The 220000-nt window shown below is 44.5% G+C and overlaps 4 protein-coding genes across 15 annotated transcripts in view; 3 read left to right on the top strand and 1 right to left on the bottom strand.

Moving 5' to 3' along the window:
- ATP5MC2 (ATP synthase membrane subunit c locus 2) overlaps positions 1 to 291 on the top strand; it is a 9829-nt gene extending 9538 nt beyond the window's left edge. For all 4 annotated transcript variants that reach the window (XM_088469187.1, XM_088469186.1, XM_088469188.1 and 1 more), the window contains exon 5: positions 68 to 291. In XM_088469187.1, the coding sequence (XP_088325313.1) occupies positions 68 to 182 (115 nt within the window). In that variant the 3' untranslated portion in view covers positions 183 to 291. The remainder of the gene's footprint in view (positions 1 to 67) is intronic.
- A 10996-nt stretch (positions 292 to 11287) lies between these two features.
- On the top strand, positions 11288 to 135057 carry LOC148527370 (cyclic AMP-dependent transcription factor ATF-7-like). Of its 3 annotated transcripts, none has more exons than XM_088469183.1 (12): positions 11288 to 11400; positions 74176 to 74231; positions 111479 to 111575; positions 112085 to 112206; positions 113717 to 113836; positions 114342 to 114496; positions 114704 to 114803; positions 114895 to 115011; positions 115127 to 115258; positions 116577 to 116774; positions 116861 to 116969; positions 132199 to 135057. In XM_088469183.1, the coding sequence occupies exons 1-12, from the start codon at positions 11298 to 11300 to the stop codon at positions 132414 to 132416; spliced, it is 1527 nt and encodes a 508-aa protein (XP_088325309.1). In that variant the 5' UTR covers positions 11288 to 11297; the 3' UTR covers positions 132417 to 135057. The 3 variants fall into 3 exon arrangements, with proteins under 3 accessions (XP_088325309.1, XP_088325308.1, XP_088325310.1); XM_088469182.1 differs by having other exon boundaries at positions 116861 to 116990; XM_088469184.1 differs by lacking the exon at positions 113717 to 113836 and having other exon boundaries at positions 116861 to 116990.
- Positions 135058 to 166525: 31468 nt separating this feature from the next.
- On the top strand, positions 166526 to 180816 carry NPFF (neuropeptide FF-amide peptide precursor). Of its 5 annotated transcripts, XM_088469178.1 has the most exons (5): positions 166526 to 166647; positions 172486 to 172661; positions 173402 to 173620; positions 176277 to 176398; positions 180265 to 180816. In XM_088469178.1, the coding sequence occupies exons 3-5, from the start codon at positions 173483 to 173485 to the stop codon at positions 180383 to 180385; spliced, it is 381 nt and encodes a 126-aa protein (XP_088325304.1). In that variant the 5' UTR covers positions 166526 to 166647; positions 172486 to 172661; positions 173402 to 173482; the 3' UTR covers positions 180386 to 180816. The 5 variants fall into 5 exon arrangements, with proteins under 5 accessions (XP_088325304.1, XP_088325306.1, XP_088325307.1 ...); XM_088469180.1 differs by lacking the exon at positions 172486 to 172661 and having other exon boundaries at positions 166526 to 166638; XM_088469181.1 differs by lacking the exon at positions 172486 to 172661 and having other exon boundaries at positions 173402 to 173608.
- An 8245-nt stretch (positions 180817 to 189061) lies between these two features.
- Positions 189062 to 220000, bottom strand: part of TARBP2 (TARBP2 subunit of RISC loading complex) — a 58619-nt gene continuing 27680 nt past the window's right edge. The window contains exons 7-10 of one of the 3 annotated variants that reach the window (XM_088469176.1): positions 207047 to 207174; positions 193398 to 193593; positions 189971 to 190156; positions 189062 to 189422 (exon numbers count right to left, since the gene is read on the bottom strand). In XM_088469176.1, the coding sequence (XP_088325302.1) occupies positions 189999 to 190156; positions 193398 to 193593; positions 207047 to 207174 (482 nt within the window). In that variant the 3' untranslated portion in view covers positions 189062 to 189422; positions 189971 to 189998. Of the gene's footprint in view, positions 190157 to 193397; positions 193594 to 194404; positions 195062 to 207046; positions 207175 to 220000 lie in introns of those variants that run through there. The other 2 variants (XM_088469175.1, XM_088469174.1) reach the window with 2 other exon arrangements.

The raw sequence follows: 220000 nt of genomic DNA, 5'->3' as shown, positions 1-220000 counted from the left end.
TTGAGTTAGTTTGTGTATTCCTTCATTTTATATTTATTTTTTTTTTCCCCCACTTTTTTTTCTGCAGGAACCCATCCCTTAAGCAGCAGCTGTTCTCCTATGCCATCCTGGGCTTTGCCCTGTCTGAGGCAATGGGACTGTTCTGCCTCATGGTTGCATTCCTTATCCTGTTTGCCATGTGATGAATCTCGTCTGTCCTGCAAACGCGTCCTGTGTGTCTGTCCGGAGGTAGATCCCTTTGCACCAGATCTGCCAGTGGATTCTGGGAATAAAATATAATTTGAAAAATAAGCGCATGCTCTGGTTTCATGGTGTATATTGAATGTCCTTGCGGAACACAATACTGTATGAGGATAACCTTGCACATTTTTTTTTCTTTCTCAACTTTTTAAAATCAGACACAAATGACAGGAACAAATCAATCAAGTTCTTTAGTGAGTAGGTACATATGGTATTTTTTATGAGAAACTGCAAATATGTAAATAAAGAAGTGATCGAGGGGAAAAAAGGGTGGTGAGGGTTGAGATAACGGGGGGGGGGAGGTCACTCACTGGCCAAAATCTGTATAGCAACATTTAGAAGGGAGGATAGATGGGGTGCCATGGGGTATGTTTGTTAAATGGAAGATCTGTGGTTCTGATCCTCATGGAAGAGCCAGGATGCCCAGACTTCAGGGAGGTGGATCTAGTCTGTCATAGAGATAGTAAGTAATCTGCTCCATGCATGTAACATTCCATATATGGTTTTCAACCACTTAATAGAGAGAGGGATCCCGTTTAGCCACAGTTCCTCTAGCACAATGGGTCAGCAGTAGGGAACATTTTCCTCAATTTGTTGGGTGTGTGATACAAATAGGCTAATCCTATTAAATTACCCAAAACTTTAATTAGCTAGAATTTTGAAAAATATAGGTCACAACATGAGGTGCACAGGGTTTCTCTCAGTGTAAAGCTGGGTACACACTTACCAATGTGTGTACCCAGCGATGCAGACGTATCGGGCGGCTGGTACACATTACACGATCCGGTGCCTGCCCGCCTGATATGTTGGGCACTGGCTCCATTCATCTACCTGGCGTTGGCAGGTGGGTCGTTCTGTCGACCATACAGGCAGGCCGACGGAATGACCCTAATGGACGACCTGTGGGAGCTCGCATGGTGATCCATAGTGGGTACACATTTGCCGATGTGGACGATATATCTGCTGGATCGGGGGATACATCGTCTAATTTGTACCCTTGTCAAGTTTTGAATGCTTTTTTTTTTTTTCTAGTTTGTGGGGCTTAGATTGAAACTTCCTGGCACCAACAGTGTGCTAGGAAGTCTTGGATAATGGAGGTCTAGCAATGGGTCTGGGTCTGACAGAGCACAGGTGCCATCCTTAAAGGTTACTTGGAGATATGGGGAGGTGAGACCGGTTAAAACATAACTGCGTAGGAAATTGCATAACATTCAGCATGTGCGATTGTTCAGCTGGACTTCATACCACAGAGTTTAATTACCAGTGCATGGGTGTAAGCCTAAAGTAGGCGGAGTCATAACTTTCAAATACTTCAGCGCTATTTAATGTTTTACTCTAGATGAATTGGTACTCTGAGCAGAAATGACCAAATAATGGTTAACAGTTAAAGTGTTTTGAAAGACTTTTTTTTTTTTTCTAGCATTACGCTATATGGTCTCTTCCAGGTGCTAAGGTTTACCCTACTTTGTAAAAGGAAAATGGATGTAAAGTAGCTTTATAATACAACGCTTTTTTTTAGAAATGTTTAGTATGTAATGGATCTGTAGCATGTCTAATCTATTGTAGGAATGTCCATGATTTTTCCCATATTTGTGGGTAGTAATGTTATTAACCTGGCCACGCATGAGATACTGCCAGGCCCGAGGAACAGGATTGCTGTACGCTTCGGCCACATACATGGGTACTTCCAAGAGCAACCATCATTCTCACCAATATACTGTATGTTGAATATTGGACACATTACGTGATCTAGTCAGTGATACCACAAAGCTTTTAATGGCTTTCAAATTGCCAAAAAACTGGGGAGTGGGAGGTGGTTTATCAAAGCTTGGATAGAGATGAAGTACTGACCAGTCAGCTCCTAACTGCCATTTTTTTCCAAACGCAGCTTGTAAAATAGAAGCTGATTGGTCTGTACTTTATCTCTCTCCAAGCTTTGATAAATACCCCAGGTTTTTTCTTTTACAAATGGGGTGTTTTGTTAACTACTTAACTGACAATTTTTTTTCACCAAAACCAGAAATATGTTACTTTTTAAACAATATAAAAAAAAACCCAGTAAATTTCTGAGTGGTTTTGGCGGAAAAAGTGGTTAACAAAACACCCCATTTGAAAAAAAAAAAAAAAAAGATTTATCAAAGTTTCAATTTTACAAGCTGTGTTTGAAAAAAAGTGTCAGTTAGGAGCTGACTGGTCAGTACTTTATCTCTTCCTAGCTTTTTTTTTTTTTTTTAACAAATGGGGTGTTTTGATAACCACTTAACTGGAATTTTTTTTTTGCCAAAACCCCTGTGTTTATGGTCTCCCAGCTTAGTGCTCCCCCCCCCCCCCCCCATGATGTCACTAGGTATGGACACGTAGAGATCAGCATATTTGTGTTTGGAGGGGAACTATGGCCCTCATTTAGAGCCGTACGCTCTGAGCAGAGCGCACGCTCTGAATGAGGGCCGGGCTCCATTTTCATGGAGCGTCCTCCTGGACGCTCGTATAGCTGTGGGTCACCACCCACAGGCTATACGAGCGTGCATTGTGATGGTCGCGATGGTCAAGACCATCGCGACCATCGAATTTGCGAGCCGGAGCCTGCGGTTGAGGTTTTCAACCGCAAGCTCCGGAGTGATTTTGGCTCTATCAGAGCCAAAATCACTCCCACTGACATCACTAGTGATGTCAGTGGGCCGGCTTCTGACGGGAGGCGTTCCCGTGGGAACGCCCCCGTCAGGGAGGCACGCCCACCAAAGGGGGTGTGCTGTCAATCAACATTGACAGCACGCCCCCTTTGATCGGACACAACGAGCGAAGGACTTTCCTTCGCTCGTAGCGTCTGGCGCATGCGCACGACGGAGCTCCCTCCGTCGTGCGCATGCTCAGTCCATAACATCGACCCACTTGCGAGCGGACAGCCGCTCGCGAGTGGGTCTGAATCAGGCCCTATGTTTTCACTTTAGGCGCATAGAGTGCCAATCACACAGTATTCTGAAGCGTGATTCTGGCTGTGATGACGATGGTCACAGACCACCACTTCACTGCAGGGGTATTCGGGGGAGATCTATTCTGCCCAAGCTTAGGGGGCTAAACTCTCCATGTGTTCGCATGTGATGCGACCTTGCCAGCTGAAGCATTTTTTGCTCCGGTTGCATCACATGCGACCATGCCAGTTAAGTGGTCAATATACCTCTATATACTTTCAAGGGGCTGGGTATGAAATCCTGTCTAGCCACTGGGTGAAATGCCGACACCGGAAGCCCAAAATACCAGAATGCAGAAGAGACTGGTAAGTATACTAACCCTACCCTTCTCTCCCCCCCCCCCCCCCCTTCTAACCATAACCATCCCTTGGTGGTGTCTTAACTCCCTGGGGGTGCCTAAACCTAATACTCCTGGGGGGATGGTCCCTAACCCCCCCTTCCCCTATCCTAATCCTAACCCTCCCCAGGGGATGCCTAACCCTCACCCCTGCGGCTAACTGCAAACCCTCCCCGCTTACCTACATTCGTAAAGCTGACTGTCGGGATTCCGTCGTCAGACTAAAGATAGTCGTCGTTATTTAGACACCTATCTTTAGTACTAAGTCGGGATTTCGACGCTGGGATTCCATCAGACGGCTTCCTGTGTGTCTGTATTCTAACTGCATCCCCTTTAAAGAACTGGTACTTCACAAATGAACATGCATATTTAATATTCTTAAAAGAAAAAGTGAAAAAGAACAGTGCTTAATAGTGTAGTAGCTAGAGTTCACTCTCGATGTTCTATAAAATGACAATGTGTGTATCGAAGTGCAGAATTCAGAAAGCTTAGCTGTTTGAGCTGTTTCTGAAGTCTTGTTGGTTCATCCTCCAAGATGGATATATAGAGATTGAAAAGTATAATCTAGTGTAGTATATGTATTTAAAAAATATATATCTGAAATGTTAAGTTGCGTGACAGACATAAATTCACATGAGGCTTAGCAGGTAATCTGATAACTCTGTGTCCTTTATCAGAAAAGGTGGCATCATGGTGTATTATTTGTAGAACAACAAATGTAATGAAAATGCAAGATTAAAACATATATACCTACCTACCAACATTAGCCCGGAGGCGGAGAGAGAGATTGTGCAGGTGCAAGAAAATGGGGATTGGCTATAATGCACTTGTTTTGTTTGCTTTTTTGGTCACGCTGAGGACAAGCCCACTGCTTTCTGAACGGTTGGGCTGCTCCCAGTCCCTCTCCCTAGTAGATGGAAGCAGGTGAAAGGGAAACTTGACGACTTAGTTCCACATCCATTCCAGAACCCTACACGTTTTGTCTTTAATCAGATGTCCTCAGGTTGATTCATTTCTGGCCTGGGGTCAGATCCAATATTTATATTATTGCTAATTTGTAAGGTTAAGTATTACTCTGCAGCACTGACAGGAAACCACAACATAAAAAGATTGTAAGCTAGACTGGGGCAGGGACTGTAAGTCGCTGTGTGCGCTATATAAATAACTGGTAATAAATAATACAAGGTAGAAAAAAATAAATGCAAACCTGAAAATGGTTGAAGGATTCCTGTGCGTGAGTCTTTATATTAAACCCCCCGTGCTGATGCTCAGCTACACGCGGCAACTCTAGCCCTACACAGACGGGCAGATCAGCTGATGAACTAGCTAATCGAGCAAACACGCTGACTAACTCATTCCAGCAGGCTGATTTATGTCCCCGCGCTGATGCTCAGCTACACGCGCAACTCTAGCCCTATGCAGACGGGCTGATCAGCTGACGAATTGACGGATCCCCAGTGCAGGCTGACTCCCATTCCACTGCTGGTGATCAGATATATGTGGCCACTTAATCCCATACAGTCGTGGTAAACAGGAGCAGTGCTCCAACCTAATTTGTTTTATTTTGCATTAAGGGGACATGAATGTTTCAATATTAGCAGCTAATATGAGATTTTAATATCTTTCACTTTAATTATACTATTCACAGGTCACATGAACGACTACTCTGTCATTTTCTGGTGGTAATATTGACTGGTCTGGGTGAATTTAACCCCTGCAATACCAGATTGGCACCAGGGACTATCTAACTCCCACTAAAAGACCCTTAACAAATACCACTGTACTATACTTTCTATAGACACTAGATTCCTTACTCTCTCATTACCGGTTCAATACGTAGGAATCGAATAACCGGTAAAAGCAGAAGTAAGGAACACTTAAAGTGTCTTACTATTATCTTTTACTTTATTTTTTTGTATGATGTGACTTGTGTTCAAACTAATCCTTACTTCAATGGGGATAACGGAATGTTAATACCATATATTAACTTTACTAGGATAGATTAGTCTGTGCGGACTGTCTTTTCTACATTTATCCTAATCCCCTCTAATTATAAGTGATCATTAGATGTTGCTACCAATAATTGTTGGGCTATATATTTCAATTGATGTGTTCTAAATGTAACTATTAGATCATGTTGTATTAACTTAGATTGATGTCACTATATTGATTGACAGATGTTTACTGTTGCCGATCATGACAATTTTCTAATTTATAGGGCATGTGCAATTTATTGATTTCATATTAACCACTCATTATATCTGTTTAAAGGTACAACGACTATAACATCTTATAATCCGTAAATTATTATGGTATAATGGATGACTGCTTCCTTTTGGGGCATTGTGCAAGTTGATGTTACCTCTTGACGGATTAAGTGCATAACTGTAGAGGTGTTCTATTATTACTATCCTTTTGGTAATCTATATGGTAGTATGCTGTGTTTGACACCATAAGGACAGTATACTCAGCAATTGATATCATTTGGGATATATGGCAACATTCAGGGCATGTGCAATAACTTTTTAGCTATTTATCTATGGATCATGTGCAATAGAGATATGTTTAAAATGCCTCTATAACCTACTGTACAAGGAATTGTGATACCTTTTGGAAGCAGCTTTCATTTTTAGGGCATTTATTGCAACACCCATAATATGTGCTATTATTGTTATTTTTTCATATAGATCTTGTTTAGCACATTTAAGGTGACAACATCACAGTAACCCTTTGGGGATTGTATTTTAAATTAGATTATATGATGATACCTGACATCTATTGGTACATTTAACAATATTTAGGGCATTTTTTTGCTGTCAGCCTATGGATCATGTGCAATAGTGTTATGATAATAAACCAACTGTATTAAGTATTTTAATTTTTTGTGAAACTAGTGTATTATTTAGGGCATATTGCAATATCTATAACTTGTGTAGTACTGTCATTTACTATAGACCATATTCTATATGGTCACGGTGATGACATCACGGCAACCCTTAGGGAATTGTGCTTTAATATAAACTACATGATCTGTATGCCTAAATAGGGAATTGTGTAAACTGGTTTATGATCTCAATTGTGACAGCACAGGACGTATACATTTACTAATAGAACTTATCAATTGGTAATGGTATAGTATATTCATTGAACATTCATGTTTGAAGATTGATTCTTGAATATATAGATTACTGTATTATTCAGGACTATTAATAATATTTTTTCGCCACTATTTATTCACCAGAATGTTTTATATTGTAATAAGTAGGTAATAAAAGTTAAGTTTTAAATTAAATCTATCATTACATTACCACATAAGAGTGCCCCAAAAAAGGAATTTTCTCTTTTTGCCCTTGCAACATATATTTATAGATACTTATACCATAATTCCTGGGAGCACCACCAACACACTGTTATTCATATGGTTCAGTACCAAGAACAATAACATGTTACAGTTGGTTCTTGATTAATACATATCCATTTATCCTATTTTTTCCTGTGCAGGGTCCTACCTCCCATTTCCCCATCCCTTTTTGTATAAGAAAGGGAAACTTACCAACTTAGTAGTTCCACATCCATTCCGGAACCCTACACGTTTTGTCTTTAATCAGATGTCCTCAGGTTGATTCATTTCTGGCCTGGGGTCAGATCCAATATTTATATTATTGCTAATTTGTAAGGTTAAGTATTACTCTGCAACACTGACAGGAAACCACAACATAAAAAGATTGTAAGCTAGACTGGGGCAGGGACTGTAAGTCGCTGCGGAATACGTGTGCGCTATATAAATAACTGGTAATAAATAATACAAGGTACAAAAAAATAAATGCAAACCTGAAAACGGTTGAAAGATTCCTGTTCGTGAATCTTTACATTAAACCTGGAAGAGAGCTGGAGCAAATCTGGCTCAGATTGGAGATTGGGAAAGTTATGTGGGTGCATTATGGAGTTTATTTTTTTTTTTATCTTAATTGGAATTTAAATGGAAACAAAAATAAATGTAGGAGTTAAACACACACCCACCCTCTGGGGGCAGGAAAGGCGTCTCACAAATTTGCACCAAAACATGGAGCACCAGGCATCATTGGTTCCGATAGGAATAGACGTGCAGCAATGTTCCAGCACAGAATATTCTACATTTAAATAGCAATGGTAAACATAGAAACAGTGTTTGAGGAGGCTGGTAGAAGCTCTTGAACAGCTGCTTGCTCTCTCTGCCAAGCCTTCTGTGTTGTTGCCATGATATTGTCCGCTTCACTGTTTGTTACAGTTGTTTCTGTGTGTTGGTAACACTGCATTTTCTACGAGGCAAAGCAGACGCGTGGGAAATCAGTTCGGTGCATGAGGGATATTTTTAGGCACTATCCCTTTTCAAATATCATAACAGCAATAGGAGCTCTAAGCAGACTGGTCGTCACAATGGTTGAAATAAGGGCATGCAGTGTGCGACTGAAGATGTGTGTTGTAACCCATGAAGTCTTCTCTGAACTTCCAGGTAAAAAAAATCATTGTGCTAACCCTATCTCCTACATGTGGGAGCAGCCATTTTCTGGACTGAACCAAAATATGGAGACTATCAATTGGTACAGCCCACAAAATGGCTGCCATCTATTGAAGGCAAAAAGGGCACATTTAAGGCGGTTATCTACTAGACGATATGCTCCATGAGCGATATTGTCTAGTGTTTGCCCTGCAGGGCCGAGCTCATTGTCGTTAACGACATTGAGCTCCCACACTAAACGATATTGTTCAGTGACGTCACCCTCCCTCATCACCATACTTGCAGGACCTGATGATATCGTCTGGTTGCCCTGCAAGTACGGGCACTGAAAGATGTAGTCAACTAACTAAGCGAGCACGCATCGCTGGTCGTTGACTGCATACCCACTTGAATATATTGTGGACGATGAACGATAACTATCAAATCGTCAATTTTATAGCCTAGTGGATATGCGGCATAACATTAACACACAGGGCCTCTTAGAGTTTGGAGAAAATACAGCTAAAGGGTGGACATTTGCACAACCTATGTAACCATGCAAGTGGTGCAAATGCAATTTTATTTTTTGACCTTTGCATACAGAGAAAATACGGTCTGCTGTTGCATGTAGCCCACAAATAGTAGGCAGCTTTATTTTAACACATACTTGCCTACTCACCCAGAATGTCCCAAATTTTGTCAAGTGCAGGCAGAGCAGACCAGTTTCCAGGTCGAGGCCTTGAGAACGAGGTTCGTAGTGAATCACGTAATTAATTGACATTATCACATTGCGTGATGCCATTATTTGCACATCCTCTGAACTTTCCACTTGGATATCCTCTCCAAAACTCTAAGCATACAATGTCTGTCAGCAAGTATGTTTTGATAATGGAAATTAGAGATGACTTGGCATATGACACCTCCCAATTTTAAATCTACAACACATTTAAATTTTCTGTCTCCTGCCTGCAGTTGAACATGGTTTTGATGATGTGCTAAACTGGACCTTCTGTACTTAACTCTACAGGTCCTAAATGTACAGTTTTACAAATTGCCATAACATTAATAATATTATAGTATAAGTATTAGATTAAGAACCAAAGAAATATTGATCTCTAATGAGAATTTGTAGATTATTCTAAAGAATAGATGTAAAGTATGGATGCAGCATACATGCGTTTGGACCGGGTTGGGTATGAAATCTTGGCGATTTAATAGATCCGCTCCATGAGTGACATCGTTTAGTGTGTCCCCGGCAGGGGTGTGCTCAACGTCGTTAATGACATTTGAGCACACACTGAACAATATCATTCACGATAACGTTCAGCGCCGGGCACCCTCCCTCATCCCTGAGCATGCAACAACCTGACAATATCGTCAGGTTGGCCTGCATGTTCGGACGATGAATGACAAAGACTACCGAACTGCGAGAGCGCGCATCATTGGTCATTATCGTTCGTCATTTTTTGCGTACAAACTGGCTGATATAGTGAATGACTGAACGATATTGTTATCGTTCAGTTGTCCAAAATATCGGCAAGTGTGTACGCACCTTTTTGGTAGTGAATGACTTGATCACTGCTTAATCTAAAGGCCATTAGTCACGTCTTATCCTTCTGGATCTCTCTGCTGCATTTGATATTGTTGTTCCACAAGGTTAAGTCCTAGGTCCTCTTCTCAATCTATACCACTACTCTAGGCAAACAAATCATTTTTTTGGGATTTCAGTATAATCTGTATGTGGATGATACTCACATCTACCTATCCTCTCCAGATGTGTCACCATTTGTGTTGGTCTGCATTACTGAGTGCCTTTCTGCCATTTCAGCCTGGATGCAATTTCTCCACCTCGAACTTAGGGCCTGATTCAGACCCGGTCGCAAGCGCTGAGCGCTCGCAACTGGGTCGATGGTGGCCCAGAGCGCATGCGCGCGACGGAGCAGGCTCCGTTGTGCGCATGCGCGAGACCCGGATTGCGACGGGCAATCCGTCGCTCCGGGTCTCGTACCAAAGGTGGTGTGCTGTCGATGTTGAGTGACAGCACGCCCCCTTGGAGGGCGGGCCGGGGGGGGGTGGCTGCCCAGACGGAGGTGTTCCCATGTGACTCGTGATGTCAGTGGGAGAGATTTCGGCTCTGCTAGAGCCGAAATCTCTCTGGGGCTTGCGGCAACGAGACCCTACCACAAGGGTCTCGTCGCAAGCCCGATGGTCTTGACCATCGCGACCATTCTCCTGGCCGCTCGCTATAGCTGTGGGTGGTCACCCACAGCTATGCGAGCGGTCAGGAGGCCGTTCTAAAAAAAAAAAAATAGCCCGGCCCTGATTCAGAGCGATCTTTCCAAAACAGAATTAATAATATTTCAACCGGCCAATAGAAGTTATCAACCTGATATCTCAATCACTGTTGATAACGCGACAATTAACCATGAACTCTCAAACTGGCTGCCTAGATGTCATCCTCGACTCTGAACTGTCCTTTGTTCCCCACATTCAATCTGTTTCCAAATCATGTTACATACATCTAAAAAGCATATCCAGAATACAACCATATCTAATACAAGACACTGCAAAAATTATAATGAATTCACTCATTATCTCCCACATTCATTATTGCTTTAGGGGCCTATTCGTCAACACTAAAATAAAGTTTTTAAGGACATTTTCCTTAAATACCGTTATTTTAGAATTCATGAAGTATCTTAACACAGGAGCTATCACTGATATATGCTCCTGCCTAGCATTTCATTAAAAAGGCATTTCAATCATAATTAATTAGTTCTAAACGGATGGTACCGGATATGCATCCCTACTCATCAGGGAGCAGGGGAGAAAAGGCAGCGGCAGTTGCTGGATCATTGCTGGATACTACAGCTGCTGACAGAAGTGGTCTGAGTACTTTTATATTTACTAAATTTTGTTCATTTTCAGTTTGCGGAAAGCATGTGAAATTTTTTTTTATTTGACATGTGGATTTACTAGCAACAGCTGACATTGCAAAATATAACTGACTGTATTTAGAATACACCTCTGTGCAGTAACGTGTAATGAACAGCAGGGTCCACTCTGCGCCCATTCACGCTTAAGCTCCCTGCAAAGGGCTGGTCATCACAAGCCACGCCCTCATCTGACAATCACGTCTATTAGCCCCGCCCCGTCACACTGTTATGGCCTGTCATAACTCCACCTATTGAGTTGTCACCGCATGGCCCCGCCCAATTCCGCTGACAGTCAGCTGGCAGCTCCGTACGTCACGAGGCAAGCGTGTGCCCCGCCCATGGTGTTCTCGCGAGAGCTGGGGATCGGGGCGCCCTCGCGCTGCTGTCGGTTGCTGGCGGAGGAGAGGCTCCGGGACTCGGGAAAAGTGGAGGCACGAAGCGGTGAGAGACGCGGGGACTGGGAGTTCACCCTCCAATAGCAAACACACTGTCTGTCACTAATTGCCTTAGCGACATGCCGCCCCAAATACCCAAGAGAGTCACAGAGGGCCCAAACTGGGAGCCGCCCCCTTCCACAGAAACGAGGCGGAGAGCCAATAGGAAGCGATACGTGATAAAATGACAGGAAATTCAACCAATGGGGAATTGCAAGGAGGTGGGATTAGGAAAAGGCCTGGGACAGAGTGTACTATTTTTTTCAGACTTGTGTCTCTGCTCTCAGACAAATCTGCCTGCTCTCCCCTCACTCAGTGCTGCCTGTGCCGACTCCCAGTGTCTACTCCCTCCCTCATTCAGTGCTGCCTGTGCCGACTCCCAGGGTCTACTCCCCCTCACTCAGTATTGCCTGTGCCAATACCCAGTATCTGCCCCCCCTCACTCAGTATTGCCTGTGCCAATACCCAGTATCTGCCCCCCCTCACTCAGTATTGCCTGTGCCGACTCCCAGTGTCTGCTCCCCCCTCACTCAGTGCTGCCTGTGCCTTCTCCCTCACTCAGTGTTTGCCTGTGTCTGCTCCCCCCCCCCTCAACCAGGGTTGCCTGTGTCTGCTCCCCCCTTCACTCAGTGCTGCCTGTCTGCTCCTCCCCCTCACCCAGTGCTGCCTGTGTCTGCTCCTCCCCCTCACTCAGTGCTGTCTGTGTCTGCTCCCAGTGTCTACTCCCCCCTCACTCAGTGCTGCCTGTACCTTCTCCCTCACTCAGTTCTGTCTGTGTCTGCTCCCCCCCTCACTCAGTGCTGCCTGTGTCTGCTCCCAGTGTCTACTCCCCCCTCACTCAGTGCTGCCTGTACCTTCTCCTTCACTCAGTGCTGCCTGTATCTTATCCTTCACTCACTCAGTGCTGCCTGTGTCTGCTCCCCCCCTCACTCAGTGCTGCCTGTGTCTGCTCCCCCCCCTCACTCAGTGCTGCCTGTGTCTGCTCCCCCCCTCACTCAGTGCTGCCTGTGTCTTCTCCCCCCCCTCACTCAGTGCTGCCTGTGTCTTCTCCCCCCCCTCACTCAGTGCTGCCTGTGTCTTCTCCCCCCCCCCCCTCACTCAGTGCTGCCTGTGTCTTCTCCCCCCCCCCTCACTCAGTGCTGCCTGTGTCTTCTCCCCCCCCTCACTCAGTGCTGTCTGTGTCTTCTCCCCCCCCTCACTCAGTGCTGTGTTTGTCTGCTCCCCCCTCACTCAGTGCTGTCTGTCTGCTCCCAGTGTCTACTCCCCCCTCACTCAGTGCTGCCTGTACTTTCTCCCTCACTCAGTGCTGTCTGTGTCTGCTCCCCCCCTCACTCAGTGCTGTCTGTGTCTGCTCCCAGTGTCTACTCCCCCCTCACTCAGTGCTGCCTGTACCTTCTCCCTCACTCAGTTCTGTCTGTGTCTGCTCCCCCCCTCACTCAGTGCTGCTTGTGTCTGCTCCCAGTGTCTGCTCCCCCCTTCACTCAGTGCTGCCTGTCTGCTCCTCCCCCTCACTCAGTGCTGCCTGTGTCTGCTCCCCCCCTCACTCAGTGCTGTGTTTGTCTGCTCCCCCCTCACTCAGTGCTGTCTGTCTGCTCCCAGTGTCTACTCCCCCCTCACTCAGTGCTGCCTGTACTTTCTCCCTCACTCAGTGCTGTCTGTGTCTGCTCCCCCCCTCACTCAGTGCTGCCTGTGTCTGCTCTGTGTCTACTCCTCCCTCACTCAGTGCTGCCTGTGTCTGCTCTCAGTGTCTACTCCCCCCTCACTCAGTGCTGCCTGTGTCTGCTCCCCCCCCCTCACTCAGTGCTGCCTGTGTCTGCTCCCCCCCCCTCACTCAGTGCTGCCTGTGTCTGCTCCCCCCCCCTCACTCAGTGCTGCCTGTGTCTGCTCCCCCCCCCTCACTCAGTGCTGCCTGTGTCTGCTCCCCCCCCTCACTCAGTGCTGCCTGTGTCTGCTCCCCCCCCCCTCACTCAGTGCTGCCTGTGTCTGCTCCCCCCCCCTCACTCAGTGCTGCCTGTGTCTGCTCCCCCCCCCTCACTCAGTGCTGCCTGTGTCTGCTCCCCCCTCCTCACTCAGTGCTGCCTGTGTCTGCTCCCCCCCCCTCACTCAGTGCTGCCTGTGTCTGCCCCCCCCCCCCTCACTCAGTGCTGCCTGTGTCTGCTCCCCCCCTCACTCAGTGCTGCCTGTGTCTGCCCCCCCCCTCACTCAGTGCTGCCTGTGTCTTCTCCTTCACCCCCCTCACTCAGTGCTGCCTGTGTCTTCTCCTTCACCCCCCTCACTCAGTGCTGTCTGTGTCTGCTCCCAGTGTCTACTCCCCCCTCACTCAGTGCTGCCTGTACCTTCTCCCTCACTCAGTGCTGCCTGTACCTTCTCCCTCACTCAGTGCTGCCTGTGTCTGCTCCCCCCCCCTCACTCAGTGCTGCCTGTGTCTGCTCCCCCCCCCTCACTCAGTGCTGCCTGTGTCTACTCCCCCCTCAGTACTGCCTGTGCCTACTCCCAGTGTCTGCTCCACTCCCCTCCCTCAGTGTTGCCTGTGCCTACTCCCAGTGTCTGCTCTCACCCAGTGTTGCCTGCCCCCCTCACTCAGTGCTGCCTGTGCCTGCTTCCATCCCATTTAGAACTGCCTGCACTGAGTATGTTTGCTCTGCCAGTCCTGCATGCTGCCTCCATCTCCTCCCACTTAGCACTGAGTTTGTCTGCTCTCATTCTGTGCTGCCTGTACCTGCACTTCCCCAGCGCTGTGTGATCTGAGGGTCTGTCTTTCCCACCCACAGCTAGCTGCTGTTAATGTCTCTGCTTTAGATCCATTACTGCCTGCCCCTCCAAGTGCTACCTGACCTGCCTTTTTCTAGCCAGCTATGATTGGTCTAAATGTCTGCCTGCTTGCTTCCATCTCCGTCTAGTCTGGGTGTCTATCTGCTCCCACCTGGAGATGCCTGCCTGATCTAAGTGTCTGCTCCCACCCACCTTAATTTGAGTGCCTGTGTCTTGACTCATTCTGCAGTCATCACGCACTGCCTGCCTGGAGTGTCTGCTCTAATCTAGTGCTGCCCTCGCCAAGTATTTGTTTCTGTACAGCGCTGCCTGGGCTGTGGGCATCCAGGGCTGCCTGCTGTGAGTGTTTGCAACCTCCCAGCGCTTCCCGCTTTTAGTGTCTCTGCTCCAATCCATTACTGTCTGCTCTGTCTGTCCTTCATCCTCTCAGCACTGTCTGATCAAAGAGTGTCTTTTCCCACCCATAACTGCCTGATCTGAGTGTCTGCACCCTCCCAGTTGTGCCTGCTCATAGTGTGTCTGCACTTAGCCATTACTGCCTGCTCTCATTGTCTTCCTGCTCCATCCAAGTGCTGCCTGAATTGCCTGCTTCCAGCCAGCAAACTTTGGTTTCAGGCCTGCTTCTGTTAATGTCTGTCTGCTCCCACCCAATGCTGTCTGTGTTTGCTCCCAGTACTGCTTGCTCTGATTTTTTGATGTCTGCTCCCACCAAATGCTGCTTGCACAGTGCCTCTGTCTGCTCCCATCCATCCCTGTTTGCTTTTAGTGTCTGTTCTCGCACAGCACTGCTTTCTATGAGTGTCTGCCTGTCCTGGGTGTCTGTGTCTGCTTTCACCCAGTGATGCCTGGCCCAAGTGTCTGCTCTCAATCATGTGTTGCCTGGCCTGAAAGTCTACTCATACCCAGCATTTCTTGTCCTGGGTGTCTGCTCCCACACGGTGTTGCTGGCCCGCGTGTCTGCTCCCACACGGTGTTGCTGGCCCGCGTGTCTGCTCCCACACGGTGTTGCTGGCCTGCGTGTCTGCTCCCGCACGGTGTTGCTGGCCCGCGTGTCTGCTCCAGCACGGTGTTGCTGGCCTCAGTGTTTGTGCCTGCTCTCACCAAGCACTACCTGACCTGAGTGGCCATGCCTGCTCAAGTCCAGCACTGCCTGACCTGAGTGTGTGTGCCTGAACTTCTGAGAGAATATTCACTTTGATTGTTCTGAAATAAAATGAATCCTATTGAAAAAACTATTCCCATAGGATTAATTGAGTGGCAGTTTCTTGGTACTTTTTGTGTATGTACATGCTAATACTGGGACAAAGGGAAGAGGGTTTACAATATGCTTCTACCAGTTTTTATATAATTGAAGCTAATTGAACAGGTGGGTTGTAGCCTGTAAACCCCCCCCCCCCATAACAGCACCATCAACCATTGGTTGTTAACCATCAATGGTCATCCCTACTTGGACTCTACAGAACTACCGACCTAACCCACTTTTGACAGCATAACCTTATTTTGAGGTGTCTTGAAATTCTATATAGCCTACTATTGTAAACATTTAAGCATTTAAACAGTGATATTATTTTCGTCAGAATTCATAATTGAATTTGGAAGATTGCAAATTATTTGATTTTTCTTAATTTGCGTAATGATTACATTTGGTTTCTGTACCTCATCTGTAACTACTTTGCATGTGTTGTGGTGAGTGGTATGTTGATGGTGTTCGATTATATAAGGAGGCATTCGATTTCTTCAGTGTTATATCACCTGTTGCCTGGGGATATCCTTAAATACTGTAGTGTTAGAGTGCCTTGAGGACCATGGGCCTGATTCAGAGCTGAACGCTCTGACCAGAGCGCTCGCTCTGAATCAGGGCCCTCCTACCTGTTTTAGGAGCGTCCTCATGGACGCTCGCATAAGCTGTGGTAGGGTCTCGCTGCCGCAAGCCCTGGAGTGATTTTGGCTCTATCAGAGCCAAAATCACTCCCACTGACATCACTAGTGATATCAGTGGTGCCAGCTTGAGACGTCACGCAACCGACGTCAATCAACATAGAAAGCACGCCCCCTTTGGTGCGAGACCCAGAGCGACAGAGAGCCGGTCGCTATCCGGGTCTTGCGCATGCGCAGTGGGGCAACATCGACCCGTTTGCGAGCGTCCTTTGCTCGCGAACGGGTCTGAATGACCCCCTAAGTTTGGGAACCTCTGGTCTAGATGTACATTTTTTCCATATTTTTAGTTTATATAGCAATGTCCCCACATAAACATTTAACCTTTTTGTATAGGGCAATGTTTGGTACCTGTGCCGATCTCATTTGCTGTGCAGTGATCACATGGTGATCAATGTAATTGGCGGCACTAGTATTTCAGAAAGCATTATTCACAGCATGTTGCCACCATGGGGATGTATTGTAACCTCATTGATTTAAATGATTTGAAGTCCACTTATCTCTATAACCTGCAGTGTGCTTGCTGTCTGGAGATAAGCAAAGTGTGTTGCAAATAAATCTCATGCTGATCAACGTAATCACTGACAACGAAACCTGTTGGGATAAACCTATTTCGTTTTGATTCAATTCTTTTATTAGTACATGTTTTATGGTGCTGATCATGAATCAAATAATCAAAAATTGTCAAGTGGCTATATACATTATTAAGCTGCGTATCCACTTGCCGATTAAAATGAGTGATTGAACGATAACGACATCGTTATCGTTCGCTCATTAAATTGTGCATGAATCGGGGAAGAAAATGTCAAACGACCAGCGATGTGCTCTCCTGCTGGTCGTTTCCAACATCAATCATCGCCCGAACATTGCGGTGAATCTGCCGATAACGACAGATTGGGCATGTTCAGTGTGGGCACCTACAGGATGAGGAACGACTGAACGATTACGAAATGTTCCTCAGTCGACAAGTGGATACGCACCTTTAAACTTTTTTGGTTATTGTAATCATTTTAATTAGGGATGTCTGGAGAACATTGCATTGTTTCAAGTTCATGTATGGGAAAAAGTTTTATATGTGATTTAGTAAGCTAGTTACAGATATCTGCATTTGGTTGGCTTGTGTGGTAACTTTTCAACCAGTATGGCTGACTGCTGCACTGTGAAGTCAAAACTCTTCACTGTTGACCTGAATGTGGTTAAGAGCATTGCTGACATGTTCATATTGTGGTTTAGATACCTTAGCCTTTGGATCAGTGTGGCTGGATCCCTGTCCTGAAGCTGGCTCCCCCACATGGCCAAGATGGAGGCTGTGGCCCTGAAGGTGTTAACCCTCGTGATGTGGCACCATTTTTAAATGAACTTTTGGAGCTAGGTGCCATCCTAATATAATTTTGTTTCATAAATGTGCGCCCCCAGAGTTAAGGTAGCCATACACCAGACCAACATTTCTCCAACTAGCTGACTCGGAATGAAAATCTGGTAATGTATGGGAGCAATTGACAATCGGCCATTTGCTCTCAGAAAAGGACAAAAACTGTAATTGAGACAAGTTGTTTAAATCAAACAGATTTACCCAATGACCGTTTTTGGCCATTTTCCCTGAATTTGGAAGAAAAATGTCTGATTGTCATTTGCTCCCATAAATTACCAGATTTTTATTCCCACCAGCTGCAGCAATACAGTGAACCCCTGGTGCACTGCACTGATGGAGTGTGCGCACAGTCGCTACAGCCGGGACCATTGTCCTTGGCTGCAGGGCATTGAGTTACCGAATGCTGGAGGACCGGGATAGCTGGCTCCCAGTACCCCAGTGCAGAGAGGAGGATCGTATGGAGCACCCGCAGCCCGGCCTTAGCCCAGCGCACTCAGGCAGAGGCTCAGTGGGTTAACCTCCGGAGCATTCTGATTGACCCCACTTAATCTGTGGTTCCAGACTTTGTAGTACTAAAATACAGATGTGTGCACATACATCTTACTTCCTTGTACGTTAAACAGCCCTTCTAGGCTCACCACCCCCTGGCCCAACATGAGCAACAATTTAATATTGGGCATGAGGGGGAGGGGTTGGGAAAAAGATGCTGGCAAAACAATTGATTTGCGCCCTTTGTGTGAATTGACCATATACCTCAAATGCTACATTAAATTGAAATATGCACACGTTGATATTTTCCAGTTGTTGGTTGTACATTTAATTTATAACATCACAAGTGTTTTCATTAATATAATTTTTTATTTTTACAGGGGCTGATTTTCATTCAAACGGATCTGTGTATTATTATTATTATTACATTTTATTTATAGGGCGCCACAAGTGGTCCGCAGCGCCGTACATACAGTAAAGGGTACACAGAACATTACATTACAATACAGTAACCAAAATATAAACAGAACACAAGTAACAATTAGCAACACAATTCTCCATACATAGTACAGCTCTGAAGGTGAAGGCTGTCATAGAAGTGCTAGAGAAGAAGACAGTGGGGAGGAGGACCCTGCTCCTAGGAGCTTACAATCTAGGGGAGAGGGGAGACAGACAGATGGCATGAGTGTAGAGGGGGACCTGAGTGCAGGAAGTAAGTAAGGTAGAGATGGCTGAGGCGGGAGGGACAGAGACCTGGTAACATGGTTATGTGGTGGAAGGGTATGCTTTGATGAACAGGTGGGTTTTCAGTGCACGTTTGAAGCTCTGCAAGGTCGGGGAGAGCCTGTGTATGGACGAAACTTGCCTGGCGTGGTCGTATTGTTTGTGACCACACCAGGCAGTGCCCCTCTACATCCCTGCACTCTCCCCCAGTGTCAGCCATGCTGCCGATCAGCTGATCGGTCAGCATGGCAGGACTCCCCACCCAGAGAGGAGCAGCTGCCGGAGAAATGTAAATGACCCCTTCCCCCCCCCCCCCCCCCCCCTCCCCCAGTGTATACCTGGTGGCTGGGGAAATCGTAGTTACTTTGGTCGTGATGGTATGAACATTGATGGTTTGATATATCGATAACCAATATTTATAGAATCAATGTTAATTTTATGTATTCAAAAAATATATATAATTTTTTAAACCTTTTTTTTTTTATAAAATTGGATACATTTTATAAAGTTGGATGAATTTATTTTGAAATAGATGTTCTTGACCCAATCCAATCATAAAAAAACCTGACAATTTCTGAGTGGTCTTTGGAAAAACAAATTGGCAGCCAAGTGGTTAATGTGGCAATAATTTAAAAGGCAAGACCAAAATCTATGAGAATAAACCTCAAAATCACGACAATCCACGGAAATTGCACCCTATTATATATACTAGGTCTTGACAAATTTTTGTATTATCTAGCAGCCATCTTAAAAGTTTAGGAGCCAGACCATCATCCATTACCAAAATATATGAAAGCTTGTATAGACCACCACACATGCCCTTTCAGTGCCCCTAAACCTCCCCACATACAATCAAATCACCACACTAGCCTCTTTAATGGTCATCAGATTCTGCAACATGCCCATACCAGCCTCTGTAATAGTGCCCCCAGTAGTAAGCCCCTTGTAATAGTGCCCCCAGCAATAAGCCCCTTGTAATAGTGCCCAACAGTAGTAAGCCCCCAGTGACAGTGCCCCCAGAAGTAAGCCCCCAGTGACAGTGCCCCCAGTAGTAAGCCCCCTGTGATAGTGCCGCACGAACACACAAAAAAACCCAAAAAACAGAATACTTACCTAAGCCCCGATCCTGCGTCCGCCGCTCCTCGGAACTATGGGAGAGACTTCATGACGTCTCTCCCATAGTGCCCGTGGGGGGGAGCAGGAGCGCAGGCGTGAGCTCTGGCTGCCACTGCGGGGAGTCGAGCACCCGCGGGTGCCCGGCAAATGGAGCCTCTCTGCGGCGAGGGGGGGACCCTTGGAAAACCCGGTCGCCAGGACTAAAATCTTAGTCGCCATGACGACCGGGATTTGTCGAGCCCTGATATATACCCCTTAATATTTCCATCAGACAGATACAATGGGTGGATTGTTACAGGTTATTATGTAAAACATTCAAATGTATTATATATAGTAAGTTTTCTCAGTCATTCAGCAGGAAGAATCACCTTTTAATGGTGGAAACTGTTTAAAAAAAAAAAGATCTATTTAGTATATGAACCACAATTCCAGTAGAAATGGCAGCAGAGTAATTTATTACAAACATCCATTCTGTAAAAGAATCACACGAGGACTGATCTCATTACCACGCACAAGTATATTCAAACTAATTTCAAGTTCATTATCATGGTTTCACAATAGAACTATTAATCTCATTGGTTATGCAAATCACAAAACTATGGGCCTTATTCAGCAAGGATCGCAAGTGCTAAGTCACACGTAGTCGGTTGATTTTCGCGATCTGTGTATGCATCGCAGTGCGCAATCTAGCCACTGCGATCGGGAATGAGAGTGCAGTGTGTACGCAGACCCATTGCAGAGTGATTGACCGGGGGGTGGTCGGGCGAACGCAGGCGTGCCAGTGCATTGGGACAGCTATGCAGGGGCGTGCATAAATTAGTTACTGCATTACCTTACGCAGCCTGAGGCCTCATAGCGTACACTGAAGTTAGCAGTTCCTGAGTGAGGTCGGACCAGCCTTAATTGTGCGTGTGGGTCCGATGTTACCGATTGTTTTGCTATGTTGCCCAAGTGTTTGGCTGTAAGCGGAAGCGGGCGTCTTTATGTTAGGCTGCGATCGCATTGCGAATGCAAACATTTCCCCGCTGATATTAGCAACTGCATTGCATGCATATAAGCAGAATAGTAGTGTTCCCTCTAGCTCCGACGGGAGGCAGGGCGCCGGAGCTAGAGAGGGCATGCCCGTGCGCGCGCGCGACCGAGAAGGGGGCGTGGTCATCAGAAAAGGGGGCGTGTCTATAAGACGCGTCCCCTTTTCGTCACTCTTGGGGGCGTGCCCGGCACTTACGGACACGCCGGGCAGCCCCCAAGCCCTGCAGACAGGGAGACTAGATGCCGGGCGCATGCGCCCGGCGTCTATTCTCCGGCGGTGACAGGGTCACCGCATGTTTCTCCACCCGCGGGACACTGCGTCCCGCGGGTGAGAACGGCTCCCGCAGGCTGTGAGGGCAGGGCGCTTTTTGCCCTCCTCCTGGAGGGCAGGGTGCTTTTTGCCCTCCAGAAGGAGGGCAGGGCGCCGCGCCCCGCCAAAACAGCCTAGCGGGAACGCTAGAATAGCGATCCTTGCTGAATCAGGCCCTATAATCACAATTCGCATTGTATTTGCAAGAGATTGTGTGTTAGTACTGATAGTCTGTATATGGACTCTTCCTGCTTCACAGGGCAGTTATGAGATTGTACATTGTGTAGCTCTGCCAAAGGCTCTTATGCTGGCCATACACCAGTACGATTTTGTGCCGATAGGACGATTTTCGACGAGTCGTAGGATGGATCTTGTGAAAATCGTGCTTTTTTTAGTAGGATATGATCCGATGTGCGCTCCTGCAGCTCCTAAATCGGATCGTATGATCAGATGTGCAGCCCATATTGTCCATCGTATCGTGTGCAGATTGTACCTTAAATTTAGTGAATGCGATGCATCGTGCGTCCATTCATGTCATTTCAATGGCGTTTTCCAGATGAGTGCGTGAGGCACACGATCGATCGCAGGACAGATCGTGTATAAAGAAAAACGCCAAATCGTACCGCAGGGAGCTTCGGGGAATCGTGAGGTGAATCGTATTGTATGCTGGGCGTGCAGGTGTATGGCCAGCATTACATATGGGTGTTGAGAAGCAATGTTAGTTAAATTGTGGTCAAATTTTTCTAATTTCTGCTTTCTACATCTGAGGCATGTTCATAAACGTGTCACATTTCTGTGTGCTTCATTAGCATTCCCATGCAACTAAATTGTATTTTTATCTACCTTGAACGCTTCTGTGCACGGCACACAGCACCATAATGAAAACATGTTTTATAGTGTGTACTGGTCCATTCTCTTACATCATGAAGAGAACTTCAAGTCCAATATGAATAGTAGTAAATGAATATTGAGGTGGTTTACGACGTGTTATTTTTTTTGTTTGTTTTTTTATTCCATACAATTGAGTGTCAGATAATAGCTAGCTCGTTTTCCAGTCGTACGTTATATCCAAGCAAGATAAACTTTTAGCTTGATAGTATAAGCTTAGGTGGGGCGTTATATTGGACGATATGTCCTTTTGAGGCAAATCGGAACATCCTATCTTTCATATTGCATAGTGTGTACGCTCAGTTGCCTGTTCATGTGCGTCGTTCAGCGCCTCCTTCACATATGATGTGCTGCAAATCGGATGTCATGAATGATGTGGTGCACATCGTGCTGTGTATGCTCAACCGGAAGACAACGCGATATATTGGTCCATTCTTTCCTCTGAAGACGTCACCTCATTGCCACTCCCATTTCCTCTCACAGTCCTCGGCTTCTTTCCTCCACGTTGTAGCTTGGGCACTTGTAAACACAGTTGTGGGCAGAGCAGTTTTGGCAGGAGTTTGAGTTTTGGGCACATGTGCACAATGATTCTGGCAGAACATCTTCCATATTTGTCAGCAGACATAAAGCAAGCAGTACTGCAAAGAAAGCAAATGGTGTTTTCACTACTTCTACATGTTCCCTCAGTACAGGCCATTATTTAAATGTGCCAGTGATCTAAAAAATTGATGTATAGTGTTTACTGGAGCAACAATTAACCATATGCTATCCAACGACACGATATATTGTGGCGTCGTTTGGAAGATTGTGTAGGCTCTGTATCGTTTGTTTTGCGATGAAGGGAAATTGTAATGGCCATTGCATCTTTTGTACGTCGTTCTGATGTGTACCCAGCCTAACTTTCTAAAAATGACACTTGCTGCCAGCTAAACTCAGAAAGTGATGTATAAAGCAGTGAGTTATATATGTTTAACCCTAGCCTCCTTTGACCTGCGGCTCTCTTTTAAAAGTAAAAATTGGAGTATTACTTGTGCACTAAATCAGGGCTTGATAAATTTTTCTAAAATCTAGGGGCCAGGATGAAATTGTAGGAGCCAGACCACCGCCCCCCAAAAAAATTACAGGAGTGAGTAATGAGCACAGCTCTGTGTGTTATGCAACTGTTATACACACTATACTAGTCCACAAAATGGTCACAGTTGAGTGGATACAGTAAGATGGAGACCCCCTCACTGCTCTGCACAGCTTCCCTGCTCCACCCTCCAGTAATAACAAACCACATTTCAAATAAAACAATGGTGCTAGAAAGTACAGCAAAACCCCCTCCCCTCGTGGTCCCACCACTATCCCTCTGAAGCCACTCCGCAATCCCTGGCCACGCTTAGACCTTACTACCGGAGAGCTCTATGCAGCCGGAGATAGGAGACAGTAGACAGCCGGGACGCTTACAGGAGGATCAGCGTAGACTGGGACAGACAGCAGGGATCAGAGCAGGCCAGGATGGAGGAGGAGTCGTCGGCGAAGGCCGGGAAGGACACAGGCACAGCAGTCACCGCAGGCAACACTCAGCAAATGAACTCCTGTGCATGATATGAACACGGCAATATTATAGGCACTAATCTCCACTAGAGCTGATGAGGATCTGCTTCCTTGCCTCGCTGCAAAATCTGGTAGCCATGGCTACCTGGCCCCCGGGATTTGTCGAGCCCTGCACTAAATCAAGAATAGCAAAGCATAATCCATAACCTAGGTACTTGGATGTTACTTACTTTTATTTGTGGGCAAGTTCCTATATGAATCCATTAATTTGTATAGTACTGTGATATCTTGGGGGTAATTAGCTCCGTAGGTTGGTGTCAGTGGTGCAGTGATTAGGTGCAGAATTAGAGTCCACACATGGCATTTCAGTAAAATAAATTAAAATGGTGCTTTTACTTCCAGCATGCAAATCAGGGAACAGAAATAGAAAATAATAAACAACTTAGCCCCTATTTAGGGTGTCTAACTTATTTCTTGAACCCTCTCTATCGTGGTGCAGCTAGTTTGCCAACACAGTCTCTGCCTGCTTCTCTGCAGGTCTGTCGCCAGCTCCAGCCTGGCTTGGCTTGGCTGCCATAGCTACACAAATAGTCAGTCTTGGTGGCCTGCCCTTTATCCTACAGATATAGGCCCTGGAGCTTCACTGCTTTATTGTCACACAGTCTGAGAGTTTTGTGGTCCCTCCTGCAGGTACAGACCCAGGCGTCCTGGCCTCCCAATGGCTTGCTCAGCTTCACTGGGTTCTCTGGCTGCCACAGTCCCCCATAGACTGTCTCCAGCAGCAGCCTGACTGGTCTGCCTCCTCATCAGCCCACATCAGAGCTCTCTCCACAAGGCAGCACTTATACATCTGCCCAGAATCCTTTTCTTCTCTGTGTGGGCAGATCTCTCCTGCCCCACACAGAATCTGCTGCTCACCAGTGCCATCTCTGGTGATACTGCCACAGTACCTTTTATGGAGAGAAGTGCAAGCTAGTCAGATTTATGAATCTTTGGGGTTAATTCAATCCACTGCAATGTTGAATAGCATCATTCCTGATGCAACTAGAGGATTTCAGTAGGCACCCGATGTACGAGCAGAAATACAACTAAACACTAAATTAGTGCAGTAATGCTGGCTTAGGGCCTGATTCAGACCCGGTCGCAAGCGCTGTGCGCTCGCAACCTTATCGATGGTGGGCCAGTTCGCATGCCCACGACGGAGCCGGCTCCGTCATGCACATACGCGAGACCTGGATAGCGACTGGCACTCTGTCGCTCCGGGTCTCGCAACAAAGGGGACAAGCTGTCGATGTTGAGTGACAGCTCGCCCCCTTTGGTGGGCGGGCCGGGGAAGTGGCTGCCCAAACGGAGGCGTTCCCATGTGGGGGCGGCCCCACTGACATCACGAGTGATGTCAATGGGAGAGATTTCGGCTCTGTTAAAGCCGAAAGCTCTCTGGGGCTTGCGGCCACAAGACCCTACCACAAGGGTCTCGTCGCAAGCCCGAAGGTCGCGATGGTCTTGACCATCGCGACCATCTTTCTGGCCGCTCGCTATAGCTGTGGGTGGTCACCAACAGCTATGCGAGCGGCCAGGATTCAGAGATCGGCCCTGATTCAGAGCGTCCGGCTCTGAATCAGGGCCTTAGTGCTTGCGCTAACAGCATCGCGTCCAGCACTAAAGACTGAGGATGCAAGTTACCGCACTGACTAAACATTAGGCGCCGTAACCTGCATTTCCCGACTTAAGTACAAGTTGTGGTGGAGCCAATTTAATATCACCAGGAACTCATTCCCTGCACTAAACACCATTGCATTTAATTGAATTTCTCTCTTCGTGTGTTTTTTTTTTTTGTTTGCATTAATATTCCCTTTCTTCTCTAGTCACCCGGCAGTGGATGGCTATATGAGTGAGCAGTGGGGCTGTATCTAGAAGGCAATGATACTGGATAGTGAATCTATGCACAAAAACATTTTGACAAAGCTCAGTGTTATGAATTTATTTGCTCAGATGCAGCAGGTGCTAGGACTGGGTTGTGTATGAAATCCCAGCGGCTCAATAGCTGTCTGGATGAAATGCTGACGCCCGAAGCCCGACAGAGCATGCAATTACCCTAACCCTACCCTTCCTCCCCCCCCTAACCCTAACCCTCCCTTAGTGGTACCTAACCCTAAGTCTCCCCTGGGGGTGCCTAAACCCAACCCCCCAACAACCTAACACTCCCAGGGGGTGCCTAACCCTAACAACCCCCCCCCTCTTACCCTAACCCTTCCCGGGGTTGCCTATACCTAACCCCCCCCTCCCCACGGCTAAGTGCTAAGGACGGCCGGACTTGCCTTGACCGACGTCCTTTGGCATTCCGGCTGCGGGATTAAGATAGGTACTTTGACTCCTATCTTAAGTCCCTTATTGGGCTTCTGCTCTCGTGTTATAGACCGGCGGCTTTTAGTTTGCCGGCCTATAAACTACATCCGTTAGGACCATCTACCTGCTACCTATTATGGAGAGCCGGTGAAGAAGCTGTAGCAGGGAATTTGTAGGAAAAGGGTGTGCACAAATATGCTTTAAATTAGGGCATAGTGAATGCAGTAACAAAAAGAAATTAGCTAGTGTTTTAAACACTTTTGTGGAATTTTCTATGTCCATAATAGTAAAGTTCTGATGTATCTAAATGCACAATAGTGAGAATAAACATTCAGTATTAAAATCTAAGCTCTCGCTTGTGACCACTAGAAAGGTGATCTGTGGCCATAGACACATCTTCAGGTTTTGTGTGGCCACAGAAAAACCTAATGTCTGCACGGAGTGTAGCCAGCACTGTGACTTCTAGGAATGCTGGCCATTACTACTTCTCTGTTTTATCCCCAACAAAAAAAATCCTTTCTTGCTGGGTACACACTGGCCGATATATCGGCTGTTCATTTGAACACCCGATATATTGTGGGTGCGTCGGCCGGTGTGTACAGACGATATGCCTGTGAACGACGTCGGTCATAGACCTATCGCGTCTGCTGTGCAGGACATCCGATGGCAGATATATCTGCACATCGTGCTCTGTGTACTAGTGGTCAGATGACATCCCATACACTTGCTGCAGAGGCCGCGGGGAAGGGTGAAACGAGACCCCCGTGGGCAGATGATGATGGTTCAGTATGTATGCAGATATATAATTTAGGTGTGTACCTACCTTTAACTTAGTCTGGCTATTGAAGATCACAGCAAAGCAGCATGTCAGCATTCCTACCAGTGACAAAGCTGGTTTGTTGAGGCTGGCCGGAAGCACAAGTCCCCTGTCTCCGTGGTTGGGGAATGCAACAGAAACCACAAGGCATTAGTCAAATGGTTGGTGAGACTGTAGTCTTGCTTTCCCCTCTTTATCCACCTGTAAGGCAGCAGAAAAATGAATACAAATATGTGCGTTATAAAGTACTTTAAACATGTTATCAGATCACGCTCTATGTAAACTTATGGTGCATACACACGGTCAGATTTGTCAGATGAACGACTGAACGATTTTTACAACGATTTCAACAACGATGAACGATTTCTGACAGTATTAAAATGAATGAAATCATTCAAATCTGACTGCAAACACATCAGATTTCAGAGTTCGGTATCTAACATGCGGAAACGCCCATCGTTCGTCGATGCATGCCCTACATGTCACAGATATGAACAATTTTTACAATCGTTATCGTTCAGATCTGACACAAAATCTGACCATGTGTATGTACCATTAGACTTGCCATTGTATAGGCCCTGATTGTTTTGTTTGTAGCACAACTTCTTATACCCATGAAATAAAGTTTTTTTAAGACATTACATTTTGGGGGGTGGCCTAATCACAAGATTATCTAACTTGGCATTGAGCTAGCTGTACGGCCTGTCATCTAGATTGATCGGGTTGATAAAGTACAGCATGAATTGCATGTAATCCTGGTAGACTGCACTAAATGTGTGCAACGTATGTTTAAGGCCATCTCGCACATTTTACATTATTAGTTTGTACATGTCTTGTTGAACAAAACTGTTAATAAGCCTCTCCACACTTCCATCTGCAAGATACTTTGTTTAATAATGGTTATGGTAATGACCAGTTCCTTTGGGTATTCATTGTAACTGGCCACAGGATGACACTGGTGCATTCCTTTCTTCCCTCTCCTCTTTATGCATGTAGTAGTACATCATTATTCCTTGGCTGGGTGCTCACATGAGTGTTAAGGCCCCCATACACGGTGGGATATAGCAGCCGATCCGACTGATTGGAACGATATCGCTGCTATATCGTTCGCGTGTGGTTATGATATCGGCCAGTGCGCGCTCCCATGGGATTGTACATTGCTCCTCCAGATCTTTCTGCATGCTCAGTTGATCTGGGGGAGCGATGTACGACCATGCAGCATTACGCAGGTGGGGGTCGGCCACCCAATCGCTCTGTGTGAGGACCGCCCGATATGACGGCCATCGGATCGGCCGTCTCATCGAAAGGTGCATATCGCACAGTGTATGGGAGCCTTTAGATGATTGCAAGTATGGAGAGAAAAACCTCTGCCCCTGGATTTTACTGAAAAGTGACATATGTTTTCCCAGTAGATAGTTTTATGTTATTTTACTATAACAAGTCTTATTACCTCAATGAAGATGATAGATATGCAATGTTGCAATATCCATTATTAGACAGTAGGACCTCCTTTTGGAGCAAGTGTGGGCTGACAACGAGCCTGATTATATGAGCAAAATCCATTGGCTCGTTATCATACATATTGGTAAATGCATGAGGAAGATAACTGCTACTAACTCGGTGTGTGCAGTCTCTTCTGACCTCATTGGTGGGACTGACAGCCAGATGTCCTAGCACAGGAGTTCCCAACCACAGTCCTCAAGGCACACTAATAGTCCAGGTTTTAAGGTTTGCCATACTTGAGCACAGATGACTTAATTAGTACCTCAGTTATTCTGATTTAACCATGTGTGCTTTAGGATGGATATTACTAAAACCAGGACTGTTAGTGTGCCTTGAGGACCGAGGTTGGGAATCACTGTCCTAGCACGTACTGAGGAGAAGCCATTGGCACATGTGTGGCTAACTTAGGTTTGGCACTAACGCTTTAATTTTATGTTACTATCTCCTCGTATCCCAAAGCACTATGATGGATGTATGTGTCTTTTCATACACGTCTTCATGTAACTGTGAAAACCGCTTTATTGTAAATTTTCTTACTGTAGTGACTTTAGATGTGTACTCCTACAGTTAAGTGGGTACTACAGGTAACTTTAGTTAGATAGAACAAGGAGCCTGTGGTTTTTCCTCAATTAAAGGCTATGTTTTTTTTTATTGGGAAGTTTGCAACAACTGGTCCATCTGAAACTTGTGTATCTTTGTTTTACATGTAAATGTTACTAGAGCCTATTTCATAAACATTCCAGAACTTGTCAGCACTAAAGAAATTGAAGGCAGGGGGTCACCTCTGTCAAAGGATATGGCCCTCTACTACTGTAGTTAGTGTCTGGTGATCACCGGACAATGTTACCCAGATAATAGATGTGACCACCAGACAATAACAGCACACAAAAAATCAAATGTTCCAGATAGGGGAGATAATGGCTTTATATCCTCCCCATCTTGTGTCAAAAAAGTTGTCCCTCATTTAATGTGGTAGGATGTCTAGTGTTTAAAATGATCGGCCTCCATTGCCTATCATGTTTTTCCTACACAAAGAAAGCTTTTAAATCTCAAAAAAAAAAAGTATTTTCATTTCAAGTGCAGATTTTATTTTGTTTTGTGAAAACCTATAGAATCCTGTTTTTACTATTTTGGAAATGTGGATTATTGGTGAAACAAGAACTACAAAGTATTTATTTGTGGTGTTTATAAGATGGAAGAAAAATTTTTGCTTTTGGATCCATCTCTTAAAATTTCAATTAAAATAAATTACCGTATATACTCGAGTATAAGCCGAGTTTTTCAGCACAAAAAATGTGCTGAAAAAGTACCCCCTCGGCTTATACTCGAGTCAAGTGTAGCGCTGACCGGACGGAGTTCGGTCAGCGCTACACACTGCCAAACACACAGCCGCCGGAGCCGGCAGCTGCGTGTTTGGTGTAATCAGCAGCCGCTGAGAGTCTGTCAGACTCTCAGCGGCTGCTGCTGCTCCCACTGCGGGAGCCATCTTCCGGCTCCCGCAGTGGGTGATGGGAGACACGTCGTCATGACGACGTCTCTCCCATGCAAAGCGGCCGGAGGAGCGGACAGCGGCGGGACCAGGAGCGGGAGTTTAAGGTAAGTGTTTATTTTTTTTTTATTCTTTCCACGTCTCTCTCTACTAGGGGGGGGGGGGGACTACAGGGGGCACTACCAGGGGGCATTATCAGGGGGCGATTACTACAGGGGGCACTAAAAGGGGGGATTACCACTGGGGGAACTACATGGGGGGCATTACTACACGGGGCACTAAAAGGGGGGATTACTACAGGGGGCACTAAAAGGGGGGATTACCACTGGGGGAACTACAAGGGGGGCATTACTACACGGGGCACTAAAAGGGGGGATTACTACAGGGGGCACTAAAAGGGGGGATTACCACTGGGGGAACTACCAGGGGAGGATTACTACAGGGGGCACTACCAGTGGGGGATTACTACAGGGGGCACTAAAAGGGGGGATTACTACTGGGGGTACTACCAGGGGGGGATTACTACTGGAGGCACTGAAAGGGGGGATTACTACTGGGGGCACTACCAGGAGGGATTACTACTGGGGGCACAACCAGGGGGAATTACTACTGGGGGCACTACCAGCTGCTGCCATTTCCCACACTAGGCTTATAGTCGAGTCAGTAAGTTTTCTCAGTTTTTTGGGGGTAAAAGTAGGTACCTCGGCTTATATTCGGGTCGACTTATACTCGAGTATATACGGTATGTTTGGCCATTTTGGGTAAATTTTTTTTTTTTTGGCGTGTTAGAAAGACTAATGATATTTTCTGAAAATACAAAGGGCTCGATTCTATTCAGCGCGATGTAAATAGCTCCGGGAGTGAGCTCCCAGAGCTATTCAATACACCGCGCTGACAAGTCCGACTAATGACTTCTTCTCTCATCCCTCCGGGGATGAGAGAAGAAATCTGACAAAAGTCCCGGCGCAAGGCTGTTTTCTGCCCTTAGCGCCGGGAAAACAGCCTCGCGCCGGGAAGTTAGGTCGGGGAATGCCCGTTATCGCGCCTTAACACCCTGTTTAAGGCGCGATAACGAGCCTTCCCCGACCTAACAGCGCGATGAATTGAATAGCTCCGGGAGTTATCTCCCGGCGCTATTTACATCGCGCTGAATTGAATCGTGCCCAAAGTCTTCTGAAAAAAAACCCAGATACTTTTATACGGTAACCACACAAATTGTATCAGTGATATTGATGTTGACACGTGATGAGCTCAAATGTAAAAAAGTGATCACAGCAACGAAGGGGTTAAACCATTTCAAATAAATAAACAAATGATAGTGTATACAGTATGCAGCTGACCGGTTCCAAGAGTCGCATCACAATGCTTAGAATAACAGTCTCATACCCACCAAGAATAGTCCTGTTTCTATAGTAAGTCTTATGTGAGCCATACATGGCTCTATGCCCAGTATAAAAGTCTAATGCCCACTTTATAACCACTGTACCCACGGGCTCCCATACACAAACTTGTTCCACTATATGGGGGCAATTCAATAGATTGCGAGTTTGTTTGGCTCCGAGAATGAGTGCCCAGAGCTATTCAGTTGGCCACATTGTAAACCATTTCTGCTCACACCCTCCGTAGGTGCAAGCAGAAATCCGACTTAACTAGTACCGAGAAGCTAGCTGCGGGCTTACCACGTGCGCTAACACCATCACACACAGCACTTAAGTCAGAAAATGCAGTTTACCGTGACTAATAGGGGTATTCAATATGGGAGCGAAAACATCGTTTCTACTTCAGGGTCCATAGGGTATCCACAGGATACCTTGGGGTATAGGTGTGATGTCAGTCGCAGGGCACCAAAGAGTTAAGCTTTCAGCCTCCCAGGATGCACTAGGTCCCCCTCCTATACCCCGCCCCCGGGCCAAGGCACCTCAGTTTAGTTTGGTGCCCGGCCGGCGTCGGGTGCACCTGTCGGAGTGGGGGCTAGAAGAGCCCCTGAAGCTTTCTTCAGTGCGCACATCTGGATGTACAGCATGGACAGTCAGTCTTGACGTCCATGCTGTCTTCCCTACACCCCCGCCGGTACCAGAACGCCGGTACCGATCCGGGGATGCTGGTGAGCATCTGGGGTCACAGCTAGCGGTGACCCCAGATGTTCCGGACCATGGCCGGATCCAAGGGGGACAAAGGTAAGCAGCGGGGTCCCGCGGTGGGTCCCCGCTGGTCACATGGTCCTAAGTCCCCAGGCAGGGGGCTCCCTGGGGACTGGCTGCAGCGTGGAGCCAGGCGACCAACCTGCGCTTTCCACTACCCCCTGGGACAGCGGACCGCAGCAGAGCGGTAGCGCTGCGGCGTCCCAGGGGTTAAATGCATGCCAGGGGAGCGCGCCTTCCCTGTCTCACAGCCGGCACCTCCCCCGCTGCACACAGCCCTCTCTGCACTGTGCTGACTGGTCCTGTGTCAGCGCTCCTCCCCCAGGCCAGCTTCTCTCTGCTCCTCGGCGGCCATCTTCTCTGCAACGCATGGTGAACGCTGCTGGAAGCCTGGAAGGAAGCATCGTGGTCTGGGTCCCCCCGCATACCTCTCCTCCGCTGTGGCTCAGGTCTGTGTATGCAGCGCTGTGTCCTACCAGGCCCTGTGTCTGTGTAGTTGAGTGATCAGCGCTGTTAGTGCAGGAATTGTTATTTCTCTGCATTGTATGTGACTGTGCTAGCGCTGCTGCCTGTAACTTTATCTTCTCAAAACTGTCAGCTTTATTACTGTCCCTGTTCTTTCTGCTAAAGCCCTTGCAGTGCGGTGCTGCAGGGTGGTCTCTCGCCTATTTAATACTTAATTGGTGAGAGAGGTCACATACGTGGTGCCATCATGTCTGAAAGTGATTTTCCCCTCCGGCTACAGTGTACCACGTGCAAAGTACCGTTAGCGGAGGGGGAGGGTAGCGCGGAGGGCCTTTGCCGGCAGTGTTTGTCCATGGCGCGGCCTATTACGGTTACAGCACCGGTACAGGAGCCGCCCTGGGCTTGTTTCGCTCAGGCGCTTACAGCTTTAGTGGGCCAGTTAGCTCCGCAGCCCGCGTTTACTCCTATGGGTTTGTCCCAGCAGTCTGTGGTGTCGTCACCCATGCAGGGGTTCCCACGACAATTGGTGGTACCCCACAGTCTCCCTATTTCCCCGCTCCCGGGTTCTCAGGAGCCAGCGTGGGTTAACTCCCTGACGAGTTCTGTACAGCACTTGTCGGATGTGTTGCAAGGGGAGTCTGTGATGCGGCCTCATAAAAGGCCGGTGGCGTCTCTGTCCGCTCCTTATGAGGATGACGAAGGGACGTCTGATGATGGGGAGATTCTGGATCCTTACGATCAGGAACCTCTCCATACTAAGGACGCTGATGCTAAGTCCAAAGTATATATTCCTGGACTTATTCGGGCGGTCCGCACAGCCTTGGTGATTGAGGACGAAGTTCCCCCAGCGGCTAAATCTAAGTATGCCTTTTTCAAAGATGTGAAGGGCGATGCCACAGTCTTTCCTCTTTCGGGTCAGTTGGTGGACCATTTAGAGGAGGCGTGGAAACAACCTGGCAAAAGATACCAGCCGCAGAGACGCCTGGCGGTGGCTTATCCGTTCGCGGATAATTATTTTGCTAAGTGGGAATCCCCTCCACAGGTGGATTCTCACGTGACCCGTCTTGTCCGTAGTGCCACATTGCCGATGCCATCCATGTCCTCCCTTAAGGATGCTACGGACCGCAAGGTAGAAATCTGCCTGAAGTCCGCTTATTCCCTTGCAGGGGGGCAGCACGGCCGGCTATGGCCATTTGCTGGGTTGCCAGAGCGATGGAGCGCTGGGCGGATTCATTAGAGGCTTCTTTTGAATCCGACTGTCCGGCCGAACAGGCGGAGTTGATTGGCAATCTCCGTGATTCGGCCACCTACATCAACGAGGCGGCTCTAGACATTAGTACTCTGGTGTCTAGAATTTCTTCAGCAGCGGTAGCTGCTCGTCGCACCTTGTGGCTGCGATCCTGGAAGGCGGACGCAGATTCCAAGAAAGGTCTGGAAGCGTTGCCGTTTACCGGAGAAGTTCTCTTCGGTCCGTATCTGGATAAGATTGTGGCCACGCTGGCGGCAGCCAAATCCGCTTGTCTCCCGTCGGCCGCTGCTCCTTCTGGTTCTGGACCATCGTCCTTTCGGTCATCTAGGGCCCAGGGTAGGCCCAAACCACAGTCGTTTCCTCGACAGGCTGGTCCTAAGAAATCGGCCAAGCCCCGGAAGCAGGCATGGAGTACCAGACGTCCGGCCCCCAAGCCAGATGACAAGCCTGCGGCCTGACGGTCCGGGCCTCCCTTTGGGGGATCCCAGGGTGGGAGGCCGCCTGCTACAGTTCGCCCAGTGTTGGTCGACCACTACGATAGACACTTGGGTTCTGGAGGTGGTTTCCCACGGATACGCCCTCTCCTTCCGGCACAGACCCCCGGCTCGATTCTTCACCACGGGTCTACCATCAGACCGGAAGAGGGCTATGGAACTGCGGAAGGTATTGCACACTATGGCCCTCATTCAGAGCCGTACGCTCTGAGCAGAGCGCACGCTCTGCATGAGGGCCGGGCTCCATTTTCATGGAGCGTCCTCCTGGACGCTCGTATAGCTGTGGGTCACCACCCACAGGCTATACGAGCGTGCATTTTGATGGCCGCATGCTCAGTGCAGACCATCGACCCACTTGCGAGCGGACAGCCGCTCGCGAGTGGGTCTGAATCAGGCCCTATGTTCCAGGCTGGAGTTATAGTGCCTGTTCCATTCTCCCAGAGGGGCCAGGGTTTCTATTCAAATCTATTTTTGGTACAGAAACCCAATGGGTCATATCGTCCGATTCTCAACCTCAAAGCACTCAACAAGTCTTTGCGGGTCCCGAAGTTTCGGATGGAGACCCTACGGTCCATCATTCTGGCGCTGGAACCTGGGGACTACATGGTGTCATTGGACATACAGGACGCTTACCTGCATGTCCCTATTCTTTTGCGCCATCAACAGTTCCTCAGGTTTGCAATCCGCAGCGACCACTTCCAGTTTCGGGCGTTACCTTTTGGCCTGGCGACAGCACCACGTGTTTTCACCAAGGTGATGGCGGTCATGGCGGCTTCTCTACGGCTGCAGGGAGTCCGCATGTTGCCGTATTTGGACGACCTGTTATTGGTGGCAGGATCTCCAGAGCTGCTGTTACGCCACTTGGACCTGACCATTGCACTGCTGCAACGGCACGGCTGGCTAATCAACTGGCAGAAGTCCACTCTAATCCCGTCTCGGAGGATTCTGCATCTTGGAGCCTTATTGGACTCGGGACAGCAAAGGATCTTCGTGACGGAGGACAAGATCTCTGCTTTACAGTCAAGGGTGCGCAGTTGTCTGCACAGCCGCCGGGTGTCCTTACACTCGGCGATGAGGTTACTGGGCTCCATGGTGTCGGTGTTCGACATGGTGGAATACGCCCAGTTTCACTCCAGACCTCTGCAGCACCTGATCCTGTCCAAGTGGAACGGGCTGCCTCAGTCTCTTAAGTCCCAGACGATTGTGCTCACCCCGGAGGTTGCGTGGTGGTTACAGACGACCCACCTCAACAAGGGACGTCCGTTCTGGGTTCCAAATTGGGTCCTGTTGACAACGGACGCCAGTCTTCGGGGCTGGGGAGCAGTTTCGGGTCCACACTTGTTCCAGGGCAGGTGGACGCCGACAGAAGCGGAGCTTCCAATAAATATCTTGGAACTCCGTGCGGTCTTCAATGCTCTCCAGCAGGCACAGCGGTTTCTCCAGGGTCACCCGGTGCAGGTCCAGTCGGACAACGCTACCACCGTGGCCTACATAAACAGGCAAGGAGGAACTCGCAGTCGGGCGGCTCTCGTAGAGGTCTCTCGGATCCTGGTTTGGGCGGAGCGCAATCTTCCGGCCATATCAGCGGTCTTCATCCCGGGAGTGCTAAATTGGGAGGCGGACTTTCTAAGTCGCCAGGACGTTCATCCGGGGGAATGGTCCCTGCACCCGGACGTTTTTCCACTACTGGTGGACAGGTGGGGTCTTCCAGAAATCGACCTCATGGCGTCCCGGCACAACAACAAGTTGCCGGTGTACGGGTCTCGCACAAGAGACGAAGGGGCGTCTCTGGTGGATGCTCTGTCCGTCCGGTGGACGTTCCGGTTCGCATACCTGTTCCCTCCGGTCTCCCTTCTTCCACGGGTAATCCGGAAATTCAAACAGGAAGGAGGGACGCTCCTGTTGATAGCTCCCGCGTGGCCCAGACGGCACTGGTTCTCAGACCTTCAGGGTCTGTCCGTGGACAGTCCTCTGCGGTTGCCGCTATGACCGGACCTTCTGTCTCAGGGTCCTTGCCTTCACCCGGACCTGACTCGGCTGTCTTTGACGGCGTGGCTGTTGAGACGGCCATGCTGAGGTCCCGGGGGTTTTCCAGCTCTGTGGTGCGTACCATGTTACGAGCTCGGAAACCGTCTTCCGCGAGGATATACCATCACGTGTGGCATACGTTCTTCCAGTGGTGTCAACCGAGAGGTTATGCACCGCGGGAGTTTCGTCTGTCTCGGATTCTCGCCTTCCTGCAAGCGGGACTAGATCATGGGCTTCGCCTTGCTTCTTTGAAGGTACAGGTTTCGGCCCTATCTGTCTGGTTTCACCGTAGGATTGCTACAATCCCGGATGTGCGCACCTTTATGCAGGGTGTTCTCCGCATTCAGCCGCCCTTTGTTCCACCTGTGGCGCCTTGGGATTTGGCTGTGGTCCTGAGGGCTCTCCAAGGACCGCCGTTTGAACCACTGGGCTCAGTGGATCTTAAATGGCTAACAGCTAAGACTGTTTTCCTTCTGGCCATAGCTTCGGCCAGACGTGTTTCTGAGTTAGGGGCTCTTTCTTGTAGACCCCCTTTCTTGGTTTTTCATGGGAACAGGGCAGTGCTCCGCACTCGGCCCGAGTTTCTTCCCAAAGTTGTTTCCCAGTTTCATGTTAACGAGGAAATAGTTGTTCCGGCCTTTAACTCACCGGGTCTTTCCGTGGGTGAGGCCTCTTTGGATGTTGTGCGGGCCTTAAGGACTTATGTTGACCGCACTTCTTCGTTTAGGAAGTCGGACGCTTTGTTTGTCCTCTATGGCTTCCGTAAAAAGGGTTGGCCTGCTTCAAAGCAAACTTTGGCAGCCTGGATCCGTATGGCTATTTCTGAAGCTTATCTTCATGAAGGCCTACCGGTCCCTCCTTCTCTGAAGGCTCATTCCACTAGGTCTGTGGGTCCTTCGTGGGCAGCTCGACGTGGTGCCTCGGCAGTTCAGATCTGCAAGGCTGCTACGTGGTCCTCTGTCCATACCTTCGTGAGGTATTACAGGTTTGACACCTTCGCCTCTCAGGATGCTTCCTTCGGGCGGCGGATTCTCCTTTCTGCACAGGAGCGTCCCCACCCTTAAAGGATACTGCTTTGGGACATCCCCAAGGTATCTGTGGATACCCTATGGACCCTGAAGTAGAAAATATGAGATATGGTAAGAACTTACCCTTGTTATCTCTATTTCTACGAAGTCCATAGGGTTCCACAGGACTCCCGCCCTGTCGCACCTGTGCTGCAGATGGGCTTTGCTCTGGTCACCGGTTTTCCGTCTCCCTCTGGTGAGAATGTGATTCTTGTATGTGTCCAGAACTTTGTTCTCTCTCTTCCTTCTCCTCCTCCGGCCTATGGCTTGGTAACTAACTGAGGTGCCTTGGCCCGGGGGCGGGGTATAGGAGGGGGACCTAGTGCATCCTGGGAGGCTGAAAGCTTAACTCTTTGGTGCCCTGCGACTGACGTCACACCTATACCCCAAGGTATCCTGTGGAACCCTATGGACTTCGTAGAAATAGAGATAACAAGGGTAAGTTCTTACCATATCTCATATTTTTTGCGTTAATATCGCACCTATGATGTCATTATCGCAGGTTTTACTTTTACACCGTATTCAATTTCAAAGACTTATCGCAGGTTCGAAAAGTCTTTGATAAAAAACGGGGATAACTTTTCACCATTGAATAGGTGTCGAAAAAAAGTGCAGAATTGGGGTTTAGGGGTGCAGGCTTAAAAAAAATAGCCTGCACCCCTATGAATGACATTTAAAAAAGAACTGTGTCAAAAAAAGTTTAAAAAAAAAATAGGGACACCCCAAAAAATTAATTAAAAAATTGGGGTGAAAATAAAAAAATGGGAAAAAATTGTTTAACAATAGGAAAATAGGTTCAGGGCTATTCTGCCAGTATGCGGCAGGTGTTTTCTAGAATAGATTTATAGCGGCCGGTGCACAAATGCAGAATTTTTAAAAACTTACTTTAGGGGGGGTCCTACAATTTTTTTAAGGAAAAATTCGTAACTTTACGCAAATCCAACTTCGCAGACTCCCGTTTTCATTAATTTCATATTGAATACGGGGATAAGCGGGCACGCGCCCGATACTTTAACGCAGGTAAAAACTCCGATATGAAACGTAAACTTCGACAGCGAAGTTTACGTTTCGTATTGAATACCCCTCTAAGCCTCTGTGAACTGCATCTCCCGACTTAAATAGCTCCAGGCACTCATCCCTGGAGCTAAACTAAATTGTGTTTAAATTTAAATGCCCCCTATGCTCTCTACCTTATTTCTACCTCCCTTGACTGTTAGTATGGAAAGCCTGTGGAGAAGATGCATAGGGCTTGGTCAGTGGTTCTCAAACTCTGTTCTCTGGACCCCACACAGTTCACATTTTCCATGTCACCCAGCAGGAGCACAGGTGTTTTCATTACTCACTGACACATTTTAAAAGATACTTGTGATTCTGTGAGGAGACTTGGAAACATGCAATGTTTTTGGTCCTGAGGACCCAGTTTAAGAACCTGTCGGCTAGGTGATTCTAGGAAATAGGTCCACAATGAATCATGTAACTCTTGTCTCCAAATAGTAACAACAACTGAGGTGAGTGAGGGAGCTTGGCTCCGCCACAAAATTTTAAAAACCTGCTCCATTGTATTATCAGTTGGTGGTAAGTTCCGTCCCAGCAACATTTTTTTTTTTTTAACTGGTCATTGGTGAATGTACAGCCGTAGCCAAAAGTTTTGAGAATGACACAAGTATTGGTTTTCACAAAGTTTGCTGCTTCAGTGTTTTTAGACCTTTTTGTCAGATGTTATGCAATTCTCCCCAGACCTTAATCCCATTGAGAACTTGTGGTCAATCCGCAAGAGGCGGGTGGACAAACAAAAACCCACAAATTCTGACAAACTCCAAGCATTGATTAGGCAAGAATGTCTGCCATCAGTCAGTATGTGGCCCAGAATTTGATTGACAGCATGCCAGGGCGAATTGCAGATGTCTTGAAAAAGAAGGGTCAACACTGCAAATATTGACTCTTTGCATAAACATAATGTAATTGTCAATTAAAGCCTTTGACACTTATGAAATGCTTGTAATTTTAAGTGAGTATACCATAGTAACATCTGACAAAAAGGTCTAAAAACACTGAAGCAGCAAACTTTGTGAAAGCCAATACTTGTGTCATTCTCAAAAATTTTGGCCACGACTGCCATTAGTCAAGCTCCGTTCTGGTTTGGGAAAATGTGCAAATGTGAAATTATGCCAATGGCAAGTTGTGTATTTAGAATCACATTATATCAGGGGTAGGCAACATATGGCACTACAGCTGCTGTGGTACTACACATCTCAGTGTTCCTTGCCAGCATTTTAGCATGCCCTAACAACAAAACTGTGACCGGGTATGCTGGGATATGTAGTTTACAGCAGCTGGAGTGCCGAACATTCTCTACCCCTGGCATGTATAATGGAAAATAGTAACGATATTACTATCTGAAATTATTCCAATATGTGTGGTTCTACTTTGTTTTTAAGTGTAACTGAGGTGTTTATTTTGAAAGCAATCACTATTGTAAGGAATTTGTTGAAAGATCATACTTTTGTGTATGGACTGAAATATTTTATTGTTTTGCTAGTCCCAAAGCAGCTTACATTAGGACAGGGATCGATAACATTCCTAACGCTTTTGGTGTTTGAGAATTTTCCCCTTTTCATTTTGGGATTAAACAATTTATTTATTTAAACCGTTTATTTTTATGACAGAATTGGACAGTTGTTTTTATGTCGACACTTGATGGTAAATTACATGCCGTTGTGCTGGGTTTTTTTTTTTTATATGTTCTGCATCTTGATATAATTTATAATAAAATTCTTAACCTTGTGAAAACTGTCCCGTAATTTAGTATATCTACTCCATAATAGTGTCAAGGTATTCTGCAGACTATTACACATCGAAAGTATGCATCTATTAAACAAAGTATGACTCTGTAGAGGCTGAACTTAATTTGTTCTGCCATCCATCATTGTCAGAACTGCTCAGTTTTATTTGGAAAGCATTGTTAATTGCCCTATGATTGGTACCATATTTCTGACAAATTCTATCCCATATTCCAAGTCACTGTGTTCCTTATATAAATTGCCTTGTTTGCAGCAATTTATCTAGTCACATCTTTTGCTGTTGAAAAATACGGTACACATCTCCTCTTAGTGCGGCTCAGTCACAACGGGTGTCTCGTGCCATATACACGCTAGGTGTATGACGACACATCTGCAAATGTACATCCTGTAGTAATGTATTTTCTGCCCCAGGATACTGCCTAAAGTTACGTATATCATTCTGTTGTTGCAGTATGTGACGATCATTTTTATAGGAACCGAAGTCTCCACCTCTCATCTCCACTCTGGATAAAGAACATAATACAATGTCCTAGACAAGTTTAATTTGTCTTCTTTCTTAAACAAATAAGCCTGACCATACATTCATCAATGGAACAATAGCTGCTTTTTAAAATGACAGATCTTTGCAGGAATAGAACACAACCATGCCCAAAGACAGCAATATTCACAGCTGGTGCACAGACTAAAGTAGACACTCTATAAAACATCCATTATTTATTTTAAATACATTAACACGCGCTGATAAAAAATATTTCAGGTTTAGCATAAGCCATGGTTGTTCATCCATTGCCTTGCAAGGCTTTATTTGTGACTTCAAGCCTCACTGAGGACTGCTAGCTGTTTGTGTAAGACATAATGCAGATTCTAACATGTATGTAAAGCAGAGGTTCCCAAACGTGGTCCTCAAGGCACCCCAACAGTTCAGGTTTTCGAGATATATATGGTTGAGCACAGGTGGTTAAATCAAATTGTCTGAGATACTAATTAAGTCACCTGTGGTCAAGCATGGATATCCTTAAAACCTGGACTGTTAGGGTGCCTTGAAGACCGAGTTTGGGAACCTCTGATGTAAAGAGATATTGTTAATACTGAGCTCTGCAGGCTCCTGGGACCTCAAATTATAAAATTATAGCTGCCCTATGATTTGATAACTGCAGTGCCTTTCCAGTCGCCCTCTTCTAGGAAAGTGTTGGATCCTTCCCATATTGTAAGAGGGTGTTAAACTAAAGTTAGAAAGATATGGAGTTTGGACTTTAAATAACCCTCAATATTTTTTATAACATCCAATATACAAAATTTTACTTGTGTACAGTTTTAATGAAGTGTGAAGGAAACTCCTCATTACCCCTTCTATATAAGGGGCAGACATCACGCAAGTGATATAAATAAGCAGTGCTCTCCCCAGGCAGTTTTCTTGCGGGCACTTCCCCTGCCCCAGTACGCCGTGTCCACTGTCGTCCGGTCACCCTTAACATGTCCTTGTTGACACGGATGCCGGATGTGACGCCGAGCTGTTGTCTCTGTAGATTAGGGGTGGGCAATAAGTGACCCCCCCCAGTAGAACTACATATCCCAGCATGCCCTGCCACAGTTTTTCTATTTGGCCATACTAAAACTGTTGCAAGGCATGCTGGTATTTGTAGTTCAACAACAGCTGGAGGGCCACTTATTGCCCACCCCTGCTCTAGATGGTGGTTTTGGCTTTAGTTGGTCTCATGAGTGAGTAAGGCTAGGTTCTGTAAGTGCAAGTAAGGCTTGAATGGGTTGTCTTGCCAGTTTCAGCCTGTACACTGCTCTCACTGTATTGGGTTCTGTCCAGTGGGGCCTCATTTACAGTTCGGGATGGAACTGCTTGCTTGGAGTAAAACAGACCACATCTTGATTATGCTTATGCAGTTGACTGATTTTTTTTTTTTTTTTTTTTTAATGGTAAACAAACACCTGTAATTGAAGTTTGCAACTGTAACTTGACCATGAGCCCTTTAGACAGTCCTATATGATAACCGCATATTGCTTATAGAATTTTATCACGAGTTATAACTAAAATGTATAAAACATGGCTAATGACAACAAATGTTGCTAATCTTTTTATGAAGAAAATCTGTATTTTACATCTGCTAGATGCATTCTAACAATCTCCCTACGCTAGTTGTTATTATTATCATTTATATGGCAACACAGTGCCTAACAAAGTACATAAACAGTTGAACAGAACAAGAGAATAGTGATATATTGCAGGACAAGTACATGGTATATAAACATTGCTGTAACAGCGGTCATATCACTCAGATAAGTAGCAGGGTGGCAGAAATCAAGGGTTAGGTGCTGTTGTAGGCAGTATGGAGTAGATAATAGTATAAGTAAGGGAAGGAAAAGCACATGGGGATGAGGGCCCTTCTCATGAGAGCTTACATTCTAAAAGAGAGGGGCAAACTGACAGAGGGGTGACACAGATGGGGTAGATAGTGTGCATTGGACAGAGGGTTAGGATGAGAGATGGATGGCTTTGATGAAGAAGTGGGTCTTGAGAGCCCGATTTAAGTTTTGTAAAGAGGTGGAGCGACTGATAGGGCGAGGTAGAAAATTCCAGAGTTAAGGAGCAGCACGGGCAAAATCTTGGAGGCGGTTGTGGGAAGAAGTAATCAGTTGGCAGGAGAGGTGGCATTCATTTGCAGAGCAAAGAGGGTGGGCAGGAGTGTGAAGGGAGATAAGGTCAGAGATGTAAGTCGGAGAGGATTGGGTAATTATTTTGTAATTGAGTGTGAGAAACTTGAATTGGGTTCTGAAGGGGAGGCAGATGTAGTATGTTTTCGGAGATGAAGATGATCCGGACAGCAGCATTGAGGACAGATTGGGGTGGAGAGAGGCTGGAGTCATGGAGGCCAGATAGGAGGAGGTTACTATAGTACAATCTGGGGATGAGGGTCTTGGTAGCATCCAGGGTAAGAAAGGGTCTGATCTTGGAAATATTTTTGAGATGGACACAGCAGGACTATGAAAGGTACTGAATGTGCGATTTGAAGAAGAGGGAGTAATCAAGGATAACTCGAAGACAAAGCACTTGGGGGGCAAGAGGAGATAGTTGTGCTGTCAATAGATAATAAAATTGTGGTAAGTGCGGTTATGCGGGAGGGTGGGAAGTTGATCAGGTCAGGCTAAAGCTGGGTACACACTTGCCGATGTGTGTACCCAGCGATGTGATGCCTGATTACATGATATATAGGGCGGTTGGTACACACTGCATGATGTGGTGACTGGCTGCCCAATATGTGGGGCAACTGCTCCATCCACTATGTTGGCATCTGGGTCATTCCATCGCCCCTATTTGCAGGCCAACGGAACGACCCAAATGGGCGACCCGCGGGAGCACGCATGGTTGCACATAGTGGGTACACCATGGCCGATGTAGATGATATGTAGGCCGGATCAAGCGACATATCGTCTAATGTGTACCCAGCTATAGACCTGTTCATTTTAAGAAAGTGCTGGGACATCCAGGAAGAGACTATTGGAGATACGAGTGAGTAGACAGGGAGAGGTCAGAGAAGAAGAGGTAGATCTGAGTATCATCAGCATGGGGGCCAAAAGAGCTGATGAGCTCATTTAAAGAGGACGTATAGAGGGAAAATAGGAGAGGTCAAAGAACAAAGCCTTTGGCGAGACCTACTGTTAGTGGGGAGAGTGGAGCCAGGAGAGGGCAGTGTCACTTAGACTAGGGGAGTGAAGGATTTGCAGGAAGAGAGGGTGGTCCACTGTGTCAGAACTAGCGGAGAGGTTGAGAACAATAAGCGGAGACTAATGGCCCTTGTATTTGGCAGCAAGGAAGTCATTGGTGACTTTTGTCAGGGCAGTTTTAGTGGAGTGGAGAGGACGAAAGCCAGACTGAAGTGGGACAAGGAGGGAGTGGGAGGAAAGAAAGGTGGTAAGGCGGTTGTAAACAATAAGCTGAAGGAGTTTGGAGGCAAAAGGGAGAAGAGAGATGGGTCGGTAGTTGGATAGAGTGTTTAGGATCAAGGGTGGGTTTTCTTTTAAGAATGGGGAGACAAGGGCATGCTTGACTGCAGAGGGGACAGTTCCTGATGAGAGGTAGAGATTGAGGTGGGCCAGATGGGAACAGGCAGATGGAGAGAGGTAGCGGAGGAGGTGAAAGAGGAATACGGTCAAGGGGGTAGGTGGAGGGAGACGGACTGGATGAGGGCCATGACGTCATCTCCAAATACAGGGGAAAAAGAAGTCAGAGAGGGAAAGACTGGCAAAGGAGGGGACGGGGTATAGTGTCTTGGCGTATGGAGTCAATTTTAGAAGTGAAGTAGGTGGCAAAGTCAGGGCAGGAGAGATAGAGAATAGGGGAGAGAAGTGAGTCAAGTAGGGAGGATAAGGAAACTGTCGATAGCGTTAATGTTATTTTTAGTGATGGCCTTAGGAGGCAGAGGTCGAGAAGGTGAGAAGGGAATTGATGATGGTCAGAGAGGCAGAAAGGGGATTTGGTGAAATCAGAGATGTCACGATGGCGAGTGAAAACCAGATCAAGTGAGAGTGAGATGGTCAATTGGGAGACCCCAAACGATAATGTGAGGATAAGGAGTTTGGAGGTGGAGGTTTCTGTGGGAATATCGATAGGGATATTGAAGTCACCTAAGGTAATGGGGGGGAAGATCTGAAGAGAGGAAGTGAGGGAGCCAGGAAGCAAAGTTGTTAAAGAATGGAAGATGAAGGTTGGAAGAGGCATACAGCATGAACTTCAAAAGTAGAGAATGTACGGGACTGTTAAAAATTAATGAATTTGTAGGAGTCACTGGACGCTAGGAGATTCAGGGAGTTGGAGATGAAAAGGTCATGGGTGGGGGCAAGTTTATTACAGACAGATCTGGCATTCCAGAGGGCACAGGAGAGAGGGACAGAGTTTGTAGAAGAGATATGAATGAGATTATCAGGGTTGCTGTAGCGTGAAGGTGAGATTAAGATGAAGAGAGTGTAGTGATGGTGCTGGTTCTTGAGTTAGATAGGGAAACTGCAGGAGGCAGGCAGGGAGGGTGTTTAGTGTGACGTGAGGTGACAGGAAGAGTAGCCTTCATTCTAGCACCCTGCACCTGTTAAAGCCTGTGCAGTTCCTCCATCCTGGCTTTGGTGCTTCTAGCACACTCAGCAGATGCAATGAACTACTGGAATACAGCAGTGTATGTGCTAGAAGCACCAGAGAGCGACACCCCAGGTAGGATGGAGGAACTGCACAGGTTTTAACCGGTGCAGGGTGCTAGAATGAACACTAGGACCATGGCTGGGGAGAAATGAATTAAAGTAGAGTAGCGGGAGAGTGGAGAGCGAAGCAAAGGGGAGAGAGGTGGAGGAGGATTTGGTGAGACTAGGGAAGGATAGAGGTGGAAACAGAGGCCCTGATTCAGAGCCGGACACTCTGACAGAGCGCTCGCTCTGAATCAGGGCCGTCCTTACCTTTTTTAAGAGCGGCCTCCTGGCCGCTCGCATAGCTGTGGGTGACCACCCACCGCTATAGCGAGCCGCCAAAATGATGGTCGCGATGGTCAAGACCATCGCGACCATCGGGCTAGCGACGAGACCCTTGTGGTAGGGTCTCGTTGCCAAAAGCACTCCCACTGACATCACTTGTGATGTCAGTGGGGCCGGCCCCAGACGGTAGGCATTCCCATGGGAACGCCTCCGTCTGGGCAGCCACGCCCACCAAAGGGGGCGTGCTGTAAATCACCATCGACAACACGCCCCCTTTGGTGCGAGACCCATAGCGACGGCTTGGCCGACGTTATTCGGGTCTCACGCATGCGCACGACGGAGCCGCCTCCGTCGTGCGCATGCGCATTTGGCCAACATCGACCCGCTTGCGAGCGGGTCTGAATTAGGCCCAGAGTGCAAAATAAAGGATTAGAGAGACCCTAAGTGATGGGGGATGTTAAAGAACACCTGGTCATGGTGTGGATGAGGTAAATTGGGGGAGGAAAACTGGAAGAAGGAATGGAGGCTGTATGAGAGAGACAGTACAGTAGTTTTGCAGATATGCAGTTCAGAGTACTGTGTTGGAAATACCCCCTTCAGATATACAACCCGGGAAGTTTCCTGCTCAGACCCGGTAATTTCTCCTGTGCAAATTCCCAGGTATTTGGTCGAGACCACCCTTTCACAATACAGCGTCTACCCGGGAAATTCCCAGGTAGAACCCTTTCAGACAAGAGCAGGGTTTTTCTGCTTACCTGCCTCTTCTCTGCCATCTGCTCCTCCTAGCCTGTCCACTCTCTGGCTGATGATGATGATGTCATCATTCAGCTGCCGGAAGCCGGTCAATCACAATGCAGATTTTTTTTTTCTTTTTAATTTCTTTTAATTCCCTGGTGGTCCAGCGGGAGTGCGGGCGGCCCGCTGTGGCACAGCTGGCCGGCGCTGGGGGTGGTGACCAGCAGCGCTGAGTGTCCTATAGGACACTCTGCGCTGTCAACTACATATAAAAGCTGCTTGGTGCTGCCCGGGAGTAGTAAATTCCCGGGTAGCGCCATTCAGACAGAAGCAGGGTAATTTCCCGGGACTTAAGTCCCGGGAAAAACCCTGGTCGATTGCAGGGGCAGCTACCCATGAACGTGTTCCCGGGTAGGTACCTTTCAGACAGACACGGCTACCTGGGAATTTGGCTGAGGCAGGCCAAATTCCCGGGAATCTCGATATGTCTGAAAGGGGTACTCATGAGTATGCACAATGACAATTTGTTTTTATTAAGTGAAATACTTTTGGGGGATATTTTAGGCTCGATTCAATTCAGCGCAATGCTGAATATCCCCAGGAGAGAGCTCTCTGAGCTATTCAATTCAGCGCGCTGTTTGGTCCGACGGTTGCCAGTTACAGGATGCCGGTTCTCGCGACTTAACCTGGGTGTTTATTCGCCAGTGCTGGCCATGAGGGTGTTAGTGCCGTGCTAAGCTGGAAAACAGCCTCACGGCTGGCACTTTGTCAGTTTTCTCCTCGGACCCTAAGAGGGGTGCGAGAAGAAATCCTTTAGTCCAGTGGTCTTCAACCTTTGGCCCTCCAGCTGCTGTGGAACTACAGATCCCACGATGCCTTGCCACAGTTTTAGCATGCTGTTATATCAAAACGATGGCAGGGCATGCTGGGATGTGTAGTTCCACAGCAGCTGGAGGGCCAAAGGTTGAAGACCACTGCTTTAGTCGGACCAAACAGCGTGCTGAATTGAATTGCTTTGGGAGCTTCCTCCTGGGGCTATTCAGCATTGCGCTGAATTGAATAGAGCCTATTGTGCAGCCATTTTGCCCTAGCTTCCCCAATTAAGATTGGTCTTATTGTTTACACACCCCATTTCACTTTAATTTGCTAGTTCTACACTACAAAAAGTAAATGGACATTGGTGATTTAGTAAAAGAGGAGTTAATAGATGGACCTTTTAGTATTTTGTAGCAAGCTTGTATAAGCAGACTTGCTGCCATTCACAAAGGAATGCAAATACTTTATTATACCAGGTTCCATTGAATTGCTTTCTCCTGTGTTTTTTTGTTTTTCTTTTCATATTTATACATTGATCATTTTTATATGAATTTCGCCATACCCTTTAAGTAGCCCCATGCCGCCCAGTCATGCCTCCAATAAATAACTGCAATTGGTACATTTGCAGGGAAACAGTGGAAAGATCTACTCCTAGAAGGAGGGTCGTAGTTTCTTATGAACTGTGGGGAGTAACTTTAAAAGTTAAAGGGTCTGGAGGTCTTCTTTAAGGGTGGTTTCCATCTTAAAATGACTTTCATTGGTTTTTAATATTTCTTATGCAACTTTTACTACCCATTGTATATTGCTATATTATTTATCTATCTCTTTTTCTGTTTCTTCAAGTATAATTGTCTCTGTCATGTTGTAATAGGATCAGATTATTTTCATTATCAACTCAGTGGCCACTTTATTAGGTACAATCCTAAAGGTAAATATCTAACGAGCCATTCGTGGAAGCAACTCAATGCATATAAGCATGTAGACATTGTCAAGAGGTTCAGTGTTGTTCAAACCAAACAGCAGAATGTAGGAGAGATGTGATGTAAGTGAGTTTTACCCATGGTGATTTGTTCAAGGTGGAGTGGTTTTCAGACAGACGACCCAGGAAATACACGGGCTTATCAACCTGTGAGTTTCCTGGGTCTCTGTACCTGACCTGGTACAGAGCAGGGTCGTGGACCTGGGAATTCGACCCAGGTCGTTTGCATTCGCACATAGCGAAAACTCTGGTGGATTCGCTTTCATGTGCAAAAACCCGTGTTGGGGTATCAAACTGCAGATCTGATATTTCCACACACAGCAGCGTCTATAGTTTTCAGCAAATAGTGCACAAAGGGAAAAGCATCCAGTGGGTGCAAATTCTGTTGGTAGAAATGCCTTACTAATGAGACTGGTCAGAACAGAATTTCAAGACTGGTTCAAGCTGAAAGGAAGTGACAGAAGCTCCAATAGCCATGTGTTACAACTGTGATATGCAGAAGAGCATCTCTGAACAGGACATTAGGCCTGCTTCACTACAGATCGCAACTGCGATTGCAATAGTGATTACGCGATAGTATGCTAATCCATTGCGATCACTAAGCCATCGCAGCATAACAAGGACGCCCACTTTACTACACACATTCATAATCTTTAGCAAGATTACGAAAACATTGGTAACATCGAGTACCATCGCAGCCTCACACACACTCGGACAAGCTCTGATGTTACTCAGGCACTGCTAACTTCATCGCACGCAGTGAGTGCACAAGATGCGTACGGCATCGCAGTGGATAATTTATGCACGCCCATGCAACGGCGTTGAAAAGCACTGCACCTTCGGGTTCTGCTGCCCCCCCACCCTCCCCCAAGTCACCACCCACAAACGTCACTATCTGTTAATTACTCTGCGATGGGTCTGCGTAGTCACAGTGGCCGGTTTGCAAACACGCACTGCGATGCATGCGCAGAACGAAATAGGCCAATTGCGTGTGTAATCGCAGTTGCAATCGGTAATGAATCGGGCCCATTGAACCTTGAAATGTTTTGACTACAGAAGACCACACCATATTCAACTCTTGTTAGCTAAAAACAGGAAGCTGAGGCTACAGTGAGGCACTGGGTTACAGAAACTGGACCTCAGTCTACTGTTCATATTATGGATACTTAAAGCAGGATAAAGGTGCCCATCCACTAGACGATTAAGTTGAGCTATTGAACGATAACGATCATTCAATCGTTCATAAATCTTTTGCAAATCGTTTGCAAAAATGTCTAAAATGACCAGCAATGCGCGTGCCCACTGGTCGTTTAGACATCTATCATCGTGCAAACATGCTGGACAACCTGACGATAACGTCAGGTTGACCATTTTGCAGATGATGTATGTGCCTGCACTGAAGGACTGCTTGTTCAGTGCAGGCTCATCACAGACTGACAAACGACTGCACAATTATAATGTTGTAATCGTGCAGTCGCTTTCATGTTTGCTAGTGGATGGGCACCTTAACACGCCTTGTAGCAAAGCATGTCAACTGCGTGATACCATCCTGTCATCATTGACCAAAATCCTTAAGTGAATATTTCCAGCACCTTGCTGAATTCATGGACAAACAATTGAAGCTGTAGCAAGGGAGTACCTACACAATGCTAGGAAGGTGTATCTAATAATGGGGCTGATTCAATTCAGCGCGCTGTTGATAGCGCCGGGAGGGAGCTCCCAGATCTATTCAATTCAGCGCGCTGTTTCAGGTGACTAAAGGATTCCTTTTCGCACCCTCCTGAGGGCGCAAAGAGAAATCTGACTAAATTGCCAACCGCTAGGCTGTTTGCTGGCCTGGCACGGCGCTGGCAGCCTCACGGCCGGCACTTTAGTCGGAGAGTGCCGGTTCTCGCAACTAAACACCCTGCTTTAGTCGCTGAGAACCGGCATTCTCTAACTTAATTCAGACTAGTGTGACTAAACTGCATGGTGAATTGATTAGCTCATGAGCCAACTTCACAGTGCTATTCAACTCGCTTTTAGTTGCATTGTCCACAGAGTGTATATGTTGATCAGGAAAGGGTGAGTTCTAATAGGTAAAAAACATGTAGTCCTATGACTATCTTGTCCAATAATTGCACAAATGCTGTAAACCTGAGCTTGTGGTATGGAGAGTGTTGAGTCCCTCCAGCAAATACTGTATATGACATCGGCAGCATGTGTGCCACACTCCCTGGCAAAGACATCGGTGGATGGCGTCTATGAAACTTCTGTCAAGGCACATTTTACAAAAGTTTAAATTGTGTTCTGTATCACAGAACACAGCACCAGTACAAAATCAGTTAGAAATATAGGATCTTGCTAGATTTTAGTATATCAGTTTTTTGTTTTTAGTCCTGGCCAGGCTATAGGAAATTAAATGGAGTGCTGGAGAAGTATTCCATTAGACTTGGGACCTCGGTCAGAGTTGGATGCAATTTACGTCTAATCGCAAATGTAAAATGCATCCAAGCAAAAAAAAAACCTTAAAGAAGAGTCTGCCACAAACGTGGAGTGCGACCAACTCTGAACAGGTAGAAAATGCACACATACAACTAATAGGATCATCAGCTTGCAACTTGCACCAGCTTTTAAATATCCACAAACCTGTGCGTCTTTTAGTTGGCACCGTTGGTGCATTTCATGTCGACACATATTAGAAATAGATGAGCATGCGCAATGGAAAAAATTAAGTTGCAGGGGTGTTTACAGCCAAGTTTGAATGAGGTCCTTAATGTCAATACTATAGATATTTTTCTTATACTATTTTAATAAATCTAATGTTGGCAGAAACACGGGAATCTATATCATATTGTGCTCTAACTAAGAAAAGAGGTTTTCCTGAGGATGTGTTTAAAGCAGACAGAAAATAGCTGAGCTGTAAGAACAGTTGTGGGAATTCTATTTTGAGAGCACCGGTCTGGATATAAAAGTGTGGAGGAGGGAACAAAGCTGATAGGATTTAGCATGTGTCCTTATCCATCAGTGTGTACTCTAAAGTTCCAGCAGGCTGCGAATGTATAAGAACACTTGTAAATTTGTGACATAGGGCACATTAGTGGACCCTAATGAGATTTATTAACATTTCTCCAGGACATGAGCATAGATCATATTTTGATTGACATTGTCTAATTGATATTCTTCCACCAAATTTCTAATATCACCTTGGCCTTCAGTGTGATGTGATTAAATGTATTGTATTGACTTTTCCATGCTTAGTGCAAGCATGTGGTCTAACATTAGAAACAACCTAGCTAGTTCATTTTGTATTCGGGTGGCACAGGCATATTTTATTTTTTAGATGGCATTCTGCTGCAATCTGTTTTAGTGCAAGTGGATCCCAAACGTTTTTCTCCTGGTCTCGCACACACATTACAGACCCAAGCTTCCTCTATATAAATCATAGCATTTACTAGGAACGCTTCTATGTTAGCTTTTTGTAAAGCTTATGCAGAATTACAGCAATAATAAAAATTAAAATGGTTGTGTAATACATGATGTCACATTGTAAAGGAGATTCACGCATACTGTAATAAAAAGATTGTGTATATATAGTTAATGTTTTCCTTTCATGTATTTTTCTTATATTTTAAATTTAATTGGGTCAATTTAATAGGGTGGCGGTACAGAATCACTTGTTCTGGAGCAATGTGCAATTCACACAAATCCCATACAAAACTGTAAACTTAATTCATGCAGTTTAATACGCACCCCTGAGGGTCTGCAAGCTAAAATGCATGATGTAGGAGCACTTTAAGGGAAATGTAGGGTGCCGTTGATGTCGTTCAAACGCAGTTGCAATGGCATATAACCTGGGGTGGGGAAGGGAAATGCAAAATACAGATTCTGCTCACAGGTTAATAGCCACATGCTGAATAACATTGACCTCATACGGACCTACGTGGATTGTGGAAGCTGGGTTAGTTAATAAGCTTGGGAGACTAGGTTAGCAGCTTTGTCCTTTTATATTATTCGTGTGTATGACGGTGTGATGTATGGTTACATGCTGCATGTAGAAGGACAGCAGATGGGACGATGCAATGAATGACCGTCGGGAATGATGGATCGGGAGTACACACTATGCGATGTGTACAATATATTGCTCCAATCCACATTGGAACCATATATTCTACAATACATCGTATAGCTTAAGTGGTTCCTGATGCATTTGTTTTTCTTCCCCAGACCTTCCTATATATTATTAATAGCATTTACTTATGTAACGGCAGCATATTCTGTTGTGCTATTTAATTCCCACGCCAGTCTTGTATTAATCAGCCTGGGACTGTTGTATTACTGTAATATTGGGGTAATGACCAGCTATATTCGTGTCCTGGAGCTGCCGTCTTACCTTTCTTAGATGACTATATAAGCATAGTGTCTCAGTTCACAGGTTTGTGAAGAACAATATGTCTGAAAGAAAATTTTATGTTGTGTTTTTTTGGTTTATCTTCGACATATGTCTCTTAAAGTAAATCAAAATTAGACTTTTGAATGCCGGTGGGAAGGATACGTTCCTCAGTGCTAAGTGATGTTATCAATCATTGGTGCATGGTCATAATCCTAACCAACTCTCTGAGGCTTTCATTTCTGATTCCAAACATTTTTTGTTGATGAATTCCATTAGGTGATCATGGCTGTGCTTATAGAAAGGGCATAAAGTAGGCTGCGCTAGAAAAAAATTTTGCTCATCCACGACAGTACTAGACTTGGTAGTACGGGATGATGTGATATATTTTCCACTATATTTAAAAAATGCAGCACTTAAAGTATGTGTACTAGTGTTACATTAAATAGGACCTAGAGATGGGCAGAATTTCTCTAGTGCTGTAGATAGTATTGACACTGTAAAAATGAAAAAATTTAGATAAATCACTGCAGTAGTTCTCCAATGTAAATAAACAACTATATAGTTGGCTAAATAGCCACAGTAGGACATGATCATTAACTCAAAGCTGGATTCAAAATGCAGACACTTGCCATTTTTCTGTGTTAAAGGGACAGTAAATATAACTTCGTATTTAACATTTGTGATAAAAGCAGGAAAAGTTGTAAATGGGCGCTGTGTGTGCTCAGGATTCCCGACTTATGTCTGGTGGACAGAAGCTAATTGGCTACACTGATTGCCAGGGCACTGCGAGTGACTGATATAAGGTGTGTAAGTTGCTAGTCTGTCTCTCACTACCTGGGGAACATGCAGCAGGACTGTTGAGAGACACTATGATTACTGGCTGTAAGTACTGTGCTAATACTGTTGTTTTGTGAGAGGGATGTTCGGTTCCTCCACACTGAGAGAGGGAATATTTTGTTTAGTTGGTTTAGGTACAAAATGTCGACAGTCATGTCGGCATGAGAATGTAGACATGGTCGTAATGTTGGCGTTGACTATGTAGTCACGTGACAGTCAGTGCCAGGTCCTATTTCTGATCTTACAGCAATCCGGTAAGTATTTCTCCGCTATCCCTTATCAGTAACCCTCCCTCTAGTGTCTAACCTCCCACTCACCCCCACAGCCTAACCCTAAACCCCCCCCCCCAATATAGCCTACCCAACCCCCCAGTGATCGCGCTGAGCCAATAAAAATGTGGGTCCCAGGGACCCCTCACTTAGACAAATCCCGTCCTATCTGACATTTTCTGGGTCCCATCTAAATTAATAATTTCTATACAATTTAGCAGCTACAGGCCATGAAGCATGTAGCATATGACATTGGCCCCGGTAGGAAAAAACAAACACATTTGCCCCCACATGAAGAAAAACACACACATTGGCCCCAATAGGATAAAAAAATACAAACACGTTGGCCCCCACAGGAAAAAATATAAACACATTGATTCAAATTCATTGCACTGCAGCCTGCCCTGCTTTGTCACTACATCACTAACAGGAGGCGGCACCGCTGTCTCTGGGTTACGCAAGGATCGGGCTGCATCTGAATCACATGGAAAAGTCCAGCGCTGCCAGGCTACAAGGATGCAGCTCGGTGGGTGCAGGCAGGCTTACATCAGAATATGTGTGGCCAATATAAATTAAACAAGTAGGGGTCCCCAATCGGAGGCACACAGGGGGAAGCTGGCAGATGTTCACAAAGGCTAGGTGGGCAGAGGCATATATGGGGAGGGTGGGCAGAGGGACAGATGGGTGTAGGCAGACGCACATGGTGGGTGGGCAGAGGCACACATGAGGGTTGGGATTTTATATATAAAACTTGACTGTGTTGGGGGCAGCTCTTCATTCTCCCCAGTGCGCGGCAGCAGTGACATAAGATTGGCTGCCTGTCATTACAGTGCGCTGGCTGTGGGAGCTCAATTGGCTCTGCAGTACTTTGTACATTGGTGTGGGGAGCAGTCTCTGGACCTTCCCTGCTCACCACCCTGAGCTCCGCATGTCCGCAGCATTGTAGTGATAGGCAGCCAATCTGATTCTCTGCTAGGCTAACTGTCACAAATGTCACTTCATGCTGCCGGGCCGGCGAGTATGGGCATACGTTGGGCAACACCCCCTCCCCTGGTGCAGACATGATAAGCAGGCCCCAAAACACTCCTGGCGGCCCTGGGTGCGGGTCCCGGTGACCGCTGCGAAGCACCCACTATAGCACTTTTGTGCAGCCACTCTGCCTTAAGCCGGCCCAGAACAACAGTCACCACTAAGCCCCCACCCGCTTACACTTACCCTGAGGATGTCTTCACTCCGGGTGCAAGGGCTGTTGTCGTCACGCTAGGTCATGGAGCCGTATGTCCCTGTAGTGCCGCAGCATCACAGTAAAGGTGCCAAAGAGTTCTTTCTGCCTTTTACTGCCTGCAGCTGGGCTTGGGTCCATTAATCAATCAATGAGGAGCCAGGGATTTGCCACCAGCGGCGTTCCCCCCCAGGGACCCACCTTTTCTGAAAAAGTGAGTTCCCGATACCGGGTAAAATACGCACTACAGTGCGTGTTTGCGATCACTGCAACCCACCTCGGAGCAGCCTAACCTTAACCTTCCCGTCCGCAGCATAACTCTTAATGTCGACATTCTGACAATGTCGACATTTCATCTGTCGACAATCTGACAGTGTCGACCAGTTGCTTGTCAACATCATATCTGTCGACATAATGACTGCTGACATCATTACTATTGATCTTTTAACTACATCCCATTTAGTTAGGGCCGCATAGGCTAGGCCAGAGGTTCCCAAACGCGGCCCTCAAGGCACCCCAACAGTTCAGGTTTTAGAGATATCTATGGTTGATCACAGGAAGTTAAATCAAATTGACTGAGATACTAATTAAATCACCCATGGTCAAGCATGGATATTCTTAAAACCTGGACTGTTAGGGTACCTTGAGGACTACGTTTGGGAACCTCTGGGCTAGGCCCTTATTTATCTGTGTTGCAAAATAAAACTAGCTGCAGATTCTTGTACCAAGGCCCTGGACTGGAGTGCTACTGGAAGTGCACCAGTCTACTCCAGGACACAACATCCCCTAATCTTACTACACATTACAGTAACTATTGCTTTCTTATTTTTACATATCTATTTGAATCAAAAACCATTATTTTGGCTAGTTATGACCGCTTATCTTTGTTTGTTGTGAGCTCTCACTTCTGGGCTGCTGTAAAACAATTAAAATAAGATACCCTGTTTACTTTTGATTACAGCTGTGTTCAGTGGGAAATAAAAATGCATCTGATAAGAATTAAGTAAAAATATGTAGTTACAAAGTGAGTCAAACTAATCTTCTATGCTTAATAATGGCCACACACACAGCCAGTGTCAGGCAGACTCCAGTGACTCATAGTGATCTGCATGTTAGTACGGTGATCTTCCTACCTCACCAACATTCTACAGTCATTCTTGAACTCATCCAGTATGTTTTCAAACGGTTTACAAATTGCATATTGGTCCTGTCACACCTGGCACTTGTGGCAAGTTATGCCAGTTTAGGCATTATTGTGTACATCAAAACTTAAAACTGTGTCTGACCAGATGCTCTTGAACAACACATAGTAACCACAACAGCTGTACAGTTACCGCTTGTATTGTTTACACTGTTCTTGTCTCACTTGTTACTCTTATTGAAACAGGGCCAGTGTTGCTAATAAAATGATTCAATATTATTGTGCATTCTACATCCTTTTTATTTTTCCATACTGATGTATTTCCTGTTGATTGCAGATATGGCTCCAGTACAAAAAAAAAAAAATCACAAAAACCCCACAACAAATTACAATATCCAGACAGTGTGTATTACTGCTGGGAGATCATTGAGACAAATGTAATGGACTTTTTTTGAGCTGCATGCATCAGTTTAGTGCATTTTATTGTATTTTTTTTTATTTATTTTTTTAACACTAGTGTAGTGCATAAAACGTAGCTCCTTAATGGAAGGCATTGTTCTCTATTACCCTAGCTGCAACGCTAGCGACAGTCGGGAATATTGCATCATCACTGTGATTTTCCCTGAATTCTGGCTGCTCTTTTCACTTGTGTGACACATTTGCTAGGCCTATGTAACTCCAGCTACTACCCAAATGCAAGTAAAACCACATTTGTCAACTGCATACGAAATACCCTTGCATTTGATATGCGGTTTTACAGATTTTTGCTCTTGTTACTTCAAGCTAAATACTAGTGTGTATAGGTCAGAGTGGGTATAGCCTACATAGATTTAAGCAGGGCAATTTATAATGTATTCCATAATATACTACTTCAAAAGCTGATGTTTGAATTAAAGATAAAAGTACAGAATAAATGGTGATGTAATATTGTAAATGACAACAGAGGTATGATGATATGAAGGTAAGTAAGCATATAGTAATCTAGCGGGAGGTCGGTAGTACACTTAGGGCCTGATTCTAAGCCGCATGCAATGCTGATGTTGATGAACTTGAGCGATTTATTTCTACGGCGTTTGCCTCCTGGTTGTGTTATTACAGAATCGCAGTTGTGAATTCAGGCTCACACACAGAAGTGTTTGGAAAATGTATGCATTCCTGGGAGGTGACTGCCATAAGACGGACAATCTCTATGCATCTGGTTAGTGTTGCGGGCATGCCTCTGAAGCCGTTGCGATCACAGACGCTTAAACGCTTACATTGGATGTCATACTGAGATGGAAAATCTGCACCTACCATAGGGTTGGTGCAAGTTTTGATGGTGCACCTGACGGTGGCTTATAGAGATGTACTAAGCGGTATTACAGAGTCTATAGATGCTCAAAGTCGTCGTCTCAGTCCTTTTACATTCAGACGCATGCTTGTACACCCGGGGAAGGACTTTGTAGAGGCATTTGGAAAACGTGAGGATGGGCGGCTGCTTATAGGCCCTTTATAGGATAAGGTGGTGTTAGGTTGTTAAATGGTCACTTGTTAGACCGCCCCTTCAGTACTACACAGTCGAATCACATTATTATGACCACCGGACAGCACAGACAGCAGCTAGACGGGCTGGGAATGACTCAATAAGGTGCTGGTAGTTTGGCACAGCTATCAGGAGCTGCAGTGCATCCCACAGCTGCTGGAGGGTGCGTGGTGGAGTACCCATAGAGCAAACACAACGATCAAAGTGGTCCCACAGATGCTCAATTGGGTTCAAGTCAGGGGAATTAGGGGGCCAGGGAAGTACTTGGAAGTCTTGGTCTTGCTCTTTCAACCACTGTTGGACATTTCTAGCCATGTGACGTCGCATTGTCTTGCTGGAAGATCCCATCTACCTCAGGGAAGACAATCAGCATGTATGGGTGTACATGCTCTGCAAGGATGGATTCATAACCAAATTGGTTGAGGGTGCATTCCACATGGATAAATGGGCCCAGAGAATGCCATGACAACATTCCCCAGACCATAACACTGCCACCACCAGCTTGTGTTCTTACAGCAATGGTTGCAGGGTGTTTGTTCTCCGATGTTTCTTGCCTGACATGGCAACGTCCATCCATTTGATGAAGCAGAAAACATGACTCATCAGAGAAGGCAACCCTTCGCCAATCAGCGGAGGTCCAATTCTGATACAGGCATGAAATTGAAGCCTCTTCGTCTGATGCACTTTTGTTAGCATAGGTGCAGTGACCATCCATTTGCTTTGGTGCCCCATACGCAGAAGGGTTCGCTGAACTGTCGTTTTAGACACAGGTCTGATGGCTCTTGGTTCATTTTGACGATGAGCTGCTCCACTATAGCGTGTTTGTCATCCCTCACGCACCTTCGTAGCCGACGTTCACCTCACACATCAATGGTGGTGCTCCGCAGTTTTCACGTTTGTTATTCGCAATGGTGCCATTTGTCCAGTTACGATACACCTTCACCACAGCAGCACGAGAACAGTTCACAAACTGCGCTGTTTCAGAAATACTGACACCCTTGGCCCATAAGCCAACAATCATCCCTTTTTGCAACTCTGATATATCGCCCCTTTTACCGATGACCGCAACGAGTGATATGTGTGCAGATGGCCTAACGCACACCTTATATACCCAGACGCCGTTGACTTGTTGGGAAAACGTTGCCACTGGCGATTGGCTGCTGCGGCTCAGCCCACAGCGGGTCCTGTGGGACCCAATCATTTTTAAAAACCGGGTCCTCAACTTCCTGCACCGCGTAAAAACGTGCTGTAGCGCATAGTTTGTGATCACTGCTTATACCGTAAAAGATTTTAAGCATTAATCCAGTGTATGTTAGCACAAGCTCCAAAAACACAACTAATACACACCAAGATAAGATAAACTTGTAGGGTCTCTTCCACCGTCCACTACTGTATTTCTATACACATATAAACAGCAATCTTATTAAAGCCTTTCTCCATTCGAGAATGTACTGGGGCTCATGTTGAATTGGGCTAATTTTACACACTCAAATGAAAGCCTTTAAAAGAATTTTTGATGCACACGCGCAGTAGAAAAACATGCAATTTGTGCCCAACATTATATGCAATTTCAACTGTGTGGACAGGCAACACATTTCTCTGAGTGTGATCTGCAGTAGTAAGTCTCTCCCCTCCCTCCCACACACACACACAGTCTAGCCAAAGCCGTGCATAACTGAGTGGGCAGCAGCCGTACAAGTTTCTCCTCCGCAGATGTGGGTGGAAGTGCAGAAAATATCAAGAATATTATGAGCCGTACAAACATTCACATTGATAGCAGGTAAGAACTGCTTAAAATAAAAAAGACATTTAATTTACCATTTATTGGTTTATACTCTGGGTAACCATGTATCTCTTAGAGGTCAGAGGGTGCAACATGTGTTTCGTTGCAGCAAAACTTTGTTTTTTTTTATGTTAATATGCTAACTTGGGCAGTGCTCTGATGATGTGTGTAGCTTGGTGTTTCCTGTGTAGCCATCAGAATTACTGTAGGAAAACTGTGTACAGGAGCCAGGGCCTCTAGCAAAACATTTAATGGTTGATGGTCTTTTACTGAATGAACATGTATGAACAATTTGTATTGTCTTTAAACATCTGCACAGGAAAAGGGACGCTTTACAGCATAACCTAAATGAAGAATTGGGGAATAAGTATGTTTGTATACATAGCACATTATGGATGTCCAGAATATACTTTAGACAACTTTTTGTACTGTTTGAGGATTCTTTGTGATTTTACACATAAATACACCTATCCCACTCAAACCCCACACCCAAACAGTTTCCTCTTTTCAGCAATGTTATATGTTGGTATTCTTAAATTGGCCACACACATAGCAAAGTGTTCTCAATCCCACGATGTGTACGATTTCCCCTGAACTCTCCCCAGGCAGCTCCCCAGCAGTCGTGGTCACGATTTGGAGTAAAAAATGTCCAATCTGACTTAAGATATATAATGCATCCAGTGCATTGTGTCCCAGATTGGCAAATCTGCCCTACAGCACGGCAGATCTGAAGATGCTAGGTACGACGAGCGGGGACGCGCATCGTGATTGTGAGTAGAAGCTCACAATTTGGGCATATTTTACACGATTTGTCACGCATATCGTGTAAAAAATCGCTGTGTATGTGCAGCTTTAGAAAATTGTTCACGTGAGAGGAGCTTTCAATCAATGAGATATCAATTTTTTCCCCTCCCATAATTCAAGAGAAATGTAAGAATTGCAGTCATGTAGCCCACAAGTTAGACAACCAATCAAATGTTTGTTGTGGTTTGTACTTAGAAAAAAAAAACACCTTTTATTGGGTACATTTTTTTTTATTATTATTATTTTGTTTTTAGGATTGGAATGTTCTGCACTTACATTTTTACCATGTTTAGTATACCACACCATTAGTATTTTTTATGTTTCCAAGCAATCTTATAGTATGCTCCAGTTATCCCAACTTTGTCATTGTTTCATTAACATTATAGAATCAAAGCAAAATGGTCTGTGTGCGGAGTTCTGTACTTTCTAGCAAGTGCTAGAATCTAGAATTTTAAATCAAGGAAAGCCAAGCTCACCCCCAGAAATCTGTGGGATTTTTTTTTCCTCCCCCCTGCATTCCACGGTTTACTTTGCCTCTCCCAGGCAGGCAGCAAGCCAGGCCGGTGGGACTCTGTTGTTTTAACAGCAGCCTCAGAATAGGAAATGTGAAAAAGAATGAGCCATTCGTGCCAGCACTTCAGCTCTGTAGGAATCTGCAAGCGTCACCTTTGTGCCTTTTTAGCGAGGTCTGTGCAGTCACCTCTGGGGTGGAATTATGGCCGCCGTACAAGCTGGAACAGGCTTAGCTATTTATTTTATATGATTATGTCCAAATGGTTGCGTTCAACATCACCTTAGGTGGCCAAAGAGCTTTATTTTGCTGTCATGTGACCCTAGCACCCAGGTTCCAGGTTTTCAAATATTGAAACTGAGGTGGCACTAAATGAAGTCTGGTGGGTGCCCTCTTTTTACAATATATACACCATTGGGACTGCTGCAGTTCATATGTGGAAGATGCACCCCAGCATATAATACATATGAATGATGTGAGTACCAGCTAAAGTACTCCAGTGAATGAAAGGTTAAAGCAATAGTCTTTTCTTTAGAGAATGTTGTATGTAGAAGATACAATATAAAAACACTTTAGAGACCTGCACCATCATCATTACTATTACTACTTTTAAAATAAATTGTTAGTTTGAAGATTGAAGTAATAGTTAGAAATTCACAACACAAAAACAGTAGAGGTGCAGAATTGACCAGTGATTGAACGTACAAAGCCAGCAAATGAATGCAGAAGACCACTGAATGAGCAATGTGTCTTACTTTAATAAAACAAAATCAGACACTTGTTATGAGTGACATACACCAGGGTTTCCCAACCACGGTCCTCAAGGCACACTAACAGTCCAGGTTTTAAGTATAGCCATACTTGAACACATGTGACTTAGGCCCTCATTCAGAGCCACTCGCTATTTGCGTTCGTTCGTTCTAAAACAAGGGGTGGCTATTCAAATGAACCGTTCGCTAATTGCGGTCTGTTCACGCCTCTAAGTCTGAGCGAGCAAGCAAAACTTGCGGTTGTAATTTTGAAAAATACGCCCCCTTGCCGCTCGCACCATACGTCATGTCCGCTATTTATTAGATTAATCGAGTACATCGAACAGCGCATGAACTGCTCGCTATTCTTGTGGCTGGGTTTTTCAACCGCTATTTTGCGAGCAGATCTGAGTAAAAAAAAACAAGTGACGTGGTCAATGACGCTGCTGTATTAATTATGCACTCCCTTAAAACGCCCGTTTTGACCTTTAAGCACGCCTGCGTTCGGATCTCCACTCCCCCGTTTTCAAGCACCTTCCCCTGTTACCACCCACATACGCCTCTTTCTGTCACTCAAAATAGCAGGCATTCGCTATATAGCGAACAAACTATTTTCAGCCGCACTGACTGGTTCGCTCATGCGTATTAAAATCCGTACGCATACACAGATGTGCGAACATCGGTCAGAACGAACGAGCGGCCGCTTACGAGCGTCTCTGAATCAGGGCCTTAATTAGTACCTCAGTTGTTTTGATTTAACCATCTGTGCTTAAGCATGGATATCACTAAAACCAGGACTGTTAGTGTGCCTTGAGGACCGAGGTTGGGAATCGCTGATATACACCCATCCATGGCAGTGAGGAGCATTTTTTATCCTAAGTAATGTAACTGATGTCTGGTTGATGGTGATCAAGTGTTGTCGCAGGTATTGTTCCAGAATATCCCATAAATGCCTGATTGGGTTCCGATCTGGTGACTGAGAAGACCATAACCTATTAATAACATTTGTGTCATGATCATCAAACCATTGGGCAACCACATGTGCTCTGTGAATGGGGGCATTGTTATCCTGGCTACACCCATTTTATCAGGAACGGGATGGTGTTGCTTAGAATACTGGTGCTGGAATCCTGAACGCCAGCATCCCGATGGTAAGTATAACGGTTAGGGGAAGGGGTCTGGATTAGGCTCTAGGTCAGGGATGGGGAACCTCCTGCCCAGGGGCCGTATAAGACTCTCGGTATCATTTGGTCTGGCCCTCACAGCTTTTTACTGCTAGCCTCATCTGCCTAGCAGGGTGCCTAGAACGGCATCCTGCAGCCAGAATTTATGCAGCAGTGCTACCTGGAGCATCCTTCGGATGCTACAGACAGTCACACCGCTGCCCTTACAGCTCCCCGGAACATCCTCAGGATGCTCCGGGCATTGCTGTAATCACCGGAGGTTGTGGCCCCTCCCCCATGTGACATCACATGGAGGTGGGCATGTTAGTTCTATATATATATATATATATATATATATATATATATGGATATATTATTAAAATGGCCCTTGGCAGAAAAAGGTTCCCCACCCCTGCTCTAGGTGGGGGGTTAGGCTACGGTGGGGGGGGGATTAGGGTTAGGACACTTACCTGCTTGAGTCGGCTTTCTAACTGTCGGGATTCCGCTGTCCGTATTCTAACCGCCGGCATCCTGTACAAAACCCGTCAGGAAATACTGTATACGGTCACTGTGTTGTAGTGTAATGTAGTGAGCAGCATTGGCATTGCTCTGTAAAGGAATGACTGTATCCAAAAATGTCAGAACCACCAGGAACAAGCACTAAGATTGTAGTTTTCTTTACATCGAGACTACTAATAAACTCGTCTGTTTATCAAAAACACAATGAAGGATGATTCATCTGACTGTCACCTTCTTCCATTGCTTATTAGTCCATTGCCTGTGCCCTTTGCACCACTGAACTCAGTAATGTGCATTGCCTAGTGTGAAAACCCGGTAATGCACTGAGGTAATGCCATGATACTGTGTATCCTTATCAGATATATTTTAATGATACTAGCTGCTTGCTCTACTGGTTTAAGTTTGCAGGTAATTAATCTAGATTTAATTTTTTTCGCTCTGCACTTACTGTATAACTAGTGCACAGATCCTTGATTATGTGCTTCTGACCATGGTTGCCCTTTTCTGGTGATGTTTTTCCCCTCGGAGTTCCATGCGGACATCGCCTTAGACACTGTTGCTTATGAAACATCAATAAATTGGGCTAACTTGGTCAGTGCAGTTCCTGACAGAAGCCCTTCAGCAATCACACCTCTCAGAGTCACTGAGGTCACCTCCTGCAGGCATGTTCTCCATACTTACTGGCAATAGGGGCAGTAGTGTATTTCTGCCTGGCTGGGATGTTATTTGCTTAATTATCTCATTATATTCTTGCTTACACTCATTTTTCCAGGAATTTCCTTTTTTTTGTCCTCTACCTGGTCAATAGAATGTAAATAATTTACAGTATGTGTCAGCGAGTTACAAATTAATGTATTGCATGCAATTATTCAAAAACTATTAATTGATACGGAAAGAGAGGTTAGCACTATTTAATATGATACCAGAACATCTTATAATTCCTTATGCAATTCATGAATATATAAGTAAAAATATTAAAATACTTGTAAATTATTATTAGCAGCCAATTAACAATTCAAGACTCTTATTGAAGCATTATATTTATTAATTATTCGACAGTGCGTAATAGTTACATCATATATTTTATTAATGAGAGATCACAGTATATAGTAGAACCTGGTCCCAACACGTATTTTACGTTCTGCTTCAGTGCAGAAACACGCACAGCAAACATACTAAGATCTGTATGAAGATGCCATACGACATACACACAGTCTAGTGACGCTATGCGAGTCTCTCCCTATCTTTCACATTGATCCATGGTGCATTGACCCTCGTATACTTAGCACATACCAATATGGACATAGATAAAAACAAGATCTTATGGTCCGTTCACACGGTATGATAACATGTCAGATTTCAAAGATAACGATCCTATCGTTATAGTTAAAATCTGACAGTTTCTGGGCCCTGCTAACGACCATACGATGGACGACGCGCGTCCATGTATGGTCGTTGACGACAAACTACCGTCGTCTGTGTAAGCAGACAGACCTGGTCGATATCGACCAGGTTAGCCTGTTTACTATAGGAACCCACGATCGTTGATCGCTGGTTGTTATAGTAGTGGGAGGGGGGGTCTGCTGCATGTGCTGGTTGCTCGATCCAGCACATGCAGAACAATCAGACAACGATCATCTGATCATTATTATTATTATAGTTTATTTATATGGAGCCACAAGTGTTCCGCAGCGCCTTACAAGGTACATACCCAAAAAGTAACTTATAGTAAAATACAATACAATGAAGGACAAGGACATGGATAATATACATTGATACATAGGTGGCCATAACACCCAATTAAGCAACAAAGCATAGGCACCAAGTGTTAGGTGTCCTAGTGGTGAGTAAGAAGCAGATGAACATAAAGTAAGGAGAAGCACAAGAGGGTAGAGGGCCCTGCTCGCAAGAGCTTACATTCTCAAGGGGAGGGGCAGACAGACGGGCATGATACAGATAGGGAAGATAGGGAGGAGAGAGCATGGAGTAGCAAGTTAGGATGAGAGCTGGAAAGCATTGATGAAGTAGTGGGTCTTGAGAGCCCGTTTGAAGGATTGTAGAGAGGTGGAGAGTCTGATGGGGAGAGGGAGAGAGTTCCAAAGGTGGGGAGCAGCACGCGCAATCTTATCGTTGCTGTCGTACCGTGTGTATGCAGCATTACCTTCTTATTTCATCTGTATTATAAAGTGATTGCAACTTTAACAAAACAGTAATTAAGTTATCAGATTCTGTTAAATAAAAAAAGCTATTTAAAGCTGTATTTTAGTACTTACATTGTGTGCAGTATAAACAATAATATATATTAAATAAACAATCTAAAGCAGCAGTATTCAACTTGCTGCCCTCCAGCTGCTGTGGAACTACACATCCCAGCATGCCATACCACAAATTTGCTATTTAGTCAGGCTAGAGATGTGGCAGGGTATGCTGGGATGCATGGTTCCACAGCAGCTGGAAAGCCACATTTGGAATACCCCTGATATAAAAGGCTGTCCTCTTTAGAACACCACCCTTACTGTAATTCCAGTTGTAGCCTGCGTTGTGGGCAGGCAGTATTTAAAGTGAGCATCCTTCTTCTTGGGGATGACCCAGTAGCAAGATAGTGACATAAGTGACTTTCCCTGCTTTAGCATTTGTGCTTTTTGTCTCTGATATAAACAGTGTACAAAGGGTGAGTTGCATGTTAACTAGCATTTGGTACAGTAGAGAATATACATCACTTTTAAGTAATGTTGTGTTGGAAATCAGTATATGACTTAAAGTGTGTTTACACTTCTTTTATAAACTGCCAATATTGGAATTCTCCTCTAAAATCTTAACTGTTGTCTTATGCGGGTCATACTGTACATCTACGGGCTGATTCACCAGCATGCCGCTCCAATCTGCCGATCACTATGATGATAGGTGATTTGTCGAGGAGCTCGGAAAAATACTGTATGTTAACAATCCCCACCTCGCTGATTTGTGATAATTTTGGGGTCGGAGTTAGCAATTTTGAGATTGTTCAACATGTTGGATTTCCCAGATTCCCCGACCCAGGCATGACAGAACGGGGAAATTCCCCCGAAAGCTGCCTGATGTATGGGCCCCATAAGTCATGCTCTGCAGGCTACACCATCAAATATTTAATTATTTATTTAAGCAATTAAAATAAATAAAAGCTGGAAAACCTTGGGCCTGATTCAGAGCCGTTCGCTATTTGTGGTCGTTCGTTCAAAAACAAGGGGTGGCTATTCAAATGATCCGTTCGCAAATTGCAGTCTGTTTCCACCTCTAAGTCTGAACGAGCGAGCAAAACATACGCTCGTTTTTTTGATAAAAACGCCCCCTGGCCGCACGCACCATACGTCATGTCCGCTATTTATTAGATTAATCTAGTACATCGTACAGCGTATGAACTGCTCGCTATTCTTGTGGTTGGTGTTTTCAACCGCTATTTTGCGAGCAGTTCTGAGTTAAAAAAAAACAAGTGACGTGGTCAATGACGCTGCTGTATTAATTATGCACTCCCTTAAAACGCCCGTTTTGACCTTTAAGCACGCCTGCGTTCGGATCTCCACTCCCCGTTTTCAAGCACCTTCCCCTGTTACCACCCACATATGCCTCATTCTGTCACTCAAAATAGCAGGCCCTCGCTATATTGCGTACCAACGATTTTCGGCCGCACTGACTGGTTCGCGCATGCGTACTAAAAACCGTACGCATGCGCAGATGTGCGAACATCGCTCGGAACGAGCGTACTGCCGCTAGCGAGTGGCTCTGAATGAGGGCCCTTATGCCTTGGGCCCTTTGTTGACGATGCTGGTTTTCATAGACTCCGATCACCGCAGCTCTCCGAGGGAACCACTATGCCTAGTGCTGCTGACTTGGAAGAGGGCCCAGGCTGGGCTGCTGGAGGGAGGAATAGTTTTTTCCCTTCATGCTTCATTTACAAATAATAATAATAAAAAAATACACATGCAAAGCTTATGAGTTTGGAATACATACACTGTCCAAAGGCCTTTCCCAGGAAATGGTTGAGGAGTGAAGCTTGTTATACAAGCGGTATTTAACCCTGCTATTAAAAGCAGCAGATCTAATGTTAGCTGTTTTTTGTCTATAAAGTCAGCTATATACTGTATATTCAAACATTAATAATACAAATGCATGGTGCATTGTGAATATGATGTATTATGGGACCAGTTCAGTTATGCACGATGTAGAGTCGCAATGTACAAAGGCGCACATTACTGCATATATAGCTAGCTCGACATCATCAATTTTCTTGCCCACATCTGTGGGGTGTAAGACAAAATTGGCGATGTTCCTGGTCAACTTTTGGCTGTCCACACACCTTTTGAATTAATAGAAATAATTAATTTTTACAAAAATATGAAACAATGTAGCAGCTTGGCAACAAAGTACTCTTAAGGAGATATTATGTAGTGGTACTCTGACACTTGTAGTACACTGTTCAAAATCATGACCACCCTCCCTTCCAACGATTCAGTTTATTGAAAAGCTTTCATCAGAGATGATACAATACAGCACAATCCTACCTTACATACCAAACACATCACCCAGGTAAACACCCATCACCATTTCCCATGTGTAGTGACATCATTTACCCACAAAGACACAAATTGAGTTACACAACTCTGGGCCTGATTCAGAGACGGACGCTATACCGATATTTAAGCAGAACAAGCGATTCCTTGCTAAAGCTGCAAATGCAGCACTGCCCATGTGCAGCGATTGTTTTGCGACTACGTTCGCACAGATGAGCCACTCGCAAAGTGAGTGACGTGGCGAGCGTTTGGGGTTGGTAACGGAGGGCCGTTAGAAGAACGCAGCCGTGACCATTTAAACGCCGTTACATGGATGTGCATAAATTAGCCATTGCAAACTCATGTGCGTAATGAGAGCTCTCTGCGTGTCAGGAGAGCTGCAGTATTTGCAGCTGGTCAGACCTGCTGCATATGCAACATGGCTGCCCGATGCGTGTCGATGGTACCGATGTTTATGCTGTAGCACGACGTTGTACAGATACGAGTCGACAGTGGGTGACTTTATGCTCGGCTGTGCTTTGGAAGGCATTTGTAATTGTATTTACTGTGAACCATGAGAGAATGCAGTTGTCCTTGCATCACTGTCCATCTCTGAATCAGGCCCTCTGTGTGTACACACAGACACACACACACACACACAATGTAAAGTAGCAGTCAGCCACCATCCAATGACAGACCAATTATTTTAATACTGGGCCAAATTTCTTTACTGCTGTTCACCCAGCCCAAGACCCCCCCCCCCCCCCATTCCCACACACACTTTGCATCGTCATAATCCACCCCCTCTCCCAAATGTAAGTTATACTTCATATACAAGCATCTGCAACACAGCATGCTGGGCGCGGTGTTGCTTGTGGCTGTGATGTCCTCACTGAACATTGGGCATAGTCACAGCCTAGCAATGGCCTAGAGCAGTAATACCAGCCACGGAGAGTAGTCTCCTAAAGTGTATATAACTTGCGCATTTCACATGGTAACCAAAAAGGAAAGAAATACGCTTCTGTTATTCTATTATAATGTTGTACACACAGAATGGATCACTGAGCATCTCCTCCTACAGTCACTGAGGTCTGCTGCTGCACAGGGTAATGAGAAATGCCACTCACAGAGACATGTTCACTACGCACCTCCTTCTACTGTCACTATGAGGTGTACCACTAACCCGGGGAATGTCATACACACACAGACACAATCACTGAGCACCTCCTCCTATAGTCAGTCACTATGAGGTGTACCACTAATCCGGGTAATGATGAGGAATGTCATACACACACAGACACGACCACTGAGCATCTCCTCCTACAGTCACTATGAGGTGTACCACTAATCCGGGTAATGATGAGGAATGTCATACACACACAGACACGACCACTGAGCATCTCCTCCTACAGTCACTATGAGGTGTACCACTAACCCGGGTAATGAGGAGGAATGTCATACACACACACAGACACGACCACTGAGCATCTCCTCCTACAGTCACTATGAGGTGTACACCCGGGGAATGTCATACAGACACAATCACTGAGCACCTCCTCCTATAGTCGTTATGAGGTGTACCACTAACCCGGGTAATGATGAGGAATGTCATACACACACAGACACGATCACTGAGCACCTCCTCCTATAGTCGTTATGAGGTGTACCACTAACCCGGGTAATGAGGAGGATGTCATACACACACAGACACGACCACTGAGCACCTCCTCCTATAGTCATTATGAGGTGTACCACTAACCCGGGTCATGTCCGACAGACAGACACAGACACGATCACTGAGCACCTCCTCCTATAGTCAGTCACTATGAGGTGTACCACTAATCCGGGTAATGATGAGGAATGTCATACACACACAGACACGATCACTGAGCACCTCCTCCTATAGTCACTATGAGGTGTACCACTAACCCGGGGAATGTCATACACACACAGACACAATCACTGAGCACCTCCTCCTATAGTCAGTCACTATGAGGTGTACCACTAACCCGGGTAATGAGGAGGAATGTCATACGCACACAGACACGATCACTGAGCACCTCCTCCTATAGTCAGTCACTATGAGGTGTACCACTAACCCGGGTAATGAGGAGGATGTCATACACACACAGACACGATCACTGAGCACCTCCTCCTATAGTCATTATGAGGTGTACCACTAATGGTGGGTACACACTAAGCGATATTACTGAGCGACTGCACGATTACGACATCGTAATCGTGCAATCGCTCAGTAATCGTGCACAAATCGTGCACTTTTATGTTGGAAACGACCAGCGATGCACACTCCCGCTGGTCGTTTCCGACATTGTCCATCGCCTGAACATGCAGCACAATTTGACGACCTCGTCAGGTTGCTGCATGTTGGGGAATGGGGGAGAGAGCCCGGTGCTGAACGATATCGTTAATGATATCGTTCAGCGGCTGTGCTCAATGTCATGAACGACATTGAGCACAGTCTGCCGGGGACACACTACACGATATCGCTCAGGGAGCATATCGTGTAGTGTGTACACACCTTAACCCGGGTAATGAGGAGGAATGTCATACACACACAGACATGATCACTGAGCACCTCCTCCTATAGTCATTATGAGGTGTACCACTAACCCGGGGAATCTCTCACACACACACACACACACACACACACACACACAAACACACTATCACTGAGCACCTCCTCCTACAGTCACTATGAGGTGTACCACTAACCCGGGGAATCACACACACACACAATATCACTGAGCACCTCCTCCTACAGTCACTATGAGGTGTACCACTAACCAGGGGAATCACACACACACACACACACACACACACACACAGTATCACTGAGTACCTCCTCCTACAGTCACTGAGGTGTACCACTAACCCGGATAATGAGGAGGAATGTCATACACACACAGACATGATCACTGAGCATCTCCTTCTATAGTCACAGTCACTATGAGGTGCACCACTAACCAGGGGAATGCCATACACACAGATATGACTATGGAGCATATGTTCCTACAGTCACTATGAGGAGTACTGCTACCCTTTGTAATGAGGAGGAATGTCATACACAGACATGATCACTGAGCACCTCCTCCTACAGTCACTATGAAGAGTATTGTTACCCTTTGTAATGAGGAGGGATGTCACACACACAGACATGATCGTGGAGCACCTGCAGTGCAGATTAAGGTCCACATGGGCCTGGAGCTGAAATTTCTGAAGGGCCTATTGTGTGTCAACGCAGGGGGTGTGACAAGTGATGTGTGTATGGGGAAAGGGGGGGCCGATATGAACATTGCTGTGGGTATGTGGTCTGCAATATGTATAGCACCTTTATTCAGTTATTTCAATCTCCCTCCCCACTTCACTTATATCAACATTGTAAAGTGTAATGCTGGGTGTGTACCGAGCACGATCTCGTAAGTGACGGATATAGCGGGGGTCCCAGTATCGGCAATATTGGCTGCTGCACTCAGGGCCAGAGCCGGGCTGGAGCTCACCCATAAGCTCCGTCTTACGGTTCCCACACTGGGGGAAGGAAGAGATGTCATGACGTCTCTCCCACAGTGCCGAGCGGGAAGGGAGCAGGAGTGGGGATTCTGGTAAGTAAACATAATTATGTGTTGTGTGTGTCTTATGTGTAAAAGGCACTACTGCTTGGGGCACTGTATATTGGGCACTACTGGGGGCACTGCATAAAGGGTACTACTGGGCACCGTATATTGGGCACTACTGGGGGCACTGCATAAGGGGTACTACTAGGGGCACTGTATATTGGGCACTACTGGGGGGCACTGTATATTGGGCACTACTGGGGGCACTGTAGAAGGGGCACTATATATTGGCCACTACTGTGGGCACTGTATATTGGGTACTACTGGGGGCACTATATATTGGGTACTGCTTAAGGGGCATTAATGGGGGCACTGCATAATGGGCACTACAACAGGGGCCATTGCGTAAGGGGCACTGCCTAAGGGGCACTACTACAAGGGGCATTGCCTAAGGGGCACTGCTACTGGGGACATTGCATAAGGGGCACTACTATAGTGGTCATTTCATGAGGGGCACTACTATAGTGGTCATTGCAGAAGGGGCACTACTACTGGGGGCATTAAGGTGCATATGGAATGGAAAGGAATGTTCCCTGAGTTTCGAGAAGCGGTGGTGTGTCATGTTGACCGGCCCCATTTTTGTGACCAAGCCCACTTTTTCAGTGCACTCACATTGGGGGGGCTCTGTTTTTCATCTTGCCCTGGGCACTAAATACTCTAGTTACACCACTGCAAATATTTGAATATAAAAATTGTATGACAACATAGTAAATGCTATGTGAATAAAATGTATGGAAGCAGATATTTTTTTACCTATTTGGATTGCAAACAAAAGCGCTAATAAGGCGTACTTTATGAATTTGTATATCCCGTGGCATTTACATTGCAGTTTATTACTGTAGTACAAATCACTGCCTATTAAACTTTCAGAATATTAGTTATACCACTGAAGTTGTAATATTTTGAAAAATATCTGCTTAAATATTGTTCTTTTATCCAGATTGTGTTTATTATGACTTTTTTGTATAAATATTTTTGTACTTGTTTATTTGCTATATTTTAGAAATAAATACAAATAGATTTACACGGAAGTAGTGAGTCTTATAGAGCATACACACGGTCAGATGTGTCAGATGAACGATTTGAACTACGAACGACTGAAATCGTTGAAAACTGACTGCAAACACATCAGATGTCAGATATCGATATCTGACCATCAGGAACGCGCATTGTTCATCATACAAACATGTCAGATATGTCAGATCTGAAGAAAAGTCTGACCGTTTGTATGCACCATTAAGTTGAGCATACACTGCCAGATAAAATGTCTGTCAGACATTTTACCTGGCAGCCTGACACCCTGCAGATATCACTGGCATACACTGTGAGGTGTCTCACAGTGTATTGGCACCGATATCTGTGCTCCGCCCCGGGGGAGGAGACATTTCTCTGTTCCGGCCGCTGCTGGGCATACAGTGCCCGATGCGGCCGACATTTACTTTCAGAATATCGCATCGGGCAGGCATGCTGGACGATCCGGCATGACCGATCGATATTTAACCCTCGGTCGCCCGCAAACACACTACAATTATCGGGGCGATCCACGGATATCGGGCGGATCGCCCCTATGTATGGTGTATGCCCAACATAAGCCATTGCACTGTAGAAACTTGGAATTTTCCTTTTCCTTTCACTCTGCTCATTTCTTCTACTCTCCTAATCTATTTATATACTCTATCTCATCCTCCTTGTTCACCGCCTATTCCAGTATTGCGCTAAAGACGATACGATCACACATATATATATTATTTAAATGTGTTTAAATCATATATGCTTCCTTTCCCAGAATGTCAGTGAGACTCCCAGGAGAGAAGACCAACCTTCCTTATGCCGTCCACCAGGGAAGTGGGCTGTCAGAAATCTTAGTGGCGCCTGTTGGCACAAATCGTGTCATTAGATGTGGTACTCAAAAGTCCGGCTACAGACTTGTACGACCGACAGTTGTGCTCCAAAGGTTATTGCCGGTACACACTTAAAAGGTTTAGGTGTCTATTTACTAAGCTTTGTTAGAAGATAAAGTGAACGGACATAAGGTACCAACCAAACAGCTCCTAACTGTCATTTTTCAAACACTGCCTGTGACATGGCAGTTAGGAGCTGATTGGCTAGTACCTTATCTCCGTTCACTTTATCTCCTAACAAAGCTTAGTAAATAGACCCCTTAATGAAGGATAGAATTATCACTGTTCCATCCTTCATTAATATGTACAGCCTTGCATGCTATATCGTGTGATTGACCGCGCAGCATAGCCAATCACACGATATCGCATTTGACCTGCGGGAGCACGCAGTCGGGCATACACACTGCACAACATTGTCGTTACGATTTGCCCAAATCGTGCCGATATCGTGCAAGTGTGTACCCACCCTAAGAGGAAAAAGATTGTATGCATGGCCTTTGCTCTATATATCCGAATTTGTTTTGCATTGCACATAGCTGAATGTGCCTTCCACTTAATTACTGCAGATGTATAATTCCTGACTTATGTCTGTGCAAATAGCTGTATTAAAGGGTATGTCAAGGACACCAGTCGTTTTAAGTAATTATATGAGTTTCCTAGAGTACCAACAGGAAAATTACTGTTACAGCAGTATATGAGTTACTGTAGTGACAATTAAAGTAGATTGAGATGAGTGAATGAAGTGCATATGAAATGGGATCTGGTAATAAGGAAGGGTAAGTAAATGGACTTGTGCTGCTTACATGCAGTTTTTAAGCAACTGTGAGGGTGATGAAAAGCTCTGTGATTTCCTTGAGACCGGTGAATGGTTTCAACTTTTGCACCTGTCTAACACAGCACAAGGTTGACTGGGCAGAGATTTGCACTACTGCTTTGCTTATCACTGGTAGAACTTGGAACTCAGCCTGGGAGACGGTCAAAACCACCCACTTGTGAAATCAGATAGTCGGAGAGCCGGAGTCTGAATAAGCACCGTACACACTGGGTTTCCATATTTTCTTTCCAGCAACAAACATTTGTGTTTATATTGATTTGTTCTGTGGGGATCTGTGTAATGCTTCCATCTGTGAATTATTGTTCAACACAGAAAAAGGTATTTTATGGGTATAAATATATATATTATTGGTGGTAATAATATAAACCTGATGGTAACTAATATGGTAGTTTATAACTCATTTCTTTTCTGTTTATTTCTACAGAGGAAGCAATGGGAGACGATCGTCCTTTTGTGTGCGGCGCCCTAGGCTGCGGACAGGTGAGAGATTATTGGAACCTTTCTCTTATAAGATGCAACAGCACCCCGTAAACTGACATTCATTTTGTCATAATGTATTATGCAATTGACTTTTACTGGAAATTGGGAACAGTGATGTCCATGACATGGTTTGTTACCTCAGCTATAGTATACGGTGTTGCAGGACATACATCCATGCTACAGTACCAGCATTTCAGAAGATGTGCGCCTTATGATGTTCTCAGCGGTGCAAGCAGAAGATCCTAGCCTTGTGTTAGCCTTGTGATCTTAGTTGTATTTCAAATCCCTTCAGGCACTTTTTTCTGTATATGTAGGTTTGTTCTAAATTCAATGCAATAGGAATGTCAGAAAACTTTCTTTGTTTTACTGAAACCTTTTTCCCCCTCCCCCACAAGTATTAAAGTACAGGGGCTGCAATACTGTGAGATTCTCCCACCCACCAGTATCACAGGTCTCATGGTTAAGCTGGGCATACACTATACAGTTATCTGGCCGATTGTCTGGCTATCAATGGATTGTCCAGAAAATTGTACAGTGTATTGCAGCGTCCGACCACTAATTAATCGGTCTGTCGGACATACTAAAGTAGTATTTTGTACTGAATTGTATAGTTCTACTTGTTGACCTGTGCCTGTCACGTTCTTCTTCTGTCCACGCATTGTAATTTAGTGAATTGCCCACCAACCCATAACAGCTACATTCCCTATTACTACTACAAGTTAGTATTCTCAAACCTACCCACATCCCAGGCCTACCCATACCAGATGCATTCACGTCGTCTTTCATTCTTGCTTACAACATAGGTAATAAAGTTGAGTATTGTAACTTGAAATATTGTAACTAAAAACTAAATGTAATCTGAAAATCGATGTAGGAAAATGTTGGTAATAGTGTGTGACTTCTATCACAAAAGTGGAGCCTTTTATTATAGAAACGCGTGTTGTAATGTAAAATGTAATCACACATGGTTGCTGGTTCTGAGTCTCATGCTGCTATTGCTACTATCAGCCCTTCCCTCAGTGTCCAAGCCTGCGTCTGACTGTGTAAGGACTGGAATGCCCACATGGAGTGTCTATTGGCTGTGTAATACCGCTTGGGGCGCACCAACCCTATGTCAGGTGCAGATTTTCTATCTGAGTATGGTCTCGTATGTGAGCGATTAAGCATCTGTGTATGCAGCCAGTTCAGAGACATGCCCACAACACTCCCATAACACGCCCATAAGACTGACCATTGTGGTGCTTCTGAATAGTCACCGCCCGGCTCATTGCTAATACCTTGTATCACATTCGCAACTGTTAAGGATTTTCACGCAATTGCAGTAGCAAAGGTTAATCTGCTCCATGTACATCAGCATTGTGTGCAAGTCAAAATCAGCCCCATGATGCATAGCATCAAGGCTGTTATCTTTCCCTTTAAAACGTGCCTACCTCGTGCCTACAATGGACCAATTTGGTTAATTAATTTTATGCAACAATAGATCTCAATATTTTTGTCACTTGCACTTCATCTTAAGTTAATGAGTGAGAAGTTGGAATGGTTTGAACTAACTCCGCAATAAATAGTCACTTTTATAGAATACAGGAGGAGAAGCAAAGTTTTCAAAACTTTCCCGCAAATTGTTGCGCATTTGGCTGATAGAATTTGGTGTAGAATTTGGGCTTCCAGTTGTATAGAAAGCACACAGCAGAATGACATGTATGCCATAGTGCAGTGCACCGAGCGGGAGCAAATCAGAGCTCACATTGTATCTCCTGTATGGCTGAGAAATTCACCTCATGGAAGCTTTTGCTGCAGATTTGCTCATCATTACAATAGGCTTCCTTCACTAAGGAATAAAAAGTACATTTTTACATACTGAAATAAGCTTCTGGAATAGAATATGATGTAAAATTGAATAGTAATTGCAACAATCACCCTTTTAAAGAACATTTTTAGATTATTGCACTTTTTTGTGCCCCACACTTCTATGATGCCACTTGTTCCTTATATTAGTAAGCTGCGTTCTTCTGATTATTGGTCAGTCCACCAAATGGCTAAGTGAGGCTGACTGGCACATTTTCACACTTGTGATTGTAGATTTTTTAGTTTTAGCTTACTGTAAAGGAGCCTTAATTACACACATTACAAGCAGATGTCATTTCTTTTTGTTGCATCAGTAATCTCCTTGTGCATAGTCTCACAGGAGTAACAGTGGAATTTGTCTTGATTTACAAAAATAATCCGTGTTGCCAGCTGAAGTCTGTAGGGTTGTGAGAGTCACTCTGGGAACTGTGATGTGCAGAATGAAAGGCAGCACTGGCTATCTACATAGGGAGTGTGCTAATTCCAGGGGAACTCTATAGATGGATAGATAATAGTAAATATCCTCTTCCCTGGACTTTTATTATATACAAATTAACACCCCCCGTAAAATATACTCAACTAATCAAGTGGATAGTGAGTCACGAAAACTGCATATAATATGGACACAGATACTAGACCTTGCAAGCATATTTCATTTCATGAAAGGAATAGTTTTGTTGCCCTACTCCAGGTTGTTTTCAGAAACATTCCATATAATAGAATCTTGATAATAGTGTTTGGCTCATATATGTTTACTTCTAATTATACTGTATCATTCTGCTGCATCTGACACTGTGCACCTCTCTCATACAAATGCTACATTCCCTAGGTATTCAGGAGGCTTTTCTTTCCTGGTTCTCATCCCGCTTATCAGATTGCTCTTAAGGCCCTTATACACTAGACGATATTGTGAGCGATTTGGCCGATTCCGACGCATCGAAACGACAAATCGCTCATATCGTCCAGTGTGTACACTATCATGACTGTCGTTGGTGGTATCTTCAGATCTTTTGTACATGCATGAAGATCTGTTAATCTCGTTAACGATTCGCAGCATATTGTTCAGTGTGTACACACTAGCAAACGACAAATGATATGTCATTCCGTCCCGAACGATGGTAGGCATTTCCCTTCACACAGATGCATACACAGATCAGTGAGATCCATGCATGCATCTGTGTTAAATTAAAAAAAAAAAAAATGCTTGTCAAGTTAAAGAAAAAAAAATGACACGCCCCCCCTAAAAAACACAACCAGCCCCAGACTTTTCAGAGCCAGTCCTGGTTGTGTAAATACATGGGAAAAAAGATGTAGGTGTCCCCTGTATTTTGCACAACCAGCACTGGGCTCAGCAAGCCGGTCCTGGTTATGGAAATAAAGGGGACAAAATGAGTAGGGTTCCCTTGTATTTTCCATAACCAGCACCGGACTTTTTCTAGCGGGGGTGTAATGTCACAGCCAGGGGAACCCTTTCAGTCTCCTCTAGCCAAAGCATTACACCTGACCGCTAGTCAGCTCAGGCTGGGGTTCCCTGTGGAGGTGGGTACCACTCCAGTAAAGTGGTCCCCCTCTCCAGGGCACCCCAGGCCTGGGCTGATAGCCCGGGCTATCCCCAGCACCCCTGGTCAGTGGGTGCCGGGTTGATTGTGCACAGTGATGTGTAAAAAATAGATGTCAAAATATTGTCTTTTGCTGGAGAACTACAGGTACCCCAAGCCTCCCCCAAATGCTGGTACTTGGAGAACCACAAGTACCAGCATGCGGGGCATTAAGGGCTCGTTGGTACATGCAGTTCACCTGTAAAATACATATTAAAAATAACCACGTCCTCAATATTTTTACAATTATTTTTTACACATCACTATACATAATCACCCCGGCACCCACCGGCCAGGGGTGCCGGGGATAGCCCCGGGTTACCAGCCCACCCCTACGTCTTTTGTCCCCTGTATTTTCACAACCTGGACTGTCTCTGAAAAGTCCGGGGCTGGTTGTGCTTTTAGGGGGGGACCCTACGTACTTTTTTTTTTTTTTTTTTTTTTAATTTTCCAAACATACTTTTTACACATCTCACTGATCTGTGCATGCATCTGTGTCAGTAGTACAGCCCCTTATTTACATTTTGAGGATATTTTTAAGATGGTAGTCAGGTGTTTGGGGCAGCAAACGATATATCGTTAACAATTTGTAAATAGTTAACGACACACAATATATTGTTTGGTCATTGGTTAGATTGCACAGTGTGTATGAACTATATCGTTAGTCCTGGTGTTCCGGGGAGTTCAAGGGAACTCGTTGACGATATCGCATCGTTTGCAAGTCGTTTAATGTGTACCCAGCTTTAGTGTGTTTGTTTCTGTTGATCTACCGCTTCCGTTACCAGTTAGGGAACTAGAAGGCTCAGTTTTTGGTTCTTTGCTTTTCACTATCTATAGCACTTCTCTTACACTAACAAGCGCCTTTGAATTTTAGTATCATATGTAGGCAGATGATACCAAAATATACCTATACTCTCCGGATCTCACACCGTCCTTGTTGGTCATTTCATCTTGGATGTTGTCTCGTTACCTCAAACTCAATCTTTCGAAAACAGAACTAATAATAATCCCTACGGCCATAACTACCTGACATTTCTATTTCTGTTGAAAAACAACAACAAACTGTACCCCTCAGTGTCACTGTCTGGGTGTTGTCCATTGCTACGCACATTCTTTCTGTATCCAAATCCTGTAACATTTATCGAAGAAATGCAGGACTGCAAAAACTTATTCATGAGTTAATTATCTTCTGTATTGACTATTGCAATAGTCCCCTAACCAGACTATCACCCTCATTTGAATTTAGCGGCTAGATTGATTTTCCATTAAAAATAATTATTACATCTGCTGCACTGCTCTGTCGGTCCCTACAAACACTTCTACTAACATACATGGCCATCAACAAGACTACACCAACAAACATCTCCTTGTCTCCAAATATATCCAACTTGTCCCATCCACTGCATGGGATCTGGTCTGTCATCCACACTCATTATTGATCCCTGATTACAGGAACTTTTTCAGCTTCCACCCACACAGTGGAATCTCCTTCACACATCAAGACTTTCTTCTATCTTCCAAACCTTCAAGTGTTCTCTGAAAAGTTATCCCCTCAGGTATGCTTATAACATTTCTGAACCTCCCACTTAACCTCCTTATGCTATTCTACCCAATTACATAGCTTATTTGCACTTAAGGTGGGTACACGCTTCACCGATATAGCTGCAGATTGACTGATCTGTAGATATATCTGCAGACTGTGCAGATCATATGTTCTGCATACAGTCTGCTGGATTCGCTGTGACTGACGTCACAACTGAGTGGGCATTTATCTGCGCCCGCCCAGTTGAGCTGTCAATCACCGCCGGCCTTTGCAGCAAGTGTATGGGCGGTCAGCTGAGCATCCGTACACACAACACAGCCGACACACTGGTACACACTAGCCGACGCACACACGATATATCTGCCGTTCATTTGAAAGGCCGATAAGTCGGCCAGTGTGTACCCAGCATTATCCATGTATTAAATTCTGTTATCTTCTAGATTGTGAGCCTGCAAACATGGTTAAGTTACCTCTTTCTCTGCCAATCTAGTTGTATCTGTGTCTTTGTTCCCAAATGTAAAATGCAACTGAACATAGGTGTTAATATAAAATGTATGTACTTGGTACTGCTGTACACACCTCAAACTTTTGGTTGCTTCTAGTGCCAGGGCCTTTGCTTTACCAGTAGTAATGAAGTATCCAAACAACCCACATAAGCTTTTTAACTTCTGGTGTACAGAAGACAGATGCCTTGATAGGGCCATTAATCCCTGTCCATTAAAGTGCAACCCGTACATCCTGATTTGATGTGTACATGAAATGAAAGAATAGTCCTGTGTTCTGTATAAAGGCTATACACGGGCAGCACTTTTCTCATAGGGATCTACAGTATGGAATCAGTATGATTTACCGCCGTCCGCATGTGAGCCATACTGCGCAGATATCGAACAGGGGGTTTAAAACTGCCTGTATGTCAAACAAACTTAAATTTTTTTTTCAGCTGAATCTTTTTTTTTTTTTTTTGTAATTGATATTTGTGTACAGAGATGCATAAACAACTGGTAAGTAAAGCTTTGATTTACTTAGGAAAGGTTTGGTATTGACACACCCCTGATTTAATTAGTTCTGTGAGTGTAAGTAAGGCTCATTTCTAAGAGGGAAGTTAGAGGAGGTGAGGCCACATATTTATGAAAGAATGTTTAGGTTTGACATGGGTTATCATGTGTCAGAGATTTGTCTTTCAGCTGCTCATAATGCAGACGTGATGTGTTTGTGCACTCCTCTCTGCAATGTAAATAAGATCATATGCTGACATTGCACCATCCGGTGCACTTTTGGGTTTATATCAGATATCAGATGTGGTGGGTTATATATTTTAAAGAAAGCTGCTGTGAAAAATACCATAATGTTCAGATATTTGCCCCAGATTTTGGTATTTGCCAGTGCTATATCCACAACCGGTTTATCCCAGAACCTTCAGATCGCTTGTCCCTAGAGGAGAGTATTGAATGGAGATATAAACATCTTATGGTTGCTATGTCTCTTCTTGCTGTTATTTTTGGACTTGGCTCTCTGATCACCAGCTAACTCACAGCTGAGATCTTATAAGCAATCCTACCTTAGCCAACCCCTCAGATATTAAAGGGGCCTGTTCTGCAAAGGACAATTCCTGGCCTCCGCTGCTATTCTTCACACGTGTGAATTTATAGGCATTGGCTGTTATATTAGGTAATAGGTCTCTGCTTCTTGTATTTGTTCTGACAGAGGTGAAGTAAATGGGGTACAATTTAAGAACAAGTAATAAAATGTGGATCCATTGATAATAACTACTCAGTTAGTAGCCACCATAATCTATTTAATGTAGTGAGTTTCTGGGTTCACCTGTGCTAAGCTTTGTCTTAATAGATTTCCCTGCTTTTCAGAATATTCCAAAAGGAAACTTAAGCTGGCCACACATCTAAAGATTATCTGTCCAACCAGCCAACTAGTTGATTGGTTGGGATGAAAGTAAATAACAATCAGCAATTTGCTCCCAAACGCCGGAAAATGGACAAAAACTGTTGTTTGAACAAATTGTTTAGATCAAACATTTAACAAACTTGTCTTATGACCATTTTCATCTGTTTTCTGGCATTTAGGAGCAAATTACTGATCATCAGTTACTCCCATACGTTACCAGATTTTCATTCCAACCAATCAACTAGTTGGATGGTTGGACAGATAATCTTTAGATGTGCGGCCAGCTTGAGTCATATAGGGCCTGATGTGCATGTTAGATGTAATTTACACTCAAAGAAGCCACCTGTAAAAATAACGTATCAACGCACATATGCACCTGTAGCCTATGTATCTGGTTTACATCTGGCATACCTACACCCATATACACATGTACCCAACCAGGTCATAAGCACAAGAAAAGCTTATTAATCTTTCTTTAGACAGTGATAATCACATACGCTATTAGATTTGATATAATTCATAGTCCACCTTGCATATGAATGAAATATAAATCATATAATCTATGCACAATCAATGTAAATCCTCAATGATCCAAGTAGAAGCGTTTAGCTAGTGCCAGCTCTATCATCATCATCATCATAATCGCAGTGTATTTGCAGTAGCCCTCAGGCTTCTGACAGGCATATGTGCATTTCTGCAGGTCGGCATCTATTCGCGTTTGTAGTTTCTCAAACACTCCCTTACTGTACTCAGCCTGTGTTAGATTGCCCCTTTCCATGGCGCCTCTCCAGTAGAAAAGAGGTGCAAGTGAAGATGCATGCAACTCTGCATATGTGTGCGGCTTGTCTTATAGGCACGTGCAGTACAACATTGTGGCATTTACACTACACAAATAGATGTACATCCAACTTAGACAACATTTTTCTCTTTGGGTACCAGACATTCAACATTGCAAGCCAGACACATTTTTACCACCACCATTACAACATATACAAACATAACAGATGGGTACCAAATATGTTAGTGTACTAGTGTGTTAGATTGATGATCTGTAGTCTGGAGACGAAGGCATGCTTCCTAATTTTATACTGTTGTTCCAACGTGGATAGGACTAATTGTAGCAGAGCTCACTCACCTGAGGCCCAGACATCGCTGGGTATGCCGACCACACTTGTGTTCTCCAGTTTGGAGAGGTTCTAGCATGTTTAAAGGTCTCCTATGGGGGAAGTATATGGAGAAGTAGCGTGTATAGTAAGAGAGACATTGACCATATGGGTGCCCCTCAAAACATCCTTCAGTGACACTGGTGCCAAGGGTTACCTAGGCTGCAATATAAAGTATATTGGTCACCTACACATAGAGAAGTAGTTATATAACTAATTTCTAAAAAATTTATATTCTGTCTTTGTTCCACCCACAAAATAACTGACCTGTGTACAATATAATACATGTGTTTATATCACAAATAATCCATTTGTGCATTTGGTTCTTCATAACAATTTGAGGCAAACTAAAGCAGGGTAATATAAGGAATTAATTTTAAAACAGAGAATAAATTTGCTAAGATAATTAGTATTCTATCTTGCCAAAAAAAAAAATTGTATTTCCATTGACTAGCCATACACCTGCCATTGACAATCGCCTACATCAGCTGTTGCATCAGTCACCTGCATTGCATATCGCCTCCTTCGTCATTTCCATCAATGAGATTATGTCCTCCTCCTTACATACTAGTCACATTGGAGGTCATTCCAATTAGGTGTGAAGGGGGCGAATTGCCATTGGAACAACATAGAAACGCAGGCAAAGACACAGCAGTAGACCCCTCTCGCAGCCCGATCTCTATGCAAATCGATATATACGAGTCCGGAGGTAAGTGCGGCATACAGACACACTTACGCACGGGTGCAAGTCATTCACACCTAATTGGATGGACTCAATTGTATCAAATAAACAAATGTGTCTCCCTCACGTCTGTCCGACAAAGTATCACAATTGCTCATTCCTTGTCAAATACACCTCTATTTATAATGGTTAAATCTCCCAAAGTGCAAAACCAACAAATGTTGTGTTTGTCTCGTGCTAGCGGGTGAATTAACTCCTATTTGCCAAGAGTAAAGGTAACACACCTGTTTGTGTTCATATTTATCCTGTAACAAGTGCCATATTGCTCTGCAGGACATATGAGTGTTCCTGCTAGTGATAACCCTGATAAGACATGTACAAATAAACTGAAGGAGCAATGTTCGTTCAGTATAAATAATGTTTTCTACAAACCCCCTGACCTGCTTTAAGTTACCTTGAGAAGATTCAATTTATACGCATTTAAACTCTGTGGAGACACATAAATACACCTCGGAGCCAACACATTAAATGAGACAGCTGAAGGTTTGGCATCCTAGAAATTGTCAAAAGCTGTAAAAATCTACCCATTTCCATTTGTGCCCTGAAGAATAACCCCAAAGTAAGTGAGACCTTGTCCTGATGCCTCTGCTCTTGGCGGAAACTAATCACTGAGACATAACTCACTGGTGTCCTGAACTTTCTTACTTCCTCCATTGCTTAAAGTAATCATTGATCTGTACAGCTTACTAGTAATGAAAGTCTAATTGTGTCATAGGACTTTCGGAAGTTGATCCAGGTGAATTATTTGTTTTGTGTCAAGCCTTTACTTTAGGTATAGTCCTAAATGCTAACTAGGTAATTAGTAAAACATCCAACACTGTTACAATATGTGAGCATTCCACTTCCAGTAACTTCCAGTTATAGTGTAACTGATCTGATCTCTACGGGACAGCAGTTGTGTGGTGGTTTCAGTGTTCTGATGGTGTTACTATTTCTAGTACTATGTACTAGTCCCATCTGACCCTTCAGTCAGGATTTTTTTTTTTAATCTCTTTATTATTAATAATAGTTGATAAAAAATACACCATAATAATTATCCATCACATATTGTGTATAAATAATTACAAACAAAATATTATTTCCAAAAATATAGTGTGTACATCACTGTTAATATACAAATTTAAATACACAAATTTAAGTTAAAATACAAAAATTTAAAACTATTAGTTTTTAATTTTTAACAAGAAAAAAAAAGGTACAGAGAGGAATGAAAAAAGGGGGTAGGGGAAGCAACCTGCTACACCACCCAGAGAAACACCGCTTCATTCCATTCTGGGTAGTTGTCTATGGAAAGCAGAACACCAAGGGTCCCAGGTAGCATGGAACTTTATCACAGTATCATGGAGGAGCGCAGTGATATATTCCATGGAAGCTAAATACTATATTTTGTTCAATAGCACTATCATTGCCGGAGCCTCGATTTGCTTCCAGTTTGTAGTAATCACCAGTTTGGCCGCATTATAAATGTGGCCACATAGTTTGTTTTGGTGTTTAGAGAGGGATCTAGTGGGTTTACATATAAGCATATGTAGAGGGTCTTAAAGCGAGAAACACCAAGCACCCTAGACACCAAAGATGTGATTTTATCCCAATATTTTGATAGGGGGCAGCCCCACCACTCATGCAAATAGGAACCAATTTGGCCGCACTGCCTCCAACAAAGGTCCAAAAACCCCGGGAAAATCTGATGCAGTTTTGCAGGAACCATGTACCAACGAGAATATACTTTGAAGGAATTTTCTTTGATATTGGTATTAATGGAAGACTTAGCCACCCATTGCCTGGTGTCTGCCCAATCATCATCCTCCAAACTAATCTCCAGGTCTTGTTCCCAGGTCAGCTCAAATGGTTCCTTGAATTCAGGGGGTGAGGGGTATAACAATAAGTATAAGATTGATATAGATCCCTTGCAACCAGGGTAAATACATATACACTCAAATGCAGTAGGCTGTCACATTTTGTGGTGTTTACTGAGTGAGCGAATAAAACTACAAATATGCAAACTGATAATTAGAAGACAACATATTTTTTGCACAAATCTGCAAAATTTTGCGGGACAAAATCACTCTGAATATGCATGATTCTAGTTATCGCAGCTGATATCAAATGACGCATATAGGGGTGCATGCACCCCAGTGGGAATTGAGGATGGCGTCATAAAGGAGTCAGGGGGGATGGGTAGGGTGCTACTTTAAAGCATTTATTTAGTTTGTCCTGTACTTGTAGGACGGCCCTTACGCAGGGAACTTCCCGAACCGAGGCTGGTCTCATATTAGAGGGCAGCCATGGAAGAAAACTAGGTAAGTGGGTGCCCACCAAGTCATTTTCAAGTAATACCTATTTCCTACCCCCCTCCTCTAAGTGCCATGATGTGATGTGACTCAACTGTGTAGCAGAAAAATATCTAAAATGGGAAACCCCAGACCACCATTGATCACTGATTTGGCCAAGCAGGCTCTATGTTTTTTACCAGTCCACACAAAGGAGCCACACAATGATTGCACCTCGCGGAGATAAGAGGCCGGGACCACAATTGGGATTGTTTGAAAAAGGTATAATAACCTGGGAAGAATATTCATCTTAATTGTGTTTACACGACCTGTTTACGAAATGCATAGATGGGCCATATAGATAAGTCCCTATTGGTTGAGTGAAGCAGAGGGGTATAAATAGCATGAAATAGTTGTTGTCTTTGTAATGGTAATCCCTAAATATTTGAAATATTTAGGTCGCCAAAAGTATTCAAAATGAATCTCTAGAAGCTTCTTTGTGGGAGGAGGGAAGTTGAACGCCACAGCCTCCAATTTAGTGCCATTTACTTTATGCCCCGAGCAGACACCATAAGTGCGTAATTCAGCCTGTAAATTAGGCAGCGAAGTCATGGCAGTCAGGATTTTTTTATGGGAATAGATACGTTATGTAATTTGATCTCTACACGCTTTATTATTAATAATGAGTACATATGCAAAAAAAAATAAAATCATGTGGGGGGTCCTCCTCAAAATAATAACTAGCCATAAACCTTTAGTGAAAAAAAATCATACGGACAATTGGTGTGGAGTCCCCTTGATTTTCCATTAACTATCACTGGGCTTTGCCAACCAAGGCTGGTATCTCGCCCGATCGGATCAACAATTGAATTGATTTGTTGTGCGCCCATTACTTATATGCACACAGGAAAACCATTGAATTCCCCCCATAGTGCCAGGAGAGAGAGGACAGTTTGTCAGGAGACAAAATTGTAGGGGCAAAGTGGGCAAAATAAATGTGGCACCAATTACTCTTTATATCTACTATTGTAACTTTTACATCTGCCCACTCTCTCCACCTCCTTGTCTTTACGCTCTCTTTCCTCCTCCTCCTCTCTTCCACATCTTCACTTTCTCTAATTGAGGGGAAGAAATTCAAAGCTTGGAGAGAGATAACATATTAACCAGTTGGCCTCTAAGGCTGGGTACACACTAAGCGACCTTCCAATGTGACGCCTGATGGTGCTGATGAACGATGTACTATGTATTGGGCAGTCGGTACACACTGCACGATCCAGTTAACGACCGCCCGATATGTCGTTCACTGGCACCATTGACCTTGCCGGTGTCGGCAGCTGAGTCACCCATCAGCCGTGCATGCGTGCCGATGGAACTCCCCCGATAAATGGCCCACGGGAGCGCACATAGGCCCTCATTCAGAACCGCTCGCAATTAGCGCTCGCTCGTTCATAAAAAGGGGGTGGCTATTCAAATGAACCGTTCGCTCTTTGCGGTCTGTTGCCGCCTCCATGTCTGAACGAGTGAGCAAAACATACGCTCGTTTATTTGATAAAAACGCCCCCTGGCCGCTCGCATCATACGTCATGTCCGCTATTTATTAGATTAATCGAGTACATCGAACAGCGTATGAACTGCTCGCTATTCTTGTGGTTGGTTTTTTCAACCACAATATTGCGAGCAGTTCTGACTATAAAATAACCCAGTGACGTGGTGAATGACGCTGCTGTATTAATTATGCACACCCATAAAACGCCCGTTTTGACCTTTAAGCACGCCTGCGATCGGATCTCCACTCCCCGTTTTCAAGCACCTTCCCCTGTTACCACCCACATACGCCTCTTTCTGTCACTCAAATTATCAGGCATTCGCTATTTTGCGAGCACATGAATTTCGCCCGCACTGAGTGGTTCGCGCATGCGTATTACGATCCGTACGCATGCGCAGTTGGGCAAACATCACTCGGAGCGAACGAGCAGCCACTTGCGTCCGGCTCTGAATCAGGGCCATAGTTGGTACACACTACACAATGTTCCCGATGTGTCGGCCGATCCGCGCAATTGGACGACATATTGTCTAGTGTGTGCCTGGCATAACTGTCTTTTAAAGGCTCTGCTTGAAAAATTACAGTTAGCAGCTGATTGATTATTACTTTATCACCCTCCACTTTCACTTTCCAAACTTTGATAAATCTCCCTCTGTATCTCTCTCTCTCTCTCTCTCCTGCTCCATCTCCTTCCATCCTTGTATTGCTCTCTCTTTTCCTCCCTGTATCCCGTCACTCAGCACAGAAACTCCACCTTGCTGCTTCCTGTGGCGAAAAACACTGTACTCTGTCGTGGGAAGCAGCATGCTGAAGTTTCTGTGCTGTTCTGATGCTCACACTGACTCCCTTCCCCACCCACCACACCTCTATGCTGTCCCTGTCTCCTCACCCTACGAAGTGTACCCTAAGGACATGTCAGTGCTGACATGGGAAGCAGCATAGTACAGTTCCTGTGCTGACCTGCCACACTTTTAGTTCTTAAGTATACAACTGGGATCCCTCATTTGAATATTACTTTAATAAGGAACATGTAACCTGGTTATATATGTTTACCTTCCATGCCTTGTGCATACGTGTCTGACATATTGGCCTGGATTTATTAAGCAAGCCACCGATTGTCCGCAGTTTTGACTGACAAAATGCAAAACCAGATATGTTTTACAGTTTCGGGGTCAAAACCACATAGGAACCGAAGCTTGACAAAGCCACCACTTAGTAAGTCTAGTCCATTGTGAGTCGGAAAGAGGCCATAGCCCTTTGTATAAAATTCCAAAAAAGGTCTATTACTTATAGATCATTTGTAAAACAAAAATAAGTTGAGCCACACTGGAATGAATTTTGTCAATGTATCAGAAATAATATTCCCCTGCAAAATACAGGAGTATACAGCACTAGCAAAGCAAGAGGTAGTGTTTTTCTTTGTAATTGGCGGCCCATTTCCTAGTAAAAAAATGTGTAACCACAAGAGCTGTATGATAAACATTTTTCACATGTCCCGCATTCCATATCCGAGAAATGAATTAGGTTTGTACGATCATATTGCTTTTGTCAGATTATTGCTTTCACACACCTATGTAATGTGACTTACATACAGCCCGGAGACACAAGGAAGCTCACTGCTGTGATTGCAGTTATGAGTCAGAGCGGTTTAGCAATCTGTCAGCTTCTGACAATCCCTTCACTAGACATTTTTCCAACTATTAGCAGTCGGTCTTGTTTTTAAAAAAGAAAAAAAAAAAAACAATGGCATAGTGAGGTTTATGTAAAGGATAAACGCAACAATATACTCCACATGAACTTTCCTATAGAGCTGTGCTTTGCACATATAGGACCTCTTTTAGAGTTTGACACATTTTGCACTCAATGCATGTTTAAAAATTGCAGACGGGGTTGATGCAGAGATGGTAGAAAAATGGGAGTAAATTTGTTGCCTTTCCCTTGTGCTCCTTTTAGAATTTGAACCCTCTGTCATACTATGAGTGTAGTGTATTCCTATAAGAGGCCATACACTATCAGATAAGTCACACTCAGATTAATTGCTCTGTCTGTATGATGGCGAGTATATCCAAGTACAACTTATTGCATCTGTCGAGCATGCCAGAAAATGTGTAATTCTCCACAGACCGATAATTGGCGCTCTATAGCAGCCATATACTATGCCATTATCAGCCTGGTTAGCCGATAAATTGCTGTTCGGGCCGATGATTGCACAATGTATGGCTGCCATATCAATAGGTGTTTTCATTTGCCCTCTATACAATGGTACAGAAAATGTTGATGCTTTATAATGGGATAAATGTAACATCTACTGTAAAGATGTTAGAAATCAAAGACATTTTGGAACTATATGATTTTTTTTTTTTCATACTGGTCAAGGACTTCTAATGTTTTACATCATTCCCATATCTGGCTGTATTAACACTTCACTGACTGTTATTTGCTCCATCATGTTAAGCTTTCATAATGAGTCCTATGATACAGCTCTCAGGATATAACTTGCATGTTACACATTCATGTCACCGTTTTATATTCACTTTCATCTTGCTTCAATTTATCTTCGTATTGTTTATTAATAGTTGTTTAAGCATATTTAGTCAGTTACAGCAGTCCCTGTCCTATTGGGGCTTACAATCTATATTCCCTATCGCATGGACACACATCCAAACTGGCTTTCATTTTGTCACAAGTCAGTTAAGTTACAAGTATGTTTTTGAAGTGTGGAAGGAAACCCATTCATACATGGGGAGGACATACAAACTCCACACACATAATACACTGGTCAGGTTTCCACCACCAAAAGTGGGCGGAGATGACGCAAATCGCATCATCAAGTCCCCAAACCGTCTACTTCACAGGGGATCCGGGAGGTTGTCGTGGGAGTCCAGGCAGTCTCTTGGGCATTCTGGGAGAGAACACAAGTGTCATGAATATTTTTAGGGTGAGGTATTTTCACGTTGGTGTGTCACTTTTCTGTAATGTCAGTTTTTACACATGATTCCTTGTTTTCAGCGCTCAGGAATCACTGCTTGTTCTAACAGGTGCTGCCTGAGATGCTTTTATGAAAGTCTGGTTAGTTCCCTGGGGCTTCTCATTAACACCTTTCATTTGTTAAAATACCAGGTACATTAAATGCTGTTACCTCCCCTCAAACCTCATTAAGGCAAGCACATTGCAAACCATTTTTTCCCTAATCCCTTCAAGCTGAACATGAGAAAGTGCTGTAATGTTCCTGTAGAGGTGACATACACCTGTATAGCTGCTGCTGTCATGGTCCGGTCAGGACGCTTCCTGTTATGTGAAATAATAAAGCACAATGGAGATTATTGTGAGCATTTGTACTACATGATTAGGAGCAGTAAGTGTTGCCTCATAACAGCGCTTACATTGTGTATATTCTTCAAAAATCACTAGTATGTGTATTGATTGGATAAAATAATCTACCCTTACCTATGTTTTCTGTGTTCCTAATGTGTTCATATATAGAACAAATATATTCGAGGCAGCCACATGACAGTCGTTGTGTATGTTTGTAAAGCACAAATAATAATTTATATACAGTCAGTACTAAAAAAGATGTATTTGTATATATTCTAAAGGGCCTCCTTGTAGTGTGCCATATTTTTAAAGCGGTAATCATTTTAAAGGTAAAACCAGCTTCGCTGTTTTCACATTTCATCAAATAACAAGTGCATAGAAAAGGCTCCAGGCTTTGCCATCATTGAACCATATGCTGATACGGGATGTAGTTAAAATACCGACGGCCAGGACGCCGTCTGTTGAAATCTCGGTGTCTGAATCCCAACAGGGGATTTAACATAAGCGTCTAGATCCTATGCCCGCTCACAGAATCCCGCTGGAATCCAGATCGAAGGTAAGCCGGGGTGCCAGCTGTTTGCCTCCGGGGGGGGGGGGTTAGCTTTAGGCACCACAGGGGGATAGACAGGCTTTTGGAGGGGGGGTGTTAGGTACCACTGGGGGGGCTAGGGATAGGCACTAAAGGGGGAGGGTTAGGTTAAGACACTTACTGGGAGGGTAAGGGTTATGGGGAGAAGGGGGAGGGTCAGTATACTTACACAACGGGATTTTGACAGCAGGCATCCCGACTGCCGGGATTTCATTCCCAACCCGCTGATATGCATGGATTTATCCATGAAGCAGTGTTAAACACAGTGCCAATGAAAACATGATCTGAATGTGCATTGCGTTGTTGCTGTGAACAATACCTGTGTATTAACACAGTAGAGACCAAATATGCAGCATTTGTGTTTGCCTGCCTCCTATTTGTTAGGAAAGCTAAGTGTAGACAGCTCATAAATGGCTGACTTTTTTTTTTTTTTTTTTTCATGAGGCTTTATTCAGAACCTTCAATTTACTATAATATAGTTTTGGAGCAACTATGTGACCTACAATAAAACACAAAGTTTTACATAAAAGTGTTCTGACGATCTGGAGCTTGACTGGGTTCCCCCAAGGTATGTAACCATCCAAGAAAGAGACTCTCTGGGGCAAGAGGAATGATTTACTGCTTGGACCAATAAACACATTTGGCATCCTAGCAGATCCACCGCATGCCTGTAAGCAAAAAAAAAATATAAGTAAATATTTCTTCCTAAAAGTAAATATATAGGTTTTTTGTGGAATTGGCCATTAAGAAGTAGTGAGATGGTGGGGCAGAATGGAAAAAGGCAATGACTTAGTGTATTTTAGACATGGTGCTATAGTTAAAAATCTCTTATGCGAAAAATACTTTCCTCTGCATTCTGAATGATATGTACAGTGCAGAGCATTTTAAAACTGACAAAAACACTGGAAAGGCTGTCAAAGGGAGATATATATGTCCCAGGTTTTTAGCTTATGTCTTGTAGACAAAAGCTGATTAGCAGCCTTGATTGCCAGACCACCTGTGTGAGGCTGATAAAGAGCGTGTCAGTCTCTGTAGCTCATTTCTCTCTCTGCCCGAGAAATACTGTCATTACTGAATGTAAAGACTTCTGTTTTGTGAGAGGAACGGTAGGTCCCTCCACTCTGAGAATAGGAACCATTTTGTTTAGTTAGAGCTGGACAGGCCAGGATTGACTTTTTATGGGGTTTTTTTTGTGCTGTTAATTTTGCTGTGAATATTTGTACCAAGGCCCTGGACTGGTGTACTATTACTTAGCTGCTGCATGACAAGTGCAACTGTTTACCCCAGGAGATGACTCCCTTACCCTGATCTTGCCTCAAATCTATTTTGTTACTTCCCCTTTAAGCTTATCATGCATATATTCCAAAAGCTCCACACATGTGTGATGACTCATCACACACTGCAAGACCCATCATGTCCGTCCAAACCTAGACACGCTGTTCTTTATACAAAAAATTTTTACCATTTGGTTCAAATTAACCTATATACATGTTTTCAAACTACTTATTAAACCCATACAAAGAAATGCATCAGTTTTGCATTTAAATGTGACATGGCAAAACTATCACGCAAACCTATTACTGGTTACTGTTTGTTTGCCAGTGTTCAGAGGATAAGTAATGTCTGTTGAGAAAGTTTTCCAAATTCCAACATTACATAGTGTTCGAGCACAGTAAAAGGGTCGCAGTTTTCCTGCAAGGGATATTTATACTCTCCAGTGACTGTTCTGTGCATGGCATGACCTTGGATATGTATAATCCATGGAGAGAGATTGTATATCTTACATAGTGGGCTTCCTGTACATAATGTGTCTCCAAATACTATATCAGTAACCGCATGTGAAAACATGAGCTGCATATACAGAATGTAAAATACACAAATGTATGTCTTGGGAAAGGATAGAAAATGGTATTTGTTGTACGAAAACCCATAAAAAGTATATTACGGCGGGCAACGGAACCAGATGCGGACAGTCTTTACACTTTGTTTTCTGATGGCAATTAATGGATTATTTCTAACAGAAAAAAACAGCTTTGCTGACTCACAGCCATCCTGTCGGTAGTCTTGCATTGCAAGTCCTCGCCACCCTGGTAATTGGCTGATTCATAACCAGTGATGCCGGCAGTGCCTTGTTGTAGTCACACTACTGCTTCACTTGCTTCCAGTTAAATGTGACTCATAGACTGGGACCTCGCATTTCTGGAACTAGGGCTCAGGTAAAGTGACTACAGACTAACAACGTCATTGTCTGACAGGGAGCACATGTAGCCTACAAAGCTTGACAGGAAGATCTTTACATTGTGGCTTCAATTTTGCCCTCTCTCAACCTGTTGCCTACAGTATAACGATTATGTAAGAACTGAATAAGCAGAGGCAGAGCAAGACTTTTTAGTGCCCTAATGTGTGGCTAAAAGAAATAAGTACTACTCACCTATTGGAAAACCAGATAATAAGTGACTACTCGGGGAATCCCTTCTCCAACTAGCTCTGGCAGTAAATTCATAACAGTAATGTGTTACTAACGTAACAGGTTGCTGTATGTAATTAACTGATCCTGACTTTTTTTTTCTCTTCAATCGAGTACTTTCCCGCTAATAGCCAAGCCTATAATACTAGAGAGCAGTGCACCAACAATAAAGAGAGATCATGCAATAAGGAGGCTGCCAAACATATAACAGGGAGCTGAGCCTATCAGGATGCTGAGGGATGAGTCTACTTCTGGCAGCCACTAACAAGGCTCCATAGCAAGTGCTTGTCCCCATTAACTAGTCCCAAGGCCTCTCTAACAGTAATCCCAGGGCAGAGGTCTGATGACCATCATCTCCCACACCAATCACAGGCAACACCATGCACTACAGGGTTAAATATATCCTTAGAGCAGTATTGGTTGAGGATTGATTGAAATACATAATAGGGATGGTTCCGAAACCTTTTGATGTATTTGCAAACAATTCTCAACAGCCAATCAGATTTTATTTTTCTATCACAGTGCAGAAAGTGAAAGCAAATGTCTTCTTAAATGTCTCCATAATGTCAAAGATAGACACCGACTCTCATAGGGTATATTTTTGTTAAACAGTAAGGTTTATGTCAGTTTTTGGGAGAAGTTACTAGCTGTCACTCCCATGACTACACTAATCTACACAGTGTAAATAAATACCTTTTTACTTTCAGTTCTGCTTTTAAAACGGAAATTACCCAAAAATTAATTGTATAATAAATAGGAAGTAATTTTCCTGCGTAGATGCCTCGTGGATCTGTACACAATTGTGAATTTTTTGCTTTCCTGTTTCTCTGTTGCTCTTGTCTCCTACATATATTATACATATACCCATTTTATTTCTCCCTTTTCACATATATTTTTTTATCTTTTTTTATATCATATATATTTATAGTTGGTTTTTTTTAAAAGACCATAAGTATAGAGATGCAAATATAAGAGAACAACAGAATCAGTTGACATAAAATCGATAAACAGACAAATATTGAACAAGGAGAATAATACATATAGAGTAAGATGTTAACACTAAAGAAACAGACTAAAATAATAATAATAAAAAAAAAAAGAGTATAAGATACATATACTTATATTAAGGTGACTGAAACAATAGTTAAGAACAAGAACTGTCTGGATCTACGGCGTAATTAGTGGACTGCCACAGGGACCATACTCAAGGAACAGTTCTGTTTCGTATACATAAATCTTTTGTGAGAGACAATGGTATTAACCAGACCTATCCAGGAAGTGAGAGATGAAGCCTGGAAAACCATCCATTTTCTGGCTATACATACTTTGGCTAGTGCAAATAAATAACTGTTACTTGCAAATGTATGATATTAAGGACATCAGAAAATCCAAGACCAAACAAACAACTTTTGGATCAGCTAGGTGTATTCGAAGTAGTCACACAGTCTAAGACCTGAGACCAGAAATCGGCAAAGAGAGGACAGGACAGGAGGTTAGGGTTAGGCTAGGGGCAGGGAGGGTTAGGGTTAGGCACCCCCCGGGGGACTTAGGTCTAGGCAGCGGGGAAAGGGGGGGTTAGGGGGTAGGTTAGGTTAGTTAATACTTACCTAGGGACGATCGGGATTTCCAGCGCTGTCGGCCTGCCGCTGCCGGGATCTGTTCCAGTGTCGGGCTGCCAGGAATCGAACCGCCAGCCATGGTATTTTATACCGATTCCGATTTGAGAGACGTGAAGGAACTTAGGTGGCTTGAGTCAGGACTTCCTCTTGTGTTGATATGAGGAGGTAGAGATACGGCAGTGGATTATGGGCCCGAAGGCAAGGACAGGAATAGAGTGTCATTATTGAACAGCAGGTTGGAATGAGACTGAATATATAAAGCTTAAGAAATTAGCAGATTCGGATTGGGACCGATGGTGCTGGATTGAAAGCTGGATTGATTTCAGACCAATGTTTATGAATTGAAGCACTTGATGGATTTAAATCCAATGTTGATGAATTGATGAACTTGATCGGTTGGGACCGATGGTGATGAATTGTGTGCAAGATGGTATAGGAGACTTGTTTTTTTTACCAGATTTAGGAACTGGATATAACTGACTTGGACCATTCAGATACAGAGTACCTGGGAGCTCAGCACAGAGCTGTAACTTCAACAAGAAGCAATATTGTACTGGCAACAAAGGCCAGTCAGGAAATGGAATTTATAGGGGAGGATCCCCAGGGATTGGATGCTGCGATCAGCTGGTCTGGGAGAAGCCTTCTGAGTGGAGGAAGAGTCCAGCATGGCTGCGCCCATACTGTGGTTTAGGAGGGAACTCTGGCTTGCAGCTTGTGCGCCATAATGCTGGGAAGACACGCTGGTAGCAAGGAGCTGCGGAGAGCCATCTCCATTCTCAGTGACAGCACACTGAGTGGACGGGGCATGAACAGCACAGACAAGCCTCAGTACCAGCTGGGAGCGATGTGCAGCATGAGCAGACCTCTATGTTAGCCCTGACAGGCATCGGAGAGGTAAGAAAGTGGTTTTTAAGGGCCGGAGTGTGACGGGAGTATTCCTTCTATGTCCACTAATTTTTGCTGACAAGCCATCATCTGAGAATTCAAAGTTGTCAAACGACCCAGAACATTAGAAACTGTATTTCTACATTAGAGGATACTGTTTCCCCAATACGATTCCGCATTGTCTCCATATCTTGTTCTAGCTTTGAAATATCAATGTGGGCCTCAGCTATGCAGTCCGTCACCCGCTTTTCAGACTTGGCAATAGCCCGCAGCAATTGATTCAGACACAGATGCAACAGGGTGAGCTTCATATGGTTGTTGGTCAGCAGAAGAGGAAGCAAGCTTCAGTACAGCGGTGGAGCGTGCAAATTTCTACTTCAGGGTCCATAGGGTATCCACAGGATACCTTGGGGTATAGGTGATGATGTCAGGCATCGGGCACCATAGAGTTAAGTTTTCAGCCTCCCAGGATGCACTAGGGTCCTTCTCCTATACCCCGCCCCCGAGCCAAGGCATCTCAGTTTAGTTTGGTGCACGGCAGGAGTCGGATGCACCTGTTAGATGGGGGCCATGAAGAGCCCCTGAAGTTTTCCACAATGCAGCTGTAGCTGCACATCTGGAAGTACAGCATGGACAGTCAGTCCTGACGTCCATGCTGTCTTCCCTACACCCCTGCCGGCACCAGAACGTCGGTACCGATCCGGGGATGCTGGTAGGCATCTGGGGTCACAGATAGCGGTGACCCCAGATGTTCCGGACCATGGCCGGAATGAAGGGGGACAGCAGGTAAGCAGCGGGGTCCCGCGGTGGGTCCCCACTGATACATGGTCCAGAGTCCCCAGGCAGGGGGCTCCCTGGGGACTGGCTGCAGCGTGGAGCCAGGTACTAACCTGCGCTTCCACTACCCCCCTGGGACAGCAGGACCGCGGCAGAGCGGTAGCGCTGCGGCGTCCCAGGGGTTAAATGCATGCCAGGGGAGTGCCCCTTCCCTGTCTCACAGCCGGCGCCTCCCCCGCTGCACACAGCCCTCTCTGCACACGCCAACTGGCCATGTGGCAGCGCTCCTCCCCCATACCAGCCTCTATGCTCCTCGGTGGCCATCTTCTAGAACGCATGGTGAACGCTGCTGGATGTCTGGACGGAGGCATCGTTGTCTGGGTCCCCCCGCATACCTCTCCTCCGCTGTGGTCAGGTCTGGGTATGCTTCGCTGTGTCCTACCAGACTCTGTGTCTGTGTAGTTGATTTATCAGCGCTGTTAGTGCAGGAATTGATTTTCTTTGTATTGTATGTGACTGTGCTAGCGCTGCTGCCTGTACTTTTTACTTTCTAACTGTCAGCCTTGTTACTGTCCCTGTTCTTTCTGCTAAAGCCCTTGCGGTGCGGTGCTGCAGGGTGGTCTCTCACTATACAAAAAAGTATTGGTGAAGAGGGATCACATACTTTCCACCATCATGTCTGAAAGTGACTTTCCTCTCCGGCTTCAGTGAACTACGTGTAAAGTACCTATAGCGGAGGGGGAGGGTAGCGCGGAGGGTTTATGCCGGCAGTGTTTTTTATTGGTGCGGCCAATTACGGTCACAGCACCGGTACAGGAGCCGCCCTGGGCTTGTTTCGCTCAGGCGCTTACAACCTTGGTGGGCCAGTTAGCTCCGCAGCCCGCGTTCTCACAGATGGGATTGTCCCAGCAATCAGTGGTGTCGTCACCCATGCAGGGTTTCCCGAGGCAATTGATGGTACCCCGCAGTCTCCCTATTTCCCCTCTCCCGGTCTCTCAGGAGCCGGCATGGGTTAATTCCCTGACTAGTTCTGTACAGCACTTGTCGGATGTGTTACAAGGGGAGTCTGTGTTGCGGCCACATAAGAGGCCGGTGGCGTCTCTGTCTGCTCCTTATGAGGATGACGAAGTGACGTCTGATGATGGGGAGATTCTGGATCTTTCCGACCAGGAACCTCTCCGTACTAAGGAGGTGGACGCTAGGTCCGGGTATATATTCCTGGACTTAATTCGGGCAGTCCACACCGCTTTGTTAATTGAGGACGAAGTTCCTCCGGCGTCTAAATCCAAATATGACTTTTTTAAGGATGTTAAGGGTGACGCCACAGTCTTTCCTCTTTCGGGTCAGTTGGTGGACCATTTAGAGGAGGCGTGGAAACAGCCTGGCAAACGATACCAGCCGCAGAGGCGTTTGGCGGTGGCTTATCCGTTCGCGGATAATTATTTTTCTAAGTGGGAATCCCCTCCACAGGTGGATTCTCATGTGTCTGTTCGGCTGAACAGACGGAGTTGATCAGCAATCTCCGGGATTTGGCCACTTATATCAACGAAGCGGCCTTGGATATTAGTACCCTGGCGTCTCGAATTTCTTCGGCAGCTGTAGCTGCTCGTCGCACATTGTGGTTGCGATCCTGGAAGGCGGACGCTGATTCCAAAAAGGGTTTGGAAGCGTTGCCTTTTAACGGAGAAGTTCTCTTTGGTCCGGACCTGGACAAAATTGTAGCCATGTTGGTGGCAGCCAAATCGGCATGTCTCCCGTCTGCTGCAGTTCCTTCCGGTTCAGGTACGTCGTCCTTTCGGCCTTATAGGGTCCAGGATAGGCATAAAGCACAGTCCTTTCCCCGACAGGTTGGCCCCAAAAAATCGGCCAAGCCCTGGAAGCAGGCCTGGAGTACCAGACGTCCGGCCCCTAAGCCAGATGACAAGCCTGCGGCCTGACGGTCTGGGCCTCCCTTTGGGGGATCCCAAGGTGGGAGGCCGCCTGCTGCAGTTCGCCCGGTGTTGGTAGGTCACCACGACAGACACTTGGGTTCTCGAGGTGGTCTCACACGGGTATGCCATCTCCTTCCGGCACAGACCCCCGTCTCGATTCTTCACCACGGGTCTGCCATCGGACCGGAAGAAAGCCGCGGAGCTGCGGAAGGTCTTGCATACTATGCTCCAGGCTGGAGTTATAGTGCCTGTTCCATTCTCCCAGCAGGGCCAGGGTTTCTATTCCAATCTCTTTTTGGTGCAGAAGCCCAATGGGTCGTTTCGTCCGATACTCAACTCAAAGCTCTCAACAAGTCTTTGCGGGTGCCGAAGTTTCGGATGGAGACCCTGCGGTCCATCATTCTGGCGCTGGAACCTGGGGACTACATGGTGTCATTGGACATACAGGACGCTTACCTGCATGTCCCTATTCTTTCGCGCCATCAGCAGTTCCTCAGGTTTGCAATCCGCAGCGACCACTTTCAGTTCCGGGTGCGTTACCTTTTGGCCTGGCGACAGCACCACAGAGTTTTCACCAAGGTGATGGCGGTCATGGCGGCTTGAGTCTGCATGTTCCCGTACTTGGACAACCTTCTCTTAGTGGCAGGATTTCCGGAGCTCCTTCTACGCCACTTGGACCTAACCATTGCGGTACTGCAACGGCACGGCTGGTTAATAAACTGGCAGAAGTCCACCCTGATCCCGTCTCAGCGGATTCTGCACCTCGGAGCCTTATTGGACAGCAAAGGATCTTTGTGACGGGGGAAAAGATCTCTGCCTTGCAGTTGCAGGTGCGCAGTTGTCTGCAGAGCCGCTGGGTGTCTCTACACTCGGCGATGAGGTTACTGGGTTCCATGGTGTCGGTTTTTGACATGGTGGAATATGCCCAGTTTCACTCCAGACCTCTGCAGCACCTGATCCTGTCCAAATGGAATGGACTGCCTCAGAGTCTAAAGTCTCAGACGATGGTGCTCACTCCAGAGGTTCGCCTGTCTCTTGCCTGGTGGTTGCAGACCGTCCGTTCTGGGTGGCGAATTGGGTCCTGATAACAACGGACGCCAGTCTTCGGGGCTGGGGAGCAGTCTCGGGTCCACACTTGTTCCAGGGCAAGTGGACTCCGGCAGAAACAGAGCTTCCAATAAACATCTTGGAACTCCGAGCGGTTTTCAATGCTCTCCAGCAGGCGCACCGGGTTCTCCAAGGTCACCCAGTGCAGGTCCAGTCGGACAACGCTACCACCGTGGCCTACATAAATCGGCAAGGAGGAACCCGAAGTCGGGCGGCTCTCGTAGAGGTGTCCCGAATCCTGGTATGAGCGGAGCGCAGTCTTCCGGCCATATCAGCAGTCTTCATCCCGGGAGTGCTAAACTGGGAGGCGGACTTTCTCAGTCACCAGGACGTTCATCCGGGGGAATGGTCTCTGCACCCAGACGTGTTTCAACTACTGGTGGACAGGTGGGGTCTTCCAGAGATCGACCTCATGGCGTCACGGCACAACAACAAGTTGCCGGTGTACGGGTCTCGCACAAGAGACGAAAAGGCGTCTCTGGTGGATTCTCTGTCCGTCCGGTGGACGTTCCGGTTCGCTTATCTGTTTCCTCCGGTTTCCCTTCTTCCGCGAGTGATCTGGAAATTCAAACAGGAAGGAGGGACGCTCCTGTTGATAGCTCCCGCATGGCCCAGACGGCACTGGTTCTCAGACCTGCAGGGTCTGTCCGTGGACATTCCTCTGCGGTTACCGCTACGACCGGACCTTCTGTCACAGGGTCCTTGTCTTCACCCGGACCTGACTTGGCTGTCTTTGACGGCGTGGCTGTTGAGACGACCATGTTGAGGTCCAGGGGGTTTTCCAGCTCTGTAGTGCTCTCTAAGAGCTCGGAAGCCGTCTACCGCGAGAATATACCATCGCGTGTGGCATTCGTTCTTCCAGTGGTGTCGACCGAGAGGTTATGCACCGCGGGAGTTTCATCTGTCTAGAGTGCTAGCCTTCCTACAAGCGGGATTAGACCATGGGCTTCGCCTTGCTTCTCTGAGGGCGCAGGTTTCTGCCCTGTCGGTCTGGTTTCATCGTAGGATTGCTACAGTCTCTGATGTGCGCACCTTTATGCAAGGTGTTCTGCAAATTCAGCCGCCTTTTGTTCCACCTGTGGCGCCTTGGGACTTGGCTGTGGTCCTGAGGGCTCTCCAGGGACCGCCGTTTGAACCACTGGGCTCAGTGGATCTTAAATGGCTAACAGCTAAGACTGTTTTCCTTCTGGCCATAGCTTCAGCCAGACGTGTTTCTGATTTAGGGGCTCTCTCTTGTAGATTTATTCATGGGAACAGGGCAGTGCTACGCACTCGTCCTGAATTTCTTCCCAAAGTTGTTTCCCAGTTTCATGTTAACGAGGAAATAGTTGTACCGGCTTTTAACTCACCTGGACTTTCAGTGGGTGAGGCCAATTTAGATGTTGTGCGGGCCTTAAGGACTTATGTTGACCGCACTTCTTCGTTTAGGAAGTTGGACGCCTTGTTTGTCCTCTATGGCTTCCGTAAAAAGGGTTGGCCTGCTTCAAAGCAAACTTTGGCAGCATGGATCCGTATGGCGATTTCAGAAGCTTATCTTCATGAAGGCCTGCCGGTTCCTCCTTCTGTGAAGGCTCATTCCACTAGGTCTGTGGGTCCTTCGTGGGCAGCTCGACGTGGTGCCTCTGCAGTCCAGATCTGAAAGGCGGCCACGTGGTCCTCTGTCCATACCTTTGTGAGGTATTACGCGTTTGACACCTTTGCCTCTCAGGATGCTTCCTTCGGGCGGTGGATTCTCCTTTCAGCACAGGAGCGTTCCCACCCTTAAAGGATACTGCTTTGGGACATCCCCAAGGTATCCTGTGGATACCCTATGGACCCTGAAGTAGAAAATATGAGATATGGTAAGAACTTACCCTTGTTATCTCTATTTCTACGAAGTCCATAGGGTTCCACAGGACTCCCGCCCTGTCGCACCTGTGCTGCAGATGGGCTTTGCTCTGGTCATCGTTTTTTCCGTCTCCCTCTGGTCAGAATGTGATTCTTGTGTGTGTCCAGATCTTTTTTCTCTCTCTTCCTTCTCCTCCTCCGGCCTATGGCTTGGTACAAAAGTGAGATGCCTTGGCTCGGGGGCGGGGTATAGGAGGGGGATCCTAGTGCATCCTGGGAGGCTGAAAACTTAACTCTATGGTGCCCGATGCCTGATGTCATCACCTATACCCCAAGGTATCCTGTGGAACCCTATGGACTTCGTAGAAATAGAGATAACAAGGGTAAGTTCTTACCATATCTCATATTATTTCCAACTTCGCAGCTGCCGCAGATTGGGATTTCCTGCTAATGATTAATGGCAGAAGACACAATTAAAACCGCAGTCTCTATGTCTGAAAACTACCCCTCAGTAATGCAGGGAGGGTCAAGAGTACTTAACGTCCCAGCAAGATGGTGGTAGAGAAGAATAAACCCAAATATCAGACAGTAGCAGGGGGCTATGATGCAAGTACAGAAGTTGAGCAGAATACCCGGTTATAAAAGGAGAAGTGTAGCACAAGTAATCAGGAGAGCCAGTCTCAGTACAGAAGAGGAGGTCTTACTGCTTGCAGTGCACAGGCACCTGGAGTTCCATATAACATGGATAAGTGATCCAAGATGGTGGCTGCCCCTCCCTTAATGCCGGATCCCCACCAAAGGAAACATTCCAGAAGCAGGCAGAGGGGAGAGGGGTCAGCCTCAGGAAGAGTGGGATGCCCAATTCTCCAAGAAGCTCTTCCAGAGGACTGCTGGCAAAGCCCCCCGCAGGTCAGAGGCAGCTCGGCTCCCGGCACAATAGGCCTATGCCAAGGGAGACTGCGCAGGCCAGTACGCCCACAGCAAAGCAGCAGTAGGACCATGGAACGCAGAAATGCAGCAGAGGATTCCCCAGGCGGAGGACATCTCAGTCAGCAGTGACAGGAGCACCGGAGACCAAAGGTGTAGGTGAGAAGGTTGATATGCCAGTACTAAGATCATGTGTGTCTTGTTTGGCAGGCCTGTCTGAGCAGGATGTTAACCAGGACGGATTATGTAGCCTCTGTTGTAAACAGCTACCTATTCAAGCCGGTACATCTAGAGATCCGGTGCTTGAACCACCAGGGTGATATCAGGTTTTGTCGCACTCGGTGGACAAAATCGCTGAAGTGCGGGCTCCGGCTGCGGTATTTCCCCATGCTATGGGATATTCACAGCAGTTTCCTTCTATGTATATGCCTCCTATGAATCCCTGTTGGGTTGATTCTACTGCTTACTCTAGTCAGAGTATGCCGCTGTCTATCGATCCTCAGCAGCCAGATAGACAAGTGGTGGCAAAGCAGGGGCATAAGAGGTTGCCTCATGACGACCCGGACTACTCTGCAGACTCTTGATACTCAGAGTTCTGGGTCTTAATCAGTGGAAGAAGACCATCAGTCTCTTGTGAAAGTCCCCTCTCTGGTGAGAGCGGTTACATCTGTCCTCAGTATAGAGGAAGAGGAGGCCCCACCGACAGCCAAGGTGATCTTTAGGCGTCAGAAGGTGGCTACGGATTATTTTCCTCAGTCTGAGCAAATGACGAATCTAATGTCTGAGGTATGGAGTACTCCTGGGAAGCATTTCCATGCTACAAGGAATATAACCTCTCGATACCCATTTGCACTTGGTGAGTGTAACAGATGGGAAGTTCCTCCAACGATAGACGCTCATGTCACAAGGTTGTTTAGGAGTGCTACGTTACCCATTCCTGCAGCATCCTCTTTAAAAGTGGTTACAGATAAAAAGCTTGACAGTCATGTGAACTCAATGTTTTCATTATCGGGAGCTATTACAAGACCAGCTATGGCTGTAGCCTGGGTACTAGGTCTGATGCTACCAGAGAACAGCAGTCTTTTCTCTATCAGATGTGAAAAGCAGCTGTGTATATGGGGGAAGCGGTCATTGACGCAGGTATGTTGGCTTCTAGGGTCTTGGCAACTTCGGTTGCAGCCCGAAGATCCCTTTGGCTAAAAACCTGGAAGGCTGATGCAGGATTCAAGAAGACTCTTGAATGGTTGCCTTTTGCGGGGAAGGTACTGTTTGGACCAGAGCTGGATGACATAATGACTTCTCTGGCAACACCGAAGTCGGCTGAATTGCCATCCACGACTACCCCTAAATTCAGGCAGTCGGCAGCTCGTTCCTTTCGCCCACAGAGTAGGGCGAAAGGTCAGTCCGCCTCTAGACAGAGTCATGCCCGCAGGACACATCAGCCCAAGAAATCTTGGTCAAGCAAATGTCCTTCCTCCAAGCTAGATATTTACTTTACTGTCTGATGGGGTGGGCCTCCCCCTGGGGGGTTCCAGGGTTGGAGGCCGACTTTTACAGTTCTCCCAGGCCTGGTATCAGACAACTAAGGGTGCCTGGGTTCGAAAGCTGGTTTCTCAGGGTTATGCCATCCCATTCCTGAGGCATCCCCCTAAGAGGTTTGTGGATACAAACCTTCCTTTAGACCCGGTCAGGGCTTCGGCCTACCAGGAGTCTGTTGGGGAACTCCTGAAAACAGGGGTCATAATCCCTGTTTCTGTGACGCAACATGGAAATGGTTATTACTCAAATTTATTTGTGATTCAAAAATCAATTGCTACACACAGCCCTATCTTGAATCTGAAGTATCTAAACAGGTTCATCCATGTGCCAAAATTCTGTATGGAAAACCCTATGGTCAATTATGCTGGCGTTTGAGCTTTGGTATTTCATGGTCTCCCTGGACATACAGTATGCATATCAGCATGTTCCGATTGCACGATCCCACCAAAGACTTTTGAGATTGGTGGTAGATCAGCAACATTACCAATTTCAGGCTCTACCCTTCGAGCTGGCCACAGCTCCTCGGGTATTTACCAAGATAATGGCAGTCATGATGACTCATCACAGGCGACAAGGAGTCAGGATACTGCCATATTTGGACAAACTTCTGATATTAGACAATCTCAGGAGATGTTACAACGTTATCTCCAGATGACCATTGTATGCCTACAAGAGCATGGCTGGGTAATAAATTGGAAAAAGTCCTCTCTTTCTCCAACCCAGTAGATGGTGCACTTAGGGACGCTGCTGGATTCCCTGGGACAGAGGATTCTTCTACCAGAAGAAAAGATTGTGGCACTACAGTCTCATGTACACAGTCTTCTCTGCAAGCAAAGAGTGTCAGTACACTAGGCAATGCAGGTGCTGGGCTCCATGGTATCCACATTTGACATGGTGACTTATGCCCAGTTCCACTCCAGGTCCCTGCAGAACTGGATTCTGGCTCATTAGGATGGTCAGTTTCATCAGATAAAATCTCAGACCTGCATCTCACCAGAGGTTCAGCTCTCCCTCGCTTGGTGGTTGGAGACAACTCCTTTAAACATGTGTCGTCCGTTATGGGTCCCGGATTGGGTACTCCTCACCACAGATGCACGTCTGCGAAGATGGGGAGCAGTGACAGTCAATCACACCTTTCAGGGAAGGTGGACGGTTCACGAAGTCCCCTACCAATAAATATCTTGGAGCTTCGTGCAGTACCCAGAGCGCTCATACTGGAACAGGACCTCCTACAAGGCAGGCCTGTCCAGATTCAGTCCGACAACGCGACAGCAGTGGCCTACTTCAACCATCAGTGAGGCACACGAAGTCTGGCAGCCATGAAGGAAATGGTGGAAATTCTGCTGTGGGCTCTTCAACCGGATGTCTTTCAACTCCTGGTGTACAAGTGGGGAGTACCGGACGTAGACCTCATAATGTCACGTCACAATCACAAAGTCCCCAGGTACAGTACTTAGTGGGCTATATTATCCAGTCACAGCGATATTGGGCTGATGTGAGAGTGTTTAGTATAGAAAGAGAACACATGTACACTAGTGGCCAAAATTGTGGCAACCTTTTTGAAAAATGTGCATTTTTGAAGTTTGACAGCTTATAGCACTAATATATTTTAGTATTATACCAAAAAGCATTGCTATGGTAATTTCATTTAGAACATAATACAATGACCTTTATAACAAAATGTTTAATTTTGAACATAGTTCTACGTACTGAACTGTGGGAAGGTACATTTATTAGTCTTGCACAATATCCATTAGTACTTTGTTTGCAAGCCTAATAGCTGTAATTATCATTCCTCCCAACATTGGTGGCTAGTGGGTCAGGGCCCTTGGCGTGCCTAAGGTGTGCCCACATCAGAAAAGGGGGTGGAGCCTAGGGAAACGGGTCGGAGCCTCACAGCACCCCCAATTTCGTCACTGTGGGGGTGTACCCAGCACTCTCTGAGATGCTGGGCTTCCCCCAGGCTCTCAGTCTCTGCAGTGGGAATAAATGCTGTGCACATCGTCTATTCACCCGCTGTGTGTGCTCACCCCAACTGCGGGACACTGATGTATTTGCTGCTATTCAATATGTCATTGATCACACAAATTCATCCCACACCTTTTGCTGTCATACATCCCCACAGCATAACACTAACTGGATGCTTCACAGTAGGTGTTGTTCACTCAGGTAGCAAATCTTCTCCATTTCTTTTGTGGACATATTTTATTCCCTCACTACCAAATATGGACATTCTGGTTTTGTCACTACAGATGACACTGTTCCATTGTTCTTCTGACCAATTAATATACTTTTTAGCCCATTCCAACTTTTCTGTCTTTGTTTGAGAGAGAAAGCGTCTTTTTCCTTGGAATTCTAGCGCTTAATCTAAAATATTGAAGTCTGCGTCGAATAGTCCTGGCACTGATGTTTACACCACATTCACGTAACTCATTTTGAATTGCCTCTGACGATATTCTTCTGTCACTCAAGCACAGTTTTTTCATTCTTCTATCACAGCATGGTGGTGTGGATCTTTTCCTACCTTTACCAGTTTGGTTTGGAATCGGCTGAGTCTGTTGAAACTTATTCCACAGTTTCAAAATGCCTGCTTTGGTTACCTTCTTCACATACAATAATTATTTTGTATCTCTTTCTAGGTGATCAGTCAGCTCTTCTTACTTTGCTTGTTATCCTAAATAAATTACACGGCTTACTGTGAAAGTAAAGAAATGACCAACTTAGTGATAATCACACATTTTCCAAAAGGTTTCCACAATTTTGAGCACTAGTGTAAGTTATGTGTTGGGTGGTAATCGAGTAGAATGTTATAGGAAGGTTATGACATATTTGCCAACCGATGAGGGCATGGGGACAAATGACGCGATTCTCAAAAAATCGTTGCTCCTATCTATTTCAATAGGAAGAGGTCGGGATGCTATAGGGTGACCTACTCTGTGGGACTCTCTGAAAATGTGAGAGTCTCCCAGATGTTCCGTGAGAGTAGGTAAGTATGGGTTACGAGGGTGGTTCAGGAATTTAATATATTTGTCTGAAGAGGTGAGTTTTCAAGGAACGCTTTAAGATTTTCATGGCTACAGGAAAGTCTTACTGTGTTACAGGTTTGTGTTAAAAGGTTGGTTCAGGAGGTGCATGGAGGAGAAAAAAGAAGCATCTTTGTCATTTAAAACCATTGTTTAGGGTTTGTTCTTTTTGTTGGGGAGTTGGAGGTTTTATAAAGGTTGTAGTTGAAATGGTCAGGTTGTATCAGGGAGTGTGTAGACCGAAACACTTCTACATGTAGATATAGGGCCATATCCAGTTTTTTTCAGGGATAAAGTATCAGGTGCGTGTCCGCTTATCCACGTATTCAATTAGGACGAAAACGGGACCCGGCGGAAAGGGAATTATAGAAAAGCCCTGTCAGTTTTTGGGGAAATCATGCGATCACCCCCCAAAAGATGTTCTGACATGGGGGATCACTATGGGTACCCCCGATTTGGCCTGCTGAAGGTAGTCGTGATTTTTAATAGCCGCGGCAGGTGCAAAAATGCGGCTTTAGAAGAAGTGGTGAAATATAGCACTTAGGTTTTATTTGGGGGAAAAATAACTAGTCCCATCAAATTTGGGGTACATGAAAATGGGTGCAAGCATATTTTTAAATCCCTAAAGTCATTTTTTTTTAATTCTTCAAAAATCCAACCGCATTCTAGAAAACACTTGCCGCATACTTGGGAATCCTGCAGGAGTTAATTTCGCTAGTTTAGAACTTTGTTCCCCAATATATTTTTTTTCGCCTCCAAAATAAAGTACCTTTTTTGTGGGGTGATCAGAGGTTTCGTTTTTTGTTTTTTTAAATTTTGACACACAATATCTTAGGGGGACATTACAAGGGATGCAGGCTACTTTTTATTACTTTATACCCCAAAACCCCAATTCTGCACTATTTTTTGCCATGTATTACATGGTGAAAACTTATCCCTGTTTTTTAACAAAGACTTTTTGCACCAGCGAAAAGTCTTTGAAATTGAATATGGGGATAATTGAAACAGGCGAAAATTATGTAATCGCCGATAACTGACTTCTCGCCCCATATTGAATATGGCCATAAGGTTCCCTCTTAGAAGCAGCTTTAACAGTCAACTATGCAGAATGTTATATATGGGGGTATTAAATTTCTTTTCCTGTAAGAAATCCCGAGCATAGGCCTTTGTGTTCATCCATGCAAGGTGAGAGTCACAGAATGTTACATAATGAAGGTTTGGATTTATGATTGTTTTTACATTGCATAATACCTATATTGTACACCACAGCTAGTGGCAGATTATGATGAGGAAGTTAAGGGCCTTCAACTCTCCGGGGGCCCAGAACTCCTAGTAGAGTAATTGGCAGTGTTAATGATGGCAACACCTGATGCATTATAGATCTTACCAACGCTCTATTTTCCATGTATTACCTCCCTTCCAGTTGCTGCCATGTAAGTGTCAGTGCTGTGACTGCTGACATCTAGCTTCTAAGCTGCAGTATGTAAATAACGTGTACTTTGTCCTTTTATTTTTCCATTTCCTCCTTTACTTTTTCTGCGACTTGTACATGCATCAATCTGCCTCTCCTGTCTGTCTCCACCCCCACCCCACACACACACACATGCTATCCTTCAGCCCGGAGGAAATGGAGCAGCATGGCTGTGTGATTGTATGTGTGCAGTAATCCCAGCGCTCTCATGTTTCTGCAGGCTGTGCGTGCCAGGCCCGGACACGGCTTCCAGGGGCCTATTTTTCCTGAGGTTGTTTTGGCACAGAAAGCACGGGACATGAAGGGGTGCGGTGCCCTTTATTCACTTTCCTGGCTGCTGGAATGCAGCTCAGCTGTTTAAAGAGCTCCCCTTACTCTTTTCAGACCCCCCCCCCTTCTCCTCATTCACCATTATGTCTCCCCAGACTATCTGTTCTTTATATAACTGTGCTTTCATTGTCTCCTCATCTATCTGCAACTATGTACAACAATGTGAACACAATTTAAATGAAAACCTAGAATAGTGCTCCATAGCCCCAAAGCATGCTTTATTAGGGCAGTATTTGCAGCATAAGATACTAAACCAGCTAATTGAAGATAGCTCGGAGCCTATTGGTGTGTATAAGGAGATTGCATACTCTAGCCAATGGCATAGTTAGATTTATGAATCTCTGTTTAAAATGTATGATAGGGAAAGGGTATCCTTTTAATGCAGACAAGTATATGCTGACTTGTGTATAGCATGGATGAACATTCTGTATTGTGATAAAGTGTAATACCCATTGGACTAGTATACCTACTGCACTCATACCTCTGAACATTTGAGTTTTGTCATTTAGCACAGTGTGTGGAGCAGCACCTGAAAAGAGGATATGGTTTTGCCATGTTGCCGGCGTCATCTGTTCACATTGGGGCATCAGGGCAATGCCTAACACTTAAGAAGATATCCCCCCCCCAGCCAACCTCCCCTCTACTTAAGAATTTTTGGGACATATCTCGCAGCAGCCCTGGCAATCGAGACAAAAGCCCTGACTATCATGATGCCGGGACTACCCAATGTAACTCAGTACAGTTAGGAAGTATGTAATTATAATCTAATCTTTAGCATTATAAAATATGTCTCTAAACAAACTGACAAACCTTGAACATTTTGGAAACTGAAGTTTATAGGATTTGTATAAATTATTATTATCCTTTATTTTTTATGGCGCCACAATGGTTCCGCAGCGCCTTACAAATGAGCCATACAAGATAACCGTAACTAACAATACAAAACAATGCATGACAAGGACATAGTTTATAAACACTGCTGCATCCATGATGGTAACACTGTAAATCATTAGCAGGGTATATGTTCTGTGCTCTTTATCCGGTCACCCGGTCGACAATTACATTCATAATGTAATCACTAGAATGTCAACATGGTTTAAACATGTCATTGGGCACCATGTCGACATCCTCAAAATGTCGCCGTGTGAAATGTCGATTTTCTCAGAATGCTGACGATTAGGTGCCGCTGGGTGGGTTAGGGTTAAACTGCCTGGGGTGAGAGTTTAGGGTTAGGCACTAGCGAGAGGGTTAGGAGCATTGATTAGGGATAGGGCGAGAAGACTTATGGAAGGCCATTCAGTCACACGACTACACCAGAACTGCTGGTCACATGACCGCCAGGACCTGGAAGACCACGCTGGAGATGCTGCTACCGCCTGGGCCAGGTAAGTGATCGCTGAACTACCAGGAATGTTAGGCCGACAGTCTATCATGTCAACATGATGAATGTCGACATGGTCACATTTCAACCATGTTGACATTCTCAAGTCAACCTTTTGCATGTCGACATGACAGCTGTCAACCTGACTTACCACAAACACTTTGCTTATATCAGTATTTCCCAATCTCTGTTCTCAGCACAAAAGGTCAAATCAAAATGCCTGAAGTATTAAGTCACCTGTTAATCAATGGTAGGCACCAGCCAATACTGTGCTTTACAGTAAGTAACTCAAAGGCTACCAGCAGGAGGAGCCCATGTCTACAGCATGGCCATCTGCAGATAAAGAACAGGCATTCTGGGTCCAGTTACAGGGAACCTTACTATAGAGTAGCTATATTAGAAATCTGACATGTCACCTGTCACATTCTATACAATATTACATTAACACCTATCCAAATACAAGACTTGTTTTTTGTTGTAGGAATGCGTCAAGAAATGACTTTTTGTTTGTTTTTCAAATCTCTCCTCCCTTCTGCATAGTCGGTCATAGCTGTATGCAGTTATAATAGGGAAGTGGTACTGTAGATTTAGCAGCATGTCATTTGATTAAACATACTCTTGCAAAGCACTGCATAATGTTTTGGCACTACATAAATAAAGTGTGTGTGTGTGTGTGTGTGTGTGTGTGTGTGTGTGTGTGTGTGTGTGTGTGTGTGTGTGTGTGTGTGTGTGTGTGTGTGTGTGTGTGTGTGTGTCATAGCACATGTTATCAGAGTCTAGCACAATCTAAATAAAACCTTATTTGATGTTTTAAAATGCACCCACATATTTTTATATGGGTATAACAGGTTTGCTTTCATGCAGCCAGCCTGTAGCTTGGTGTGTGGCAGAGTAGAATATATATAGAAGTACACACTCTGCTGCATCTGCTGGAATAACATCTGACACTTGGACCAAGTTAGAATGGAAGTGTAACAGCAGGTGATTAGTCGTGCAGCTGGAATCGCTCCTTGAATACTGCCCAAGGTGATGCAGTACTGGCAGACACTTCCGGCAGCAGTCCTATGTGGCAGCAGTAGATTCTATATTGAACTCTGTTAAAATATTGTATTTGGGTGGTCGTCTCTTCTTTTCCTTGTAGTACTACTCCAAAGTGCAGATGCGGGTAATTGTGGATTTGAAAGATGTAATAATAATCTCAGTTGGCGCTACCTCTTATATACTCTGCAATACTTAGCAACACGATCACCTGCTTGAATCCAAAAGTGTGTGTATCCATTAACAGTATTACTAGGATAGAGAGGAAATCCGATCAGTAATAGAAACACATTAATACAGTTGTTCATTCTAAAAGTAAAAAATCTAACATGAATATTTGCTCATAACTGTGTTTAATGTTAATTCATTTTGGATGCAAGTAAGTGGCTGACCTTTAATCCTCTTCTGTTCAATGCAGCGTTTTACAAATGAAGACCATTTGGCCGTACACAAACACAAGCATGAGATGACTCTAAAGTTTGGGCCTGCAAGGACGGACTCTGTGATCATTCAAGGTAAACACACCTAGCAAGTGCCTTCTGCAGATAGGTAAAAATTAATAAATAAGTAACCTGCTATTAACACTGTAAAGTTCATAAGTACGTACATCAGAATATGTTTATTTTTTTACTGTTCCTTGTTTTACCACAACTTTGCCCGGCCTCAGTCAGCTCCAGGTACCTGAAGCACTTTGTGATGACTGAACAGATAACGACTCTTGTTTCTTGTCACAATATGACTGCATACAGTCTGAATGCAGCCATTACATACAGGAGTTACCTCCAGTTTATTTAAAATGTTTGTTTTTTTAGGGTAAGGGGGGGTGTCATTTAAAAAATATACAATATATATTTTTAACAATCCCATTGTCCAGCAATATTGGCATGTGTGCGGATTAATGACCAGTACTAAGTGTACTTATTCAGTAATGTTCTCATAAATGTCTCCATATGTGTATGCTCTTAGATAAGTGTATGTGTCATTCCTGTGCTATTATTGCTACCTCTTTCTCCTGTGTGTGCAGATCAAACCCCCACTCCAACACGCTTTCTGAAGAACTGTGAGGAAGTGGGTCTATTTAATGAGCTAGCCAGCTCTTTTGAACATGAATTCAAGAAAGGCGCTGAAGATGATGAAGACAAAAAGGTGATTAATGATAGACACTAAATATATTTGTATAGGAGAGAATGCATACTATATAAATAAGATGTGCAAGAAGGTACTATATAACAAGAAGGTACATTTTTATCCGTGATCGTGCTGAGCAAAAAAAATATGTGGGTACCAGGGAACCCTCACTTTAAAGAATTGGGGTCCTACTTCACTGTTTCTGTGTCCCATCACAATGTATGCTTCTGAGCTGTCCATGTTCCTCCACACTTGGTATCAGATCACTCCACATGCCCTAGACATACACCATGGCAATGCACACTCATGTTTTCAGTACTGATAATGCTTAAAAATTTAATTACCTTGATCGCACATAGCCCGCAGGTTCAGTGCTGGGGCAAAGAGGGGAGTAAGGACAGGCAGCAGTTGGGACAGTGCTGGGGATGGGGTTTCAGGTGGCAGCTTGGCCAGTGCTGGGTGCAGCTAGCAGTTTGGGTAGAGAGTGTATATATCTGGGGGCTGTTAGTTTGGTCAGTGCTTGGGTCAGGCAGCAGTTGGGGTAGAGGAGGGCAAGAGCTTGCAGCAGTTGGAGCAGGGAAGGGGTAAGGGTAGCTAGCAATTGGGTGCAAGGAGGGGGATAGGGGAAGGCAGTCCTGGGGGCAGCGCTGCTGGCAGAAAAGGGGGATAAGGGTAGATAGCAGTTGGGGCAGTACTGGGGGAAAGGAGGGGGTTAGGGGGAGGCAGTAGTTACCTCCTTCCTTCTTTTGGGAGCCCCTGCCGGGTCCCCAGAGCCGCTCACATCCAACAACACTCCTATGTCCTCCACAAAGGTGGCATCTGGGATACTGTTGTCTGCCTCTAGCTCAATGAACTGCAGCCACAGCTTGTCCCTGAGCACCTGGGTGCAGAGCTCTAGCTCCCTCCTGGCCTGGGCAGTGTACACCTACCCGGTCTCCTTCACGCGGAGAGCTTGCTGGCTGAAGGAGACCAGGATGCGCACAATAGCATGTGTACACATGATGGGGGCAACAATGCTGCTGCTGCTGCAGCCGGGAGAGTTACAGGGTGGCCGTAAAGGACCCACTACAGAGCGTAAGTGTAAACACTGCTTTATGACTTTTGACATGTCAAAATGAAAGTTATTTAGTAATATTACATCAAATAGAAAACAGGTGGGTAGTGAGGCATATTCTGTACCATGTAGAGAGAATCCGATGCTGGTTGATTTGCTTTCTTTAGGTAGAGAAGCACTGCTTATATTATACCTAAAGATACTAAGCCACAACAATGCAGGTAATACTCCACTTATAGAAATTCAAAATTAATATTGTTTTAATTACCTCGAAAATCTGTGAAATAGATTAATATAGCAAATAAAAGGTAATATCACTGTGTATAGATCTGGGTAAATGCCCGTAACACACAAATGTCAGAAATTTGTTTAGGCGGATTTATTATTTTGAGGTTTTTTGTAGCTTGTGACCTTAGTGCGTTACACATGGGATTGTAATGTACTATTTATTATTTAATATTCTTGGCTGTGCAGAGTGCGGGACCACTGGATATGTCTTTACCTTCAACTCCTGACATTAAAATCAAAGAGGAAGAACCAGTGGAAGTGGACTCTTCCCCGCCAGACAGCCCTGAGTCTTATACGGAGGAAAAGGTAGCACACTCAGTTTGGGTGAAACATTTTGTGGTGCTAAGTGAAAAAAAATTGACTAGTGATTTTCAGTCTCTTGATAGAAAACACAAAGGTCAAAAGCTCAGCAGTTTATAGTGTAGCCTTTCTAAATCTCTCTTCTATACTGTATTTTACAAAAGGTACCTTCAGGCTATATATCCCAAAATAACAGATTTCTGTGTTTGGAAAGGATAAGCTAGACAGAACTTAGGCAAGGTGCACCTAAAGCATATCCAGAAAAAGTAATGTACATTTGCAGACATTAGGGTAACTTGGTAAGATGCAGATCTGAAATGCGATTAAGACTATCCCGACACTCAGGAAAGCTCTATTAGAAAGTTACCTGCAGCACGGAGGAAGCCATAGCTGACGCGTTTAATCACAGATTACTGGTTGTATAAAAGTTATTTTGTATTAATAGTATTATGGACTTTGCACAGTTCTCAGCAATCTGGGTGATGATGTTTATTGTGTCACTCTGATTAAGGTGCCACCGAAGCCGCAGGTCAGCTCTACACCCACTCCAACAATAGTACGTCCGGTTTCACTACCCGTCCATCTGGGATACGATCCTTTGCACCCAACACTGCCTTCACCCACATCTGTCATCACACAGGCCCCTCCGTCCAACAGACAGCTAGGGTAAGGAAGCTGTAGTTACATTTTGTTTTGTTGTGTTGGCTGTCACATGCTTATTAACCCCCTAAATTCCCAAAGTGCACCGCTGTCTTTTTATATCTTCATTTTGTTCCCTATTTTCTTGCTACCCTGTATTTCTTACACTAATCTACACCTTTATTCCATGTACATATGACTTCCGTCAGATGAATGATGCCCTCTCTATTTCAGTTCCCCGGGTAGCACTGTGCCGCTCATGATGCATCTGGGCAATGGCCATTCTGTACCCTTCCTTCCTGGCCCCCATGTACAGATGCCATCTGTTATATCGGTAAGGAGACCTTTGTCTTCTCTTTTGTGGTGTTAACTGATGTGGACATTGGTTTCACTGACCTCTCTTGTTTCTGTATTGACTGGCTCAGTTGGCAAGACCCATGTCAATAGTGCCCAATATCCCAGGCATTCCTGGGCCCCCGATTATTGGTGGTGGAGGACATCTCTCTCCCTCATGCCTTATAGCTCATTCAGAAGCCAAAATGGTGAGTATGTGTGTTCAACACAACAATGGCATAAAAGATGAACTTGTTGTGAATGCCAATCACAATTCCTTGGCAGACTTTCTTCACTTGTTATTTATTTGTTTATTTTCTACAGAGACTTAAAGCTTCCCTTACTCAGCAAGCTCCGTCTTCTCTAAATGGAGGGATGGCTATGGTAGCATCACGGCCAGAGCAGAGCCAGATATTGGTCCAACACCCTGACGCACCCTCCCCAGCACAGCCTCAGGTCAGCAGTCAAAGAGTAAAAGAACATTACATCAGACCAACAAGTTAAAGATACTGTCAGTTTGTAGATTAACCCAGATCAGCATTAACCCTATTAGTGCTGAAGACACTAATAGGGTGACCAAAAACGGCAGTGTTGTAGCAGGTTCAATTAAATGAGGTAAATAGTAAAATATGACACTAACCATAATCCTGCATTATGATGGAGAGAGAAATAATGAGTGATAAACAATATACGAGGAGCGTGCAATAAGTTTCTGGATGCACAAACAGTACTGTATTATATTTACAAACAAAGTGAACACTACATTTTTTCAAAGTATTCACTAGAGGCGTCTATGCAAAATTGCATGCGCTTAAACCATTTGGTGAAACATCTGGACCAGTCCGAAGCAGGTCCACCACTGTCCTGGACTCGTGGGTAGGTGCATTGTCGTGATAGAGAAGGGCACCACGAGTCCCCAGTGACTGCGCTGCTGCACGAGTGGTCCGGTAGCTGCATGACCAATCTTGGCCACAAAAACAGCCACCATCTGCTTGGCAACACTGCGTTCATGTCGGAATTTCTGTGGTGGGGCACCTCCAACTGGAGTCCACTGGGCCAACTGTTGTTTGGTCTCTGGGTCGAAACTGTAGATCCAGGATTCATCGCCACTGATGGTCTCCAAGAAAGAGTTTGAGCGACCGCCATCAAAGCTGGCCAACATGTTGCGGCACCAAGTCATTGCTCGCAAGTCAGCTCATGGGGCATCCAGCATGCAGAAACCTTGCTCAGTATTGAACTGATGGATCCTGATGAGATGCTTATCTCCTTCTCTAATTAGGTCAGTCACCCTGGCGTCCACCTCAACTAAGGCCCACACGGCAGCAATGTGATGGTGGACACAGGTTGGCCGCACTGCCCCTCGTCTTCCAGTGAGCATCTCCTGCACCGAAATACTGCAAACCACTCAAACACAGTGGTTCGGGACGGTGCTTCCTCCGTAAAAGCAGCTTGCAGTCTGTTAAAACTCTCCTGCTTTCCAGAAGATCATGGCTTTCCAGTGCCCTCTGTTGAGCTTCATAACGAGTTCATGAAGAATGTGAACAAGCTGACTTCTTCAGTGTGCAGTGCTGCTTATATACGGTTCTGTGCCCTGAACTTTAGTCAGAGTTTACAGTTAACAACAAGATAGTCAGATTGTGTCTACTCTACCCATGCATTGCACATGAAGATTTAAAAACTTAATGCACACTCCTCGTACATATATAAGAGCCTCATTTGGAGAGAGAGCAGTCATTTAAATAGTTGGTTTATCATGTTTCTGTTTCTTCCACAGGTATCTCCTGCTCAGCCCACCCCAAGTACTGGGGGCAGACGACGGAGAGCTACAGATGAGGACCCAGATGAGCGTCGCCAGCGTTTCCTAGAGAGAAACCGGGCCGCTGCCTCCCGCTGCCGTCAAAAGCGTAAAGTTTGGGTGTCCTCTCTGGAGAAAAAGGCTGAGGAGCTGACTTCTCAGAATGTGCATCTTAGCGTAAGTCAGTAAATAATGAAGCAGGATGTGCTGGAATCAGTTACAGATTCAGCTCCAGTATGCTGACATTGTGTTTCCACCTGTAGAATGAAGTGACGCTTCTGAGGAATGAAGTAGCCCAGTTAAAGCAGTTGCTGCTGGCACATAAGGACTGTCCTGTAACTGCTCTGCAAAAGAAAAACCAGGTTTATCTTGGTGAGTGCTACAAAATGAAAGGTAATGCCAGGGCGTTTCATGTATTCAGTTTATCGCTTTTTTCTTTGAGGGAGGAAAGTGGGAGGGGTGGGATCTCTGAAAGTGAAAATAAAAATAAAGGTAATGCCAAGTCTATACAAGTGTTTGCATTAATCATTTCCAATTGCCATGTTATGTTTGCATTACCATGTTACCAGGACGTTTTATTGAATATTAGTTTAAATCATTATCTCCTGCTATTTATCATGATAGTTTTGCCACCAGGTGTCATTGCTTTATTAAAGCTACGGCTTAGGCATCATTAATACCTAAGTAAACCAATTAGTATTACTGTTTCCATGACATTTAAAGTAACATCGCCAGATGAATCCATTTTTTAATGTTGTGCTGGATTATGTATAATAGAAATGGATTTCTTTTACAAGTTGAGTCTTCCATATGCAAATATTCCGAAATACAGAATATTCCAAAAGACAGCATTTTTTTTAGCATGACTGAAATAGTTAAACCTTTGCTTTTTAATGGTTCAATGTACACAAACTTTAAGGCACAGAATTATTAAAAAATATTGTATGACAGTACCTTCAGGCTCTGTGTATAAGGTGTATCTGAAACATAAATGCATTTAATGTATGTACACAAGCTGTTTGAGCCACAAAATTATTGAAAATATTGTATACAGTTACCTGCAGGCTGTGTGTATAAGGTGTGATCATAAATTGTTTAGATTTAGTTCCCATTCCCAAGATATCTTATTATGGTATGCAAATATTCTAAAATAGGGAATATTCCGATATCCAAAATACCCCTGGTCCCAAGCATTTTGGATATGGGAGACTCAGCCTGTACTAGCAAACAATTTATAGTTTATCTGTTTAATAATTTGCTAGTACTATTCTATTTCTACTTCAGGGTCCATAGGGGGTCCACAGGGTTGACCTTGGGGTATAGCTGGATCTGGATCCATGGGCACCACGCAGTTAAAGCTTTAGCTGCTCCCAGGATGCACTTGGGTCCGTCCTCCTCTATACCCCGCCCCCGGCCACAGCACCTCAGTTTGAGTTGGTGCCCGGCCGGAGTCGGGTCACCTGCGCAGGGGGGCTGCAGGAGCAGCCCCCAAAAGCTTTCTATTTTTATTTAAAAAAAAAAAAAAAAAGAGCCTGTTAGATTTTTATTTTAAAACAGAGGCTCTAGTGTGGCAGCGACGGGCTGTCTATGCAGACGCCCACGCTGCCGCTCTCCTTCCCCGCTGGCGCCGCGACGCCAGTACTGCACTGGGGATCGCGGCGGGAGGCCAGAGTCCGTACTAGCCGGACTCTGGGTCCCTCCCTGGACTGCTGCCGGAGTCGCCGGGGACAAGGTAAGCCGCGAGTCGCCGATTAGCGGCGGCTCGCGGGTTTTGCCTGCAGATGCAGTCCTTTGCCCCCGGTCCTAGGGGACAGACCGGGGGCCGCTAGCGGTGGCGGCGGGCTCCCCCTCTGAGGAGGAATAACCCGTGGGACCACTAGACCACCAGGGATATATGGCAAGCGGGATGCCGGCAAGCCCTGGGGTTAATATGCTAGCCAGGGGAGGAAGCCTTCCCTGTCAGCGGCTCCTCCCCTCAGCTCAGCGCGCCTTTCAGCACGGAGTCTGGCGTCGCTGAGCTGCAGCTACTCGGCCACTCCTCCTCTGAGGTCTCCAGCGGCCATTTTCTCACAGTGGCAGCGCAGATCTTCAGGGAGCACGCGGACCGGTCCCCCTGTGTACCTCTCCCCTGATTAAGGACAGCGTACACAGCACTATAGCCCTCCCAGACACTGAATCTGGGCAGGTTGATTGTAGTGGAAAGGTGCAGTGAGTATATCTTCCTGCATGGTATGTGACTTTTGCTAGTGCTGCCTGTCTGTGCTTATTTTCTACTTACTGTCAGCTTATACCTATCCCTTTACTTCTCCTACAGGTGTGTGGGGGAGGGGCGTTTCTACTGACCTCACTTATATAGATCACGTATTTGTGAGGTCCGTCACATACAGTTGTGTGCTACTCAGTGCCATATTGTGGGCTGTTGTTCAGCACACCGGTGAGTGCGTTTTACTTCTACCCTGGTGCCAGATATATAATATATTCTGTCATGTCAGACGAGGAGGTTGAGCGCTCAGTGGCTCCGGTGTTGGCCTCCTGCGGACGCTGTTCTGCAGGAGTAGATAGGGAGGATTTGTCACAGGATGGCCTGTGTAGTCGATGCCAGGTGGCTCCTGGCCCATCCAGACCTTCTCTGGCGCAGGAACCACCGTGGGCGATGTTTTCTCAAGTGCTGGTGTCTATTGCGGACCGTCTGTCGGTCCCGACTGCTCTCCCTACTAGGTCGTTGTCCCAGCCGACCATCCCCCATTCCCCGGGTGTCCCGCAGTTATTGCGGAGTCCTCCTGGGTCTCAGTCGGTGGGTCCCTATGCGGGGTTGCCTATGTATATACAGGCTTCCCCTGTGCCGCAGCAGCCTGTGGTACCTTTTCAGGCCCCTATGGTGACTCCTCCACCCTGGGTGGATGTGCTCTCCAACTCCGTGCAAAATTTGGCGGCCGCTTCCTCGGCTTTTCAGTCAATGTTGCAGACTGACATGCCTTCTAGGATTTCAAAACGCCCACTCATGACACGGGCTGCTCAGGTATCGGACTCAGAGGGTTCCTCAGATGATGGGGAGGTCCCTGATGACACTGACTCGGACGCCTCGGTCCAGGAAATGGATACCAAGTCGTCCATTAATGTGCGAGCACTAGTTAGGGCGGTGCGAGCTATTCTTCTTATAGAGGATGAGGCACCGGTTCCTAAGTCGAAGTTTCCTAGTTTCAAAAAAACTAAGGTGGCTTCTGCGGTGTTTCCCCTGTCGGATCAGTTGACGGATCATATGGCGGTAGCTTGGCAGGCGCCCAGTAAGAGATTCCTTCCTCAGAAGCGGTTGGCTTCTAATTACCCCTTCCCTGAGGCACATTGTAAAAAATGGGAAACTCCACCGGCGGTGGATTCCCATGTCACCCGTTTAACTCGGGGCGCCACCTTACCATTACCGTCGATATCCTCGCTGAAGGATCCCACGGACAGGAAAGTTGAGACTTGCTTAAAGTCTATTTACTCCCTCTCCGGGGCGGTGGCCCGACCGTCCATGGCCATCTCCTGGGTGGCCAAGGCCATTGAGGGGTGGGCCAATGCATTGGAAGATACCTTCCCGGACGACGCTCCGGATGTCCAGCGGGCGTTGTTGGGACAAATGAGGGACGCTGCTTCTTACATTGGAGAAGCTTCTTTAGATGCTAGTCTGCTGACCTCGCGGGTATCGGCTGCAGCGGTGTCTGCCCGCCGATCCTTATGGTTGCGGTCCTGGAGAGCGGACTCTGATTCAAAGAAAGGTCTGGAGGCCTTACCTTTCAATGGGGAATTACTATATGGTCCGGACTTGGACAAAATAGTGGACACCCTGGCTAAATCCAAGTCGGCCTTCCTTCGGCGGCACTGCCTGCTAAGGTTCGGAGTTCGGCTTTTCGTTCCTTTCGGGTTCAGGGTAAGGCGAAAGGTCAGTCCTTCCCGAGACAGTCTGCGAGTAAGACGGCCTCTAAACCCAAGAAGCAAGCCTGGAGTGCTCGGCGCCCTTCTTCCAAGCAGGAAGATAAACCTGCGGCCTGATGGGACGGGCCTCCCTCTGGGGGACCTCAGAGTGGGAGGCCGACTTCTTCTATTTGCCCAGTGCTGGCATAATACCACCACGGATGCCTGGGTTCGAGAAGTGGTCTCCCAGGGGTACGCCCTGTCTTTTCGGCAGAGACCACCCCACCAGTTTTTCTGCACAAGTCCTTCTCAGGACAAGACCAAGGCGTTACAGGTTCAGGAGGCTATAGAGTCCTTGCTGAAAGCAGGGGTCATTGTTCCCGTTCCTCTATCACAACGAGGGACGGGGTATTATTCGTCTCTGTTTCTGGTGCAGAAACCCAATGGTTCTCATCGCCCTATCCTCAACTTGAAGTCTCTGAACAAATTCCTCAGAGTTCCCAAGTTCAGGATGGAAACGTTACGTTCCATCATTCTGGCGATGGAACCGGGGGATTACATGGTGTCCCTGGACATCCAGGACGCCTACCTCCATGTTCCGATAGCATCTTCACACCAGCGGTATCTGAGGTTCGCTATCCTTCAACACCACTATCAGTTCCGGGCGCTACCCTTTGGTCTCTCCACGGCACCGAGGGTGTTCACGAAGATTATGGCGGTCATGGCCGCACATCTTCGGAACCAGAATGTACGGCTGCTGCCGTACCTGGACGACCTCCTGTTGCTGGCGAGCTCCCCGGAGGTACTGCTTCAACATCTCCACCTGACGATCGCTTGCCTGCAAGCACACGGGTGGTTGATAAATTGGAAAAAGTCCTCCCTGATTCCATCACAGCGGATGGTTCATTTGGGAGCCCTGCTGGATTCGCGTCAGCAAAGGATCTTCCTGACTCCGGAGAAGGTCGCCTCCCTACAGCTGCGGATACGCAGTTGCCTGAGCCGTTGACGCCTGTCGGTCCATTCGGCTATGAGAGTTCTGGGGTCCATGGTGTCGACATTCGACATGGTGGAATTTGCCCAGTTCCATTCCCGGCCCCTGCAGGGGCTGATTCTATCAGAATGGAACGGGTTACCTCACCGGATCCGCTCTCAGGTGCTGGTGTTGTCTCCGAACGTTCGGCTATCTTTGGCTTGGTGGCTTCAGACAGCTCATCTGGTCGAGGGGCGCCCATTTTGGATCCTGGACTGGGTCCTGCTCACGACGGATGCCAGTCTCCGGGGTTGGGGGGCAGTGACCGGCTCTTTGTCGCTTCAGGGTCGTTGGTCAGCGGAAGAAGCACTTCTCCCCATCAACATCCTGGAACTGCGGGCAGTATACAGGGCCCTGCAGTCGTCCGGCCCCGCTCTTCACGGAAGGGCGGTACAGGTGCAGTCCGACAACGCCACCACGGTGGCGTATATCAATCACCAAGGCGGAACTCGCAGTCAGGCAGCGATGTCGGAGGTGTCTCGTATCCTGACTTGGGCGGAGGTTCACATTCCAGCGATCTCGGCGGTCTTCATCCCCGGAGTCCTCAATTGGGAGGCGGACTTCCTCAGCCGTCACGACGTGCATCCCGGGGAATGGTCGCTTCACCCAGAGGTGTTTCAGCTACTCGTGGACAGGTGGGGACTGCCGGAGCTGGACTTGATGGCCTCCCGTCACAATCACAAGTTGCCCGTTTACGGGTCAAGGACAAGAGACGCAGGTGCAAGTCTGGTGGACGCGCTGTCGGTGAAATGGACGTTTCACCTGGCGTATCTGTTTCCTCCGATATCCCTGCTTCCTCGGGTTCTGCGGAAATTCAAGCAGGACGGCGGCATGCTCGTGCTGGTAGCTCCGGCGTGGCCCAGACGTCCTTGGTACTCCGATCTCAGGAGCCTCTCCATCGACGCTCCGTACCTTCTTCCTCAGCGTCGGGACTTGTTGTCTCAGGGGCCCTGCCTTTACCCGGATCTGGGTCGGCTGTCTTTGACGGCGTGGCTCTTGAGACAGCCGTCTTGAGGTCTCGGGGCTTCTCCAGTTCGGTTATTGGTACCATGCTCAGGGCACGCAAGCCTGCTTCAGCACGGATTTATCACAGAGTGTGGCACACTTACTTTCAGTGGTGTGAGTCCAGACATTATGATCCTCAGGTGTTCCGAGTTTCTAGGATCTTGGAATTTCTTCAGTCAGGATGGGATCTCGGCTTACGCCTTGCATCTCTGAAGGTTCATGTGTCCGCCTTGTCCGTGTGGTTTCAACGGCGGATTGCAATACTACCAGACGTTCACACCTTTTTCCAAGGTGTTCTCAGGATCCAGTCTCCCTTTGTGCCTCCTGTGGCTCCTTGGGACTTGGCGGTGGTGCTACGGGTCCTGCAGGGTCCTCCGTTTGAGCCTCTTGAGGCGGTGGAGCTCAAGTGGCTGACATTTAAGACGGTTTTTCTCCTGGCAATTGCTTCGGCCAGGAGGGTGTCTGAATTGGGGGTGCTTTCCTGTCGCCCTCCTTTCCTGATTTTTCACCAGGACAGAGCGGTGCTCCGCACTCGTCCTGAGTTTTTGCCCAAAGTGGTCTCGAAGTTCCATATTAATCAGGAACTTGTTGTGCCAGCTTTTCAGTCCCCTGATCTTTCAGCTGGTGAGACTTCCTTAGATGTGGTCCGGGCGCTTAGAATTGTAGACCGGACGGCTTCGGTTAGGAAGTCTGATTCCTTGTTTATCCTCTTTGGTTTTCACAAGAGGGGTTGGCCTGCCAACAAACAAACGTTAGCCCGTTGGCTTCGTTCCGTTATTTGTGAGGCTTATGCACAGGAGGGCTTACCTGTGCCAGCCTCTGTTAAGGCTCATTCCACTCATTCTGTGGGTCCCTCTTGGGCTGCTAGACGTGGCGCTTCTGCTGTTCAGCTGTGTAAGGCGGCCACTTGGTCTTCAATTCAAACGTTTTTGAGGTTCTATGCGTTTGACACCTTTGCCTCTCAGGATGCATCCTTTGGGGCGCCGGGTACTCCTTTCAGCACAGGAGCGTCCCCGCCCTTAGTTGTACTGCTTTGGGACATCCCCAAGGTCAACCCTGTGGACCCCCTATGGACCCTGAAGTAGAAAACAAGAGATATGGTAAGAACTTACCTTTGTTATCTCTGTTTCTACGAAGTCCATAGGGTCCACAGGGCGCCCGCCCTGACGCACCTGGCTTCAAATGGGCTGTGTGGCTGGTCACCGGTTTTCCGTCTCCCATTTCTGTGAGTATGGTTTCTTGTGTGTTCCAGTCTTCCTTCTCTCTGTTTAGTCTCCTCCTCCGGCCTTGGCTGCTTACCAACTGAGGTGCTGTGGCCGGGGGCGGGGTATAGAGGAGGACGGACCCAAGTGCATCCTGGGAGCAGCTAAAGCTTTAACTGCGTGGTGCCCATGGATCCAGATCCAGCTATACCCCAAGGTCAACCCTGTGGACCCTATGAACTTCGTAGAAACAGAGATAACAAAGGTAAGTTCTTACCATATCTCTTGTTATATCACCTGACTCTGATTCCCTGGGTAATGTTTAGTTACTGAACCTATCTGTAGGTTATAATGCTAAGCATGTTATAGAGATGGAACATAATGTAATAATGCAAATGTGTGGCTGATCCCATGTTTGGCCGTTTATGTACAAAAATATGCAAATTAAGGAACTAGTCATACACCATGTTTTGCAATGTAAAATCTCTAATGTTGCCCTAGCGTAATGCTTGATGGCCGGTTTGCTTTATCCTTTGGAGATAGATTTGTTAATGGCAAAGATACATAACAATAAGGTTTTCTGAGCAGAATACTTCTAGTGTCTTTTTTACTGTAATATAGTATTTTGCATAATACAAATTTTCCTTCCAAGTTTGTCAGGTTAACAAGTCAGGGACAAATCGATCTCCAATGTGTTTAAAGTGCACTCTAAACATATCACAAAGTGAGTGCCACTGTCTATTTATTCCTACTTGATATCCAGGTTAATGCTCTGGAGTAAATTGCTTCATATTAGATAGTGCAGTTTGTCGTAATATGAAAAAAGAGTATTGTGAAGAGCCCTAATCTCCAACAGTCCACGTCTCAGTGATGACACTTGTTCCACGTGAACCTAAATATGGGTTCAGCTCAGAAAAACTCTCCTTTCATTGTGTATAGCTGACAAGTGCCCTTTTATCTTAGCACTTGATGTAAGATACATCTATTTATACCCATGAAAGAGATAAGTAGGTATTTTTAAGAAGATTAACATTTCACAATCCCAGCCTAGGCTGACAGGGGAAATATGTGGTGATCGCTATTAAAGTTTGCAGTACTGGGGTTTGCATGCAAAACATAAAGAATGTTCTGTAAAATGATGCTTTGCTTTAATGGTCTCTGTTTTAAAAAGTATGACATGTAAGCAATGCCTGCTGCAGCACCCATTGCTGCTAATGGAGATGTTTGTCAGTGACTGGGGAGGTGGTTGAGATTTACATTTTGCCAGCATGCTTTGGTCCACGTGTGTGTGATCATAGTGGTTCAAACAGGATCCGACCACAATCGGGATGCCGGTGCCGGAATCCCGACACCTGTCAGAATCCCGAGCGCCAGCATCCAACCGCCGGCATTCCGACGGTAAGTACTGGGGTTAGGGGGAGAGTTAGGTTTAGGGGTTTAGGGTGCGGGGAGGGAAAGGTTAGGTTTAGGCACTTGGGAGGGAAGGTTAGGTTTTGGCACCAGGGAGGGTAGGGACATTGGGAGGGTTAGGATACTGACCGACAAGTGTCTGTATACTAACCCTGTCAGGATGCCGGCGTTGGGATTCTGACCGCAGGGATCCCCAGTGCCTGCATCCCGTACCTATCCCATTCCAACATTCTTAGAAAGGATCAAATTACTGAATTTATCAAAGTACAGATGTGTCCTCATACTTTTTGCATATGTGCCGCAACTTAGACTCTCTGCCATTTGTAACTATTTCCGGACTTTTAGTTTTTCCTAAATTTTGCATATTAGCTTATTCACATCATAGATTAATACAAGTCGCTTATAGTGTACTAGGCACATTAGATAAGTACTTTTGTCGCAAATTAATTGGTATAAAGTTGCAGATTAAGCACAACAATATGTGGAATGAGAATGGCATGGCTCACTGGTATCGTACCTATGTCTTTTGCCCCTTTGCACAGGTTAGTGCCTGAGTCGCACACAGCATCTGCATACAATGCCAGTGTACCTGTGCGCTATCTTTTTGTCGCATTAGCAATGCAAATAATATGCATATTTTCTTCTACAGAGTCCATAGAGGATCCACAGGGATGCCATGGGGTGTGTGTGGTTGGAGAGATCCGGGCACCAAACAGTCAAAGCTTTAGCTCCCAGGATGCACCGGTCCTCCTCCACATATGCCCCAGCCACAGGCAGACAGTTTTACGTTTGGTGCCGACAGGACCGGTCGCACCTTTAGACAGGGGGACTGCTTCGGCAGTCCAAGCTTTATTTTTATGAGTTTGTTTATTTTCTTTTTTTCAGAGCAAGCAGCGAGACGTCCTAATGGGCGCCTGCGCTACTTCTCCATCTACCCCTGCTGGTGCCACAACACCGGTCAGCGGTCCAGCGGGCACCAGCAGGGCTTGGCTAGCCGCTCCACTGGATCCCAGGGCTGCAGCCGGACAAACGGGAAAGATGGGTAAGGCGATTCCCCGATCGCGGGCATTCGCGTGTTTATGCAGTCCTTAACTCCGGTTGTGGAAACCTGCCAGAGGACGCTGTAGTGGGGCGTCTGGTTCGTACGCATCCCCACTAAACAACCAGGGCAGTTAAGTCTGGCGTCGGGGACCATATTGAGGCCAGCGGCACCCAGCGGTTGATACAGCAGTGGGGAGGTAAGCTCTCCCCCAGCCCAAAGTGCGATTCCCTCACAAGAGATTTCCCGCCTCTGAGCTGCTCCTCCTCACTCTTCTCCCTATATGAGACAGTCAGCAGCCATTAATCCCAGCTTTTCTGAAGCTACAGGTCTCGGGAGATTCGGGTCCAGTCTCCCTGTATACCTCTCCTTGGGGCCAGGTTATACAGCGCACAAATCCTACCAGCCCTTGGAGACTTGAGTAGTTGATTCAGTGCCCATTAAAAGTATATTTATATGCATTGTATGTGACTTGTGCTAGCCCTGCTGTTGTGATATAATGGGGTAGATGTACGAAGCCCAGAAGCGGTATCAGCGCACGTTATGTGCGCTGATACCGCTTCTCCCCGATGTATGATCGGGGGCCTGGGCGGTAATTGACAGGGGCGCTATGCGCCACTGTCATTATCAGCGCTGCTATCTACAAGTTAGCAGCGCCGATAGCCTGGGCTATGTACGAACGGTCATAACGTCTGACCATTCGGCTGGCTGTAGCTGTCGTTATCGACAGCTACAGCCTGGCGCTAGCCTATCCCCACAGCAGGGACAGCGCTGTCCCTGCTGCGGCGGCCGCCGGCTCCAGGCTCCAAGCGGGGATCTCGCGATACTTGCGAGATCCCGCGTATGCTCAGTGGAGCCGGCCGGGAAGAGACACCGTGCATCAGCACTAGGCTGATGCGCTGTTGTCTCTAGCGGGTAGCGCCGGAGGGGGGAGTTAACGCTCCCCCCTCTCCGGCCGATGAGATGTTTATACATCTCATCGGTAGTGCTTCCTGCTCGCCTCGGTAAAGAGGCGAAGCGGGTAGCGTTATAGCGGCACGGTAAGTGCCGCTATAACACATCTACCCCAATGTCTTAAACTTTGACTGTCAGTTATATCTATCCCTGCTGCTCTTTCTAAACCCCTTTGCTGGTTACTTGCAGATCCTGTTCAGCGGGTTTGTCCCCTCAACATTTCGTGCAGGATGGTCTGTGTGCTATTTGTTATGTACCATCTCCCCAGTCCACTGTACCAGCCCCTGTCCAGGAGCCACCTTGGGTCTCCTCCTTATCCCAGGTTATGACACAGCTGGTGGACTGCTTATCAGCCCCCACACTGCCTCCCACCATTGAGTACTCACAGCTATTACAGCCTACTATGTCGGTACCCCCTATGCATCCTCCTTGGATAGATGTTTATGCCCACTCAGTTCAGAATATGGCTCAAACGTCTGTCGCCTATCAGCAAATGTTAGTCGAACAGACCGTTAACCACCAAAGCGCATAGACGTACTGTGTCATCGTCTCAGTCCACCCAGCTTTCAGATTCTAATGCATCATCTGAGGAGGCAGATGATGCACAAGGTTCTCTCACTGGGTTGCACTCGGGCGAGGAGAACCGTCATTTAACATTGGATGTCCCTTCTTTAGTGAGGGCGGTTGAATCAATCCTGAATATAGAGGATGATGAACCGGCCCCTAAGCCTAAAACCCCGATGTTTAAACGTCAAAAGGTGATTAAGGCTGAATTCCCTCAATCAGACCAGCTCACTGAGATCATGGGGGAAGCTTGGGGTACTCCTGGCAACCTGTTCCAGGTCCCAAAAAGATTGGCGTCTGTTAACCCTCTCCCTACTAGTGAGTGTACTAAGTGGGAAGTCCCTCCTACTGTTGATTCGCATGTGGTACGCTTGGTCAGAAGCTCCAAGTTGCCTTTACTGTCTACATTCTCCCTTAAGGATGCCATGGATAGAAAACTGGAAACTTGTCTCAAGTCAAGTCTACTCACTTTCTGGCGCTATCACTAGTCTGGCTATGGCCGCGGCCTGGGTGGCTAAAGCTGTTGAAGAATGGACAGAGGCACTCGAAGAGAGCCTGTCATCAGACGCTACCAGGGAACACCTGGACTACATCTCCCATATTTAGGAAACGGCCTCTTATTTGGGAGAAGCTGCTTTGAATACTGGACTCCTTGCCTCTATTGTATCTGCGACTTTGGTATTCGCCTGTTGGGTCCTTTGGCTACACGGGAACCAAGAAGGCACTCAAATCCTTACCCTTCTCTGAAGACAGGCTGTTCGGCGCAGAGTTGGACAAAATTGTGGCTACCGTGGCAGCCTGGAAATCTGCCTTTCTGACATCTGCAGCTGCCCCAAGCCTAGGCTGTCCTCTTCTCTGTGCTTTTGCCCCCAGGGTAAGGCAAGAAGACCGTCCTTTTCCAGGCAGTCTATTTCTCACAAGACCAGCAAGCCACGATCCAAGCAGTCTTGGTCGGCCAGACGTCCAGCTTCCAAGTCTGAAGACAAACCCACCGCCTGATGGGGCGGCCTTCCTCCTGAGGGATCCCAGGTTGGGAGGCCTACTTTTTAAATTTTCTGAGACTTTGCATCAAACAGGCGCCTGGGTCCGAGAAGTGGTCTCTCAGGGGTACGCCCTCACCTTCCTGAGGCGTTCTCCCCAGCTATTTTTTTGTACAGGTCCCCCATCAAGGCCCTGGCCCTCCAGGAAGCCATTCACTCCCTGCTACGTTCAGGTGTGATAATACTGGTTCCTTCTGCAACGAGGAACTGGTTTTTATGCCACTCTTTTTGATTCAGAAGCCGAATGGGTCTCATCAAATTTATCTGAGTGCCCAAGTTCCGCATTGAAACTCTACGATCAATTGTCTCTCGCATTGGAGCCTGGGGATTTTTTGGTTTCTCTGGACATTCAGGATGCATACCTGCATGTGCCTGTTACTCCAACCCACCAACTGTTCCTACGGTTTGCTGTCCTGCAGCAACATTACCAGTTTTGGGTGCTGCCTTTTGTCTGTCAACAGCCCCTTGGGTCTTTACCAAAGTAATGGAAGTTGTGGCTGCCCTCCTCAGACCCCAGGGAGTCAGTCTTGCCATACCTAGATGACCTCTTAATCTTGGCACATTCCCTGGTTGTGTTACAACACCATCTCCAGCTGACCGGTGACTGCCTGCAAGCACAAGGCTGGCTCATCAATTGGAAAAAGTCCTCCCTATCTCCGACACAGCAGATGGTACATCTGCGAGCAGTCCTGGATTCTCAGATACAGAGGATCTTTCTGCTAGCTGACAAATTTTTGGCACTGCATTTGCGTGTGCGCAACTTGCTCCATAATCGGAGGGTATCCATTCACTCAGCATTGCAGGTCCTGGGGTCCATGGTATCCACCTTCGATATGGTGGAGTATGCCCAGTTCCACTCCAGGCCCCTTCAACAACTGATTCTCTCCCAGTGGAACTGGCAGTATCATCTGATCCGTTCCCAGATGATCCTCCTCTCTCCAGAGGTTCGGCTTTCTTTCTCATGGTGGCTTCAGACGTCCCATCTGGACAAGGGTCGGCCCTTCTGGATTCCAAATTGGGAACTTCTCATGACAGATGCCAGCCCTCGCAGATGGGGCGCGGTAACCGTCATCGTTCCTTTCAGGGGCATTCTGGAGCTTTGAGCAGCGTACAGATCACTCACTCGGGTGCAAGACATTCTCCGGGGCAGACCGATCCAAATCCAGTCCGACAACGCGACTGTGGTAGCCTACCATCAGGGAGGCACGCAAAGTCAGTTAGCCATGCGGGAAGTGGCAAACATCCTGGTCTGGGCCAAACGTCATCTCCCAGCAAACTCGGCAGTGTTCATTCCCGAGTCCTCAATTGGGAAGCAGACTTCCTAAGCCGTCAGGACATACACGCCGGAGAGTGGGCTCTCCACCCGGATGTCTTTCAACTCCTGGTGGACAAACGGGGCCTGTCAGATGGTAGACCTCATGGCCTCATCACAAGGTACCCATGTACGGGTCCAGGACCAGAGACCCCCTCAGCCGCATTCATGGACTGGCAAGTGAAGTGGGATTTCAATCTCGCATACCTCTTTCCTCCGATCTCCCTCCTCCCGATGGTTCTCAGAAAGTTCAAGCAAGAGGGCGATACAGTGATACTGATAGCCCCAACCTGGCCCAGGCAACATTGGTTCACTGACCTACGGAGTCTCTCCATAGACACTCCTTTTCCACTTCCTCTGCGGCAGGATCTACTAGCACAGGGTCCTTGCCTGCACCCGGACCATACCTCGTCTGTCTTTGACGGCGTGGCTCTTGAGTCATCCCTGTGGTCCAGAGTATGCTCAGGGCACGTAAGCCTTACTCATCCCACATCTATTACAAAGTTTGGCACTCTTTCTTTCAATAGTGCTCCCCCAGAGGCTATTACCCTACAGTTTTTAGGGTCTCCCAGTTGCTTGCCTTTCTGCACCATCAGTCTGGTTCCAGAGAATGATTGCTCGACTGTCTGATGTTAGAACATTCTTTTCAAGACTTTCTCCACCGTCAACCTCCTATTGTCCCTCCGGTGGCTCCGTGGGATTTGTCCTTTGTTCTCTGGGCTCTACTGGCTCCTCAGTTTGAACCTCTGGACTCAGTAGACCTCAAGTGGCTGACAGCGAAGACGCTCTTTCTCCTCGCTATCTCCTCTGCCCACAGGGTATCTGATTTGGCAATGCTCTCCTGTCACTCCCCCTTCTTGAGCTTTCATCTGGACAGAGCTGTCCTCCGTACTAGGGCTGAGTACCTCCCTAAAGTGGTATACCGGTTCCATTTAAATGAAGAGATTGTGGTTCCGGCCTTCCAGTCCAAGGATCTTTCTGCAGGGGAAGCCTCCTTGGATGTGGTTCGTGCTCTTCGGATCTACGTGGATCGTACTAATTCCTTTAGGAAGTCAGATTCTCTTTGTGTTGTATGGCTTTCACAAACGAGGCTGGCCAGCTAACAAACAGACTCTGGCTCTATGGCTTCGCATGACAATATCTCAGTCCTACATGCAAGCTTATCTTCCTGTTCCAAACAGGGTTACAGCACATTCTACTCTGTAGGACCCTCGTGGGCGGTTCGACATGGCGCTTCTGCTGAACAATTGTGCAAGGCAGCCAACGTGGTCTTTCGTCCACACCTTTCTCAGGTTCTATGCCTTTAATACCTTTTGCCTCTCAGGATGCTTCCTTTGGGCGTCGGATTCTCATTTCTGCTCAGGAGCATCCCCACCCTTAGGGCAAATTGCTATGGGTCATCCCCATGGTATCCCTGTGGATCCCCTATGGACCCTGAAGAAGAAACTAAGAGTTATGGTAGACTTACCTTTGTTAAATATTTCTTCGTAGTCCATAGGATCCACAGGGTGCCCACCCTGACGCACATGGCTTCATTGGTTATTTTTTCTCTTGATCACTGATTCCTTCATCTTCTGGGAGAGAGGTTTTTTTGAGTGTACTGTTCTTCTCCTCTCTTCTGCTCCTGCCTTGGGCTTGTTTACAAAACTGTCCTGGGAACGGGATATATGTGATGGAAAACAGGTGCATCCTGGGATCTAAAGCTTTGACTGTTTGGTGCCCGGATCTCTCCAACCACACACCCCATGGTATCCCTGTGGATCCTATGGACTTCGAAGAAATAGAGTTAACAAAGGTAAGTCTACCATAACTCTTAATTCCTGGGAAAAGTCTATGGCGAGACGCAATCCGTGGCTTAGTTGCAGTTTCCATGGCGCACCAAACGGGCATAAGTGACAGCACAGAATACTGACATTTTATCTTACAATAGCCCCAAACTCTTTATTTCCACAACCTGATCTTTCAAGTGTTCCCCAAACTTCTTAGATTGTAAGCTGTTTGGGAGGATCATTTTATCTTCTGTTTCATATTGTTGTACATGAATTCTTTATGTCATGATCTCCTCCGTGTACAGCTCTGCGTCACTTGTCAACACTTTGTAAATAAAGGACGATGTTAAAATATTATTATTTTAACTTTCTTCTCTTCCAGAAAACCTCAAGGACACTTGTGATGTGACAGGCTCTCCAGGCCCAGTTTCCCAACACAGTTCATTGTCCTCTGCCTCCCCTAATGGTCTGCGCTCGCCAGCCGAACACATGGCAACTTCAGTACTCACACAGATGGCCAGCCAAAGGACAGACGGCCACAGTCAAATTCTACAATCACACGTCATCATGTCACCACAGTCGCAGGCAGCCAGCAGATGATGTATCTCAGCCATTGGACCTAGAACTAATCAGTGGGATGCCTCAGCCCCAAAGACTGAGCAGAATAACTAAGCCCCAGTACAGAACGGGCGGATACGGATTATAAATATATATACATATATATATATTTGTTTTTAAAGTTCGGTAAAGGGTGTTGAGGGAGTTTTTTTTAGTACACAGAAACAAGTGATTTAAAGCACTAACTTTCAGATCTCATCAGGTCAAATCACTAACACATATCGACACACACATATACAGTAAGGGCTTCAAGCACTAACAGACAATGAACACACAGTCTACCATACACTGTGTGGGCTCTGTAGAATACAATTCTAAGGTTTATACCATTTCAGTGCCAGCAGGGTGGAACTTCACCTGGTGCTCATTGTCTGAGCTCTTTCCCTGACCTGGTCCATCATTGCAGTCTAATTATTACTAAAAGCTTCCATTATTTTTCTTCTCTCATTGTTACTCCTTTGAAGAAGACAGTGCCATTCATTCTTTACCTGTCCGAGGCATTTCAGTGTTGCTACAAATTAATTGATTCATTACAGAAAAGGCCTTATTGCTCACTTGTTTTCCAGTCTTTGAGTCTTTGAGACTCGTGTCAGGGAAAGAACACTAGGAAAAAGTTGTAAACCGTGGGACCAGCCTGGTGCTGGTGGAATATGTGACACAGTACAAGGGAAAACTACGAACAGGTGCCCCCCTCCCCCCACCAATGCGAGGAGACACAGAACAATCGCCCGACAATTGTTTCTGCATAGTTGTCAAGCGAGTATGCTTTGTAGAGATCCCAAGCGGCCAAGTGATCAAAGTTATGCCCGTGTTTATCTCCATCGTAGCAGGATTACGATACTTAAAGGAATCATCTGCAAGTCTTCCACCGCTCCTCAAATACTGTTGATGTTTTCTGCTTTGACCTCAAGGTTTGGTGTTTATGCAGCCTATTTCAACACTAAATATAACCAGCGATGTAACCTCTCCAGAGCCTTGCCTCAGTCTTCCAGCAATCTCTTCCTGCGAAACGGGTGACATGTGACCTCCTTGGGTATTGCCTGCCTGTGCCAAAAAGGCACCTTCTTGAGAGATCTGTAAGACTTAGCTGTGTGATAACTGGGGGGAGAATTGAAGTCAAATATATATAGGAGTGACTTTTCTCCTCCCTATACTGTACGTACACTATTGAAGAGATGCCAGAAGAGGCTTCTCAGTGTCAATTGGAGGGCTGACTTTATGTGCCTCTTTGTTCTCTATACTTTATGGAAAGAGTCAGTTCTTACACCATCTATAGTACTTTAATTGCTTTTACTTATAGCTTTTTCAGGTATTGTTCTATGCAATCGTATTGGCCTTTATTGAACTCTCTCATCAATCCCTGCTAAACTTTGGGATACTACATTATGGTTTACTTGCAAGTTCACAAAGCAATATTAACAAATGCATCATGTACGCAATTTCCTCACTCAACAGGTTTACAGTGTAATGTGGAGCTAAAGATTATGTATACAGCTCTGCAGAACAGACAGCATACCCTGCAAACTAGACTAATCAGGCACTGTGATTGGCTGACACCTTAAGATAGTTATTGCAATTTGCAGATATTTAGACAAGGACACCGTGTACTATTCCTACTGGGACACACTACAAAACCCTTGTCATTATGAGATATATTGCCAGTCGTTCATTTAAATCCATGTCACAATCAAAACAATATTGTCCTGTTTCTTAAAAAAAGCTGTTATGATGAGAAGGTTTTGGCAAGGAGCTGGTAAGCTCAGCAGATTCCTTTTTATATTGGGAAAATATTAACAATTAAGAGATCAGGAACAAAAATAAAGACAAGTGATGTAACATACGTATGTTACAATTTCGTTGAGTAGATGAGATCTACAATGAAGTTTCCGCACAAGAAACAATAGGGCAGATTTGTCTCTGGAGAAGGTAAAGTATGTGGTACTTCTAATAGGAAGATGTATTCAGCCTCAACTTACGGTGGTGTCACACAGGCTCATTGTAAGCCAACATCTCTTCGCTCCCGGCACGCAGTGCGCCAACTTTAGGGGAGCGCCAATAGCTTAATTGTTTATTCCTCATAGCAGTTAATCGGAGATTCTTGTATTGGTAAAGAAAAATCTGGTTTCTTTTGAGTACAACGTTTACACCCTTTTATTCCATCACCGTCTAGAAGCGTGTTTGCTGGAAAGGGTATTGGCATATAGTACTTTAACTAGAGCACTTAGCACATTAAGGAGTCATTTACACAAGCAGATTTTACCCATGTGACGTAAGTACTGTAATGTCTGCCTAAAATATGTTTTATAGATTAGTCCGCATTACTTTTCTAAGGTTTTCATGAATTCAGAACTCTGATACTTGCATCTGCTTTTAATTGCCAAAACCTAAAGTTATGAAATAAATTGGTTCCCAACAGATTATTTTACCCTAATATATGATCAGTAGAAAATATTCATGGTACAAATATAACCATGAGCCATTAATGACCTTAAAAGTCCTGGGTAAGTACACATCAATTGTGCAACCACAAAAGAAAACGGAGTGGCGCTTGTCAATAAGCAGCTGTTAAAAGTAGAATAATTAGATAACAGCGCTAATGAGAGGCGTGTTAGTCATTTATAAAGTGGGGTTTCAGAAATGTTACCCTATAACCAAAGTAAGTTTTATATTATATATACACATATACACACACACACACACACACAGTACCAGTCAAAAGTTTGGACACACCTTCTCATTCAATGGTTTTTGTTTCTTTAAATTATTTTCAACATAGATTAATACTGAAGACATCAAAACTATGAAAGAACACATATGGAATTATGTTGTAAACAAAAAAGTGTTGAACAAATCAAAATATGTTTTATATTTTAGATTCCTCAAAGTAGCCATTCCAAGTAATCCTTATCTTTCCTTGTGTGAATTCAATAAGTTAGGGATCCAATAGGTGATAGCTCAACGCGTTTCCGTGTGGAAGTAAACCACACCTTCATCAGGAGCAAGTGTAAATTTATTGAATTCACACAAGGAAAGATAAGGTTTACTTGGAATTCGTTATTTACAGATCCGGATCAGCCCCTTTCTGAGTAGAGTTACCACTGGACTACTTCCATTACCACAGGATAAAATTACTGCGAGGACACTTTGCTATAATACAACCAGAAATGGTAATAACTCTACCTTGATAAAACTTGCTGGATATTATACCGGGACATATGAATTCTATGCAAACCTCTTCTACAATAGTGATTTTCATTTGAAGTGTGGAATACCCCAACAGATATCGCTAATTACCATCAATTGTTCTTATAGTTGTACAAACATATTTTATCTATGTGTTTATACCATCACCCCTTATTTTGGGAGAAGATAGGTTTCTAATGTGTCTAATGTTTTTTAAGCAAGCCGTGTGTGTGTGTGTGTGTGTGTGTATATATGTATGTGTATATATATATATATATATGTATATATATATATATAAAATCTTAGTGTGGTTATAGGGTGAAATTTCTCAAACCCCACTTTATAAACGACTAGCACGCCTCTCATTAGCGCTGTGATCTCATTTTTCTACACATTAATTGTGCGTAAAACTTAGCACAGTGGAAAATATGATTTAATGCATATTTCAAGTACCTTCTGTAACAAATGCCCAACAATAGCCAAAAAAATAAACTTGTGTAAATGAAAGTGTCTCATCATGACTTAGTGCAAAACTAAATGTAAAGACTGCTTTATTTAGAGAGGTGCATAGTGCCTGTGTATATTTAGCACCTGGAACTGTCCATTGAGTAAAGCTATTGTCTTCCATTTGTTTTGCATTAGAGTTTTACCAAAGTCTCTTATTATTTTAGTTCTTTTGGAGTACAATGAACAAGTGAAGTGTTTCACAATGTGTAAGGTGCACAAGAAAATGTACATTTAAAATTAACCCAGAACTTGCCCACACACACACACACTTTAATATCAGCATCTGTATTTTCACAGTTGAGTACAGTAGACCTGTTTGGATCACCAGGCAAGATCTGTAAGGGCTCTTACCTTAATTAGTGCCTTGAGACAAATGCTGTTTTATTGCATATGCTTTGTTGTGTCTACTCTTTTGTTCCAGTTGGTATTGGCCTGGTATTTTTTAATAATTGGTGCCTTATAATTTGTGTGATATATTGTACAATCCTAACCAGATGAGAACATAAGCCAGGAATTAGTTGCGTTGTATCATGGTCATTGTATAACTCTTTACCAGGCTAAGTCTCTCACTACGTATAACTGTACATTTTACTGTTGTGTTTTGGTTTGAAATTTAAAGCTGGGTACACACTAAACGATGTGAACCCCCTCCCCTACTGACGGGCCAACATATCTGGTGGACGGTACACATTAGGCGATCCGGTGCCTGACCACCAGATATGTCGACCCCTTGCCACATCCCGCTGTATGGGGTCATCAGACGCATCGTCAGATTGAGCTGCATGTAGGGTCGACCTGACAATGTGACTACCCCGCGGGAGGGCACAACGGCCGACATAGTGGTTAAACACCAGACGATTTGTCGTTTCGATCCGTCGGAATTGGGCAAATCGGTCAAAATATTTAAGTGTGTACCCAGCTTTAGTCCCAGATTCATCAGCGAGTGATATTTTTGTAATCTTAATGGTGCCCCAACCAATCAAACAAATGACAGTTAGGAGCTGATTGGTAGGAGCACCATTTGAGATTAGTAACGAGTGATAACAAGAATATCAGTCGTTGATAAATCTTGGCCTAAATTTCTTAGAGCAGCATAACTGTCGTCATTCTATGTGAAATCCATGATATGTCACTACTGTATATTGTCACTATTACATATAAATGAGTCCCGTTTTTCAATTTTTTAGTCACACACCATTCCGTATTGGTGAAGTCATGATTTTAATCTTTGCCAGGTGTAACACAACATTGAAAATTCTTAGCAGTGTGTCCTGTAACGCTGCAGTAATGCACCCCGCAGTGCTGTGCCATCATTTGTTAGAGTGCGTGAGCAGTGATGTGCTGGTCAGGTTGCCTTTCTCTGCTATGTCTCATCCTAATTTCAGGAGCATTCATACACTGACTTTAAAACTACAGAGGCACTTAAGTCCCTCCAGGACATTAAAAACTCTCAAGACAAGAATACCGTAGTTTAAAAAAAAACTGCAAAAAAAAGTGTACACTACAATACTTAATATGTTTTAATGATGAATATAATTATTTAATACTATAACAATGCCTTTCCATTTCATTAAATGATAAAAATATAGAGGTTTAAGTATAATATTTTATCATGGAAACTTAAATGTTTGCATTTTGCACTCCTGTGTAGCTGACATTGCTGAGAAGAATCCTTCAGATCTGTAAATGAATCTTCATGTCCATGTGAATATGTACTGTATAATACATTGGGAACAGCTGTAGTATTTAGCTTGGTAGATTACAATGACAGATTCTCATAGATTATATTCATTTGGGGTCATGTAAATTTCAATGTCAGGTTCTCTTACTTTTCATATATAGAAATGATCCGATGATTGATGCATTAGCTGGATTGTCAGCCATACAAATACTTTTGTAGATATCTGTAAGCTCGGGTACAGAAGTACTGACCATGATTAGGACGCTGGCATTGGAGGTATGTAGGCCTGTAATAAAGTTCTGGTTACAGCACATGGGAGATTTGATCTAAATTATGGGCCTGATTCAGATGCATTCGCTATTTGCGAGCGCTCGCACTGAATCAGGGCGGAAATTTGGAGAAAAAAAAATCCGCCTCCAGGCTGCTCGCATAGCTGTGGGTGACCACCCACAGCTTTTGCAAGCGGCCTGGCGATGGTCGCGATTATCGCGACCATCGGGCTTGCAACGAGACCCTTGTGGTAGGGTCTCGGCTCCCGCAAACCCGAGTGGACTTCCTGCTCTAATAGATGATGTCACGAATGATGTCAGTAGAGCCGCCCACAAACGGCAGACGTTCCTTTGGGAATGCCTCCGTTTGTCCAGCCACCCCCCTCCCCGCCTACAAAACTGGGCGAGCTGTCGATCAACATCGACAGCCATCCCATTTTGTAGCGAGCCCCGGAGCGAGTGAAGTTCTCACTCGCTCCGGGTCACACACATTGCCCACGCTGCGCGTGCACACTGGCCGACCATCGACCCGCTTGCGAGCGCTATGCGCTCGCGAGCGGGTCTTACTCAGTCCCTATGTCTGTTAAATAGTGTCTGGTGCAAAACAAACATTTAATTTTCCATGGTCCAGCGATTTGTGATATAAGCCATGTGCTTCCTTTGTGCAATGCGAAATATGATGGTAATACATTCTACTGTAGAGAACTGATATCCCATAAGTGTTTGGAATCTGAAATAGAGAGTAAACTTACACAACGTTCTTTATTATGGTTACAAATTGCTTTGAACAGACCAATGCGAAAGATCATTAATATTTTGAACGTAAAAGAGCAAAACCAATCAGTGCAGTGTTTGAGTTGTGTGCCATGGAAGGCAGGGACGGCTACTGAATAACATGTCATCTGGATAGCGTGATTTGGACTTAAAAGTAAAGCGTCTCCATCCCATTCGCTGAAGCGGAATCTTGCAAATATACTGCCATTGTCTCAAGAACTGCAGACTTGCAGAAACCACCAATGAGAACCTGTTGTTATATCGCAAAGACTAAGAGATATGTCCTTGTTATGTTACTCAGGTACATTTCTTGCATTAATCATTCTCTATACCCAAACGCATTAAATGCTGTATGTGCCCCTGGTGACCAGGAGCTGCAGGTGTCATTGCACCACTTTACCCATCTGCCAGAGACCTGCAGAGCAATCTTCTCTGGAAGTGGGTGGTATAAAGGTCGTGTCCCTTTCACCCTTGTTGACACCAAATTAATGTTATGTGCCTTTTATTTTGTTAATCCTGTAACAATAAACTCTGTTACCAAGTACCTGTATGTTGGTTGTGATACTTTCATACTTTCCCCAGGAGAGTGGCATCAGTGCTGGGGCCCAGGGCTGTGAAGGGGGCCCATTCCTTCCTTATACAAACTCTGCTTCAGGTATGATTTTGACAAGCAGATCTTGCAGTATTAGGCTATGGGTATTACATTTCTGTGAAATAAAATTGTCTTATGTTTGTTGCATCATACATGAAAACTCAAAATTGCTCTGAACTGTATATTAATTTTCTATACAGGACCCTTTTTTGAACTGGGTCTAACAGTAGACGCTCAATAAACTTATTCTCACCACTGGGTGAGCTAACAGCACGTTCACATGTTGTTCACTGATACAGCATAATGACATGCAGCAGCTGCTGTTTTGACATCCAATACAAGGGAGAAGTCTGATTTCATCTTTATCTATATTCTTATTCTTCTATTTGGTACCTGGGCAAACTATATAGGTGGCCATTAGGTAATCTGCCCTCTATATCCTGTTTATTCACATATATAAGCATGTTTTAGGGGATGTCACTATGTGTTGATTCTCTCACATCACCTATGTATATTATGATTATGTGAATACAGTGTGATCTTTCTATAGATATTTTCAGCCTTATATATCCTTGTGCTACTTTAAAGAGAGGTTACTGACACTTACGTGCTTGCTGATATACAGTGACAGTATTGTCACTGCACCGTGATAATACTGACTGGTCACTGCACCGTGATAATACTGACTGGTCACTGCACCGTGATAATACTGACTGGTCACTGCACCGTGATAATACTGACTGGTCACTGCACCGTGATAATACTGATTGGTCACTGCACCGTGATAATACTGGCTGGTCACTGCACCGTGATAATACTGACTGGTCACTGCACCGTGATAATACTGACTGGTCACTGCACCGTGATAATACTGACTGGTCACTGCACCGTGATAATACTGACTGGTCACTGCACCGTGATAATACTGATTGGTCACTGCACCGTGATAATACTGATTGGTCACTGCACCGTGATAATACTGATTGGTCACTGCACCGTGATAATACTGACTGGTCACTGCACCGTGATTATACTGATTGGTCACTGCACCGTGAAATTCATTTTGTTTTGGTTTTAATACCATATGAAAAGGTAATCAGAATAGTAATTGATGATCACACCATTACTGAATTTCTAATACCACCTTGTAATATTTCACTCAGCTTTGAAAATTTGTGATACTACTTTTAAATCTCATGTTTCTTTTTTACCTTTGTTGATACCCCTTTGCCGTGATTCACACCGCTCAGGTTTACTGTGGCGGGTATGGACTTTTTAACGTACGGTATATTTAATAAAGGTTAATTTATTAATTTGATATATAATTTTACATTAGATTGCCCCCAAAAAGAGTTTTCCTTTCTCTCCCCAAACTAGGTATTAGAAGCTGACAGGTAGATTTGCTAATTGTCTGGTCTTCAAAGCTGCCGATCGCGGCTTTGACCAATACATTAAAAATGGAAACTGTAATGCTAATTCAGGCTTGTTTAGTATTTATTACAGTTGTGGTTTTACATCCATCAGTCAAAGCTGCCTGTAATCGGGGACTCTGAAAACCCGACAGTAAATGTACTCCGAGGTGTCAGTGCCTGCAGAATGCATAAAAGGAACATGCATTTGGGATGGGATGAGATGTTAAAATATAAAAAGGAAGTTCATTAACTGTTTTTAATTGAACAACATGCATGAAATACTTATGAAGCACTAGCAATATTTACCTTCTCTAAGGCCTTTGGTTTAGTTATTGCATGGATTTGTTATAAAATACTCTAAAATGAAATCATAAACTAAGGCAGCACATTGTTAATAATAAATGGAGGAGTGATAAAGGCTAATAGCCTGGGTACCTCTGGGTAACCTTTGTCCAATCTATTAAGTGGACCCTGGATTTAGAGCGGTTACTTGTTGATCAAGATCCTAGTTAATCTAATGCAAGATGTTGACATATAGAACTTGTTACACGCGGGTTGGTTACGGGATGCTGGCGATTAAAATCCAGACGCCGGCATCCCGACAGGATTAGGATACCGACAACTGTCGGTAGGTATCCTAACCCTCCATCCCTGGTGCCTAAACCTCCATCCCTGGTGACTAAACCTAACTTCCCCTTCCCTGCACCCTAAACCTAACCCGCCTCCTAACCCCGCTACTTACCTTTGAGATGCCGTCTCTGGGATTCTGACAGGTGTCAGGATTCCAGTGCCGGTATTCTAAGCGCCAGCAACCCATCTGATCCCGTCACATGTTCTATTATATATGGATTTGTTACTTCTGCTTTTGCCCCAGTTATAAAAAGGACTGTGTGTGACTGGGCTTAGGGCATTTCCTCATGGTAATGTTTCATATGGCAAATGTGCTTTCTCTGAATTAAAAATGGGGAACAAAGGCACGCAGTCCTTCATGAGATCATTAATCTCTGGTTTTTTGCTTGAGAACAGTCCTTATCTACCCTCGGGTCAGACTTTGTAATCGATCCCATTCTTTATAAATGTGCATCCTGAATACACTTTTACATTGTTTATGTAGTTGTAACAGCAAGCATAATTTCACTGTGTTTGCCTAGGCAGAGAAATAGGTAATATTACAGGTTATGCCGGTATGATGAACGTTTATTGTAAGAATTGAGGAGAGTCCCTGTGTGTTGAAAAGAGTGACAAAGGCTAAACCTGGGCCTGGCCCTCCATAGCTCTGCCTTTTACTCTGTATCTTTTGGTGTGAATCGGGGCACCCTCGTTCAGGTGCCTCAATGAATTGTTTTCAACAAGGTCTGTCACAGGGTGTAAAATGACTTTACAACTCCTGGTGAATTACACTGTACTTTCTGGCTTGGTATTTTTAGCATGTCTGGGAAACTTAGGGACTCATGTGGCATTGGACATATGTGTATTTTTAGCATGTCTGGGAAACTTAGGGACTCGTGGCGTTGGACATATGTGTATTTTTAGCATGTCTGGGAAACTTAGGGACTCATGTGGCGTTGGACATATGTGTATTTTTTAGCATGTCTGGGAAACTTAGGGTTGGACACGTGTATTATTAGCATATCTGGGAAACTTAGGGACTCGTGTGGAGTTGTACATATGTGTATTATTAGCATGTCTGGGAAACTTAGGGACTCATGTGGCGTTGGACATATGTATATTTTTAGCATGTCTGGGAAACTTAGGGTTGGACATATGTGTATTTTTAGCATGTCTGGGAAACTTAGGGACTCGTGTGGAGTTGTACTTGTGTATTTTTTACATGCTCCCAAAAAAGTCTTACACTTCCACCCGTATGTAGATTGGGTCCCATCTTGCACTTACGGCCTGACTCAGAGATGTACACTAATGTATTGGCTGCTGCAATCCCACACGCAGCAGCTGTACAAAAATATAGAAAGAATGAAATACCAGCGCTGCATAAATCACTAAACTAATAAGAGTAATCAAGATGGACGGCCTCTATAAAAGAATTACATGTGTCTATTAACATCAAGTAGACAATGAACATCTAAAAGGACATGAAAATTGCTAATATTAATATAAATCAATTGGGAAATGAATGGATCGTGTGGGGCATCCACACATGAAACTGTAAGTCTCAATAATAGTCAATCAAACTCCTTTAGAACGATAGGACCCATAAATGCAGAAAATATTACCAGTTCAGGATCACACAGTTGGTTCAGTCCTTAGCAGTGTTGACCGCAGATGATTGGGCTGATGTAAATCCTCCGGATATTCTGTGTAGCTGCCAGTGACTGGGGTAATTCAGTCCAGGGTTACGGATATAAATCCAAATGGAGTCTTGAGTGATCCAAATAAGTGTCACATAAGCACTCAACGCGTTTCGCTGGGTATATTGAAGTCCAGCTTCCTCAGGAGCATATAAAGTGTATTCCCAAATGGTCCTTATATACCTATTGTAGGTCTGCTAATTGATCACATCTGTATTCAATTATACTACACAAAAATATACTAATGCTGTAGTCGGCTGGAAATGTACTAAGACACCCACCGCTGGCTTTGCAGATCCAAGCAAGTGCGTACAAATACGCAGCTGCCGTCGCAGAAAGTTTCGATAATGTGCCCTATGGTCACGCAGACTGACCGCCTGAGCTGAGAAGTCAGAACCACTTTGCCTACGGGAACACCGGTGCAGGCTACGACACGCCCTGAAAACAACGGGACACGCCTGCGTTTTTTATCGCCACTCCCCATTTAGTCCCCTAACAGTTCTTGGCTGTCAATCACTTTACACACAAATCCTCTCTGCAAGCGGCATCAAAAAGGTACCCTGGCACGCGTGCAGTGCGACAGTGACTCATGCACAGTCGACTGATAATCGCTGAACTGCGTAACTATCAGGATATCGAACATCTCTGAATCCGGCCCTTAGGAGGAACAGATGCATTTTATGCTTGTTTATTACATAAATGCTGTATACGAGCCCCCAGTGTTTCCATTGTAAAATCCTATTATTATTCTCTTTTGTTTCTTAATTCCAGGACTGCTTGAAGAGTGAAATTAGTGTATCCATTCCCTTAACCGTGGTTAGATAGAGATGAATGCAATAAAAGGAAGGCTATTATTTCTACATGATGGCCGATGCAGTGCTATATTATGTAGTTAAGTGTATAAGGCACTTAGAGCCTGATTTAGGGGTGCATGCAAATCTCTTTGTGACTGATTCCATACGCAGCTGTTATACAAAATATGCTAATGACTTAGCTGATGTACATAGACGCCCATACCCAGCATCCCATCTGCCGCTTGCGAACAAAATATGAAACATTGTGGACATTGGTTGCACATCAAACATATGAGCAGCCCTATGCAATCTCAGAATGTCAGTCTCCTCTAAGACGCCGGGGCCTCTGCAGTGTATGAATTTGCAGAGGCTCACTACGGCCTGCCCAGAGAAGGGTCCAAACGTGCCTGCGTTTTTCTAGCCACTCCCGTTACCTCCCTCAAACGCTGTCTACTTGTCAATCACTTTGCAAAAAAAAAGTCCTTGATGCGACCGCCATCTCAAACATCGCTGTGTGTGTGCAAGTGCGGTTTTGGGCGTATGCACAATAGCCAAAAATCACTTCACTGCGTCCAACATCAATACTGCATCCACATCTGTTTGCCTGAATTATCAACAAGTTTTATCTTTCCCAATAGCTACTCTATGGTATATGGTGGTGCTGCTGCTGCTGATTGAACACGGTCACTAAACACATGGCATAAGGACAGATTGTTGGATGCCGGGGCCACAATCTGGACTTGCGCAATGTGTTTTTTGGCCTATTCAAATCGGCGTTAGACCCATAGCTATTGGGACTGAAAAAACTTGTTGATAATTGCCTTTCTTCTTCCTCCATAGGGGACACAGGCTTTACGCTGGGTATAGGTTGGTGGGTTGGAGTCTGGGCACCACACGATTAAACTTGCTGAGCACAGCACAGACTCCCCCTCTATCCCAGCAACAGGCACTTCAGTTTAGTGTTGGTGTCTGCAGAGGGCACACTGTAGAAGCTGCTGCAGCTTCACTGGTTTACTTGTTTTATTTTTACAAATTATTTACTTTGAGTAAGCCGTGTCCTATAGGACGCCTGTGCTGCTGCTCCATCACCCCAGCACTGGTGGCCGCGGCGCTGGCGAATGTGTCAGTGTCCGAGGCTGCTCTTCGGGCCACAGCAGGGAGCAGCAGCCGCAGTCGGTGCAGAGGGGACAAGGTAAGGAGGCTCCCTGCTTTACTCCGCCGGAATGGGAGACACGGGTCGTGCTGACGGGGGGAACAGGTCTTTTCCACATCCCCACTAGACCACCAGCTGTGGGGCGCCGCAGTAGCTGGCAGCCATTGCCCTGGGGGTTCATGTCAGAAGGGGGAGGTAGGCTTTCCCTGTTGGCTCCTCCCTCACCCCTGGGCACTTTCCCTCATTAGAGGCACTCCATTCCAGAGTCACTCTTCCTCTCTCCCCACAGACGCTGGGCAGCCATTTCTGAGAGCTTGTCTGTGGAGAGGGCAGTCTCCTGTGTTCCTCACCCCTATGATCAGGTTATACATTTAGCTCCTTTCCCCCCCCTCTTGGGGTGGTTTGAGTATTTATTGCCTTAAATTTTGCCTTATTATTGCATGGAATGTGTCTGTGTGTTTAACTATTTATTGTACTTTGCTATAGTCTCAGTCTCTGCATAGCTCCACTTACATTTCTATTTTTGTGGTGCATTTACATTCATTGCTCTTCCCTGTGTGGCACATCATGGTCTCTTGCTCTGGTGTGTGGGGTCCTCCTGGATTGCTATACTATGTTGTCGAAGCTGGACGATTGGCTGAGATCAGATCTTTGAAAATATCTGAAGACACCATGTTTGCGTTGTCTGCACGATGCCATCTGGCGTAGTCAGTATAATATCATTGTGTACGGCGCTATTTAGCGTTGTGTACATCTGTGTTACTGCACATTGCTATAGTCTTCACATAATAAATGTGCACGGATACACATGTATTTAAAGACTATATATATATAATTTAAAAATGCAAGGTTTGGTCAGTGCTGGGAGACAAGTCCTGTGGACATGTCTGTGACTAGTAATTGAAAAACACACATACTGTGAGGTGCAGACGAGTGTTTTGAATGAACCATTGTCTTTAAGTCTGACTATCATTGTATGCCTGAAGGAACTAGCATTTCCAAATAGGCTGGAGAGGCCTTTGATTACATTGTAATTCCATCAAGTATCTGCTGGCCATCTCTGATCAGAACAACTCCATTGTCATTTTTGAACTTAGTTTAGACAGAAGTAATATCAATAATACCAGTCACTGAATAAAGATATATATATATATATATATATATATATATATAATGTTTTTAAAGGATGGCACTCACCAGTAGTTTGCAGTTTTTAATATTCAAAAGAGAGGGCTTACATACAGGGCGACGTTTCGGTCCACTACACGGACCTTTCTCAAGCAATCATCCTTTTAGGGCTTGAATACTCTTCCACTGGTAGTATAGTAGTGAATTTTGTTCGTGCTTTAGTAAGACACCTCTCAATGACAGATCGTGTATACCCACGTTCCACAAAGTCTGTCCATCTCTCAATTCCTAAGAGTTTTGCGGCTCAATACGGAAGTTGATGTGGCTGAGAAACAGATTCTTGAGGTGAAAGCCCGCTTTGTGGAACGTGGGTATATTGATAGATCTATTATGACCCTATATATGCCATGAATACCGATTTTTTTTTTTTTTTTGGGTGTTTTGGCATTATTATATACAGTACTCCACTGTTTGATTATGTAAAACATTTTTGATTTTTTTTCTATTTTTGGTTTTGTAACATTACTGTTGTTTTAATCTGTTTAATTTGAGGGAATATAGAATTTGTTGCTGTTTTAACAACTATGGTTGTGATATGAATATTTAATTATTCAGATATTTACTTAAGATGGTATATAGATATATGTAGATGTTTGTTTGTATGATATGTATGTTTTTTGTCAAGGGTTCTGATACCAGCCGAATTGTTTGGATTGCCTACCTCTATTGATATAGAAATTTATGTCTCGATGTTTAATGCTTTATTGTTATTCATAAGCTCTTTATTTATATGGTCACTTTTGTGTCCTTGAATGTTTACACTTTCTGCTTATTCATTTTCTATTTAGCGCTTGATACTGTGGGTTTGAGTGACGTTGCAGACGTTTGTTTACAGTCTGTTGCCATGCCGCCCCATGTAACACGGGCCATGCCCGACAGGAAGTAATTCTACTTCCGGGTAACGCTCTTTAGCGGTGGAACGCACGCGCCCTGTGAGCGGCGTTAGCACCACGCGGATGGCATTTCAGAGTTTGGCTGGTGTCAGGCAAGTGTGATCCGATTGTTGGGGACCTGTACCTGGTATCCATTATACCTGAGGCTTCATTGCTTGAGAAAGGTCCGTGTAGTGGTCCGAAACGTCGCCCTGTATGTAAGCCCTCTCTTTTGAATATTAAAAACTGCAAACTACTGGTGAGTGCCATCCTTTAAAAACATATAAATTGCTGGTGAACCTGGGATTATGGTGATGCAGCTGATGTGCACCCCTCTGATGTGTATGGACCTCGCTTGATGTGAGTGCTGGACCTTGGAGATATATATATATATATATATATATGGGATGTGCAGGCTCGGTTCTACTGGGTTCCGTTCGGTTTTTTTTACCGAATGTTATTGGGTATGAGCTGTCACGAGTTTTGGATAGCCAATAAGATTCGGTAAAAAAAAACGAACGGAACCGAGTAGAACCGAGCCTGCACATCCCTAATATATATATATATAAATCCATGACACTGATGCACATTTGCACACGTTTGTGTGTGTGTGCATGTATGTGTGTGTGTGTATATATATATATATATATATATATAATACACACACACACAACAAAGCTACCCTGCGCTATAATCAATATACAGCTGCACCCTTCAGTAAGTCCTCTGTTAGTAGGACTACTACACAATAATTGTGGTATGTTTGTGTATGTATGTGTATATATATATACATACACACACACACAGTCAGGTGCATAAATATTGGGACATTGACAGAATTTTCAGATTTTGGCCTCTATTCACCACCACAATGGCTTTGAAATGAAACAAATAAGATGTGCTTTAACTGCAGACTTTCAGATTTCATTTGAGGGTAATTACATCCAAATCAGGTGAATGGTGTAGGAATTACAACGGTTTCTATATGTGCCTCCCACTTTTAAAGGGGCCAAAAGTAATGGGACTATCAACTCAAAAGCTATTTCATGGACAGGTGTGGACTATTCCCTCATTATTTCATTATCAATTAAGCAGGTAAAAGGTCTGGAGTTGATTCTAGGTGAGACATTTGCATTTGGAATCAGTTGCTGTCGACTCTCAATATGAGATCCAAAGAGCTGTCACTATCAGTGAAGCAAGACGTCATTAGGCTGAAAAATCAAAACAAACCCATCAGAGAGATAGCAAAAACATTAGGTGTGGCCAAATCAACTGTTTGGAACATTCTTAAAAAGAAAGAATGCATCGGAGAGCTCAGCAACACCAAAAGACCCGGAAAACCACGGAAAACAACTGTGGTGGATGACAGAAGAATTATTTCCCTGGTGAAGAAAAACCCTTTCACAACAGTTGGCCAAATCAAGAACACTCTCCAGGAGGTAGGTGTATATGTGTCAAAGTCAACAATCAAGAGAAGACTTCACAAAAGTGAATATAGAGGTTTCACCACAAGATGTAAACCATTGGTGAGCCTCAAACACAGGAAGGCCAGATTAGAGTTTCCCAAACAACATCTAAAAAAGCCATTACAGTTCTGGAACAACATCCTATGGACAGATGAGACAAAGATCAACTTGTACCAGAGTGATGGGAAGAGAAGAGTATGGAGAAGGAAAGGAACTGCTCATGATCCAAAACATACCACCTCATCAGTGAAGCATGGTGGTGGTAGTGTCATGGCGTGGGCATGTATGGCTGCCAATGGAACTGGTTCCCTTGTATTTATTGATGAAGTGACTGCTGACAAAAGCAGCAGAATGAATTCTGAAGTGTTTCGGCCAATATTATATGCTCATATTCAGTCAAATACTTCAGAACTCATTGGATGGTGCTTCACAGTGCAGATGGACAATGACCCGAAGCATACTGCAAAAGCAACCAAAGAGTTTTTTAAGGCTAAAAAGTGGAATATTATGCAATGGCCAAGTCAATCCCCTGACCTGAATCCGATTGAGCATGCATTTCACTTGATGAAGACAAAACTGAAGGGAAAATGCCCCAAGAACAAGCAGGAACTGAAGACATTTTGCAGTAGAGGCCTGGCAGAGCATCACCAGGGATGAAACCCATGAAAGGTTCCTTTACATTAAATGTAATATTAGAGGTTTTAGTAGCATATAATTATGTTGTGAAATGTATGTATATGATATTTAAGGTATACAACATGGTAGACATGGCATGTTTGGAAATAAACAGGGTGTCAGTATAGTACCAGATATTCGAGTCTATCAGCGAGGGAGTCGCATATTGCGTTCGATGGTTATGGATCATAGGAAATTATTGGTTAGAATGTATACTCTGTATGTAGTGTCTTAAACCAATTAAAGAAAGACAATGTAATCTCAAGAGACTGTGGAGAATTGGGAAATAACCCTATAGTGAACTGTCCTATGAACTACAGCTTACTACAAAGACCAAGAGCAAGAACCAATGGAATTATGTTTGTCTACATTGTTGTTATGATTTGTTAGGGTATATAACCTGTGTCCCGGTCCCAGTCAGTAGCCATTCTTCTAGGATGACCACAGGCTTCTGGAGTTACGACTATTTACTGGGACCGGTGCGCATGCGTATGTATCAAGCTGTACCTTTTGTATTTAATTGTCTTTGCACTAATTGTAATAGATCATAGTGTGTAACTTACTTTTTGTTGCAATAAGAACTTTTTGTGCTTTGGAAACACAGCTGGGCTGGAAAGCAATTATTTATTGTGCGACAGGTAACGCTAAATAGCGTCTTGCGATTATTTAGGGGTAACGACAATACGGTATTCATAATGTCTTCCAGGGGTAAAATTTCCAAGAGGCGAGTGCTTCGGTACTGGGTAATTGCAGGGCTTGTACTGCTGTGTTCTCGTGCACCACATTGGCTTTTGTGCACAGCAGGCGGGTCCTTCACCTGCTACCCAAGAACCTGCTTGGATTGGTTTGCTATCCCAGGTAATGTTAAATGTAGTGGATAGGCTTTCAGCCCATGGGCCCGCTTCCTCGGCCGATGTCCCTTCAAGTGTGGCCCCCAACGTGCTGCCTTCTGCTGTAGAGCCTCCTTGGATGCAGTCTTTTGCGCAGTCTGTTCAGGGTTTAACACAATTGTCAGAATCTTTCAAACAGATGCTGGACAAAGCGTGTCCTTCTAAGCGTAGACCCTCTAAAAGGGACAGCTCTACACCCCTGTCTGACTCTGAAGTTTCTTCAGATCATGAAGAACATGTATCTGTAGCTTCCGATTTGGAATCCTCCTCTATTCCGGAAGATTTCCAGCCTCAGGTAGACGTAGTTTCCTTGATAAAAGCAGTTAAGTCAGTTTTGCTTATCAAGGATGTGGATCCGGCTCCTATGTCCAATGCTCCAGTATTCAAACATCAAAAGAAGGCAGTTGCGGAATTTCCTTCTGCACAGCTTGAGGACCTTTTGGCGGAGGCCGAGTTCCACCCTAATAGGCGCTTCCTAGTTTCTATGATTATAACTTTTATTCTTTGCCTGCTGCAGATTGGGCTAAATGAGTCTTCCCCCAGTTGATGCGCATGTTGCCCACCTGGTTAAAAATGTCACCCTTTTCTTAACATGGCATCTCTTATGGATCCGACGGATAGGAAGCTAGAAACTTTTCTTAAGTCTATTTATTCTAATGCGGGTGCAGTAGCTTGCTCGGCCCTTGCATCAACCTTAGTAGCTAAGGCCATTGGTTGCAAGGCAGATGCCCTGGAAGATGGGCTTACCTCAGTTACCCACAGGAATGAGCTGTCGCTGGTGGAGCATATCCTCGAGGGGGCTTCTTGTCTTGGGGAAGTGGCTATAGACACTGGTATTCTAACTTCCAAGGTCTCTGCTTCTTCAGCCTCTGCTAGAAGAGCCCTCTGGCTTCATTCCTGGCAGGTGGATTCTGACTCTAAGAAGGCCCTTGAGGCTCTCCCCTTCTCAGGGGATGTTCTCCTTGGGCTCGGAACGTGATAAAATTGTGTCTACTCTGGCGGCATCTAAGATGGCATGTCTTCCTTCCAGAGCAGGAGTGCACAGACTTAAAATGGCGCCTGCTTTATATACCCCCTAGTTAGGCTCGCCCGTTATTAAAATTTGGCTGATATTTTTAAGATGATTGTCAGGTGTTAAGCTAACGATATATGGTGCACGATCTAATGATTTGCAAATCATTAACAATGCACGTTAGATCATTGGTTAGGTTGGACACTTTTTAGCACCATATCGTGTTCTGGAGTCCCGGGGAGAGTTCAAGGGAAATCATTCACGATATCGCATTGTGAGCACATCGTCTAGTTTGTAAGCACCAGCATCCAGATTGCTGGTATTATGACCGCATCCAGTTGTATTTAATTAAAACGACATATACATATAACCAGCTGCTACTAATACTTTGAGCCTAGAAAATAGGATAGCTTTAAGGGCCTTATTCGGAATCATACACAATGCCAATGTTCATGAGCAATGTTTTGTAAAATATCCAGCCAATCAGCTTTTAAGTGCCATGTCATAGGCTGTGTTTGAAAAATGACAGAAGCTGGTTGACTTTAACTCCATCCAAGGCTTAGTAAATAGACTCCATTATGTTCTAGGTTATGTAAGATGTTTGTAAATATTGCTTAAGTTAGAAATATAAGACTCATTATTTCTTAACACGTATCTCCAAGAGCGGATTGGGCCACCGGGACGGTCCCCACAGTGTCCGGCAGCCATCCTGCACTTACCTACCCCCGCTGCCGCGATCGGAGCTCAGGTCCGATCGTGCAGCTCTACAACTTATGCTGCATGTACAAACCCTGCTGGCAAAAGGAAAAGGCGGACTGGGGAGCTGCTGGCTCCTCCCACAAGCCTTTGCAGGGCCGGTCAGTCGCCACTGATGGCTCCGCCTCCGTCCAGCCCCTCTGCGGCCCGACTGCCAGCCCCTACTTCCAAGAAGAAAGCAGCCTGCACACAGTGACGTTGCGGCTGAGAAAATCAGCAGAGCTGCAAGTAAGTGGTGATGATGGCGGTGACGGCTGCATAGGGGGTGGGGGGGGGGGGGTCAGTGGGGCAAGGTTGAGGCATACAGAGTACCAAGTTACCGAAACTGCCTGTCAAGAAAAAATCTCCCACATTCCTGTTTCATGCTCAGACAGCTTCTATAGGTGCATAAAATTAACTATGGCACTACTATGGGCGCCTAAAATGAACTAGGGCACTACTATGGGCGCCTAAAACGAACTAGGGCACTACTATGCGCGCATAAAATGAACTAGGGCACTACTATGGGACATCAAATGAACTAGGGAACTATTACTGTATGGTGCAATATTATGGGGCATAGAATGAACAACCAGTGTGGAGAGAGGGTGCACCTCCAAAATGTTGTTATGGGGCCCACAAAGTCTATGCTGTGCCCCCTGTCATTGTTTTTTTATTATTATAGGTATCTGCAATAATTATTCTGGGCCTGATTCAGAGCCGGACGCTCTGACCAGAGCGCTCGCTCTGAATCAGGGCCCTCCTACCTAAAAATGGAGCGGCCTCTTGGACGCTCACATAGCTGTGGGTTACCACCCACAGCATATGCGAGCGTCCATGATGATGGTCGCGATGGTCAAGACTCTGCGGTAGGGTCTCGTGGCCGCAAGCCCTGGAGTGATTTTGGCTCTATCACTAGTGATGTCAGTGGGGCCGGCTCCAGACGGAAGGCGTTCCCATGGGAACGCCTCCGTCTGGGCAGCCACGCCCCCGGCACGCCCACCAAAGGGGGCGTGCTGTCAGTCACCATCGACAGCACGCCCCCTTTGGTGCGAGACCCCGAGCGACAGCTTGGCTGTCGCTATGCGGGTCTCGCGCATGCGCACGACGGAGCTCCCTCCGTCGTGCGCATGCGCATTAGGGCACCATTGACCCGCTCGCGAGCAGGTCTGAATTAGGCCCTCTATTCCCAAAACCATGTTCCGCCCCAATGACAGGGGCATATCTACCCATTGCCCAGGATGGCACTCACCAGGGACGCCAGCCAAGGGGGGGGCGCCGTCTGGCAGTGTCACCAGCAGCCACTGGGTGGACTAACCCAGGGGCTTGAACTAGTCCCCCGGGTCCCAAGTGTAGGGCAGACCGCAGTGAGAGCGGTCTGCCCTAGACTGTAACAAACACACAGCCGCCAACCAATGAGAGTCAGACAGACTCTCATTGGTTGCTGCGTCATCCACAGAGGGAGCCAGCTGGAGCTCACTCATAAGATCCATCTTCCGGCTCTCTCCGGAGCGGGTGATGGGAGAGACGTCATGACGTCTCCCATCCCATAGTGCAGAGCGAGAGCGGGCCTGGAGTAGTGGACAGTGGCGGACGTTGGCAGGAGCGGGAATCAGGTAAGTTGCGTTTTTTTTTTGTGTGTGGTTTTTTTTTCTGGCACAACACGGGGGGAGGAGCACTGTATAGGGAGTGGCCGCTACTGGGGGCACGTTATGGGAGTGATGGCCACTACTGTGGGCACGTTGGAGGGATGGCCGCTACTGGGGGCACTACCTGAAATTATCGGGGAGCGGGGCGCCAGTCCATTACCTTGCCAGGGGCGCTCAGATCCCTAGATACACCCCTGCCCACTGAACATTATTTACAGTTGCAGCTACACAAGTGAATACTTCCCTGACATTCAAAGTGATCTTTGCTATGTCTCTGAAAAAGATTCCCAGCAGTTGCTTTGTGATCAGACCACGCCTGGACAAGTCGTCCACATAGACGGCCTTATACTGAACTGTTATTACAGTAGCTGCCACAAAAGCGGATTCTGTGAACTGCTCCATTAGATAAATCTCTATTCAGTATTTGTTTTGTGTGTCAGGCAAGATGTCAGGACAATAGTCACAGTCAGCGGAAGACAGGCACGTACTTGCACTTTGCTTTTATGTTAAATTCATGTTTAGGATCAAATAATCATAGAACATTTGTAACATGATGCCGACAGATTAAATTAGCAGCTGTCATGAAATTTCACATGTTTTGAGAAAAATATTTACAAAATAGACCTTTGAGGTTGTGAGTCACAGGGGGCAATTGGGCTTTTCAGCAAATGCTCCTCACTAAGAAAATAAAATAATTCTTTATCATGCACATATTTTGCCCATTAATCGTTATGTTTTGGTGGCATGTATCTTTTTCTAAATACAGTGTTTTATCATTCTGATTTCCTTCTGTGTTTTGCACCAAAGCGTTTATTTCTACTGGGCAGAGTCTATTTTTATTGTCCTTAAGTACAAAACATAAACCTTTATACTCATCAGCTTCAAGCTTTCATACAGCACAAACCAAAAATGCATTATATCTGGACCAGCGAACAACATAAGCCTTTTCTAAAAAGTATAATATATATATATATATATATATGTGTGGAGTTTGTATATTCTCCCTGTGCTTGCGTGGGTTTCCTCCGGGTACTCCGGTTTCCTCCCACACTCCAAAAATATACTGGTAGGTTAATTGGTACCAAACATTAAAAAATTAACCCTAGTGTGTATGTGTGTGAGCATGTGATAGGGAACATAGATTGTAAACTCCACTGGGGCAGGGACTGATGTGAATGGCCAACTATTCTCTGTAAAGCGCTGCGGAATATGTGTGCGCTATATAAATAACTGGTAATAAATAAATAAATATATAGTTAAATTTCACTGTGTGTCAAAATTCTACTTGACAATCAGCAGTGCTAGTTGCAATGCATACAGTTGTCCACATGATGTCTCCTTGCTACAGAAAATGCTAGTGTGATATTTTATTGGGTAGATGAAATAAATGGTGTTACCATGTTTGCCATAAGAAAGTTGTATACCAAATTCTACGAGGCTTTTGACCCAACTACTGGGATGTGGGTTCTGCCCACCGCAGTGAACACATACTGCATGTACCTGCCACTGGTGCAATGAGTGACAGATTGGAGGTTTCAGAAGCACTAGGCACTGCCCAATGTGGTGTGACCACGTGTTTATACAGGGTGCACGCCCATTTTGACACATTTAAGCTATATTTCATACATACACGTCCGTTCTTTTTGCACTACGTCAAGATTCCTCACTATGTAACAATCTGGTGCTAATAGTATTCCAGGCTTGTTTGTGGCTAAGTGCAGGTACATTTGCTGTGCATGCTCTGCAACCAAGTATACTGGTGAGGCATTGTTGTTCGCTAATCAGTCATCTCTCCACTTGTTGGTGAAGGATCATGACTGGGCTGTAATAAGGTGTATATTAGTATTAAGGGAATTGCTGGCTAAGGGTAAACATACCTTTCAGACCTATTTCCCCTTCCTTACAGAACTCAGTTTAATCTTCTTACCTCATTTTCAAGGCACTCAATCACTCCTCATCCTTCTACCTCTATAACTATTCAATCCATACTTGCACAAGTCCTCTCTGCGCTTCCTCTGATTGTCTCCTCGCCTCGGCACTGATTACCTGCTCCCACACCTGCATCCAAGACTTCTCCAGGGCTGGTCTCCTCCTCTGGGCCTCACCAGCCCCATGGATTACATAGATTCAAACGTGCCCTGAAAACACACCTTTTCATTAATGCCTACCAGCCTTACTCCTAACACTCATAACTGAGATGTTTTACTTCTGTGCATGCATCCCGATGGTTACCGCTGGGGGACGCAGATCAGAATTCCATGGAGATTTATGCAATTCCATTAGGCTTCCTGAATGTTTATTGGAGAGGGGCATCTAACAGCAGTGGGCTTATCGGGGACGTGTCACGTCAGGGACTGCATCAGAAGATGCAGTTCCACTGGCACCAGCGGCCATATACCGACGGACGTTCTGAGAAACCATAGGGTAACTCTAATGTCTAATGATGCAGCCAATGTCTGATCAATGGCGCACCTTTGTGAGCACATTAGCAGACTTGCGCTGTGACCGGTTGGCACCTAATCAGGCCACCCATCGACCATTGCATTACCATACAGATACAGTAGCGGCTGCGACAAGGTCAACCTCTGAATTGCCCACCACATCCTCCCTCCTCTTCTCTTCACAGTTCACCTATCCAGTTTTACCTCCTGCTGCACTGGACTGCGAGCTGTAATGAGCAGGGCCCTCCATCCCCTTGTATCTCACCCTTCACAATCCTTGGCTCTAGTGCACCCACACTCACAGCAACTCTGACCTCTCCTGTCCACCCTTCCCAGGTTATCAGGTCATTGACTGCTACTGTTAGACGCAGCATTAGCATAATTTTACAGTAGCTGCTACTGCTTTGCATCCATCTCTGAATCACACATTCAGAGATGCTGCGTTCAAAATCACAAACATTTTATTAGCTCAATGTGTTTTCCAAGACGTTTTAAAACTACCATGATTATCGCTGTCCCTAAAACATTGTCACAATCTTGGACACCTGAAGAGCGGTGTCTCTGTGGGCTTTGATTGCCATCAGTTTGCCTACAGAGCAAATAGATTGCCTGAGGATGCTGTTCTTACGTCCTCCACAAAGTTCATCTAGAGAACATGGACTCACACACAAGGTTACTGTTTGTGGATGATAGCTGGTCCTTCTATACTGTGGTACCTGCTGTGCTAGTTGGCAAGCTTCATGGGATTGGTTATAGTGTGTAATTGGTGGTTAATTATTTTTTTTTTTGATTGGTCGTCCGCAGTCGGTAAAGATGAGTGCTGCACCTTCCTCTGAGCTTATATTAAATGCAAAAGTCCCCCAGGAATGTACTTTAAGCCTCTTTAGATTCTTTGTACACGTCTGATTGCGCTTCAAGTACAGAGTCTAATACAATAGTAAGATATATAGACAACACTACAGTAGTGGGGCCTGATTACTGGTGGGGATGAAGTCAGTTATAGGAAAGATGAGGAGCTCTTGTTATTTGGGGAAGGATAATTTATTTGGCCTTAAATGGTAACAAAACCAAGGAGGTAGTGATAGATTGTAGTAGGTCTAAGAAAACTACCCCACAGCCTGTATACCTGAATGGCACAGAGGTGGAGATGGTGGAGTTAATCTTACTGATGATTTATTGTGATCTTCACCCAATTCATGTGTAGTTGGGAAGGCTCAGTAGCTTTTCTCCAGCAGCTGCAGCCAAAGGGATTCGTACAGGGATGTCCACTGGCTGCGGTGCTGATCCGCCGCTTGGCTCATTAAGAAGCACCATCAGAGATTGCACTAGCCCTATGGCAGGGGCAATTTCTCCTTCTGAACATGGCCGCTGGGGTCAGTGCAACTGCATCTTAAGACGCAGTCGCTGACTGTGACATTCCTGCGTATGGCTAGCCACCACCCAGAAATGCCTACCAAAAGTGCCGTTCTCTGTGTACAAATACATTCTGCGGATTGTGCTGGTAACCATCGGAACGCATGCATAGTGTGACTCGGACGCATCTGCAGACTGAAATCATCCATTGGTGTATGGCACTGACACTGCGACACCTCTGAATCAGAATGGTAAGCTAGGTCACACACAATAACTCAATCAATGGGAGCTGCGATCTTCTGCAATCTATCAGAGCTTGTACCCCAATGGCTCACACCAGCTTGTGATGGCTTTGGCCATTGTAGCCTATAAGTTACAGTACCACATTTTCTTCCATGTAGAGATCCTCATGTACCTCTCCTGCAATAGCTTAGGCTTGCACATGCACAGTCTGATTGCCATGCATGATGTGCAGTAGGCAATCTGGGGGGTGAGCAAGGGGTAGAGGCATTAGTCTGATGGTCACAGTACTTGTACCCCAGATTGAGAATCTGTGACTTATCCAATTGCGGACAATTATAAGACGGACTATACTGTATTTTTAAATTTCTCCAGACTCGTACAGTTGGAAACGCTCAAACTTAGCACATGTCTAAGGTTTCTAAGGTCTTCATTGGCTTAATAGGTACTGTACAGTAGTGCACGATTCAAGATGGGTTAAATTCAAGCATAAAAATTAAACTGATAAGTAATGAATGGAGTAGAATAGTAAGGACTGAAAGGAAAGAGATATCACTTCCACTGACGCTGTATAGATTAACTGGAAGAGACACCGATAAAACCATATTCCTAAAGGACTGAAAGTTTATTGCCATGACACACAGGAAAGACAGTAATGGGAAAAATTGCTCTAATAACAGCACATGTTGCTCTTTGAAGTCAGCTGATTGGTCCAAGTAGGCAGAAATTTAAATATTAAAATTTGGAGTTCTTATGAGTATAGCATTGGTAACTGATATCACTATATTGTACGTTCAGCGGAACTGACTGTCTTAATAAATGATTATTTCTTTATGGACTTTGCAATTAACACCCACAGTGCAATTTCCATATCTCCGCCATGGAGTCATATGACAATTTTATTTATGGCAGTACTATCCAGCTATTATAACTTTGTCATGTCTCTACTTAATTAAGTTTTAAGTTACCTGTAATGGTTGTGTCATCAATATATTGTGGTTTACCATTCCATAATAAATACAGAGTGCCCAGTCTCGTTCTGCATTACTAGAACCTATTTCAATAAAATTAATTAAATGAATGGCTTCATAGATCATTTTCTTTCCAAACAAATGTGAAAACAGTGCAGGCTTTTTATATGGCATATATTAGGTAAAGCTCCTATGCTTGCCCTAAAAACCCAATCCAGTAAGGACCCCAGAGAGCCACTAACCACTTTATTAAAGCACACGTACAAGTAATGAAGTGTATACAGCTTATTTTAGTTTAAATTACAATAATTGAATTAAAATAATGAAATTAGCTTTCCTCTTAAACTTTGAATGTTTTTAAGCTGGCCATATACTGCACTATTGTACAGCATAGAAATTTAGAATTTGACAGCAGAACCACTTGGCCCATCTAGTCCGCCTTTTTTATTTAATCTTATGGTAACCTCAACCCTCTTTGACCTTTAGAGGGAGATGTACTAAGCCTTGGATACTGATAAAGTGGAGAAAAATAAAGTAACAGCCAATCAGCTCCTAACTGCCATGTTACAGGCTGTTTGAAAAAAGGAGCTGATTGGTTGGTAGTTTATCACTCTCCAGGGCTTAGGACATCCGCCCATCAGATAGACCAACCGACTGGCAGTCACATGCCTCCCTGTCCCTGCTTCCCGACCCAGCCCGTCCCTGCTGCAGGCACAGCTTAGAGAACAGTGTCCTAAGTGACCTAATCTGTCCGACCCCACCCCTCTACCCTCAGTAAATCTGACAGCTACAGTGTTAATTATTGTTAATAGTTGCATAAATTTGTATTTCTTTATTTTATGTTCAGCAGCAGACACTAGGCATCAGCAGACCCCTATGCTGGTATGGTAGTCTTATATAATTATTTTTATATAATTATTCACATAACTACAGTAGTAGTTTAATTATATTTATACAATAATTCAGATAAGATCACTGCACAACACAAAACTTGCTGAGCTGACTTACCATCACTGGCTGTCAGCAGTTTTTTTTTCATATTCTTCTTCACAAGCTCAGCCCAACCCCAGGCAGCCCGACAGCCTGCTCATAGTCTTCTGCATAGGAGGAGGAGTTAGGGCAAAGTGAAGGAGAGAGCAGGCTGGCCAGGGGGGCAGGTGCCCACATTAGTAAACAGTGCACGTGAGCACTGCACTGCTGACAGCACAGGTGGCAGGACGTGAAGACCTCATTCTGGTAGTGCCAGTGAGGTGACTCAGATAGCGGCTGATTGGACCTGCCATCGCCGCTAGCGTTATTGAAAAGGATATCCGAGATATCTTTCATTTTTTAAGTTTGACCCAGTGCCACCCTCCAGTGGCTGGCGCCTCTAGGCAGCTGCCTAATGGTGGTGCAGGTTCTGCCACCACTATGCATCACAGACAGCAGGTGTTCTTTTGGTGATAAAGGGTGTTCTCTCTGTACCAAACAGATTTAAGACCAAAAAGTTCAACCTCAGACCATAAGACATTTCCCCAAATGAATAGGAATGACATATATTATTTATATATATATATTTATTTTTTTTTGCACACTTTAGACAGGGCTTGGATGTTCTGTTTTATGTTAAATGGCTTCTTCTTGCCATGCTCCCCATAGCCCAGACATGCAGAACACGGGAGATTGTAGACCCATGCATTGTGTCACCGGTTCCTGACATAAACTCCCGCAGCTCCTTACATATTGTCATACACCTGTGGTAGCCTCCCTGATGAGTTTTCTCCTTGGTAAGGACATCCTGATTTATGCAATATCCCTGTTGTGCCACATTTTCTCCACTTAATGATGACAGCTGCTGCAGTCTTCTTTGCAGCGTATGTAAATTTATTTTAAACACCTTTCCTGATTTACGCCTTTCAACAAGGAACCTCCATAAATGTCTTGAAAGCTCCTTGTGAACCATGGCAATCCCAATAGGATGCAATTGAGAAAACTGAATAGAACTCTTGTAGAAACAGCTGATCGCTATTATTGCTGACAGGTGTATGCTAATTACCTTTGAACATAGGCCCTGATTCAGAGCCGGACGCTCTGACAGAGCACTCGCTCTGAATCAGGGCTGTCCCTCTGAATTTTAGAGCGGCCTCCTGGCCACTCACATAGCTGTGGGTGACCACCCACAGCTACAGCCAAAAAGATGGTTGCGACGGTCAAGACCATCACGACCATCGGGCTTGCGACGAGACTCTTGTGGTAGGGTCTCGTCTGCCACAAACCCTGGTGTGCTTTCGGCTCTATCAGAGCCGAGAGCACTCCCACTGACATCACTTGTGATGTCAGTGGGGCTGGCCCCAGACGGTAGGCGTTCCCATGGGAACGCCTCCGCCTGGCCAGCCACGCCCCCGGCACACCCACCAAAGGGGGCGTGCTGTCACTCACCATCGACAGCATGCCCCCTTTGTAGCGAGACCCGGAGCGACGGCATGCGCACTGGGCCAACATCGACCCGCTTGCGAGCACTCACGAGCGTGTCTGAATCAGGCCCTGATTGTGACAGTGATTTATTTAACTTAAAACACAGTTACAGCCACATAGTGAAGGAGTGTGCGCACTTATGCAACCAGGTTATTGCAGGTTTTAGATTTCACTTTTTTTTTTTTTTTTGTAATGTGTCCTTTACTTACATTTTGTTAGTTTCAAGGTCACATTAAAGTTAGAAAAAAAGGACTGACATGGTTTATATTGATTTTTAATTTGTACATCACAAAATAAGAGTGTGTAGACTTTTTATACAAGTATTTACTGTAGGAGGCATGTGTGCATACATCTTCCATTAAATCACCCTACACCACCACCAATGTAACCACCTCTAGCCATCAATGACAATGTAGCATTGTGGTTCCAAATATAGCCTAATTGTCTAAATATAGATATTTATACCCCTTTTACACCGGAGCTAAAACCCAGGTTATTGCAGGGTTATCCCGGGCAGCTCCTTGGTGTAAAAGGGGTGAGGGTTGGATCGCCGGATCGAGTGACCCGGCAATCCAACCCAGCTAAATAGCAGGGTTTAACACGGGCGTAACCCGTGAAACCCTGCTGTGTGTACTGCGCACTCTGGGTCTTGATGACCTGCAGTGCGCCGCAAGCTGGCCGATTGGTCCAGCTTCAGTGGCGCTTGGAGATGACGTCATCTCCAAGCGTCCACTTTCACGCCGGAAAAGCCGGGTCTATGTAGACCCGACTGCGGTGTGAGCGGCGCCGACTAAATTCCGGGTCTGATCCGGATAGGAACCCTGTTCCAACTCCGGGTCAGACCTGGAATTTTGGTGGAAAAGGGGTATTATTGTGCCACCATTCTTGATTCCACATATCGGAAATAAAACATGTCACTCTTTCTACAAGGACTAACACAAATACATTTTGCTCTCTGGTTCCTCTTCGCTTTCCCTCAAATTTCCTCCTTTTGTTTTCTGTACTCTGGGCCATGTGCTGCCTATAGCGCTAGTGAGGAGGCGTCACCATTTACACAGGCTGCACTACCCAGTGTGCACTTGTGTGTCCCCACCTAAGCCTGCACCCACACTGCTTCCTACACAGAGAGTGTGAAGCTCTATGAGCTGGTAAGAAAGGGGTAGGGTCTTGCCTCCAGTAAGGAAATTCTGCCACTATCCCCAAACAATCTTTGATAATTTCTGCACATTTGGCTTAAGAGTTTAATAAACTTAACTATTGGAACACAGCGTGTCTACATAGCTGCATTATTGTAGTTAATTTATAGATTACTCAATGCCTTATGCTGTAATCCCATCTCACACAAGTAGCAAAAGGGTGTGTATGTAGTTCATCTGCCAATCGAGTGCATTGCCATATCTTCTTTAACTTACTCCCTCACCAATACCCCTTTCAGACATAGCAAGATTCCCAGATTTTTGCCGGGGCTCGGCCTAAAGACAGCAACACTGGGACGGCGCCCCTGCTATTGACCAAGCTTTTTCCCGTTGCGTGAGTCCCAGGTAGACAGCCCAGGTTGTGTGTGAATGGTGCAACCTGGGATTTTACTCCCGGCTTGCCCATATAAGCTCCAGATAGGCTTGCCTGCGCTGCCAGATTCATGCTGATGACATCATCAGCGGCAGCCGTGAGGCCACGTGGAGGAGAACAGTGCCAGTGGGGACAGTGTGCGCAGGAGTACAGTGCCAGTGGGCACAGGTGACCAAGGCCAGTGGAGACTTTGAAAAACATTTTTTTAATAAAATAAAAATTGTTGCAGAGCGACAAATATCTTGCCTTTTATTATATTTATAGCAGAACTTCATTATTGTGGGCCAGTAAAGTGAAACAACTGTGTAAAACACTGAAAACCTTGCTTATGTCTGAAAGGGGTCGACCTGGGAAATTCCCGGGTGTCGGGTAGAGTGAAAGGGGGTCTCAAGCAAAATCTCACACTGTTCATCTAGCCTCTTAGCATGTAAGCTGTCACAGGCAGGGTCGTAGAGAGCCGGGCCAAGGGGGCAGGACTTGGCCTAATCGCAGGTGTGGCCACACCCCCTTGGGAGGGGAAGAGAAAACGTTTTGCGGTCCTGCACGCTGGGGAGGGGGCGTTGTGAGCCCTGCGCAAATCCGTTTGAGGATGGGGGGCATGGATCAGTATAACAGATGCCAATTTGCAGATAAATTATGTTCAAATTAAATAAACCACTTATAAATAGGTGGAATTTTCCCTTCAAGAGGAAGTTATGTTTATAGTTTACGTTTGTATCATTTGTACATTTATCATTGCAGCTATTATACCTTGTTGTTAATGTGACAAACATTGTTCTTCAATCCAGACTGGCATCAACATCCAATTCTATGGGACACTTGGTGCGCACCAGCGGCTTAAAAGTACCTGTATTAGAGGAAGTGCGCGTACAAAGCGTATCCCTTTGTGACGTACATATTGTGATGCACAGTAGTGTTACTGCGTAGGGACAGATACTGAGCTCTATCACAACATGGTGGCTAATTGATGGGCAATTAGTTGAGCAGCTGCCAGGACTAAATTAAATGAAACTCAGTACAATAAACAAAATGGTACTAGTCACGTATTACACTGTGTTATCAGCAATTTACTGTGCAAATATCCCATCAATATATTAAATTGACTCTTTATCTACCATTCCCTCAGCAAGGCTCTGTCGATAATTATCTGATCTATTGTTGTTCCCTATTAGTTTGTTAACAAAGTAATGTAATCATCCTCCCAGGACACCCATTTCTGGGTTTATTCTGAGAATAGTAATAAATGATGTTTAAATGACCTGCTATTCTTGTATGAAGCGACTGATTACTGTGACTGTTTTGCAGGCTCTAGAACAAATAATTACTCCTCACACACAGGGAAAGTACAGGGCATCCCAGGGAAGAGTGTGTGCCCCATAATTCATGTTTATTTTGTGCCAGCTCAAGAGAAGTGGGCTGATACTTTTGTTGAAGTTAATAGGTGCATACACACGTAACGATATTTTTAACGATTTAACTATAACGACGTCATCATTCAATCATTCAGTTTCTGAGTTATAACAATGAACGATTATCGTTCATGCGCGTTCCCGTTTGTAGTTCATTCTGACTGACCAACTGAATGATTTTCATTAAAGGAAATTACAAAAATCATTTGTAGTTCATTACACTTTAAAAAAATCTGACAGAAAATCGGTAACAAAATCGTTGTGTGTGTGTGTGTGCAGCTAATGACTGATGCATCAATTTCTGTCAGGAGTGTCATACTTACCTAGTCTCCTGAAATGTCCAGGAGACTTATGATATTTTTTTTTTGGTAGACCCCCAGATCCCAGAAGAATGGGTGGATCTCCAGTATCCCGCCCAGTATCTAGTGAAGAGATCAGGATGGGGAAAGTAATACTGGGAATCATAGGGAGGAGGCAGGGCCAAATTGACACGGATCGCAGCATTTTGAGCCCACCTCCTCCTCTTAATCCTGCAAATCGTGATGGGGGCGGGTCCTAGTGGCACAAAACACCTGAGCCCGTCCCCTCAGTGGCCAACTGTAAATCCTCTCCAGGCTTCTCCAGCAGAGGGGTTAAAAAAAAAAGTAGGCAAATATGAGTAGTGCACTCGTGTTTGTATAAGATTTTCCAAGCCTTAAATCCCCTCACATGTCATGTTTTCAGGGTTTCCTTCTCTGGGAACAGGTGAAATAATTACTAAGCCAAATAGATGAATTAACTGGTGAATGATTTACAGAATCCAAAGATCGTAACCTGTTGGGTGGAATCAGACAAGTTCTCTGAGAACTGCACTTCCCCTCTCACAGTTGCATTTTATCCCTTGAAGCACTGTGAGCAGAGCAATAGAATACTGTGTTTTTGTGAGAGAAGTCACTTGTCTGCACACTTCACTTCAGGAGGATTCCAGAGAGAGATGGCTGTAAGGATTACCCATCATCATTTAGTAAAACTATGCTGCTGCGATGATTGTCTCCTCTCCCAGAACCAGAGCTGTATATTTACTAAAGATCGTTTTTAATCGATTCAAAACCGATGAATATCGATAAGCATCATAAACATTGATGTCATGTTTCTGGGGCTAAACCACACATTTACTAACAGACAATTTTTTTTTTTTTTTTTAAATATTAGTAAATATGCCCCAGAAACAGGACATCGATTTTTATCGATATTCATCTATTTGAATTGATTAAAATTGATCTTTAGTAAGTATATCCCAAAGAAAGAGCATTCGTAATACAGGGGGCGTGGCCAAATGAGTCACAGCCACACCCACTGAAAAAAATAATAAATGAAAAATACAATGCACCCTGCATAGGGTGGTGTTTCTCTTCCTCCACAGCTGGCCCGGGCCCCTTCTGGGTTCCTCATACAGGCCTGGGCCGAGGTAATTAGTACCCGCTTCCCAACTGTCAGGAACCCCTGTACAGAACCCTTTCTACTCAGTAGGGGAGGTCACCGAATATTGATTCACTGATATTAGACCAGATGATCAATATTTTCAGAGAGAGGTGGCTGTGGAACAGTTTGAAACTGCACAGAAAATATACAGTAGGTGATTACTGATTCAGAGGTGTACGCAAAGTCAATATTTACGCAGTTGAGTGATTATCGGTAAACTGTGTGTGCATCCAAGTCACACAGCACATGCATTAAGGTACATTACCATAGTCGCTCACAGCTACTTTTTACTCACAATGTGACTGATCATCAGGGAGCATTTGGGGGATATATAAAATGCAGGCATGTTGCAACAGTTTTCGAGCCTGCATCTGCGATCTCGTACAGGGTCGCAATTGCGATGACATTAGCGTATATCACTGACCATAGACATTCTTTTCACAATTTTTGCCCTTATTGGATTTGCCGATCCCATATCAGTTCAGATTATACAGTACCTACTGTACAAATGTCCATTCCTACTACTCGCTTCATATTCCAGTCTTGTGGCTTCAGTTTATTGCTCATAAACGATCAGTTATGAATAAGAAAACCTGCAGGACTACAGCTCCAATCCTGTTATTTCCCATCTGTGAGGGATTGAGGGCACATATGAACAGGGGCATAGCCAAAACTTTGTGGGCCCCATAAGCCATTTCAAACCCGCGGCCCGAATGTACATTTTAATGCACCCCGACATCGGTACATATTATGCCGCCCAGCCCGCTCCTACTGCCCGCCCACTACTATGCCCCCTGGCCCACGGTGGCAGTCTGTGACAGGCCATCCCAGGGGCCTGGGCTTGCGCCTACCAGTGTGCTGCGGCTGCCGGCGTCCACTACTTTTCCCCCACCCGGCACCATCACCCCCACCGCATAATAGAGAGAGTTAAGTGACTCGCTCCACCTCCCACCTTACCTATGCCGCATTGTCCGGCGTGCCCGCAATAAAGTTTTTCACGTGAGCACTGAATCCGGCGCAGCGTCACATCATAACATCAAGCTGCGCCGGATTCAGTGCTCACGTGAAAATCTTTATTGCGGGCACACACGCTGAGTGAGAAGAGCCGCAGGTGCTGGATCAGACAGACAGAAGAAGGAGCGAGCGAGGTAACTAAGGTAATTCTTCTCTTGCATGATTATATGTATTGCAGGCAGCATGACATTACATTTATTGTCAATATTTTTTGTTGTGGGGGAAGGGGGTTGGGGGCCCCTGCCTATTTTGCCAGACCCGGGCCCCACAATTTCTGATGTCAACCCTGGAGCCTTTTTTTTTTTTTTTTTTTCTTGTGGCCCACACACTGTTAGACCTTGAATATTCGGCCGGGTTGGGATTTTGAGTTTGACATGCCTGTTCTAAAACATAGCGCCTCCATTTCATTTGTGCCACATTACAGTGTCCTAGTTCATATTATGGAACATTATAGTGCCCTCCAGTTCATACAGTTCACATAGTGCCCATTTCAGACTATGCACATTACAGTGGCCCCTAACCCTTATAACATCAAGTACACACAACTCTCACTGAAAATGGAATGTCTCCCCATTCAGGCTGGGCAATGGGTTGGACCCAACTGCTTAGCATGTAAATCCATGAAAATGGTATGCAACTATATAACCTGGCTCCAGGGTCCCCTAAGCCTCTGCGTCCCATAGCAATGCACCCACTATATCTACGCCCATGCATATGAATAATTGTGATTACCTGTGGCCATGCTAAATGCTTTTGTTCCATTATTGCATTTTATTGAAGCTGCACATTTTAGGTCTCAGTTTCCAATGGTTTGAACTTTGCTTGTTTATCTTTTTAGTAAAAATACTATATTATAAATAAGTGAACTTAATTACTAATGTAAACTTATTAAGCCTTTTAATGTCAACAACTGAATTAATCTCAACTTACTGCCATGGTAATTTGTAAGTTAAGTTAAAAAAAAGGCAGGAGCAGATCACTGTTTCATGGGTGATTTGGATGGTAGTGGAGGAGTGCAGTTCTTTGGCGACTGCTTGGTACAGAGGGAGCCTTTCATTCTATGTAATACGTCCATGAAAACTGAATAAACAACACAACTAATCATCACATTAAGATATGATAGACAGTAGTATATAACTTATTAAAAAGTTGTCCACACAGTGCGAATAACTTGTGCTGCACCATAAACCACAACAGACATAGTTCTCTTTTTTTGGTATTGCATCTTTAATGAGTTTATATTAGATGAGGAAATCCAGAAATATGGATTTAATCAATGAAGGACTAGAACTGCCAGCGTCAAAGCAAGGCGCATCCCCTGCCTCCAGCACACAGGACATCATGGCATCACACAACAAGTGCTGGAGGAGCAGGGTAGGAATGACCATTGGTGGGCTAACTATCGATGATCGTTGCCGATGGTACAAAACCATCTATGGTGAACCATCAATGTTTTTCACCTTGTAATGGCCACCACTGCTAGGGGGCACAGCGAGACACGGACCAAACAGTGTTGGGGATGGGGTTTAGCGGGCCACCCGGAACAAGGCTAATAAGCTCTGTGTAGCTGGCACCGCAGGAAGAAAAAATGGTTTCTATCGATGGCGGAAAATCATTGGATCTCTGCCATCGATGGAAACACCATTGGCCATCGATATTTAATAATCAATGGTTGTTCACTATTGATGGTCAATGGCCATCCCTAGAGCAGAGTGGGAGCTGAGCATTTCCTAAGGTAACTCCAGTAACCCCGCAATGTGGAAAAGTGTTGTGAGCTGCCTCTCTCGGGTGCCATCGGGGAAGCAACCATGCCACAACCTGTACAATGACTCCAGTCACACCCCTCCTTATAGCCCTGACACTGGATGTCCTTTACCAATAGGTTTGAATAAAAAGATGTACCTGTTATTGCAGTGATCAGGAGCTCAGCATCGAGCGTGAGCAGTGTTGCTGAGTCATTTGGTTGCAACAACAGGTTTTAACATAATTTAGTCAGATGAGTGTGTAGATTATTTTAGCAGATCGATAACTATAGTATGGAACCGGAGCTTTGTTAACTGATATGACATTTAAAATATATATGATTCATTTTTCCTATCAGCAGGCTATTACGTGAGAGGCTGAAAAGGAGCTACAAGATAATAGTATATGTTGCCAGGCAAAGGTCTTTAAGAACAAATGCTAGACAGGAAACCTACAATTTCTGGATTTACAGCTAATAGAGCTAAATTAATACTTAACCTTACTAAGTTCATTGATGGAACTCCAGCCATAGCATACTGTAGCTACAAGCTCATTTCCAGGGGTTTAAGATTTGTACATGGACTATTATGTACCTGCAAATTTCCATATTTGTAATATTGACCAACTGCACCGTACAATTCATTGCATTTGGTATATTGTCTTGTTTACAATCTATTCTTATTATCTGGATTTTGTAATCCAATATTCATTGAATCGGTGTATTGCAAACTTAAAGAATGCATTATAAGTAATTTCAGTACATGACAGCACAGGAATCGTAATGAGCAAAGGTCCACATGGACGCTTAAGTATACGGCTTACCCATCTGCACAGTGTCCCTGGAAATTACTTAAAATAATAGTGTTCAGGTTTATTAAACAAACCTAATCCCCCATCCCCCTCCAAAGAAAAAAAAACTATTTAACAAATAATAAATAACTCCCTGTACCCAATCTTGGGTTTCTGGGCATTATACCACCCACGTAAGAATGATAAAGAAATCCTCATCTTGCAACATTATTTATTTCATTCAGATGAATGCATTTAAGGGAATATAATGGAAATACAGTACTTAAAGAGGAATGTGTAATACTAATAATATGTTTATTAAAGAACTTTATTGCCACACCCCTCCGTGTTATGTCACATGGGGGCGAGGTCACAATCGCCCGTGATTACAGCAATGTCTGAAGTGTCCTAAGGAGGCTCCAGGCGGCACTGCTGCATAGATACTGGCAGCAGGGTGCCCTTCTATGCAACCTGCTAGCCAGATGAGGCTAGCAGAAAAAAATCTAAAAGGGCCAGACCAAATGATTCCCCGGGCCTGAGGTTCCCCATGGTACAAAAAGACAATGGGGGGACTTAATCTAAAGGGATCGGCCGGTGTGTAATATATGGGTAAATGGATGTACTGTAGAACCAGGTAAATAAAAACCAGCCAATGTAATAGTTGAAAATCCCTTTTATTGGAGTCACAATGCTCAGGGGATAAGAACTATGCACATGCTTTATCTAATTACTCTGCACATGGGGCGATGTAACGGGAGGGGGGAGGGAATGTACCGATAAATGGATAATAACCAATGTTCAGAATTAGGGTAATGGATTTTCTACTGAATATGGGCATCACAGCCCTAAGTATTTTCATCGCCTCCATTTACTACTTAATATGGGCATCACAGCCCTAAGTATTTTCATCAAACCACTCACGCAAGGATCTTAAGAAGAGCTGAGTTTTACTACTAATTGTTAGATTGACCCAGACAAACCTGCTAACTTTATATGCTCTTTATTTTGATTCATTTATTACTTCCTAATATGTAGGTCCTACCTCCCTCTCCCACTTTGAATTCAAGTTTACCTATTATCCTAGTTAGTCTGTCACAGATAACAAATGTGCCAGGGTTAACTTGTTTTAAACACTACTTCGTTTAATCAGCATCCCAATTAACAGCCATCTTGCCCCCATTAAAACCCTCTAGCTCTTTAGGTTTTGAATCCTGATTAAACTTCAATTTTCATTTAAACCATATCTAACATGACCTAATAGCCATCAATAAACTGTTCACAATCAGCTGTTCATCGTACTTCCACACACACTCTGCAAATCACCACTACCAATTAAATCGAGACCAAGCCCACACCCCTCGTGACATCACAGTTTGGGATAAATACCGCCCACACCAAAATGGCACCTACCATACTCCCTAAGGAAGGCCAGACGGCCGACACGTGTAGGAGAACAACGAGGATTCTAGTATGTACCAAACAAAACAGGACAGGACACCCTAACAGCTCCAAGTCTCCTCCCTATTGAGGGAAGTAGAGCACGCAGACACCCCGGAACGCCATCCGCGTCTGGGAACCTTGCTGTCTCACAACAGCACTGTGCTGGCCACCGGGCGTTGTTTCTGAGAACACTGCAGGGACCACACCGGTGAGCGTCGGACATGTGCCCACCGGAATACGGCCCAGATCATGGAGGAGAAGAAAGAAGGAAGACATCAAAAGTTGACTCTACATGCCATTTAGGTTATGGACTTTCTACCTTGGGAGTGAGGCATGCCTCACCACCCACCGGTCTCCATATATTTAATCCATTACCCTAATTCTGAACATTGGTTATTATTGACCATTCATTTATCGATATACTCTTCCCCCAAACCCCTCCCCCCTCTCCTGTTACATCGCCCCATATGCAGAGTAATTAGATAAAGCACGTGTATAGTTTTTATCACCTGAGTATTGTGACTCGAATAAAATTGATTTTCAACTATTACATTGGATGTTTTTTTATTTACCTACTGAGGTTCCCCATCCCTGGTCTAGGGCTAGGAAGATGTTACTAAGTGCTATTGCTTTGATCTGTCTCATAATCCTCTTAACAAAAGCAAAAGTAGAACATGAATACAATACATTTCAGTAATGGTACAGATTATGAAAAGAAAACAAGACTGCTCCACAGTGTTAATAATTATCATGTAACGATGGGGTTCATGATAACATTGTTGCCTGAGTCTTAAATTTATTTTATTTTTTTTCTATCAATATTTTCAAATAATTATTAATAATAAGTAAATAATATTTCTCTATAAATATAATAAAAAAATTAAATGAGTCCATTAATGTATTCATTAAATAATAAAACTCTCATAAGATCATTATTAATTTCTTTCAATATATAGTGATTGCACTTGTCAAGTGAGTCATCGAGCAACCTCCCATGTGAAAGGCTCCCGAATAGAGGGAAAGAGAATGTAAATATTGCCTTAAATGCAAAAATAATTTGATAGATAAAATATCATCATTATTAGTTTTCAGCCTGATAATAGCAGATCATATATACTGTAATGCCACGCCGATGTTGAACACAGATATAATGCTAAATTTTTATGGGGAACTAACAAGTCCCAAAATGGCATGTAATACTAGCGCTTTTAAAGCATAACAAACCACTGTTCTCTTACAGAGACCTCAGGTGTAGAGTACCAATACTAGTAACCAAATGTACTGTATGCGCAGGCTGGTATGGGGGTGGTTGGCCAGATCAACACCTCATGAGCACAGTCCCACAAGTGTTGTTGGTACAGTATAATCAAGTGCTTTAAATACTCTGTGGCTCTGGAATGCAGTAGTTAATATTTATAGGCACCTCAATGCAATATAGTAGTGTGCAGCTCATTCATAGGATTTTCTCCCACCTATAGATCCTTCACTGACGCGTTTCACTGTTGGTATGACTTTAAACAGAGATGTAACAGGTGTATAGTAGCATTTGGTATTCTCCTCCACCATAATTGTGTTTTTTACATTGCCTATTTATTTCACTATCAATAGTTACCCAAAATGTACTGCTCTTTAATCATGCATATCTCAATATATGTTCTAAATGTAATTAAAATCCATATACCATATAATGGGCTTTAAAAATCTTTTCTTTTTCTTAAATGTGATACATCTCAAATCCCAGCCCTCACCAGGTAATAGTATGCTCCTCTATATCAAGTCTATATTTCATTTGCATAGAACATAAAATACACCAAAATATAAAATACAATGAAAGGGAGATATTTGAAATACAAATAAAAATAATGTTTATAGCTAATACTAAGAGGCCTATTTATAAAATAATATTTGCAGGATATAACCTAAGAGAAACACGTCTTCGGCAGATACCCGCAAATATTAAGGATCCCCCGAATATATGATATCTGCTTCTGTCCCTCCACTTCCAACAGCAGTCCCAGCCCCCACCGCGAAGCTGTCAGTGACCAAGCTCAGCGATGTGAAGCGCTCCGGAGCCTGGCCCCGATAGCATAGGTACCGAATGTACCGATTTACTCACTTTTGAAAACGGCCAAACAGAATTTCATGTTGCATTGCCAACTGTGACACACGGGCAGGAAAAAGACAGGTAAATCGTAGATGAATTGGACAGTCTGAAAAATATAATTTCACAAATGTTGAATAAACTAGAAGATTTATACAGCTAAGCATTTATTAGAAATATGAAGTAGATAGAAAATCTTACTTTATAAAATGAGTTTTGTTTTCCATTTGATCCTTGTCATCTGAAGTCAATAAGGAAAACCAGAGCACAGCTTACAGCACTGAATGGGTACCGTCCCTTTAAACCATTTGTCCATGATACTAGACTGCATTAGAGCAATTAATGGAGGAGGTCGTCTGCTTCTACCATTGCTGGATATGCCAGAAACCATTTACTTCACTTCTGTTATTATGAGTTGTTTTCCTCTGTGTATGGCAGCAGGCAAACTTTACTAAATATACCATTATAATAGAATAAGACAACTACCACCCCTTATGCTCTGCTGTAGCAGCCATTATTCACTTTAAAGGAAAATGCATGTTGTTCTGTAACAGAGATGGAGAAATCACTCACAGATTCCATCCACTGGGACCCCGAGCATTAGCAGGATAAACAGCTTTCAATTAAGTGTCCACAAAGGGGGGTTTAAGCACAATTTAGCTGGATTTATCGAAGTAATAACATTGAGGTGAGTTTTGCTCACACACCTGGGAGTACTTAAAATCCACAAGACATCCCCAGGGCCACATCCCACCAGTCCTAGCGTGACAAAGACGTGTGGCACCTGCACCCTCTGCAGATTACTCAGCACATCCACGTTACAGGGATGGTGGCTCCTCCCCCTGAAGTTCCCGTCTTATGTATAAAGACAAGTGGCCGTCCAGTCACACCTCAGACACTCAGCCATGGAGATACTGGCACTTCTGCTCCTCGCCCTGCTGTCCTGTGCCAAAAGCACTCTGCTCCACCAGGAAGAAGACGAGTTGCCTGAAAACTTCATGGAGGTGCAATCAAGTTTCTTGGAGCCACAGGTAAATCACGGGGTCAGTGACTTATAATAGTTTATTACATTTTCCAAAACTTACATTTTTAAACCATTATCTTAGCAGTTACCTCATAACAATAAAGAGAAGAACAGCACAAATAGGCAAACTGAGAAATCAATCAAGCAGAGAAAAGGACAGCAAGTAGGGGGGCAACATGGTGCTAAGCGGGGGAACCACCTGATGGACATAAGGATAGTCACTTTGCAGCCAGAGCTCAGAAATGGAGACAAAGACGCATATGTGACTTTTAAATGTAACTGTATCCTTACCTGTACACCTAGTGATCAGGGGGAAGATGTATTAAGTATTGGAGAGTGATAAAGTACCAGTCAATCAGCTCCTAACTGCCATTTTCAAACACTGGGTCTATTTACTAAGCCATGGATGGAGATAAAGTGAACGGAGATAAAGTCCCAACCAATCAGCTCCTAACTGCCATGTCAGAGGCTGTGTTTGAAAAATGACAGGAGCTGATTGGTTGGGACTTTATCTCCGTTCATTAGATCTCCATCCAAGGTTTAGTAAATAGACCACCACAGCCTGTAAAGTGACAGTTAGGAGCCAATTGATTGGTACTTTATCTCTCTCCAGCCAGGGCTTAGCACATCTCCCCCAGCTCATATATAAAAAAAAAAAAATCCAATAATTACCACATAACCATTCATATCCAAACTTAGATATTTGTCTAATATGTTGCTAAACAGAGTTGGCCTAGTCCAAAAGGTTTTATTGGTTCAAAGGGAGAGATGATTTACAAAGAATAAGTTCCCAAATCTAGTGCTCAAAGACTCGTAACACAATTTCTTGAATTGAAATGAATGAGAGAAATCAATAACATAAATCAGCCTTCATAGCAGATGCAACAGCTATGGGAATAGGAAAATCTGCACCATTTACAATTTAATTAGTTCAGTAATGAACTATCTATGAGGGGGATGAATTAAACCTTCTAAAAAAGGTTAAGTGGAGAAGTTACTATTGAGCATTATCAAGTACATTTTATAGAATGATAGCTGATTGGCTGCTATAAGTAACGTCTCTATCTGTCCTCTTTAGAATACATCTCTCCTGAATTATCAAAAAATAATAAACACTATGGCAGAGGTTCCCAAACTTCGTCATTACAGTTCAGTTTTTCAGGATATCCATGCTTAAGCCCAGATGCTTAAATTAAATGGACTGAAGTACTAATTACGTCACCTGTTCTCAAGCATGGATATCCTTAAAACCTGGACTGTAATTGTGGAGTTTGGGAACCTCTGCACTTTGGGGTACAGTTAAAAAAAAAAAAAAAAAAAACAAGTGTGCTGTAGGAATGCTGGTTCTTCTAGTCACAAGTGCAGCCTACCTTCTGTAACTGTTCAGGAAATGAAAGGAAAGCCGTATCCCATAATTAGGAAAGGTGATAAACTGATACAATTTCAGTCTTTATTGGATTTGCAGTAAAATTTTAAACTATAAGATCCCTATACATTGGATGTTATCAGGACTATATTTGAGCAGAAACAAGAAATATATATATATATTTTTTTTTCTAAAGCTCAATCTCCAGTAGCTCCAACCAGAAAAATAGCCCTGGATGTTATTATCGATACTGCTAAATATTATAATCAACACAAAATAAATTGTGCAAGTGTAAAGATACATAGCACAAAGAATAGTGACTAGATCATTGAAGAGGCAAGTGGATGAAGGTTTATGTTATGTTTAGAAGAATCTGAGATATTTACAGTTAGATACATTATAAAAAAAAAAACTGACTTAAGAATTGGACATAGCACCAAAATATATCAGTAAGTAGACTACAAACCTTTAAAAATAACATTGTTACTATGATCCCTAGGTCACAACACCTTCATCCATTAAAAAAAGGTAATTTTTCAGAAAATTGTTGCATAACAGCTTCATCCTCTCGCCTCTACAATAATAATCTTAACATTAAAAGAAGAAAACCTTGAGCACCAGAAATATTGGATGTGGTATACATGTCTAATTAATGCACTGATGGGCATATAGATTCACTATTGAACACTTGTGTAAATGTTGCAGTGCTACATGATGAGCCCTGCCTCTATGACACGCACGTGTCACCTTTAACGTCGTATTGAATTGGGAGCACATAGGCTTTAAGATATACTGCTACGTGAAGGGGCTCATTGTGCAGGAACAGATTCCACCCCATTGTGTCACAAAACATTTTTATATCACGACACACGACTGCATGTATACGTTTAGTCAAAAGGGGAAAAGACTTAAAATAAAATGGCATTATGCAATGGTGATTATATGGGAGCTATATAATAACTGCAGTTGAAGCAACTTTGCTATAGTTCACTTATTTGAACAATATATTTTCAGATGATGTATATATTACAGTATTCTAATAATGACAGTAGTGTGTCATAAATAAAACTTATCAAGAAGCTGTTTCAGTAGGTCTGTCACAGCACCAGAAAGTTTGGGAACTGGAAGTACTATTGTACAGCATTAGCAGACATACACAGAACTACATTAGTTAGGGAACGAGCCACCTAAGAACATTACAAGCATTTGTACACCCCATGATTGTGTGTCAAAGTAAAAGGCATATGTATTCTAAATATGAGTGCTGACATTGACTTTGCTCACCCTGGCGGCTTTACTTACATTGCAGATGGATGAAAGCGTCTCATTAAAGCCTCTATCTGATGAGAAAGCCGCAGTAAACTCTTTGCTAAAAACCATACTGCACAGCAGGAATATTCGCAGTTCCTTCCATAATTTCCAGCCACAGAGGTAACAGCGATATCATTATTTCCAGGGATCCTGTGTGTTCACGTTTCCTAGGATAATACGTTTTTTTTTTCCACTGGCAATCATTAACTTGCAATGTTTCTTCTGTATCTAGCTAATTAATTGAAACATTTCTAGATTGCAAGAATGAGATGGGTTCATGCGAGTTAGAGCTCTGGACAGGTGGAGATAAGTCCTTGGTGGCTCTTACAGACTAGCATTTCAGCCTCCTTGTTATCTATATCCATATAATTACAGCCAAACCTTCTAAAGAGGACAAGTGGAGCAGTTGCCAATCAGATGCGAGCTATCATTTACTTAGTGCATTATATGGAATGATAGCTCGAACCTAATTGGTATTTGATAAATTCCCTCCACTGTCTCAGAAAGTGGAGCTGTATGGGAGCACTTGGGTATAGCTTTGAGCGGGGACGTGTGGTGAGGCCAATGGATGTGGAGGCTTTGGCTGCCCCACTTGCACAGATCCCCCTCACACATCTCCCACTAGCACAAAAAATCCGCCCTAGCACAAAAGATTTCCACCCAAACATACACAGATCTCCATGGTAAAAATGTGTAAATGGTGGAAAAGAGTGAATCAGTGCAGCAGGTTAAAAGTTTTCTACGGAAGAGATTCCCAGACCTTCACCACTCTAAAACGCTTAAAAATATATTTAGAAATCACATAACTTGCGCTTAGTACAATATTCACAAGGGTTAGTTCCCCCTGTAATTCTCCAATTTATCCAAAATAGGACACATAGTATATTGAATTCTTTTGGAATCATCCATCTCATCGGACACCGGTATTTGGTACCCAAAAAGAAATAAAAGGTGCATATAGTGAAGCACAATTTAATACAATATAACACAATTACAACACAAGGAGATCTTTGGCATTCACCCCCTGGGCGGGGTATCCCACTGTGGCTTAAATTATCACAATTACCGGATAGCAGCGAGAACTGTCATCGGGCAGTCCTCAATAAGCGTATAATGTAACACATCTGAGTCAGCCCCGGGCACTCCACTGGTCACCGCTCTCCTCTCCGTCTATCCGGCAGCTGAGATCACCTATATCCGGATAGACTGAGAGGAGATCTCTCCCTAGCAGCAGACCCTCCTCACCTATTTCTCCTTTGTGTGTTTCCTCTGTCTGCATATGCCAATTTCCTTCCCTTCTCAGTGCTGCTGCTGAGCTCCCATACCTAAGTACTTCCTGGACTGGTCACCTGGTCGTCAGAGGTGTCCATCAGAGCTCAAGGCACGCCCCCTGTGAGGCATGCCTCCATTAGCTCTTTTTCTCTGTGTTTTATTGGCTGATTCGTAGCCCAGCCCCCATCTCCAGGCAGTGTCTAAGCTATCAGAGGTGAGGCTGAGCTCTTACTGCCTCATCTCTCGTCTCTCCCTGTATTTCCAGGGAGTGCTGCAATTTTGGTGAGTTGTGCCTATAAAAACGATCAGCATAATACAAAGAAGATATTTATATTTATTTATATTTTAGAAGTATCTTCTTTGTATTATTCTAATAATTTTTATAGTGAAAACTCTGCAGTCTGACAGGGAGTATCACATGGGAGGCTCTGCTTACTGCACGTCCCTGGCTTTGGGAGACTTTTAGGTGTTTCTAACATATGCTGGTGAGATTTGGGGCAGTTCAAATTGGGTTTTCCTGCCATGACCTATTTTGTGGTCCTAAGATTGAGTTTGCAGTTAAAACAAAGGACTTCCCTTTGGTATCCCGGCAGTCGTGATGCGGGCGCCGGTATTCTGCCAAGTGTCGGGATTAACACGTCTGCATTTTGAATGCCGGAATATGACCGCATCCCATTTTATACATTAGAACAGTGTGTGCATTTCAGTATTTGGGTTTATATTTTGGTTCAGTACATATTAGTTTAATATCTCACAAGCTTAAACATATTCCAACCTATTTGCCTCCCTCAAGCTTTGCTAAAATAATTGAGTCTATCTAGAGATGGAGAACTTATTGCAAATGTTGAATTTTAGATCTCTCTCAACAAACTGAGTCAAAAAACACTTTGAAAAATACTTGAGTCACTACCTGAGCCTATTAAGGGTAAACTCAGTGTTTATAGCTATTGGAATCCTCAGTCAATGGACACAATCATGAGTAAAAATGATTTATATATACTGTATACAGTGACCGTTCTAGGGGCGGCCAATCGCCTGGGGGCGCGGCAGCAGTCACCCTGCTGGCAACGCCTAATCTGACGGCGCTGCCCGTACTTCCCCGCCGCCATATTTAAAAGCTATGACGGCGCCATTTGTTTCCTTCCACTGGAAGTTCCCGTGGGCCCGGAATGTCATTGCTGTGCGTGACAACGTTGCGCATGGCATTATGGTAGAAGTCGCGGGAGAGAGTGAATGGAGGAGCAGCAGCCTTCACAAGAATAATACGACCCCCATCCCCCCCAAGTAGCAGCTTCGCGGCCCCGCATTTAGTATTTTCTGTCTCTTTTTTTATATTTTGCGGCCACGCCCATGCCCCAATCAGGCCCCCTGAGCTCAGGGCGTCAAAGGTAACATTCACCCCAAGCTCTGCAAAGGCTAGAACCGTAGTGCTGTGTCCTGCTAATTAATCTTGCTAAAAATGGAAAATATGTTTTCTCCCTGGAATCAATGCATGCAGGAATTAGTTATACTGATACTTGGTATATATTATCTGCAGCACAGTCTGTCCAGCCTTACAGGCTAAATTTATTAAAAAAAAAAAAAAAAATTACAGCTGCACTCAAACAAAAGCAAATCTTTCCATACAAAATAACTATCATTGTGTTAACATGCACTTCAATTATACACAATTTTAATGATCATTTGGCATTACATTTACTTAGTAGTGGTGCTTGTTTAGCAGCACTACTGAATAGGGTAGCGCCTGGAGCCTCCATACACACACAGCTCATCCCCTTTAGCTTCCCTCCCTACACACACACACCCCCACCCCCACCACCACGAGGGTGGCTCAGCTCAGCAGCAGGTGATCCATACCCCAGTCTGATGGCTGCTCTCCAGCGCCCTGGCCAGAGCAGGCGCCTGGAGCAGAAGCTCCACTGGAACCACCCTTGCTACGCCCCTGTCCACAGCCTCCTAACTCCATTAAAATCAGACATATTTGTTCTCATATTTGGTGAATAAGACTTGATGAACACACACACCCATACATAGACACTTCCAGATATTACATAACAATGCAAAATTCTTTCAATTATTGGGGCTAATATATAGTTTGTAGTTTTCCTTACATAATGTTAGAAATAGTCAGAAACAAGGTATATAAGGATATCACAAAACAACATCACATAAAATATCAGTCTAGCTTTAATACCGCTCTGCACAGCACTAATCATAGTGACTTATTTCCCGCAATGTCAAGGAGACACAAGTCAAAGGATTTCTGCCGAAAATCAATGGTTTACATCCCATAGTGATGATTTTAAGCAGTCAATGGCTTTCCAGATTGCCCATTCGTATCCATGCTCCCATCATCTGTGCATGTCCCGATATCAACCATGGATGACAAAACCATTTATAGTTTGCGCCTGATGGTGTGAACCATCACCCTCCATATTTTCATCGTGAATGGTCATCCCTACTTGAGTCCTGGGAGAAAAGACCAGGCTAATTTTCACCCTAATTTCTCCCCAGTGAAGAGGACAATCTCCCACTTTCCCTTCGTGATTTCACAATGTCAGCTAGTATGGCACTAATATCAAAGCACTAGGCATATATAAATATATATTATATATACACACATATGAAGAATGAAATTACCTTCATCTCAATGGTTTGCAGACAGAATCTTTCTTACAGTATTTCTGAAAGTCCATGTTTTCTTCTTGTTTAAGGTTTGGCAGAGATGAGCGCAGTTCCATGTTAGGTGACAGCAGGATCCACTCTCGGGGATGGGACTCAGTGCCACAGTTCTGGAGTATGGCTGTCCCCCAACGCTTCGGGAGGAAAAAATAAAAACACAATACCATGTACTATTAAAGACCAGCTAATAAATATCATCCTCACTGCTAGGAAAATACCTAGTTATAGGAAAGGCTGTATACCAGAAATACCAATACATATACATGTAAAATGTTAGGTGTTATTTATGAAAGGTGCAGAAATATAGTAACACACAGCAGCCAATCAGCAAGCAGCTTTCATCAGTATATTGCCATGTAGTCGATCACTGCCAATGTTTGATTGGTTGTTTCTTTCAGAATCTTTGAATGGTCAAATGCTTTGTAAATATTTAGTACGTTTGCTGCCTGTTAGATAAAACACTGATTACTTTCACCAAGGAGACGTAACAACCACCCCTTGTATATAATCACTTTTCTCATGTTTTGTGCATTGTTTTTCCTCATTCCTGAATAGTAAATATTAATAAAATAAAGAAGAACTACCATTATTGGTTTTAATTCATATTGGTTGTTTGTTCTGCCAGCAAATTATGCTGAAGGAGATACTTCATACTTTACCTCATAATTGTACGATAGAATGGCTGGACCTATTTCCAGTCTGACCACACAGGTATGCCCCATGCCGCAGTACTGGTGTGGCCAGAATATATATACACATAGTGAGAGAGTGGTCATCATCTGATGACATTTTTCGTGAATCCCAAATAACCATACATGTAGAACAGAATTAGCAGTTATTTTGGGCCCACAAATGTCGTGAGTTGTAGCCCTTTTAGTGTAATAAGTCCAAATTGGCCATCAGAAGCACAACATGTACAAGCACTATTGGTGGTGTCATCAGCTCCAAGTAAATTGATAGGCTGTACGCTCATGAATATTCAAATCAGTCCACAAAATGGCTGCTGCCGGCTTCCATTTTTGCAGCATTGACACTTTTCTGTTAAGCAGGTGGATTCTATACACATCATGCAGATCACTGCCTACGTAGAACTCTGAGGTCTATTTACTAAGCCTTGGAGTACCAGCCAATCAGCTCCTAACTGCCATGTCGCAGGCGGCGTTTGAAAAATGACAGCTAGAAGCTGGTTGGCCAGTATTTAATATCTGTTCACTTTCTCTCTATCCAAGCCAAGTAAATAGACCTCTCTGGTGCAATACCATCTCCACCGTGTTGTGTTACAGAACATGGACATACAACAAAGTGATTTTATGAATAACCAACTTGATCGATACGTTATAAGAACTGAATTTTGTAATGTAAAACAAGAATTTCGCTCACTTTTGTAAGTTTGATGGGTACTGATAAAATAGAAATGTTCAAAAAACACTTAAAAATCTGGAAATTAGGAACAGATGACAGCTGTACACCATTTGCTGGTAGAAGACTGGCAATGAATGAAAACAAGTTTGAGGTTGTGTGTTTAGTCTTCAATCACTGTTGTGCATTCCACTGCAGACCACCTGGCCTGTTTCTTAAATACATATCAACAACAAGCAAAACAGAGGACTCTAAAAGTGTGTACACACTGGGCAATCAGGAAAGACAGTAATCGTACAGTCGTTCCTGATCCCCTGTAGTGCCTACACTGAACAATCAGTTGTTCAGTGTAGGCTCCCTAATCACTGAACATGCACAATCTGTCGTTATCGACAGATTGTGCTGCATGTTCAGGAGACGGACAATGTCGGAAACGACCAGTGGGAGTGCGCATCGCAGGTCGTTTCCGTCATTATAGCGCACGATTTGTGCACAATTACTGAGCGATTGCACGATTACAATTTCGTAATCGTGCAATCGCTCAGTAATATCGCCCAGTGTGTACGCACCTTAAGGGCTTCATTTATCAACGCATTTTAGCACTCACAATGAGTGATAAAACTCATCGCATAGGATAATTGTGCTCCAGCCAATCAGCTTCCAACTGTCATCATTTGAAAAATGACAGTTGGGAGCTGATTGGCTGGAGCACAGTTTATCATAGGCAACGAGTTCTATCACTCGTGGTGAGTGATAAAACTCGTTGATAAAATGAGGCCCTAAAAGCTATAATTTGATAAAACAGCAGAGAAAAGTAATAATCTGCAAATATGAAGGTGAATGTTTGGAGACATCAGTCCTGATAATGAGGCTAGAAAGCTTTGCGGAGCACAGCGTTGCAATTATTATCTCGCTCATTGTACATACACAGAAAAAAGAAAAACCCAGAATGAGATTCACTCCTAATATAATATACTGGCAACAAAACTGACCCCAAAAGGTAATCAATTGGTAATGGACCGTCTGCCCGAGGTGCTGGGCTTGACAACTCAACTGGGCGGGCATTTAAATTTGCCCACCCAGTTGAGCTGTCAATGACGGCCGGGTCCCTGGGCAATTGGAGGGTCACCCCTACACACCAGCAGATGACCAATATATCTTTCAGATATATCAGCCATCTGCTGTGCTGCTCTGCAGATCAGATAGGTCTGTGAACAACGGCGTTCACAGACATATCTATAGTTTTTTGGCAGGTGTGTACAGCAGATATATCGCCCGTTCAGTGGAACGACCGATATATCTATCAGTGTGTACCCAGCTTTACCCAATATATTGTTGCAGGATGCAGTAACAGCGTTAAATTCAATCTTCTGTCTCTAGTAAAAATCAGGATTTGATGAGCTAAGATAGAAGGCCATCAGTAAAGCATTAGCAGATAAATGACAAAGCACATGTATCAGGGCATTGTCCTGTAATTCTAATGAGATCGGTTCTGTGCTGCCACGTTGCACTTCCGGGTGATCATTCTGTCTGATCCTAACACAGGAGGTATGCACCATAGGCCTGATTCAGGTATGTATGCTAATGCCATCGCAGCTGCTGTGCAACAATATGCAAATGTCACAGACGCCGAATACAGTATTGCAATGCCTGCATGTGGATTTGCAAATCCAAGCATCTGCGTACAAAGTTGCAGCATCTGACGCAGATCACTCCATTATCACAGATCTGAATAACCCTATAGCTACTCAGAAAGGCTGTGGTAACGGAAATGCTGGAGCCATTTTTATTGCGTACAGGATCGCAGACTGACACTCCCCAAAAGCCGTAGCGACACGCCTATCTTCTGCCACCACTCCCGGTCACCTCCCCCAAACACTTCCTGACTGTCAATTACACTGCGATTATGGTAAATAGAACGGGTAGCCAACCTCAGTCCTCGAGAGCTTCTAATAGTTCACGTTTTCCACATCAACCACAGGTGTATTCATTAACACATTTGAAAAGATCCACAGGTGGAGTTAATGATTTCACTTGCGATTCTGTGCAGAGACCTGGAAAACGTGCACTGTTGGTAGCTCTCGAGGACCAGGGTTGGCTACTCCTGAACTAGACGCATTCACAGATTCCCGATAATCTCTCAACTGCATTAATATCGGCATAGCGTGCATCTCTGAATCAGACTCATTCTTATTGATACTAGTGCATGGGTTCTCAAACTCGGACCCCAAACAGTGCATGGTTTCCAGGTCTCCTACAGAATCACAATTGAAATAATTAGCTTCACCTGTGGATCTCTTAAAATATGTTTCAGTGAGTAATGAGTACACTTGTGTACCTGCTGGGTGACCTGCAAAACACTAACTGTGTGGGGTCCTGAGGTTAAAATAAATTATGAATGACCATTTGGTGTTTTGCAGGATGTGAAGTGATCTGATAGCTTAGTCCTGGTCTGTAGAAAGGGTTGGGTATGGGACCCCGGCTGTGAGAATCCAGACACCCCGACAGGGCCAGCATACAGACACTTCTTGTTTGGTATGCTAACCCTCCCTCTTTGGTGCCTAACCCTAACCTCCCCCTCCCCTAAACCTCCCTCCTTAGTGCCTAACCCATAAACTTAACCCTACCTCTCCACACCACGGCACTTCCCTTCGGTATCCCGGCGGTTGGGATGCCGGTGTTGGTAATATCCACTCCGGCACTACGCCCCCCCCGGGCCATTGACTATCTTCTGTAGTAATATTATTAACCATGTTGGCCACCTGGCTCCCGAGACTTGTGCAGCCTTGGTTAGTATATTGAGTATAGCTCTGGGAGCACCTAAGGTTTCAGAATTTAATTCTTTCCTTAGGGAACAATTGGGCTGATTCACGGTTTTACGCAAACTTGATTGCCAAACATCGGAGATGTATGTACACAATCTGCGCATGTGCAGACCTGTGTCTGCGACGACGGTAGTAATACCCCCCAAGTCTGTGATATTACCTGCTCTGCCACCCAGCGCTGCTTCCGGAGGCTGTGGCTTTCGTGACATGGTCTGACTGAATGAGCTGCTCTGCTGCCTGGCCGCATAGTGTTACCTCTGTAGGCTGTAGCAGCCAAATCAATGAAGCTGTGGCTCCCGGGTTGTGGCACTGTAAGAGCAGCTAATAAGGGGCTCAACTTTTGCACACACAGGGTCCCAAAGCACCTGTAGGTGCCTAGTGACCCTCTGCCAGGGTCAGGCTGTGGCAGGGGGGGGGGGGACGGATGCAGGAGCTGTCATAACGCTCGCTCCTCTACAAAGCCTGATTCCAGAAGGAAATTCAAGCAGCCTGCAGGATACAAAGTAAAAAAACCAAACAAACAAACCAAAAAAAAACTACTAGCTCCAGGGGGTGTTTCAGCTCCAACAGTTTTAACTATACCCCAGCCTCCACTTTAAATCCAGTCTGCAGTGTCCCCCAGATCGGATGAAAGAGAAACTCTTAAAATATCTGAATAGAAATAATAAAACTTGTCAGATATTTATTCCAGACTTCCAGCCACTTGATATCCCTGAGAGTAGTGGGAAGAGAGGAGCTATACAGCAGTCATCAGATTCTCCTTTCAGGTGTTGCACTGTACCATCTGCCGCATCTCCTCCAGGCTGCCTTACTGCAGTGTGTAACCCTTTTGGCTAAGGCTGATGTTCCCAAATGCGGTCCTCAAGGCCCCCCAACAGTTCAGATGTTAAGCTGCATACACACACAACCATTTTTTCACGATCGATAAAAACAATACTCATTTGAAATAATCGATCACTTTGAGTCAAACGATTAATGATTATCGTTCACGTTTGTAGTTTAGTCTGACTTGTCAACTGAACGATTTTCATTAAGGGAATATGCAAAAATCGTTTGTAGTTAAAAAAAATATCGTTCATTACACTTTAAAAAAATCTGACAGATAACCTAAATCGTTCATAAAATCGTTGGTAACAAAATCGTTGTGTGTATGCAGCTTTAGGTATCCATGGTTGAGCACAGGTCAAATTAAATGAGGAACTAATTAAGTCAGCTGTGCTCAACCATGGATCTCTCTAAAACCTGAACGATTGGGGAGCCTTGAGGACCGCGTTTGGGAACCTTTGGGCTAAGGGCAGGCCCCGGGTATTTCCGCTCAACACTCCAACCCTTTCAGTAGGGTGAGAAAGGAGCCCATTGCCTTATATACAGCCACCCCCCTTCCTTCCATTAGCCTGGTCCGGGTGCTCTTCCTCCTCCTGGCCAACGTCCTCGCTAATGGCCGGCAGCTGTGCTCGCATAGAGTGCACTGCTCTCTCCACCACTCCCGGCAGGGTCTCCCAGCATGCTGCTCCTACAAATAAATACTAGCTAACCTAGTGCTGACCTACTCCTTCAACACTTAAGTTTAAACTGAGGAAGGAAAGAACTTATATACTAGAAGAAGACAGCCCATTAAGTGCTAACTCCTCCTCACTATACCCCATGGGAAGAAGTGTTCTCCAGATGAAGGAAGGAGAAAAAAAATAAATGTACAAGTACTTACTTATAATTACATGTTGATACAAGATTTATTGTAGCTTCCATATTAAGACAATTCTTTAGATACTTATTTGATTAATTTCTGGAATTATTACTGATTTCTCTCTGTCTGGGACAAGTAGTGCAATTTAAAATTACACCACCCCCCGTCCCCCAAAAAGTACTACATACTGTTGAGTACCCTCAGAAAAAAGCACTGCTATCTAATTACCTGAACCACATGTACCAGCCCTGCAGCTGCTGTAGCACCACAAGTATATCACTGGCCACATGTATGAACGGCGTTTTCAGTGATATTGGGGGAGTTTACTTGGACACCCACAATCATTTTAAAAGTTGACACCTATAACCCGGAGAGACTTATTACCCCTGCAGCTAATAGCATTTAGCCCCCTTAAGATCTGCCTCTGGGCTGGATGGCTATTGACTCCTAGTCAATTAGGAATCCTGTAGTTTGCGAACTACAATAAGCAGTTGTGTGTATAAATGTGTGAGCTTGTCTGTAAAAAGTTTGTACATACGTAATTTTTTGTAGCATGTTCCATCCCCTACATACAGTACATTTGGGGCAATATAATAAGAGATAATATTTGTATATATTACTAAGTAAGATAATGTTGCGTTCTGCATGTATCCTAATTTGCAAATAATAGAACCCATAACTGAGATTCATTTAACAAAAAACTTAAAGCAATATATTTTCCAATTACTTATTACACCAGCTCCCTCTATTGATTAGTCCACAGCTGCTCTCATAGTAACCAATAGGAAACTGATTAGCAATATAGACTTGTTCTTAAGGACAGCAGACATCAACTGAACACTAGAGGGAGCTTACAACAGCAGCAAGAGACAAGAATCTGTCTGTCTGCTAGCAGCAGCGCCACAACATTTTTAGGCCCAAATATAAATTTTATTTTGTCGCCCCTAAATTGCTGAATGTCGTCCCCTCAGGGGCAGTTAGAGTAAACTGCCACACCACCTACCTAATGACAGATCAGTAAGCCTGAGAGGGGTCTTTGTTATTGCAGATTTGGCCTCTGTATGCAGACATTACTGCTCTCTCCCCGCTTCCTCACCTCACATACAAAACACTACCACACAGCTCCAGGAACACCTGCAGTCAAAAGCGCGTCCCTGTACAGACAACTCATCCAACCAGCACCAGAAAAGGAGGAGGATGGTTACCTGCGTACTGCAGGGAGTTGCAGTTTGGCAGAGGCTTAGGAGCTTATAACTACAGTGTACTGAACCGCACTCTAGGACAATAGAGACCCTCATGCAGCGCAAGTTAGTCATGAGACAGCTCACTGGAACCTACTCGCACCAAATAGGATTGAGCCCAGTGTATGCACCCTGCTATTCCCTGTACTATATACACAAACGCACACACACCACTGCAAATACTCTGTTGGTATAATCCAAGAAAAAAAAATTCAGGGATGCTATACATAGCAAACACCACAAATTTAGCTCCATCTGGCCGCCCTATGTACAGTACAGACATAACCATGCACATAGAATGACTACAAAGTCAGACTCCACCCAAATACAGACATAGGGACTCCCAATCCCTAAAATCATGGACCAAATAATAATGCATTAAGTTTAGAACAATAGGTGCAGTACACATTGCATCCATGCCACACACGGGAATTATCAGACACCACTACACACCTATGCTGGGCTGGTTACACCCAGAGGAGGAATGCTCAGACTTCATCTTATAGTAACCAAACACCACCAACTAAAGGTTCTAATACTATAGGAGGTGTCAATAGTATGTATTGTGAGTTGCCAATATTGTCAAAAATAAACAAATATACAAACTCATTTTCCCTAAGGTTTATCCTGTAATAAGTCAGACATGTTACATACAGGTGTATCGAACATAGTAATTACCTCACTGCTTCTGCTCATTACAGGGGCTCCAGGTGCTGTCTGGCTCCGATGTATCCTCACCATGAGGCTGCAGCTGTTCTATTCCACAGGTCACAGAAGCATGTGATGAGCTCCACCAATCAGAGCTCAGCACATGCCTCTCTGACCTTTTGTGGAGTCCATGGGACTTACTGCATTGTCTCATAATTGGGGAAGGGGGCGTCACCCCCCATGGGCTAGCAGACATAGGTGCTGGAACAGGGGAGTTCCAGCACCTATGTCTGCTACCCCAGAAATTAAGATACTCTATACGTTTTGCCTTTTGTGTGTAAAATGGATCTAGGTTTCTCTAGGTATGTCCTCTATCTATGCTATTTATGGTAATGGTGACAAGGTAGTTCTGTAATAGTATTGCTCAGGGTTGCAGGGATGATCATTTTCTCAACTATTTTTAGTATATATAGTTTACAGCAAGCATTAACATTCAAACTTAGCCATCTTTCATAACACTATGTGAATTTTAATATTAATAAAAAAATAATAATAATAAAAAAAAAAAAAAAATTTTTTTGGGCTGCACAGGACATTTTTTTGGGCTGCACTCTGTGGAATGTCCGCCCCCACACACAATAAGACTTTCCTCTAGTCTCCAAACCTTTAAGCGTTGCCTGAAAACTCACCTCTTCAGAAAGCTTATCAAATCCCAGAACCATCCACATAACCTCCATAAAAGCTATCCTACCCAGTTACACCCCCACTATACAGTCCACATATCTTTACATATTTTCTCTTTCTTCACTTTCACATCCTCCTTACCCTTGGGCCAACATTCCTGTGTGACTGGATCATATAGCCCACCAAGAAACTCTGCAATCAGGCCATTATGCAATATGTAGCATCTATCATTGTGTATCAATGCCTATTTCCCTATAGATTGTAAGCTTGTGAGTAGGGCCCTCTTACTGCTAGGTCTGTCTGTCATCCCCAATCTTATGCTATTACTGTTTTTCCCAATTGTAAAGTGCAACACAATATGCTGGTGCTAAATAAATAGTCTAAAACAGTAAGTTTAAAATAATTCATTTTTCAGTATGAAACATTTTACAAATAAAAATGGACCAGGACTGATCTCACACACACCGCCCTGTGATCTTCATATTTCACAAGTAACTCTGTATAAGACGGCATTAAAATAATCAAAAAGAAGAATACACAGAGTCCCAACACAAAATTCCTCTGTTACAGGTACTCCGTCCTTAAATGTATGAATTAAAATTCTTCCAAAATACATTTAGGTAAATTGCATTAGCATCTAATCAGATTTTACACGTTTCCTGCGGAAAGTATCCATTTCACATTCAAACGAGTAGTTCTCATATCCTCATCATTCCTTTTCCATGGGGCTGAAGAGAAGATCTTGTATCCTTAGGGTAATAGATGAAGACGAAGGGACAAAAAATAATTTCAAGCTAGTACATTCAACCCACACCAACAATTTTCGTTACGTTTAAGATCTCAGAATAAAGACTGGAAAATAAATAAGGGAGTCTGTGTGCTTAAAGCAATGTGCATTCATGCATTTGGGGGAATATCTTAAATACGCTCAATGGGACAGACTGTTTCCATCCCAGGTCGGTCAACGTCTCGATCAACAAGATGGCAGCTGAAGCACGCACAATGTACCTGGGCGTGATTCCTTAGCATAAGTTCATGAGGTATCTATATTTTGAAATAAAAAAAATAAAAAAAAAAACAAACAAAAGCACTTTATATAAGACATCGCAAGTCTTTAAGAAAACAACCATGAGAGATTTCACTAGTGCCGGGATAGAGCATGGTTCTTCATGATGGCAAGACGCCATTGATCCAATCTAATAGGTGTATTTAAGTTACGCACATTAGCAACTTAGGCTCTTCAGTCCTTGCTTGGCTGACATAAGGTAAACTGGTTGTGTAACTTATTTGCCCTTACTGATGGAACAGGTTCCACTGCACTGCATTCACTTGCTGCCAGCCATGATTTTGAGATACTGCAGAGCATTGTGCGCAGCGTTAGCGCGGGCCGCTTCTCTTGTAGCAGCAGAGCCATGACAGACAGCCGTGGGCTGGGTGGAGAGCTCCACAAGGCACTGGTACAGGCCACTCAAACTGCGTTCATCTGGGGAAAGAGGAAATGGGAAACAGACTATAGTTACACACAGCAAAGAAATTCAAAACTGAATCACAACTGCAGTATGCAAAGCATGTAAAACAGAATAGCCTGCAGATGATGGGAGAGAACATAATAGCCTGGGAGTTGCAGGCAGCTGTAACACTTTGGCGATTTAGGGGGTGATTTATAATAGCTTGGAAAGAGATAAAGTACTAACCAATCAGCTACTACGGCCCTAACTGTGTGGAGTTTGTATATTCTCCCTGTGCTTGTGTGGGTTTCCTCCAGTTACTCAGTTTTCCTCTAGAAACTCCAAAAATATACTGGGAGGTTAATTTGGCCCCCAACGCAAATTAACCCTAGTGTGTATGTGTGTAAGCATGCGATAGGGAATATAGATTGTAAGAGCCACTGGGGCAGGGACTGATGTGAATGGTCATATATTAAATAAATAATTGGTAATAAATACTGTCATATTACTAAGCCATGGAGAGAGAAATAAAGTACCAGTCACCTCTTAATTTATTTTTACACACTGCCTGTAAGGTGACAGAAGCGGCTTGGTTGGTACGTTCTCTCTAAGGTTTGATATATCTCCCCCTTAATTGATATATTTAAAAAAGGCAAAACCAAGCTATATCACTGAAAGCTCAGACTATTGCATATACTCTTTGTGAGCTCTGTGGACCAGTGGTAAGTAAAGACATTTATGGCAATTTTTTTTTTTTTTTTTAATGGGTAAATTTAAAAAGAACGTGGGATATTGCACCTCACAGAGCTGTGACATAAGGAGACGCAGTGTGTATAGTACAGAATGTGGGCTCTCACACTGCCGTCTCCTTATGTCACAGCTCTGTGTGATGCAGTGTGAGTGCCCACATTCTGTACTGTACACACTGCCGTCTCCTTATGTCACAGCTCTGTGTGATGCAGTGTGTATAGTACAGAATGTGGGCTATCACACAGAGCTGTGACATAAGGAGACGGCAGTGAGTACAGTACAGAATGTGGGCACTCACACTGCATCACACAGAGCTATGACATAAGGAGACGGCAGTGAGTACAGTACAGAATGTGGGCACTCACACTGCATCACACAGAGCTATGACATAAGGAGACGGCAGTGAGTACAGTACAGAATGTGGGCTCTCACACTGCATCACACAGAGCTATGACATAAGGAGACTGCAGTGTGTATAGTACAGAATGTGGCTATCACACAGAGCTGTGACATAAGGAGACGGCAGTGAGTACAGTACAGAATGTGGGCACTCACACTGCATCACACAGAGCTGAGACATAAGGAGACGGCAGTGAGTACAGTACAGAATGTGGGCTCTCACACTGCATCACACAGAGCTGTGACATAAGGAGACGGCAGTGAGTACAGTACAGAATGTGGGCTATCACACAGAGCTATGACATAAGGAGACGGCAGTGAGTACAGTACAGAATGTGGGCACTCACACTGCATCACAGAGCTGAGACATAAGGAGACGGCAGTGAGTACAGTACAGAATGTGGGCTCTCACACTGCATCACACAGAGCTGTGACATAAGGAGACGGCAGTGAGTACAGTACAGAATGTGGGCACTCACACTGCATCACACAGAGCTATGACATAAGGAGACGGCAGTGAGTACAGTACAGAATGTGGGCACTCACACTGCATCACACAGAGCTGTGACATAAGGAGACGGCAGTGAGTACAGTACAGAATGTGGGCACTCACACTGCATCACACAGAGCTATGACATAAGGAGACGGCAGTGAGTACAGTACAGAATGTGGGCACTCACACTGCATCACACAGAGCTATGACATAAGGAGACGGCAGTGAGTACAGTACAGAATGTGGGCTCTCACACTGCATCACACAGAGCTGTGACATAAGGAGACGGCAGTGAGTACAGTACAGAATGTGGGCTATCACACAGAGCTATGACATAAGGAGACGGCAGTGTGTATAGTACAGAATGTGGGCTATCACACAGAGCTGTGACATAAGGAGACGGCAGTGTGTATAGTACAGAATGTGGGCTCTCACACTGCATCACACAGAGCTGTGACATAAGGAGACGGCAGTGTGTATAGTACAGAATGTGGGCACTCACAGTGCATCACACAGAGCTGTGACATAAGGAGACGGCAGTGTGTATAGTACAGAATGTGGGCTATCACACAGAGCTGTGACATAAGGAGACGGCAGTGTGTATAGTACAGAATGTGGGCTCTCACACTGCATCACACAGAGCTGTGACATAAGGAGACGGCAGTGAGTACAGTACAGAATGTGGGCACTCACACTGCATCACACAGAGCTGTGACATAAGGAGACGCAGTGTGTATAGTACAGAATGTGGGCACTCACAGTGCATCACACAGAGCTGTGACATAAGGAGACGGCAGTGAGTACAGTACAGAATGTGGGCTATCACACAGAGCTATGACATAAGGAGACGGCAGTGTGTATAGTACAGGACGTGGGCTCTCACACTGCATCACACAGAGCTGTGACATAAGGAGACGGCAGTGATAACAGTACAGAATGTGGGCACTCACACTGCACCACACAGAGCTGTGACATAAGGAGACGGCAGTGAGCACAGTACAGAATGTGGGCACTCACACTGCACCACACAGAGCTGTGACATAAGGAGACGGCAGTGAGTACAGTACAGAATGTGGGCTCTCACACTGCATCACACAGAGCTGTGACATAAGGAGACGGCAGTGAGTACAGTACAGAATGTGGGCACTCACAGTGCATCACACAGAGCTGTGACATAAGGAGACGACAGGGAGTACCGTACAGAATGTGGGCACTCACACTGCATCACACAGAGCTGTGACATAAGGAGACGGCAGGGAGTACCGTACAGAATGTGACTCTCGCACTGATCTTCATGGAGCTGTGACAAAAGGAGACGCAGTGTGTATAGTACAGAATGTGGGCCCTCACACTGCACATCACATTTTATTACAGCAGATTGTCTTTTTCTATGCTGTCTCTCTGCAGCAGAACACCAAGTACCTCTTCCCCACTAGGCACTACAGTAAGTAAGCCACAAATTAGAAATGTCTAAGCTTTTCTATAACTTTTAAGATCTGTGTTCTCAGCAGTAGCGGTACCTTTGGTGTTATCAGCCAAATAACCGTTAATAATAATCTCCTTCTATAGAGTAACTAGGGATTTCTGTTGCTCTAAAGCTAGTCTAGCCCATCTTCCTTGGCTCTTCAGCTTACCAATATCGAGATAGCTGATCTGAAAGCTCTGTTCCTCGGACAGGTCTTGTAGGAGGCCACAGAAGCAGCAGCTCAGGATAGGAAGTGGGTGACTCCTCAGGTGTAGGATCTTCTCTCCAGCAGAGTTACGCAGGGAATCCCAGGTACAGGCTGCACCTCGCCCCCTGCTTCCATCCAATTTTCCCCCTCCGGTACCCTGCACAAATTACACAACCATTACTCATTTACATTTCTATGTTGCCAACTTCTTTTGTTATTGTTACAATTGGAGAGTAAAAAAACGTGCGTACACACGGAAATAATAGTACCACAGTAAACACGATTTCAGGCTACACTCATGGCAGATCTAAACAGAATTACCATATTGGGCTGGAAAAGGGGCCTGAGTAACAGAACACAAGCAAACATACAGCAAGTGAACTGATAGCATACCGTTGCCTTCTTCTACTCTAGTTCTGATGGTAGAATACGTTTTATTAACTACTCCATTGGGAGTTTGAACCAGAAAAAGGCTGGCACTTGCTGTGTTGTAGCTATAGTGACAGCGCTGTGGGTTATTAGATTAAAAAAAAGAAGAAGAGAAGAATCATATTTGCTGGACCAAAGCCACTGATACAGGAGATTTGTGAGAATAACCCAGAGCGCTTCAGGAATTTTCTCTGCTTATGGATGACCCTACCTTCCAGGAGCTTCTACAACTGGTCACACCACTCAGAAAAGGAGGACACCTATTGTCAGAGACCAATTTCTGCACAGCAGACTGGTGGCTATGCTGAAGTTTTTGGCTACTGGAAGGACACTGGCTGATCTGAGATACAGCACAGCTATATCTTCGCAAGCCCTGCAAGAGATAATACAGGAGACCTGTGAGGCCACTGCTCAAGTTCTTCAGGAACAATCCATGAAGGTATATATAAAGTAAATACACAGAAGTTCAACAAATTTGTTTTTATTAAATTAACAAAACATTAAACAATAAAACATAACTAGAAAGAATAAAAACATAAATATTAACTTATAGAAAAAAAAATAAGTAAAACGCAACCATTACGGAAACTGTTAAAGGTTTTGATAGTGTAACCCATCAGGGGAAGAAAGGCTCTCCCTGAGGTGGAACATAGAGGTAGTTCCCGAAGTTGCTACCATTGTTGGCAGTGGAGGAGCTGCAAAAACAGGAGGAGAATTTGGCTACCTTTCTAATTGGGGATAATGGAGAAATTGTCTGGGTTAGTATGGGGATGTCTGAGGCAAAGGGTAGTGCAGACGGGCCGGAACTCCTCACGTCGGGGAATAGGGGTGTCATCCATGAGCCTGGTTTGCCTGCTCAATTCACCAAGGTTGGCCCTGTACAGCACCTCGTGGATTAGCCGCTCTGCCTCTGCCTCAATATTAGGATCCATCTGTCGGAGCTTTTTGGTTACGTTATTGCCCACATGGTCCAGTCCATCCTGGTTTTTCACCATAAGTCTGTTGGCAGACTCAAGGATCTGACGACTCATGAGCTCAGACTGATCCCCTTTGTGAGGCAGCCTATTCCTTCCTCTCCGCATGGTCATTCCAGGTTGCTGGGTGGTGGGGGTGGGAGTAGAACACTGTACTGTTGAGGGAGTGTCAGCTGGTCCCTCGGTTGTAGCCGAAGCCCCATCCTCGAGAAAAATTGAAGGCTGTGTAATAACAAGAGATATGAAATTATTAGATAATTTTGCGTGACTATTGATATTACATTTCATAAATTTTTTTATTTCAGTTTCTAGGTTGAAGAGTGGCAAGCTATTGCAAAAGATTTTGAAAAACAATGGAAATTCCCTACTTGTTTGAGGAACCATAGATGGGAAACATGTCCATATTATGTCACCTGCTATAGTGGACCCTTTTCCTACAATTATAAAAGGCTTCTTTAGTATAGTTCTAATGGCCATTGCCATATATGAATGTAAATTTGTGGACATTGGAAAAAAAGGTAAAAAGTGTCAGATGGCGGTGCATTGGAACAGACATTTCTATGAGAAGCTGAAAAATAATGCACTGAGCTTACCAGAACGTAGCCAAAATACATATGGCTCAATTCGTTTTTTGTTTCTGATGAGGCTTTTGCACTGTTAAGGTTTTAAAACTCTACCACAAATAATACTCAATAAAGATAGGCAAATTTTCAATTATAAACAAAGTGGAAGTGGCTCGAATCAATTTGGCAATAGTCTTCAGGTGCATGAAAGGGAGGGGTCAACAGTGGGTACGGTTATCATGCAGTGTAGGGACCACCAGTAACAGAGAAGCCGTGAAGTTGGCCTGGTGACTTACCACATTTTTACAAATACATGCAACAAGTATCTCTGAATTTCTATTACCATATAGTTTTCAAGTATTGGAGCAGGTACATTTTAGGGTGCTGGGGGACGTCCCCCTTTCTGTTTTCTTTGTTTAGTTTGACCCCTCCCTTTCATGTACCTTAAGAGTATTGCCAAATTGATTTGAGCAGTTTCCACTTTATGTTTGTTGTTTTGAGAGGCATAGATGGAACCAACATTTGGAGGGTATGCTGGTTCCTATGGTGCTAATTGGAGGTCCCAGGGGTGACTTACAGGTAAGCTGGCTCTCAATTTGAATGCATTTCTGTATGTGCCTTACCATAAGGCCTTATAATAGACAATTACATGACCCAGAGTAGGTACGTTTATCATGCATTGTAGGGACCTCCAGTAACAGAGAAGCCGTGAAGTTGGCCTGGTGGTTTATCATGTATTTGCAAATGCATGCAACAAATCTCTGAATTTCTATTACCATATAGTTTTCAAGTACAATTTAGTGTGCTGGGGGTCATCTGGGGGAAACTTCCCCCTTGCTGATTTTTAAATGTTCAATTATAGACTGTCTAGAGCTATGCGAGTGGTTAAGAATGCATTTGGCATATTCCAAAAAAAAAAAAAAGTATAGGATGTGTCATGGTGTCATTAATCTTCGCCTGGACAAAATAGTCCAAATGGTTATGGCCTGTTGTGTACTGCATAACACACATGCAGCGTCCAGCAGTTTCTGAGATGGAGGATACGGATTGTGTTGAGGAAGCAGTAGAGTTGAAGCCATTGGAGCCAAATGTAAGCAGAAATACCTGTGTACAGGCTAAGTTTACCAGGGAAAAGTATTTGCGGTATTTCAATGGTGTAGGAGATGTGTCATGGCAGGAGGACATGTTATATTGTCACCTTGGATGTTAAAATTGGAATATTTTGTTCTTGTTATGCATGACAAACAGTTTAAACAGGTCTCTTTTTTGAAATTGAATGTGTACTTACAATGCCACTCGAGAGAACGTCTTCTGGATCTAGCGGAGTAGACGTGGATGTAGAGGAACCCACAATGGATGGCAAAGGAGAGCATTGCCAGCTCTTGACCCATTGTGATGGTTAACAGATCAAAGTCCTATTTTCTTTCCCTACAAACATATAGTGGTATACATCGGGCATATAGGACCATAAAAGCAAAGCAAATGTGTTCCGCGCTTGTTAATGTATTGGTCAGCTGCTCAGACAGATTTGATTGCTTGGATAGACAAGTGCTATTAAACTAAAGTATGTGTATAGGCAATGATATGGACAAAAAAAAAAAAAGTGTAGTTAAAACCACATTGTAAAGTTTAAGCTCCTCTTTGTGATTTGATTGTGGAGATCAGGAGTCCAGAGCCAATGAAGAAGGATATGGCGGTAAGTTGAGCTGTCCCTACAGTTTCCCGATCTTAACCTTCTGGCAGTCTGGATCAGCGGGGATTCTTTACCAGTATGTGCGCCTGGCGAATATACACAGCAAACTGCAGGTGCCCAGTGATTACATCACTTTCCTCTGTGCTATGAATCACTGATCTCCTGCTGTCTCTCTCAAACGTTTCATGCCACACCGGGCACGTTATCAAGGATATGGTGGCTTAGACAGGAAGTTCCCTTTACAGTGCCTGTAGTTATGAATTTGTATTGCGTATCATTATCAGGATATTTCACAGAAATGCATTTAGCTCTCAGTATTTAGTCCTGTGGTTTTAGGGTTTTTAGGATGTAGATCCATATAGTCTAATTTTTTTAGGTTAGCAACTAAATGTCTGCCCCTCCAATGGGCGGACACTTTTTGTATGCCTGTGAACTGAAGGACGCTGGGGTCGCTATTGTGGTATTCAGCAAAGTGTTATGAAACACTGAGTTTTTAACCTACAGTAGTCTTAATGTTATTAATAGGTTCTGCAATTCTTATTCTGACCTCTGTTTTGTCTGTCCAACATTTTGTTGTCCACACGGGCATTCCAAAAGGTAAATTGCCCCTTCTGGGTGGAAGCTCATTTGTTCTTTGATTGAATTTTTTTGTTTGATTGGATTGTAATTGTTCCACTCACTTTGTTCTGTTGTTCTGATTCCTACAACCTTAGCACTCCAAGAAATCGTGAGTTCCCTTGTTTATGGTGTTTTCTTTGTTTTTAATGGGACTGTAATTCAAGGTTAATTTTTGTTTTAAATTCTTTGCTTTTTGTAGATAATTCTTGGTTTTGGAGTAATAAGTTTATAAATTTTACTCAAGTTGAAGGATGTGCCAGTGTTTTCCAAGGAACACATTGATTACCATTAAAGTGAGGGATTAATGTAATTTTGGATTCTGTGCATGTTTTTGTTTATACTGGATAAGTTCCATCCTGTTCATTTTAGCTCATTGATGAATTTGCTCCTGTTTTTTTTGTTAGCGTTTTTCTGTAATTTTTGCTATAGTTCCTGACTGTATATGAAAGGTGTATCCAGCTGTGCAATATCTCCATATTCTTCTTAGTTGTCCTTCTGGGATATTCTGTATCCATCTTCTATGGTGGTTACTTGTTGAGTGTAGTATGTTATTTCTATCTACTTTTTTGGTGTTGAGTTCTTGTTAGTAGTGCATTTATTTTTTTTACAAATATTTCCAGGTCTAAGAATATAGCCATCTCTTACTAATGGAAGTAGTACATTCTAGGCCTATTGTGTTGCCGTTCATATACTTGATGAATTCACGAAGTTCATCTTCTGTGCCTTCTCATATGAAAAACTAGCTGGGATACCCGGCGTTGCCCGGGTTGAAGACTGGACCCTGAAGTACAACTGCAGCCCTTGTTTACATTGTCCTCACCTATAACACCATTAAATTGATCCTGGAAAGGACCCTACTGTTTGCCAACATGCTTGCAAACAGTGGCGTAACTACCGTGGGGGCAAGGTGGGCAGCTGCTATGGTGCCCAAACTGAATCTGTGGCCCGCTGCTCCCCCTTCACCTAGTCACGCACACAATGTGGGCTGGTCCAGTCAGGGCCATCGAGGGGGGCCCAGGTGTCAGCCAAGTTGATTTGGTTCTTTTGTGATCTTGCCATGTGCCCCACAAAGTTATAGTTAAGTTCTTGCATGCAAACAGAGGTTCTGGATTTAATATGAACTTGCATGAGTCATCAAGTTTGCTCAGACTGAAGTTAAAAATTATACATTTGTAGCATTCTCACAGGTTTTTGTCAGACTGCCAATTTCCACTGGAGCCAGCCCTGGAACATGTGCAATTTAAGAGAGTGTCCCCATTTTTACCTAGTGTGATCACCTATATCATGTTGAAGTCATGTGTACAGTGATTATCAATTGTACACAAAATATGAGTCTTTATTGTAATTGATTAGTTGTAGGACTTGCATGGCATCTTTCAGATAGTATGTCAGCAGAAAAGCTACCTTTTGGAGGTAATGGTCAATATATTGTTATACATTTGATGTTACAGATCCAATCCCGGATGCTATCGGTTGACCTGGAGGTTTTTTTTGTCTTTATGGATCTTCAGTAGTTCGTAAAATACCAGTATCTTTGGGGTTTTGATTGCTATGTAGTCAAATTCCTTATTTGTTATTATTCCCAAGTATAGACCTTCCTCCAAATGTACCGTTAACTCCTTTTGTAACTTTTCATTTGAGTCTCCATTCAATCTCTGTTATGTTTCTTCATCTGATAAGTAGTTTACTACTTAATGTTCATATTTTACTTTGTCCATTACCACCAGTCTATCTGCTGGTTTTAGAACAATGGTTTGATCATTTTTCAATTCTGTCAATGTTTTTTTTCCCTTCAACTGTAAAATTGTATTTTGGTTTGAATTCTACAGGAATACTATGCAATTTAGCCTTTGAAATGTATCGATTTGTGGAACCTTTACATGTGCGGGATAAAATGTCGAGGTGGGCTTCAACGAGATATGTTGGCTCTGTAATACTTCCAGTAACAATCATTAAAGAAGAATATTTTTAGACATACAGTAGTTTCCTTTAGTGTTTTTGTGTAACGAAGTAGAAGTTAAATTTGGCCCACATTCAACTATGAATAAATTCAAGTCCTTTGTTTAGTAAGTTGATATATGTTCTTATTGCAAGATTGTTGTTTTTTGTAACAAAGATTGAATATACTCTTTTTTTGCTGGTGTATTTTTGTTGTTTTCCAATTTCCACTTCCTCCTCTTGTACCTAGTTTGTCTCTTTTAGGACTTTTTGTTCTTTCAAATCTCTATGAAATTTTTTTTTGTTTTAGAATATCTTCCTCTTTTTAGAGGTTAAAATTTCTTCTCAAAGTTGCATAGTTTTTTTAAAGATATTTTTCTATCTTCTATTATAAGTTATTCTATTATAAATTGGATTACATTCTTTGAACATATATCCAGAATGTTGTTACATTTGGTATAGCAATCAAGTTTTTGAGTCTCAAACCTTTGGTATGTTGTGTTTTAAATATTTTGTTAATGTCGTTATTAATAAAATATTTATTTTGTTAATAATGACATTAACAAAATATTTCCCACCATTGTTTCCTGAATATTTTTTTTTGCCAGTTTCAGGAATTGACTGCAGAACCTTTAGGGGAATATTTACTACAATCCGCATATAAAATGCAGTTGTAGTGTGATATTCGCCTCCATTCACATTTTCTATTCCTACACCTCTGATCAGCCAGTGGTATATTAAGACACACAGGCTGATGATGGGCACTGGCTCCGGGCTTTGCTTTGCCTTTCAGATGTCAGGCAGAGCAGAGGATGAGTCGGGAAACCGCAGGGAAGCCTGCCTAACGCCACCTGAAGATAGCGCTATTAACGAAGGACTTCCTGCAGTATTTTTATTTTTTTTAAATGAAAACTGCTCCTGTAGCCCTTTAATACATTAGGGATACAAGGGTTACTAAAATGTGAAAAGGGTGTGAAAAAGGGGATTTTTGTCTTTCCTATAAAAATCCTTTTTTCTGAGTGTATGGGAGACACTGGGACTGTGGGTATAGAGTGAGCTGTAGGAGCCTGGGCACCAAGGAATAAAACCATTGCAAGCAGCACAGGATCCTCCTCCCCTATACCTTGCCTGAAGCCCTGAAAGCCAGTTATTCTAAACAAGCCCAAGGAACGGAGGAGAGGAGAAGACCGGCACACACACAACCAGACACGCCAACTGTATCGGAATCGGGTGCTGGAACGGTGAAACCTCTGGCCAGCAGGGGCTTGAGGGTGGGTACCCAGTGTTCCCCATGGGCTCAAAAAAAAAAAAAAAGGGGTTTTACAGGTAAGGTCTTTTATCCAAAGGGGGACACTGGGACTACTGTTTTCCACGTCAATGTGAATCAGTGGAATCCAATGGTTCAAAGTCTGTAAGAAAGACAAAAGTTTAGAAAAACTTAACACTAGAGGAATCCAACAGCGGGCAGAACAAAATTCAAAACATGCCCGCCATACAAGATAATAAATCCTCGCCAAAGAAGGTTTGCGGTCGTAGTCCAGATAACCAAATCTGAGAATTCCTTGGCCTTTAGGATCAAGGTTCAATAGCTACTTTGTCAAAGCCAGACAGCCTAGATGAAGATATGGGCCCTGGGAGAGAAGATCCAGATAGAGAGGGAGGTGCCACAGGGGCGTAACAAACAGACTTAAAACATCTACTTACCTTCCTTCTTCAACTTGCGAAGGACCTGTGGAAGAAAAGCAATTGGGAGGAAAAAGGTGCAGGAGTACAGTGAGCGCGTCCACCAAGAAGGCTCCCAGGTCCCTGGTGCGGGAGCAATGAAGCTTGTGTTTTTATCGGGAGGCAATAAGGTTGATGTTCGGATGACTCCAGCAGTGGATCAGCTTCTGGAAAACTTCAGGATGCAGAGACCATTCACCTGAGAGAATGTCTTGCCTGCTGAGGAAATCTTCCTCCCAATTTTGGACTACCGTAATGAAGACCGCTGAGTGAGCTGGGAGGAAGAGTTCCGCAGAATGGAAGATGCGACTGACTTCTTACATGGCTCCTAGACTCTTTGCACCACCTTGACGGTTTAAGTAGGCAACCACCGTCGCATTGTCCGATTGTACCTGTACTGCTCTGTGTAGAAGGGCCTCGCTTGACATGCATGGTGGACTGCTGGCAGCTCCAGGATATTGATCGGTAGGCTTGCCTCCCGAACCGTCCACCTGCCCTGAAAAGTGTGACTGCCGGAGATGGATCCCCAGCCACGAAGACCGGTGTCCGTGGTTAGAAGAACCCAATCCTGGATTAGGAATGGGAAACCTCTGTCGAGATGCGATGACTGGAGCCACCCCAGGAGGGAATGCCGGACCACTTTGGAAAGAACGAGTGGCTGGGATTTGAGATGCTGGGGCGAGCAGTTCCACCGCTGCAAAAATTCTAGTTGTAGCAGCAGAGAATGGAATTGTGCATATTTCACCAAGTCAAAGGAGGAGACCAGTTTTCCCAGAACTTGCATACAGAAATGTATTGAGACTTTGCGCTGTTGGAAAAAATTGGTTGAGGGACTGGAAGGATGTCAGCTTGTCCCTGGGAAGGAAAATCTTCTGATCTGTAGAATCCAGAAGAGCGTCTATATGGAGCATTTCCTGAGATGGAGCCAGGCTGGACTTGCGCCAATTGATCAGCCTACCATGTGACTGCAACATGTCCAGGGTAAGTGTAACAGTTGCTCCTGAAGAATGTCCAGAGACAGGGCTAACAAGGTATGGCAAGATTCGAACTCCCCGGGGATGAAGGTCGGCCACCATCATGGCCGTCATGAACACCCGAGGTGCCAGTGACAGTCCAAATGGTAAGGCCCGAAATTGGAAATGGTCCCTCAGGACAACGAAAGTAAGTATGCATCCTGAACGTCCAAGGAGGCCATGTTATCGCCCAGTTCCACGGCCTGCATGATGGAGCAAAGCAACTGTATTCTGAAACTAAGGAGCAGGTTGAGTGTCTTAAGGTTAACCTGGAAGGAGCAGTCTGGTTTTGGAACCAAGAACAGATGTGAATAGAAACCTGTCCCCCTCTGGGGAAGGGGAACTGGAACTATCACATTGGAGGCTTCTTGGACTTGCTGTCCGCTCTTCAGGAGCATAGCAATACCGCACGTCTAGCTGCCACGGAGGAAGCAGACACCTTAGAGGATAGGATTCCCGAATCAATAGCGACCTCGTCTAAGAGCGACCTATCCTTCCTGATGGGATCCACTAAGGAAGGGAGGTCTGATCTACGAGATCCCAAGCAGAATCCCATCTCTAGGGATTCTGCCCAGCGACAGAGGGCTTTGGCAACCTTGGGTGTAAGACAGCCCCGGAATTAGTAAAAATGGACTTAAGGAAGTTTTCTAACTTTTGGTCTGTGGGGTCCTTGGGAGAGGCCACATTGGGGATGGGAAGTGTACTTGACTTCACCAAACGAGTAATGTGGGCATCCACCGGTGTGAGTGATTTTCACTGATCTTCCAGAGGAAGTGTATAAAAGGACAAGATATGTTTGGACACTAAGTCTTGAATTAGGATCTGACCGGGCTTCCGCCAAAATATCATCCTGCTGAGCAGAGGGGGAAAAACACTTGGATCCTTCTTCTTTCCATTGAAGATGGGCACTTCCGAAGCCAGAGAAGCATTTGAATCCTTGATCAGTAAAGCAGACCTAACTGCTATATCCAAAGAGTCAACGTCAACTTATGCTATGGTCCAGGCACCGGAGCTAGAGGGAACACTAAGGCAGTAATGCGATCCAGATGCACTCTAAACTGATAATTATAATGACTAGTGGGCAGAATTATTATTAGACAAATACAGATAATAAAACAACAACAACCTGGGATCCATTATTCTATTTAGAAAATAATAAACACCTAAAACGGACAAAAAGTAGGAAGTAATAAGTTGTAATGCACACCTAACTAACACTAAACAGTGCTGAAAGTTAAGTAAACTAACCACAGACGCACAGAATACAGTTCAAGAGCTCAGAAAATAGCTAGCTATAAACAGGCACAATATTCCCAGCCACCAACACAAATAGGTGAGGAAGGGGATTAGAGAAAAACCTGGCACCACAGAGTGAGGTATATGGGTGGCAGGAGGTCATCTTTATGTGCAGGCAGGCAGTGCTGGAAGATGGCTGCCCAGAGTCTGGGAGTGGATGGAGAGGAGTCTTTGGCGGGGAGCCTAATAACAGGAACCAGCCAAAGTTTGGAGGGTGGAGAGAACAGGGAAAGGATCCACCCCCTTCTGGACAACCCCAGAGACTTGCCCTCTAATAATGGCACGTTCAATGCAGCCAATTCTCTGGTGGCCTAGCGGCTGCACAGAACTCGTGCACCTGCCGCCAGTACAGTCGGCTGCTTCCCCCCGCTGAAAGCCCCTTTTTATGGGCTTTCATATGCTATATAAGAAAGTAGTATGTTTCAACAAAAATGACCTTCCAATTGTGTGGAATAGGCCCGCCTATTACATTTTCCTGGACCACTAAATATGGTCCAGGGCCAGGTTAGGTTTGGATAGACTTTAATTAGTGAAGAAAAGCCCCTTGGTCATTAATTTAAGCACATCCAAACCAAAGCCATCCCCGGACCATGTGTGTCACATATGAAAAAGCGGAGTGTTTAGTTACAGTGGTATATCAAACTGGGAGAATGTGTGCTGGGAGCAGGAAGGAACAACAACTTGGAGAAGGGGTGCAGGGAGGGACACAGCAGACTGGGAGCAACACTGTGCTCACAAGAAGAAGGCTTAGTCACCTGGCCAGGCAGAGAAAAGAAGGGACAGCCCATGAGGCTGGTGCGGATCTCCACGGGTCAGAGGAGCATGCAATGAGCTCCTTCAATCAGAGCTCAGCACATGCTCCTCTCACCTATCAGCAGAGTCTCATCAGAATTTTTTCCCTAGAAGTACATTGCCCCAGTAACTGCTGGACCCCAAAAAGCCTCCCGCCACTTGAGGCCGCCGTAGGGACAGTCAAAACAGCCTTGATGACCGACCTAGCAAGCAGCTGCACCTTGCACTCTGATTAAGCGACCCGCGCTGTCGCCATAGTCCCATAGAGAGTATGTAACGGCTGTCTAGGACAACAAATGGTAACTCGTATTTATTCTGGAGAAAGAGTAAAACATTGATGGAGGTGAAAGGAATGTTCCTCCATCCAGCTGGTTCATCACCATCTTTTTATACCCAAGGAAGAACGATGTTTTATGGATTCCTATGGTAGATGTCTGTAAAGCTGGGTACACATTAGACCAGGGGTCTTCAAACTTGGCCCTCCAGCTGCTGTGGAACTACATATCCCAGCATGCACTGCCACCTTTTTGATATAACAGCATGCTAAAACTATGTGCAGTGCATGCTGGGATGTGTAGTTCCACAGCATCTGGAGGGCCAAGTTTGAAGACCCCTGCGTTAGACGATCAGCAAACGATCAAATGGTCGTCCAGATATCCTTTGAACTCCATGACAAACAATATAGTGCATACACACTGTGCAGTCTTACAAAGGTTTGAATGATATATCTTGCATCGCTTGGAGGTTATATTGTTAACTATATAATGTTAATTGCCTGGTAGTGGGTACATACTGCACAGTTTGCGAGAAATCGTTAACAAAAATTGACAGATTGACCTGCATGTTCGGTCGACCTGAAGATGGAACAGACGACGCCACAGGAGCGCACACAGTGCATACACACTTGACGATTTGTCGTTCCGATCCTTCGGGATCGGGAATATCGCCCGAGAAATCGTCTAATGTGTACCCCAGCTTTAGGTAGATCCATTAACTCCAACAGGTGGAATGTACACCCTTTCTGAAATGGAAATACTAAAAACAAATGAATCCTTCAGCCAGTTCCAACCCATCAAGTAGCACCATCCATCTAGAGCAGCAGCACCCAATGGTTATGAACTGTTGTAAACTTTCTTAATATATGTGAAAGACATAAATGATCACAAAAGTTTTAAATATTTTAGTATTAACATACTGTGTCTTTGTACATACTATACATCAAAGGGATGTTTAAGGAGATAAATTAAAATTAATGTACAGGACTAGAAAGTTCTCATTTTCATTATTTTAACTAACAGTCCAAAGTGAAACCTCTTGTAGCAGATAATCCCAAAATAAAACTTTGGGAATTTATTAACAACAGTATGAACAATTTAAGAGTTTTTTGTTTTCTTTAAAAAATTATAAAATTTAGGTTTTTTGAAGAAAAAATAAATAAATATAAAATTTAGATTTTTTAAATTTTTCATTTTATTGAAACATACTGCTGTGTTATATATCATATGAAAGCCCATAAAAAGGGGTTTACAATGAGACATTACCCAACTCTCTAGCTCAATCAGGTGAACTGCAAATGCAATTTAAGTAACTGTTAATAGCAAGTCTTTCCTTAAAAAATTGCAGCTTTAAAAGGCATATAACTTCAAAACCAGTGTACTTCTCAGCCTAAGATTTGGGGGTTTTCTTTACACCAAAGGCATCAATATACCAAATATGATTATAACCATTACAAATGGTCAGTGCCCTGTGTTGACTTTGGTGAAATAGAAAAGGGCAGAATCGTGGTTAAATTCCTATTCCTCCCCCCCGGGTTATTTCACACAATCTAGTACAACCTCACATACGCATAGATTTATTCTACCAAACATATAGGTTTAATGGGATACCCAATGTGTGTAAATGATTTGACTTTTGGCCTACTGATATGGGTAACACTAAAGCTAATATTAAATTTTCCTCCGCATAATTTGTAAAAAAATTTTATAAAATCAGTGTGAAATTTTGTTAAATTGTTTTTTTTTCTGATACTAAATTTTTTATGTAAAAGTAACATCTGAAATGCATTTTGGCAAAGCCCACAAGCACATGGGTTGGCACCAGGTGGTGTTTTGAAGAGCTTGCTGATCTAATAAGATGTAGAGGCTCTGCTTGATTTGTGGATGCCCTGTTATTGACTTCACCAGGGTTGATAAGATTTGCATCAGTGGCCCTGGAATAGCAGGGTGTTAAAAATGTCAGGTGTACAAAATGGATAATCCAATAATCTGCATTTTCATCAACTAGGAGACTGCAAGCCTGTCACTCTACATTGATTTAAGCCTCTCTACACTTCCCCAATCTCCACTGCACCATCATAGACTGATGCAATATAAAGAAGCTCTGTGGAAGATAGGAATTGGTACAAAAAGCGTGTCAAATAGGTTTATGCATACATAAACCCCTTTAATCATTTTAGATTATAATATTCAGCATTTTTTCTATCCTGTCTTTATTCTGATATAGATGAACTATATTAATTTAGATATAACCAAATAAATGCACCATATTAATTTAGACATAACCAAATAATTACCATTGAAAACTGATCTTCCTCAGGCTCGGGCTCCCCATTTTCCCGGTGTTCTGTGGGTACTCTGTGAATTTGGAGAAGCATCTTGGCCGCAGCGTTCCTCTTGGCCAATTTCTTAGATGTGCCACTGCCTGTAGACATAAAGAACTTGTAATCCTGTGTAACATTAATCCATGATAAGTAGCAAAATCTTAATTTCAACAGTACCAATATTCTGAATTAGTAATTTTCCCTCAAAAACACTGTATTGAAGCTTTTTAAATGCTAAAAGAAAAAAAAAAATTCCCAAAGACATCTATTCACAGAACCTAATGGAACAATAAAGGCAGACATTTAAACTACACAGAGTGCTTCAAATGTTCCAGCAAAACAGGACAGATAGGAAACCTCTAGGTGTGACTGCTGTTCTACTCACAGCAGCTTTACATGACCTCTGCAGCTCCGCCTGCTTACATGACCTCTGCAGCTCCGCCTGCTTACATGACCTCTGCAGCTCCGCCTGCTTACATGACCTCTGCAGCTCCGCCTGCTTACAGCTTATTTAAAAAGACCTCCCCACAAAATGGTCAGAACTATGATTGTATACTGGGAGGATCTGTAGGTCAGGTATAGCAGGTTGGGTGAAAGAGGGCACAAAGTCCCATCTCTTCTGAGCCTTTCCAAAAACAGACTTTTACAGACAACAGGAAAAGTGCCAGAACCAGAGAACAATTTATCTTGTGTGTTTTGGTATTTATTTTCTTTAGTCGCAAGTATATTACTAATACAGGTGAAATGTCTTGATTGATACTGTCGAAGTTGAATAATTGAGTGAGACAAGTTAAATTTAAAATTTAATCGCAGCGACGCCATCTTGCGAATGGCCGCAAGACTCCATTTTGGAAATGAGATCACAAGACACCATTTTGTGTGGTCAGCATTAATTCAAGTTATAACCCAGGAGCTAAGAACAGATGGCAATGTTTTTGTTAACCTACCAAGGACAACGGGAAAAAAAAACAGCTTTCTAAGTAGAAGTAAATAAGAAGAGACAATGGGTATTTTTACATACAAATTTGGAATCCCTGGATGCAGATAAAGTATAGTTGTGGCAATTGTAATATAATATCTACACAATTGGATTTGCCTGAATCCTAGACAAGATGGCTCCAAATCCACAGTTTGAGGTGATAATACATTTGCACTTCACACAAGAGTCTGTGAGAACAAAAGAGGTTTTGTTTTCCTTTGAACACCGCAGGTGGGGACCTGCTGACAGAGGGCATGTAGAATTACAACTCTCAGCCATCCACACTGCTGGATGTTCACTTCGTGTATGAGAGATTATGCACTTAAATCTCACCCATTAATAACTAGCGTCCTTACCAAACCCAGAATACCCACACACTACATATTCGCACATAAAGTTCCATTAGCATCAAATTGTATGATTCAAGTTGGTTAAGTTAGTTTAAATGCTAAGAAATAGAGGTTTTTGATATCGAAGGTATTATACATGATAAGCAAGGTATGTTTGGTCTCGTTCTGATGCGTACGCTTTTTACAGAATCCCGGTGTTATCGGTGGAGAGATCACATCATGCAAACTCAAGTTACGGATCGCAGAACTTACAAGCAACAAAATGTTTTAGTTGATGGAATGTTACAGGAGGCGTTACCAGAAAGACACCTACTGTTAGAGGCAGGGAAAGTCTATTTGAAAGAACCTGTTAAAATGTGTCGTTACATATGCTTCTCCTCTGGGAGCCAATGAGATCAGCAGGAAGTTCTCCCTTTGTCCTGTTTCAGTCTGGGGGGGGGGGAATAAATACACGTGTCCAAACACTGGTTTGCCAGTTCATGCTGAATTTTGGGTGAACTGAGGATATCTAGTCAGAAGTATCTCTGGGTCCAGAGGCGCAGCGTATGTATAAGCGAACTTGGTCTGTATTATTTTCTTTTTACGCCTAACTTGTGTATGTATAGATTGCGTGTAACTGACTGTACTTTTACCTGAATAATACTTGTGCGTTGGAACCACAGATTTCCACTCCTGTCTTTATTTGCGGTCATACTGCGTACGCAATTAGCGTTGTGTTTAGAGGTTTATAGGCAGGTTTTGTCTTAGAGGTTTATAGGCAGGTGAATCTTAGAGGTTTATAGGAAGGATTATAGTAAAAGGTTTAATGACGATTTAACAGTGGGGGCTCATCGGTTTATCACACTATCTGATACACGATAACACTTGGTCATTCCTCTCTCAGCAAAAGGGTGGAGGCGCCTTTTGAGAGACGCATTAGTCTTTCATTACCACAGTGTTGCTGAGAGCGTACTGCCGGTTATTGTGTAGAGGAAGCGCTGATTAGAATCCAGGGACAAGAGAGGAAAAAGTTTGTTTTCCTCTGTTGATAGAACCTTGTGTTTAGAGGGGTGCTGCAGTATTTGCGTACGCAGCTAAAACGCATTTTTGCGTACGCAGTAAAAAAAGTAATTATACGCGTGTGTGGTAGTCGCATAATTGTGTATGCGGGCGATCGCACAAATAGCGTATACGCACTTCCGGTCCTGCTGCCACGTGTTTGAACAAAGCCATTGAGGTTTACATTTTTTTTCTATCTACCAATATCTGGGTTAAACGTCTATTTTCTGCGCAGAGAAAAAGTGTGTAACAGTGTGTGTATTGTTGATAGGGGTAATTTATTCCCTAAAGTTAAGGGTACCGTATGATCCTTAAGGGCTAGGTGCAAGGGTTAGCCTAGTCGCTCGGTAAGCAGCTTTACCGTTCTAAACACAGTAGCAGGTGTACATGTTGTCTTTGTTGTATAGAGGTGCGTGAGAGTGGCCGACATACAAACTCTCATAGGTTTGGAAGTTACCTTACTAAAGCTTATCCGGGTGTGGAAGTTGCCTGTTTCAAATCTTATCTAGGTGTTGAAGTTGCCTTACGAAATCTTATCCAGGTGTGTGGGCGCCGCCGACTTAAATCGTTCACAGGTAAGTGAAAGTATCTTGATTGTCTTTCACCAGCTTAAATTTTTATTTAAAAGCGTAGGAGTTGTCTCAGAATGGGAGCCACGCAAACAGTAGAAATGTTAGGCAATGATGTGCTGCTAATGGAGGCTCCAATTGGATCAGCCCGTCGTATTATGCATACTAAGTACGGTACTTATGCAATAAGGTATATGGTTTAATATGACGAAAAAGAGTGTTAGTCCGTTCCCCAGAATTGGTAGTTTTGATAAAAATGTGTTAGACAATGTCCAGCATCACATCAGTATGGTGAGATCCCGAGAGAAAAAGATTAAATATTTTGAATGTTTAAAAATATGGCAGCATGAAGGGGATGCTTGGCTTAAAAATGTGCAAACGACGCAAACTAGCGTCGCAAACGCATTGCCAGAAAATACATCCGCGACGCTGAGTTGCAATACGGGCGAGCGCAAATTGGCGTGCACGGGCGGCAAAGTAGCGTCGTTGAGAGTATTGCCAGCAGTTCACGCTCACCTCCCCCACCTTATGTGGATGGAGGTGCAAGTACGGTTACCAAAAATACCAATAAAAATGTAACAAGTAATTTGTACCCCCTCTTAAGTAACCATAAAGAAAATGTTTATGATGTAGAAGATTAGCCTATTGTAATGTCTGCCATTTCCCATGCTGTGCAAATGATAGATGCTGCATCACCACAATCACGGGTGGTGCCGCCATCTCCATCGGTAACAGCAAGGGAAGTGTTAATACACTCTGCACCCATTGAGGAAGTTGTTAATACCATACGTAGCAGCAGCAGATTAAACCCCCAGCCAGGTAACCAGGTCAGAAGTGGCAACGCTGCCGGTCTGCATCCTATTCGGACAATAACTGTTCCGAATGGAAATGCGGATGCAAACGGTGTAGTGCCCACGAGGGAAGTAGTAATGCATTGTCCATGGACAAGGGCAGAACTAAATTCCATCATAAATGATTTCCCCAATCCCAAAAAGGAACTAGCCAAATGTCAAAGATTTTTGAGAAATTTGGGTAGTTCTCATGAGCCCACTAATAAAGATTGGCGTGTGGTGTTAAGGGCCTGTCTACCACGCAATACCGACGTGACAAAATTTATCACGGACTGTGTATTGGATGGCGACGTTCCCTTAACAGACCAAGTAAACCAAGATAACATTTCCAGCATTGTGACTCAATTGGGTGTATATTTTCCAGTAGTAGTTAACTGGAACAAAATCTTCACAATCAAACAAAAGGAAAGTGAAACTGCAGAAGAATATTGCAACCGGGCTCTGCAGGCTATCACCCAGTACACTGGGATAGAAGAGATTAAAGATAGCATTCACCACAGGGGAATGATAGTCACGATATTAATGGATGGTTTAAAAGAGAATTTAAAAACTCGGGTTCAGACCTCACAGCCTGGCTGGCGGGGACTTACAATAGATAACCTCATAGAGTCTGCCATAGAACATGACAAAAACATCTCAAAAAAGAGGGAGACCCAGAGCGAAAAATTAATGGCTGTCAGTATACAAGCTCTGGAGAGAATGACGTTAACATCACAGCCAACAGACACGCTTGCACTTGCACACACACTCATGTCAGAACAAGTTGCTCTCACTAACCCCACTCAACAACAAACACAACTCTATCCCACTAACCAAATGCAACCACAAGTCCCAGGATATCCACCCACTTCTTTTCCCCCACAATACCCTTACCCTCCCTATCCTTACCCATATCCACCACCTTTGCCCTCTGCTCAAACTCCACAACAACACATGCTTTCACCTGAATCACGGACATGTTTTAATTGCAAACAAACAGGACACTTAAGTAGAAACTGCACAGTAAAAAGAGTATGGACCCCACACCAAGGGAAACCTGGACATCCCCATAAGGGATATGGACAGAGACCAGCAAACACCAGCTTCAATTGTAGCCGTAAATGCTTTATTGGAGAATGGTAGCCAACGCTAGGGGTCAGGTCATACCTGTAGTCTACAGATAGTCAGGTTAACGGGAAGTACTAGGGAAGAACCGGTCTTGATGGTTGATGTAGCTGGTACTGAATATCCTTTTCTTGTAGACACAGGGGCGACCAAGTCAGTGATGAAATCTCCCGTTAATTTACAGGTGACCAACGAGACAATACCAACAATGGGTGTGACAGGTAAAGTGGAACGTTATCCTTTAACCAGACCCGCAGAGGTTAGTATTGGGCCGTTGCATACCAGACATTCGTTTCTTCTGGCTGCCGCGGCTCCTACTAACCTGCTGGGCAGAGACTTGTTATGTAAAATGGGATGTGTCATATATTGCACCCCTGATGGTGTATATTTAGATATCCCAGAGAGAATGGTATACGAGGTGCGGGATATGTTAGACACCCCACAAAGGATAATGTACCACTCTAGAGTTTTAAAAGAAAATCCATCACAAGTAGATGAAATGTTGTCCCAAAATCCAGATTCCCTTTGGACAAAAGGATGGACAGGACACTGGATTAATGGCAAACGTAAGCCCGGTAATGGTAAACATAAAAAGCGGTAGGCAAGCTCCAAAAATTCCCCAGTACCCACTAAAACAGGAAGTAGAACTAGGGGTGTTTCCAATAATCGAGCGATTATTGCAACAAGGAATTTTAGTTCATACAGCTAGTGTAGCCAACAGTCCCATCTTTCCAGTAAAGGAAGAGTGGTGGGAGGGGTTATAGGCTGGTGCAAGACCTTAGAGGTGTTAATAAGGTAGTAGAGAGCCAATTCCCTGTAGTGCCAAATCCAGCTGTCATCCTGATGCAGATCCCACCAAATGCAACCAATTTCACGGTCATTGACCTCTGTTCTGCTTCCTTCTCTGTGCCTCTCCATCTTGACTGTCAGTACCTATTCGCATTCACATACAGAGGTGTGCAATATACATGGACACGATTACCCCAAGGTTTCATAGACAGCCCCAGTATTTTCTCCCAGGCATTGCATGACTATTTACAAGCTTTTCAACCTGCCAATGGATCAGTTCTAATTCAATATGTGGACGATTTATTGCTATGTTCTGACTCTTTTATGTCATGTGTGAATGATACTAAACTTTTGTTACTTCATCTCTCGCAAACAGGACACAAAGTGGCTAAGGACAAGTTACAGCCGTGCCAGCCCAGAGTAAAATATTTGGGACACTGCCTAACCCAGGGGTTACGACATCTCACAAATGATAGAATCCAGGCCATACAAAACATGACACTGCCGCAGAATCAACAGCAAATTCGTACCTTCTTGGGAATGTGTGGATATTGTCGAATGTGGATCCCAGGTTTTTCTATTTTGGCCTTGCCTTTACAGGAACTAGTCTCTTCCTCAAAGCCCGATCTTGTCACACACACTGAGGAATCAGAACAGGCTTTTCTTAATCTTAAGGATAGCCTGACAAAAGCTCCTGCATTGGGAATACCCGATTATGAAAAACCTTTTGATTTATATTGTACGGAAGCCGATGGTTGTGCTGCAGGTGTCCTTACACAAAAACATGGTGATGCCAGTAGGCCCGTAGCATACTACAGTGCCCAATTGGACACGGTAGCAAGATCACTCCCTACCTGTTTGAGAAGTGTAGCAGCTACCGCTTTATTGGTGAGTAAAAGTGAGGACGTAGTATTGGGCCATGATATGATTGTCTACACTCCCCATGCTGTATCTGCTCTGTTGAACTCAGCTCAAACCAGACATGTCTCCTCAGCTAGGTTCACCAAATGGGAACTAGCCCTAATCGCCCCTGCAAATATTACAGTTAAACATTGCAGTACGCTGAATCCAGCAACATACCTACCATATGTACAACATGATGTACAAAGGGTGGAAGGAGAGGAGTTGCTGGCGGGAGGTGAGTTCAGCAGACATGATGACACCCACGATTGTATGACATATCTGAATCAGACCTTTACTGCTAGACCTGACATACATGACACACCTTTATAGAATGTGGATGTGACTTTCTATACGGATGGGAGTTGTCATAGACAAACAGACACAGGTGAATTATGTACAGGTTATGCTGTTGTAGATGACACAGACATCATGGAAGCTAAACCTCTCGGTCCTCCTCACTCAGCCCAGGTGGCAGAGTTAGTAGCACTGACTAGAGCATGTGAACTGGCAGCAGGCAAATCTGCTAACATTTACACTGACTCGAGGTACGCGTTCGGGGTGGTGCACGATTTTGGGGCTCTATGGCGTCTGAGGAATTTTATGACAGCAGCAGGCACACCAGTTGCACACTCCCGACACATAACACATCTCTTAGAAGCAATCCAACTGCCCAAAGCAGTGGCAGTAATTAAATGCAAAGCCCACACATGTGAGGATGACCCAGTGTCACTGGGCAACAACAGAGCTGACGAAGCTGCAAAATGGGCAGCGGGGTTAAAAATGCCTTCCCCAATTGAAACAATTATGTCATTCCAAACCATTGATATGCTGAAATTAATTGAGATGCAACATTTGTGTTCAATTCAGGAAAAATCCATATGGAAGTCCAAGGGGTGTGGGTAAGAGTCCTCCGGGCTCTGGAGGGACGGACATGTTAAGCCAGTAGCCCCCAAGGCATATTACCCCAGCCTGGCTGAAGCAGCACACAGTCTGACTCACCTGGGTAAACAGGGCATGTGCAAGTTGGTGAGGGCATACTGGTGCGCACTAGGGTTTTCTTCACAAGCAGAGAAGATAGCAATGTCCTGTCTGATCTGCTTGAGAAAGAACATAGGGAAAGCGATCCCTACCGAACTGTCCCACATTCCACCGACTGATGGACCTTTCCAGGTGATACAAATTGATTTCATCCAATTACCACCCTGCAGGAACCTTAAGTATGTATTAGTGTGCACAGACGTATTCTCTAACTGGGTTGAGGCCTACCCAGCAGCCACTAATACTGCTGCATTTACTGCCAAGAAAATAGTTCAGGAATTTGTATGCAGGTACGGTATCCCTAGAATCATCGAAAGTGATAGGGGTACCCATTTCACAGGTGATGTTTTCCAAAATATGTGTAAGCTGATGGGTATTAATAGCCGACTTCACACCCCCTACCGACCGCAAGCCAGTGCCAAGGTAGAGAGGATGAACGGGACTATTAAAAATAAGCTAAGTAAAATCATGGCGGAGACTGGACTAGGATGGCCAGAAACTTTACCTTTGGTCCTACGTAGTATAAGGACCACTCCTAGATTTCCTCTGAATCTGTCCCCATTTGAAATATTGTTTGGTAGACAACCTCATTTGATTATAAGTTCACAGGAAGATCTAAAAGGTAACAATGAGGTAACATTGATATAAGGTACTTCACAGAGTAAGCAGTTAAAGCAACAGCAGCAGAAACTGAAATTGTTGTCCCATGATATGCCTGAAATGAACTGCCATGATGTTGAACCAGTAGAATATGTAACGATCCGAAATTTCTTACGTTCAGGTTGTTTGACTGATCGGTGGGAAGGTCCGTACCAGGTGCTGCTGACGAGTACTACATCTTTGAAGGTGGCCGAGAGAGATACCTGGGTCCATTCCACTCACTGCAAAAAGGTCAATCAACCGGTGGAGAAACAATTCGGAGACAAAGCTGATAGTGTGGATCTGTCGCTCGCGAGCTTGTTCCGGGAGGATTGAAAAGGTTGTAGTGAGATACCTGAACTGAGAGAAATTTGCAGGTCTTGTTGTGACAATGGACGGGCCTGCTGTGTTCATTTTCATATTCTCTTTCAGAGTGTTCACCATCCTGGTCGGTTCGGGAATATCCAGTTTCTGTGATGGAGGACCAATTGAGGAAACGGGAACTGATGGCAGTGCTGATGGAGTGGAGAGAGGAGGAGTGCAATGCCAATCAGGGGAGTGTCTGACTTATCTTAGTACTGTTATTGTTAAGAGAGCTGTCATTCCAGATACTCGGGGAAGGTGTGGAGGGTTATCGTCTGAAGATTCCTGTATTTGTGAGTTTTGTGGGTCCCTAGTTGATGAAAACTGTATTCAACAGTGCCAACCTAAATATAATCCGTACTGGGGAGGGTATCCTTTAGAGGATTACCACAGCATGGTAGGCAAAGTGTTAAATCAAACCGATTGCTGGGTGTGTTCACATGTGCCACAGGGACAGCATAATGTAGGGTTGGTGCCATTTCCGCTGAATATCACGGAAATTTTAGAATTACAAAAAGGGAAAACAGTGGATGGAAAATTCCTCTCATCCAAACCACCTCATTTCAAACTATCAATTTCAAGTAGATAAATCACTTTTGTGCCTAAACATAACCAACAATAAACCCGGAGGTTGGGAAGTGACGGGGAATAATCAGACGATGACCTTCTCACAAAGAGCTGATAATGAGTCCATAAACTATGATCTGTTACGCACAATTAAATCAAGTGGGAAATATTTTAGGTACCGGTATACATTGAGTTCCACCAAAGAAATGATTGGTAAAGTACCAGATGGTTATTGTGCTAAAATAATACAACCAGAAACTTGCATACACTAGATGGAAGAACCTGAGATAGGATAGGTTTGCAAGAGAAATGTGTTTAATGATAATGATGCATACCATTCCTTATATTCTCCCTGATAATGTATATTTTATATGTGGAAGAAAAGCGTATAAATGGCTCTCCCCGAGTTCCGAAGGTTTGTGTTATCTGGGAAGAGTAGTCCCAGAAGTTATGACCCTCACACATGTTGAAATGTTGGGAATACATAAAAACACACCGTCACCATATCTTCACACACAATATGAGCACAGAGGCAAGAGAAATATGATACCTGGTGATATGCATAAAGCCGCTCAGTTAATCAGTGAGACAACTGGCTTCCAAGTTTTAGTCGCCCTGGATCCCACCAGAATTGCTAGGGGTACATTAAATTTTAGATATATCCAGGAACTTGCTAAATTAATAGATAATATCACCGAGATGTACGATGACACATTCAGGTACACAGGGAGAGAACTGCAAGCGTACAAGAAAGAACTAGTGCAACACAGGCTAGTGTTGAACTATTTAACTGCTGTTACTGGAGGGTATTGCGTAACGTTAGCCACCCAATTTGGAGTAAAGTGTTGCACCTATGTCACCAATGATACCAGCGACCCTAAGGAGGTGATAGACCAGAAGATGGATGAGATTCTGCAGCTAAAGTGGGAATTTCGTAAGAACCATAATGCATCAGTGGCTGAAGCAGGGGAAAAGATAGAAGGATGGGTGTCATGGCTGAACCTAGTGAAATGGTTCTCGGGTCTAGGAGAGTGGGTCCAGGAAGTGGTCGCCAGCGTAGGCAAATTCTTGATCCTTATACTGATTGTCATCATAGTAATTGGCATATGCGTCCGGTGTGTTCCTATTGTGTTGAAGTGTGGAAAATGTGAAAACAGAGTGAAACGAAGGGATGAAACTATGATGGTGGTCAGAAATGATAATATGTATACCGAGGTAGATACAGAACTGCACTACAATCCTGAGCTAGGAAGTACCATCATTTAAATGTATAATATTTAGACATGCATAGACGATATTATTGAAATGTTATTTATAAAACACCCAGACAATGTGAAGTCTCAAATTCCCCTTCAAAACTACTGTTATAAGACTGGTGCATTCCCACACCTGTCACATGATCTCCCAAGATCCGCGGTGTGCGTATAATAGTAGTTTTATGCCCCCGCCTAGAGACACATTGTTGATGGATTAAGAACCACCTTGTGCCATCCCATGATAACACTAAATATTATATGAATGTAAGCCCAAAATAAATTTTTATAGCAGATTGTGATAGCATGTTGTTTGCTATCAAAGGGTGGACTGTCGAAGTTGAATAATTGAGTGAGACAAGTTCAGTTTAAAATTTAATCGCAGCGACGCCATCTTGCGAATGGCCTCAAGACTCCATTTTGGAAATGAGATCACAAGACACCATTTTGTGTGGTCAGCATTAATTCAAGTTATAACCCAGGAGCTAAGAACAGATGGCAATGTTTTTGTTAACCTACCAAGGACAACGGGAAAAAAAAAACAGCTTTCTAAGTAGAAGTAAATAAGAAGAGACAATGGGTATTTTTACATACAAATTGGGAATCCCTGGATGCAGATAAAGTATAGTTGTGGCAATTGTAATATAATATCTACACAATTGGATTTGCCTGAATCCTAGACAAGATGGCTCCAAATCCACAGTTTGAGGTGATAATACATTTGCACTTCACACAAGAGTCTGTGAGAACAAAAGAGGTTTTGTTTTCCTTTGAACACCGCAGGTGGGGGCCTGCTGACAGAGGGCATGTAGAATTACAACTCTCAGCCATCCACACTGCTGGATGTTCACTTCGTGTATGAGAGATTATGCACTTAAATCTCACCCATTAATAACTAGCGTCCTTACCAAACCCCGAATACCCACACACTACATATTCGCACATAAAGTTCCATTAGCATCAAATTGTATGATTCAAGTTGGTTAAGTTAGTTTAAATGCTAAGAAATAGAGGTTTTTGATATCTAAGGTATTATACATGATAAGCAAGGTATGTTTGGTCTCGTTCTGATGCGTACGCTTTTTACAGAATCCCGGTGTTATCGGTGGAGAGATTGCATCATGCAAACTCAAGTTACGGATTGCAGAACTTACAAGCAACAAAATGTTTTAGTTGATGGAATGTTACAGGAGGCGTTACCAGAAAGACTCCTACTGTTAGAGGCAGGGAAAGTCTATTTGAAAGAACCTGTTAAATGTGTCGTTACATATGCTTCTCCTCTGGGAACCAATGAGATCAGCAGGAAGTTCTCCCTTTGTCCTGTTTCAGTCTGGGGGGGGGGAATAAATACACGTGTCCAAACACTGGTTTGCCAGTCCATGCTGAATTTTGGGTGAACTGAGGATATCTAGTCAGAAGTCTATCTCTGGGTCCAGAGGCGCAGCATATGTATAACCGAACTTGGTCTGTATTATTTCCTTTTTACGCCTAACTTGTATATGTATAGATTGCGTGTAACTGACTGTACTTTTACCTGAATAATACTTGTGCGTTGGAACCACAGATTTCCACTCCTGTCTTTATTTGCGGTCATACTGTGTACGCAATTAGCGTTGTGTTTAGAGGTTTATAGGCAGGTTTTGCCTTAGAGGTTTATAGGAAGGATTATAGTAAATGGTTTAATGTCGATTTAACAATACCAATAGATGGGTTTTGTCCTTTAGCCTAAGTGCCCCCTTAAGGGTAGGGGCATATGGCACACTCTTTCAAATGTGAATGTTACCATGTCGGTCAAGACAACATCGGTGTTACATGTCCTTAAAGTTTCCAGGAGCATGGGTAAAGTAAAGTAAATGTAGCTATTTGTCTCAATGGGATGCAGCTTCTTTAAAAGAAACATATGCATGTGGCTAGCTGTGCCTTTCTTTTACATCCAGTTGGTGTATCTTGTACAAGTAGTTTAAATGTATTTTTCTGGTGTTTCGAGTGTGTACAAGCCTCATCTATTAAACTTTAGTTATAGGGAGCCACATGTGGTCCGCAGCGCCGTAGAGAGGGTAACCAATAAAACAGTACAGGGTAAATAGTACATTACAGTAACAACAAATACCAAATAGCCCTACACTCACAACCAGACAAGGGGTACAGGGGAAAGTACACCTGTACACATTAGTGTGGGCACAGCTAACAGGTTTAGAGCCGCTAAAGGTGGGAAGGGAGCGAGGCAGTGGTGCCTGGGGCAGTGAACCCAATGAGGTAGTGTGGTGTTTAACTGGTGTGCAAGAGCAGTAGGTAGTGATAACCTAAGGGAGGAGGACCCTGCTTGTAGGAACTTACAATCCGAAAGGGAAGGTGGAGACAAACGGAAGACACATGGAGTGAGCCAGTGTAAGGGGAGCTAAGGGCAGGAGTGAGAATAGGGGAGATGGAGGAGTTAGGAAGGTGAGGTAAGCTATGTGGTGACAAGGTTAGGTGGTGGGCAGA

This window comes from Taudactylus pleione, unplaced genomic scaffold (genome assembly GCF_031769625.1).
Source record: "Taudactylus pleione unplaced genomic scaffold, aTauple2 ptg000089l, whole genome shotgun sequence".
Taxonomy (NCBI): domain Eukaryota; kingdom Metazoa; phylum Chordata; class Amphibia; order Anura; family Myobatrachidae; genus Taudactylus; species Taudactylus pleione.
Note: the sequence above shows the minus strand (reverse complement) of the source record. Positions and strands in the feature narration are given on the sequence as shown.

Excerpts from the sequence above, each read along its gene's own strand:
- LOC148527370 (XM_088469182.1), top strand. The coding sequence starts at position 11,298 with ATGGTGTTCTCGCGAGAGCTGGGGATCGGGGCGCCCTCGCGCTGCTGT. Across the intron at positions 113,837-114,341 it reads AGTCTTATACGGAGGAAAAG|GTGCCACCGAAGCCGCAGGT; the intron begins GTAGCACACTCA and ends ACTCTGATTAAG. Across the intron at positions 115,259-116,576 it reads CCTCCCCAGCACAGCCTCAG|GTATCTCCTGCTCAGCCCAC; the intron begins GTCAGCAGTCAA and ends TTTCTTCCACAG.
- NPFF (XM_088469180.1), top strand. The coding sequence starts at position 173,483 with ATGGAGATACTGGCACTTCTGCTCCTCGCCCTGCTGTCCTGTGCCAAA. Across the intron at positions 173,621-176,276 it reads AGCCACAGGTAAATCACGGG|ATGGATGAAAGCGTCTCATT; the intron begins GTCAGTGACTTA and ends CTTACATTGCAG. Across the intron at positions 176,399-180,264 it reads CATAATTTCCAGCCACAGAG|GTTTGGCAGAGATGAGCGCA; the intron begins GTAACAGCGATA and ends TTCTTGTTTAAG.